The 288,358-nt window shown below is 44.2% G+C and overlaps 1 protein-coding gene and 1 long non-coding RNA gene across 6 annotated transcripts; one reads left to right on the top strand and one right to left on the bottom strand.

Annotated features, from left to right (window-relative positions):
- Positions 1–80,911: 80,911 nt before the first annotated feature.
- LOC109569972 (uncharacterized) lies at positions 80,912–278,792 on the bottom strand. Of its 5 annotated transcripts, XR_011570821.1 has the most exons (13): positions 278,689–278,792; positions 256,333–256,596; positions 217,364–217,580; positions 211,838–211,971; positions 204,541–204,674; positions 201,145–201,232; positions 111,987–112,075; positions 91,191–91,371; positions 88,824–88,950; positions 85,107–86,090; positions 83,999–84,177; positions 82,725–82,938; positions 80,912–81,225 (listed from the first exon to the last, which is right to left on the bottom strand). It is a non-coding gene; the product is annotated as an uncharacterized lncRNA (long non-coding RNA). The 5 variants fall into 5 exon arrangements; XR_011570820.1 differs by lacking the exons at positions 217,364–217,580; positions 256,333–256,596; positions 278,689–278,792 and adding an exon at positions 216,838–217,349 and having other exon boundaries at positions 83,999–86,090; XR_011570822.1 differs by lacking the exons at positions 201,145–201,232; positions 204,541–204,674; positions 211,838–211,971; ... (1 more) ...; positions 256,333–256,596; positions 278,689–278,792 and adding an exon at positions 216,713–217,348 and having other exon boundaries at positions 83,999–86,090.
- Positions 269,273–281,329, top strand: PLET1 (placenta expressed transcript 1). Its single transcript, XM_019975857.2, has 4 exons — positions 269,273–269,476; positions 273,890–274,091; positions 278,161–278,222; positions 280,404–281,329. Exons 1-4 carry the CDS (start codon positions 269,293–269,295, stop codon positions 280,682–280,684), a joined length of 729 nt encoding a protein of 242 aa, XP_019831416.2. The 5' UTR covers positions 269,273–269,292; the 3' UTR covers positions 280,685–281,329.
- Positions 281,330–288,358: the final 7,029 nt, after the last annotated feature.

Genomic DNA, 288,358 nt, shown 5'->3' with positions numbered 1-288,358 from the left:
GCTAGGCTCTGCCCCAAACATCCCTGATTGATAGGTCTAAGGTGAGGCCAACAAAGATGCAACTCTGACAAGTAACCAGGTGTTGCTAATGCAGCCCTGGTCTAGACCAGTTCAAAGCACCTCAACTGAGAAAGCAACCCAGATTAAGGGCAATGGGATGCCAAGTGGAGGCAGGAAGAGGAGAGGTTTAGGAGAACCTGAAGGATGTTCTTTAGGCCTGCCGCTGCTGCTGCTGCTAAGTTGCTTCAGTCGTGTCTGACTCTGTGCGACCCCATAGATGGCAGCCCACCAGGCTCCCCCATCCCTGGGATTCTCTAGGCAAGAACTCTGGAGTGGGTTGCCATTTCCTTCTCCAATGCATGAAAGTGAAAAGTGAAAGTGAAGTCGCTCAGTCGTGTCCGACTCTTCGAGACCCCATGGACCACAGCCCACCAGGCTCCTCCATCCGTGGGATTTTCCAGGCAAGAGGACTGGAGTGGGGTTCCACTGCCTTCTCAGTTTAGGCCTGCAATCCAGTTTTTATAAAAACTCCCTCAGCCTTGCCCTTGCCCCCTCAGACTTGGACCCCAGTGCGTACCCCTGCTTGACTTGCCACACCCCAGGGTGTGCAGAGCTCCTCCATTCTGGACAGAGGTACTGAAAAGGGCCTTTCTCAGTAGCAGAGTGGAGAAATAGCTCCCTCCACCTTCTCGGGCATCCTGAACTCCAGCCCGCCCCACAGGGCTCCCCACGGATGGGGTGAGAGCAACAAGGTGAGGCATAGCCGATAGGCCTACAGGCCTTATCAGCCGGGCATCAGAGAGCTCCTCTCCCCAGGCAGTTTCCCTCAGGCAGACACAGGGCAAGGTTGAGCCTAAAGACTGAGTGTGCTCCCGAGGCCCTCCTAACCCTGTTTCCCAAAGTCACGTCAGGAACAGCAGGCTGGTACCAGCAGCACTCCGGAATCTCAGATGATGTTGCCATGGTAACACTAGGGTCACTGCTTAGCAACAGGCCAGAGCTGCAGGAAGTTGCTAAGGTATTTTCATGTGTATTCAAGCAAATGGATGTTTAGCTCAATCTTGAGTGTAAATACACTGTGGGGGGAAAAGAGAAAACATACACACACAAACCACCTACCGATGTGCAGAGTTGCATGTCTGCTGATACCCGAGGCCTGGAGAATACGCCTTCTCTCTGGGGGAGACAGCCAGGTAGACTATGAATGACCCAATGAAGCACGTCCTCTCTTACAACATGGGTCCACCTGACTTCCCACTCACTGAGGCTTAAAAATCCACTACCACCTAATTTCCAATATGGTCTCCAAATCTTTCTCCTTAATGGTTTTTGAGAAGCCATGTAGAGTAAGAATTACATGTGTGAACTCTAAAGTCAGGCCACCTGGGTCTGAAATCTGTGGTTGTGAAAATTAAGGTAATGCATGTAAGAGTACAGAAGGGTGCCTAGCATCCAGCAAGTACTCAACAAAGGTTACCTATTACTGCTAAAATAATAATGATTACTTCCCCACCACACACCACACACACGCCAGCTCCAAGCTGTGTTCCGGTCCCTGAATAAACTCCCACATCCGGGTCCTTGCTTATACTGGCCCTGGCCACCTGGGATAGCTCCCCCTTCCTCTCCACCCACCAGTCTCACGTGCATTTGACCTGAGAGCAGGTCCTGTCATATTCCTTCCTGAAAACCCCCTGACCACCCCAGGCCACGGTCGCCGGCTCCACCTTGACCACATCCCAACTGCATGGTGTTCACTGTTTCTTCGGCCTCATCTTTTAGGTGTTTGCATCTGGCTTTCTGGACCAGAGTGTAACCTCCCTCCATCGAGACGCTTCTTGTGCATCCACCCAGATCCTCTCAGCCTCACCTGTCTCAGGCCCTCTGCCACTGTCCCACCTCCAGCGTCACCACAGCGATCAGCGCTGCACGAACTCCACCCAGCTTCTGGCTCCTGGGGCCACTTTGCTCAGCAAAGGAGACACACAATGGAAGCATGACTTGGGGTTTGCTGGTCTTACTATGTTCCCCGCCATCCAGGAGGAGCAGCCTAAAGGCACAGCAGAATGAACAAAGGTACCAGCTCAGTGACAATACTCCAAAGGGCTAGGGCACTACTGCACCAGCATCCTGTACGGTGGCACGTCCCCAGCAGCCATGGTGTAGAGTCTGGGAACCAGGGAGTGGGTGGAGGACTTGCCTTCTCCCCACACCTCTCTCCTCAACTTGCAGAGTCTATGCTCTGTCTGCAAACTAGCCTCTGCCAGGTAAGAGTGCTGGTTGTCAGAGAGGACTCTCTTCTGCCATTCAGAGTGCCACTGGCCCTGAAGCTGAGACTATAACTTTGTGCTTTGATGCTCCCCATGCCAGTGGGTTTTCCAGGTGGCACGAGTGATGAAGAAGCTGCCTGCCAATGCAGGAGACGCAGGAGACGCAGGAGATCCCTGAGTCAGGAAGATCCGCTGGAGTAGAAAATAACAATCCACTCCAGTATTCTTGCCTGGAGAACCTCATGGACAGAGGAGCCTGGAGGGCTACAGTCCACAGGGTCACAAAGAGTCGTACATGACTGAAGCAACTTAGCACATGCCAGTGGACAGACGGACAAAGGCAGGATTTGCTGTACTAGCAGGATTAATAACCCTGATCCCCAGAAAGAGCTAAGTTGTTGCTACACAATGGGTGCAGAGAGGATTAACTACTAGAACCCAGGGCATTTATGGGGCTTTTCTAGGTGCAGCGAAAACTATAAAAGCGTAACTGCAGGAACCTCAAGGTATTAAGGGCAAGGCAACTAAGGGCAATTAAGGGATAAATATGGTTTTTGTTGCTCGGCTTGCCCAGGGACCAGCAGCTGTAGGACCTGAGAATGCGTTGGCTCTGCAGGAGCCCAGGCGCCTCCCCAGACCTGTGAGTCAGATGCTGCATCCTAACACGCATTTTAATTCACACGAACCTGCAAGTAGAGAAGCCTACGAGGGATCCCACTAGGGAGGCAACCTAGAACTTTTAGCTGAAGGCAAGAGAAATCTAGAATGAGTATCGCAGGGGGTGGGGGTGGGGGGTGAATATTAATTACGTCCTCAAACCAGCGGCCGCGGGAACTGCAGATTCTTTGGTTTATTCTCTTTGCACGGAGAGTGGCTGGTTTCAGATTCGATGGAGGATTGGTGACTGATCGAATTTGTATTTCCTCCTCAGGGAAAAAGTGAGGGGTATCCTGTTCTCCCAGAAATAGAGGTTCATGCCCTAGTGTGGGGGCTGGGAGAGCACTGAGGGCTGAGTGGCATTGGTCTGAATCGCGTGGCCGTCTCCCAGATGCCCCCTCAGATCCGATCAGCTCCACATGTCTCAGGACACTTGCCCATGTGCTCCATGCCAGCTGTTGACTGTGTGTGGATCCACCCACCAGCACTCAGCTGCCTTTCCCAGACCACCCCCTTCCCCTACTGTGTGGCATGACCCGGCTTCTATGCTGGCCCCGGAAAAACCGTGTCCTGCAAACTAGTTAATTCCTCAGGGCAAAGTCTGGTGAAAGGGAATAAAAGCTGGAAAGCACCCTTTCTCCATGCCCATCTTCCCTTCCACAAACTGACCTGAAGATTTAGCGGCTCCGATGGTCTCTCTGAAGATGGTGTCAGAGACTGGGCAGATACCAGTGCTTTGTATAAAGCCATGGCCAGCCTGGTAACATACCCTCGTGTTTCGTCTTCTTCCTTCGCTGCCTGGCTCTCCCTTTCTCCTTCACTCCCACTTCCTTGGGTTTTTAACCCTCCAATAAAATGTTAGCAGGCTTTTGCCTCAGGCTCTGCTTTCTAGGGTTCCTAAGCTATGAGGCTTTTAAGGGCAAAGATCATGTTTAATCCTTCCATCTCTCTCAGCACATTGCCCAGGGTGAGAACTAAATATTTAATGCCAGGAGAGACCTAGAAGAGGACAGGAAAGACTGACAAAGATATGGGACATTTGCATTTTGTAGAGTTTGTAAGGAATGTCAACATCAGTAGTTAATGGATTCAGGGAATCTGAGGACCATGCTGGGAAGTTTGTTGTTTTGCCCGGCTTTGGTTTAATACCATCTTGTAAGAAAAAAAAAAAAAAAATCCAACATTCACCAACTCTGAAACCACATATGCATTTGTTTTCCAAATATCATACTCATGACAATGGTGTAATTTTTCCTCTGTCTGGTCCAGTCTCCTGGCAAGTATCTGGCACAGTTTGAGCCATGGCTTGTCAGCTAACGGTGATGGCAAAATTCTCATCAGGAACTTGTTTTTCCCTTTCTTCAAGTTTCCACTACTAACAGGTGATGGCAACTTTCAAGTGAACTGCTTTCCTAGGTTCTATTTTAGAACATGCTGGACCAGCCCCAGGCTCTGGCCTCTGACTTCTTCATGCCAAGTCCTGATCCCGCAGGGGCTACCTAATGTCCATTGTCTTGTGGTCCTGGACTCTCAGCTGACCCAGCTGTAGTCCACGCATCAGCCAAAGGAAATGGGCCAGGGTCAGTGGCTGTTGTTGTTACTAAAGCCCTCCCCCTCCCAGCCCGAGACACAGGGCTGGTAAGCAGGAAACCCCCTAAGGAGAGGGCAGCCACTATGACCCTGATGCTTGTTATTATGCTGTTCTTTACTGGAAGGCTTCTGCCTGAAACTAGGGTTTATTTCATATGCCAGGAGCCTCCAAGATAAAGTAGAATTATGTAACTAAGGCCCTTGACCTGAAAAAATTAAAAAATACAATAAAATAGCTAACATGTGCTAGGGTTTGCTGTGTTTCAGACCTTGTGTTAAGTGCTTTTCATCTTTATTTCATTTAATCCTAATTTAAGGGCTAGATACCATTCTTATCCCAAGTTAATACTTAAGCCACCTGATACAAAGAGCTGACTCATTGAATAAGACCATCATGCTGGCAAAGATTAAAGGCAAAAGGAGAAGGGGGCGGCAGAGGATGAGATGGTTGGATAGCATCACCAACTCATTGGCCATGAATTTGAGCAGACTCCAGGAGAGAGTGGAGGACAGAGGAGCCTGGAGTGCTGCAGTCCATGGAGTCGCAAAGAGTCGGACATGACTTAGCTACTGAACAACAGAAACAACCATTATTATTTCAAGTTCACAAATGAGGAAAGTGTGGCTCAGAAAAGTTTAAAAACTTGTCTAACCTACAGAGTGGGAAAACATATTTATAAATATGTATCTGATAATGGACTTGTATCTAGAGTATATAAACTCGTTACAGCTCAGTAGCTTAAAAGACAACTCAATTTAAAAATAGGCAAAGGATCTTTTTCCAAAGAAGATATAAAAATGGCCAATGAAATGGCACATGAAAAGATGTTCAATGTCATTTGTCATAAAAGAAATGCAAAGTAAAACCCAGATAAGATGCCACTTCAAACCCATTAGAGTGGCTATGATCAAAAAGATAAATATAAGAGTATGTAAGGATGTGGAAAAAATAGAACGCTTCAGCATTGCTGGTGGAAATATGAAATGGTACAGTTTCTTTGGAAAGCAGTCTGGCAGTTTCACAGTAAGGTAAATATAGATTTAGCATATGACCCAGCAATCCCACTCCTAGGTATAAACCCAAGGAAAATGAAAACATATGTCCACACAAAACCTTCTACATGAATGTTCATAGCAGCATTATTCATAATATTCAGAAAGTAGAAACAATTCAAATGTCTATCAACTGATGAATGGATAAAAACTTGCCCCAAGTCACACAAGGGCTTCCCCGGTGGCTCAGGTGGTAAAGAATCTGCCTGAGATGCAGGAGACCCAGGTTTGATCTCTGGGTTAGGAAGATCCCCTGAAGAAGGGAATGACTACCCACTCTAATGTTCAAGGTGCAGAATTCCAAGAATAGAGAAGCCTGGCAGGCTACAGTCTATGGGGTTGCAAAGAGTCAGACACAACTGAGCAACTAACACTTTCACTTCACTTTCAAGTCACACAACCTCTTCTTCTGAGTAAATGAAAATTAGACAGGACCTTGATTGTCTATTGCCACAAGTATGATAATAGAGAAATGAAGAGTAGTTGGTAGGGTGGGGGGAATAAGCTTAAGGTGGTAAATAAGAAGGTACTCCTGGAGCATAAAGACACTCTCCCTGTATTTCCAAACAATTCATATGGGCCTGGCATGCTGTAGTTCATGGGGTTGCAAAGAGTTAGACATGACTTAGAGACTGATCAACAACACATATGGGAAATTATTTAAGGATCTAAGAGGAGAATCCTAATGACAATATCATCTCCAGGTGGAAGTCAAATCATCAGGCACTACAGCCACACCCCAGTGGTACACTCAGGAAACTCAGGATGAGGAAACACAGAATACTGGCCCCAGATAGCTGAGGTGCACATCAAGGGAATGATTTCAGTGAGCCCTGACCCTTGCATCTTCTCATACACAGAAAAGCACTAAATTCCTTGAGATTTCTGGTTTTCTTTAATTGACAGTAATCCCTGATGTTCTGACTACCTGGTCTTAGTTCCAAAAATTCCTGCATATCCTGGCTCCCCACACCCACCCTTCCCTCTTCAGAGCAGTCTCTCAGAGTTATCAGAGATGCTGTATCCCAGGTGTAAGTCCTCGGTACGTCCACCGAATGAAACAAAACCCTCAACTCTTAGGTTGTGCTTTTTTTTTCCCGAGTCAACAGTTTTGGCAGCTATGATATGACTGGAACTCTCCATCATCTGATCTGAGCAGGTAAAAAGCAGGTTGTGTGGGTGAGGGAACATCATACCGGAAAACATGTGTCTTATGACCTGCAGGAATGTAGTATGTACATTTCAGGGAGTGTCTGGGCTTCCTGTAACCCCAAGGCCTGATCCACTGCAAATATTCAACAACTGCTTAATAAGTTTAATTGTATTTTATCTGTGTAGGGGGCTTCCCAGGTGGCTTAGTGGTAAAGAATCCACCTGCCAATGCAGGAGACACAAGAGACCCCAGTTTGATCCCTGGGTCAGGAAGATCCCCTGGAGTAGGAAATGGCAACCCACTCCAGTATTCTTGCCTGTAAAATTCCATGGACAGAGGAGCCTGATGGGCTACAGTCCAGGGGGTTGCAGAGAGTGGGACATGAGTGAGCACAGCACACGTACGCCTGTGCTGGGGTCAAGCAATCTCTTGGGAACCCATGCCCAGCACTGTCGTAGAACCTAACAATGCTTTGCACATAATGAATATTCAGTAAATATTGGTGAAAGGAATGGATGGTTAAGTGAATAAGTACTTTTGAGTCTGGGGGACAGGCTAGTGTATATTTGTGAGACATATGAGTGAGAAAAATGAGGTACCAAGTTTAACTTCTCAGGGAAGAAATAAGGTAATTGACCATACTTTGGCCCCAAAATAGTCTCCTCCTCATCCACCATCACCACCCCGAATGAGGCAGAACGTTTGGAATGGGGTTTTAAAGAGTTGCCCATTTTATGATTGGTAATTTGGTAACGTAGAAATTTCTATCTAGAAGTACCTTAGAGATCCTTGAGCTCTTGAAGAAAAAGAAATCTGAAAGAAGAGCTATCATTTTGTGGGAGTGTGACAAGTGGCTGTGTAATTTCTGAGGATAAGCTGAGCCCAGGCAGGGAGTTCACGCATCAACAGCAGTGCCTATAAAATCCAAGTTTAGGAAACTGACACCGTGTCTGTCACACATTATTTGAACTGATTACTGGTTCTGGATAATTCACTCCCCTCCCTGCCAAAGTGTGGCTATATGACCATGGTTTTGCTGGAAGGCATTACAAAGGTAAAAAGAAACCTTCCCGAAATGGCCAATGAAGAATGTGCAAATTTCACTGAGGTGAAGGGCCGGCAGAGACAGAAAGACCCAACCCCATCCCCACAGATGCCCAAGGGAAATATTCCCAGGCCAGAACTTCAGAAACCTATTCACCTACAGCAAGCACCAGGATGATAAGGGCAAAACTGCTCCCCAAGGAGAACCACGTCCTTGGGCAGAGCAGTGGGGTGAATTAATTTCTAATAATGAGGCTGTAAGCTACAGTGTGTGTCTACAAAATAGGCGTATTCATGAAGAGTAAATATGTCAACTAATTCAAGAGGCATGCTAAATCTCTATTGTTTTCTGAAGTTCAGGTTTCCTGGCTCTATAAAATGTGACGCACGCCTTCAATGTGTGCAGCAGGATCTGTGTGATTGCAGAATGCCACATTAAACTCAGAGCTCCTGGGCTAATGAGGGTAAGTCCATTTTGCAGTAATGAATTGTTGGTAATAGCCCATCATGGAACAGATGTCTCATCTGTCATTGAACCGAGACTCCGACCCTCCAGATACTCAGAGAGCGTGTGGAGGCAACACAGCCTGGGGAGGGATCCTCATCTCTGGACTCCAGAGTGGAGCCAACCCGATGAGAAGAATTAGTTGGTGCTGGTGCCTACGCAGTGTGATTGGAGGCCTCCCAAATCCTCCCTAACTCAAAATATGTCCCCACCCGCCTGCCACAGGGCTTAAAAAATCCTCCTTTGCATTGTCTATTAAAATGTAAATATGTCACCTGGAAGAAGCAACACATTAAATTAGCATCCATTATCATTCATTTTTACATTAGGGAGAGTTGGGCCCTGCAGGGATGGAGGAGGACAGGGAGTCATCACTGAAGGGTGATGTAGAAGGTCCTTTAGCAGGTGTCAGGACCAGGGACAGGGCCAGGCTGGGCCCACAGGACATGCCAGGCAGCCAACCCTTGCTCCACCTACCCTACTGATATTGTGGGCATTTTATGTATACATTTCCCCGATTATGTAAGCAACTCAAAGGAGGGGACAGAACTTATCTTCATAAACTGCCAGAACCTGGCACATAAAATTTAGAAAACATTTATCTCTCCAATAAATATTTATTGATAAGTGAATTTTATCCTCATAACACCCTAAGGAAATCAGAGGAGGTATTATTACCATTTTGTAGATGAGGAAATTGTCTCATGGAGGCCCAAGCACATGGGATTGAGGAGAAGCAAGCTCTGGATACACAGAGAGGCAAAGAATACACATTTCATCTAAGGAGAGGAGGACGCATAGGAGAGGCTGTTCAGCTGCTAAGTCATGTCCGACTCTTTGCGACCCCAGGAAGCACTCCAGGCTTCCCTGCCCATCACTCTTTCCTGGAGTTTGCTCAAATTCATGTCCATTGAGTTGGTGATGCTAACCAACCATCTCATTCTCTGTCGCCCCCTTCTCTCCTGCCCTCAGTCTTTCCCAGCATCAGGGTCTTTTCCAATGAATCGGCTCTTTACATCAGGTGGCCAAAGTCTTGGAGCTTCAGCATCAGTCCCTCCAATGAATTTTCAGGGTTGATTTCCTTTGGGATTGACTGGTTTGACCTCCTTGCACTCCAAAGGAGTCTTCTGAAACACCACAATTCAAAAGTATCAATCTTCAGTGCTTAGCCTTCTTTATGGTCCAACTATCATATCCACACATGACTACTGGAAAAACCATAGCTTTGAATATGTAGACCTTTGTTGGCAAAGTAATGTCTCTGCTTTTTAATGTGATGTCTAGGTTTGTCATAGAGGGGAATAAACTATGACCAAAGTTTGGGTGCCTTTGAACATCGATCTGAGAGTTTTAAGTGTTATTCTGGGAAGCTTGGAAAGCTTGTTTAGGGATTGGGAATGCAAGAACCAGAAGACAGTGAAATATGCCAAGTGATATTTTAGAAAGATGATTGGCATGTAGGAAAATAGGAGGAGTTAGAGACTCAGGAAACTAAAAACTAGTAAAGGGATTCTTTGTATGAAGAGGCCACACATTTGGGAGACTTTCTGACAAGAAGCTGAGCAGCCTTAGTGACTGATGAATGAGAAGATGTGAAAGATAAGAGCAAGCAGAGACACTGACTAGATTTCAAACCCACTCAACTAAATCACGAAGGAAATGGCAACCCACTCCAGTACTCTTGCCTAGAGAATTCTGTGGATGGAGGAGCCTGGTGGGCTGCTGTCTATGGGGTCGCACAGAGTCAGACATGACTGAAGCGACTTAGCATGCATGCATGCATTGGAGAAGGAAATGGCAACCCACTCCAGTGTTCTTGCCTGGAGAATCCCAGGGACAGAGGAGCCTGGTGGGCTGCCATCTATGGGGTTGCACAGAGTCAGATATGACTGAAGCTACTTAGCAGCAGCAGCAGCAACTGAATCAACAGCCATGGGAAATCCAGATAAGAAGCATGCTTTTGACCAAAGATGGTCAATTCCACTGTAACCATCTTGAAAGATTTGGGTGATACCACTTTCTTCGAAGTTTCATTGGCTGAAAGTGAAAATGTTAGTCACTCAGTCGTGACCAACTCTTTGCAACCTTGATTCATGGAACTAACATTCCAGGTTCCTATGCAATACTGTTCTTTACAGCTTCAGACTTGACTTTCACCACCAGACACATTCACAACTGGGCATTGTATCCACTTTGACTCAGCCTCTTCATTCCTTCTGGAGCTATTTCTCCACTCTTCTCCAGTAGCACATTGGGCACCTACCAGCCTGGGGAGTTCATCTTTCAGTGTCATATCTTTTTGCCTTTTCATACTGTTCACGAGGTTCTCAAGGCAAGAATGCTGAAGTGGTTTTCCACCTTCTCCAGTGGACCACGTTTTGTCAGAACTCTCCACCATGACCTGGGTGGCCCTAAACAGCATGGCTCATAGTTTCATTGGGTTAGACAAGGCTGTGGTCCATGTGATCCGTTTGGTTAGTTTCCTGTGATTGTGGTTTTCATTCCATCTGCCCTCTGATGGATGAGGATAAGAGGCTTGTAGAAACTTCCCGATGGGAGGAACTGGCTGTGGGGAAAACTGAGTTTTACTCTGGTGGGCGGGGCCATGCTCAGTAAATCTTTAATCCAATTTTCTGTTGGTGGGTGGGGCTGTGCTCCCCTATTATGGTAGGGATAATGGCGCCAAGGGCAACCTCTTTCAAAAGCACTTATGCCAGCATGCTGTGGCTCCCAGGACTGTTGCAGTCAGTGCCCCTGACACCGCGACAGGCCACTGTCAACCCGCGCCACCACCAGTGACTCCCAAACATTCACAGGCAAATCTGGCTCAGTCTCTTGTGGGGTCCCTGGGCCTTTCTCCTGGGTCCTGGTGCACACAAGGTTTTGTTTGTGCCCTCCAAGAGTCTGTCTCCCCAGTCCTGTGGAAGATTGGTAATCGAATCCCACTGGCCTTCCAAGTCAAATTCTCTGGGGCTTCTCAGTCCCTTTGCCAGATCTCCAGGTTGGGAAATCTGTTTTGAGCCCTTTGCAACAGTAGGAGAACTTCTTTGGGATAATTTTTCTCCAGTTTGTGGGTCATCTGCTTGGTAGTTCTATAGTGGAACTAATGGTGACATCCTCCCAGAGGACTTACGTCACACTCTGCCTCCCAGGACTGCTGTGGCCAGAGCCCCTGTCCCCACGGCAGGTCACTGCTGACCCGTGCCTCTGCAGGAGACACTCAGACATGGAAAGGCAGGTCTGGCCCATTCTCTTGTGGACTCTTTGTGACCCCATGGACTGTAGCCTGCCAGGCTCCTCTGTCCATGGAATTCTCTAGGCAAGAATACTGAAGCGGGTTGCCATTCCCTTCTCCAGGGGATCTTTCCCAACCAGGGATCAATCCCAGGTCTCCTACATTGCAGACAGATTCTTTATCATCTGAGTCATTAGGGAAACCCAAACATGTTGAGAAAGGAGACAAAGAAACACCCAAGTAAAGATGTCCAGGGACATTTGGTGTCAAAAATATCAGAGATTTAGTGGAAGCTAAATAAGTTTAGATGTAATCTCTGAGAAAGGAGAATACGAGTCAAAGTCAGAACCTCCCCCAGCGGAGGAGACAGAGTTGGATAGTGTAGTGACACCTGAAGCCAGATGAGACCGTTCCAGAAGGCGGGAGCGACAGTGCTGCCGGAAGGCAGGGGCGGTGACGGGAAGTGCTGCTGGCCTTTAGGAACTGGCTCTCTCTGGTTCTCTTCAAGAAGACAGTTCAGCAGTGGAAAGGGCAGGAAATTTAAATGGCTTAGTGGGCAGCAAGGAGAGGGAGCCCTGAGGAGGATAGAGAGAATTTTATCAACTGTGGCAGAGACAGCAGAGCTGGAGGCTGTTTATCTCCTTTCAGCTTAGGGAGAGCTAAGCCTGTGTTTTATGTGGAGAGGAAGAAGCCAGTGCAGAAATTGAAATATGAAAGGCAGAGTGGGAGACACTGGTGGAGGCAAGATGTGGGAGCTGCAGGAGGAGACTGGGGGGAGTGGGGGTGGGGTGGGGTGGGGAGAGGGGTTGAGAGGAGGAGGAGGTGGGCATCCAGCCTGAAGGAAGGGCAAGGAACAAGCAGGGAGGTAAGTCCAAGAGATCATTTTACAGGAAAAAACAGAAAAATAAGTTCCCCAAGTTCAGTCTGGCAAAAAAGAAAGTAGACTTCCCAGGGAATGAGAGAGGGTCCCAGATGGCACAGGACTGGACTCATATGTTGCCAAGATTCGCCCACAGTAGAAAGTGAAGTCGCTTAGTTATGTCTGACTCTTTGGGACCCCATGGACTGTAGCCTACAACGCTCCTCCATCCATGGGATTTTCCAGGCAAGAGTACTGGAGTGGGTTGCCGTTTCCTTCTCCAGAGGATCTTCCCAACCCAGGGATTAAACCTGGGTCTCCCGCATCGTAGGCAGATGCTTTACCATCTGAGCTACCAGGGAAGTCAGAGTAGAAGAGGAGTCAAATCATTTCTAAAGTTAGAATCTCATGTATATATTGCTAACTGTTCAAACAATAAAGTCAGCACCTAGAATTACAAGGTCATGAACACCAAGTGCAAGGGAGGTCCTGAGACATCACCTGATTCGGCCCTCTTGAAGCTGTGCCCTTCAGACTGGGACTTGAACCCACAGTCTTTTAATTGAGCTCACACAGCTGGTGTCCGGACTTAACGAGGCGCCGGCTCTTGGTATCTCATCACAGAAAGAATTCAGTGAGAGATAAAGTGATAGTTAAGAAGTATATTTATTTAGAGAAATACACTGGCAGAAAGAGAGTGGGCCATTTCAGAAGGCATGAGTCTTCAAAATATGGGGTAATTTATTTTTACGGACTGGATGATTTCATAGGTTAATGAGTAGGAGAATTATTCCAACTATTTCGGGGAAGGGGAAGGGATTTCCAGGAATTGGACCACCACCCAAAATTTATTCTAGCTAGTATTACATTTCTGAGTATTTGTATAAGTGCTTAAGTTCATTTAAGTCAATTAAATAGAGCTCTTTTATGAACTTATTTTGGTAATACCATATATTTACAAGACGTATAGATACATAAACACAGAAATAAATACAGAGGCCTCACAGTTCCCATGAGTCAAGTATAACAATGTAAAACCCATCATTTACATTCTCACTTCACTAACCAAAAAAACAAGGCACAGGGAGGTGACATAAATTAACCAAGATCACACAACTAGTTAAGACTAAACCTGGACTGGAATCTAGGACTCCTAACTCCTGCTCAAGTGTAATTTCCACCAAATAGCAGTTCTGTGTGCTGGATTTCCTGGAATAATTCCAGTCATACACAATTTATTCCTGTAACGATGTTAATCATATTAAACATATAACAACACGTGATTTCATTTGGGTAACTTCAAATGGGTTTTCACATTAAAATTTTGAAAAAAGCAATAAGTCAGGAAAAGCAAGTCTTTTGTCAGATAACGTTTCCCAATTTTTGGCTCTGCAGTTATAGCCACTACAATTACACGGCAGAGTTATTACAAGCATAGCCCTGGAGTTGCAGAGGCCCTGCTGGGACTCCAGGTAGGCCCACCACTTACTACTTGGGTGACATTGAATGAGACGATTGACCTCCACTGGGACACAGCCTCAGCCCACCCAAGGTGGCAAGGAAGGCAGGCAGACAGCAGCAATCAACCATGCTGTCATCATTGGCCTTAGCATGGGAGAAAAGTGGGGAGTGAAACCCAGAAAGGGATGCAGGCAAAGCTGCGACTAATAACATTTTCCCTCTGGAATAATCCCTGTGTTTCAGCCAGAGATGATTTGGAGGCTTTTTTGAGAGGCAGACCTGAAGAGAAAATGTAATTACTTTTTCCTGCACTTGAATTTCAAGGCGGTGTCCTCTCAGAATAAAAAAAGGCAATTGAGGGGTGGACGGGAGGCGGCAGGGAGAGAAGTGAAGGATGGAGAAGGATCATTCATGCTGAAGCCTGTGACATTTCACCAAAGTGACTCCTTTTGGGAGCAGCTGGTACAAATGTCATTCTGCTAAGAGAGTAGGAAACAAGAGAGAGCAGTAGAATCTGCAGGAAATAGCATGATCCATTCCTCCTCTCTCTAACTGCTCCCCTCCCCACAGACCTTGCCTCTCTGGGGGAGAAGTCAGAGCCAGGCCCTGAGCTGAGGCCACTGGCCTTGAGCTGGCTGCAGACATCTCGTAGCTTTCACTGCACTCACAATGAAGTGCATGTCCAACCACAGGAGAGTTGCCCCCACAGCAGAGCCCTGGGGGGTCTCTGTCCAGAGAAAGCACAGCTCTGAGCCCCACTTCTCCCGCATAGCCCAGTGGGCCAGGGGAGACGGTGTCATGTAGTCACTTTCACCAGAGCATCCCAGGAGAAGTGCAGCTGTTGATGACTAGATGCTGAGTGTGAGTGTCTAGAGCTGGCAATCATAGGGTTCCTGGAATCGATCAATCATCTAGGGGCATGAAAGAAGGAAGGAGAAGAAAAGAGCTAAGCCAACCCAGGATTGAATGCAGCCTTGCCACTTACCAAGTGACCTTAGCAAATTAGTTAACCTCTGTACCTCAGTTTCCTCATCTGATAAAAGGAGAAAATACAGGGAGACCCTGGTTTGATCCCTGGGTCGGGAAGATCCCCTGCAGAAGGAAATGGCTACCCACTCCAGTATTCTTGCCTGGAGAATCCCATGGACAGAGGAGCTTGGTGGGCTACAGTTCACGGGATTGCAAAGAGTCAGATATGACTGAGTGACTGACACTTTCACAGTCCATGAGGATGCTGGGAAGATGAAGTATATGCGTGTCAAAAGCACCTAGGTAAGCAAGTGCTCAACAGATGGCCTTACATACACATCTGGATTATTAAGGAAGCATAAAATTCATGCACATGGACAATAAAAGCACAGGTCCCTGGGAGAGGTCTCAAAGTCATCATGCAGGAGGATGGACATTCATAAAACTCAACAAGGCGTGATGAGACTGTTCTTTCAGGCTACTGATGTTCCCAGACAGTTGCTCCGTATCTCTAGAGATATGTAGATATCGACATATATCTCTGAAGAGACCTTCAGAACTAATGGATTCTTCTGGAGCCTGAGATATTTGATGCACTGGCAAAACCACTTATTAAAAATTTCTTTTTGCTCTATTTTTAAGTTACAACACATGATTTATGCCTCCGTGTACTTGCCAAAAATATTTGCTGCAACTCTGTACTGATGTGAAATCTACATGGTACCATGATATTTGGTGCACAGAATCAAGATTGCCGGGAGAAATATCAATAGCCTCAGATATGCAGATAACACCACCCTTATGGCAGAAAGTGAAGAGGAACTCAAAAGCCTCTTGATGAAAGTAAAAGTGGAGAGTGAAAAAGTTGGCTTAAAGCTCAACATTCAGAAAACGAAGATCATGGCATCCGGTCCCATCACTTCATGGCAAATAGATGGGAAAACAGTGAAAACAGTGTCAGACTTTATTTTTCTGGGCTCCAAAATCACTGCAGATGGTGACTGCAGCCATGAAATTAAAAGACGCTTACTCCTTGGAAGGAAAGTTATGACCAACCTAGATAGCATATTCAAAAGCAGAGACATTACTTTGCCAACAAAGTCCATCTAGTCAAGGCTATGGTTTTTCCTGTGGTCATGTATAGATGTGAGAGTTGGACTGTGAAGAAGGCTGAGCGCCAAAGAATTGATGCTTTTGAACTGTGGTGTTGGAGAAGATTCTTGAGAGTCCCTTGGACTGCAAGGAGATCCAACCAGTCCATTCTGAAGGAGATCAGCCCTGGGATTTCCTTGGAGGGAATGATGCTGAAGCTGAAACTCCAGTACTTTGGCCACCTCATGCAAAGTTGGGAGGGATTGTGAGCAAGAGGAGAAGGGGACGACAGAGGATGAGATGGCTGGATGGCATCACTGGCTCGATGGACGTGAGTCTCAGTGAATTCCGGGAATTGGTGATGGACAGGGAGGCCTGGCGTGCTGCGATTCATGGGGTTGCGAAAAGTTGGACACAACTGAGCAACTGAACTGAACTGAACTGAAGTAGATACTTGGGCTTCCCTGGTAGCTCAGCTGGTACAGAATCCCCTGCAATGCAGGAGACCCCGGTTCAATTCCAGGGTTGGGAAGATCCCTTGGAGAAGGGAACAGCAACCCACTCCAGTATTCTTGCCTGGAGAATCCCCACGGACAGAGGAGCCTGGCAGGCTACAGTCCATGGGGTTGTAAAGAGTCAAACACAACTGAGCGACTAAACACAACACAGCAAGTAGACACTTGGGATTTCCTGGTGGCTCAGTGGTAAAGAATCCGCCTGCCAATGCAGGAGATGTAGGTTCAGTCCATGGGTCAGGAAGATACCCTGGAGAAAGGAAATGACAATCCACTCCAATATTCTTGCCTGGGAAACCCCATGGACAAAGGAGCCTGGCGGGCTATGGTCCATGGGATCACAAAAGAGTTGGACATGACTGAGCGACAAAACAACAAACAGCAGAGTAGACACTTAATACTGAGTGGGTTCTTGATGCCCTTGTCAGGGGGGATCTGAATGTGCTTTTTAAATACTGGTCTGGGAGGGTCCCACCGGGTCCCACCCCTTCTGGAAACTGGTTGTGTCCAGTACAAACCAAGGCCTTGAAACAAAGATATAGGGCTGGTTCCTATGAGAACTCTAGCTGATAAATTCAAAGACAAACCTTTGGAAAAGACTGAGCTTAGATCAAGTTTTCACCAAACATCAACAAAAAAGTCACAAGCAAGAGAAAGTCAGATGGAGAGAAAACTCAGTGAACATGCTGGAAATGAGAGTTTCTTTGTTCTAGCAAATACAGATGATTCATATAGTTCTGATTTAAGAGTGGAGAAGAAAACTTGCTCAAACAACTAAGATTCTCTCTTTGATTTTCAGAAAGTAGTCATTCGTTGAATCTCACCTGTCAGAGGCTCCCCACTAATATGAAATGATACACAACACGTAGGCTCTATCTCCCAGCAGAACAAGATTCAAATCCTAGCCCTAAGACTTTCTGTGTACACTTGAATGAGTTGCTTAACCTTCCTGAACCAAGTGTTTCTCATCTGCAAATGAAAATAATAAATGGCCAGAAGCTCCAAAGCTATGTTCACATTCCAAAAGGATTTAAATTACAACAGGAAAATTTAGGGTGGATCAAAAGATACTTCTTACTCAAGGCTCCAATGATTGGGCTTTGTTTGATATCTGTTTTTTTTTTTTTTTTTTATGTGTTTTGGTTTTTAATAAGGAGCTCTATTTTTTAAAGGAAGATCTTTTAGTTTCAGTTAAATGTATCTTTGAGAAGTAAGCTCTTGGGACCTTAAGACAATAACCAAGGTTTCCTAATTGAAACTAAAATACCTCGGAGGCAATAAGCTGGCAACTGAGAGCTTTCTAACACCTGAAGTTCCTCAACAATGGAATGCATTCTCTCCTTATAATTTCTTGTGGCTCCTCTAGGCATCTTCAGGGATGCTGAGAGATGTAAAGAAGGATTCCCTGATTTCAAGGAAGCTTGACTACAGGGTTCTTATCTATACTTTTGTTCACTTTTAATACTTAGAAAAGCACATCCCTGAGTGGCCAAGGAATCACCCACTGCACACAGAAAGCTGGGAAGAGGGAACCCAGCTATGTTTTCCTGCAAATTAGGTGCTGTGACAACTTGGGTGCTGAAACATACAGATACAGTATCTGTGCTTAATTAACCACTTGGAGAAAGCAAATGCTAATAATTGATTGAAGCATGAATGAGGCATTGGAAAAATATCCAGCAGAGCTCTGCCTGCCAGTTTTCCCTTTGAGGCAATGATTAGCATTCCACAGCTCCCCAAAGAAACTTCTACAGAAAGTCTCAGCTCCCAGGAGGCACTGCCCTTGACCATGAGGAGGGAAACAGATAAGGGTGTAGTTCTTTGTTGCTCTAATTATCCACAGGTGATAACCCTGAGCTTCTCTGGGTTGTGAAGGCTGAACGTATCACAGCAGGCAGGCTTCCCTGACCTGTTTACCAAAGAAGCAACAAGGCTAGGTAGGAGCTGTGAGTGGGTCCAGACCAGAGTGGCAAGGGACAAGCTGTCCTTCCACTGGGGGGTTTTGATCCATCAGACCCAACCTTGCTCAAAGTATCTGTGGCAAAGCAGGAGGCTTTATGGGGCCTCTGGAAGCCCAACAGGAGGATCACAGCACAGACCTCCGGGACATGGGAACAAGGACATGCCCTCCTTGCTGACATCTCTTCTCCTTCTGAGAAGCCATTCCTGGCTTGTTACTTGGCATCTGCAAAGACTAAACAGTCAACCAGGAAATAGCAAGCAACCATATGGCCTGAGTTGCCCATCATGAACTGGTGGGTATTTGATCCTCCAAATCAATAAAGTTGATCAAAACAGCATTCTATCACCAAAAGGCAGAAGCACATTCAAGAAGCTGGAATCAGTGAGACAGCTGGAGCCCCAAATGAGAAGAGACTACTGCTGGAGACACCGGTGAAGGTCACTGTAACCACTCAAGCCCAGAATCTCCGGGCAATATAGTCCTTTTATCGCTGGCAAGTTATCTAGGACCAACACTCCTCATATTAAAAAATAGAGAAGAGCTTCTTAGCTGCGGGCAGTTTTTCTCCGCAAGTCTGAGGACATTTTTGAGTGTCACGACTAGGGGGCGCTATAGGCACCTAGTGGGTAGTGGCCAGGGATGCTGTTAAAAGCCTACAGAACCCCCTGCAGCTTAATGAAGAATTGTCAGACCCAAAATGTCAAAAGTGGCAAGGCTGAGGAACATTGTTATAGAGGAAAGGAAGAAGAGAAGATAAAGGAAATCAGTGATTACTGAGTCGTGTCTGACTCTTTCTGAGCGACTAAGCACAGTGCAGTGATTATCATATATTTGACAAAAAATATGCACAGATATAAACTTTCTCATTTCTATAATTCATGACAAGGTCATAGTTGATATTTTTTTCTACTGTGCATCCATATTTCTTCAGTGTATATCTTCTTATTCCTGGACATACAGATTGTGCTTCCCTTAGAACTTCAAAGGAGTTTTATAGCCAGAAAGAGTTTGAGTCCCTGCTGTTGTAGTTATAATACTTATATCTCCCTCCTCTTGCCCCAGACCCCAACTCAGGGGACACCAGGCCTGGGATGCTCACAAGAATGCTTCTTCTCCCTCCGTCCAATCTGATCTAGAGATTCCAGAGGGGCATATTTTTGGCTCAAGGTCTTTTCACCCATACAAAAAATAAGCAGATTTTTACATGTGACTGTATTCCTACTCCATGTCTATGAATTCAGTATTAGAATAACTTCTTGCATTCATTAAATCTATAAATATTTATTGAACACCTACAATGTGTGAGATACTATGCCAGTGGATGTTACAATGATAAAGAGACCAACTTTCTACCCATCTTCACAGGGCTCAGGGACTATGGGTCTATACTCACCATGATCATTTTGTAGGCATGTTAAAATGGGAGGCCAGAAGAACTCAGATCTCATCTAATTCTTTTCCTGGGGAATCTGTAGTTCCCTCGGGTCATCTCCTGCCCTGGGCCTAACCTGCCCAGAACCTATGGGCTGCGAGAAGCATTGTGCACCATCCCATTGTCTTGAGGCGCTGCCTTCTACAACTTTTCCACATCTTTACCTGGATTATGTGTTGTCTTCCTATTCCCTGCTAACTGGGGACTCCACAGAATCTACTGGGAAAGGGCCAAATGCACACACTTAAAATGGAAACAAAAATGCCAACATCCTTCAAGAAGCCAGAACACCCCTGCTATAACTTGGAGAAGGTCTAACCTAATATTCCTCTGTTGTCACTACAGGTGCAACAACTCTTCTTTTGAGGGGCCTTGGACTGTTGCCACCGCAAGCTTCCAGCATGCATCAAGGCTGAGTGCACTGCTGGCCTTCAGTGTGTTTGGAATATCTAGTGGCTCGTAGGGGCAACCTGCCAGAAGCCCTACCCCATGAGGGTCCGAGGAGCCCCCTGGGTCAGAGGAGACCCCTGGGAAAGGATAGCAGGGGGATAGGGAAGAGCTCACTGTAAAGGGGAGACATCTATGGGGTGGGGAGCGCTTACACTTGCTCATTGGTTCAACTTCCACTGCCTTGCCCTCTGATCCCTGAGGTAGAGCCACCTGGTTACCACCCATTAGGGTTCCAGCACCCACAGTTCTTCCCCAGCAGTTAATGTCGCGATGTGGCACCCTGCCTTTCACATTCTCTCAGAACACTCGACTCTATCCCCTTGTGGTTAGGGTGTACTCAAAATTCTGGAGTTTTCTACTTTTCTCATGTTCATGTATTTATTATTTATTCAGGACATTTTATTAAGCATTTGTAGTAGACACTCTTTTAGGCACTGGGGCCACTGGAAGTCTAACTTCATAGAGAAAACAGTGACAGAAAAGAAACAAATGAACAGAGATACAAATACACTCAGGACAAGTAAGGAATAGACAGTGATGCGGACAGGCAGCCGGGTTACACAGAGGCCAGGACTGTCTCAGGTTCTTGTTGGACTGAGTGAGAATTACAGCATGTCTGTAGGCCAGGAGAAAAGAACTAATCAATCATACAAGAGAGAAGGAATAAAGGAGAACACAGCACCCTTGGGTGGGCAAGAGAGAAGGGGGTCTACCCTATAGTTGGAAGTGTCAACCTTCCATCAAGCAGGGACTTCTCATCCTTACTACAGGAGGGAGGCAGAGCGTGAGGCTCCACGCAGGGCTGAGTTCAGGTTTCTCAGAAGCAAGTGGGTTCGTGAATTTAGTGCTGGAAAGATAACACTTCTCCTCTAATTTCTTCTACTATTTCCTTGGAAAAATGAAAGGTGGGTTTTGTCAGTGAACAAGATAGAGAAGAGTTTTTAGACATTAAAGAAAGAGTGAGCAAGAGGCAGAAAGAATCTTACAGACTCAAAGAGTAAATTCTTAAGACCACGTAGCAAGAGCACCAGCAGGAGCTGAGGAGCCACTTGAGCTTAGCGGTGTCCATTTCATGCACGCTGGTTTTCAGCCCCTCTTCACCAGGCACAGGCAGGGGGACCTGGCCTGGCTTGGGTTGAAGAGTGTTGATGTAAAGAGGGGGTGATGTGCAAGGGAGTTTGAGATGCCTCCAAGTCCTGGGAGTTGAGCCCAGGTCCTCCAACCCGCCACCCTCACAGCAAGTTCCCTCAGGACTTTTTAAATTTCCTGTCTAACGACCTCAGTGGAGGGCCAGTCAGAGAAGCTCTTATTACACTGAACGTCAAAAGGGAAGGGGTTGGGGTCGAGGTCTCTTTTCCCTGGAAGCTCCTCAACTCTTAATGCACCCACAGCTTTCCCAGGGGACAGATCTGCCCACCAGGGAGGATAAGAAAGGGCGAACACTGCCAAGTCACAAAGGCTGGGTTACCCCCCAGCCCCGAGCAGATGGGGGACCCAAGTAACCAAGAGCCGCTCTGTGGCCTCTTCCTCTTCCCACCCACCCTGTCTGAGACACTGCGCTGGGCTGGGGGCACTGCGCTAGCAGGCGGAAGCATGAACTCATGAAAAGCAAACAGCCCATTTGTTCCCCCATCTGGTAGAACTCACAGAAACCTGGGTTGCACTCTTCATTTCAACCGCATTCAACAAAACAACCCAGGCATTCTGCAATTTAACAAAAATGACTTGGGCCTTGGCTTAAAGACATTACTACTCGTGTGCAGAAAAGAATCAGAACTGGTGCAAAGACAGATAAGGCTTGGTTTTGGCAGAGGAGATTAAACAGACATGGAGGTCAGGGGACAACCACATAAAGCATTTCTTGCATGTGTGTGATTGATAGGCTGGTCCCTGAAACATCACCTGCATCAGAGTTGGCTCTGGGCTCCCTGCTCTTCGCTCTGCATTCACTTCAACCCGGAACCTGGCAGTCAGTGCCCTCAGGCCATCCCTGCTGTTGGGGGACCACACTTACCAGCCAGCCCCCTCTGCTCCCCTCCCCCGCCCTAATCAAAACCCACCTCCATTTCTTCCAAGCACTCATAGGAGACTAGTGCTAACTTGATAAATTAATGTAAACTAATGCCAATTATGGGTCTGTTGCCCTTCCCAGACAACAGTTACATTTTTTAAAGTGGCATTGGTTCCTCAAATCTAAGGGAATGGGTTTTGTAGGAATGACGCAGAAGGTCCCATCTGCTCCTTCTGATCATCAGGGACCTCATGGATCAGATTTCTATCTAAAACCAGGAGATATCTATCTTAAGAAAAATATACTTACAATGCATTTGGCTATTGCTTGTATTACTCTACCATGTGCAAATGAAGAGTCTTCTGTGCAATCAAAATAAATCTATGAAGGTGGCTTGCCTAGTTTCCTCTTCTGCACCAGGCAATGTAAGCTCCCTGAGGACATAAGAAGAGCGAAGAGGAGGCAGCTGCCCACTGCTGTCACAGGAAACCTCTGTCTTAGATTGGCAGCCCTGTGCAGCCCACTACCAGGACCTTCTGTGCTGCCCTGGGTACCAAGCAGGAGGGTGTCACCTGAAGCCTGCTGCAGTTGCCTCTGTGCTCCTGGGAGAAACAGAGGGGAGACCAGGCACCAGAGAACCCAGATACAGAAAGAAGTTCTGGCCTGTACCATGTAGGTCCCACCTCACAAGGAATCAGTGGGTCTATGTGAGTCTGTGCATCAAGGAATTCACCTTGTTGACATCAAGGTCTATCACGAGAAGCCCTAAGCCTGGTATAGGCTGGTAGCCAAGTCACAAACAACAGCTTACCCCGTTTCTCTCTGCTTTCTGGCCTGTGGATGAAAAAAAATCCAGCGCTTTGCTTTTCCAGGCCCTCACCAACTGCCCTCCCAACCCAGAAAGGAGAGAGGCTGAGCCCTGCTACTCCAGAGGAAGCAGACATGAGGCAAAGGCCAGGTTACTGCCATGGATAGCCTGACAACCCAGACTGAGCAGCAGGCAGGGAGGCACTGTTCATGTAATGAGTGTCCACCACAGCTCACAGGAACCTCATGGCCTTCATAAACACTCACCCATTCATCCACCCATCATGCGGTCACTGGCTATGTTTTTTGTTAGAGGAACCAGCAGGCAGCCCAGCCCCAAAAGACAACTGATGACCCCCAGGAGAGGTGGGACACACAAGTCCTCCACGGATGTGTCCCCTCCTCACCTGTGAGCTGGGATGTGGTGTTACTATAAGTAAGGTGTTTGTCTTTGGGATTAAGGCAGAGCCCAGCCTTTGAGGACAAAGTAAGTATTTGCTATTTGGTTCCCACCCAGTGGTGGGAGCCAGAGGCCCATCACTGTCCCCACCCCTAGGCCAGTTGCCTTGTTCCTTCTGCAAATACAATGTTCCCTGAGTTTAATCTTCCGCTAAATGTCTTCATGCTTCTGGAACTTCAATTACAGCCCTCTCTGCTCTCAGGCAGACGCTGCCATTGTGCAAATGCAGTTTAAATCATTACACACATTTTATTCCCCCTGAGTTTTCTCAAGCTGGTACTGTCTCCCCGTCTTGACTATTTTTCAAGGGCCCCTTTCTGTTTGGCTTGCCTTCCTTCCTTTCCAAATCAGCCTGGCACACCAAGGTTCCTGCCAGCGTATGGCTCCTCTGAGGTCTCCTCTCCCTGCACTCTTGTCTCAAGGATTCTCTCTGGTTTCTGGTTTCCACCTCCCAGTTCTTAGATGCTGACACCTGCTTAGAATCCCTGCCTGTCCTGCTTTCTGCTGCTCCCTAGGATTCAATGTATCAAATCCTTCCCTGATCCTCAAGCCATCCATTCTGTGAAATGTGGACACATACCCACATTCCATGGCTGCCTCATCCTGGTGCAAAACCCAGACATTTGTGTTTCTTGGTTCTGGATTCTGGGCTGAAGTTCTGGCATTCAGGGATGGTAGGCTATCAGCCATTATTTTCTTGGCCTCCAAAATCACTGCGGATGGTGACTGTATCCATGAATCAAAAGATGCTTGTTCCTTGGAAGAAAAGCTATGACAAACCCAGTCAGCATGTTAAAAAGCAGAGACATCACTTTGCCAACAAAGATCCATATAGTCAAAGCTATGGTTTTTTCCAGTAGTCATGTATGGATGTGAGAGTTGGAGCATAAAGAAAGCTGAGCACCAAAGAATTAATGTTTTTGAACTGTGTTGCTGGAGAAGACTCTCAAGAGTCCCTTGGACTGCAAGGAGATCAAACCAGTAAATCCTAAAAGAAATCAATCCTGAATATTCATTGGAAGGACTGATGCTGAAGCTGAAACTCCAATACTTTGGCCACTTGATGCAAAGAGCCAATTCATTGGAAAAGACCCCAATGCTGGGAAAGATTGAGGGCAGGAGGAGAAGGGGACAACAGAAGATGAGATGGATGGATGGCATCAATGACTCAAAGGATATGAGTTTGAGCAAACTCCAGGGGATAGTAAAGGAGAGGGAAGCCTAGTGTGCTGCAGTCCATAGGGTTGTAAAGAGTCAGACATGATTTAGCAACTGAACAACAATTATTTTTTTTAGGGTGCCAGTGTACATGATATGGTGTTTTTAACTTCAAATTCCACCTGTTTGTATGCTGGTACATAGGAAAGCAACTGACTTTTGTATGTTAATTTTGTATCCTGCAACCTTGTAATTTTATATTTAGAGACAAATGAAGGAAGATCTAGGTTAGGACTTCCAACCAGGCAATATTTTAAATACTTTAAACATCTTTCTTCCCTGTTTCCTTATTCCCTTTCTCTCTTTCTTTAAATCTAACAGGAAGTGAGAATAATTTATCATAAAAAGAGAATACTATTTACTCAGATCTTTCTACAGTTGAAAAAAAAGCTATGTTAAGACAACACAGTGCTGGGGAAGGAAGCTTGAGGTGGGAGTTTGGAGTTTCAATTCCTGGTCTGCGTTCCACAAGGACTCACAGGAAAGACATGTCACAATGATGGGGGCAACATTCACCCTTGAATTACCTCTTCTTTGTAAAGTTTGTTGATTCCACTGCCTCAAAGATAAGAGGAAATGGAGAAGAGCCACTAGGAATGTGAGGCAGCGTGGTGGGGGGTCAGTTCTTCCCTCCTGGAGCTATAGATTTAATGCAATCCCAATCAAAATCCCAGCAAGTTATTTTGGTTCTAAAGTTTATATGGAGAGGAAAATGACTTAAAACAGCCAACAAAATATTGAGGGAAAAGGACAAAGTTGGAGGACTAACACTACCCAACTTCAAGATTTACTATAAAGCTACAGTAATCAAGCCAGTGTAGCACTGGCAAACGAATAGAACATAGATCAAGAAAACAGAAAAGAAAACTCAAAAATAGACCCCCATTAATATATTCAACTGATCTTTAACAAAGCAGCAAAGACAATGCAGGCTTTGTATTTAGCCTTTTCAACGAATGCTGCTGGAACGACTGAATATCCACATACAAAAATATAAATCTAGACACAAACCTTATACTGTTCACAAAAATTAACTCAAATCAGACTATTGACCTAGATGTAAAATGCAAAACTATAAAACTCCTAGAAGATAACATAAAAGAAAACCTAGATGACCTTGGGTATGTCAATAACTCTAGATAAAACACCAAAGGCAGTACTCAAATCAGACTATTGACCTAGATGTAAAATGCAAAACTATAAAACTCCTAGAAGATAACATAAAAGAAAACCTAGATGACCTTGGGTATGTCAATAACTCTAGATAAAACACCAAAGGCAGTGACGGTCCAACACCATGATCCATAAAATAAATAACTGATAAGCTGGGCTACATTCAAGTTAAACTTCTGCTCTACAAAAGACAACGTCAAGAGAATGAGATGATAAGCCACAGACTGGGAGAAAATATTTGCAAAAGACACATCTTACAAAGGACACATTCAAAGTATGCAAAGAATTTTAAAACTCAATACAAGAAACAACTTCATTTAAAAATGGACCAAAGACTTCGTCCAAGAAGATATTCAGATGACAAATAAATACATGAAAAGATGCTCCATAACACATGTCATCATGGGGATACAAAACACCACTGGACACCTATTAGAATGGCCAAAATCCAGAACACTGACAACACCAAATGCTGGTGAGGGTGTGGAGCCACAGGAAGTTTCATCCATTGCCAGTGAGAATACACCATGAGACAGCCACACTGGAAGGCAGTTTGACAGTTTCTCACAAAACCAAATATACCCTTACCATATGAGCCAGTAATCACACTCTTTGGTATTTACCCAAAGGAGTTGAAAACCATATGTCCATACAAAAACTTGCTCATGGATGTTTATAGCAGCCTTATTAATAATGCCCCAAACTTGGAAGCAACTGAGATGTTCCTTCCGTGGGTGAATGTATTAAAAACTGTATCACATCCAGACAATGGAATATTATTCAGCACAAAAAAGAAATGAACTATCAAGCCATGAAAAGACATAGTAAAGTATTAAATGTATATTACTGGGTGAAAGAAGCCCATCTGAAAAGGCTACATATGGTATGATTCCAACTACATGACATTCTAGAAAAGGCAAAAGTACAAAGAAAGTTAAACACACACACACACACACACACACACACAGTGATTGCCAGAGGTTAAGGGAGAACGAGGGAGGAAGTAGTGTAACACAGAGGATTTTTAGGGGTGAAAGTGATCTATATGATACTATAGTCGTGGATGCACACCATCATACATTTGTCCAAACCCATACGGTGTGAAACACCAAGAGTGAACCCTGGTGTAAACCATGGTCTTTGGTTGATGATGGTGTGTAAATGTAGGTTCACCAATCACAACAAATGTACCACTCTGGGGGAGGCAGGAGTGAGGACAGAGAGTATATGAGGCATTTCTGTACCAATCCCCTCAAATTTGTGGTAAACTAAAACTTCTCTAAAATTCAGTCCATTCAATATTTTTTAAAAGATATACAACTAAGTTAAGAATGGGGAAAGTTATTTGCCGACTACTGAAGTCTACTAATGACAAATCTAAATAACTGCTCTAAATATTATTGCAAATTAAATGCAACTGTCAAATAATTTTTGAAAGAGAAGATACAATGTAAAAATAAAAATATTTTATAGCTAATATTCTGTATCATAAAACTCCAGTTTAATTAAAACAGATGGAAAAGTAGGGAGGGAAGGGGAAAATAGAATTGTGATGGCAGAAAAAATGTAAAATGTCTGTCAAATTTTTTATCCTACATGTATATAGTCAAAAATGTTATTTTGTTTGCTATTTTTATCCTCAAAATATGCATATTGACTTCTATTTGTGAGTTTATGATGGGCTAAAAATTTGGAGCAACACTCCTGCTAGAAGCAACAGAAAAATTCCGGAAAGGTATTTATTAAGGGTCTTTCAAAGCAGAGGAGTTCTGACAGCATACCAAGGAGTTGCTAGACCAAAGTGTAAGGGACTGGAAAGAACCAGGCATTGTCTGTCTCTGCAAACTTGAATTCCACCTTTGACAGCAAACTTCAGTGCCTTAGCTAGACAAAAGGGGCAGGTGTAACTGCAACATTTATCCATACATAAAGCTGGGATTCCTAAAAGGCTGCAACTTCACAAGAAGGGTTAATTAGTAGAAGTCAACCTCCCTCTCTGTCCCAACCGCTCACAATTCCCATCCCAAACTGTCAGTAGGAAGGGTGTTCGGGTCCTGGTCAGAAGATAGAGGGGAAAGTGAAAACAAAAACTTATCTGAGAAGTTACAAATCAGAGCAGCTCTTGAGCAAATTTGTAGCTGAAATTCACATAAATTGGTTGGGGGGAAAAAACACCTCAGGGCATGAATTTAAAATGGTTTTAGATCGGTAGTTCCCCTAGGTATGCCACAGAAGTAAAAATAAATCCTCTCTAAATAATGCACTTTCATATTATGCTTCAAACAATCTCTAAAATTAATATTTATGAGGGCAATGACATTCATACAGCCAAAAATTATAAAACAGATAAAAGGAGTGAAAACCAACAGACAACAAAAAGCAGAGACAGAGCCCCTCAAATTTAGACACTGGGATTATCAAGCTAGATTAAAATTAAATTATCCTTACTGTATTTAAGAAATAAAAGCCTGGTTTTTAAATATCTCATCCCAGTCAGAATGGCCATCACCAATAAATCTACAAACAATAAATGGTGGAGAGAGTGTGTAGAAAAGGGAACCCTCCTGCACTATTGCTGGGAATGTAAATTGATATAGCCTTTACTGCAATACAGGACACCCAGCTTCGATCCCTTGGTTGGGAAGATCCCCTGGAGAAGGGAACGGCAACCCACTCCAGTATTCCTGCCTGGAGAATTCCTTGGACAGACCTGGGGGTGACAAAGAGTCAGACATGACTGAGTGACTAACACCTTCACTCTCTATGGAGAACAATATGGAGGTTCCTTAAAAAAACCGAAAACCCCAGCACGCCCACTACGAGGCATAAACCCTGAGAAAATCACGATTTAAAAAGACACATGAGCCCCAGTGTTCACCACAGCACTATTTACAATAGACAGGACATGGAAGCAATCTAACTGTGCACTGATGAATGGATAAAGAAGATGTGGTAGGTATATGTGCAATGGAATGTTACTCAGCCGTAAAAAGGGATGATATTGGGTGATTTGTAGAGACATGGATGGACCTACAGTCTGTCATACAGAGTGAAATAAGTAGATAAAGAAAAACAAATATCATGTATTAATGTATATATGTGGAATCTAGAAAAATGGTACAATGCACCTATTTGCAGGGCAGGAATAGAGACATTGGCTTCCCTGGTAGCTCAGTGGTAAAGAACCCTCTTGCTAATGCAGGAGATGCAAGTTCAATCCTTGGGTCAGGAAGATCCCCTGGAGAAGGGAATGGCAACCCACTCCAGTATTCTTATCTGGGAAATCCCATGGACCTAGGAGTCCAGGACGCTACAGTCCATGGAGTCACAAAAGAGTCTGACAACTAAACTAAGACTGAGCAGCTAAACAACAACGATAGAGAAACAGATGCAGAGGATGGACGGGTGGACACGATGGGGAGGGGACGAGCTGGGAGACTGGGAGTGACATATGTGTACTGCCATACATAAAACAGATAGCCAGTGGGAACCTACTGTATGACTTGGATGGGGTGGGGTGGGGCATCTAAAGAGGGAGGGTATATGTGTATTCATGTGGCTGATTCACTTCACTGTACAGCAGAAACTGACACAACATTGGAAAGCAACTCTATCCCAATAAATAAATATTATCTACAAGAAGTCTCAGCAAGGAAGCTATAAAATATAGCACATACATTTTAAAGTAAAAAGGATGTCTAGGAACTTCTTAGAATAAAAACAGTGGATGAATATAACAGTTGACTGCTGCTGCTGCTGCTGCTAAGTCGCTTCAGTCGTGTCTGACTCCGTGCGACCCCATAGATGGCAGCCCACCAGACTTCCCCATCCCTGGGATTCTCCAAGCAAGAACACTGGAGTGGGTTGCCATTTCCTTCTCCAATGCATGAGAGTGAAAAGTGAAAGTGAAGTCACTCAGTCGTGTCCGACTCTTTGCGACCCCAAGGACTTCAGCCTACCAGGCTCCTCCGTCCATGGGATTTTCCAGGCTAGAGTACTAGAGTGGACAGTCATAGCTAAATAGAGAATTGGTGAACTAGATAGAGCAGAAGAAATAATTCAAAATATGAAACAAAATTTCCTGAAGAAAAGGGAGAGAGAATAGAAGAGTCTCAATATTTGAAAGGATGATGGCTAAGAATTTTTCAGAATTAATGAAAGACACCAATACACAGATTTAAGGAGCCAAACAGACATTGAAAAGGATGAATAAAAAGAAATCCATACCTAGTCTCAACATAGATAACTTGAGGAACACGAGAGAAAAAAGAAAATGTTTTTAATCATAAAAGATGAATTACTTCAAAGGAACAAAAGTCACTCTGATAATCAACTTTTCAAAAGCAACAAAAGCACTCAAAAGTCAAAATAGAATCTTCACTGTATTGAAGGGAAGAAAATGCCAAGAAATTTCTTCTTGGCAAAAAAAGAAAAAGAAATGAGGCCACCATCACTCTGATACCAAAACCATACAAAGACATCACAAAAAAATAAAATCATAGGCAAATATCACTTCTGAACATAGATGAAAAATCCTCAACAAAATTCTAGCAAACAGAATCCAACAACACACTAAGAGAATCATACACCATGATCAAGTTTTATTTACCCGAGGAGCAAGGATTTTTCAATATACACAAAACAATCAATGTGATATACCATATTAACAAATTAAAAGATAAAATCATATGATAATTTCAATAGGTGCAGAAAAAGCTTTTAATAAAATTCAGCACCCATTTATGATAATAACTCTCCAGAAAATCAGCATAGAAGGAACCAACCTCAACATAATAAAGGCCATATACAATAAACCCATGGCAAACATTATTCTCAATGATGCAAAACTGAAAGCATTTCCCCTAAGATTAGGAAAAAGACAAAGATGCCTACTCTCACCACTATTATTTAACATAGTTTTGAAAGTCCTAGCCATGGCAATCAGAAAAGAAAAATAAATAAAAAGAATCCAGATTGGAAAAGAAGTAGTAAAACTCCCACTATTTGCAGATGACATGATGCTCTACACAGAAAGCCTAAAGATACAATCAGAAAGTTACTAGAGCTAATCAATGAAAATAGTAAAGTCACAGGATACAAAATCAATACACAGAAATCTCTTGTATTCCTATACACTAACAATGAAAAATTAGAGAAATTAAGGAATCAATCCTATTCATCATTGCAACAAAAAGAATAAAATACTTAGGAATAAACCTACCTAAGGAGACAAAAGAGCTGTATACAGAAAACTTTTTGGGGTGTTAATTCTAGAAGGTCTTGTAGGTCTTCCTAGAACCGTTCAACTTCAGCTTCTTCAGCATTACTGGTCAGGGCATAGGCTTGGGTTACTGTGATTGAATGGTTTGCCTTGGAAATGAACAGAGATCATTCTGTCATTTTTGAGACTGCATCCAAGTACTGCATTTCAGACTCTCTTGTTGACCATGATGGCTACTCCATTTCTTCTGAGGGATTCCTGCCCACAGTAGTAGATATAATGGTCATCTGAGTTAAATTCACCCATTCCAGTCCATTTTAGTTCGCTGATTCCTAAAATGTCAATGTTCACTCTTGCCATCTCCTGTTTGATCACTTCCAATTTGCTTTGATTCATGAACCAAACCTTCCAGGTTCCTATGCAATATAGCTCTTTACAGCATTGGACCTTGCTTCCAATCACCAGTCACATCCACAACTGGGTGTTGTTTTGCTTTGGCTCCATCCCTTCATTCTTTCTGGAGCTATTTCTCCACTGATCTCCAGTAGCATATGGGGCATCTACCGACCTGGGGAATTCATCTTTCAGTGTCCTATCTTTTTGCCTTTTCATACTGTTCATGGGGTTTTCAAGGCAGGAATACTGAAGTGGTTTGCCATTCCCTTCTCCAGTGGACCACGTTTTGTCCGAACTCTCCACCATGACCTGTCCATCTTGGGTGACCCAACACGGCATGGCTCATAGTTTCACTGAGTTAGACAAGGCTGTGGTCCATGTGATTAGATTGGTTAGTTTTCTGTGATGGTGGTTTTCAGTCTGTCTGCCCTCTGATGGAGAAGGATAAGAGGCTTATGAAAGCTCCCTAATGAGATAGACTGATGGAGGGGGGATACTGGGTCTTGTTCTGATGGGCGGGGCCTTGCTTAGTATATCTTTAATCCGATTTTCTGTTGATGGGTGGAGCTGTGTTCCCTCCCTGCTATTTACCTGGGGCCAAACTATGGTGGAGGTAATGAAGATAATGGTGACTTCCCTCAAAAGATCCCAGGCATGTACTGCTACAGTCCATGGCCCCAACCCTGAAGCAGGCCACCACTGACCCATGCCTTCACCGGAGACTCCCAGACACCCACAGGCAAGTCTCCTGTGGGGTCACTGTTCCTTTCCCCTGGGTCCTGCTGCACAAGGTCCTGTTGTGCCCTCTAAGAGTCTATTTCCCATCCTGTATAAGTTATGGCAGCTCTGTAGTGGGGTGAATGGTGACCTCCTCCAAATGGACTTCTGCCATACCCACATCCAGAGCCCCTGTCCCTGCAGTAGACCACTGCCGACCCGTACCTCCACAGGAGATGCTCAAACACAGTTCTGTCCCAGTCTCTCTGGGGTCCCTGGGTCCTGGTGAGCACAAGGTTTGCTTGAGCCCTCTCAGCATCTCTGGCAAGAACCGGGTTTGATTCTAAACATGAATTCACCACTCCCACCGTCTTTCTGGGGCTTCTCCTTTGCCCTTGGACGTGGGGTATCTCCTCACAGCCACTCCAGTGCCTACCGTTTTACTGGGGTTTTTCTGACCTTGGACGTGGGGTATCTCTACATGGCCAGTCCAGAGAAGCACAGCCACCGCTCCTGACCTTGGACATGGGGTATCTCTTCTCGGCTGCTCCAGCGAAGTGCAGGCACTGCTCCTGACCTTGGACGTGGGGTATTTCCTCTCAACCACTCCAGCACCATGCAGCCATCGCTCGCAGCTCCAGCACTGCACCAGGAAAGATGTCCTTTTCATTATAGGGGACTGGAATGCAAAAGTAGGAAGTCCAGAAACACCTGGAGTAACAGGCAAATTTGGCCTTGGAGTACAGAATGAAGGAGGGCAAGGGATAATAGAGTTCTGCCAAGAGAACACACTGGTCATAACAAACACCCTCGTCCAACAACACAAGAGAAGACTCTACACATGGACATCACCATGGCAGAAAGTGAAGAGGAACTAAATAGCCTTTTGATGAATGTGAAAGAGGAGAGTGAAAAAGATGGCTTAAAACTCAAAATTCAAAAAACGAAGATCATGGCATCCAGTCCCATCACTTCATGGCAAATACATGGGGAAACAATGGAAGCAGTGACAGATATTATTTTCTTGGGCTCCAAAATTACTGCAGATGGTGACTGCAGTCATGAAATTAAAAGATGCTTGCTCCTTGAAAGAAAAGGTATGATAAAACTAGACAGCATGTTAAAATGTAGAGACATTATTTTGCCTTCAAAAGTTTGTATAGTCAAAGCTATGGTTTTTCCAGTAGTCATGTATGGATGTGAGAGTTGGGCCAAAAAGAAGGCTGAGCACTGAAGCATTGATGCTTTAGAACTGTGGCGTTGGAGAAAGCTCTTGAGAGTCCCTTGGACTGCAAGGAGATCAAACCACTCAATCCTAAAGGAAACCAATGCTGAGGCTGAAGCTCTAATACTTCGGCCACTTGATGCGAACAACCAACTCATTGGAAAAGCCACTGATGCTGGGAAAGCTTGAAGGCAGGAGGAGAAATGGGTGACAGAGAATGAATGGTTGGATACCATCACTGACTTGATGTACATGAGTTTGAGCAAGCTCTGGGAAATGGTGAAGGACAGGAAAGGCTGGCATTCTGCAGTCTATGGGGTTGCAAAGAGTCAGACGCGACTGAGTGACAGAACAACATACGATGTTTGTTTTTCTATTTCTGACTTACTTTATTCTGTATGATAGGCTCTGGGTCCAGGTACCTCACTAGAACTAACGTGAATTCATCCTTTTTATGGCTGAGTAATATTTCATTGTGTGTGTGTAGTGGGTTGCCATTTCCTTCTCCAGGAGACCTTCCCGACCCAGGGATTGAACCTAGGTCTCCCGCATTGCAGGCAGACTCTTTACCATCTGAGTCACAAAGGAAGTCCCTATATATATGTATATGTATCAGTTCAGGTCAGTTCAGTCACTCAGTCATGTCCGACTCTTTGCAACCCCATGAATTGCAGCACGCCAGGCCTCCCTGTCCATCACCAACTCCCAGAGTTCACTCAAACTCATGTGCATCAAGTCAGTGATGCCATCCAGCCATCTCATCTTCTGTCGTCCCCTTCTCCTCCTGTCCCCAGTCCCTCCCAGCATCAGGGTCTTTTCCAATAAGTCAACTCTTCACATGAGGTGGCCAAAGTTTCAGCTTTACCATCAGTCCTTCCAAAGAACACCCAGGACTGATCTCCTTTAAAATGGACTGGTTGGATGTCCTTGCAGTCCAAGGGACTCTCAAGAGTCTTCTCCAACACCACAGTTCAAAAGCATCAATTCTTCAGCACTCAGCTTTCTTCACAGTCCAACCCTCACATCCATACATGAACACTGGAAAAACCATAGCTTTAACTATACAGACGTTTGTTAGCAAAGTAATGTCTCTGCTTTTTATTATGCTGTCTAGGTTGGTCATAACTTTCCTTCCAAGGAGTGTCTTTTAATTTCTTGGTTGCAGTCACCATCTGCAGTGATTTTGGAGCCCAGAAAAATAAAGTCTGACACTGTTTCCACTGTTTCCCCATCTATTTGCCATGAAGTGATGGGACCAGATGCCATGATATTCATTTTCTGAATGTTGAGCTTTAAGCCAACTTTTTCACTCTCCTCTTTCACTTTCATCAAGAGGCTCTTTAGTTCTTCACTTTCTGCCATAAGGGTGGTGTCATCTGCATATCTGAGGTTACTGATATTTCTCCTGGCAATCTTGATTCCAGCTTGTGCTTCCTCCAGTCCAGCATTTCTCATGATGTACTCTGCACATGAGTTGAATAAGCACGGTGACAATATACAGCCTTGACATACTCCTTTTCCTATTTGGAACTAGTCTATTGTTCCATGTCCAGTTCTAACTGTTGCTTCCTGACCTGCATACAGATTTCTCAAGAGGCAGATCAGGTGGTCTGGTATTCCCATCTCTTTCAGAATTTTCCACAGTCTATTGTGATCCACACAGACAAAGGCTTTGGCATAGTCAACAAAGCAGAAATAGATGTTTTATTTGGAAGTCTCTTGCTTTTTCCAACAGATGTTGGCAATTTGATCTCTGGTTCCTCTGCCTTTTCTAAAACCAGATTGAACATCTGGAATTTCATGGTTCGTGTATTGTTGAAGCCTGGCTTGGAGAATTTTGAGCATTACTTTGCTAATGTGTGAGATGAGTGCAATTGTGCAGTAGTTTGAGCATTCTTTGGCATTGCCTTTCTTTGGGATCGGAATGAAAACTGACCTTTTCCAGTCCTGTGGCCACTGCTGAATTTTCCAAAATTGCTGGCATATTGAGCGCAGCACTTCAATAGCATCATCTTTTAGGATTTGAAATAGCTCAACTGGAATCCCATCACCTCCACTAACTTTGTTCATAGTGATGATTCCTAAGGCCCACTTGACTTCACATTCCAGGGTGTCTGGTTCTTGGTGAGTGATCACATCATTGTGATTATCTGGGTCGTGAAGATCTTTTTTGTACAGTTCTTCTGTGTATTCCTGCCACCTCACCTCTTCTTAATATCTTCTGCTTCTGTTAGGTCCATACCATTTCTGCCCTTTTTTGAGTCCATCTTTGCGTGAAATGTTTCTTTGATATCTCTAATTTTCTTGAAGAGATCTCTAGTCTTTCCCGTTTTATTCTTTTCCTCTATTTCTTTGCATTGTTCACTGAGGAAGGCTTTCTTATCTCTCCTTGCTGTTCTTTGGAACGCTGCATTCAAATAGGTATATCTTTCCTTTTCTCCTTTGTCTTTTGCTTTTCTTCTTTTCTCAGCTATTTGTAAGGCCTTCTCAGACAACCATTTTGCATTTCTTTTTCTTGAAAATAGTACTGATGAATATATTTGTAGGGCAGCAATAGAGACGCAGACATAGAGAACAGACTTGTTGACACAGTGGGGGAAGGAAAGGGTGGGATGAATTGAAAGAGTAGCATTGAAACATATACACTAACATATGTAAAATAGAGAGCCAGTGGGAATTTGCTGTATGACACAGGGATTTCAACCCAGTGCTCTGTGGTGGGAAGGGGTGGGAGGTAAGAGGGAGGTTCACAAGGGAGGGGACCTGACTCACCCATATGTATGACTCATACATATGTATATGTATACATATACATATATCTATAGATGAGTCATGTTGTTATATGGCAGAAACCTACACAACATTGTAAAGTAATTATCCTCCAATTAAAAATAAATAATTTTTTAAGAAAGAAAAATATCTTTCAGAAAGGAAGATGAAATAAAGACATTTCAGACCAATAGGAACTGAGAATTCACCATGAGCAGGCCTTAATCGAAGGAAATTCACAAGATATACCTCAGGCAGAAAGTAATCTCAGATAGAAAGACTGAGATTGAAGAAGAAATGAACTTAGGACATAGAGAACTCGGGAGTATCTATATATTGACTATATAAAACAAAGTGTTAAATGCCTCAAGGGATAAAAAGTAAAGAGTTAAAATATGGAACAATAATAACAGGGAGCTGGTAAAAAGGTTAAGGTTCTGATACTATCAGAAGGAAATGAAAGATATCCATTAACTTCAAACTCTGATAAATTAAGTACACATACAGTAATTTCTCAGATAACCACCAAGTGAATAGAAACGGAGTAAATATTTCCAAACTGGCTGAAAGAAAAATTAAAGTTACTTAAAAAAAAAACAAAACTCCATATATCCAAACAAATGCAAGAAAGGAGAGTAAAAGAAACAGGTCAAACCAATAAAAACCACTAAATAAGGTGGTAGATTAAAATGCAAACATAATGGAAATTTCATTAAATATAAATGGACTGAATGTTCCAAATTAAAAACAAATAATCCAAAAAGCAGGGGAAAAAATTGTCTTCAACAGGAGACTCGATAAACAAATTGTGGTAAGTTCACACAAAGGAATGCTACTTTGATAAAATGGAGTGAACTAGTGATACCTGGAATACTGGTTATAAACCTCAGAAGCATCCCTTTTTTGTTGTTGTTGGCGGGGAGGCGAGTTGGGTCTGAGTTGTGGCATGTGAACTCTTAGTCAAAGCATGTGGGATCTAGTTCCCTGACCAGGGATTAAACTCAACCCCCCCCTGCATTGAGATCATGGTGTCTTAGCCACTGAACCACCAGGGAAGTCCCAGAAACATCACTTTGAGTGAGAGACTCCAAGCACATCAAGATACATACTATATTTTCCATTTATGTGATGTACAAGAAACCAGAAAATGGTTACCTGGCCATAATGATGCAAATCAAACTGAAAGGGGTGCCAGGAAATTTGGGGAGTAATTCAGATGTTCTATATCCTGTCTTGGGTGCTGGTCATAAGGGTAGATATAATTGACAAATGATATTAAACTTCACATAAGGCCTATGCATTTTTCATATATACATTACATTCTGGAGAGGAGATCAAGATGGTGAAATAGAAGACATGGAAATCAGCCTCTCCTACCATGATATCAAAAATGCATTTACATATAGAACAACTTTCACTGAAAACTGTCAGACTGCAGTACAATCGAGGGCTGTAAGAAAGATCCACATGGAGTCAGATGCGAAGGGAAGAGAAGTGATAACGTGATCATATCTGGACTTGTGCTTCTAGGAGGAGATTCATGAAAAAAAAAAAAGATGAAAGTGAAGTCGCTCAGTCGTGTCTGACTCTTTGCAACCACATGGACTGTAGCCTACCAGGGTCCTCTATCCATGGGATTTTCCAGGCAACAGTACTGGAGTGGGTTGCCATTTCCTTCTCCAGGGGATCTTCCCAACCCAGGGATAGAACCCAGGTCTCCCGCATTGCAGGCAGACGCTTTGCCATCTGAGCCAACTCATGAAAAGGGAGATTATGTGGTAGGGGGGAGATGAGCAGTTGGGACCACTCACTGGGAGCCCTGGCCATGAGGTCTTACACAGAGAAGATGAGCCCCCTTGGGGCTGTAGGAAGCCTATACTTCACTCCTGAGGAAGGCAGGCAGACTTGCTCCCAAAGCACCGTGGAGAGGGCAGACTGAAAATTGCTTGGGTGGCAAGCCGGGTTAGACCACCCCAGTATGTGCCATAGCCTGAACCTAGTGAATGGTCCAGCCCAGCTTGCTTCAAAAAGCAGCTCCACACTGGGGAGAGGACTTGTCTGTGAGATACAGAGGTAGCTCAGATCAGGTGGCATCTGAGCAAAGTGAGGGCAGCCATTACTGGTGCTCACACATACAGTACATCAGAAACATCCCTGACCTCTGTCTGAGGCTGAACCACCACAGCTCACACCAGTCACTAGTAGTGAAATCGAATTTGTAACGAAAAGACTCCCAGGAAACAAAAGTCCAGGACCAGACGGCTTTACAGGGGAATTTTAGCAAGTACATTAAAAAAAAAAAACAAAAAACAAAAAACCCTAATACTTATCCTTCTCAAATTATTCCAAAAAATTGAAGAGGAGGAAATATTCTATAAGGTCACCATCACCCTGATACCAAAACCAGACAGACACTATGAACAACAAAAAAGAGAAAATTAAAGACCAATATCTCTAGTGAATATAGATGCAAAAATTTATACAAAATTTAGCAAAAAATAAGAACGTCACTATATCATTCTTGCAAGAAGCATATCAAAACCATAAGGATATATAAAAGTGAAAGTCACTCAGTTGTGCCCAACTGTTTGTGACGCCATGGACTATAGTCCATGGAATTCTCCAGGTCAGAATACTGGAATGGGTAGCCTTTCCCTTCTCCAGGGGATCTTCCCAATCCAGGGATTGAACTCAGGTCTCCTGCATTGCAGGCAGATTCTTTACCAGCCAAGCCACCAGGAAAGCCCAAGAATACAGGAGTGGGTAGCCTATCCCTTCTCCAGAGGATCTTCCTGACCCAGGAATCAAACAGGGGTCTCCTGCGTTGCAGGCGGATTCTTTATCAACTGAGCTATCAGGGAAGCCCAAGGATATAGAAAGGTTGAAAGCAAAAGATAGCATTTACATAGTTATTTACTTAATAATTATACAATACTCAACATATATTTTATGTCTTTTCTTTGCTATCATAATAAAAACTTTTTTAAGGTACATATTTAAATGATTTTAGTACTTAAAGGTAACCAGTGACATAATTTAAAATAGGACATATTTCCAAATCACTGAAGAACACAAAAGCATATAAAACATATTCCATGCAGCTTAAGATAGAAAACAAAGAAAAAGCAAAGAGGCATAAAAATATAAAGCATAAAATAGATGGCAAATATAAAAATCAATCAATCAATCAATCATGAAATAAAGGTAAGGAGTTTAACTACCCTATTAAAATGAAAACATTCTCCAACTGTGCCACAAATTCAAATCCTACTACATGCTTCTTATAAGAAATAGACATATAGCAAAAGAGAAAAAAATGGTGTGAAATAAAAGAATGAGTAAAGATTTTTCAGGCGAGTACAAGACAAGGCAGCACAGAAATGACAATATTAAATTCTGAAAAGGTTTTATTCCAAGCAAAAAGCATTCAACAAAATATGAAATGTCATTTTCTATTTATAAAAATTATAATCCACAATTAAAACATAATAGTCAAATTTTTATATATCAAATAATTCAACATCAAGCTATAAAAAGCAAAAATTGTTGGAAGAAAAATCGATAAACACCATAATTTTGAATACCTAAACATCAGCTATTTCTTGATAGATATGGAAAATAAAAAAATGAGTAAAGACATACAGGATTTAAATAATAAAATTAATAGAAGGGAATTAATAGAAATACATCAAACGATGTGCCTGTCAGTCACCAAATACACCTTTCTTTCATGTGCCTGTGAAACATTTACAAAGTTGATACTGAGCTACAAAGAAATCTTCAACAAGTTCCTAAATTTATGCCTTGTTTTATAAGCAACATTCTCTAACAACATAATAAAACTGGGAATTAATAACAAAAATGTTTAGGCAAGAAAACTTAGCAACTTAAAAACAATTTCCTATATTAAATATCTCAAAGAAAGAAAATTAAAAGTAAATAATCAGATATACACAGATTTATGTATAAAGTGTTATTTATATTAATGGAATATTTGAATTAACTTTAAAACTGATCAACAGAGGTATAGTGAAAAAAATGTTATGGTACTTCTATTAAGCATGATAGGAAGTTTTTCCAAGAATTTTAATGGCATAAGAAAGATCATATGATGTTAATGGTTAAAGAATGGTATTGAATATTATATATATTATATACTATAATTATTTTAGATAACGTCAATTATATATACATAGGTATATGACACATGCTATGAGCTGAATGTGTCCTTAAAAAATCATATCTGAAAGACCTGAACCCCAGTGTGGCTATATTTGGAGAGGGGGTCTCTAAGAAAGCAATTAAGATTAAATGAGGTTATAAGAGTGGGGCTCAGATCCAGCAGGATCTGTTCCTCATGAGAAGAGACACCAGAAAGCTCACTCTTTGTCTCTCCATCCCCCCCACCTTCTGTGCACAGGCAGGCAGGGACCAAAGAGAGACCCCGTCAGGACAGAGAGAAGGTTACCATCTGACAGTTCTTTCCAACCCTACTGGCATCTTGCACTTAAGCTTCCAGCCTCCAGAGCTGTGAAAAAACAAATTACTGTAAGTTTTTAAGCTGCTCAATGTGCAAGATTCTGTTATACAGCCCAAGAAGAATGAGGCAACAACACCAACCAGTCAAAGCCTAGAGGAAACAGAGCAAAAACATGACCCATTAGAAAAGTAGAATTACTTTTCTTAATGCTTTGTTGTTATGTGTAACTTTTATAATTAGAGTAGCGGGTGAATGTTATACTTCATAAAATTATAAAAATGCTATAATTTCTAACGAAAGAAAGAAAAAATATTGTACTAAGAAAAGGCTGAATCTGCCATCTTATCACCGGCACACACTGCTGGGAAAAACTGCTTTGGGGCAGTTTACACAGGACAAGGAAAAATTATATGGCAGCTGGAGGCTCGAGAACTTGGAACAAGATGATAGAGGAGATTCTTCTGCTCTCCTTTGCAGGAAAATATTTTTAAGTTTTTAAGGAGAGAGAGCGCTGCCAGGTGTTTTCATTCAATTTTCTCATTTAAACCCTGTAACATCTCTGCTACTAGAAAGACTATGATAGCCATTCTACAGGTTAGGAAGTGAGTCTCAGAAGTTTGGGCAATAACAGAGCTGGTACACACACTGGTCCTGTGCTGCTGGATGTATATTCCTCCTGTGTCAATCTACCTGAAAATGTTTCTGGCTCAGAAGCAGCTTTGGAATTTCCTACTCAATGTTGGGGGGAAGGCTAAGATTTGACATAGAGTTTCCATACCATGGTAAATATTTCATTGGGCTTCTGTCTCAGTACTGTGTAAAATGTGTACTCTTATGAAAGATTTGTTTCTGACCAATATTTGAAGAACACAGGTAATCCTCTGACTCCAAAATTCAGAGGTATCTTGTCATTTAGAAACCAGTCCAGACAGAAACCAGACTTTACTGTAGTGATTATTTTGTATAGTATAAAAATAATGAATCACTATATGGATACCTGAAAGTAATAAAATATTGTAGGTCGATTATACTTAAGTTTAAAAAAAACAACAAACCAACAGGCAGTGTAGACATACCCTCAATACACAACTCCTGGCCCCACTGCCTACCTGCTGTGTGACCTTGAACAGATTCAAAATCTCTGAACGTCAATTTGCTCATCTATACATAGAGTCAGTGATAAGTATTTTAAAACATTCTAGTGAGGATTATAGGTATTATGCATAGTTCCTAGCACAGGGCAAGCCCTTAGTAAAAGAAGCTCTATTTTCCCTTATACAGTATTTAGAGAGAACATTTCCATTTACAAACCATTTCACACAGATTATCTAACCAAAGCCTCCAAATCCCAATTCACAAATGATGAAATTGGGGTTTCAACAAATAATAGTCTATTGAGTACATATGCTGTGTGTGCCCAGTCGTGTCTGACTCTTTGCGACCCCATGGACTAAAGCCTTCCAGGCGCCTCTGTCCATGGGATTTTCCAGGCAAGAATACTAGAGTGGGTTACCATTTTCTCCTCCAGGGGATCTTCCCAACCCAGGGATCGAACCCAAGCATCCTGCACTGGCAGGCGGATTCTTTACCAATGAGCCACCTGGGAAGCCCATTGCGTATCTATAGCCCACACTTTCTCTACCCATACTTCCATCTATTGCCACAGGATGTTTCTGTGTTTTAGCTATTGTTAATAATGCTGCCTGGAGAAGGAAATGGCAACCACTCCAGTGTTTTCGCCTGGAGAATCCCAAGGACAGAGAATCCTGGTGGACTGCAGTCCATGGGGTTGCAGAGAGTCCGACACCACTGAGAGACTAAGCACAGCACAAATAATGCTGCAGTGAACATGAGGGGCAGATATCTTTTTGAGACAGCGATGTTGTTTCCTTCAGATAAATACTCAGAATTCGGATTGCTGGATCATATGGCAGTTCCATTTTTAATTTTCTGAGGCTTCTCCCTACTGTTTCCACTGTGACCACACCCATTTCCATTCCCATCAATGCGTGCAGTGTCATCTTGACTCTTCTTTAGATTTTGATGCTGGTTCCACTGAGCCTCATTGCAGCACCTGGCATGGCGGCACTTGCTTCAACAACATAAGCGCGCATCACCCAGAAGAGGTACATCAAGACTCTCCTCTTCTAATTGGAGTTTTCTGAACTGACACTTCAGCTCTGGCAGATGACAACTGATCTAACACAAGCTCAGCTAATTAGACACATTTCATCTTTGAAGAAAAGCTTCTCCCTGACTCCATCCACTGCCTTCCTGCATCACTTGTGTCTGGGTCCTGTCTGAGTCCCTTCAAAGAAGCTGGAGACAGTGTGGTACAGAGTGGTGGCTCCCCCAACTGGCTGACTATCAACTGGTTCTCCTTCCAAAAAATACAACACCCCAAGCCCCCTCCTCAAAGGTATGATTTACCAGGTCTGAAATGGGACCAGGGACATGAAAATTTTTAAGTTCAAAATCTAGACTCACTATACATCTATTAGAATGGTTAAAATAAAAAAAAGACTGACCATACCAAGTGTGGGGGGATATGGAGCAACTGGAACTAACACACACTGCTGATGAGAATGTAAAAGTTAAGCATTTATGCATTTGTACACCAGTCATTTCACTCCTAGATATTTACCCCAGAAAAGTGAAAATGAAAGTACAAAAAGTTATACATGAACGTACATAGCAGCTTTACTTGAAATGGCTCAAACCTGAAAACAAGCTAACTATCCATCAACAGGTGAATGATTGAATGAATTGTGGTACAGCCACACAAGGTACTGCCCCTCAGCAATAAAAAAGAAGCAACAACATGGACGAACCTCAAAATGGTTACACTGAATGAAAAAAGCCAGACCTCTTCCTGCACCAAAAAAGATTATATGCTATAGCGGGAATCTCTGACCCCAGTCTGGTCCCTGGTCAGTTAGGAACTGGGCCACATATCAGGAGGGGAGCAGTGGTTGAGCAAGGGAAACTTCATCTGCCACTCCCCATCACTCACATTACTGCCTGAATCATCCCCCCACCTCAAAACTGGTCCCTGGTGCCAAAAATGTTGGAGACCACTGTACTATAGTATCCTATTTATAGGCAATGCTAGAGAATGCCAGCTGATCTATAGTGACATAAAGAAGATTATTGTTTGCCTAGGAAGAGAATAAGGAGGTTAAGGAGGTCAACTGGAAGGAATTACCAAGGGGCATAATCAAACTTTGGGGGGTGAAAATTATGTTCATTGTCTTGATTGTGGTGATGGGTTCATAGGTATATATATATATATATATATATATATATATATATATATATATATACACATAAGTATATACTGCTACTGCTAAGTCACTTCAGTCTTGTCCGACTCTGTGCAACATAGACGGCAGCCCACCAGGCTCCCCTGTCCCTGGGATTCTCCAGGCAAGAACACTGGAGTGGGTTGCCATTTCCTTCTCCAATGCATGAAAGTGAAAAGTGAAAGTGAAGTTGCTCAGTCGTGTCTGACTCTTAGCGACCCCATGGACTGCAGCCTACCAGGCTCCTCCATCCATGGGATTTTCCAGGCAAGAATATTGTATATGTCATGTCAAAATTTATCAAATTGTATACTTTAAATATGTGCAGTTTATTACACCTCAATAAAAAAAAATCTAATTGGTCTGGCAGGGAGCAATCAGCCTGATCTTAATGAGAAGCCATGGGATTCAAGTTCCTGATCCCATACACCCGTCCATACACCACTCCCACCACCTGCCAGGTGGCCCCAGGCCCATACGTATGCTTGGCATGCATGCTTAACCTCTCAGTCACGTCTGACTCTTTGAGACGTCATATAGCCTACAGCCCGCTGGGCTCCTCTGTCCATGGCAATCTCCAGGCAAGAATACTGGAGTGGGTTGCCATTTCCTTCTTCGGGGACCTTCCTGACCCAAGAATCAAACCCATGCCTCTTAAGTCTGCTGCGTTGGCAGACGGATTCCTTATGACTGCACCATCTGGAAGCCCCATAGTACACTTTAAGTGCACCTATTTGCCTTCAGATCACCCCCAGATTAATTCCTTAGACAAAGATCTAAAATAAACATGGACTTGAAAATAAATTTATACTAAGTATTTTTATTTTGGATATTTCTGTAAACTCCTTTCACAGATGGCTGGTAACCAAGGACTCTGGCAAAAAGACGGTTGCTGTTGCACCCACAAGCACAGTGCAGAGCTGGGTTCCCTGGTAGAGAGGCATGCTGCAGAGCGGACCAGATAGAAATGAACATAACACAATCCTGCCCCAGAGGTGCTGTGTCATAGTGGCTCAGAGCTTGGACTCAGTATTCTTTTTATTTTTGCATTTTATTATTTTTTCACACCAAAGACATTTTGTATTAGGGTACAGTTGATTAACAATATTGTGACAGTTTCAGGCAAACAACGAAGGGACTCAGCCATACATATACATGGATCCATTTGCCCCCGTACCCCCATCCCACCCAGGCTGGTATTAAGCAGAGTTCTATGTGCTCTACAATAGGTCTTTGTTGGTTATCTATTTAAAATATAGCAGCATGTATATTTATGGCATTCCCAAAGTCCCTTAACTATCCCTTCCCTCCAGCTTCTGACAGCTAAATCAACAGCTTGGCAGAAGTAAGAAAAACACTACTTGAAATAACTAAATTCCTTACATTTCAAATAATGAGATTACATCACATGGACAGACAGAGATTGGCATGAAAACCTCAATTAGAGTGGTGGGTTCTTCACTGGCAGAGTAGGAACGTCATCCTACAGAGGACAGCCTGTTGCCCAGTTCAGGAAGTGTAAACAGGGAAACCTCCCAGTAAGACTATAGGGCAAAGTACAGCTCAGGTGTCGGTATGGCAGAAGGAAGTGACAGACGATAGTCCTGAAAAGGACCTTGAATTTTTCAATAGGAGAGTGGAAAATAATCAGATATACATTTTAGAAAAATAAACCTAGAAGATGGATTGGATTTGGGATGAGACTGAGACCCAGCAGATAATTCGGGGGCTTTTGCAATCATCCAAGACAGGGCTGATGAAACACTGACCCTCCGGGAGGAAAAATTAATCATGTGGAAGGAAAAAAACAACTTAATTCAGTTAGTGTCTCTGGATTCCTTGTAAAGAACAAATAAAAAGTTGAATTCATCTACTAATTTAGTTAAGAACAAGTAACAAATTGTATGCAATAAATACAGAGATGTTTTGAATACACTTCATGTTGGGAAAGGCAGGCTCACGCATATCTACTTTTGACCCCCATTCAGCTGCCTAAGAATGGGCCGTGGGCCTGGAATACTTCCCTAAAAAATAAAGAGCCCTCGCAACTTGTTCTGAACCTCTCACCTTGTGTGGGATAATCTTCCTGTTTCAGACTCAGTGTGTATTCCTTTGTTCTGCTTGAGTGTGTGTGTCAAATGGCACCTGGCCAACCCCACTGCTCTCTCCGCCGGTGGGAAGGGGACAGGGCCCTTCTGCTGCAGTACAAGAAGGGTACGTAAGGGCCAGCTGTGCTGCACTGGCCTCTGAGAGGGGCCTGCTGGCCACTGCAGACTGACGCCCAAGACAGGTGCGGCTCTTGTTCCGTTTCTTCTCCGTGGGAGTAAAGCATTGTTGCATCTAGTATTTGCTGGCATTCCTGATACCAAGAACGTGTTCAAATGTCTGAAAGAAAGTGAAAGTGTCAGTCGCTCAGTCATGTCCCACTCTTTGTGACCCCATGCCCTGTAGTTGGCCAGGCTCCTCTGTCCCTGAGTTCTCCAGGCAAAAATACTGGAGTGGGTTGCCATTCCCTTCTCCAGGGCTCAGATGTCTACTCTTAATGAAAGATAACAGATGCCATTGCTCATTGCTTAAAGTCAGTATTATCACCAGTTAGGGAAGAAAGATGAAGAAGAAGAAGAGCACTCAGCTGCTGCCACAGGGCAGATGAAAGATGAAGAATTAAACCAAAACATTGAGATTAAGAATGGAGAGAAGGATACAGGTTTGAAAACTGTTTAGAAAATAAATCTGATGAACTGGATGATATATTAAATAAGGAATATATATTTGTGTCAGTCAGTATCTTCTATGCCAGCTTCCCCTACGAAGGGTAACACATCATTTGGAGGATGGACTTAAGTGGTCATAGTTCTTATCAGATTAACGGGCTTCTCCTTTTACAGGTGCTTGGAGTAGGGTGAGCACCTGAGATGAGGGAAGCCTTTCAATCGGCTGATAAGGACCCTGCAGTGTGGCCAAGTGTGAGAAGACCAGCTGGGCCAATCTGATTCCTGATCCCAGGAATCTGAAACATTGAACATAGAGAAAAACAGGCTGTGAACAGTAAGACCAGAGGCTCAAATAAGATCAAGTAGAGGTTACATGAAGGAGGAAGTAGAGTTAGAACCATGAGAGATCATGCCAAGCCAAAGTCATGAGAACAGTCTATGATGGAGAGAAAAGATACATGATGGAAGAAAAGAATAAGGAAATTAACCTTCAGAGGTGAATACAGGAGAGATGTTGAAATCACACTTGCCAGAAAGTTCTATAAGCTGCAGATCTTGAGATTTCGAGACCTACCTTGGGTCCATTTGCACTTCTTATGAAGCCTGACTTATTACCATTAGAGTCCACCTCCATTTCTGGCCAAATAAGCTCCCATTACTTGAGACTAAACATGTCTCTGTTCCTTGCTAACCAAAGACATAACTATAATAAGTAGGGTAAGAAGAAAGGAGTCAAGATTGTCCCCCAGGTTTCCAGCTTGAGTGAACAGGTAAATGTTGGTGTCATTCACTGAAATAAAAAATTCAAGAACAGGAACATGGTTCGGAAGGAAAATGGTATATTAATCCTTGGTCATCTTAAATTTGAAATGACTGTGGGCCTTTCAGGTATGCTAGACAAACTCTAGCAGAGTTTGTCATAGAGCTGAAATCTGGGGATAGGAGTCAGGGAGGTATGAGTGAGAGATGAGGATTTCATGCTCATCAGTATATGATCAGTAACTATAAAGCAACAAGCATAGAAGAGATCTACCAGGGCAAGCATATACAGTGAGAAATGCATAGGGCTTGTGTTGAGACCTGGTTCGGTTCAGTTCAGTCGCTCAGTCATGTCCCACTCTTTGTGACCCCATAGACTGCAGCACACCAAGCTTTCCTGTCCATCACCAACTCCTGGAGCTTGCTAAAACTCATGTGCACGGAGTCAATGATGCCATCCAACCATCTCATCCTCTGTCATCCCCTTCTCCTCCTGCCTTCAATCTTTCCCAGCATTCAGGTCTTTTCCAATGAGTCAGTTCTTCACATCAGGTGGCCAAAGTATTGGAGCTTCAGCTTCAGCATCATCCAATGAATATTCAGGACTGATTTCCTTTAGATTGACTAGCTGGATCTCCTTGCTGTCCAAGGGACTCTCAAGAGTCTTCTTCAACACCACAGTTTAAAAGCATCAATTCTTTGGTGCTCAGCTTTCTTTATAGTCCAACTCTCACATCCATATATGACTACTGGAAAAACCATAGCTTTGACTAGACAGACCACTGTTGGTGAAATAATGTCTCTGCTTTTTAATATGCTGTCTAGGTTGGTCATAGTTTTTCTTCCAAGGAGCAAACGTCTTTTAATTTCATGGCTGTAGTCATCATCTGCAGTGATTTGGAATCCAAGAAAATATAGTCTGTCACTGTTTTCATTGTTTCCCCATTTATTTGCCATGAAGGGATGGGACTGGATGCTATGATCTTAGTTTTTTGAATGTTGAGTTTTAAGCCAACTTTTTCACTCTCCTCTTTCACTTTCATCAAGAGGCTCTTTAGTTCTTCTTTGCTTTCTGCCACAAGGGTGCTGTCATCTGTATGAGACCTGAGGGATCACCATATTCCAGTGGCTGATGGAGGAAAGGGGAACTCCAAATGAGTCACAGGAGGATTGGCCAGAGATACATGCAGGACAATGGGAAAATAGCACATAGAGGCTAAAAGGGTAGATTCAAGGAGGTTGCAAACTGAAATGTTAAATGCAACAAGGAAATTAGACAAGAACCAAAGAGAATCCACCAGGCCTAGAAATTAGAAAACTAAAGCAAAAGTACTTGCAATTAAGATGGGAGGATAAAAGATTACAATAAATCACATCAAGTATGGGACCTCACGTCAAAGTTGCACAGGAAGGGCTTGTGATCAGATAAAGGTATTTTAATAGAATTTCCCTATGTACTCCAGACTTAGGAGGGAAATGTGTGTATATGTGTGTGTTTCAAAGAAAGATAAAATAATTAACATTTTAAAGGTCAAAATATGTACAAAAACAAAGTGGAAAGTACAGTGGGCTAGAGTCATGAGACCCACTGTACCCTCACAGCAACAGGACAAGAAAAGGGTTCTGAGGGTTGGGATGTTTATACTGTTAAAGAATATGAACAAAAGGTGCCTAAAAGATGGCAAAGGACTGGAGCCTGTACCCCTGCATGAAGCCCAGACGTAGGATTGTGTTCCCACTGAAAAATGGAAGCTTCGATGGCAATTAAAATGAGCTGCTTTTTCAAGTAGTATGGTAATGAGAAAAAAAGTTTGCAAATTAAAGGGTAGAAACAGCTACTCCAACTGTCAGTTAAATAAGACTGTTCGAACACATAAATTTATCTCTTCTCCTTCCTAATACCCCAATAAAATGAGAATAAAGAATTAAAAATGCTATAAACCCACAAGGACAAAGAGAATAGAAGATGAGAGATGACACCAGATGATGAATGATATAGAAAAGGAGAAAAGCATTAATAGACCTGAGACAGTGGAATACCAAGTGTATACAGAAGAGGATGCCAGTGTTAAGCCATGGTGCTAAACACCCGAAAGTCTCTATGCTCTGTAGCACTAAGAGCTATGGAAGGTAGCAATAAGGCTTGGAGCTGGGAAAGATGGACTAAATGGAAGTGAGAAAAGGAGACCGCCAATACTCTTCCCCCATATTACAGAGCCAAGAAACAACTCTTCCCCACAACAGGATGAGACATCTGATTCATTCTGTGGTAAAACTAAGCCAAAGGAGTTCCATACTCAAGGAGACCATGCTAACAATGGTCTAAGAATGGAAAACAGATGCCTAACTAAAATCAAGATTTGGTGAAAATGAGATTCCCAGTTTCTTTTCCTTGCTTTATTCCAAGATATATTCCTAAAAGAACAAATTTCAGACAGGAAACTGGTGGGTTCTTCGTTGGGGAAACTGCCCAGAAGAACAGAACTATAGATACTGACTGACTTTAAGAGCTTCAAATGAAAGAGCAGGGTCCTTGCTTGACCACCCCACACTGAGGCACACCAGTCAACAAGCACCACCTACAACCAAGCCCTCCTAAGTGACTCACTCTCAGAAAGGAAGGGTCAACCAAGTGTATCAAGACCTTTGAAGAAATCCTCCAGGATGAAAAAGGAGACCAAAAGAAGAAAAAAAAAAAAAAGCAGGGTTGGGGGGATGGAGACAACCAATACAAGAGAAGAAAATTTTTTAAATTGCAATATTCTCATAGAAATAAGAGGAGATTATGTTCATGATACAAGAACAGGCAAAAATAGGTTGCTATAAAAAGGAATGGAGAAAAATAAAAAGGTCTAAAATTTTTCAGTTAATATAGTAACTGAAGTAAGAGAGTATCAATGGAAAGATTGAAAGATAAAATTGAGGATTTGTCCAAAAATATAGAAGCTGAGTGCCGAAGAATTGATGCTTTTGAGCTGTGGTGTTGGAGAAGACTCTTGAGAGTCCCTTGGACTGCAAGGAGATCCAACCAGTCCATCCTAAAGGAAATCAGTCTTGAATATTCATTGGAAGGACTGATTTTGAAGCTGAAACTCCAATACTTTGGTCACCTGACTCATTTGAAAAGGCCCTGATGCTGAGAAAGATTGAGGACAGGAGGAGAAGGGGATGACAGAGGATGAGATAGTTGGATGGCATCACTGACACAATAGACATGAGTTTGAATAAGCTCCAGGAGTTGGTGATGGACAGGGAGGCCTGGTGTGCTGCAGTCCATGGGGTTGCAAAGAGTCAACATGACTGAGCAACTGAACTGAACTGAACTGATAGAACCAAGAGACAAAGAAAAAATTTCAGGAAAGGTAAGATCAGTCCAGGAAGTTCAACAACAAAATATTCAAAAATAGAGAACAGAAAAGCAGAGAAGATAAAGCTATTTTTAAAAAATAATATTTTAAAACTTCCCAAAATAAAGGATAGAAGTTTCTAGATCAAAAAGTCACAACTTGTGTCTAGTAAAGTTGTCAAAAACAATGCTAATTCACACAAGTTTTGAAATCTTAGACGATCAAGGCTAAAAGAAAAGCTCTCAAAAAGCTACATGGCGCGGGGGTGTGGGTGGTAAATATTCTATCTAAAATCAGTTTCACAGGAGGTTAGAATGCAACAGAACATTGTCTTCATAAATCAGAGGGGAAATTATTTCAGTCTAGAACCTGTATTCAGACAAATTATCAATCAGGTATGCAATAAACAGTAGAGTAAAGATAATTGTAGAAAGCATGGTTTTAAAAATCTATTTTCTGTGCACTGTTTCTTTTCCATCAAAAAGAGGAAGCAAATCAAGAAAAGGAACACACAACATATAAGAAGCAGAGGAGCCTGCACAAGAGGGAGGCAAGAGAGTAGAGGACATCTGCCCAGCAGAGGGTGAGGGCAGCTGGTGCAGAGCAGGGCAAGAGAGGAGGAGCTCAAGGGAAGGACAAGAAAGAGCAGGCGCTGATTACCTACTGCATTTCACTGCCTGGAATGGATTTCGCAACGTTTGGGAATGTTTATATAGTCTCGGGGATATGTAGTATAGACAACCAAGTAAACAGAAGCACAATTAGACACTTTTCAATATAAATCGTTTTCAAGAATAAAATACTAAAAAGCAAGTCATACATGTAGGATGTGATAAATTTCAGAAAAACTACCTATCATTCATTAATATGTGTAAATGAAGGTTAAAGCATCAAAAATGAACTGGAAGAATAAAGAATTTCATTGTTTGTTTTGCCTCTGAGTAAAGAATAAAGAAAATAGGGTTGAGGATCAAGGACAGAATTTCCACTTGATCTGTGTGTCTTCTGTATTTCAATAATTATGAGAGGTGGTAGAGTATACTGGTTATTAATTCATATCCTGTAGCTCCACTCACTAGTTATATGACCTTGAGCATAATACTTAGCCATTGTTAAATATTATGAGTTAATGTATTACTCATTAGCCTCATTTACACAACAGTGTCATTCATTATACTAAAATCATAGAATTGTTGCGAGGATTAAATTATTCAGTATATGTGAAAACATTTAGAATAATACCTCCTGCAAGGGAAATATATTTACAGTGTATTTAACATAATTGCTTGGAAAAAGATTTGAAGTGAATCATTAATGTTCATTTCTACTGTATACATAGGAATTTTTAATATTGGCTATATTTCTGGGTTTTTTTTTTTTACTCAAATATTTTTAAAACACATAGAATTTATCTAAAAGGAGAAAGCATAAGTATTTTACATACACACACACCCCCCAAAAGTAATAAAGTATTGTTCTAAAAGTTTAGATGAGAACTTCCACTTTCAGCTAGGATGTAACAACTGGGTCTAGGTTTACCCTTCAATCTAAAACGACTAGAAAGTTGGACCAACTATATAAAAGCAATGGTTTGCAGACATGGGACCACAAGCAACAGGGGACAGTGCTCCTTTAGATAAGAGAAACAAATGGAGTGAACACTATGATTTTCCCAGATCATTGCCTAGAGGTGGTTTCCAGGACACAGAGCAGGGAAGAGAAATCCAAACAGAGCACACATTCTCTTGGAGATAAGAAAGTGAGACAGGAGTTCAGGGAGATCAGCACAGCTTGAATTTACATGAAAGAACTATCAAAAAAAAGTAATTGCACAGAGAGTGCACCAGAAATATATCCATGGGGGTTCTCATATTTTCGGTTGAATAGTAATCCATACATGCATGACCTGAAACTCTACAAGGAAATAAGTAGACCAAACAATTTTGGAGCTCACATTGTCTTAGGAGTAATTCATATTATCACCAAAGGGAGTGGAGTGATCTCACAATACATGAGACATCAGGAGGAGCATTCAGCAAGGTGTCACCTTTGTAGTAAGGCTCACTAACCCTATACTAAAGGCTGCTCTGAACCCACTCTCAGAAAGCATAAAGGTAAACCTTAGAAGGGTTGCTGCTGCTGCTGCTAAGTCCCTTCAGTCGTGTCCAACTCTGTGCGACCCCATAGACGGCAGCCCATCAGGCTCCCCTGTCCCTGGGATTCTCCAGGCAAGAACACTGGAGTGGGTTGCCATTTCCTTCTCCAATGCATGAAAGTGAAAAGTGAAAGTGAAGTCGCTCAGTCGTGTCCGACCCTCAGTGACCCCATGGACTGCAGCCTTCCAGGCTCCTCCGTCCATGGGATTTTCCAGGCAAGAGTACTGGAGTGGGGTGCCATTGCCTTCTCCATAGAAGGGTTGAGTTAATTGCAAATAACTATGTATAGTTATAACAAAGTAAAGTTCAACACTTTCTAAAGAAATATAACAGAACCCAACAGTGAACAGCACAAAATTCATGAGGTCTGACATCCCATCTAAAATTGCCAAGAATACAGAGAAGCAGGAAAATGTAGTCTATAACTAAGAGAAAATTTGGTCATTAGAAATGGACCAAAAAATTATAGAATTGACATAACCAGCAAAAAGAATACCAGAATAAGCTAGTATAAATATACTCCATATGTGAAAGAATGTAGAGGAAAACATAAATATGGTGAGGAAACAAATGGAAAACATACAAAGACCCATCTAGAACTTTTACAGACAAAAAATACAATAGCTGAAATGCAAATTTCCCTGGATCAGATTAATAGCGAATTAGAGACTACAGGAAAAATGACCAAAATGAAGCATGGAAGGCAAAGGGGAAACTGAGCAGAGTGAGTACCCAAGAAATAAATGGCAAGCAGTCTAAAATTTAAGTCTTAGAAATAAAGAAGCGAGAAAGATAGAAAAACTATTTGAAGAAATAATAGCTAAAATATTTCTATGACTGATAACAATGATAAACCCACAGATCTAAGAAATTCAAAAAAGCTCAAAAAGAATAAACATATAAAGAACCACACCAAAGCACAAAATAATTAAACTTCTGAGCCAGGGATAAAGGGAAAATCTTAAAAGTAGAGAGAAAAAAATAACTATATACAGTAAAAGAAAAATAATGATACTTACAGACTTCTCATCAGAAACTATGTGAACCAGAAAAAAATGGAATGATACCATTTTTTTTTTTTGCTTGTATTTTTTTTTTTATGATAGGCATTAAAATACATGATAAGAAGCACAGTAGAATCCTTTTGGTATCATATAGCCAGTTCTGGGCATTAACTAAACATAATAATAATAACAAAACAGAAAAAATTTTAATGATAGCAACATAAATATATGTGTAGTCGATAATTACATATTTATTCATAAAATATTTGGCCCACTATGGATCCACTGACACAAACTCTACATCAGTATTTTTTTCTGATCTAGGTTTATTGAGATATTATTGACAGACAGCAATATATAAGAATATATATGTTTAAGATGTACTTAAATATAGTGATTTGACTTCTATATATCATGGAAAGATTACCATAGTAAGTTTAGTGAACAGCCATCATTTTATACAGATATAACATCAAATAAATAGAAAAAAATATTTTTCTTTGTGATTAGAACGGTTAGGACTTACACTGTTAACAACTTTCATACATAATGTACAGTAATTTTAATAACTGTATCATATTGTACATATTACATCCCTAGTACTTATTTTGGAGAAGGCAGTGGCACCCCACTCCAGTACTCTTGCCTGGAAAATCCCATGGATGGTGGAGCCTGGTAGGCTGCAGTCCATGGGGTCGCTAAGAGTCAGACACAATGAGTGACTTCACTTTCACTTTTCACTTTCATGCACTGGAGAAGGAAATGGCAACACACTCCAGTGTTCTTGCCTGGAGAATCCCAGGGACAGGGGAGCCTGGTGGGCTGCCGTCTATGGGGTCGCACAGAGTCAGACACGACTGAAGTGACTTAGCAGCAGCCACAGCAGCAGTACTTTTTATCTTATAACTGGAAATTCTGCCTTTTGACTAGCTACATCAAGCATAATAATGTTTGCATTGTAGGGATCCTACAGGATAAGAGAGACAAAAATGGGCAGAGAACATATTTGAAGTGATAATAGCTGAAAGCATCTCTAACTTAGGGAAGGAAACAGATAAACAGATGTAGGAAGCACAGCAAGTCCCAGCGGGGTCAATCAAAAGAGGACCACACCAAAATACATTGTGTTAAACACTGTAGTTAAAATGACAAAATTTAAGATAGGGAATACTCATTAAAAGCATCAAAGGAAAAGCAACAACTTACATACACAAGAACTCTCATAAGGACATCAGTTGACTTTTCAGCAGAAAATCTGCAGGCCAGAAGGGAGTAATACAATATATTTTACATGATGAACCTAGATGTCCATTGGCAGATGAATGGATAAGGAAGTTGTGGTACATATACACAATGAAATGTTACTTAGCTATAAAAAGGAAGGCATTCAAGTCTGTTTTAATGAGGTGGATGAAACTGGAGCCTATTATACAGAGTGAAGTAAGTCAGAAAGAGAAACACCAATATAGTATATTAATGCATATATATGGAATTTTAAAAGATGGTAACAACAATCCTATATGCAGGGTAGCAAAAGAGACACAGATGCAAAGAACAGATTTTTGTGCTATGTGGGAGAAGGTGAGGATGGGATGCTTTGAGAGAATATGAAACATGTATATTACCATATGTAATATAACCAGGGCAAATTGATGCATGAAGCAGGGCACTCAAAGCTGATGCTCTGGGACAACCCAGAGAGATGGGGTGGGAAGGGAGGTGGGGGGCTTCAGGATGGGGGGCACATGTGCACCCGTGGTTGACTCATGTCAATGTATGGCAAAAACCACCGCAATATTGTAAAGTAATTATCCTCCAATTAAAATTAATTAATTAACTTAAAAAATGATGAAGGGGAAAAACCTACAACCAAGAAATTTCTACCCATCAAGGCTTTCCTTAAGATTTGAAGGACAGATCAAAAGGTTTACAGAGAAGCAAAAGCTAAAAGAATTACAAAAGCTAAAAGCACCACAAACCCAGTTTTATAAGAAATGTTAAAGATATTTCTCTAAGCAGGAAAAAAAAGGTCCCGACTAGAAATAGGAAAATTGTGAAAGGAATAATCTCATTGGTAAAGGAAAATATATAATAAAAGTAGATCGATCACATTTAAAGCTAATAGGAAGGTTAAAAGACAAAAGTAGTAAAATCGTCTATATACACAATAAGTAGTTAAGGGATACACAAAAGAATTAAAATATGATGCCACAAAGAGTAAACATGGTGGGCAGGCAAAAGCACAGGGTTCTTAAAATGCTTTCAAACTTAAGAGATCAGCAACTTTGAACATCACACATATATAGAGATTGCTATATAGAAGCCTCATGTAACCACAAATCAAAAGTCTATAATAGATACACAAAAATAGATAAAAGAATACAAACACAATACTAAAGACAGACATAAAACCACAAGGGAAGAGAGCAAAAGGAGAAGCAAAGAACAAAAAAGAACCACAAGACAATTGACAAAATGCAATAAGTACATAAATATCAATTATCACCTTAAATGTAAAGGGACTAAATGTCGCTATCAAAAGACTTACATGGAAGAATAGATACAAAAACAAGACACATATATGCTGCCGACATGATACTCACTTCAGAGCTAAAAACACAAATAGACTGAAAGTGAGGGCATGGAGAAAGTTATTCCATGCAAGTGAAAATCAAAAGAAAGTTGGGGTAGAAATATTTAAATCAGACAAAATACTTTAAACAAAGATGGTAATAAGAAACACAGAAGGAAATTAGTCAATGATCAAAGGATTAATCCAAGAAAAAGATATAACAATTGTAAATAAAGACACAACAAACATAGAAGCACCTAAATATATAAGGCAAACATTAACAGGCATAAGGGAGAAACTGACATTAACATAATAACAGTAGGGGACTTTAACACCCCACTTACATAAATAGGCAGAAGCAGAAAATCCAAACAGAAAGCTAATTAAGAAAACACTGGCCTTAAATGACCAATTAGATCAGATGGACTTACTAGATCTATAATATTCCATCCAAAAGCAGAATACACATTGTTTTCAAGTCCACATGAAACATTTTCCAGGATAGATCACAAAACAAATCTTGGCAAATTGAAGAAAACAGAAACTATATCAAACATCTTTTCCAACCAGAATTCTATTTCTATGTCTAAAAATCAACTATGAGGGAAAAAATATGCAAAAAAAAAATTACAAACACATGGAAGCTAAATGAAATGCTACTAAACAACCAGTGGATCACTGAAGAAATCAAAGAGGAAAATGTAAAATACCAGGAAAAAAGTGAAAATGAAAACATAACAACCAAAATCCATCTTAGAACAGCTAAATCAGTCCAAGAGGAAATGTATAGTAATACAAACCTACCTCAAGAAACAAATAAAAAGTCTCAAATAAACTTATCTTATACTTAAAGAACTAGAAAAAGAAGAGCAAACAAACCCAAAGTTAGTAAAAGGGAAGAGATCATAAAGATCAAAGCCGACATAAGTGAAATAGAGATTAAAATTATAGAAAAGGTCAATGGAATTAAGAGATAATTATTTGAAAAGATTAGAAAAATCTAAACACACATAAACTTTTAGCCTGACATGTCAAGAAAAAAAAAAAAAAAAGAGAGAGAGAGAGAGTGGACCCAAATCAATAAAATCAGAAATTAAAAAGGAGAAGTTATAAATGATACCACAGAAATACACAGGATTATAAGAGATTACTACAAATATGCAACTAAAATGAACAAATTCCTCGAAATGTTCACTCTTTCAAGACTGAATGAGAAAGAAACGGAAAATATGAAGAGAAAAGTATCAGTAATGAATTGAATCAGTAATTTTAAAAACTCCCAACAAACAAAAGTTCAGGACCAGATGACTTCACAGGTGAATTCTACCAAACATCCAAAGAAGAGATAATACCTATCCTTCTCAAACTATTCCAAAATTGCAGCAGAATCAACACCTCCAAACTCATTCTACGAGGCCAGCATCATCCTGATACCAAAACAAGACAAAGGTATCACAAAAAAGAAAATTACAGGCCAATATTACTGATAAACATAGATGCAAAAATTGCCAACAAAATACTAGCAAACTGAATTCAATAATACATTAAAAGGATCATACATCATGGTCAAATGGAATTTCCCCAGGTATGCAAGAAGAGTTCGATATCCACAAATCAATCAACTTGATACACTACATTAAAAAATTGAAGCATAAACATCACATGATCATCTTAGTAGATGCATAAAAAGCATTTGATAAAATTAAATATTTATTTATGATAAAAATTCTCAACAAAGTATGTATAAAGGGAATATACTTCAACATAATGAAAGCCATATACGACAAGCCCACAGATAACATCATACTCAGTGGTGTAAAGCTAAAAGCACTTTCTCTAAGATCAGGAACAAGACAAGAATGCCCTATCTTTCCATTTTTACTCAACACAGTATTGGAAATCCTAGCCAGAGAAATATGACAAGAAAAATAAATAAAAGGAATCCAAATTGGAAAGAAAGAAGCGAAACTCACTGTTTGCAGATGATATACACTATACATAGAAAATCCTAAAAGCCACCAGAAAATGACTAGAACTCACCAGTGAATTCAGTAAAGTTGTATGATGCAAAATTAATACACAGAAATCTTTTGCATGTCTATATACTTTAACAATGAACCATCAAAAAGAAATTAAGAAAGCAATCCCATTCGCAATTACATCACAAAGAGTAAAATAACTGCAAACAAAGTAACTAAGGAAGTTAAAGATATGAACTCAGAAAACTATAAGACACTGATGAGAGAGACTGAAGATGACACAGTGGAAAGATATAGCATGCTCATGGATTGAGTATTACTACTGATAATGACCATAGTACCCAAGGCGATAATAAGATTCAGGGAAATTCCATCAAAACACCAGTGGCGTGTATTTTTAGAACTAGAAAAAATAACTCTAAATATTTCATGGAAATACAAAATACCTCCAAATAGCCAAAAAAAAAAAAAAGAAAGAGTAAAACAGAAGGTATCACACTTCCTAGTTTCAAACTATGTTAAAAAGCTACAGTAATAAAATAGTATGGCACTGGCAAAAAAAGAAGACCCACAGATAAACAGATCTGAAAAGAAATGAAGAAATGAACCCACACTTTTATAGGCAATTAATCTATGAAAATTAATAGGCATTAAATCTATGATGGATGAATTTAACTCAGATGACCATTATATCTACTACTGTGGGCAGGAATCCCTCAGAAGAAATGGAGTAGCCATCATGGTCAACAAGAGAGTCCAAAATGCAGTACTTGGATGCAATCTCAAAAATGACAGAATGATCTCTGTTCGTTTCCAAGGCAAACCATTCGATATCACAGTAATCCAAGTCTATGCTCCAACCAGTAATGCTGAAGACTCTGAAGTTGAATGGTTCTATAAAGACCTACAAGACCTTTTAGAACTAACACCCAAAAAAGATGTCCTTTTCATTATAGGGGACTGGAATGCAAAAGTAGGAAGTCAAGAAACACCTGGAGTAACAGGCAAATTTGGCCTTGGAATATAGAATGAAGCAGGGCAAAGACTAATAGAGTTTTGCCAAGAAAATGCACTGGTCATAACGAACACCCTCTTCCAACAACACAAGAGAAGACTCTATACATGGACATCACCAGATGGTCAACACCAAAATCAGATTGATTATATTCTTTGCAGCCAAAGATGGAGAAGCTCTATACAGTCAGCAAAAACAAGACCAGGAGCTGACTGTGGCTCAGACCATGAACTCCTTATTGCCAAATTCAGACTGAAATTGAAGAAAGTAGGGAAAACCACTAGACCATTCAGGGATGACCTAAATCAAATCCTTTATGATTATACAGTGGAAGAGAAATAGATTTAAGGGCCTAGATCTGATAGATAGAGTGCCTGATGAACTATAGAATGAGGTTCATGACATTGTACAGGAGACAGGGATCAAGACCATCCCCATGGAAAAGAAATGCAAAAAAGCAAAATGGCTGTCTGGGGAGGCCTTACAAATATAGCTGTGAAAAGAAGAGAAGCAAAAAGCAAAGGAGAAAAGGAAAGATATAAGCATCTGAATGCAGAGTTCCAAAGAATAGCAAGAAGAGATAAGAAAGCCTTCTTCACTGATCAGTGCAAAGAAATAGAGGAAAACAACAGAATGGGAAAGAGTAGAGATCTCTTCAAGAAAATAAGAGATACCAAAGGAACATTTCATGCAAAGATGGGCTCGATAAAGGACAGAAATGGTATGGACCTAACAGAAGCAGAAGATATTAAGAAGAGATGGCAAGAATACACAGAAGAACTGTACAAAAAAGATCTTCATGACCCAGATAATCACGATGGTGTGATCACTCACCTAGAGCCAGACATCCTGGAATGTGAAGTCAAGTGGGCCTTAGAAAGCATCACTATGAACAAAGCTAGTGGAGGCAATGGAATTCCAGTTGAGCTATTTCAAATCCTGAAAGATGATGCTGTGAAAGTGCTGCACTCAATATGCCACCAAATTTGGAAAACTCAACAGTGGCCAGAGGACTGGAAAACGTCAGTTATCATTCTGATCCCAAAGAAAGGCAATGCCAAAGAATGCTTAAACTACTGAACAATTGCACTTATCTCACACAATGGTACCCCACTCCAGTACTTTTGCCTAGAAAACCCCATGGACGGAGGGGCCTGGTAGGCTGCAGTCCATGGGGTCACTAGGGTCGGACACGACTGAGCGACTTCACTTTCACTTTTTACTTTCTTGCATTGGAGAAGGAAATGGCAACCCACTCCAGTGTTGCCTGGAGAATCCCAGGGACAGGGAAGCCTGGTGGGCTGCCATCTATGGGGTCGCACAGAGTCAGACATGACTGAAGTGTCTTAGCAGCAGCAGCAGCAGCACACGCTAGTAAAGTAATGCTCAAAATTCTCCAAGCCAGGTTTCAGCAATATGTGAACCGTGAACTTCCTGATGTTCAAGCTGGTTTTAGAAAAGGCAGAAGAACCAGAGATCAAACTGCCAACATCCGCTGGATCATGGAAAAAGCAAGAGAGTTCCAGAAAAACATCTATTTCTGCTTTACTGGCTATGCCAAAGCCTTTGACTGTGTGGATCATAATAAACTGTGGAAAATTCTGAAAGAGATGGGAATACCAGACCACCTGATCTGCCTCTTGAGAAATTTGTATGCAGGTCAGGAAGCAACAGTTGGAACTGGACATGGAACAACAGACTGGTTCCAAATAGGAAAAGGAGTAAGTACATCAAGGCTGTATATTGTCACCCTGTTTATTTAACCTATATGCAGAGTACATCATGAGAAACACTGGACTGGAAGAAACACAAGCTGGAATCAAGATTTCTGGGAGAAATATCAATAACCTCAGATATGCAGATGACACCACCCTTATGGCAGAAAGTGAAGAGGAACTAAAAAGCCTCTTGATGAAAGTGAAAGAGGAGAGTGAAAAAGTTGGCTTAAAGCTCAACATTCAGAAAATGAAGATCATGGCATCTGGTCCCATCACTTCATGGGAAATAGATGGGGAAACAGTGGAAACAGTGTCAGACTTTATTTTTCTGGGCTCCAAAATCACTGCAGATGGTGACTGCAGCCATGAAATTAAAAGACGCTTACTCCTTGGAAGGAAAGTTATGACCAACCTAGATAGCATATTCAAAAGCAGAGACGTTACTTTGCTAACAAAGGTTCGTCTAGTCAAGGCTATGGTTTTCCTGTGGTCATGTATAGATGTGAGAGTTGGACTGTGAAGAAGGCTGAGCACTGAAGAATTGATGCTTTTGAACTGTGGTGTTGGAGAAGACTCTTGAGAGTCCCTTGGACTGCAAGGACATCCAACCAGTCCATTCTGAAGGAGATCAGCCCTGAGATTTCTTTGGAAGGAATGATGCTGAAGCTGAAATTCCAGTACTTTGGCCACCTCATGTGAAGAGTTGACTCATTGGAAAAGACTCTGATGCTGGGAGGGATTGGGGGCAGGAGGAGAAGGGGACGACAGAGGATGAGATGGCTGGATGGCATCACTGACTCGATGGACGTGAGTCTCAGTGAACTCCGGGAGTTGGTGATGGACAGGGAGGCCTGGCGTGCTGCGATTCATGGGGTTGCAAAGAGTCAGACATGACTGAGCGACTGATCTGATCTGATCTGATCTGAATCTATGATAAAGAATGCAAGAATAGACAATGGTGAAGAGACAGCTTCATCAATAATGATGTTAGGAAAACTGGAGAACTACATGCAAAAAAAAAAAAACTAAACTGGACTACTTTCTCACACCACATACAAAAATAAACTCAAAATAAATTAAAGACTTAATGTAAGACCTGATACCATAAAACTTCTAGAAAAAAAGAAAAAACATAGGCAGCACACTCTTTGACATCTTAGCAATATTTTTTATGTTTGCTCAGGCAAGGGAAACATACACCAAAAAACGTTACTACATCGAACTGAAAAACTTTTGTGCAGTGAAAACTATTGACAACATGAAAACGTCATCCACTGAACAGATGATACTCATGGCTCAGACAGTAAAAAACCTGCCTGCAATGCAGGAGGCCCAGGTTTGACCCCTGTGTTGGGAAGCTCCCTTATAGAAGGGAATGGCAACCCACTCCAGTATTCTTGCCTGGAGAATCCCATGGACAGAGCAGTCCGGTGGGTGGGCTACAGTCCATGGGGTTGCAAAGAGTCAGACACGATTGAGTGACTAACACACACACACACACACACACATATGATAAGGGGTTACTATCCAAATTATGCACAGAACTCATTCAACTTAACATAAAAAAAAAATCTCCATTTAAATATGGGCAGAGGACCCAAATAGACCTTTTTCCAGAGAAGACACACAGATGGCCAATAGGCACATGAAAAGAAGCTCAACAGCAACGTCTCTAATCATCAGAGAAATGCAGACCAAAACTCAATGACACATCACCTCACATCTATCTAAATGGCTATTATCAAAAAGACAACAAATAACAAGCATTGGGGAGGATGTGGAGAAAAGGAACCCTCATTCACTGTTGCCAGGGATGTAAATTGGTGAAGCCACTATGGAAAACAGTATGGAGATTCCTCAAAAAATTAAAAGTAGAATTACCATGTGATCCAGCAACTCCACTTCTGGGTATTTATCTGAAGAAACCAAAAACACTAATTAGAAAAGGTATATACACCCTGTGTTGAGCTTCCCAGATGGTGCTAGTGGTAAAGAACCTGCCTTCCAATGGAGGAGATGTAAAAGACAGGGGTTTGATCCCTGGGTTGGGAAGATCCCCTGGAGAAGGAACTGGATAGAGGAACTCCAGTATTCTTGAGTGGAGAATCCCATGGATAGAGGAACCTGGAGGGCTACAGTCTGTGGGATCACAAAAAGTCAGACACGACTGAAGAGACTAAGCACACAGGCATGTTGATAGCATTGTTATTTACAGTAGACAAGATATGAAAGCAACCTAAGTGTTCACCAATACATGAAGGGATAAAGAAAATGTTGCATATCTTAACAATGGAATAGAACTCAACCATAAAAAGAATGAAATCTTGCCAATTGGCAAAAGGCACAAACTTCTCGATATAAGATAAAAAAGTACTAGGGATGTAATAGGTACAACATGATAAATTTAATTAACACTGCTATACATTATATGTGAAAGTTGTTAAGAGAGTAAATTCTAAGAGTTCTAATTACAAGGAAAATTTTTTTATTTAACATTGTATCTATATGAAATGATAGATTTTCACTAAACCTATCTTGTTAATCTTGATGTATGCAAGTCAAATCATTATATTTATGTACACCTTAAACTTATATATTGCTGTATAGTAATTATATCTCAATAAATCAGGGGGAAAAAATCAACAAACAACCATTAATTGCATTATACATTAACAATAAACAGTCTAAAAAGGAAATTAATAAAACAATTCCATTTATAATAACATTAAAGGTATAAAATACTTAGGAATAAACTTGACTGAGGAAGTGAAATAACTGTACCCTGAAAACTATGAAACATCCCTAAAAGAAATTAAAGACCCCAAATAAATTAGAAAGATATCCCACATTCCTGAATTAGAAGATTTAATATTGTATAAACATCAGTATGACCCAAAGTGACTTACACATTCAATGCAATCCCTATCAAAATCCCAATGGCATATTTAACAGAAATAAAAAATCCTTCCTAATATTCATATAGAATCTTGAGGACCCTTAATAGCAAAACAAATCTGAAAAAGGAGAATTCCATTGAATAGCTCATACTTCCTAATTTCAAACTTCTTACAAATCTATAGCAATTGAAATAGTAGAGCAAAACCATAAAGACAGATAGATCAATTGAATAAATAGAGAGTCCAGAAATAAAACTTTCTGTATATCGTCTACTGATATTTGAAAAGGGTTCCAAGATCATTCAATAATCATTCAATACTTTTCAAGAAATAGTATGGGGAAAAAGTATCTATCCACATGTAAAAGAATAAAGTTAGATTCTTATACCATATTCAAAAGTTAACTCAAAATAGATTCTAAAAACTTAAATGTAAGAGCTAAAACTATAAAACTCTTAGAAGGAAACACAGGTGAAGCTTCATGACGTTAGAATTGGCAATGATTTCTTGAATATAACACCAAAAGCATAAGCATAAAAAGTTAGATAAATCGCACTACATCAAAAAATAAAACTCCTGTGCATCAAAGAATACAATCAGCAGAATTAAAGGCAACTACAGAATGGGGGAAAATATTTTCAAATCATACATTTGATAAAGGGTTAGTATCCAGAATATACAAAGAACTCCTACAACCCAACCCAACCAAACCCTCCAAACACACAGTTAAAAATGGGGAAGGACTTGAAGAGATATTTCTTCAAAGATGATTTACAAATGACCAATAGACACATGAAAAGAGGCTCAGTGGTACTAATAAATAGGAAAACGAAAATCAAAATGACAATGAGATACTCCTCACACTCATTAAAATGGCTACTATTGAAAATAATAACAAATGTTGGTGAGGATGTGGTGAATGTAGAATGGTGTGCGCCATTGGTGAACATATTAAATGATGTAGCCCCGGAAGAAAACAGTATGGCAGTTCCTAAAAAATTAAAAATAGAGCTACCATATGATTCAGCAATTCTATTTCTAGCTATAGTCAAAAGAATTGAAACAAGGTCTCAAAGAGATACTTGTATACTCATATTTAACACAGCATTATTTGCAGCAACGAAAAGGTGGGAGCAACCCAAGTATCCATCAAGAGATGAATGGATAAACAAAATGCAGTACATACACACAATAGAATATTATTCAGCCTTTAAAAAGAAGGAAATTCTGACACATGTTACAACATGTATGAAATTCAAGAACATTGTGCTAAGTGAAAAAAGACAATCACAAAAAGAAAAATACTGAATGAGTTGACATATAAAATCTTTAAAATAATTAAACTCATAAAGACAGAAAGTAAAATAGTGGTTTCCAGAGGTTGGGGAAGGGGAAAATAGGGAGTTGTTTAATTCAAGAGTTCTGGAAGTTGTTTGCACAACAACAAGAATGTACTTTCTATTGAATTCTATACTTAAAAATGGTTCAGTTCAGTCACTCAGTCGTGTTCGACTCTTTGCGACCCCATGAATTGCAACACACCAGGCCTCCCTGTCCATTACCAACTCCCAGAGTTTACCCAAACTCATGTCCATTGAGTTGGTGATGCCATCCAACCATCTCATCCTCTGCCGTCCCCTTCTCCTCCTGCCCTCAATCTTTCCCAGCATCAGGGTCTTTTCAAATGAGTCAGCTCTTCCCATCAGGTGGCCAAAGTATTGAAGTTTCAGCTTCAACATCAGTCCTTCCAATGAGCACCGAGGACTGATCCTCTTTAGGATGGACTGGTTGGATCTCCTTGCAGTCCAAGGAACTCTCAAGAGTCTTTTCCAACACCACAGTTCAAAAGCATCCATTCTTCTGAACTCAGCTTTCTTTATAGTTAAGATGGTAAAATTTTGTGTACAGTACCATAATTAAAATAGTTAAAAGCATAAATAAAGGAACAGGAAAAATGATCCCCCAAATACGATCTGAGATCAAAGATGTAACTGGAAGCAAATGATTGATTAAATAAATAAATATTGTTCCCATTCAGTTCAGTTCTACCTGCAGTGCAGGAGACCCAGGTTCGATCCCTGGTTTGGGAAGATCCCCTGGAGAAGGAAATGGCAATCCACTCCGGTATCCTTGCCTGGAAAATGTCATGGACAGAGGAGCCTGGTGGGCTGCAGTCCATGGGGTCGCAAAGAGTCGGGCACGACTGAGTAACTAACACTTAACACACTTATCTGTTCAGTTCAGTCGCTCAGTCATGTCCAACTCCTTGCGACCCCATGAATTGCAGCATGCCAGGCCTCTCTGTTCCCATTAAATACAAACAAATATTGTCTCTAGAAAATAATGTCAAGAGTTTATAGGTTTTTTCATATAAGTTCAGAATTAAAACTTTTGCTGAAATGTCACCTAAAAAAGTTTTTAAGGCAAAAACATTAGGATGAGAGGAAAGATTTTGGACAATAACTAAAGGGATATATTGGAGTCAAGGGAAGGTTTGTAGTTTTTGGTTTGGGAACATTGCTTTTGGCTGGGGAGGAGGCAAGGCTGTTCATTTCTTTGCTGTGGAGAAATAATGAGAAGAAAGGAAGAGATTGAAAATATAGGAAAGAGGCAGAATGCAGAAGGAAAACTGAGAATATCATTGAAGAAGAACTTTCACAAGCCTTATAAATCAAGGCTCTTAATAAGGAATATTTAAGATGCTAATATGAAGAGACAGAACCCTCCATTCTCTCAAGCTAAACTCATTGTTAGCAAGGACAGTTTTTCCTAGGGAAGAAAGCTGTGGCCATGCCCAAGTGTCCTTGAGCAGTATGTCTGCTTGCAGCTTTCTAGCGTCCAAAACAGTCCATTGCTCTCAGAGAACTCCTGCCTCTGATTTAACACCTCTTCATCTGGATAATTCTGACCCTAATATGAACTGAGAGCCACCATGACCAATTTATCCCTCCAGAAATTGTCCTCTGACCCTTGACAGTGACCATGCTCTGCCCACGTAAGTGCGTATACTTATAATTTTGGTAATGTGGCATCAACCAGTTGGCCTGCCTCAGCATAATTCACATTTTTTGTCCCATTCGAGCATCACTGTGGACTTGTGGTCTTTCATAAACTTAACATGTTATAATTATCAGTCATAATTTTCTTTCTGAAGCTCACATGATTACAATTTAGTCCACCTCAGGTTCTCATGCCCCAAGCACAGAATCAACTGTTCTCCAAGAAAACTTGGACTTTCTTTGTGGAATGAAAGGAGAGACCTAAATGTACCTACTACAGAAGTTTGTTGTTTCAGATGAGTACATGAGGGCTTTCCTGGTGGCTCAGACAGTAAAGAATCTGCCTACAACGCAAGAGATGCAGGTTTGACCCTTGGGTCAGGAAGATCCTCTGGAGAAGGGAATAGCTAGCTACCCACTGTTCTTGCCTGGAGAGTCCCAGGGACGGCGGAACCTGGTGGGCTGCCATCTATGGGGTCACACAGAGTCGGACACGACTGAAGCAACTTAGCAGCAGCAGCAGCCAGTATTCTTGCCTGGAGAATTTCATGAACAGAGGAGCCTGGTGGACTACAGTCTGTGGGGTCACAAAGAGTCGGACACGACTGAGCAACTAACACACACACACACACACACACACACGAGTACATGAGGTGGTCTGTTGACAAAAAAGAAATTATCTTTGTTTTTAAAAAGTGGAGGTTCATGTTGAAATTTTCAATTTGCCTCTACTGTTACTAATTTTTAATCTTGCTCTAAATCTCATGTACCATGCTATATACTCTTCTAACAAATCATTTGTCCAAATTATAATCTTGCCTTCAAAATTTAAAATTCCCCTTTCTTTTCTTTTTTGACCTCTGGCTCCAGTACAAGAATTAACTTCAAAATGCCCAGGTCGATGTGGTACCCATCATCAATCCATTCAAGCACCCACTATCTCCAAGGAAAATGCCTTCCCAATCTCCCTCCGGAGAACCACCAAAATCTACACAGGCTTAAGATACCTGGTATCTCAGTGTGAATTCTAAACTCATCATCCATGAGGACACAGTCCCATCTGGGAGACAAAGCTGAGACCATACCCAAGTGTTCCTGAACAATATCTCGGTAGTAAGTACCAATAACAAAGTGGTTATTGTTATCACAATAACCAGAACACAGGCAAACCCCCACTTCACAGGTTTTGTATAAAAATCTCTTGAAACTCTTCATGATCGCTAGAGTCATTATTTAATTTATATCATAGGTAACTTTGGTGTTTTATTTTTAATTGAGGATAACTGCTTTACAATACTGTGTGGTTCCTGCCATATAACAACAGGAATCAGCCACAAGTATACATATGCCCCCTCCCTCTTGAACCTCCCCCCATGGCCCCTCACCCCATCCCACAGCTCTAGGCTGTCACAGAGCACCAGGCTGAGCTCCCTGTGCTATACAGCAACTTCCCTCTAGCATCTATTTTCCATATGGTAGTGTATATGTTTCTACCACTACAATCCTACTCTCTCAGTTCGTCCCACCCTCTCCTTCCCTCACCGTGTCCAGTCTGTTCTCTATGTCTGCATCTCTGTTCTGGCCTGATTCATTCTGTTCATCTGGTACTGATGAATATAGGTTCATCAGTACCTTTTTTTTTTTAGATCCAATATATATGCATTGCTGCTGCTGCTGCTGCTGCTAAGTCACTTCAGTCGTGTCCGACTCTGTGCGACCCCATAGACGGCAGCCCACCAAGGCTCCCCTGTCCCTGGGATTCTCCAGGCAAGAACGCTGGAGCGGGTTGCCATTTCCTTCTCCAATGCATGAAAGTGAAAAGTGAAAGTGAAATCTCTCAGTCGTGTCCGACTCTTCGTGACCCCATGGACTGCAGCCTACCAGGCTCCTCTGTCCATGGGATTTTCCAGGCAAGAGTACTGGAGTGGGGTGCCATCGCCTTCTCCATATATATGCATTAATATACAATATTTGTTTTTCTCTTTTTGACTTACTTCACTCTGTATAATAGATTCTAGGTTCATCCACCTCACCAGAACTGACTTAAATTCTTTCATTTTTATGACTGAGCAATATCCCATTGCATATATGTACCACAACTTCTTTATCCATTCATCTGTTGATGGACCTCTAGGTTGCTGGTAGCTTTAGTGTTATCTATAATTTCCTTTGGATAAGCTGATATTGTTTTTGCCCTGTGCCAGCCTAACTTTTCAAAATCTAATTACTAACAGAAAATGCAACAAAAAATAAAATTAAGAATTATAAGTGATTTTTCATACTCTTTCCAGAAGTCAAAAAGGAGCACTTTTTGTAAAGCCTTTAAAATTCATGCCATATTGGCTGGGCTCCTCAAGAACAAACTCAAACAACAAAAGATATTTAAGGTGAATACATTACAATCCCTTATGTTCACATTGCATTCTCAAAACATTTGACGCTGACTCCAGAAACAATCAAAATAAGTCTTAGACATTTGATATTTGCAGCATAAACCCTGAATCCTTACCTGGACTAAAGATTTCTATGAATTTAGTTTGCATTTGATGATAACTGCTCAACCACAAGAGAAAGGAAATGTAGTTACTTTCTTTAGGGTCATTTCATGAGTAGGATTCAGTTAGATCTACAAGTGTGAGAGACTATTTTGCCAAAAATTCAAATCCAGTTGATCAAGTATTAAACTACCTTTGCCTTGAGCTCACTATTTATCTTTACAGAAAATCACTGATTTGATCCCTGGAAACTTTTTATTTAGGAAAAACTACCTCCTTAGAGGCTAATAATGGGTTTTCCCATTTTGCATGTCCAAGTGGCTCTAGATAAGAATATTTTCTTGGTCTTATGTTTTGTGCATTTAAGCAAGAGAGCACCATGATTTGTTACTTCTACTAGGAACCACCAATCTCTCAGAGGGGAAGAGGTCAGACGACCCAAGCTGACTTTCAACCTACCTTTGGGCAGACTCAGTCAGCCTCCCCTTGTGGGGTTCAACTTTCCAAGCAGTTATCTAAGCCAACAATGTCCCTTTTCTCACATCTTCTCTTTCAGAAGTTGAAGAATGTGGTTTCTTCACTATGTCCTATCTGAGTCCTCCAACACCTATCTCTGCCTTTTTCAGTTCAGCTCAGCCCATCTGGTGCATGATGTGAATGTGCTATAGGACAGATAAAAACTTCCTTGGATACTCTGTGATTCTTACCAAGTGCAGAAGTTGCAGAAACCACGGCTTAGGCCAAGATCCTAAAGCGACCCAAATAAAATGGAAGAAGGCGTGACCTTCCCCAAACCACTCGTCCTAGAGATTAATTGCTTTTTAATAATTGCCCAGGCTTGTGGCCATCTCCTCCTATTTTGCTTGATCAGTTTCATTCCAAAATAGGCATCTTTTGCTAAAAACCAAATTTTAGCCAAAGATATTCAGCACTTTTGTTGAACTATCTCGAGGCTGTTTCAATCTGGTATTTTTTTTTTTTTTTTAATAATGACAGCCACAATTTATTGAGGTTTTACTCAAGTTTGCAACTCACAGTTGTAAGCACTTTACAGTATTTTTCCTATCATTTAATCTTCACAATCAGTTGCCAGGTAGGCACACTTATCCCCACTCCACCTTTGAGGACTGAGACCCAAGGATGGGAGGCACCTCCCTTAAAGTGGCAGACCTTGGATTTGAATACATGCAGCTCTGGAATCCAAGCCCTCCGCTCCCACTTCACAACACAGCACCATCTTCACCAGCACCATACTTAGCATTAACACAGAACCTTGAAACAGCCCACACATTCTTTTATGGAATCTCATCTTCACAGCTGGTATTTTTTAATCTGGTATTTTTTAATATCCTGCTTAAAAGTCACCTTTCTGAAGAATAAAGTTATTTCTGAGACCCTATCCTCTGAAATTCATTTTTAAAACCTCATTTGGCTTGCACAAAACAGTGAAAGCCAAGGTCACAGTTCTCAAACGATTCTTCTGTAAAAACAAAGATTAATTCCCATATGTTGAAGTAATAACATAACACTAGCTCTTCAGTTTTCTCTTTGAAGTCAGCCTCTCTGTCTTCAGCTGGTCCTGCAGCTCTCATGCAATGGCCTTCTCTAAAACATTCTCAGAGCCCCATTTTTCCTTCGCTTTCCTGAAACTCATTCCAAAATCTAGTAACACTGCCAGAGCGAGGGTAGGTGGGTAGGGGCAGGCTGTTGGTTCCAAATACACTTCTGGCACCTACTGCAACTTTTTAAAAGAACTGCAGATGAGCAAGACGAAAACACTGTCAGATTAGAGCATCAATCTCTTTAGCCAAGGATCCAGAAGCTTATCAAAAGAGGATGTGCACGGAGCCGCCATTTGAGCAGACGCAGCACATCTCGGCTTCATTTTCTTTGCCCTCCAGAGCTCTTAATGGGCAGTGACATTAAACACAGGTCTTATCAGATCTGACAAGCTCATTTCTTGCATGCTCTTAGCTACGGCGCTATCTTGTACAGACACCTTTGCTTGTTATTAAGCTATTGTATCTCAGTTTCACATCCAGCCTTTTGTACCCTAAGTTGTAATGGGGCAGGGACTCTGCAAACCACTTCTCTGCTTTGCCAGCAAGTGCCCTGTTAGGCTTGACCAATAAGGGGAGCTAGAGAGACTATGGAAATATTAGAGGAGGGAAACTAGTCCTTTCCATTTCCTTAGCCCTATGAGGATGCCTCACTCAGGCATCCACATGAACAGCAGAAGTCGGTTCCATTTTCCAGCTTCTTTCCACACTCCTCATTGTACCCCTCAGAGATACCAGCGCCATCCAGGCAGAGCCCCTCCTCTGAAGGTCTGAGTCCCAACAATGTGGGATCCTCCTCAGAGCTGCTGGGTTCTGATAACCCCAATCACTTCCCTGTGTTCCCCTAACCCTAGGAGGGCAGCTGCTTCCTGTAGTCACTACCTCTGTTTTCCCTGTTGCTTTTTCAGTCCGCTTATCCATTCTATTTAATCCCCCAATTGATTAAACTGATCAATTCTGAGAGTTGGACTATAAAGAAAGCTGAGCACCAAAGAACTGATGCTTTTGAACTGTGGTGTTGGAGAAGACTCTTGAGAGTCCCTTGGACTGCAAGGAGGTCCAACCAGTCCATCCTAAAGGAGATCAGTCCTGGGTGTTCATTGGAAGGAATGATGCTGAAGCTGAAATTACAATACTTTGGCCACCTGATGCGAAGAGTTAACTCATTGGAAAAGACCCTAATGATGGGAAAGATTGAGGGCAGAAGGAGAATGGGATGACAGAGGATGAGATGGTTGGATGGCATCATCAACTCGATGGACATGGGTTTGGGTGGACTCTGGGAGTTGGTGATGGACAGGGAGGCCTGATGTGCTGTGGTTCATGGGGTCACAAAGAGTCGGACACAACTGAGCGACTGAACTGATTGATCTAATCTGTCAAATCCCTATTTCCAATTCTCCCTATAGAAATAACTAGTATAGTTTCTACTTCACCATCTAGACTCTGACTGTCATGAAAGTACAGCCTTTCATTGATTTTAAAACTTAACACTTTCAAACATTATGCCATTTACCATTTCATAGACTTAACTGGGAATCAGTGAAGGAGGAAACAAGAAATTGTTTCCAATCATCCCAGGCCAGCGGTGCTAGACCTTGATCATTGGTAATGAAATAACTGATCACACACAGGTAGAAAGTGTTCAACTGCCAGAGAACTTAAAACCCCTACACAACCATGCTTTGTACCTTTCTTGGAGGGATACCTTCCTTGACCTTTTCTCTGGCACACATACTTCTATTTGTCCCCACCATCCCCTCCTTGCCAACCTCAGAACCAGGTAAATTTGTGAAGTCTGGAGTTAACAACCACCCAGCGGGTGTATGTCTTCTGATGGAAATGAAATGAAATGCAGCATTTCTTAAAAAGCCAATTATTTCCAACCTGTTTCATTAGAGTCAAACATGCTAAATGAGCATGTAACATATTGACTTTTGTGCCCTGTGGCATCTGGGGCCATAAATGTCCTGCTTGTCATAACACTCATCTCCATAGTGCCTGCAAAACAGGACCCTCCCCAGGAGAGCTCACATCGCTCATTCGTAACTCAGGATGGCAAGGAGACAGACTGCCTAATGTAACAGAGGTGATCTCCCCTGCACTTCTGCACACAGGGCTGGACCTGCTGCACCCACCCACCTCACTACAAGTGAGGAAGCCTCTCCACCTGTGTCTGAACAGATGGCAGACCATACAATGCCATTCTCCAAGAGACAGGAATAAGGCTGCCAAGGAATTGTCCCAGGCAGGGAGACAGCGAGGTGAGCCCTGACGAAGCCCACTGGAAATACTTAAGCTTGGAATCAGAACAACCTGAATTTGAATCTTGGCTCTTACACTTATTCAGTACAAGACTTTGGACAAGTTACTTAACAACTCTGAGCCTCAGTTTCCTCCCTTGGAAAAGGGAACTGATAATGCCTATTACACAGCTGTTGTAATGATTAAATGATATAATATACATAGAGCTGCTTATATGGTGCCCTGCTGCTGCTGCTGCTAAGTCGTTTCAGTCGTGTCCGACTCTGTGCGACCCCATAGACAGCCTCCTACCAGGCTCCTCTGTCCCTGGGATTCTCCAGGCAAGAACACTGGAGTGTGTTGCCATTTCCCTCTCCAATGCACGAAAGTGAAAAGTGAAAGTGAAGTCGTTCAGTCGTGTCCGACTCTTAGCGACCCCATGGACTGCAGCCCACCAGGCTCCTCCATCCATGGGAGTTTCCAGGCAAGAGTACTGGAGTGTGGTGCCATTGCCTTCTCCGGGGATTTTGGACTGCCGAGGGAGTCGTTCTTTCAGTGCTTCCTTTCATCACCTTTGCTATAGGTATAATGATAAGCACAAAGCAGAAAAATTAACTTCTTGAGTTCTTTAAAATGATCTGGAAGAGGCACATGTCTTACCCTTCTCTTCACCACCTTCCCATTGCTTCCGGCACAGCTCCTAGAAACAGGTGGGAATGCGTTTCCTAAGCTCCTCCTATAATACATTCTTCATTCCTGACAAGGTTTCTCTCTTTCCCACTGTCTACTGGAGAAATACTAATGACTCTACTTCTGATAATCAGCAAGAGCAGAGGCTCAGCTTTCTCCAGATCCAGCCAGGAAAACCCCAGGTATTCATCAGAGGTGCATGCAAAACTCTCAACTCGCCCCCTGCACCTTTACACAGGTGTGGTATCTGGGGTTCGCCAGGGAAACTGCATAATTACTTATAAAGAGTACCTTCTGATTGTTCCTTTCTCTGCCAGTGCAATCTCTCCTAATAACGTAACCCAACTGAATGCTTCCTAATTCTGTCAGAATGCATTTAATTATCACTGCTTCTTCTGTTGGTGAGCTGTCAGTGAAGTTTTTGATTTGTGATGGAAGTAGGGGAGTCATAAAGTATTTTGGTGACAGCTCCTTGATTAGGCAGCATTGCAGCAAAACAAGTTGTCACAATAAAACTGATTAATCAAGTTGTCAGAGTAAAACAAATTAATGCCACAAAAACTTTGCTAGAAATTACCTCCATATCTTAGGGTATTTGACTGATGGATTCCTTCAGTTAGCAGAAAACTTCCATCTTGTGAGCACATCCAAGTCTGCACTTGGGATCTGAGTTGGGCCAGCCTCCCTGTAGCAGAGAGGCAACTGAAAACCAAGAGACATATCTGGAGAATACAGTCATGGACTTGATTTTCAGAGATATTTTCTTCCTGCCTAACTACTTGGGAGACTATTAATACCAAAATATAATCTAAAGCTATAAAGTTTCAATGCAAAATAAGTACAAAGGCCATTGGTAAAACCAGTGGGTCTGAATTTCATTTATTAAAATATTTAATCAGTCCTCTGGCTGGAAGGACACTCTGAATTTTGTCTTCTATATCTCTCTGACTCAAAGAAAGACTTTGCCCATAATGGAGACGTAAGTCACAGGACCTGTCTACCACAGTTCATTAACACAGATGGTGCTACATGGCTATACAGAGCCCCCTCCTCTCACAACTAGAGACTGGACCAGGAGTGGGTATGACCACTGATTCTGCTATAAAATGATGACCTGGATCAATCGCATTCCATCCTTCAAGACTTTAACCAGGATATAGAATGGGCTGGTTAACCAGGGGATCTGAAGGTGAAAAATCATCCTAACGTAATGCAGCATCACTAAGTGTCACAGCAATCCAAAGTTATAAGTAAGCAAAAGCTTTTACGTAGAGAAAAGATACAGGGCAGGGCAGGAAGAAGTCAGTGGGGTAGCAAAAAGGGAAAGAGGCAGTAGCCCATAAAAGAGTTAGAGCCAACACCAATCACTTGAGCAGCCTCCATTCCAGGAGTATCTCCAGGTTCAATTCCAGTTTGTAGTCTCAGAATAAAAACCCTTCCACTTGAGAAAATGGGGTGGCTCTCTTTCTCACAAACACTACAACAAAGGAAAGGGGACCATAAGAGAGTGAGTGATGTTCAAACTATTAAGAACAGATCACTGAGTATGCCATACGAGAGTATATTGACTATGTATCACACCATAACATGTCAACTGGTGCCAGTCTATGGGAGTTCTACTACAGTGCCAGGCATTGCAAATTACCTCTGCACTGGGAGAAAAGGTTAAAACACAAAACATTGCCTCTGGGGCATTCCCACTAGAAGCTGATAACTGTACCTGACGAGGGTTGATATTTGATGCAGCAAAACCATCAGTGGGCTCCTTTCTTTGAAGGCATTGGGCACAATATTTCTTTCTCTGATAAACCATCACCTTAAGGAGACCTTGGCCACACCACCTTTGAGGGCAGAGACCCCCATCTTGGAAGGGAGAAATGATAAAGTGGAAAGAAATAAAGGTATTGTGACCAGGTCTAACCCCAAATAATATCCTAGGATTATAAAAAAAACTTTGTCCTTTCATCTTCCAAAGGAATAAAGGGCCAATACCTACACAGATACGTGCTCACACATTTATGGCACAAATTATTTTAAAATGAAACATGATGTAAGAATATATTTGAGTTCAAAAAGTTGAATTATCAAATATCAGATATCCCAATCATTCTGAGCAATGTACTCCTAAAAAATAATGAAGCAATGAGGTTTTAATGCTCTAGAGAATACATGTGCTGTGCTTACTTGCTCAGTCGTATCCAGCTCTTTGCAACACCATGGACTGTAACCCGCCAAGGCTTCTCTATCCATGGGGATTCTCCAGGTAAGAATACTGGAGTGGGTTGCCATGCCCTCCTCCAGAGGATCTTCCCAACCCAGCAATCAAACCCAGGTCTCCCACATTGCAGGATGATTCTTCACTGGCTGAGCCATCAGGAAAGCCCAGGGAATACATATGTTTCATCTATTCCACTACTGCTGTGCAAGTCAACACAAAGACCACAGAACACCGGAAGTAAATCTGGCAACTGGAAGGTACAAGGTCAACTCACAGTTAGTTTCCAAGTTAGAGCAAACGTGCTACCTCCTTTAGAGACGTGATGGGGCCATGGGGTGCAGGATCAGAGTTGAGGGAAGTTTAGAATAATTCCAGTCTGCACAGTTCTTTACAGTTCGTAATCCTGTCTCACCCACATCAGCTCATTTTGACCCTCCTCGGTACAACCCCAAGATTTAGATCCTGTTATTACTCTCATTATCTCCATTTTATAGTGAAGAAAACAGGCTTGTAGAGATCAAAAAGACTTGCTGTTCGGGAAAGGCATCCTTTGTGGCAGCCATACCCTTCCAAACTACATGTGGCAGGATACTTTTCAAAGCCCGGTCTGGTTATGTATGATCTGGCTAGGATCCCAAGCAACAGGCACAGCTGGCATCAGGACCACAGCCTGGCAACTCTGGCAGTCTCTAAGCCCACCCTGGGTGACTGCTCCTGCCTGCCTGGAAAGTCACGACCACTGAAGCCCATCCACCAAACTCTATCCCTGCCATATTCAGCTTCTGGCTAAAATGCAGCCTGGTCCCCCATTCTCGTTCCTTCCCACCCTCACCCTTCCTTCCGCTGCTGCCCTCCTGCCAAATCCAGTCCTCTGAGCCCAGTGGAACCCTCATTAAAACACCCCCTCTGCCCCCTAGCTTTAATGGCATCTGAATTTGTGTCTTTCGAGATGACTTCCGCAGCTAGGAAGCAACGGCCCACTTTTCAATGCACTGTTTTCTAAACATGACCTGTTGTTTCGGATCTTCTTGGCTTTGGTTTTTTTGTTCTGTTTTGTTTTGTTTTTCTGTATCGGAATATAGTTGCTTTACAGCAACGTGAATCAGCTATATGTGTACATACATCTCTCTTTTTTGGCTTTTCTCCCTATTTAGGTCACCACAGAGCGCTGAGTAGAGTTCCCTGTGCTAGATTCTCATTAGTATCTACTTTATACATAGTGCTTAGCCGCTCAGTCGTGTCCGACTCTTTGCAACCCCATGGACTGAAGTCCGCCAAGCTCCTCTGTCCGTGGGGATTCTCCAGGCAAGAATACTGGAGTGGGTAGCCTTTCCCTTCTCCAGGGGATCTTCCCAACCCAGGGATCGAACTCAGGTCTCCCATATGACAGGGGGGTTCTTTACCATCTGAGCCACCACCCTGTTAACATAAAACCCCAACGTTCAAGATTTGGGGAAAGGATGAGTGTGTCATGGGAGAAAACCAGAAGCCGAACTTCAGAAGGCAGACTAGCAAAGGAAGGATTTCCAAAGAGAAGTTCCACGGCTTCCTTCCAATCTAACTTGAGCCCCAAGTATACATAGCAGTGTATGTCAATTACACATAGTGGTGTGTGTCAACCCCCGTCTCCCCATTCATCCCACCCTCCCCTTCGCTCACACTGTTCCCTCTGCCTGACATGCTCTTTTTGCCACTCTGTGCCACCCTCATTCCTGACCCCTATCTTCCTCTCAAGCACTAACTCATCTTCATGTCTCTTCTCTGGGTATCCGCTTCTGACCACTTCCTTCTATCATAGCTCTGCTCTGTGCAAGGTTTTGCAGTGTTCTGCTAGTTATAAATCACTCCTTTCTTTTGCTACCATCTAGTTACTTTCTTTTCTTTATTAGTTTATCTTTTTTATTTTTTTATTAATCTAGTTTATCTTTTTATCAAAGGCTAACATGTACATGGTATAAAGAGGAAATAATTCTATAAGGCTTCACCACACTCTGCATTTCACTTCCCACTCCCAAGAGGTGATCACTTTCAACCCTCTTACCTGATTTTCTCTTCAATTTATTCCTGTGTCACTAAATAACCTGCTGGCAAGGCTACTTTTAAAAACTTTTAGATTCTGTTGACTCATCTGGAAGATGAAGATGTAACTTCCTCCTCTTGGTCCCACCAGGTATATGCACACTTCCCACTCCTGTGCCTATTCTCTATCCCTGTAGAGCCAGAAGGTAAGTTTGGTTAGGTCGACATTTAGTTTCTGCATCACTGTGATTGCCTGTATGTTCTTCACAGCGAAGCCATTTGTACACTATTATTGTTTTTCCATTCCTGCATATTTTGCTTCCCTGGGCTATTTAGTTTCCAAGACTAAATAATGGTCTTGCTGGTTTTCTATGTCCTTCTCACTGATTTACCCTCAAGTTCTCCTCCAATTATATGAATTTCTTCTCAATGCATTCAAACACATTAGGTGTTCTGTTAACTTTCTGGTTTTGGAGAAATCTCCCTGACTGCAACTTGAACTTGTTCTCCATGCCTGCTACACAGCTGTCATCTTGGACCCTCTTCTCACCACTATGCTGGGTATTTCCTTCACCTCTGCTTTGTGTTAGAGCCTGTTTCTTAAACCCCATGCCTTTGTTTTCTTTAGATTACTTCCTCATCTTGGTAAGTGCATCCTTTAGTTGCTTCGTAGGCAAGAGTGTGCACAGGAAATAAATTTTTTTGAGATCTTGAATCTCTGAAAATATCTTTGTCCTACCTTCCTATTTATTGATTCTTTGAGTATAGAATTCTTGGTTGGAAATTATTTGCCTCTCAGATTTCATAAGTATTACTCCATTGTCTTTTAGCTTCAGGTGTGGCTGTCCTTGATGTCCTAAAATTTTACAGTGCTGTGCCCTGGTGTAGCTCCATTTGCATTCAGTATGCTGATTCTGGACATCCAAGTCACTCATTTTGAGGAATTTTTACTGAGCCTTTTTTTTTCAGTGATTCTTTGTTTCCCACCTGACTTATTCCTTCCAGAGTTCCCATTACTCAAGTTCAGATCTCTTGGAGGTCTTTCGCTTTGCTTTCCTCTTTCCCACATCTGCCTTTTTCCTCTGCTCCAAGGAGATTCTTGCCTGGAGAATTCCATGGACAGGGGAGCCTGGTGGGCTAGAGTCCATGGGATCTCAAAGAGTCAGATACGACTAAGTGAATAACAATTTCAAGAAGATTTACCCAATTTATCATCATTCACTCATTCTCTTAACAAACTTCTGTAGAGTGTCTACTGTTTACAAAGTAAAATTCAAGATGCTGGACATGTTGCTGTGAAAAACAAACAAACAAAAAAACTTCGATTTTGGATCATACAGTCTTTGGACCCAACTACTGAGCTTTTGGTTTCTGCTGCCAAATTTTAAATTTCCAAGAGCTGTTTGTGATCTCTGAGTGTTCCTTCTTTACAGCATCCTATTCTGGGGTTTGGCTGCACTGTATTCTCTTATCATCTTTTATCTCTTTGAGCATTTTGATAGATTTCTTTGAAGTTTTTTTTTGCTTCTTACATATTTGCCATTTCCTCAAAGTTTCCTTTGTTTGTTTGTTTTGGTTTGTGTCTTTCATGTTAGGTGCTTTCCTCAAATACTTGTATCTGTTTATATTTAAAAGTGGCAAGTTTCAGCATCACTAATCATCAAAGAAATGCAAATCAAAACTACAATGAGATAACACCTCACACCTGTCAGAATGGCTATCATCAAAAAGATAAGAAACAAGTGTGGGCGAGGAGGTAGCGAAAAGGCAACCTTTGTGCGCTGTTGGTGGGAGTGTAAGTTGGTGCAGCCACCGTGGAAAATAGTATGGAGGTTCCTCAAAAAATTGAAACGAGAACTGCCATCGTGTAGTGAAGTGAAAGTCACTCAGTCGTGTACGACTCTTTGTGACCCCATGGACTGTAGCTCACCAGGCTCCTCTGTCCATGGAATTCTCCAGGCAAGAATACAGGAGTGGGTAGCCATTCCCTTCTCCAGGGGATCTTCCCAACCCAGGGATCGAACCCAGGTCTCCTGCATTGCAGGTGGATTCTTTACCATCTGAGCCACCAGGGAAGCCTAAGAATACTGGAGTTGGTAGACTAGCCCTTCTCCAAAACCCAGGAATCAAATTGAAGTCTCCTGCATTGCAGGTAGATTCTTTACCAGCTGAGCTACCAGGAAAGCCCCAGAACTACCATATGATTCAACAATTCTGTTTCTTGGTATTTATCTGAAGACCAAAAAAAAAAAAACATTAATTAGAAAATATATATGCACCGCTATGTTCATTGCAGCATTATTTACAATAGCCAAGACATGGGAACAACCTAAGTATCCAATCACTGATGAATGGATAAAGAAAATGTGGTGTGCTTACACGTGTATAAATATATGAATATTATTCAGCCATAAAAAGGAAGAAGTCTTGCCGTTTGCACAATATAGATGAAACTTCGGGGCATTATTCTAAGTTAAATAAGTCAGACAGAGAAACAAATACTGTTCAAGCTCATTTATTGTGGAATCTTAAAAGCAATAATAATCAGCTCATGTATACACAGATCAGTGGTTGCCAGAGGCAGGAGGTGGGGTGTAGCTGCTGCTGCTATGTGCTCAGTTGTGTTCGACTCTGTGACTCCACGGACTGTAGGCCACCAGGCTCCTCTGTCCATGGGATTTCCCAGGCAAGAAGACTAGAGAAAATTGCCATTTCCTTCTCCAGGGGATCTTTCTGACCCAGGGATCAAACCCAGTCTTTTGCATCTTCTGCATTGGCAGGCAGATTCTTTACTCCTGAACCCCCTGGGAAGCCTGGGTGGGGTGTAGGGGGTGGGAAAAAAGAAGAGGCTCAAAAGTTACAGACTTTCAGCTATAAAGTAAGTAAGTCACAGGGGGGTGTAGTGTATAGCATGGTGACTGCAGTTAATACATGGTGAATGAAGTTAACAAATGTCTTGCATATCTGAAACTTGCTAAGAGAGTAGATCTTCCAAGTTCTCATCATAAGAAAAAAAAGTTGTAACTATGTATGGTGACTGATGGTAACAAGACTTACTGTGGTGGTCATTTTGCAATATATACAAGTATTGAATCATTATGTTGTACATCTGAAGCTAATATAATGTTATATCTTAATTATACGTCAATTTAAAAAAAAAGACGGCCTGCTAAAACTGATTGGAAGCTCTTTGTGTATGGCTTGGGCCCACTGACATTGTAGATCTGGCTCTACTATTCTTGCAGAAACTCTGAAATTAATTCCTGTAGGTCTTTCCTTTTGGACTGGTCAGATTTCCCAGAAAAATCTTAGGACCATTCAATTATATTAACTTTTACCTAATCCCCTATTTCAGTACAGTAATCTCAACTTTAACTGCCCTCGGTCCTTGGTACAGAGACTCCCTGTTTTACCTTACATACAATGAAGATGGACATCCTTCTGGTTGCACAGGTAATATAGTAATGGCGATGATAATGATAGTACTAGTTATCTATTGCTGCATAACAACTTACCCCCAAAATTAGCAACTTAAAACAACAAGCATTATCTCCGAGCTTCTGTGAGTCAAGACACATGCCTCCACCCTCAGATCTCTCACGAGGTTCTAACAAGAAGTCAGCTGATGCCAGTCCTATCTGAAGTTTCAATTAGGGGAAGATCCTGGCAGTGCCCTGGATTTTATCTTCACTTGAAGGTATTTCTTAATTTTAGCACTGTTTGCCATCTGGAGAGGCTGAGAAATTCATCAATGCCTGGCTCTGTTTTGTTTATCAGTATTTCCCTCAATATATCTCTGTCCTCTTGCATTTCACTATAAGCAACAAGGAAGCAGCAGGCAGCACCTTCAGCCCCGTACTTTGAAATCTCCTTACCTAGATGACTCAGTTCACTGGGCCCATTTTTTACTTTTTACTTTCCACATCGCTGTAGGCAATAATATCAAGTGTCTGCCACGACATCTCAAAGACCTCCCTTCCCCAAACTTCCATAAAATGTTTCTTATTTCCCTTTGAGACCTCACTGGCAGCATCATCAAAGTTCAGATTTCTACATCTGTTCAACTTAACTTAGGTTTTCGCAGATATACACATCAGAAAATCTTCCCAGGCCTCATCCACTGGCCAATTAGAAATCTACTCCATATTTTTAGGTATTTGTTACAGCATCAGCTCTCAGGTGGGACCAAAACCTCTATTAGATAGCTATTGCTGTATAACAAAGTATCCCAAACTTAGCAGCTTAAAGCATTTATTATCTTATCATTCCTATGGGTCTAAAATCCAGACACAGCTTGGCTGGGTGCCTGTACCTCAGGGTCTCCCTCAAGGCTGCCGGCAAGGAGCCAGCTGAGCAGAGAATCCACTTCCAGGCTTTTGCACATCCTGCTAGCAGCATGCAAGTCCTCACGGACTTTGACACTGAAGACCTCAGTTCTTTGCTTGCTGTCAGTTTGGAGCTTCCCTCAGTTCTCTGCCATATGGGCCTTTCCATAGGGCAGCTCACAACATGGCAATTGGTTTTCCCTGGAGAAAATGAGTAAGAGAGTGAGAGAGGGAAGCCCATGGCTGATCAGTCTTTTTCATAACCTAAGCTAAGAAGTGACACCATCACTGTTCCAAAATTTTGTTGGTTAGTTATGAGACGCTATCTCCAGTCCACACTCAAGGGAACAGGATTACATAAGAACATAGATACCAAGTGATAGAAATCTTTGGAGGTCATCTTGGAGACTGTCTACCACAATACTATAACTGAATATAATATAATTATCACCAATAAAAGCAAGACATGAGCCAAGGCATTGAGAAGTCACACAATAACAGAAACACAGAACAGAGAGAGGAAAGGTCTTCTCTTTAGAGTGAGCAAAAGTCGCTCAGTCGTGTCTGACTTTTTGTGACCCCATGGACTATACAGTCCATGGAATTCTTCAGGCCAGAATACTGGAGTGGGTAGCCTTTCCCTTCTCCAGAGGATCTTCCCAACCCAGGGATCAAACAAGGGTCTCCTGCATTGCAGGCAGATTCTTTACCAGCTGAGCTACCAGGGAAGTCCCTTCCCTTTAGGGTGGTTTTTGCCAATTTCACATTGTGGTTTTGCAGTATTCACTGACACACTGGCTGCTTTGTTGGTTGGTAATGCAAACTTCCCAAGATCTCTAAAATCTAATTATGGTTGTTATGCAACAATTTTCACAATATTAAACTTATGTGAGTCAAGTATTATATAACTAGGGGTACTATTAAGATCTGGAGAAGAGAAATATACACTGAGAAGTGTAATCATCATACTCATGAAATTCACAGCATAGAAGGAACCTCAGCTTCCTGGGGTGACACTGATAATTCCTGCCATAACTTGTCCAGCTTTCCTGCTTGCCTCCCTCTACTTCACACCGACATCAGTTCATAGGATTCGTCACTGATTGGCATCTAAGCTATTTACCCATTCACTGGTCAACCACAAAGCACTAATTGAGCTCCTGCTGTATGCTAGGCCTGCACTAGGCACTTAAGAGAATTAGTCATGGCCCCCATCCTTCAGAAGCACACAGTCTGAAGGGGTAGGTGAACATATACAAACCTTTGGGCTGGGTGGATGGGTCCAAAACAATATTCCAGGTGGTGGTCATAGCAAGGGTACAGCAGAACCAAAACTTGTTTCTTGGTTTAAAGTTATGTCCAGTATAAGGACGTGGAGGAGAAAATTCATGGCTCACATGTCTGTTTGTCTTCAAAAATCCCATAGAGATGTTTCTCTGCCTAGGAGCATCAGAAGACCATAAGTAGAAAGTTCAGGGAAAACTTTCTCACTCAGACTTGTCTAAAAAAAAAGCAGGTTGCCATGGAAACCACTCTATTTATTTATTCTATTTATTCTCTTTTATCTGTTCCAATCATGGCCTCTCACTTTCTCCACTAAGCCTCGCTCCTTCTCTTTCATTCTTAGAACCTTGACTGTGCCACTCCTTTTGCCTACAGCACTCCTTCAACCCAATCTTCCTTCATCTTCCTAGCTCCCGCTTCCCTCTCAGCTCAGCTTGAATACTACTTTCTTTGGAAATGCCTTCTGTAAGCACCACCACCCACAGAGCAGAGCGCTCCCCATTAGCCTCAGAGTTGTCCCTGCTCTAACATTCTTCATCACTATTCAGTGTCTGCCTCTCCATATTGCTGGACTGTAAGCTCCTTAAGGGCCACCAAGGCTGTTATTTGTCATCTTCCCAGAACCTAGCAGAGGACATGGCATATGAGAATGTGCAGTTGAATGGATGAATGGAAAGTGAACAGAGCATTCTCTCTCCCTGCAAGAGGCTAAATAGCCAGTGGATGGGAGTGGCATAGAGAAGATTCTGGACAAGGCAACAGGGTTGGGGCTTTCAGGTGGACGACATGAACTTTTTACTCCCTTCCAACTCTACAGTTTTAGGATATATCAAAGGATAAAGCAATAACAACCTCATTCTTCCTCTATCTGCTCCTTCAAGTACATAATAAAGTCTAATAATTGCAAATCAACCCCCAAACAAGACCAAGTACAAAGGAAATGATCTTTTATTAAAGATAGATTTGAAGGGTCAAATGTAACTATTGGTTTCTTTCTTCACTGCTGCTCTTCAAAGGTAAATAAAGCATCTGATGGAGTAGGAGAACCTCTTAGAGTCCAAGTTCTGAGCTGAATTCTGACTCACCCTTTAGTGCCTGAGCCTCCCTACTGGCCGCACTTACAGGATGGTTGTTCATACATGATTTGGCTGCTGGCCAACCTTGACAACTCAGTGAACACTATGAAACTTCCCCCTAAATGCACATAGACACACATATTTAGAAAGTTGCTCTCTATTCATCTCCCTTGAGATCATACAGACCTTGGGTTGAGACGCCCGGCCTAGCATGAAGCAGTTACCAAGGTTTTATGTTCTTGAGAACATAGGTCACCAAAAGCACTGCTTCCCTTTCCTTCTCAAATCCTCGGGGTGACAGCAACCAATGCAGATCTGACAGCCACAAGCTTCACCAGCCACTGGCAGACACTGAACAATCTGGAAAGTCCAGATTACAAACTCCTTGAGCTCTGGGTCTAGGTGTTCAGTGTGGGATCTCAAGTGAAAACACACCAAGAGGGAACGACCCATGGTGAGTTCAAAGAAAGACAGACGTGGATGAGGAAAGACAGGATACAGAGACAGCCTGAAGAAGATACCAATGATACCCAGAGAAAGAAGTGCATCCTGGGAACCAGGGGCCAGGATGGGAGCTTGGTTGCCTCGGGCATGGCCTCCCCACAGTGGCCCCCCAGCGTGTGCACAGCGGCCATGAGAAGAGGCGAGGCTGGACACTGAAAAACTGTTTAACTTGTTAGCACGTTAATCAGTAAGAACCAGCGTAACATTTGTGCTTTGCATCCACAGAAGACAAACTGAAGAAAACTATTTCTCCAGCCTTAAATATTTTCTCCCTGGAGCCAACCTCCTTCAAAATCCACAGCGATATGGTGAGTGGGGAGATGAAGCACTTGGCTATGCTATACTTAGCTCTGACTCAAAGACCAGCTCTTCAAGCTCTTCGCTTGCTCCTTCTCTCCAGCTGGTTTCAAGAGCAGCAAAAGGCTCCAATTAAATAGCCAAGAATTTGCAGTCTCCTGTTGAGGCTTCTGATGTTTCTTATCCTGGAGCCTAGAAGAGTGGTTGGGAAGAGGAGGACAGCAGCTCTAGGGTCAGAGGTCAAGTTCAATCCCCCTCCACCCCTCCCTCCCAGAACAGATAACCCTCAGACCACCCTACCCTGGCCAATACCAGGGTGATCCTGCCCTGACTTCACCTCGGGGCTTCTGAAGGCTTCTCTGACCCCCGCAGGCCAGGGAGGTGGGAAATGCAGCAACAGTGGTTAAGAGTATCAGTCAGACCCAGTTTTGAACCCCAGTCCGCCTCTTACCACCCCCTTATCTCCAGTTACTTAGCTTCTCTAAGTTCCAGCTTTGTTATCTGTAAAATGATCTGAATAATACCTGCCACCTAGGGTTGATGTATTACATGTGACAATGCAGGGAATGCATTTAGCATAATACGTGTTGCATGGTAGCAATTCAGCAAACATCAACCACTATGATTAAACCTTCCTCTCTCTCCAGCTCCAGCAAAACACTGAATTAAGCCTGCATACTGAGAAGGGGATGACAGAGGATGAGATGATTGGATGGCATCATCGACTCAATGGACATGAGTTTGAGCAAACTCCAGGAGATGGTGAAGGATGGGGAAGCTGGGTGTGCTGCAGTCTGTGGGGTTGCAAAGAGTCGGACACAACTGAGTGACTGAACAACAATGACAAAGCCTCTATGCTGGCACTTAACCACACTGGGTTGGTTGAAATGGGCTCATTTCACCACTCCTCAGAAAAAAGCTTACTCCAACTCCAGCACCTGTCTTACCATGGGCACTCCATAAGTGTTTGACACATAGTAAAGTTAAGAGCTAGAAAGGAAGGACTTCCCTGATGATCCAGTGGTTACGAATCCACCTTCCAATGAAGGGGACATGGGTTCAGTCACTGGTCAGGGAACAAGCCACAGGGCAACAAAGCCTGTGTGCCACAGCTACTGAGCCTGTGTGCTCTGGAGCCCACACCACAACTGGAGAGAAGCTCTCGGGCCGTGTAGGGAAAGAGCAAATTAACCAAGATGGTAGTGGTCAGGCTCTCTCGTCCCACATTGTGTAAATACATGGTTATGTAACAGCTGAGACCACATAGCACCTTGCATGCACGCATACACACACTTGCCCCGGCCCCTCTTGTTCTGTAAACATTTATAATCTCCACCTGAAAAAGCTCTTGCTCCAAGGCTGTGCCCCCTGGTCAACCACAAGAGGAGAATACAGCATGTCTGCTGCTGCCACAGCCGCTGTCCAGTCAGGAAAAAATAAACATGCCTGTAGTTCCTACAGCTCCTTGAGTTTTCGCAATTCCAGCTTCCCCACTCATACCCTACCTACCCTGGTTCAGCGAACAGTGAGATACAGCAAGACAGGCCACAAGAAAGATACTCGTGCAGCAACAGCCAAATAAGGAAGTAAATAAGTAAATATTTTAAAACTAATAATAGTAATATTTTTTTAAAGCTATAAAGGAAAAAGTCACAATATCTCTGGCCACTAAAGTCCCACACCAGGCAATCCTCAGACACTGGCTGGGTGTCCCACAATTTAACTCAGTCTGACACTACCTGGAGACAATATCAGATTCCACCGGTTAAGGATTCATTCCTACAAGACCCCCCACACACACCCCACTTTAAGCCCTAATCACAAGTCATCTATGCTTTTTGACAGGCTGGCTATAAATCACGGCTTCCCTTGACTCCTTCCTGGGGTTCAACTGATTTTCTAGAGCAGCTTCTAGAACTCCAGAAAACAGTATACTTACTAGATCACCATTTTTTTTATAAAAGGATGTAACTCAGGAACAGCCAGATAGAAGTGTAGGGCAAAGTATAGGGGAGGGGCACAGAGCCTCTATGTCCTCTCCAGGTGCACCACCTCCTGGCACTTCCACTTGTTCACCAACCCAGAAGCTCTCTGAATCCCATGAATCCCATAATTTAGGTGGTTTGTGTGTTTTTTTTTTGGCCACCTCTTGCTGCATGTGGGATCTTAGTTCCCAGACCAGAGAATGAACCCATGCCCCCTGCTTTGGGAATGTGGATTCTTAACCACTAGACCACCAGAAAGTCCCTCCATATTTTAGAGATTTTTATGGAGGCTTCACTGGGTAGGTGTGGTTGATTAAATCATTGTCCATTGACAACCGATTCCACCTCCAGCCCCTCTCTCCCGCTCCCCAGAGACTGGGAGATGGTCTGGTAGGGCTGAAAGTTCCAGGCCGCTAATCACTTGGTTGGTTCCCTGGCAAGCAGTTTCCATCCTGTGATATCCAAGGGCCATTAAAAAATTACCCCATAACATACACTCAGGTGTGATTGAAGGGGGGCCTGTTATGAATAACAAAAGACTCTTTTTCATTTACAACTCATCACCGAGGAAATAATACTTGGCTCTGGGCCAAGACCAGGAACAAGGCACGTCTTATCATAAATCACGTTACAGGAACACACTACACATAGGGTCAGCTCACATCTTCCTATCAATATGGACGCAGAAGAGAGCTGTGGAACCTACTCAGGCTTCTGGAATTTTCTCTGTAATATGCTGCTCTTTCTGGTTTGTTCTCTCTGACTTGCCTATTCAACCCCTTGCCCTTTAAACTAAATGAGTCATGTGGGGAAGGGACCCCTGCCTCCACTTAAGGTCTGTGAACTTGGTGAAACCTTCAGTCATCAGCTGAGGCAGAATTAACATTCGTTAATTCAAGCCAGCGGTCCTGGGCCCTCATCTGCATGGGTTATAACATACCCTGTGTTGTCTTCAAGGTAGAAACGGCCCTAAGAACCATTCAACCGGCTCCAGGAAACAGCTAAATGGCAGGTCAAATTGCCCATAACTTTGACGAGGAGGACGGCTGGATGATTCCGGCGCCTCTCTGGGGAGAAATGAAATTCAGAATCCACACGTCAAGAAAAGGAATCATTAAAAAAAAAAAAAAAAAATCCCTGATGCAGAATTTACATCCTGCCATAAAACAGGGAAGGACTCAGGGGAAGGACTCAGGATGCAGAGGGATCCTTCTGTTAGCAGCGCGCGTTTGTCAGAAAAACACCTCCCTCGCCCTCGGCTGGACCAGACTGTTTGCTTTCAGACGATTCCTGTCAGGCCCAGACAACCCAGACATTTGCAATTATAGCATATCAATTTGTTTTTAAGTTATCAGGTTGCCGGGAAGAGTCGACTCCCTGCCGGAAAGAGGCTGCGCGGTGCTTCGGGGCGGGAGCCCCGCGACGCGCTGCGACCACCCACCCGCCCAAACGCTAAGGGCTTAGGCACCTGGGCCTGCAGCCCACGCTGGGTCCCACCCAGGGCCAGCTCAGGTGCCGCCCCTAGCTCACTCCAGGAGCTCCGGGCCTGCGAATGCCCCACCCGGCTGGCCCAGAAGGTGCACAGTTGCCAGAGGCGTCCTCCTCAAACCCAAGCGTCCTTCCGGGCGTTTCCCGTCCCTTGCTGTGTGTCTTTGCACTCACACAGGGTTGAGATGCGTGGGGGAGGCTATCTAAGGAGTGGGCTTCCCGGGCTTGCCCGGGTGTAGTCCCCCCTTCCTCCTCATCCGCACGGGAAGGCCACTGTCAAGTCGGCTCATACACGTGGACGGGGGTCCTCACCCAGAGGATGAACGTGGCCTCCGTTCCATCACAGAGGCAAGCTCCCTTTGGATGGAGGGCTCCAGAGAGCACCGTGATAAGAGTCAGAGAACTGGCAAGGAGGCTTTACCCCTCGCACCACATGGTGGGCGGTGAGGACAAGCCTCACCTTTCACGGTTTTCTTAGCTGTCGCTCCCTCCCCAGCCCTCTCTCCACCTCACCAGTGTCCTGCCTCTCCTCTAAGGATTCTCCTCCACAGAGAAACGGCGGCCCCGCCCTGAACGCGTTCTTGTGCGAGTCTCTGATAGGGGCTGAGGTCGGCAAAGTCCTGTGAGCTTCTCCCTCGGTGGGGGGCTGAGGGGTGGTCAGAGCAGCTGTTGTCTCTTGGGTGGAGGGAGCGACACTAAGGACTCCCTCCCCCCGAGCCAGCTACAGCCAGCCTCCTCTTGATTTTCTGAGGGGCAGACACACCTCGCTCACAAGAACTTGTTTTCTTGGCAAAACTAATACAATTATGTAAAGTTTAAAAATAAAATAAAATTAGAGAAAAAAAAAAAAAAACAAGAACTTGTTTTCTTTCGAAACTCATATATTCATTTTAGCTCTGGGACTTACACACTGTTCCTTATGAAGCAATTATCCTGGCCTTTCTATGACAAAGAATCCTTTCTCTCCTTCCTGAGCCAGCTTGTGACAAAGGGCCCCCAAATGTCCCTGGGCTTCCCTGGTGGCTCAGATGGTAAAGAATCTGCCTGCAATACAGGAGACCCAGGTTTGATCCCTGGATTGGGAAGATCCCCTGGAGGAGGGCATGGCAACCCACTCCAGTATTCTTGCCTGGAGAATTCCATAAACAGAGGAGCCTGGCAGGCTACAGTTCATGGGGTCACAAAGAGTTGGACACGACTGAGTGACTAACACGAACACACAAATACCCCTGCCTGAGCTCTCTAGGACAATGGAGCCAGGCCCCCATATCATGATTGGGGATGAGGGTAAGGACCATTTCAGTTCATTCTGCAGCTCGTACAAACTGAGGCATCTCCAACATCCCTACATCATGTAATCCCCTTTTGCAGAGTCCTGCTGCTCCCCTGTCAGCTCAGAAGCCAAAGCATCTCCAGAACCTTGGAAAGAAGCAGCCTTTCCAAGGAGGGTGGGAAGGATGGTAGCTGACAATACCCAGAAACACCTCTGGTGCCAGGTCACGTGGATTTCCAGACCAGAAAGCCCACCAGGTCATCAGACAGAGCTCAGATCACCAGACAGACCCCAGTGAATGCCTGGGAATTTCAGAGATCTGAGAGGTTATTATTCCTTACCAATCAACTGCTGCACCTTCATTTTGGTTTTAATTTTTGAGATGCTGAGGCCTCCACAATTATACATAGTCTAGTGCTCGACATCTTCAGAGAAAAATTCTCTCACTGTTCCCCATACTCTGAAAATCCGCTTTCTCCCTTCATTTTTTCATTAAGCCTGTAGAAAATAACAATACTAAAATAATTTACTTTGCTTCTCACTCACCTCACCCTCTGAAACCCGGGTTGCATGCTCACAACTCAAACATCTGCTGCTGAAGTCTCCAGGGACCTCATGTCATGAAATCCAATGTCCGTCATGATATTGGCTCCTCCTGGTTTTCCTCTGCTGCTCTGGCTGCCTGTTATCATAGGGTGACCATGTAAGTTTCATCTAATCCAGGGCCCTTGAGAAAGTGAAAGGGACAGAGTAAACTGTCATGTGGACACAACAGGCATAAAGCAGAACTAACCACTGGCAAACCAGGACATATGGTCATGCTTTTCATGAGTCTCTTTGCTGGCTTCTCTTTCTCGGCTTATCCTTAAAAGGCAATTGTCTCTCAGGACACGGTCCTTAAATCCTCCTCTTTTCCTTCTGCACACATCTCTCAAGCAATCTCTTTCATTACCAAAACTTCCAATATCATTTAAATGCTAATGATTTTCAAGTCTCTGTATCTCGAGTTGTGGTAGGCAGCCTCAAAGAAGGCACCGATGGCCACTGAGTCCAGTATTCACACCCTGTGCAGTCCTCTCCATCGGTGTATCAAGGTCAGTCTGTGTGACCATTAGGATGTGGTAAGTTAAGGTGTGTGATTCTGAGGATAGATCAACAAAGACACTGCCATTTCTGCCCTGCTTTCTTAGATCGTTTGCTCTGAGGGATCGTTTGCTCTTAGATCATTTGCTCTCAGTTCTCAGGTTGTGAAGCCACTCAAACCTCCACCTATGGATAGCTCCACATAATGAGAATTTCTGACCTCTTGTCAACAGCACCAACTTGACAGCCATCTTGAACCACATCCTCCAGCCTAAGTTGAAACTCCGTATAACCACACCCCTGAGCAGCATCTTGCCTGCCACCCAGTGAGAAATCTCCAAGCTGTGGCACTGCTCAATTCTTCATTCATGGGAACTGAAATAATAAATATTTATTATTATTCAAGCCATCAAACTGAGGGCAATTTACCATAAGCAACAGGTGGTGGTGGTGTTATTGTTCAGTCGCCACGTCATGTCCGACTCTTTGTGACCCCATGAACTGCAGCATGCCAGGCTTCCCTGTCCATCACTATCTCCCTGAGTTTGCTTAAACTCGGGTCCATTGAGTCAGTGATGCCATCCAACCATCTCATCCTCTGTCACCCTCTTCTCCTCTTGCCCTCAATCTTTCCCAGCATCAGGGTCTTTTCCAATGAGTTGACTCTCTGTATCAGGTGGCCGAAGTATTGAAGTTTCAGCATCAGTCCTTCCAATGAATATTCAGGACTGATTTCCTTTATGACTGACTGGTTTGATCTCCTTGAAGTCCAAGGGACTCTCAAGAGTCTTCTCCAACACCACAGTTTGAAAGCATCAGTTCTTTGGTGCTCAGCCTTCTTTATGGTCCAACTCTCAACAAATAAATAACTCTTCTTTCTCTTGAGCCTTGTATCCACATGCCTAGATGTCTTGGCTCTGTTCTCTAATATCCCAAAGACAATTCAAATTTAGCACTCCTGAACTACACACATTTTCCCTCCACCACCTTCTTCCCAAATCCACTTCTGCACCTGCTCCCCATCTCACTGAATGGTGGTGGCATCTTCACAGTTAATGAAGCCAAAAACCCAAATGTCATCCTTGCCTCCTGTCTCTCCTTCCATGTATTATCCATCATCAGTTCTGATAATTGATTCTTCCTTCTAAGTAAATATCTCTTAATCCATGTACCTCTCTCCAGCTACTTCAATTCAGACCATCATCATCTCTCTTCTGAGTTACCACAACAGCTTCCTTAGCGGACTCCTTGTTTGTTTTTACCTTCTTCAACTCAAGTTCTTTTTATAAGAAAACATTTCAACCATGTCACATGTCAACCCCTATTTAAAACCCTGCTCTGGCATCACCATGCCCTTGGAATAAAACCCAAGCCACCATCACAGCTCACAGAGCCCTATGAAATGTCCAGCCCCCAGCCTCCCGCTTTGCCATCCCACCTGGGCATGCCTTTCCTTACACATTCTCTTCTTCTACCTGGAACCAATACCATTTCCCTCCAGACTTATAGCTGTCACCAGACTGACTCTTACTCATCCTCCAGATTTCAGCCTGAAAGTCACTTCTTCCAGAAGCCCTCCCTGAACAATGCTGACCACATTAGGTCTGATTGCAGGCTAGTTCTCCAGGAAGCGGACCCGGAGACAGGGGTGAACATGCAGGAGGTCTATTAGAGGATGCTCTCCCAATCAACACCTGTGGGAGAGAAGGGAGCAGAAATGGACCAAGGGAGATGCTGAGCTCATCTGATCTCACAGGGATTCTGCTACTCAGATGACCCTTCAGAACTGTCCCAAGTTGGGGCAAGGGGTTGGGCTTTCATACACACAATCCATCAGTCATTGGATGTGGCTGCCCTGAGAAGAAGCATTATCTTGGACCAGACGGCTCTCCCCAAAGATAGGCACCTCCACAGGGCACCCATGGCTGAAGGCCCTCCCAGCTCCCAGCAGCTGAGGGGGTACGTCCTTGGTCTCTATTTTGGACTCTCCCAGGAGCCTCTGCTGTTTCTTCCTGTACCCTGTACTCACTCACACAGCCCTGCATATTGCCTGACTCCATTCTCTGCCTTCTTAGCACAGTTCACACCTTTTTCAACTCTCCAGCCCAGCACCTAACACTATCTGACATACAGTAAGTGCTTAATAAAATACTGTTGAATTTGAAGAACAGGGAACAAAATTTGTTTCCGGGCCCCTGGAAACACTCCTTCCCTGAGCTGCCACCTCAGCTTCCACCTGAGGCACGATCAGGTGGCCCTCCTAAGGTGGGTCTTTGCCCAAAACAGACGGTAGAACCAGCCCTGAGCCCTGGAGGAAGAAGCCTGGGCACCGTCCCCCCTGCTGGGTCAAGCCATCTGCCCCTGGAAACACAAAGCTGGAATTAACAAGTCTGATGCAGTCAGATGCCCCAGAGGGATATTTTTTTTCCTTCTCATTTTATTCTCACTTATTAAATTTTAAACAGCCCTTGAAGACTCCAGCCTAACACGGAAATCAAACACAACAAAATAATGTGTTTGTTTCTTATTAGTATGACAGCAGACAGCATTGCTCCAGCCAAGCTGTGAGGTGTGGCAGAGAAATCAACCGTCTTCCTCGTGTCCCCAGTGGGCCCAGCATTCCACACAGTGGTCAAGACCCCAGCTCCTAGGAACCCCAGCTGCCTGCATACAGATTCACCTGCAGGCTGCTGCCAGGACAGGCCAAGAGCCTTCGGGTAGCTTCCGCTGCCTGGGGAAGCCCAGTGTGGGGAGGGGAAGGTGAGGAGGTTGTGCCCCAAAATAGCTCACTACAGCCTGGGTTCTCCAGCATTAGCTTTATGCTCTGCAGCCTTGATCATTGGGAAGGGTCTTCAAGAACTTCCTGTGAAATGGACATGGTGCCCCTAGAGGAGAGTCACGTGCATCCCCAGGCCTGTCCTGGAGTCACTTATACTCCTGCCTCCATCGTCTCAGCCCTCAGCTGGGCCCTGCCACTGGACAAGAGACGTTCCATAGCAACTTGCTATTTATTTATTTTGGCTGGGTCTTTGTTGCTACATGGGCTTCTCTCTTGTTGCGGTGAGTAGGAGCTACTCCCTAGTTACAGTGCACCAGCTTCTCATTGCGGTGCCTTCTCTTGTTGCAGAGCACGGACTCTAGGTGTGGGCTCCAGGCACATGGGTTTAGTTGCTCCACAGAAGATGGGTCTTCCTGGACCAGGGATCAAACCCGTGTCCCCTGCAGGTGAATTTTTAACCACTGGACCACCAGGAAAACCTTTGGATCCAGGAACATCTTGAGATAATACGAGAGCAATTTACGTACATCAGTGGCAGATAAAGTGGGCTTAAATTGGATGATCATATAACTTACCCAAATTAGGACACTTTTGAAAGCAAAGGAGCGTGCCATTAATCATTAAGCCAACAATGATACAAATATTGAATCATTATGTTCTACACCTGAAACTAATAAAATGTTTGTCAATTATACCTCAATTTTTAAAGAAATCCATTAAGCCAAGACATGAGGAAATTGTGACTGTGTCTAGTTTTAACTCTCCCGTCCCACACCTGAGCTTTCAACCTTTCCCTAACCCTCCCTCCAAGCCTCACACACCTTGAGCCTCACCCGGAGGGCAAGGGGTGAGGATAGAGTAGCCGGATGAAGTGCAGGTCAGGACTAGATGTGGTCCAGAGAAGGGACGAGGCCCAAACAGAGGAGGTGCATGCTTCCCGGGAATTTCAAAGGGCATTTCATGTGAAATCTGGTGCAACACAATAATCAAGGCACAGGCTTCTGTGTGTATGTCCCCTCTGTGACCCCATAGTGCCAGAACAAGGCAGTTTTGTGGAGAGGAAGGTTCTGAGAAGAGCAGTGGGAGGAAAACCCTAATCAAGCGCCCTCTCATTCCAGTTTGCCCTGAGCAGGACCCACCCTCTGTTCCAGGGATGCAGCAGCTCTTCCCTCCAGGCTTCTGTTTGCTGATCACACTGGACCTCAGGAGGTTTGGGTCTTCACAGGAGTAGAGACCAGAGGCTACTGGTCCACTAACCACCAGAAGCCCAACCAGCCAGGGGTCATTGTAGGGAGACTGGATGCTGAGCCCTGAATTCTGAAGTTGTGTGCGTGTGTGCTGATGCATGTGTGCTGGTGCATGTGCGCTGATGTGTATGTGCTGGTGTGTCTGTGCTGGTCTGTGTGTGCTGGTGTGTATATGTGCTGGTCTGTGTGTGCTGGTGTTTGTGCCAGTGTGTGTGCTGGTGTATGTGTGCTGGTGTTTGTGCCAGTGTGTGTGCTGGTGTATGTGTGCTGGTGTGTGTATGTGCTGGTCTGTGTGTGCTGATGTATATGCTGGTGTATGTGTGCTGGTGTGTGTGCTGGTGTTTGTGCTAGTGCATGTGCTGATGTTTATGCTAGTGTGTGTGCTGGTGTATCTATGCTGGGGTTTGTGCTGGTGTTTGTGTGCTGGTGTGTGTTCTGTTGTGAGTGCTGGTATGTGTGTGCTGGTATGTATATGTGCTGGTCTGTGTGTGCTGATGTATATGCTGGTGTGTGTTCTGTTGTGTGTGCTGGTGTATGTGTGCTGGTGTGTGTGCTGGTGTTTGTGCTGGTGTTTGTGTGCTGGTGTATGTGTGTTGGTGTGTGTGTTGGTGTGTGTGCGTGCCAGTGTATATGTGTTGGTGTGTGTGCTGGTGTTTGTGTGTTGGTATGTGTGCTGGTGTGTGTGCATGCCAGTGTGTGTGTGTTGGTGTGTGTGCTGGTGTGTGTGTGTGCTGGTGTATGTGTGCTGGTGTTTGTGTGTGTTTGTGTGTGTGTGCTGGTGTGTGTGTGTGTGTGTGCATGCCAGTGTGTGTGTGTTGGTGTGTGCGGGCCGGTGTGTGTGTGTTGGTGTGTGTGTGCTGGTGTGTGTGTGTTGGTGTGTGTGTGCCGGTGTGTGTGTGTTGGTGTGTGTGTGCCGGTGTGTGTGTGTTGGTGTGTGTGCTGGTGTGTGTGTGTTGGTGTGTGTGTGCCGGTGTGTGTGTGTTGGTGTGTGTGCTGGTGTGTGTGTGTTGGTGTGTGTGTGCTGGTGTGTGTGTGCTGGTGTGTGTGTGTTGGTGTGTGTGTTTGTGTGTGTGCTGGTGTATGTGTGTTGGTGTGTGTGTTGGTGTGTGTGTGCCGGTGTGTGTGTGTTGGTGTGTGTGCTGGTGTGTGTGCATGCCAGTGTGTGTGTGTTGGTGTGTGTGCTGGTGTGTGTGTGTGCTGGTGTTTGTGTGTGTGTGTGTGTGTGTGTGTGTGTGTGTGCTGGTGTGTGTATGTGTGTGTGTGTGTGCATGCCAGTGTGTGTGTGTTGGTGTGTGCATGCCAGTGTGTGTGTGTTGGTGTGTGTGTGCTGGTGTGTGTGTGTTGGTGTGTGTGTGCCGGTGTGTGTGTGTTGGTGTGTGTGCTGGTGTGTGTGTGTTGGTGTGTGTGTGTTGGTGTGTGTATGCCGGTGTGTGTGTGTTGGTGTGTGTGCTGGTGCACGTGTGCTTGCTTACCTTTGTGCTGACACGGCACTGTGTCTTCCCCACGGCCCGGGGTGTCAGAGTTTCCTCTCTGTGCTTGCAGGGATAGGGAGAAGCAAAAACTTCAACAGGACACCTTCCTCTCTCCCCGTCACAGCCTCAGAGGAAGGAACCTTCCTGAAACCCCTCCTCTGCTACCTGCTGAGTGGATATTTGTGTAAAGCCCTGAGGCTGAGAAGATGGCCCACAGAGCCCCACAAGCAACATCCAGGCGTAACCAGCTGATCGAGAAATTCTTCCAGTGGCGGTGGACAGAATAGATATTTGAAAAGTGGGCTGATAGTCAATAGACTTCTGGAAGTCTCCACCATGCAGATGACTACCTGGGTGTGGTGACTCAATGCAGCTGAGGTCGACCACCGTAAGGTCCTGCCCAGATACCCAGGCTCCAGGACTGACAGCTTCACTGGCCGCCAGTCCAATAAGAAACATCCGGTGATGCGGGCAGAGGCCCTGGGTGGCTCTCCCCTCAGGGAAGCTGAACTGAAGATTCATATGACTCATGGCGGACAGGAAAGACTGAGGAGCCAGCCAGGCCAGGGAAGTCACAGAACTGAAACCAGCCCTCCGATGTCAGCCCCCAACGCCCTGCTGGCCCACCTCCCCCCAAGATCCAGCACAAAAGGCAGCCTGCTGTGTCAGAAAGAGCAACAGAAGAACAAGGAACAAGAAGAAGCCCGCTGGGGGCAAAAGTTACCCCAGGCCCTGAACACAAGGGCCGATGGGCCCTGCTGACACCAGTTGAGAAAATTGCCACCAAACTCTACCTCATCACTAAGAACCCAAGGGAGCCTTTGCCACCACGTCACAGGAGCGGCCACGTGATGCGTCTGCATTCAGGCTGCATGTGGATGGCCAAGTGGGAGGGTTCACAGTGGTACAGGGGGTGGTGGAGACCTCCGTGTGGAGGGGAGCAGAGATGTATTACATGAGGTGTATCGGCCGGGCAGCGAGACTGGCTGCTTCCTCGGTACATAAGCCAGCTGGTCCTGAAGGCTGTTCCTACTGAGAAGCTCTCAATAGCATCTTGAGCAAGGCAACCCTTCTGGGATCAATGCCTGGCCTGGGCTGGGAAGAGAATGGATGGGGCATGTGTCTGCAGGGATGTAGGTGCTAGAATAATTGTTCAAAATACACCTGTACATCTTGTCTCCTCATGTAGCTCTGCTTACCTTTAAAATTCTCCTACTTCCCTTTCAGAATCTCTCTGGTGTCTCCTCACTGAATCCACAGAATTCTAGCCAGAAGGAAGAAGGGGGTGGGCACCTGGATCCAAGCCCCCACTCACCTCTGCTAGCTTTTCCCATTAATCTCCCACCCTCTTTCCTGCCTGGACAGCCAGACTGGAGAAACCTGTATCTCCTGCCATCTCCTGAATTAGATCACATTCTGAGGCCAAGACTTGCCAGGTCTAATGAAGTGGCAGCAGCTCGGTACTAAGAAGGCAAGAGCCTCATTTCCCCCTACATGCAGGAACCTAGTTAATTTCACAGTGCTCCTGATCAGGTTTCACCCCACTTTCCCAAATATGCCTCACCGAGTGTCTACACAAGTCAGTGAAACGGCAGCTTAGACAATAACCACTCTCATGTTTACAATATAATATAATTAATTGTTCAAAACACCTCTGCTTTTCCTTCCAACTTGGTTCAATATTTACAAAGTACCCACGCAATTTGTGGGGAGCATTGTGCTGGGTGCACAGGGAGTGAAAAATGATGAAACTCAAGGCTGCCCTCGGGCTGTTTTTAGGAGATGACCAGGGATGAACGCAAAGGCTAATAAACGAATGGGCCAAAGAGACCCAAAAACAAAGAGCCAGAGGGGTTGAGGGGGGACAGATGGGCCTGTTGGTGTCAGGAAAGTTTCAAGAGAGGGGCCCCAAAGGACAGAGCGAGTCTACAGCCCTCAGTAGCTGAGGGAAAGAAACAGTGCAACCGAGTGAAGGGAACTTGTCCTCTGAGATCAGCAAAACCCGAGATCTAACCCCAGTCATACCGCTCACCTGCTGAGCAATTCTGGCCAAGTTATTTAACCTCTTGGTGCCTTGCCTTCATCTCTAAACTGAGAATAATGACTCCAGCTTCACAGAATAGTGACGAGGATTAGATCAACTAACATTCATAATGAGCCCTGTGTGGCACACAAAAGCGCTCCATGAATATTAACTTATTAATTCCAAATATTGCACTAAGTCATCTCAGCACTAGCCCCACATGGTCCTTCTGAGCTGCTTGCAGGCTGGGAAGAGGCAGGATGGGGCAGGGCGGGTCAGTGGAGCAGAGTTCACAGCTGACTTTCTAGTCCAGGCAGTGTTTCCACGTGGAGAACAAATAGCTTTCACTCATTGTCACCCCAGCATTCTCCTTCCAGGAGCGAATATTACAGAGTTTAAAAGCACACTCAAATCAACATCCAAAACAGAAAAGGCCTATGCACATACACGTACACACACACACACACACACACACACACACACACACACACGCTCCTCTTTGTAAGAAACGTTTCCATGGAGATGAAACAGAGAAACAACACAGACGCAGAAGAGCCACTGAAACGGCTATAATTAATTTAAAGAATTAGAAACAATTAAAATTTGTATTAAAGCAAGTTCATTTGAACAAGGCGTAAATCAGGTGAGGAGATCACATCGACCATGCACAAAATAAAGCGTTGCTTTGGGGTGTTGGAACAGGCACCTTCAAAGGAGGGAGATAAATTAGTCACAGCATTCAAGAACAATAAAATGTGTAAACTAATTTATCTAATGTTTCTGAAGACAAGGCAATTCTCCCAATAATTCCACTTCCTCTAGTACCTTTCTGCCAGGTTAAAAAAAATAAAATCCAAGTGAGGATGGAAAATTATCCCTTATCAAGTGAGTGGATCCATGTTTCTTTGTCAGATACTGTGGTCACGGGTCACTGAGCAGAGAAGGGGACAGAAAGGACCGGCACTGTGGAGCGCCTGCTGTATGCCAGCCGCTCTCCCGGCATTTGTCTCATGACCCCCGCAAGCTCCACAAGGAAGGTATGAGTGCCGTTCCTACCAACAGGGACCCAGGTAGATTCCTAACTGACTGAAGGCCTCACTGCAACTTGGTAGTAGAGTAAGCGTTGACCTCATAGCTCTCTAGATTCCAAAGTCCGTGCTCTTGCCATCACATCACATCTTCCTGAAGGAAGAAACCAAAATGGTGCGCTCGGGACAACGGCAACAGGCACTGTTTTTGAGCACCTGCAGTACGCCAGGTCCTGAGCACCACAAATGTCATTTCACAAACATCGTTCGACTTGATCCTCACGAAGACCCTTCATTTCACAGAGAAGGAAACTACAGCATTCACCAAGTCCAACTTGCCCAAGACAATACAACCAATGACAAGCAAAACAGATTCACCCCCAGATCTGCTTAACGCTTTAACACCCTGCTCCCTACATTTGCTCCCCGTGCGTTAACTCCTATAGCACTTACCATTGCTACCACATGCCACAAACTGCTCCGGACTGGGGAGCCCTTGGCGGTGGCTGGATAGTCCACTGTTCCATCTAGACAACTGAGAAGAGCAGAGAAAACTTTTCTGAAGAGGCAGATTTCAAGGTGGATCTTGCCTGGGACAAGTGAGGTTTGAACAGGCAGAGCCCCTTCCTGTTCCCGAGACCTTAGAGCTGAGGTTGGAGGACCCCAAGATGAGGGCAAACACAAGGGATGTTTGCATGAGATAACCTGAAGCCCTGAGGGCTAGATGGAGAAGCAGGCCCGCTTGTCCAGGGAAGACAGGTCTGTGGCCGGGAGAGTGGCACCCAGGGTCACATCCTACGATGAAGTGAGGACATATGTGGAAGAAGAAGTCAAAGGTCAACAGCAGCAAGTCAGATGTGGGACAGAACCAGGAACAAGCAGAGAAGTAAAGAAAGCTAAGGCTGCCATGAAGGGGCAGGCAGGAGGAGCCAGCAGAAGCTCTCGTGTGCCAGCTAGCCATTGGCCAGGACTCTGCAGTACAGACATCCACATTGTTGCAATACTGAAGTGTGTCATACCAGTTATATTTCATTACTCCCAACCTCACGAGGGCTCCCATCACCTTGGCCACACCACTCCACCTCTGAGACCCCCTAGAGCCCCCTACACTTCAACAACTACCCTGCCGACATCTCCAATGCCCCAGCATTGGCACAACTTGCCAGCCTGGGCCACTAGTGGGTAAGTATTTTTGCATATCACCCCTTGCACTAAGATAAGGACTTATGAGAGTGACACGCTGAATCCTGACCACAACCACGAGATGGATCGTATGATCTCAATTTTACCAACACAGAGCTTGGGGGATTAAGCCACAGCATAAGAGCAGTGGCCGTGGGAGAGAAGGGCTAAGAAGCTGGCATGAGCTGAGAGGGGAGCCAAGAAAATGAATGGCTGGCATCTGATCTCTCACGGCTCAAGAAGCTGAACTTGGATTTATTTCCTTTGGGGAGAAATTCCATGAGTCACAGGGAAAATTCTAGACCATAAAATGCCTATGAAGAGGCTATCTAACTTGGTGCTTAATTAGCCCACTCCCTAGATACATTAAATACAGACAGCCACGTTCAAGAGGTAGATTTACTGATCAGATGAAAACTCAGATGAATAATGAAGGTTCCAGTCGCACCTACAGCAGCCTCCTGCCCGTGATTCCAGGAGGGAAGTAAGGGGTAATAAATAGCTTCCACCCCTCCTGACAGGAAAGACAAAAGGCCTGGCAGGGCAACTTGTGTCTCCAGAAATATTTCTTCCTCTCTGGGATTCATTAGAGCACACCAACGTGGTGCAAAAGCAAAGTGTATATCAAGTTATGATTTCCCAGAGAATGATTTCCTTTGCCTTGATAAACTACAGCTAAATGTCCAGACCACTCACCACAGAACAGTCTGAGCTGGGAGAAGTGGAAGCAGAAAAGAAGCCAGCCAGAGCTCAAGTTGAGGGGCGAGGGGTAGAAGGTGGAGCTGGGGAGGCAGGAGGAAGGGGGCAAGGACTCATCCACACATGGGATATGCCAGGCACTGTTTTTCATGCCTGTTTCCAATCTAGTGGGCAAGGCAACAATGTAAACAAATATAATCTCAGGCCATAAGTAGGTAGAGCTAGTGCAAAAGTCCTGAGGCCCAAATGCTCTTGCTGTGTTTAAGAAGCAGCAAGAAAGTCATCGCGGCTACAGTGGAGCATGTAAGGGGAAGAACGGGTGAGAGAGTGTTTAGGGCTGAACCTGTAAAGCTTCCCAGGCTGTAGAAAACAGTTTTGATTTCATCCAGAGTATAATGGCGAGGTTGAAGCTTTTAGAAGGTTTTAAGTTGGATAGTGACATAACCTGATTTATGTTTTTAAATCTCTCTCATGCTGGGTGGAAGGTGGATCATAATAGGCCTAGAAGAGACATCAGTTAGAGATTTTGCAATGTACATGATATCTGTTGAGGAATTATCATGTCATATGTTATCATGTATTAACTCATGTAATAATCTCCACATCACAGCTAAGGAACCAAGGCATGGAGAGGTTAGCAAGCAATGGAGCCAGGTTCTGAACCTAGGTCCCCTGTTCCTAACCTGCCGTGGGACACAGTCTCTCTGTAGCAATCTAGGTGAGAGATCATGGTGGCCAGGACTGTGATGACAACCTATAGAAGGGGTGAGAAATGGCTGGATCCCAGTTATATTTTGAAACTAGTACTGACAAGATTATCATCTTAATTAGATGAGACAAACAAAGAAAGACAGTTGGAGACCCTTGCTTCGAAAGTGCTGATACCAAAGTTCTAGTAAAAATAAACCACAGTCTCTAACTAACTGGTTCATAAAACTGAAGTTTCAACAGAAAGATTCAGAAACACAGATTCTAACACCTCACTTCACAGGTACTAGAGGAGGCAGTTCAGAGGGGGGCCCAGAAACCTGCATTTTTAAACCACTTCCCAGGTGACCTTGAGGGAGTGGGTTCCTGGGCTGGCATTGCGAGGCCCTGCACTTGGCTTTGACTCTAACTCTCAGGACGTGAGTGCTCAGAGCCCCTGGGAGGAGACAGTACCATACTTGCTGCAGATGAGGACCTCCAGGCCTGAGAGGGAAGAGCCTGACCCAGTTAATAAGGGGCAGCCCTGGGGACAGAGTCTACATCTTTTGATGCCTTGGTCACAGCTGTGTCCACTACCCCAGACCGACTAACCCCAATACCACTACCTGCTTTCCCTTATTACCCCTCATGCAGGACAAACCCTGGACCCTGAATGACCTCTAAGATCACGGGAAGAGCACCATACTCAGGTCAGTGGATGGAGGTTCTGCCACCTGCCAGCCAGGAAGGTCACTTAGGTCTCTGCACTCCCATTTTTCTCATTTGTAAACTCAGGACATTGAGTTCTCCTGCTATTGCTGTTGGATTCAGTAAAATAATGCTTGTGAAACACTTAGCAAGACCTTAATGTTAGTGGCTCTTTGGCGTTTTATTCATCTAGATCTCCTGGTTCCTAATAAAATGTATTTCTCCTACGGCATTTCCATTAGGATTTTGAAGCCTTTGCTTTTCCAAGATCAAATGCAGGCACTTTAGGAGGAAAGAGTGGCTCTATCAGTTACAGCCCGCCTGCTCAGTCGCTAAGTCATGTCCAACTGTCTGGGACCCCATGGCCAGTCTCCTTGGTCCACGGGATTTTCCAGGCAAGAATACTGGAGTAGGTTGCCATTTCCTCCTCCTGGGATCTTTCTGCCCCAGGGGTCAAACCTGTGTCTCTTGCATCTCTTCCAATGGCAGACGGATTCTTTACCACTGAACCACATGGGTTACAGAAGGGCATGAGAGGCCTGGGGGCTGGGTAACAGGAGGAGGGCACAGGGGGGTAGTGAGAAGCAGGGGAGGAACCTCATGGCACACACACCAGCCCCACCACAGGACACGGAGGATCACAGCGCGTCTCCAGCCAAGTGTCAAGTGCTCGGTGCCCACGTGGTGGCTGTCAAGTTCCAGACCAAGGGTCATCAAAAGTCCTTCTGTAAAGGACCAGATAAACATCTTGAGCCTTTTAGCCACACACACATTCTATTGCATATTCTTATTCTTCTTATTTTTTTTTTACAACCCTTTAAACATGTGAAATCCATTCTTAGCTGATAGGTTGTACAAAAACAGGGCCCAGGCCAGATTTGGCTTGCAACTCACAGTTTTCCTGCCATAGACCTCAACTCACCGAGGGCAGGACCATGCCTGCTGTGTGCACTGCTGGGTCCTCTGGTACCTTGAATACAGCAGCACTCAATAAATCATAGTCTTAGGGTTGGATTTAACTGAGGTAGTACAGGCAGCATTTATTATCCCCATTTGACATATGACAAAAGTGAAATCAGAAAGTCAAAGTGACTTATCCAAGGCCACACAGCTAGATACAGACCCAAGCCACATCACCGCCAGCCCACGCATGGCTGTTTCTTTCAGGTCACATTTCTGTAATGTGATGACACCTGTTTCATTGCTTCACTGGCTGTCACTCTGATCCCCAGTTGGTCTATCTCCCTCTGCCCTTGAATTTGATCTCAGGGTCACAGATGCCCACTGCAGCCGCGGGGGGAAGGCAGGGAGGAGGGGTCCTGCACTTTCTAGGTGACACCCAGCAAAGGTGTTTGTGATGAAGAGCCCATGTCACGCTCCTCTCCCTCCACCCAGGATCTCTCCGGAAATGAGTGCTTTTCGTAAGATTAGAGACAATGCGTCTCTCTTCTCCTTTTCAGGCTAAAAGCATCTGCCTCCCTCACAAAGAAGGTAGTGAACCAGTTATAATTACACACCATACACTGGGGAGCGTGAAAGTGACATTTAGCAACACTTAAGCCTCAGACATGTGGTGGTTGCAATAAACATTATGTAACTGCTGCAGCATCGATCCCAACAATTAATGCCAAAGAGCGGGGATGAAATGGTAGTTCTCCAAGAAACTGCCACAACCTGAGAGTAAAGCAGAACCCAAAATCTCTCCTGAAGACAGCTCCCCCACCTCCAAATGTTAAAACCGTCTCTCTTTTTCTGGTAATGTTTTCTGTCCCAACAATTTTCAACACAATTTTCCCAGGGTCCAAGGGACCGGAAAGCAAACAGGCAGACAGGGACCAGGAGTTTGTCTGGTGGACTGGTCTGCTTCCCAGGGCCCTCTGGTCTATCTAATCCATGAAATTAGTGAACTTGGGGAACTGCAAGGTCAGTGCAACTGGGTCACAGAAACCAAGGAGCAGGCCTCAGGAGACAGCCTGGGGAGGGTACGTGTCTGTCTTAACTGTAGGCAGGGCAGTCACGAGAGGGGTTATGATGAAAAGCAGTAGAGAAATTTTTGCATCTTGGAAAGAAGCAGAGAGACTGGGAGAGAATGAGAGTGGCTGAACTGTAGCAGTGGGGATGTGGAGAAGCCGACAGATCCAAGAAGTCTTTAAGAGGCGAACTTCACAGGACCTAGTGAGAGATAGGATGTAGTAATAGCACGGTTAAGGCTGATTCCAAGGTTCTGACTTTGGTAACTGGGAGGCTGGTGGTGGAGAAGGAAATGGCAACTCATTCCCGTATACTTGCTTGGAGAATCCTATGGATCAAAGAGGCTGGTGGGCTACAGTCCATGGGGTCACAAAGAGTCGGACACGACTTAGCAACTAAACAACAGCAACAATGATGATGGGTTGGTGATACTGGAAAGAGGGTTGGAGGAAAAAAATGTGTCAGAGTGTTGGGAACATTAATTATAAGGATGAGTCAGATAAAAGGGGAAAGTGGAAATATGACTCAGAAGAAATGCTGTGGTGAAGATACAGATATGTGAGTCACATACATCTAGCAAGTGACTGGTCAGAGCTGAGTGAGCTTCCTGGGGAGAAGAAATAGAGTAGTAGAAAAGAAGATTGGGCTAAACAACAAGGTCCTGCTATAGAACACAGGGAACTATATTTAGGATCCTGTGATAAACCATAATGGAAATGAATACCCAAAAACGTCTATAGAATATAACGGAGCCACAGTGCTGTACAGCAGAGATTGGCACAACATTGTAAATCAATTATATTTCAGTTTTTAAACAAAAAATAAAAAGAAAAGAAGACTGGGGACCCACTGGTTAAGGGGTGAGACAGAAAGGGGCTCCAACAATGGAGACAGAAGAAGAAACAAGCAGAGAAGGCAAAGGAGAAACAAAGAAGGAGGAGTGGATGGTCTTAGAGACCAAGGAAGAGGAGTCTTGGGATAAAAGGTACACAGCCCTGTCTGATGCTGAAGCAAGGAGAAGTGAGAGTCATTCATTCATTCGTTCCACAAAGATTTACTGAACAGCTACACTATGACTGGCACCCTTCCAGGTACTGAGAGAGAGCTGTAAAGCGAATATAACAGGCAAAACTCCCCACCCAAATGGAAATTTCATACAGGATGAAGAGAGAAAGCTGAGCAAACAAATAAGTATATGGTACATATACATATAAAATTAAGTGTATGTATTGGATTGAATAGTGATCCCCAAGAAGATACATCCAAGTCCTGACCCTTGGCACTATGAATGTGATTTTATTTGGAAATGGGTTATTTGCAGATGTAATTCAATTAAGAAACTCAAGATGAAATCATCCTGGATTTAAGTTGAGCCATAAATTCAATGACTGCTGTCCTTATAAGAAAAAGCAAAGGGCGATTTGAGACAGACCCACGAGGGAAAATACCACGTGAAGACAGAGGTAGAGACGGGAGTGATGCGTCTAATGAGAGAGTCTTGGAACGGATCCACTTCTGTGTCTTCAAATCTCTCTCTCCACAGAAGGACACAAGTCATTGGATTTAGGGTCCACCCTAGTCTAATATGCTCTCATCTTCACTTGCTTACAGCTGCAATGTCCCTATTTCCCAGCAGGGTCACATTTGTAGGAACTGGGTTGAGGGATTTAAACATATATTTTGGAAGGTTACAATTCAACCCACAGAAAAATACCATGTAATCATCTTAATAAGTGCAGAAAAAGCACTTGAAAAAGCACCCACTCATGGTGAAAACTCAGCAAACTAGAAATAGAAGCGGTTTTTCTCAGCCTGACAAAGGACAATTGCAGAAAACCTCCAGATAATATTATACTTAATGGTAAAACTCTGAATGCTTTCTCCCTCAGATGGGAACAAAGCAAGGATGTCCACTCTCACTTCTCCTCATCAGCACACTGGAAGTCCCAGCTGGTGGGATGAATGGATGAATGAATGCAAATTGGAAATGAAGTACAAACTCTATTTATACACAACCTGAGTGTCTAGGTAGAAAATCATATAGAATCTACAAAAACAACAAAAAACTAGTTAGAATCCATGTAAGTGATTTCCCCAAAGTCTCACAATATACAAAAGGCAATTGTATTCATATTGACTTGCGATGAATAATTAGAAATGGGAATTTGCAAAAATATTATTTATAGTAGCACCCCAAAACCATGCAACACTGAAGTATAAGACTAACAAAATATGCACAAGATCAGTATGCCATGAACTAGAAAGCACTGATGAAAGAAATAAAAAATATATATAAATAAATGAAAGCTATATTGTTCATGGATTTGAAGGCTTGGGGTTTTTAAGATACCAATTTTTCCTGGAGTGAGCTACAGATTCAACACATTTCAATCAAAATCTCTGCAGGAATTTTTGTGGGAATCGATCCTTTGATTCAAAAATGTTCATAGAAAGACAAAGGAACTAGAATAGACAAAACAACTCTGATGAACAAAATTTGAGAAATCACATTACCTGACTTCAGGACTTAGGATAAAACCATGGTAATCACAACAGTGTGGTTTAGGAGAACAGAATACACAAGAGTGGTGTGCTGGAGTCATGGCAGCTCATGGGAGCCACCTATTAAATTTTCGAGAGTTTTACAAGTTGGTTGGTGTCAAATTGGCTGCTTGAAACTGTCTATTGTGAGAATATTTAAGAAATAAACATCAGCAAGCACTACAAACTAGAACTCCTCCAGCCCACCCCTGCTCTTCTCCCCAAAGCCGGTTCTTAAATGTTTAGCAGCAGTCTTCTACATGTAGATCAAGGGAACAGAGCATTTAGAAATTGATGTACATATATCTGGGCAAAAATTTCAAAGGCAATTCAATTCACTGTCCCACACTGGAACAACTAGAAACCCATAAGCAAAAGAAGAAAAAAAAATAGAACCTCTATCCATTTCTCATATCATATAACAGAAATTAACTCAAGATGGAACACAGACCTAGATGCAAAAACTGTAAAACTATTACTTGAAAGCATGGGATGAAATCTTTATGAACTTGGACTAGGCAAATATTTACTAGCCCTGACACCATTTTGAGAAAATAAACTTCACCAAAATTAAGAACTTCTGCTTTTCATAAGACACCATTACAAAAATAAAAAGACAAGCTATGGTCAGGGAGAAAATATTTATAAATCACATACTTGATAAAAGACTTGACATGGAATACATAAAGGATTCTCAAAACTCAATAATAAAAAAGCAAACAGTCCAGTTTTTTTCATTGGTAAAATAATTGAACAGATGCTTTCAATGGGCAAAAGAATTGTGGCAGTAAGTACGTGAACATTAACCACTAGGGAAATACAAATTAAAACCACAACAAGGACTTCCCTGATGGTGCAGTGGGTAAGAATCTACCTGCCAATGCAGGGGACATGGGTTTGATCCCTGGTCTGAGAAGATGCCACATACCTCAGAGCAACTAAGCCCATGTGCCACAAGTACTGGGTCCAAGCCACAGCTACTGAGGCCTGCGTGCCTAAAGCCCGTGCTCTGCAACAAGAGAAGCCACTGCCGTTAGAAGCCCACACTCCACAAGGAAGAGAAGCCCCTGATCGCTGCAACTAGAGAGAGCTGAGCAAAGCAAGGAAGACACAGAGCAGCCAAGAACCAATCAGTAAATAATTGTTTTATTGAAAAGACCACAATGAGATAACACTATGCATCTAGTAGAATGGCTAAAATGATCTTTGTAATTGGTAATACAAAGTGCTGGTGAGGACATAGAGCAACTGGAACTCTCTTTCATTGCTGGAGGGGATTCAGAATAAGCACAGTCCCTTCCATAGTCCCTTTGGAAGTTTAAAGATTTCTTATGAAGTGAAACATACTTCTATCACATCCCTCCCAGGTGTCTGCCCAAGTAAACTGGAAACCTACATGCACCAAATAATCTGAATCTGTATGTGAATTTTTAGAGCAACTTCATTTCTATTTTCCCCAAATTGGAAAATACTAAATATCCCTCAACTGGGGAATAGATAAACAGCATAAAATATCTATACAACTGATCCTAATCCTAATCAGTCTCAAAAAGGAAATAATTGCTGATATACACAACATGAATGAATTACAAATACATGTGCCAAGTGAAAAAAGCCAGACTCAAAGGCTACACAGTACATTGTTCTATTTATATGACATTCTGAAAAGGCAAGGTACAGAGACAGAAACGAATCAGTGGTTATCAGAGCTGAGAGTAAGGGAAGAGGTAGACACAGAAAAATTATTTGGAGTGATAGAACTGTTCTCTATTGCACTGATGGTTAAACCACTGGATGCATTTGTCAAGACATGCAGAATTGTATACTAATGTAGGTAAATTTTGCTGTATATACATTATTTCTCAATAGAAAAAAATAGGAAAGGATCACTTTTGTCTTTGGGGTTCAGAATAGACTGAAGGGGCAAGACTGGAAGCAGGGAGGCCCCTGGGTGAGAGTGACAGGGCTTAGACTGAAAGTGCCCAGAATCTAGCAGTACATAGGCCATCAGAGACCCTGGTGGACACAGCTTCAGTGAAGGCACAGAGGGAGAGGCAGGCTGCAAGGGTGAGGAACGGAGGTGAGCATGTGCAGACAGCCCTGGGTCCTGGATCACAAACGACTCTTTCCAGACACCTACCTGAGAACAAACTAGTGGTTACCTGTGGGGAGAGGGTTAGGGGAAGGGGAAGCTAGGGAAGGAGACTAAGAGGCCCAAACTACTGGGTATAAAATAAATAAAGTATCAGAATGTAATATACAGCACAGGGACTGTAATTAATATTTTATAACAACGTTCAATGGAGTATAATCTATAAAAATATCAAATCACTACATTGTATATCTGACACTAATATGACACTGTCAGTCAACTATTCGGTAAGTCTTTTACGTATGAAATTTCAAGTTGTGAGCTTTCAAAGATGCAAACATGCATTTGCATGTCCAACCATGTAAGGTCTGTTCACGTGTCTGACATACATTGTCACATGCATGAATCCTCTACGAGTGTTTGTGCTTTTGTGTACTTTATACAGTACTATGCAACACCATATAGAGTACAATAGTACAATATTTCTGTTTCAAGCCCAGAATGTCCAGAAGCAAACACAAAAGTACCAGTGATGTTGCTGGTACAGCACTACCCAGATGGCACTGGATCATTTTTCCAAGAAGGTAGACAGAATTGAACCCAATCAGGAAGCAGAGCCTGCGCCATCAAAGTCAGGCCTGTGGACACTGCAGCTCGCCCTCCATCTCCTGTTGCTGACGATCCATCATCTCTTACCATCTCCCACCTCCTCTCCCTCCTCCAGTCAGGAACGCTTCCTGCCTGTTCACTCGATGCCAGCCCCTGTATGCCAGCTGTTATACTGTATTCCTGTGCTTTTCGAGGTATTGCACTGTAAGATTTTAAATGTTTCACTTTTTGTGTTTTTTTTATATATTATTTGTATGAATGTAAACCTAATACAGTATAGTGCTTATAGCCAATTGTGTTAGTTGGATACCTAGGCTAACTTTGTTAGACTTAACAAACAAATTGGACTTACAGACACACTCTCTGAATGGAACTTGTTAGTATATAAAGGACTTGTTATATTTCCACCCATCAATCAATCAACCAATAAGTAGATAAATAAACTTCTTGGACCTTTCCTACAGAATGAGCCCTCACATGGAGAAAAGCCTAGGCCTCTGGTGACCAACCATTCCATTTTGCCTGGGACTTTCTCAATTTTGACAAAGAAGGTCCTGCATCTAGAGAAACCACCCCATTCCTTCCCAGCTATACCAGGACATCTGATCACGTAAACCTGGTCCCCGACCTGCCCCAACTGAAGAGCTGTGCTCAGTTCAAGGCCCCGTGGTTCTTCCCTGCGGTAGAGCTGGCGTCCCTGCCTTCCACCCTGTCAAACTTCCGAGCTCCTCTCTGACACCACTCATCCAGGAGAAGGAGCAGGAAGGCTTGAGAGCAGAGCCACCCTCTGCTTTTCATGGCCCTTCGTTCAGCCATTGCATGAAGGCTCTTGGTCAGATGACTCAATAGCAAGAAGATATAAAAGAGGGATTTAGTCTCTCCCCTGCCTGAAGTTAGGAGCAGAGAACTTGGAACACACCTTGGCTCTCACTTCTGAAATGCCTCTCTTGAAACACACTCTTTGAGACGCTCTGCTTTGGTCTAGTCCATCACGATGTCTCCACAGCTGCGGACCTGAAAAGCATTCCCTCCTTCGCGTCTGGGCTTTGGTTGCCATCCCACTCACTCGCCTTGCGGATGTGTGTTTCTGCAACCCCGTAGTGCCCAAGGAGTCACGTGCCTTCCTCACACACGCCAGGGGAGGGATCTAGAGTCATGCTTGCAGGACCCGCACCTTGACATTAGACACGACCCGGTTTGAATCCCAGCTTTGTCACTTACCAGCACCCTGACCTTTGGTACCTTGCTCCTCCCATGTCCAGGTATTCCCTCTGTAAGGTGGGTATAATGAATTCCTCCTCAATGGATCACTGTGAGAAAGAAATTCAATGAGACCATGTATGAAGAGGGGGGAAAATCATCGTAACACTTGGAACAGAACAAGCGACAAATAAATGCAGCTCTTGGTCTTATAAAACGTTTCCAAATGCTCAAAAATAGGAAAGTGGTTAATACGTTAGGCTACATCATGATTTATTATTTATAGAATACTATATAACGAAGCCATAAAAAATAATGTTCTGAAGAATAGTTAATGGCACAGAAAAATATTCACAGTATAATTTTTTAAGAGAAAAAAATTCAAGCAATAAAACTCAGGCCTCAATTCTGTTCTGTAAAAAAAGTGTGAGTGTGTGTATTGTACATGTGTATATGGGGGGGAGAAAGAAATATGGAAAATGTTCACTGCTTTTTTTCTTTGCTAATGCTTTATATTCCTCTGTATTTTCAAATTTTCTCTGATGAACATGTATTACTCTCATAACAATAAGTGTTATTTTTAAAATTCAGTCATCAATTTTTTCATTCAAAAAATATTTTTCTAGTATACTCTATGTGCCAAGCAATACTCTAAACTCTGGGGATACTGTGATTAAAAAGTCAACAGGCAGGTTTTTCTCAAGGCACCACCTCGCTTTGCATTTAATTCTCCTTAATTGTTTTATGCACTAGTTTTGTCTCCACAAATAAATTAACTCCTTGAGGGAAGAAACCTTGTAATCCTCTTCTCTGTGGCCCTCCAATGCCACACTCCATACACACAGGAAGAACTCAACAGTGCATTTCATTTCAGTACTTGGGATTGATTGAAAAGTGGCCAAGTTTCCTAAAACCAGTTATTATGGGAGGATAAGAAGGGTTGCCTTCTTACTGGGGGCTATCTTTCCCTTTCTTCCCTTGTCCTGGGTGTGAAGGGGTAGAATATTCATGGCTGTCAGTGGGTTCTCCAGGAAGCAGAGGACTCTTACAGATGGCCTAGCTTGATGTCAGGGGAGCTTCTCTTTCTCCAGCCTCCAAAAGACACAGCCAACCTCCCCTTTTCCCATATTTAAGCAACTTGAGAGCTTAAATCATGTCCTCTTAGATCAGGACTTCATTGTTGTTTTTATAACAGGGGTCCCTTGGACAGTTTCATGAAGTTTGTGGACCTTTCTTAGAATACAGGTTTTCAATGTGCAAAATAAATATGCAAGGTTACCAAAAAAAAGAAAAAAAAAACTGCTGCTGCTGCTGCTAAGTCGCTTCAGTCATGTCCGACTCTGTGTGACCCCATAGACGGCAGCCCACCAGGCTCCTCTGTCCCTGGAATTCTCCAGGCAAGAACACTGGAGTGGGTTGCCATTTCCTTCTCCAGTGCATGCATGGATGCTAAGTCACTTGTAAATATACCAAAATGCAATTGTTTTTAAATATATTCATTATATAGTGATAAATTTGATACTCTGTATGACATTAAAAATGAAACATTACATTTGAAATACAGTCGAGGTAAACCTTATTTTTTAATTATTTCTTTATTTTGGGTGGTGCTGGGTCTTGGTTGCTGCAGGCTTTTCTCGAGTTGTGGAGAGTAGGGGCTGGTGCACAGGCTTCTCACTGCACTGGCTTCTCTGGTTGTGGAGCACGGGCTCTAGGGTGCACAGGCTTCAGCTGTTGTGGCACACGGGCTCTGTGGTTTCGGTTCCCGGGCTCTAGGACACAGGCTCAATAGTTGGTCACACGGGCTTAGTTGCTCTGAGGTATATGGGATCTCCCAGGATCGGGGATTGAACCTGTGTCTCCTGCATTAGCAGGTGGATTCTTTACCACTGAGCCACCAAGGAAGTTCAAATTTTAATTTTTAAAGACATACCCATATGAACACTTTTTGCTTACCTAGAATAAGAACATAAGATGGTAGACTGGTCTTTGGCAAAATAAACACACATCCTGTCGAACTCCAACTGATTTTTTTATGGTTACAAAGTTGAAAATCCAATCCTCAAAGATACAGTGTTGAAAATGAAATTAAAGCTTGTCAGGAACTTCACAGAGTAGAGATAATTGTCTCCCAGAGATCAGGATAACTCTTTAAGGCTTCTCAGTGAAACTTTAGTTATAGCGGTTATTTTGGTCCTAAGATCAATGAATTCATCTTTGGCTAGCTCAACATTGTTGATTCAGTTTATATCAGAAAGAAAAAGAATGTGACTCTAGGGTTCAATTTTGCTACCATCAAGACAGAAATAACTTTTGCAAGAGTTCTAAAGTGTTTCCAGGTGTTTATAGATTACTCTTTTCAAATAAATTGACAGCATATTGTAACTCAACTCCACGGAGGTTAAAGCACTTCCCCCAACATTTGAAAGTTTGAAAGACGTTAGCCTCATATCAGCCAAGAAAGCTCGTAATGTTTTCAGAAGCATTCATAATAATGATATCAAGGCCTTGAATTGAAAGAGTCATTTCATTCATATGGTTAAAAACATCTGCCAGGTAAGCCAACCAACGCACAGACAAAATTCTTTCAAAGTGTTCCCAGAATGGATTTTCTTTTTCTTTTAGAATAAGTAAAACTTTCCTCTTGAATTCAATGGGCTTCTCTGTGATAGAGAAGCTCATTATTTTCTGCTATGGTTTCTTGATAAAACCTGTAAGAATACTGATTCAGAGACTGACTTTTGATAAAGTTGATGGCTTTTTATGGCTGTCAACAAAACTTCCCTCAGGATTTTGGGAAAAACCAGAATATGTCTATTAAATGCAGCAAGCGATAACAATATAAGGTGCTCCCTTTTCCACTAACGTAGATGCACAACTAATCATCACAGGAGGTCCCATGCAAAGATCAATAGATTTTCTGTCCAGTTGAGTTTGTTTGAAAAAAAAAAAAGAAGCTACACACACCATCTCCAAAATGTCAGTGGTCTTTGTAATTTCCAAGTCACTCACAGAACAAGAATTCTTTTTCGATGTGGGTCATCGTGAACAAAAGAAGCAGGTAGCTGTATTGTAAGATGCTAATAGTTCCCTCCAGTGATTCGTGGAGGAGAATGACAAAGCTGCCAATTCCTCCGTCACCCACTTCAAAATACTCCACCAGTTCTCCACGGAAACACCTCCCTTGACCCGAAGAGCCACTTCCAGTCCATTCTGCGTTCCCAGCTTTTGTGATTTCAGGTTTCCCCAGTCACGTGAGGCTTTTGTTTAGCACTTGGTAAGCAACTTCAAGAACTCTTCTGGAAAAGGTTTCCAGGAAATGGCAAATCCACATTTTGAAGTATCTATCCTGTGCTGTGCTTAGTCGCTCAATCATATCGGACTCTTTACAACCTCATGGACTGTAGCCCACCAGGTTCCTCTGTCCATGGCATGTCCCAGGCAAGAACACTAGAGTGGGTTGCCATGCCCTCCTCCAGGGGATCTTCCCAACCCAGGGATTGAACCCAGGTCTCCCACATGGAAGGTGGATTCTTTACTGTCTGAGCCACCAGGGAAGCCCTTGAAGTATCCTACCTTTTTGAAATTGAGGTTCTTCATTCACATACACACAAAAATACCTTCATTTTATTTAGATGCATGTTTTAGATGGGCAGACATGATATATTCTTTCAGTCTTCCTGACTTCAAAATTCCTTTTGCAATAATTTCTCCACAAAAGTAAAGAAATCATTGTGATCTTGTGTCCTTTTGCTTAATTTATGTAAATGAAACCAGGTACATAGTTTTCATAGACCTTCATTTCTTTGCCAGCTCGAGATAAATTGAGTCCATAAAAAAATAATAAAGTTAAAATATTTTTGTTCCAGTGACATTTTTTGAAATATAATGTTTTCTTTGTGGTTCCTAAGTGATTTGTTTGATAAATCTACCTAGAAGTGAATTATTTGTATGTTAATTAAGTAAAGTATAAAACATTCATTACATTTTATGACAAGGAAGGAAGGCAGGTTTTATGATTAGTCAGTGTTTGTACTAGTAACATCTTTTCACCTTTGTGTGGACCAGGGCTGACACCGGCTGCTCAGGAGTCCTGATCTCCCTGGAATTTAGCTACTGCTTCATGTGAAATAATGGTTCTCATTTCTCATATTGTCAATGTTTCCCACAAATGTATTTTTAATGTGTGACATTTTCACAAAATAATGATACAAGGACAACATGCATATATATACTATGCAGATAGGACTTTACTTCACAACACAGAGAGAATGTGCAAATGGAGAACAAAAAAGAAAAAGAAAGGACTATGCTACTCGGAGAGCTTACTACACTGCCATGATCTGCGTCACTTGCAATCTGTTAGCAATCAGAAGCTGCTTTAAGTATCACACTTTGACAGTCAGTGCAGCCACCAGACATGTTTGAACTCGTCTATGTCACCAAAAGTTGCATTCCCAAACAAGAGGAAAAAACTCATGTTAAAGGGACTCAGATTTGCAAAAACTTCAGCAAACCATGAAAACGATTCAACTCCTATGCACTGATCCACAAACAATATGGTTAAGGACTATTGGACTGCCTTGGGTCACCCCCATGAGAATGTGAATTCACGGCCCAGAGGCCGCCCGCCCCATACACAGAGCTGCCAGACAACAGAGGTCACACTGGAGGAGAATTTGTCAAGAAGGATCCCAGGCTTCCAACAGTGACTAATAGCTCCTATAATTTTAATACAGTGATCGGCGTGAATGACATTGCCAGATGTCTACCACAATTGTGATATCATATGAAAATATTTGTGATTTCTATTAATAACAAAAATCACAGGTCATGCTAATACTGCCAGTCTGTTGCCACACTTGTCATTGAAAGAAATGCTACATTTCAGATAAAGGATAGTAAAAATGAAACTGTAATTTCTGTCTACCCAAGAAGGCCCTCTGACTTCAATTCCACAGACCCTGTGGGCCCATCGATCCAGTTAAGAACTTCTGTTTTCTATGGACCATAGTGGTCCAAGAGGGTGGTTTCCAAGTTTCAGATAAGAAATCTGAAAAAAGAGCAAATTTTGATAATGCTAAGTTTATTAAATGTAAAATTTTTTTCTTTGATTTAGAATGTTCTTTTGATGAAATGATAAAGACAGCAGGTGGTAATTGTTTAAATGTCTTTACAAGGTAAAAATTAAAAGTGGACGATCCTATTACCAGTTCCCACATGTGCTCAATGTACTACCTGTGCTCAGTCGCTCAGTCATATCCGACTTTTTATGACCCCAGGGTCTGTAGCCCACCAGGTTCCTCTGTCCATGGAATTTTCCAAGCCAGAATACTGGAGTGGGTTGCCATTTCCTCCTCCACGAGATCTTCTCAACACAAGTATCTCCTGTGGCTCCTGCATTAGCAGGTGGATTCTTTACCGCTGTGCCACCTGGGAAGCCAGTTCCCACATCCACTCCCCTAATGATGTATTTGTTGGTCTAAGAAATGCAAAAGCTGGGTCTCATTTGTCCACGACCTCATGACAAACCCAATAAGCCCGAATATCTCTTCCCCTGAACAGAACCCCAGATTAGTCCACTTTTCCAATCCTCACCCCACTTCTCAGCTCTGAGCAAAACCCTGAACCATCTAAGGGGTCAGAGAAAACCCATTGTCTGAGCAAAGATTGATTTACTTGGTGGAAACATGACTCAGTCTGGCCAGTTGGGCCTGACAAGGATGTGGCTGTGACTGGGTGTCTGGTGTCTAGAAATGCCAAGGTGATCTGCCTCCACAAGGGAAGGCAGCTTGGGAGCCTTCCTCAGCAGAGGGAAGAGAAGAGAAATTGGCCCCTTGCTGGCATTGCAGGCCTGATCCCACCGTCCGGGAGACATACCACCGCTACACTTTCTGCTATGTGACATGGTTCCTAATTGTCCACGACCTTTGAGTTGGGGGATTTGTCTAACTTGCAGGTGAAGTCATCCTAACTGACCCAGCTAGACACTTTGGGAAGCTTTAGGAATGAGCATTACCCCTTAAAAACAAGTTGCCTCACCAGGGTCCAAAATGAGCCTGCCCATCCCTATCTCTGCACGTTGTCTTACCTGCAGCCCTAACTCTAGCCATCCTCTCCCTTGTCTTGCTGATTTGACCTCCTAAAAAGCCCCCCTAAAGTTTCCTATTCTTTCCATGTCCACTGCCAACTCTAGCCCAGCGACTGCTACCTCTTGTACAATCTACAAGATTGGTGAGCACCATTAGGGAACAAAAATATACTTATGAAAGACAAAGTTTACATATTTAATTTATAGGTATCATATAAAAAAGCATACTCTGCACATAATATAGTAGTGTGAATAAAATTTCACCATGCTTTCCAAATAATTTCAAATTAGTCAGCTATTTGATTAAAGAAATGGAATATTAATAAATTATTGCAAGTGGTACAGAAATTAAAAAAAAAAAGGACTGGTGGGCATAGCCCATCAACTGGGTTTCCTGTTCCTACTGGGGCCTCTTCCATACAGCAGCGAGTGATTTTGTTTTCATGCTCCTCAGTTCACATTACTTTCTTGTTTAAAACCTTACAGTGATTTTCTGTTGCACTTAGAATACAGTGCAAACTATTTAAATTACCTATGAAGTCCAATAGAACTCTCCATACCTCCCGCCTGGCTCCCTTACCTCTGCCCTCTCAGCTTCAGTCACACGGGCCCTCCCACACTTCCCCTCCCGTTCATCAACCTCCAGAGTCCTGATCACAGGCACGGCAGCTTTGTGTGTAAGCCCTAAGCCCCCAAATGTGATGTTGTTAGCAGGCGGGGCCTTTGAGTGGTGATTAGGTTTAAATGAGTTCATGAGAGTGGGGCTTCCCTGGTGGCTCAGATGGTAAAAAAATCTGCTCGCCAAGCCAGAGACCTGGATTCGATCCCTGGGTGGGGAAGATCCCCTGGAGTAAGGGAATGGCAACGCACTCCAGTATTCTTGCCTGGAGAATTCCAAGGACAGCGGAGCCTGGCGGGCTACAGTCCATGGAATCACAAAAAGTCGGACAGGACTGAGTGACTAACACTTCTTTTCTTTTTTATGAGAGTAGGGTCCTTATGATGAGATTAGTGCCCTAATAAGAGGAAGAGACTAGAACTCACTCACTCTTTCTCTTTTTCCCCCTCTCTCCCTCCCTCCCTCCCTCTCTGCTGTACAAAGACATAGCAAGAAGGCAGCCATCTGTAAAGCAGGGAGACAGACCTCACCAGACATCAATCCTTCTGGCACCTTGATCTTTGATTTCTCAGCCTCCAAACTGAGAAACAAATGTTGGTGGTTTAAGTCATCCTGTCTGTGGGATTTTGTGCAGCAGCAAAAATGGGCTGAGACAACTCATCAAGAGTATCGGCTAAAGAATCAGAGACCAGCCTTCATTACAGTTCTGCCGCTGACTGGTGCGCTTCCCTGAGCTGCGTACACGACGTCTCTAAGCTTCCATTCCCCATTTGTAAAATGGGATAGCAAGAGTCTAAACTACATGGAGTTGCCATGAGGATTCAGTGAGATAATATATGTAAGGCTTTTAGCTTTTCATAACATTCAGCAACAAGGACCTTTATTTTTGTTTGACTTGCTGTCACAGAACTGAAACAGAGCCTCAGAAATTACATAATAAACAATCTGATTTAACAGATAAGGAAACATGCTCCAAGGAGGCTCCAACGGCAGAACCTTCAGGAGCCAAGCTGATGATTTCCCCAGGAGCCATTTGCAGTGTACCCTGGCTCTCTGCTCAGACAGCTCAAGGCTCTCTCAGGGCTGAGAAAAAAGTATGAAGGAGGAGCAGACAAGGGCTTCTTCCGTTCAGGCCCAAGGGGGATTGGGCTATGGAGTGAATGTGGAAAGGACCAGATGAGTGCTTCTCTGCCCCAAGAGAATATCCATTCCCCCAAGAGCATGAAAACACACAGCCCAGGAGAATGTCCTAATTAATACAGAACCATCTGTCTTTTTTTGCAGAGGGGGCGAGGGGAGGGCTTCCCTGGTGGCTCAGACAATAAAGAATCTGCCTGCAATGCAGGAGACCCTAGTTCCATCCCTGGGTCAGGAAGATTCCCTGGAGAAGGGAATAGCTACCCACTCCAGTATTCTTGCCTAGACAATCCCATGGACAGAGGAACCTGGCCAGCTACAGTCCATGGGGTCACAGAGAGTCAGACATGACTGAGAGATTAACACTTCACTTCACTTTTCATCTTTTTTACTGGGCTTTCCTGGGAAGAACATCCAGGCTATTTATTGGGCTTTCTTTGAAAACTGGGACCAACAGAGATTAATTTCTTGCTAATGGCATCCTCATCCTGCTGATACCCAAAGGACAATCTGTGTGGATGCAATTCAGAAACAGCCTCACACACATACACTTAAACAAAATCTAGGTTCCTGGCTGCCTGCCTGAGCAGCTTATTGACAACAACGGGGAAGAAGAGAGAGTAGGAGACAGACAGACAGAGAAGAACCTATACGAGGTCCATGTGCCCAGGGAGGCAACACAGTCAGTCACTTCTATAGGGCATCCTTGCTCTGGAGAAAAGATTTAAGGAAACAGCCAAGCAGACTTAAGGAAAAATTCCAAGCCTACTGACTGAAATCTGCTGTATTTTCTTTCTTTTGAAGAACACATCACTTCTGCACGAGGCAATCAGCTTCTGCCTTATGTAAACAGAAGCAGAAAAAGCTTTCAAGAGACAGGTTAAGTTTAGCACAGAGGCCTGGCTCTATCACACACTGCCCACATCTCCTTCCCTGTTGTCCTTGTGATGAGACATGTCAGACTCCTCCAGACTGAAGGCCCCTCTGTTCCTCACTGATAATGACAATCTCCGTGATAAGATGCAGCGGCTCCCAGGATGCACCGCGCTCTCTGCAAAAACCGCTCACTCTGCCTGCCGCCCCCTCCCCTGGCCTCTTATCCACCTCTTCCACCACTGTTTGCCTGCAAGATTGCCTTACAACACCAGCCCCTGCTGGAAGCCTAATCCGCTGTCCCCAGGAGGCTTAAAGAACTTCCTCCAGTGGGTTCCAGTGGCTCCTTGTTCCCTGTTGTGACAATGATCGCACTGCTGTAACTCCTGCACATTCTTCCCCACATTGTTATGTTCTGATGGGTCAGGGCACCCACTCCTATTATGATAATAATGATTATGCTGCTCATATGTTTCAATTCTGAAACACTATTTTTTCACATTTGAATGTTTCTAAAAGTGGGACATTTTGCAATAATGTGTACATTTAGTGTGGTTGTGTTTCTGATTTTTTTTTTTTTTTTGGCTTCTGAAAAGCTGTTATTATGTTGAGAGTGCATTTTAAAATCAAAGAAATAATAGTACTTATTCAGATGTCCCACTTCCCCTCTCCACTATGAACTACAAGGAGCAGGACCTGTGTTCTGCTCATTTGGGTCCCCACCCCTTCACAGAGAGCTGGGAGTACTGCTCAATAAATGTTGGAGGGACGTGGGAAATGACAGAGGGAGGAAGGAAGAAAACAAGGAAGGGAAATCTCTTCCACTGCAATTTAGAAATTGCTATCACACTTGCTCTGATTTAGTTTGATTTCCCATCAGAAGGCACCAGGCTTTCTCCTCTAGAGATCTGCCTTAGAGTTTCCTACCTCCTGCTGTCTGGGCACTCCTGTCTGTTACAGACCCTCAGCACACCACAAGGGTAATCAGCCATGTGGGGCAGGCGCTATGAAGGGAGAAACTGATCAGGGTGAAACTCACAAATTCAGGGTCATCCTTCAATTCAGCTTCACCAGGCAGGAGACTTCTGTCAACTCTGCATCCCACACGACCTCCATTACATCTCCATGCCTTGTCTGGCCCATCCAACGGGTCCACCGAATGGGTCAAGCTCTGGCCTTTTGCTTACCTTTCCTGCCTTATTTCCCAAGACTGCAGTCAGCTGAGTTTCTCATTTTCCCCAACTCGGCCTTGCCAGTGACTTCTTCCCTGGCCTCCAGTTATCCCGTGACCTCTTTGATCTCTGTCCTCCCAGACCTCACTGTCCTCTGAATAGCTCCTGCTGCCTGAACTAGAACAGTCTGCACTACTGGTTTTTCTATAGTTGGTGTTTTACAGTATTTCCCACAGCAGGGCACATAAGAGCAGCTAGGCACCTAATTAACCTCAAACGCAGGATGGAAACAAACAATACACTGAGCAGATGTGGCAGGCTCCTCCTCCTTTTAACACTCCTTGGTCCACACTTTCCTATACTCCCAACCCAAACAAATCCCTCTCTCTGAGGCCCCTGGTCCACTGAGAATTATGCCCTTGTCCCTGATTTTTCCAGGTATTTTATTGGAGACGCACATCGACCACACTCCAAGCGACCCCTAGAATCCTGGGCACCAACAGACATGTCTCTGAACTGACATCTCTCCTTCTTGGCTGCTGCATCTCTCTCACAGGTCTGTCTCTGTTCCTCTCAGATAACCACCTTTCTGGGCTCCTCAGTGATGCTAAAGTCAAGGAGGCTTTAGAGGTGGGACAAGGGGCAGCCAAATGACGTTGTTGGTTTATGTGAGATTCACAGCCAGCTGACTCTCTTAGGTTCTGTGGATATGAGCTGCTGTCAGATCAGGGATTTCATCCTTGACATGAAACTGATTTTGTAAACCTGAGGTGTGTCATTTACATTTGTCCCTCTTAAATTTCATCATGTTTAGCCTAATCCTTCTGGCTGGTGGTGGTCATTCTGAGGCTTCATTCTGCCTTTCAATTCCTCAGCAGAGTGGAAACAAAGGGTACCGCGGCTTTAGGGTGACCTCCACGGAGAAATTAACAGCATGTCTGTATCAGGGCTTTATCTCACTTCTTAGCCCTGGGATACCACTGGACCTAGCCAGCTGCAGCCTTTTAGGGCTCGTTTTTATAAAAATGGGACCTACCCGGTAATTACCATCTTATCCCGGCCCACCTCTACCCTTGGGCTCCTCCCACAGTCTCAGTAAATGGAACTGTCATCGCCCCACCAGGCGGCCAAGACAGGAAAGGCACTCCTAATTCCACTTTCCCCTCCAGCCCCCACACGAAATCATTCCTTAGTCTCACCAACTGATGCTACCTCCTAAATAGACAAAAGTTGCTGAACCACCGCTGCCTCGGACACCTCAGCCCACCTTTGTGTATTCTTCTCCCTCCTTCATCCATTTAACTTCCACATTTCAGGCCTCAGCTTAAACCTCACTCACTCCAGGAAGATTTCCTATCTCATCGATTAGACTAGGGGCTCCAGTCACCAATGCGTTCTCTCTTTTATCACCCGAATTCACTGCATGCTGTTGGCCGTGCTTGTCCTGCCAGGTACATCCAGGTTCTATGACAATGGGGAAGCTGTCTATTTTGTTCATCATCGTGTTTCCAGCATATTGTTGTTGTTCAGTCACTAAGTCAAGTCCAACTCCTTGAGACCCCATGGACTGCAGCATGCCAGGCTTCCCTGTCCTTCACTGTCTCCCAGAGTTTGCTCAAGCTCATGTCCATTGAGTTGATGATGCTGTCCAACCATCTCGTCCTCTGTCACCCTCTTCTCCTCCTGCCCTCAATCTTTCCCAGCATCAGGGTCTTTTCTAATGAATCGACTCTTTGCATCAGGTGGCCAAATATTAGAGTTTAAGCTTCAGCATCAGTCCTTCCAATGAATATTCAGGGTTGATTTCCTTTAGGACTGACTGGTTTCATCTCCTTGCAGTCCAAGGGACTCTCAAGAGTCTTCTCCAACACCACAGTTCAGTTCAGTTCAGTGGCTCAGTCGTGTCCAACTCTTTGCAACTCCATAGATCACAACACGCCAGGCCTCCCTGTCCATCACCAACTCCCGGAGTTTACTCAAACTCACGTCCATAGAGTCAGTGATGCCATCCAACCATCTCATCCTCTGTCGTCCCCTTCTCCTCCCGCCTTCAATCTTTCCCAGCATCATAGAGTTTTCAAATGAGTCAGTTCTTCACATCAGATGGCCAAAGTATTGGACTTTCAGCTTCAGCATCAGTCCTTCCAATGAATATTCAGGACTGGTTTCCTTTAGGATGGACTGGTTGGATCTCCTTGCAGTCCAAGGGACTCTCAAGAGTCTTCTCCAACACCACAGTTCAAAAGCATCAACTCTTCAGTGCTCAGCTTTCTTTATAGTACAACTCTCACATCCATACATGACCACTGGAAAAACCATAGCTTTGATTATAGAAACCTTCGTCAGCAAAATAGTATATCTGCTTCTTAACATGCTGTCTAGGTTTGTCACAGCTTTCTTTCCAAGGAGTAAAGCATCTTTTAACTTCACTGCTGCAGTCACCATCTGCAGTGATTTTGGAGCCCAAGAATATAGCAGATACTCAATAAGTACTAGATACACAACAAATATTTCTTGAATTATTAACCTTTGTAGGGCAAGTTTTAAATCATTGGCAAGTGGTTTTGCTCATAGCCAATGAAACATCTTGGAGTGAACATCTTGGAGTGAAAGGAAGGATACACCTTTGGCTTCTGATGAATAGTGGGAGTCAGCATCACTTAATTACCCTGAGCCTCAGTTTTCTCATCAGAAAACTGAGGATAAAATTTCATCATGTGGCCTTGTCACAATTCTCAATGAAAATTATGTATATGAATGTATTCCCAAACTAAAAGTTATGGTTCAGGTACAAATACTGTGGACATCTAAGGAGCAGTGGCTGCGAGGGTGCAGGAGGGCCAAGAGGAGCTACACCACGTTCAAGGTCAGGAGGGGCAGCAGTGAGGAGATACCCCTCGTCCAAGGTAAAAAGCAACGGCTGTGCTTTGCTGGAGCAGCCGTGAAGAGATAACCCACGTCCAAGGTAAGAGAAACCCAAATAAGACGGTAGGTGTTGCAAGAGAGCATCAGAGGACAGACACACTGCAACCATACTCACAGAAAACTAGTCAATCTAATCACACTAAGACCACAGCCTTGTCTAACTCAATGAAACTAAGCCATGTCCATGGGGCCACCCAAGATGGGCGGGTCATGGTGGAGAGGTCTGACAGAATGTGGTCCACTGGAGAAGGGAATGGCAAACCACTTCAGTATTCTTGCCTTGAGAACCCCATGAACCATATCAAAAGGCAAAATGATAGGATACTGAAAGAGGAACTCCCCAGGTCGGTAGGTGCCCAATATGCTACAGGAGATCAGTGGAGAAATAACTCCAGAAAGAATGAAGGGATGGAGCCAAAGCATAAACAATACCCAGTTGTGGATGTGACTGGTGATAGAAGCAAGGTCCGATGTTGTAAAGAGCAATATTGCATAGGAACCTGGAATGTTAGGTCCATGAATCAAGGCAAATTGGAAGTGGTCAAACAGGAGACGGCAAGAGTGAACATCGACATTCTAGGAATCAGCGAACTAAAATGGACTGGAATGGGTGAATTTAACTCAGATGACCATTATATCTACTATTGTGGGCAGGAATCCCTCAGAAGAAATGGAATAGCTATCATGGTCAACAAAAGAGTCCAAAATGCAGTACTTGGATGCAATCTCAAAAACAACAGAATGATCTCTGTTCGTTTCCAACGCAAACCATTCAATATCACAGTAATCCAAGTCTTTGCCCCAACCAGTAACGCTGAAGAAGCTGAAGTTGAACGGTTCTATGAAGACCTACAAGACCTTTTAGAACTAACACCCAAAAAAGATGTCCTTTTCATTATAGGGGACTAGAATGCAAAAGTAGGAAGTCAAGAAACACCTGGAATAACAGGCAAATTTGGCCTTGGAATATGGAATGAAGCAGGGCAAAGGCTAATAGAGTTTTGCCAAGAGAACACACTGGTCATAGCAAACACCCTCTTCCAACAACACAAGAGAAGACTGTACATATGGACATCACCAGATGGTCAACACCGAAATCAGATTGATTATATTCTTTGCAGCCAAAGATGGAGAAGCTCTATACAGTCAACAAAAACAAGACCGGGAGCTGACTGTGGCTCAGATCCTTATTGCCAAATTCAGACTGAAATTGAAGAAAGTAGGGAAAACCACTAGACCATTCAAGTTTGATTAAATCAAATCCCTTATGATTATACAGTGGAAGTGAGAAATAGATTTAAGGGCCTAGATCTGATAGATAGAGTGCCTGATGAACTATGGACTGAGGTTCGTGACATTGTACAGGAGACAGGGATCAAGACCATCCCCATGGAAAAGAAATGCAAAAAAAGCAAAATGGCTGTCTGGGGAGGCCTTACAAATAGCTGTGAAAAGAAGAGAAGTGCAAAGCAAAGGAGAAAAGGAAAGATATAAACATCTGAATGCAGAGTTCCAAAGAATAGCAAGAGATAAGAAAGCCTTCCTCAGCGATCAATGCAAAGAAATAGAGGAAAACAACAGAATGGGAAAGATTAGAGATCTCTTCAAGAAAATCAGAGATACCAAAGGAACATTCCATGCAAAGATGGGCTCGATAAAGGACAGAAATGGTATGGACCTAACAGAAGCAGAAGATATTAAGAAGAGGTGGCAAGAATACACAGAAGAACTGTACAAAAAAGATCTTCACAACCAAGATAATCACAATGGTGTGATCACTCACCTAGAGCCAGACATCCTGGAATGTGAAGTTAAGTGGGCCTTAGAAAGCATCACTACGAACAAAGCTAGTGGAGGTGATGGAATTCCAGTGGAGCTATTTCAAATCCTGAAAGATGATGCTGTGAAAGTGCTGCACTCATTATGCCACCAAATTTCGAAAACTCAGCAGTGGCCACAGGACTGGAAAAGGTCTGTTTTCATTCCAATCCCAAAGAAAGGCAATGCCAAAGAATGCTCAAACTACTGCACAATTGCACTCATCTCACACACTAGTAAAGTCATGCTCAAAATTCTCCAAGCCAGGCTTCAGCAATACATGAACCGTAAACTTCCAGATGTTCAAGCTGGTTTTAGAAAAGGCAGAGGAACCAGAGATCAAATTGCCAACATCTGCTGGATCATCAAAAAAGCAAGAGAGTTCCAGAAAAACATCTATTTCTGCTGTATTGACTATGCCAAAGCTTTTGACTGTGTGGATCACAATAAACTGTGGAAAATTCTGAAAGAGATGGGAATACCAGACCACCTGACCTGCCTCTTGAGAAATTTGTATGCAGGTCAGGAAGCAACAGTTGGAACTGGACATGGAACAACAGACTGGTTCCAAATAGGAAAAGGAGTACGTCGAGGCTGTATATTGTCACCCTGTTTATTTAACTTACATGCAGAGTACATCATGAGAAACTCTGGGCTGGAAGGAGCACAAGCTGGAATCAAGATTTCCGGGAGAAATATCAATAAACTCAGATATGCAGATGACACCACCCTTATGGCAGAAAGTGAAGAGGAACTAAAGAGCCTCTTGATGAAAGTGAAAGAGGAGAGTGAAAAAGTTGGCTTAAAGCTCAACATTCAGAAAATGAAGATCATGGCATCTGGTCCCATCACTTCATGGGAAATAGATGGGGAAACAGTGGACACAGTGTCAGACTTTATTTTTCTGGGCTCCAAAATCACTGCAGATGTTGATTGCAGCCATGAAGTTAAAAGAAGCTTACTCCTTGGAAGGAAAGTTATGACCAACCTAGATAGCATATTCAAAAGCAGAGACATTACTTTGCCAACAAAGGTTCATCTAGTCAAGGCTATGGTTTTTCCAGTGGTCATGTATGGATGTGAAGTTGAACTGTGAAGAAAGCTGAGCACCGAAGAATTGATGCTTTTGAACTGTGGTGTTGGAGAATACTCTTGAGAGTACCTTGGACTGCAAGGAGATCCAACCAGTCCATTCTAAAGGAGATCAGTCCTGGGTGTTCTTTGGAAGGAATGATGCTAAAGCTGAACTCCAGAACTTTGGCCACCTCATGCGAAGAGTTGACTCATTGGAAAAGACTCTGATGCTGGGAGGGATTGGGGGCAAGAGAAGAAGGGGATGACAGAGGATGAGATGGCTGGATGGCATCACTGACTTGATGGACGTGAGTTTGAGTGAACTCCGGGAGTTGGTGATGGACAGGGAGGCCTGGCGTGCTGCAGTTCATGGGGTCGCAAAGAGTCAGACACGACTGAGCAACTGAGCTGAACTGATAATTGTGGACGTTGCATCCCTCTAGGAGTGGCCCCATCCTACCTTCAGAGGTTGTACCAGACACTCCCATGGGCTCAAACTTGAGCACCAGTTCTCATTAGTTTGGATCCAGTACCAAGGCCAGCAGGTCCTTTTTTCTCCCTTCTCAACCTTGTCTGTGCTCCGCATTCTCCTACACTCCTGGGCCATTTCCAGAAGCTTTCATAATCAGCACTTCCATTGCGCTCTCTTGGTGAAGGGTTTAATGATCCTGAAGGCCCTAGAAATACATTGAATTAAAACACAAAATGGATGGCATTGTGCATTTTAGTGAAACAGCAATTAGGAGCAGCAGTCACCATGTACTCAGGAGGGCAAGAGAGCCGAGGAGAAAAGGAATAAAGTGACCTCATAAAGACACTTAATTTCATTACCACCAGACACAGTTTCCCATTATTGCTCTTGGTGTTTAATGGTTTTATGATTCTGTCTATTGATGCTTAGCTAGTTCATTAACTGTGCTGCTAAAAATACAATTATCTCCAACAAAACCTTCATCACTAATAAAAGGGAGGGGGAAAAAGACCTCCATCATTATAAGAAAGCAGTGGGGTGGACATACTTGAGTAGTATGTAACTCCTTGGCCCCAAAGTTTTCATGGATCCTGAGACTATAACCACACAAGTTTCATGTAACCAGTTTTAAAATGTAATCAAACAACTGCCCTATTATTTAGCCGGCTCCAACTAACCATTGTACTGATGACAATTGGCCTTGTCACTGTCAGATGACACTGGCTTTGACTGAGTCATCTGAGTTGACCCATCACAGTGCTGGTGACAAATGAGATCTATGAAGATCTGCTTAAGTGTTCATTCATCCAGTAGGTGATTACTAAGCCCCTGCTGCTAAGTCACTTCAGTCGTGTCCGACTCTGTGCAACTCCATAGACAGCAGCCCACCAGGCTCCCCTGTCCCTGGGATTCTCCAGGCAAGAACACTGGAGTGGGTTGCCATTTCCTTCTCCAATGCATGAAAGTGAAAAGTGAAAGGGAAGTTGCTCAATCGTGTCTGGCTCCTAGTGACCCCATGGACTGCAGCCTACCAGGCTCCTCCGTCCATGGGATTTTCCAGGCAAAAGTATTGGAGTGGGGTGACATTGCCTTCTCCTACTAAGCCCCTACTGGAAGCCAAGCTCCAGTTATGCAAACAGTGATACATAACACAGACAGGGTCCTGTTTTCTGACATTCTGACAGTCTAGTAGATGATGTGTGAATGTCGAGATCAGAGGAAGGAGAATTCCAGTAATTGAACTAGGACTCAAAGTGGACCTCAGCTCCAGATACGGAGTGGGGGAGGAGAAAGTGGGTGTCAACAGGGCAGAAGGTGAGCACGGCTTTCCATCTCATTTAGCATAGAGCCATTACAGTGTCCTCCCAGGCCCTGCAGAGTGTGTCCTTGAGAGTCACCTCTTTATCTCTCTTCCCAGCCTACAAGGGGTGAGAGGGGAAACCAGTGCAAATAACCCAGATCTGCAGTCCAGAGGGGACCAGGGCCTAATAGAAACTTGTGTAAAGGTTTTTAGATGTCCTGCTTGTTCCAAGGGGTCTCTTTTTTTCTTTGGAACCCAAACTGCCTTTGTCAGGCTATCTCCGGGGCTTCATTTCCTATCACCACTGTCCCTCAGTATCCACAGGGGGTTGGTTTCAGGATCCCCTGCAGATACCAAAATCCAAGGATGTTTCAGGCTCCTATCCTGCCAAATGGCAGTACAGTCTGCCTTCCGTATCTGTGGGTTCTAAATCCGCAGTTGGTTGAACTCCTGGATGCAAATATCGGGGGCCCACCGCGCCTCTCCCCTTGTACACTCTGCTCTGGCCCCAGCGGCTTTGCACCTTCTCTGCGTGTCTGCCTATAATCTTCTTCCTCCAGATAGTGTCAGGGCTCAATCCCTCACTCTTTCAGTGAAACACCACTTCTCAGTGAAACATTTCCTGCCCACCCACCCACTCTCACCACTCCCTACCCGGTTCCCTGTTTTATTTTTCTCTGTAACTCTTACCACCATCTGTGATACTGTTATTTTCTTGATATGTTTGCTGTCTATTTCTCCCAACTAAAATATGGGTTCTTAGGGGGCGAGGACTTTCTGTTTTGTTCACTCCTGATTCCCCAGCACTACAGCAGTGTCTGGCTTGTAGAAGGTACTCAATAAATACTTGTTAGCTGCCTGACTGTACTTATTATTTATCTATGGTCTCTCAGCCCCAAGGCCACCCTCTGTATACCGCTCTGTAAGGCCTGTGCTCCTTTGCCAGCTGACTTCCTCAGAAGTCTTCTCAGTGAAAAGATGCTGGGGGAAACAGAAGGCAAGAGAAAGGCAGAGCCCACTGTTCTTCCTCCACCTCTCTCAGCCTTCTCTCTTTTCTCCTTCCCCTGGTGATGCCACTGTGTTATTTCCATCATCCCAACTCCAGCTGAAATAGCCCCTCTTCCATAGTTGGGGCTCCTGAGGCTGTGACCCCTCTTCTGTACTCCCAGATCCTGGTAACACCCCTCCTCCTCCCTTTTGTTCCCAAGCCCCAGCTGTGGTAGCTTCTTGCAGCAGGTAATAAGCTCTGGGGTGGGACTTCCCTGGTGGTCCAGTGGCTAAGATGTCGTACTCACAACACAGGGGGCCCAGGTTTGAAAACTGGTCAGGGAATTAGATCTCACATGCCACAACTAAAGATCCTGCCACTAAGACCCAGCACAGCCAGGTAGAAAGACAAAAATAAATATTTAGAAAAACTCAATTAAAAAAATAAATTCTTGGGTGCTTCATGATCACCCTTATGCAGCCCCAGACTTCCGACACCTGCACATTCCAAATCCTGTGTTAAATCCTCTCTGTTTGATATACCTAGTGTGGATTCTATTTTCCTGACAAAATCCTGGTAGATATCGTGAACTTGGGAAAGGAAATCAAGGCACAAGCACAGTCCTATAGACTAAGGAAAGGGCAAAGCTCTGGAAGAGGCTGTCCCACACTCCCTAACTTTGAGAGCAAAGACACGCCAAGAATAATGAGGCTGCCCAGCAGCAGGGACTGGGCTGCCAGATGCCAGCTGAAGGTTGGTCATACTTGATGTTGGGACAGACACCGAGGCATGTGCCTAGTCTCCAACAGGCTGGGATCCAGAAAGCCTGAACCACACACAGAGCCCAGCGGATCCAGCCAAGAGTCCCTGACACTCTCCATCCCAGGCCTGGGAGCATCTGCAGTGCCAGCATCATGGCAACCACCAGGGTGATTCTCAAGGTTATCATCTAATTGTGTTGGTGGTTATTGCTTCATGCCTCGCAAACTTCTCTCTCAGCAGCTCATCTCTGTGGCCAAAATTGAGACAATTCAGAGCTCATTTGTGCATTTTTTTTAAGTGTGTCTGAAGTTGAGATATATACATTTAATTGGTAATCGACACTCAAATGTTCCCGGAAAAGCTGTTTTCTGCAGTCCGTCTAATCAATGGAATCTTAAAATTGAAGAGTCGTGGTGTTACCAAGAACAACTGAGTGCCTTGATGTGGTCTAGGCCTTGATCCACTGCCTTATCCTTTCAAACTAGGAATCACCCTATCGGGAAAGTGTAGCCCTCTAGAAGTGGGGATGGGGCTGCCAAGCCTCTGTTCTAGTCCACCCAATGTGCTACCCATCCTCACACCTACGACCAGGAGGAAAGGTTGAGGAGCAGCTTCTGCTGTCATCTTCTGGCGTCAGTAGTCAGCATCCTGAGACCTAGACGCAGAACAGAGAAGATGCTCACTCTCCCAGGGGTCTTTCCAATGGGGCTGTGGACCCAGTGAGCATCTCCTCTGCAATATAGAAGGAAGAGTTTGAGCTGGGTCTGCCCTCCAGGGGGCTCCAGCCCAGTCAGGGAGAGATGTGCTGGGGAAAGATAAGTGACCCTGGGAAGTACTGTCAATGACACAGAAATAGGACAATGTGTGTGAACAAGGTCCCCAAGGAGAGAAAACATTCCAGAACTGTGCTTTTCTTTGTGCTTCCATTGCCCGTGGGGAGAGAGTTTCTGAGTGTCAGGAACCGTGCTGGCTCTTTGGCTTTGTTGCAATCCTCACAAATGACTTCAGAATGCAATGCAGGCCTCGTCTTCCCCATCTTATAGATGCTGTGGATCATTCAGATAGTGAACAGTCAAGCTGGACTTGAACCTCCGTCCGCCCTGTCTTCGGTGTTTGTGTGCATGCAGGCTCACACACACACACACACACACCCCTTATCTGCTGTCTACAGAGGCAATTTTTTTGGAAAAAGCAACATAGAACACATTGCCAGATGCATTCAGAGTAGCCAAATCTTCCATAATCCTTCCTAGGTATTTTAATGTTTGCAAAAGAAAATGGATTTTTGTGGGCTTCTCTATCATTTTGTTTTGTTACAATGAGAAGCCTGTTTGCAAAGTAAAGCAAACAAGTTGTAAAACCTGAGATTTATTCTTTGCCTGGCAAGCAAGCTTCCTGTGGAAACAAGGCTGCACAGAAAGTGACTTGGTCCTCGGCGCTGGCCTCTGCCCCAGGGAGCCCACTCTGTTTGGCATTGAGCTGGGGCACCTGGGAGACAGCAGGGTTACTAAATGCCAATCCACCGGGGACTCCCCATCTGGCCACCAAATGCCTCAGGCTCAAGTCTTCATTCATGTAACAGACATGCACCCAACACCTATAGGGCAGCAGGTGCTGGAGATGATAAAACAGCTCTGCTGTCAAGATGCTCAGTCTGATGAAGGAGACTGAACGGAAGTTATTTAGCAGAATACAATGTAAGAAGTGCTAAGTCACTTCAGTCATGTCAGACTCTTTGTGACTCCATGGACCATAGCCCGCCAGGCTCCTCAGTCCATGGGATTCTCCAGGCAAGAATACTGGAGTGGGTTGCCATGCTCTCCTCCAGGGACTCTTCCCCACCCAGGGATCGAACCTGCATCTCCTGCATTGGCACACAGGTTCTTTACCACTAGTGCCCCCTGGGAAGCCCCAGAGTATAGTGTAAGAAGTGCTAAACCACAGTCTGTGGGAGCACTCGGTGTGGGGAGCAACTAATTCTGCAGGAGTGGAGCAGGCAAAAGAAAGTGCTAAGAAAAATATAATAAAATCAGAGATAGAAAACTGAGACTTTGAAGGTTAAGGGGAATAGATAAAGCGAGAGAGAGAATTCCTGACGGAGGGCACAAAAAGAGAAAAATCTACCCAATGCAATCTATAGATTCAATGCAATCCCTATCAAGTTACCAACAGTATTTTTCAGAGAACTAGAACAAATAATTTCACAATTTGTATGGAAATACAAAAAACCTTGAATAGCCAAAGCAATCTTGAGAAAGAAGAATGGGACTGGAGGAATCAACCTGCCGGACTTCAGGCTCTACTACAAAGCTACAGTCATCAAGACAGTATGGTACTGGCACAAAGACAGAAATATAGATCAATGGAACAAAATAGAAAGCCCAGAGATAAATCCACGCACCTATGGACACCTTATCTTTGACAGAGGCAAGAATATACAATGGAGAAAAGACAATCTCTTTAATAAGTGGTGCTGAGAAAACTGGTCAACCACTTGTAAAAGAATGAAACTAGAACACTTTCTAACACCATACACAAAAATAAATTCAAAATGGATTAAAGATCTAAATGTAAGATCAGAAACTATAAAACTCCTAGAGGAAAACATAGGCAAAACACTCTCCAACATAAATCACAGCAGGATCCTCTATGATCCACCTCCCAGAGTAATGGAAATAGAAGCAAAAATAAACAAATAGGACCTAATTAAACTTAAAAGCTTTTGCACAATGAAGGAAACTATAAGCAAGGTGGAAAGACAGCCTTCAGAATGGGAGAAAACAACAGCAAACAAAGCAACTGACAAAGAATTAATCTCAAAAAAATACAAGCAGCTCCTGCAGCTCAATCCCAGAAAAATAAACGACCCAATCAAAAAATAGGCCAAAGAACTAAACAGATATTTCTCCAAAGAAGACATACAGATGGCTAACAAACACATGAAAAGATGCTCAACATCACTCATTATCAGAGAAATGCAAATCAAAACCACAATGAGGTACCATCTCATGCCAGCCAGAATGGCTGCAATCAAAATGTCTACAAATAATAAATGCTGGAGAGGGTGCAGAGAAAAGGGAACCCTCTTACACTGTTGGTGGGAATGCAAACTAGTACAGCCACTATGGAGAATAGTGTGGAGATTCCTTAAAAAACTGGAAATAGAACTGCAATATGACCCAACAATCCCACTGCTGGGCATACACACCAAGGAAACCAGAATCAAAAGAGACACATGTACCCCAATGTTCATCGCAGTGCTGTTTACAATAGCTAGGACATGGAAGCAACCTAGATGTCCTCAATAGATGAATGGATAAGAAGGCTGTGGTACATATACACAATGGAATATTACTCAGCCATTAAAAAGAATACATTTGAATCAGTTCTAATGAGGTGGATGAAACTGGAGCCTATTATACAGAGTGAAGTAAGCCAGAAAGAAAAACACCAAAACAGTATACTAACACATATATATGGAATTTAGAAAGATGGTAACGATAACCCTGTATGCGAGACAGCAAAAGAGACACAGAGATAAAGAACAGACTTTTGGACTCTGTGGGAGAAGGCAAGGGTGGGATGCTTTGAGAGAATAGCATTGAAACATATATATTACCATATGTGAACTAGATCACCGGCCTCGGTTCAATGCATGAGACAGGGCACTCTGGGGTGGTGCACTGGGATAACCCTGAGGGATGGGATGGGGCAGGAGGTGGGAGGGGGGGTTCAGGATGGGGAACACATGTACACCCATGGCTGATTCATGTCAATGTATGGCAAAAACTACTACATTATTGTAAAGTAATTAGCCTCCAATTAAAATTAATTAATTAAAAAAAAAAACAGATGGCAGGACTTCTCTGGCTGTTCAGTGGTTAAGACTCTGTGCTTCCAGTGCAGGAGGCATAGGTTCAATCCCTGGTTGGGGAACTAAGATCCCACATGCTGTGCCATGCAGCCAAATAAAATAATAATAAATAGATAAATAAATAATGTTGGCATCCTGTGACCATTTAAAAAATTTTTTAAAAATAAATTTTTTTAAAGAATAGATGTGCAGGTCAATGGGCACTATGAAGCTGGAACACACTTGTTAGGGAGGGGAGGTGTGCTGTGGATCAGATCTGGGGATTACTCCTAGACGGACAAGTATCATTTTTTAATTTTTAGATTTCTGTTCGAGCACAGACTGATTTATTTCAGACCCTGGCTTAATTGATATTTTAATTATATGCTTACACCTGCAACAATTTCAAATGAGAGCAGGTACCTGCAATGAGATAATGTATGTGAAAGCACTTAGAGAACTGTGAAGTGTTATACAAACTGCTGCTTACATTGTTTTGCATTATTCTAAGACTCCTGAGGCAAAATACTAATTTATGCCTGTACCTATTCATGGAGTCCCTGTCAGGGCACAGCGCACAGCGGGACCAGGAGCTGGGAGGGCTGGGGGAAGGAGGGCACACGATACTTCCCCAAACTCCTGTCCCCCTGGCCAGATTGCTCACCAGTCATCAGGTGGACATCAGTCCTTCTTCGACCAACAAGGAGATGGTGAGCCCATAAACCCTTGCACGGCAGGCCCCTCACCAAACCACAACCCTGGCTCAACGGCGTTGTGTGGCTGAAAGGTAATTGACAATTTCTCACCCCAGCTCTCCACCTGTGTGGCCTTGGGGCGCCACAGTCCTCTAGATCTCAGTGTCCTCCTTTGGGACATTCAGAGATCATGGTGATATCTGCACAGGTTTTATCAGTTTCTGATTTAAAAAATCAGTTTTTATCAGTTTTCTCAGTTTCCTGGGGCCTCTAAACAGAATTCAGAATCAAAAACTCTCTCTTCACAGCTAACTCATGTGGTTGTACTGGCCACACCAGGACAAGATGACATAGAAACAAGCAGGAGACTGAAGGAGAGGGAGGTGACCCTCCAGGAGTCTACATTCTAACACGGACTCTGCCCACGACCTTGATGCCACATTGAGCAGCACTTGATTGACTTGGTTTCCTCTCCTGACAAAAAAAAAAAAATAAATAGACTGTCAGGAAAACCCTAAACCTCAACTTTTCCAATAGTCAACCCAAATGCTATATCAGTTCATTCACTAAATTCATATTGAGTATCTATTTGCTGGCAATGTGCCATGCACTAGTCTGCAAAGATTTTTTAATAATAATTTTTAAATAAAATATTTATAAATGATAATAAGACATAGCCTCTCAGAATTCATGCAGAATTCTAGCCAAGATAAAAATATGAGTATTTCCACAATGTTAAAATTTAGTCATATTTGACTGTATGATGTGCATTAATGCATGTAACCTATGTTTCCTATGTTTTATATTTTATTGTCTCCTGATGTTTTTGTTCCATAAATAACACTGTAATAACCAACTTTGTCCATAAGTCTCTTCATTTCTATTTCTATTGAATATACTTCTAAGATGCAGCAAGATTACATAAAGTGGTGTTAAAGTTTTCAATATTCTTGATTAAAATAATAAAAAGGTGGATATTTCCTATTTAAAGTCAGTGATTTTCCTGGAGTCTTTTGAAGTAGACAATTAGAAAACAGTGATACAAGTACTATGTTAAGCTTTAGAGCAAGTTCCCAGAACAAGCCTAGGCAAATGTGTTAAGTCGCTTCAGATTCTGCGACCCCCATGGACTGTAGCCTGCCATGGCCCTCTGTCTATGGAATTCTCCAGGCAAGAATACTGGAGTGGGCTGCCATGCCCTCTGCTAGGGGATCTTCCTGAACCAGGGATCGAATCCGCATCTTTTATGTCTCCTGCGTTTGCAGGCAGGTTCTTGATCACTAGTGCCACTTGGGAAGCCCCGGGCTAGGGACATAGTTGGTGCTGAATAAACACTTATTGAACTAACAGGTCTTAAGAACAGGGCATTGTGAAAGCACCTAGGAGAGGTCTCAGCCCATGGATGGGGTCAAGAAAAGCATCCTGAGGGAGGAACTCCTGATGCCTGTTATTGCATCACTGCCACATTGGAGGGAAACCCGGGCTAGGGGCTGGCAGGAGACCTACCCTCTAGGGAGTGTAGGCAAGAGAGCCACGGACCCGTCCCCACCCTCTTCCAATATACAAAGGTAGACTAAAGTGCTACGATGTGAATACTGTATTTGCCAAAAGATGCCCAGGAAGGTGTAAGACGTTTTCAGGCCTGGGAGCAGTGCGGGGGCTGGGGAGAGAATTGTTATGGAATCAGAGATGTCCCCGCTCAAAGTGAAGTGTTGACAAGCACCACCACTTGGTCCACATCTACCTGCTGAGGGCACCCGTTGCTCGCAGTCTGATTTTCACTGAATCATTGTCTTGTTCAGTAGAAGCACAGCAGAATCTGGCCTAAATTACTTGCTGTAGCTCCTTCCCACAATTTCCTGATGGAATCATCTTATCAATCAGGCATTTGTCTTCATTTCAGAAAAAGAAGCTCTCCCAAGACCAGCTCCAGCCATTCAATCTAACCCATGCAGAATTCTGGTCACCCTGAAAACAAGGATGACTTCACTTTCTACCTGGTGGGAGTATGAGCTTGAAGAGGCTTCAGGAACCTGGTTGGTAATGCATGTGGAGTCACGGCAGAGGGCAGAGCACTAGCTGTGATGGTAACTGAAGCTGCAGTTGACTCTGGGCTCCACCACTCACTAGCTTTTGGGCCCTAGGCAAGTCACAAGGCATCTCTGAGCTTCGGTTTCCTCTTGCAGTAGAGCACTTGGAGGGGTAACGTGACCTCCAATGGAGAGGACATACCATGGAACCCTCAGGAGCTGAGTGTCAAATTCTAAGCTAGCAGCGTAGCAGACACCATGGCCACATCACTGGAAGTGCACCCTGCTGGATGCTCTGGTTAGGACATCTCCAAAGATCCCACAGTAGCAGAATAAGTGTCACTCAAATTAGATAATTTTAGGAGAGTTGAATAGCATGTGTATGAAGAGCCAACTAATTAGAAAAGACCTTGATGATGGGAAAGATTGAGGCCAGGAGGAGAAGGGGGCCTCAGAAGATGGGATGGGTGGATGGCATCACTGACTCAATAGACATGAGTTTGAGCAAGCTCCAGGAGACAGTGAAGGACAGGGGAATGTGGTGTGCTCTATAGTCCATGGAGTCGCAAAGAGTGCAGACACTACTGAGCAACTGAACAACCAAAGCAAGAAGGTGTGGGCAGGGTAGAAGGAGACCTTGGGAAACAGTGTAGTGCTGCTCTGGAGCTAATAACAGTTTGGTACACTTACCATCCTACAGGGGCAAGGGCTTCACTAGAGCCCAGATGCAGAGAGCAGTGTATGGAAAGAACTTCCCAGCAGGAGCTGTGACCTTCAGCAGAGGGATGCAGGAAGACAGTGCAGCCTAACAGGAAGAGGATCAGAAGAGCAAAGGCCCCCACCTCTCTCGCCTGCCTCTCCCTAGTCTCCTCCCAGTGCTCCCCATTGGCCAAACTCAAGCAGAAGACAAAAGGTGAAGAAGCCCTCTGATACTGTCTATGCCGGTCAACCATCTGGGACAAAAGCAGGTTGAAGGGGGTAAGAGGTTAGATTTGGAGGGGGAAACAGAGCTCTTTAGCACACCCCATAAAAGCAACCCATGAGAGAGAGTCAACTTGGAACATGTACCAAAGCAATGGGGACTAAAGCAACGAGTTCACAACAGTCTCAGTCAAGTAAGATCTCTCCGGCTTCTGACCTCTCTCCTCCTCTCCTGCCCACCCCAGAGGGGTTAGAAACCACAGAGGGTCAGCAGAGCTGAGGGTAGGAAAGGAGGTACAAAGCAGGGAGGGAGAGCTGACTGTGACCCTTTCTCACCGCAAGCTTTTAGCCTGATGGGGACATGAGTGGAGAATGTATTTGTTAGAGGAGGTTGGGCTGCAGTAACAAACAGACGCAACCATTTAGTTACTCAACATAATGAGGATTATTTCTTGCTCATAAAACAGTGCAGGAAAGTTTCAGGTTAGGGTAGTGAGGAAGGCAGGAGGCTTTGCTGTACACAGTTCAGTTCAGTTCAGTTGCTCAGTCGTGTCTGACTCTTTGTGACCCCAGGGACTGCAGCACGCCAGGCTTCCCTGTCCCTGACCAATGCCCAGAACTTGCTTAAACTCATGTCCACTGAGTCTGTGATGCCATCCAACCATCTCATCCTCTGTCATCCCCTTCTCCTCCTGCCTTCAATCTTTCCCAGCATCAGGGTCTTTATAAATGAGTCAGTTCTTTGCATTAGATGCCCAAAGTATTGGAGCTTCAGGACTGATTTCCTTTAGGATTGACTGGTTGGACTTCCTTGCAGTCCAAAGGACTCTCAAGAGTCTTCTCCAATGCCACAGTTCAAAAGCATCAATTTTTCGATGCTCAGCCTTCTTTATGGTTCAACTCTCACATCCATACATGACTACTGGAAAAACCATACCTTTGACTAGATGTACCTTTGTCAGCAAAGTAATGTCTCTGCTTTTTAATATGCTGTCTATGTTTGTCATAGTTTTTCTTCCAAGAAACAAACATCTTTTAATATCATGGCCACAGTAATCATCTGCAGTGATTTTGGAGCCCAAGAAAATAAAATCTGTCACTGTTTCCATTGTTTCCCCATCTATCTGCCATGAAGTCATGGGACTGGATGCCATGATCTAAGTTTTTTGAATATTGAGTTTTAAGCCAGCTTTTTCACTCTCCTCTTTCACTTTCACCAAAAGGATCTTTACTTCCTCTTCACTTTCTGCCATAATGGTTGTGTTTCCACTTTCTGCCATAAGGGCCATGTCAACTGTATATCTGAGGTTATTGATATTTCTCCCAGCAATCTTGATTCCAGCTTGTGCTTCATCCAGCCTGGCTTTTCACATGATGTACTCTGTATATAAGTTAAATTAACAAGGTGACAGTATACAGCCTTAACATATTCCTTTCCCAATTTGGAACAAGTCTATTGTTCCATGTCTATTTCTAACTATTGCTGCTTGACCTGCATACCGATTTCTCATGAGGCAGGTAAGGTAGTCTGATATTCCCATCTCCTGAAGAATTTTCCACAGTTTGTTGTGATCCACACAGTCAAAGGCTTCAGCATAGTCAATGAAGCAGAAGTAGTTTTTTGGAATTCTCTAGCTTTTTCTATGATCCAGCAGATGTTGGTAATTTGATCTGGTTCCTCTGCCTTTTCTAAATCAAGTTTGAACATCTGGAAGTTCTTGGTTCACGTACTGTTGAAGCCTAGCTTGGAGAATTTTGAGCATTACTTTGCTAGTATGTGAAGTGAGTGCAATTGTGCAGTAGTTTGAACATTCTTTGACATTGCCTTTCTTTGGGATTGGGATGAAAATTGACCTTTTGCAGTCCTGTGGCCACTGCTGAGTTTTCCAAATTTGCTGGCATATTGAGTGCAGCACTTTCACAGCATCATCTTTTAGGGTTTGAAATAGCTCAGCTGGAGTTCCATAATCTCCACCAGCTTTGTTCATAGTGTTACTTCTTAGGGCACACTTGGCTTCGCACTCCAGGATGTCTGGCTCTAGATGAGTGATCACACCATTGTGATTATCTGGGTCATGAAGATCTTTTTTGTACAGTTCTTCTGTGTATTCTTGCCACCTCTTCTTAATATCTTCTGCTTCTGTTAGGCCCATACCATTTCTGTCCTATATTGAGCCCATCTTTGCATGAAATGTTCCCTTGGTATCTCTAATTTTCTTGAAGAGATCTCTAATCTTTCCCATTCTATTGTTTTCCTCTATTTCTTTGCATTGGTTACTGAGGAAGGCTTTCTTATCTCTCCTTGCTATTCTTTGGAACTCTGCATTCAGATGGTTGCATGCAGAGTTTCACATTGTTTCTGCACAGTTATTCAGAAATCCTGGCCGATAGTCCTTAATACACAGCTTCCATCTCAGTCAACTGGAATTAGGAAACAGTATTAACCAGCTTCCCTGGTGGCTCAGTGATAAAGAATCTGCCTGCCAATGCAGGAGATCTGGGTTCAGTCCCTGGGTGGAGAATATCCCCTGAAGAAGGAAATTGCAACCCATTCTAGTACTCTTGCCTGGAAAATCCCATGGGCAGAGGAGCCTGGTAGGCTGCAGTCCATGGGGTCGCTGAGGGTCGGACATGACTGAGTGATTTCACTTTCACTTTCCACTTTCATGCATTGGAGAAGGAAATGGCAACCCACTCCAGTGTTCTTGCCTGGAGAATCCCAGGGACGGAGGAGCCTCGTGGGCTGCCATCTATGGGGTCGCACAGAGTTGGACACAACTGAAGCGACTTAGCAGCAGCAGCAGCCAGTATTCTTGTCTGAGAAATCCCATGGACAGAGGAGCCTGGTGGGCCATAGTCCATAGGGTCACAAAGAGTCAGACATGACTGAGTGACTAAATACTTCACACACACTAACATAGACCCTTCTGCTTTAAACACTATATTCACCCCAATACTCACTTGATGACTTAGTTTGAACTGTTATGACAAATAACCATAGATTGGACTGCTTAAACAGTAAGTGTCTATCTCTCACAGTCTGGAGGCTGGAAGTCTGAGATCAAGGTGTCTCCATGGTCAGTCTCTGCTGGGAGCCCTCTTCTGGGCTCCAGATTGCCAACTTCTCACTGTGTCCTCACAAGGCAGAAAGAGGGCAAGAGAGTTCTCCAAGGTCCCTTTTATAAGTGCTCCACACTCATGACCTAACCACTTCCCAAATGCCCACTTCCTAAAACCATCATATTAGGGGTTAGGATTTCAAAAGAAGAATTTGGTAGGAACAAAACCATTCAGTCCATAACAATGACCAAGAACTTGTTATGTACTAGGAAGGTGGTTAAAGAAACCAGGAGAGGGAGCTGAGGGCTACAGAATACAGAATACAGGCTAAATCAAGTGGCATCAAGGTGTAGCCATCACAGGCAGGATCTGCCTGGAAACAAATCATTTCAGTGACACATTATAGGGGAGCTCTGGGTCAAGATCCAGGTAAAACTAATAAAGATTTTGCCAGCATTTGAGGGCTCCTAGATGTCCTCCTGAGACCAAGCCCAGGAGAGAGCACTTTAGACTGGGTATGGCTTCATCCAACTTAGGTCCTAAGTAAATCTCCCCATCATTTATTACATTCTCTTCCCATCTCCACCTCCACTGTTACCATCATCTGCATTTGATGTCCAAGCTATAAATGGTGGATCCAGGGTTTGACTCCCAGCACTTACCCAAGGCTGCAACCACTCCACCATGAAAATATTACTCCCATTGCCTAATGATAAGAGAACACGTGGAAAGTGCTTACCCTAACTTAGGGTTGCCATCAAAAGATACATCACAGAGGGTGGCTTACACAACAGAAATTTACTTTTCCACAGGCCTGGAAGCTGGAAATCTAAGATCGAGGTATCTACAGGGTTGGTTTCTTCTGAGAACTGTGAGCAAAGGATCTGTGCAGGCTCTCTGCTGGGCTTGTCAGTGGCTATCTTCTCCCTGGGTCTCCATATCATCTTCCCCCTGCGTGTGTTCAAATCTCCTCTTCCTATAAGGACACCAGTCATGTTGTATTAGGGCCCATTCTAAAGAGTTCATTTTCCCTTAATTATCTATGTAAAGACTTTACCTCCAAGTGTGGTCACAGTCTGAACTACTGAGGGGTTAGGACTTAGACATATGAACTTGGGGATGGGGAACATACAATTCAGCCCACAACACAAGCTAAATGGTTGTAGCTATTACGGTGATTCCACTCCCACATTCTCAACTTGAGACTCACCCTTCCATCATCTTTATGTCCCCTACTCCCGTAACAATCAAACTCTTGCAGTCAGTGTTAACCAAGACACCTTGAACTTACCCTCCACCAAGCATTTTTGTACCATAATCTACCTAGTGGCTCAGATGGTAAAGAATCTGCCTGCAACGCAGGAGATCAGGGTTAGATCCCTGGGTTGGGAAAATCCCTTGGAGAAGGGAATGGCTACCCACTGCAGTATTCTTGCCTGGAAAATCCCGTGGACAGAGGAGCCTAGCGGGCTATGGTCCATGGGGTTGCAAAGGGTTGAACGTGACCAAGCGACTAACACTTTTTTTCAACAATCTACTTTTGACAACACAGCCACCAAATCCTCCTTACTGGAGGCTCAGCTCAAGTTCCACTAACCTGTGGCCATTCTTGCCACTCCAGCCACTGGAAAGTAAGAAAGTTAATGCATGTGGAGCACTTATGATATATTTTTACCAGCACCCTATCATTCTATTCTTTCATCTTCCTATATATGCCCCCAACAGGTTAGGAAATTGAAGCTCAAAGTGATTAAGTCCTGTGTCCAAGGTCACTCAGCAGATGAAGGTAGGAATGTGATTCTAACTCCATCTGTCCAATTCCATGGTCTCCCAGTCCTGAATTCCTGTAGCAATCCTGGCCAGAAGTATTCATCTGGTTGTTAAGCCTACAGTGCCCTGATGCTAGATCTTCATTATCACCTGAGCTTTTTCTTTGAGCTTTATTATATCTTTATTATCAATCTTCTATTCACATGTCTTTCTCTCCAACTATCCTTTCTGCATCTTAAGAAACAAGAATGGATTTTTCACTTGTACAGAGCCTTTCATGGCTGCTGGCAAGGTTCAATGGAGATGACTGATATTGTTTTAGGGCCAGCTTGGTGGCAATATGCTCCCTGAATAACCAAAAGACACACCCGCTCTTCCAGGAAACTGCAGACACTCCCCAGAGAGTAGGGCTCCAGCCAGCAGGACAGACGGACCTCTTTCTCTTCCTCCAAATACAGTGGCTTCATGATCTAATTAATTCCAGAGATGGATGTTGAGCAATCCCCCTCTGGCCCCAGCCTCTCGCAGACTTCACGTGCGGGGAGGGCACCCCCCAGAGCTCAGCTGTTAGCAAGAGGGCTGGGCATGCGCACTGACACCCACCTGCCTTTTCTGCTTCCCCCCATCCTTTCCTGTCTCCAGTCTCCTCTCTCTCCTCTTTCAAGGACCTCAAGGTTGCCTGAAGCTAACCTCTATTATTTAGTGGTTAATGCACAGCCATTATTCTAAGCACTTTATAGCTGTAAACCACCACATTGAACGAGCAGGACTCAGGAAACAGTGCCATAAACGTATTTTCACTGTGAGACCCACAGTTCATTTTTACCTCCTCGGGGGAAGTGGTCCTTCTTGGATGAAATCTTAAATAATCAACATGGTTCTTCTGGTCACTTGTAGGTAATAAAGACTTCTATAGTCACTTTCAAATGCAAGCAGTCCCAATTCAGCAATTAACAATGGTCAGATCGCACTCAATAATCAAAACCTGACCTGGAGTTAGAATGTTCTTCTTTGCCCAGATGGGCTCTGTGACATGTGGACTCTGCAGGGAGTATGACTGTTGGGGAGCAAAAAAAGAGGGTGTGAGAAAGGGTGGCGGGGGCCTTTGGTGGCCGTGAAGGTGACTACTTGTTTCTCCTTCAGGGGAACCTGCTGTGGGGAGCAGAGTTGACTGACAGCCCAGCCCACCCTGGGGACCCATCACCACACTTGCACCAAGGCTGTACTTCCCAGGACTGCTCCCAACTGAAGGCCAAGCACAACCAGAACCAGCCTATTTCTGCCTGCGAGGGGACCCTTCTGATGGCAGCCTCTGCTAGGGGACTGGTGTTGTTCAATTGCTAAGTCATGTCCAACTCTTTATGACTCCATGGACTGCAGCACGCCTGGCTTCCCTGTCCCTCACTGTCTCCCAGAGTTTATTCTAACTCATGTCTATTGAGTCAGTGCTGGGGACTAGATGGGGAAGAGTGGAAGGCTAGCGAGCCACTCTTAGACTCGCTCAGCATTGCACATGGGCTAGGATTCTTCCTACCCAATTCCCCCTCCTTTTCTCTTCAACAGCATGGCCCAAAGCATCTCCCTCTGCATAATCTTGCTGTCTTCCCCTTTATTCTTCATGGCTATTTTGATTCTCAGAGATCTGAACTGAGGCTTCCTTGCTGCATGGCAGTTTCTATTCCTCCCTAGTGAACGGGACAAACAGCAACCCGGAGGCAATTGTAGTCAGATTCTCCTGCCTCTCTCACAGACCCCATCTTCCTTGACTGCTTCATTGTCCCCCAGCCCCAGCCTCAGCTCCTGCAGAAGCAGCACGGAGTAACTAAGGAGGCAGGAATGTAATCACTTGACTGGCTCTCACTTAAGATGGGTTTTCACTATCTGGACCTGACAGGGCTTAAAAGCTGAGTTTTTCTCACATGGCACTTTCTTGGGTTCCACATTGTGGGCAATGCCTCTTCGGCTAGCCTTTCCTATCCTGCCCTTCAACTTCAGTGTTTACCTCCAGAGAAGCAGAACCAGTAAGATATATATGGATGGATAGATAGATGATAGATAACAGATAGATGGATAGCTAGATGGTAGAGATGATAGATATGTAGGTATACAGATACACAGAGAGATGATGATAGACAGATGTGGTACAAGGAATTGGTTCACATGATTACGGAGACTGAGAGATTCTAAGATCTGCAGTTGGCTAGCTGGGGGAGCCCAAGAGCGCCAAGGTTGTGGTTCCAATCTGGGTCTTAGGGTCTGAGAACAAGAACAGCCTGTGGTATAAGTTCCAGTCCAGAAGCCAGTGAGCTCAAGACCCACAAAGACCTGATGTTTCAATTCAAGTTTGAAGGCAGATTTTGTTGCAGTTCAAAGCAGCCAAAAGGGGTTCCCCCTTAGCCTTTTTGTTCTCTAATTGACTGGAGGAGGCCCACCCACATGAGGGAAAGCAATCTGCTTTAACCACCTATGATTCAAATGCTATTCTCAAAGCACTTGCATACTATGAGAATAGCATTCAAATGCTAAGAGAAACACAGAAACAGCGTCATGGACACACTCAAATAATGTTTGACCAAATGTCTGGGCATCCGTGACATAGTTGGGTTGACACATAAAATTAACCATCACATTCATCCCTGACTGGGGAAACTTCCCTTTGCAGGGTCCCTTCCAGGCCTGTCCTAACACAAGTCCCATATCTGGGCCAGGAGGCACGTCCGGCTGAAGGAGTGTGGCTGCTTCCAGATGCCACTCTCCATCTGCAGCCACCGGTGTCAGCCCTGATCATTCCCCATGTGTGCCCAAAGCGGGGGGTCTTTTCTGGCTCTCTGAAGTGGTCCTCACTTTGCCACCACTCCCTGCGGGATGGGGAACGTTACATGTGGTCCCCAGCCCACCAACAACTCTCTCAGAAAGGGTTCTCAGTCCCTCTCACCACTTTTGTACTCTGAATTGAAGAAAACAGGAAAAACCACTAGACTTTTCAGGTATGACCTAAATCAAAACCCTTACGATTATACAGTAGAAGTGACAAATAGATTCAAGGGATTAGATCTGGTAGAAAGAGTGCCTGAAGAACTATGAACAGAGGTTTGCAACACTGTACAGGAGGAGGTGATCAAAACCATCCCCAAGAAAAAGAAATGCAAAAAGGCCAAATAGTTGTCTGAGGAGGCCTTACAAAGAGGTGAGAAAAGAAGAGAAGCTAAAGGCAAAGGAGAAAAGGAAAGATATAGCCATCTGAATGCAGAGTTCCAAAGAATAACAAGGAGAGATAAAAAAGCCTTCCTAACTGAACAATGCAAAGAAATAGAAGGAAACAATAGAATGGGAAAGATTAGAGATCTCTTCAAGAAAATTAGAGATACCAAGGGAACATTTCATGCAAATATGGGCACAATAAATGACAGAAACGGTATGGACCTAACAGAAGCAGAAGATATTAAGAATAGGTGGCAAGAATACACAGAAGAACTTACAAAAAAGATCTTAATGACCCAGATAACCACAATGTTGTGATCACTCATCTAGAGCCAGACATCCTGGAGTGCAAGGTCAAGTGGGCCTTAGGAAGCATCACTACGAACAAAGCTAGTGGAGGTGATGGAATTCCACCTGAGCTATTTCAAATTCTAAAAGATGATGCTGTGAAAGTGCTGCACTCAATATGCCAGCAAATTTGGAAAACTCAGCAGTGGCCACAGGACTGCAAAAGGTCAATTTTCCTTCTAATCCCAAAGACAGGCAATGTCAAAGAATGTTCAAACTACTGCACAATTGCACTCTCTTCACATGCTAGCAAAGTAATGCTCAAAATTTTCCAAGCTAGGCTTCAACAGTACTTGAACCAAGAACTTCCAGATGTTCAACCTTGATTTAGAAAAGGCAGAGGAAACAGAGATCAAATTACCAACATCTGCTGGATCATAGAAAAAGCAAGATAACTCCAGAAAAACATCTACTTCTGCTTTATTGATTATGCCAAAGCCTTCGACTGTGTGGATCACAACAAACTGTGGAAAATTCTTCAAGAGATGGAATACCAAACAACCTTACCTGCCTCCTGAGAAATCTATATGCAGGTCAAGAACAATAGTTGGAACCAGACATGAAACAACAGACTGGTTCCAAATTGGGAAAGGAGTATATCGAGGCTGTATTGTCACCCTGCTTATTTAACGTATATACAGAGTACATCATGCAAAAAGCCAAACTGGATGAAGCACAACCTGGAACCAAGATTTCAGGGAGAAATATCAATAACCTCAAATATGCAAATGAAACCACCATTATGGCAGAAAGTGAAGAGGAATTAAAGAGCCTCTTGATAGTGGTGAAAGAGGAGAGTGAAAAAGCCCACTTGAAACTCAACATTGAAAAAACTTAGATCATGGCATCCAGTCCCATCACTTCATGGCAAATAGATGGGGAAACAATGGAAACAGTGACAGATTTTATTTTGGGAGGCTCCAAAATCACTGCAGATGGTGACTGCAGCCATGAAATTAAAAGATGCTTGCTCCTCGGAAGAAAAGCTATGACAAACCTAGACAAGATATTAAGAAGCAGAGACATTACTTTGCCAACAAAGGTCCTTATAGTCAAAGCTATGGTTTTTCCAGTAGTCATGTATGGATGTGAGAGTTGGACCATCAAGAAGGCTGAGCACTGAAGAATTGATGCTTTTGAACTGTGGTGTTAGATAAGACTCTGGAGAGTCCCTTGGACTGCAAGGAGATCAAGCCAGTCAAATCCTAAAGGAAATCAATCCTGAATATTTATTGGAAGGACTGATGCTGAAGCTGAAGCTCCAATACTTTGGCCACCTGATGCAGAGTCGGTTCATTAGAAAAGACCCTGATGTTGGGAAAGATTGAAGGCAGGAGGAAAAGGGGATGACTGAGGATGAGATGGTTGGACGGCATCATAGTCTCATGGACATGAGTTTGAGCAAGCTCTGGGAGATGGTGAAGGACAGGGAAACCTGGCGTGCTGCAGTCCATGGGGTCGCAGGGTCAGACAGGACTGAGTGACTGAACAACAATACAGCAATATGATGTGGTGGGGCTGAGATTAGACCCCAAATACCTGGTCTTTACCCTGCATTGTACGAGCAACAGTGCTGCAGGGAGGAAGGGGGATGGCGGCTGTGCAGAATTACTTTCTCTCTCAGGAGAGCGTTTGACTGAGTGAAGACAGCGGCTTCCCAGGTGGCTCAATGGTAAAGAATCTGCCTGCAACACAGGAGACACAGGTTCAATCCCTGGGTCAGAAAGATTCCCCTGAAGAAGGAAATGGCAATCCACTCCAGTATTCTTGCCTGTGAAATCTCACGGACAGTGCAGCCTGGCAGGAGACAACCCTTGGGGTTGAAAAGAGCCAAGCACAGCTGAGCGACTGGGCGCTCACACATGAGTGAAGACAGAGCTCAGCATCCTTCCTGTATTTGGGCAGTATCCTCTAGGTGCTGTGTGTCCCGCCCACAATGGGCCTCAGTTTGACAGGTTCTTGACTTGGGTATTTTTTTTTTTTCCTCCAACTTTCTGCTTTATTTCTCCTCTCCCCTTGGAGCCTCAGTGTCTTAAGTTTTGATATGGGGATAATATCAGCCCTGCCTCACATAGCGATCCTGAGAATTAACCATCACCCATCCAGTTATCTTGCCCATGGCTTTGCTGGCCGGGAGCTCTGATGATTGCAAACACCGGCGGCCAGCTCCTCAGAGAGGCAAAACCCAGCCCCTTGTGGGTCGAATCAGTGGCTGAGCCTGTTGCACGGGTGGAAGGTGTTTAATCCCGAGAGCTGCCTTGATTCTCAGCCCAACTCAGGTGGGTGTGAGAAAACCCATTATGAGTTTGGTTAACTGCTTTGAGGGACATATGCTAACTGAGTCATCACCAGTAGCATTTACAGTTTGAAGGAGATTTTTTTTTTTTTTTTTTCAGAGCAGGTCTTACATTTCAGATAGCCACAAACACCTGCACTGCTTCCTGCTCCAAAGGCGTGACTGGTGACTCTGGGAGCCAAGAGGGAGTCTGAGCTGTGGGTGGATGTCTTCTGGGGAGTTAACCAGGGTGCAGAGCAGCAAAGCCCCAGGCGGTATAACTAGATAGGTGACAGCTAACCTTGCCTGGACCCACTGAGGAAGAAGCAGAGTGTCACGGGCACCTCCTGTGGAGACTGTAACCTCCACAGTATGACTCCCACAAGCCTGCTGGGGCCTCAGTCTCACAACCAGCCAGCTTCTGCCCTCCAGGCCTCTGCAAAGTATCCAGCATCTTGTCTCCATCTGCACCCCCACTGCCCCAGCCTTGGTCAGAGCTGCCCCATGGCTCACCTGGTCCATGGCCAGGAGCTCCCACCGGAGGCCCCACCTCCACCCTCATCCCTGCCCTCCACCGGCTCCCCCTTGACACCCAGGTCCCAGTGACCCTCAGATCTAATCAGGTTACTGCCCCTCTCCTCAGAAATCTCCCAGCTCCCCACTGCCCGCCAGGGTTCAGAATGGTGGCCTCAGGCCAGTTACAGTATCCAGACAGGTTTTGTTTGATCTCCATAGTTTTTCATATTTTTTTGAACCAATGCTTTAAACTCAGGAGTTACACATAAAAATTCAGACTTCTGACTTGTCTCAAACACCAGGAGATCTGGCAAGCCCAAGATGATGATTAATTTTATGTGCAAAGGGATGCCCAAATAGCTGATTAAACATTATTTCTAAGTGTGTCTGTGAGGGTGTTTCCAGAAGAGATGAGCATTTTAGTGGGTGAACTAAGTGAAGATCTTTCTCCCTAGTGCAGGTGGGCATCATCCCATCCACTGAGGGCCTGCCTGGAACAAGAAGGAAGAGGAAGGGGGAATTCGTTCTCCCTGCTGGAGCTGAGACATCCATCTCCTCCTGCCCTCAGACAATCCACTTTCCTGGTTCTATGGGGACCTTCACCATCATCACTCCCTCCTTGGCTGCCTCCCTGGTTCTCAGCACTTCAGGCTCAATCTGACCTAAACCATCAGCTCCGCTGGTTTTCCAGTTTATAGACTGCACATCATGGGACTCCCTGGTCCCCAAAACCACACGAGCCAATTCCTACAATAAATCTTCTCTTATGTATATATCTTTACAGATCTTACTGTTTCTGTCTCTCTGGACAACCACGATTGATGACCTGGGTCTTTACTTACATGGCGGCTGTCAGCTGAGCTGGGTAGTCACAGCCACTTTTGAATACTCATTCACTCACACCCTGACTCTTTGACCTTCTTTCCTTAGTCCGCTAAGCTTTCCTTACAGCTTCAGTCTCACTACTGATGCAATGATCTTCCACATCAGGTAGCTTCTGAAAGTAAAAAGCAGCACTAAAAATAAGGACCAGGTGTTCATTGACCCTCAATAGGCATTATGGGAGGCTTTCTGGCAAACCTGGGTGTATGGTTGCCAGAGTGTTGATCCCAGCTTGGGCATCACACACCCCAGTCTCCAGGCAACACACATCAGGCATGTTTCCTTAGTGTGGCATGTTGGCACTCCTGCCCCTGTTTTCTCAGCTCGTGGGACTATCCTCCCTTGTTGTCTCAACCTAAGATTCAGTCACCCATTCAAAGCCCAGGCCAGGGACTTCCCCAGTGGTCCAGTGGGTAAGATGTCACCTCCCAGTGCAGGGGGTGTGGGTTCGATCCCTGGTCAGGGAACTAAGATCCCACATGCCTCCTGGCCAAAAAAACAAACCATAAAACAGAAGCACTACTGTAACAAATCCAGTAAATACTTTTGAAAAAATAGTCCACATCAAAAACATCTTACAAAAAAAAAAAAAGCCCAGGTCAAATATAACTGCTGCTGCTGCTGCTAAGTCGCTTTGGTCGTGTCCGACTCTGTGCAACCCCACAGACGGCAGCACACCAGGCTCCCCCATCCCTTCGAGTCTCCAGGCAAGAACACTGGAGTGAGTTGCCATTTCCTTCTCCAATGCATGAAAGTGAAAAGTGAAAGTGAAGTTGCTCAGTCGTGTTAACTATGTCCTCACATTTCCTGGCTGGAACTCCTCTACCCAATTCTGAATTTCCAGAGGGCCTTGTCAATCTGCTATTACCCTTCTCTGTGTCTCGAGTTAAAAACCACATCATTCATTCAGTCAACAAACATTTATGGAGTGCTGGGTATACAGCCATGAACAAAACAGCCAAAGTGCATCCCTTCACCGAGTTTATTCTTGATTACACAGCAGTCTCACTTGTGAGCTTATAAACTTCTCAAAGGTAAGATTTACAGACGGAAGTTTTAGTACTCTGAACACAACAGATGATCAAGAACATTTGTAGATTAAGTTGTAAAAATGTCTCTTTGCCTTACTCGACTCCTCTGCTTATGTGGAATAATACTCACCCTTCTTCCCTTATAACTCTTGTTGACTAATGAAATCCGAAATGACAATATTTGTAAAGTTAAAAACATATTAGCCATGTCGAGTTCTAAAAATAGGAACTACTGAGCAATGCCAGCTATGACCAGTACATCCTTACATCACTTCCTTTTAAACCCTTAACATTGGAGAGAAGTGTTATCATTCCTTTCAACGGAGGAGAAAAGTGAGGCTCAGAGAAGTCAGGTGATTGGCTGCAGGGAGGGTCCGGCTCAACTCACATGTGTCTGGCTCCAGGTCCTGTGCCTTCCACCACACCCCGATGAAAAGGAAATGGATTCCAGGGCGACACAGTATCTCCTCTTTGGAGCAAGACCAGGAGTGTATTGAGAGAAATCTAAGTTTAGCAACCCTGCAAAGTAAGGGGAGTGCCTTAGCAGGGGCGACAGAAGATGAGATGGTGAGATAGCCTCACCGACTCAACGGACAAGAATCTGAGCAGACTCCAGCAGATAGTGAAGGACAGAGAACCTGGCGTACTGTAGTCCATGGGGTAGCAAAGAGTTGGACACAACCAAGAAACTGAACGACAACGACATGTGGAAAGACAAAGCAGAGACAGGCGCAGAGGGGCTGAGATGCGGAACCGCGTGCAGAGGGGCTGAGGGGCGGAACCGCGTGCAGAGGGGCTGAGGGGCGGAACCGCGTGCAGAGGGGCTCAGATGCGGAACCACATGGCCAGCCCCACCCCCACTCTGCCAGTGTCCCCAGGGACACTGTCCCTCTCTGGGCAACAGGGACCTTCAGAGCCTTCAGTAGGCTCCACCTGTGGCTATTAAAGGTGACTGATCTCCTGGGGGAGAAGGGTAATACCAGCTGAGACCCCCTCATACACACACACAGGCCTCCAGACTCCGTTCAGCACAGGGCAGGCACAAAGCTCCTGATTCCTGCCGTGAAGCTGCGTCTCTCTCACCTGGGGGTGCTTCTCAGACCTGAGCTGAGGGCCTGGTTCTCTTGCAGGGTCTCGGCTCACTCCCAGGAAGGAGCACCGATTGGGTGACAAAGGGCAGTGATTCCAGAAGCCCCGATCTGTGAGGCTGTGCTTCCCATGTCAATAAACAGCCAACTCACTCTAAACATCTGCTGGCTTCTGTAATTACTCAAGGAAAATGCCATGTTTGCCACTGTGCTGTTAGAGCAGCGCGCAGGCTAAGACGCAAACAACTCCGCACCAATATCAATATTTTTAATGGCGTCATTCCAACTCTCTGGTGCACATGCTTCCGGATGATCACACAAGAGAACGTCAAAGAGAGGGATCCTCTGTTAGGAAACAGCCAGCAGGAGCTGCGGCTGAAGACAGATAGCTCTGGTCTGCTGTGAAATCTGGTCTGATCCTTGCATTTGAAGCTATCTTTATTCTCTCTTGCTTAAGACTTGCTCACTCTCTGATTTGATTGCAACATGAAAAGCTGGATGTTGAAGCACTTTTCCTGGAAACCCTTAGCAAAGGCATCAGAGGGCCTGAAAAAAGAAAGCCGCAGACTGACTTTGGATAAGTCACTGAACCTCCCCGGGTTTCAGCTGCCTCATCTGTAAAATGGGGGTAAGACAGTGACTGTCCAAAATGAAGATGACTTTTCTGTACTTCCTTCAAGCTCTGAAAACCATGACAAATTGAAGGCCTTGATTTCATACCAAAGTAAAATGCACACACATGTGAATGTGCCCGATGGTTCTTGCTGACTCTAGAGGATGTGGTCAGGCCTGCCCCTGACATTTGCAGGGCCCAGGGCAAGTGGCCACGGAAAGATTATAAATGGAGGCCCACATAGTGTATGTATAGTATTTAAAAGTTGGAATTCAAGGTAATAAATTTAAATAAAATGTGTTTTGATCTCCTACCTTGACAAATATACCTTTAAAACCACCTAGAAGGCCAGGTTGGACTTAGAATCCTTGAACTCTTCAAAGCTCCACACCACACATTACCGTGTATGTGTGCATGCATGTATGCTAAGTCACTTCAGTCATGTCTGACTCTTGGCAACCATATGGACTGTAGCCCGCCAGGCTCCTCTGTCCATGGGATTCTCCAGGCAAGAATACTGGAGTGGGTTTCCATGCCCTCCTCCAGGGGATCTTCCAGACCCAGGGATGGAACCCACGTCTCCTGTATTGGGGCGCAGATTCTTTACCACTATCGCCACCTGGGAAGCCCTACATGTGCCAGTGGGAGGCTAACCCAGCCTCCCCCTTCTTCCCACTTCTGGCTCCATCTCATAATTCAAAGGGGGCCTTGCACTCATGCTGACAGCAGCCCAGCCTGCATGTCCACACTCCACACACACACACACATGCCAATGAGTCCAAGAGTGTGCATACCAGCAGCACAGTCCACTCTCTAGAGGATGATGGACCCGAGAAAGAAGCCTGGTAATGGGTTTGGTGCTGCTTGAGCAGGAAACCCCAGGATCCTGTGTACCCATGCAATGGTCTGGAAGAGTGAGCCCACTCTTACAGCTACAGACTCCTCACCCATGGGGTAGTGAATATCCACAGGAGGCCAGAGTGGAGCCAGGACAAAGATCCCTTCTGACGGGGTCTAAGGGCAGTCCTATCACTGGTGCAAATGACGCGCCACGGACAGTGCGCTAATTTCCTTAATATATAAAGAGCCATTCCAAGTAAAAGAGAAAAAAATTAACCCCTCAATTAAAAGACAGACAGTTCATTTGAAAGACTATGCATGAGTGTGTGCTAAGTCACTTCCATCGTGTCCGACTCTACTATCCTACGGATGGTAGCCCGCCAGGCTCCTCTGTCCATGGGCATCTCCAGGCAAGAATACTGCAGTGGGTTGCTGTGCCCTCCTCTAGGGGATCTTCCCAACCCAGGGATCAAATCCATGTCTCTTTACACCTCCTGCATTGGTAGGCAGGTTCTTTACCACTAGCACCACCTGGGAAGCCCTAAAAGACTGAATAGTTTCTGAAGATGAAAAGATGCTCAATCTCAAAGATCAAGAGTTTAACGGCTCAGTTCTGTTGGCTGGTAGAAGCATGATTTGGCAACAACTGTAAAAGTCACAGATGCTTGTGCTCTGTGTCCCAGCAATTACACAACTCATTATTTAACTCAAGAAATATTTTAACAAGAAATGGTATTTATTGCATCCATTTTTGGGAATAGCAAAATATTGGAATCAACATAAAGTGGAGCAATGCAGAGTAGGTTAACTCGGCAATGTCCTGGCACAGAACAGAATGGCACAGGGCAGAGCTGTGGGAACAAACTCCAGGACACGTTGCTAAAATAGAAAGCTTCCTGGGCCAGCGGTTGTGTGCTGCTTATTCCTGTGAAAAGAAACCACATTTACCGTTATGCTCCATGTACAAAGATTTTCTGGAAAGATGCATGAGGGACTAAACAGTGGCTGCATCCAGGTGGGGAATCTGTTTGCCCAGGGACACCTGTGGGAGGGAGAGTTACTCTCTGGTGTATTTCTTTCTGTGCCTTTTGAATTTGCACCATGTGTGTGATTTTCTTGTTACAAAACATTCATATGATAAAAAAGAAAAGCTTAGTTCAGCATTTCATATGTACCTTTCTTAAAGAACATATACTTTTCTATCTTATGTCATCTTTATTTACACATGAGTTTTGCAAATCTTAAAATTTTACAGTTTGAGAAGCCAGAATCCATGTCAAATAATTACAAATATTCTTGAGCACTTATTATCTGTGAAGTCCCATTCTCAATGACTTATGTATCATCTCCCTTATCTCTTTTCACTTATTAATAACCTTGGATGATATAAGTTCTGTTATTGTCATCTTGCACCTGAGGAACATAAGGGTCCAGCAAGAGCTTTAAAGCTTTCCTCTTTGGAAGGACTGATGCTAAAGCTGAAACTCCAGTACTTTGGCCACCTCATGCGAAGAGCTGACTCGTTGGAAAAGACTCTGATGCTGGAAGGGATTGGGGGCAGGAGGAGAAGGGGACGACAGAGGATGAGATGGCTGAATGGCATCACTGACTCGATGGACGTGAGTCTGAGTGAACTCCAGGAGTTGGTGATGGACAGGGAGGCCTGGCGTGCTGTGATTCATGGGGTCGCAAAGAGTCGGACACGACTGAGCGACTGAAGACTGAAGGCTACTGGTACAAGCTGGGTTTAGAAAAGGCAGAGGAATTAGAGATCAAATTGCCAACATTTGTTGGATCATGGAGAAAGCAAGAGAATTCCAGAAAAAAATCTGCTTCTCCTACATTGACTGTGCTAAGGCCTTTGACTGTGTGGATAACAACAAACTGTGGAAAATTCTTAAACAGGTGAGAGTACCAAACCACCTAATCTGTCTCCTGAGAAAGCTGTTATGTGGGTCAAGAAGCAACAGTTGGAACCAGATATGAAACAATGGACTGGTTCAAAATTGGGAAAGGAACATAAGATAGCTGTACATTGTCACCTTGTTTAAGGTGCATTTAACTGATATGCAGTGTACATCAGGCAAAATGCCAGGCTGGATGAGTCATGAACTGGAATCAAGATTGCCAGGAGAAATATCAACAACTTCAGAAATGCAGATGATACCACTGCAATGTCAGAAAGTGAAGAGGAACTAAAGAGCCTCTTGATGAAGGTGAAAGAGGAGAGTGAAAAGGCTGACTTGAAATTCAACATTAAAAAAAAACTAAGATGATGGCATCTGGTCCCATCACTTCATGGCAAATAGATAGGGAAAAGATGGAAACTGACAGATTTTCTTTTCTTGGACTCCAAAATCACTGATAAAGTGACTGTAGCCCTGAAATTAAGACGCTTGCTCCTTGGAAGAAAAACTATGACAAAACCAGGCAATGTATTATAAAGCAGAGACATCACTTTACTGACAAAAGTCTGTATAGTCAAAACTATGCTTTTGCCAATAGTCATGTACAGATGTGAGAGTTGGACCATAAAGAAGGCTGAGTGCCGAAGAACTGATGTGGTGCTGGAGAAGACTCTTGAGGGTCTCTTGGACTGCAAGGAGATCCAACCAGTCCATCCTAAAGGAAATCAACCCTGAATATTCATTGGAAGGACTGATGCTGAAGCTGAAGCTCCAATACTTTGGCCATCTGAGGCAAACAGCCGATTCATCAGAAAAGACCCTAATGGTAGGAATGATTGAAGCAAAAGGAAAAGGGGGTGGCAGAGGATGAGATGTTTAGATAGCATCACTAACTCAATGGACATGAACTTGAGCAAACTCCAGGAGATACTGGAGGTCAGAGGAGCCTGGCATGCTGCAGTCCATAGTCACAAAGAGTCAGACACAACTTAGTGACTGAACGGCAACAGCAAGTGCTGCCCGGCTCCCTGCTGGGGATGCTGTATGATTTTAAGACTGTTCTGCTCCAGTCCTGACTTGAAGAGCACCTTAACTACTACACATAGTACCTCATTCTTCCTAGTCCCTGGAGTTGTGGAAGAGCTCTGTAAATTCTTATTGAATGGATGAAGGAATGCGTTGTTGAATGAATGAATGATGTTCTGGCCACATTCACAGCATCCTGCACACTGTATTTCTAGGTCACATGTATCCTGTTCTTCGCTCTGGGGAAGGGCAGAGAAGAGCAGGTCTCCTTATATATATAGTCATGAGTTTCCTTTGCCCACTGCTGCCTGGAGGGAAATATGGGGAAGGAATTGACCAACAAAGGAAGACGAAGAGGTGGGTAGTTTCACACCAGAGGATAATTTTTTAGCAAATGTACTGGGGCTTAGACGAGAGCCAAAGGACCTATTCTGTCAATTCTGAATGAAGAATAGCTCACTTTTCCAAGTTCAGAAATGTCACAGTGCTGGGTACGTGGTCCCTGGCCAACAGGAGCCAAGGGGCCTCCTTCCAACAGCAGCTCAACCTGCATGCATGTCACCCCACCACCTTCGGGCAGAGATGCAGTGAATCCCACAGCGGGGTGCACTGTTCTAGCAAGAAAAAAACGTTGCTAGGATACCCCCACTCCCCCAAAAATAGTTGACATCTTGGTATTCTGTCTGTTTTGGTTCTTAAAACAAAGCCCTCTTTGAGCTTTCATAAGGCAATTTGAACCCGGCCCATGATCCTTACCCACTCTTCCGTCTCTTCATCTTGCATGATTTATATGGGGGTTAAATAATAAATTGCACGGATGCTGTAGAATTTATAGTGCTCCAAGTAGGTCATTAAATAAATCACTGTATAATTTATATAAGTGAACCTAAATCATGCAGTAGGAGGATTTCATGAGAAAATCAATCCTGTGAGTGGATAAACAGAAAGGGTTGGCAGGAGCAGGCCTGTAGTTGAAAAGCCCCCGTGTCCATGAACACGAATGACCCTCGGGGCCAGAGGGCAGCGCACCCCACCTTCCAAGCAGCCTGCGGCCCTGGGAAAGCCCCTTCTCTGGAGGAAAGAAAGACCCACCTCCCTCTCCTCATTCCCAGGCGCTTCCAGTGGGGAGTCAGCCCAGCCCAAAGCCAGCTGGGGCCCTCCCGCCTCCGCATAAGAGCCCAGATAAAAAGAAAGGCTGGGTTCCTTCTCGGTGAAGGAACCCACAGGTGCGCCTACCAAGCACACGCCAGCCCGAGCTTGAACACAGGCCAAAAGCCCAGCCCTGGCGTCTGGCTGGCAGGAGCAGTCACCTTGCCGAAGCAGATATTCCGCTGGATGCTGCTGCCTGCAAGCTGACGCTTCCTCCAGCCTCGGTTCTGGATCCATCCCCGCCTCCATCAGACGCCCCTCCTCCAGGATACATAAAGGGTAGACTGACCCAGGAAGCAAGTCCAAATGGGGCAGCTTAACTCCTACAGGCCCCTCCAAACCCGGCCTAGGCCCCCCCCCAACCCCAGGACAGGAATGTGAAGGGGCAGGAGCAGTGGCAGACCTCTTCCCAGCGCAGAGAGCAACGTTATTGCCAGCAGCCTGTAGCAGCGCTAGGGCGTCCCGGAGGCCAGCCCTATTGATGGCAGAGATGTTTCAGGAGAAGGGAATTTCAAGCGAGAGGAGGCGGTCCTTTATTTTTAAAACCACTGCTTGAGAAAGATCAGTGAGACGAGGTTAAGCAAGATGGGAGAGAAACAAAATGCTCTGACACGCTCTCCAGGAGTCATGACAGGGAGGACATGACAGGCCGACCCAGAACCCTCTGGGGAACCCGGCCACATGGGAAGCTGTGAGAGTCAGGAGGTGACAGGCCCCGGGGTAACTAGTGCTATCTAGTCATCCTAAGGGTGTGCCTTCAAAGACTCTGAACCCCCAACACCGGAGCACCATGATCTCTTGGCATGCACACCCCAAGGTGCAGCGGATGCAGGAATCAAGCCTGGCACTTTGCTTCTGAGAAGGGTGGCAGTCGGAGGAGGAACCACAAAGACCATGTGCTTGCCTGGCGCAGAGCTTGGCGGCAGAGTCCAGGCCCTTCCTGTCCTCTGCTCCTATGAGTCACCGTTCCCCAAATACCCACAGGTGACACTGTCCCTGTCCATCAGCCTTCACTGAGATGCTTTGACTTCAACGCCTGGGAAACGAGAATAAGCCACTGACAGCAGGGACATCCTTTGAGGCCCCCAGACACTGTTCAACCTCCCGGTCTTAATGATCTGAGGCCAGGAGATATAGGGGAAAAAAAAATCTCTCACCTGGACAGCCCATCTCACACCAAATTTCCACACTGAACTATCAAGGCCACCAAGGGTGCGTGCCGGAGGGTACCGGCTGGCTCTGTGCTCCCAGGAGCTCCTCAGGGTCACAACTGAAAAGGGAGGTGGCAGGAGGGTGGCCCAGTCCCTTTGGGCTGCCATGACAAAAATACCACAGACGGGGTGGCTCAAACGAGAGAACTTTCTTTCCGACAGTTCTCACAATCCTGGAAGCTCCCTCCCGTCCAAGATCAAAGCACCCTAGACCCAGCGTCTGGTGAGAGGGTGAAAGCCCTCCTCCTGGTTCATAGATGGCGTCTTCTCACTGTGTCCTTACATGAAAAAGGAAAGGAAGGAGGCGGAGAGAGAGGCTTCTCTGAATCCACTGAGTCCACTGGTCCTTGAAGCCACTACCCTGTTTTTTCCTTCTTACCTTCATTATCCAATTCATTTACTCGAAAATGGGCTTCATTTTCTGCCTCAGCTGCCTCTCGTTTCTAAACTCCTCACCACCACCCACTGCTTCCTGAGAAGGGGCCAGTACTCTCCTCCTGGCTGCTACAGTTTCTCATACATTTGGGCATCACCCAAGTGCCTGCCCAGCTGAAACCCCTCCTCCCAGCTACACCTTCTCCTGTGGCTCTTCTCTCTGTATCTCCCAGGCATCTTTGCCTTCCTTCCTCTTTTTTCCCCTCAACATCAATGTCTCCTCTGGCTCCAAACATCTCTCCTTGGAAAATGCCTCTCAGATCTCCATTTCTAACTCTGCCATGTGACTTTCAACAAGCAACCCTCTGCGGGGGTCTTCAGGTCTCTCATATTGGATACCCTACCACCTAAAGCTGAGCTCTTGCTCTCTGCAGATGGGCCTTCTTTCCTGCTGTCATTGTCGCCACGAGGAAAGCCACCATCCTCCAGCTTCTGCGTCCCTGGAATCTTCTTTATGCTCCACAGCCAGTTCTTCATCAGCATCTTCCAGTTGTTCCTATGATGCTTTCCTCATACCCACTTCACTTCCCCGGCCCTCACCCCAAACCAGGCCCTCTTCATCCCATCCACAGGCAAAAGAAACACACTTTTCGAGCTGGGAGGAATCAGTTAACCCAGCCCTTCATGTAACAGATGAGGAAACAGAGGCTCAGAGAGGAGGGACATGTGCCCAAGACCTCAAGCTGTGTAGAGTCAGGTCTGGAATTTAGGTCTCCTGGCCTTTCCACTTCCCTGCAGACAAGCCACACAGCAGCCCAGCCCCTCACATGGCCCTTACAGCCACTTGCGACACTCTGGAATGTTTGCCCATCTCGGCCCCAGGGTGGACCAGCAGTCACACTTTGGTTTCTGTTGCTTGCCATTAAAGAGTCTTAAGTAATTCACCACCCACCTCAACCAAACACACACACATACACACACAAACCTATTAAAGGTGGATCTTACTTTATCTCAGGTCCCTGTACAAGTTTACCTCTGCCGAAGGTGTACATGAATGTTGTCTGTTCACCTCTCAGGAGATTTGCAGCTCCCCACCCTGCCCACCAGTCTTCTCCACAGTGACTTCACAGACAGCGTGTCACTCCCGCAAAGATGACCTGCTCCAGACATATCAATGGGCTTATCATCTTATAATATTTATTTATTTAGCTGTGTCAGGGTGCAGTTGTGGCCCGTGGGATCTTTCACTGTAGCGCACAGGCTTCTCCCTAGTTGTGCCCTGGGGCTCTAGAGCACATGCTCAGTGGTTGCGGCATGCAGGCTTATTTGCCTGTGGCATATGGGATCTTAGTTCCCCTGCGTGGGGTCGAACCCCTGTCCCCTGCATTAAAAGGTGGATTCTTAACCACTGGACCACCAGGGAATGCCCTGGGCTTATCAATTCTTGTCCAGATCCTGCTTCCGCACTTTTGCAAATACCATTTTCCCTTCTGCAGTACCCCCGCCTTCTCCTCTCCAGCATTCTGTGTCCCTGGGTGGCTCCAAACCCTGCCCAGGTTAATTTTCCATGAAAAGTCTTTCCTGGTGAGCTTCATCCAGATCTAAACTGCACCTCCAGCCCCATCCCCAACTCAGCTCACTACCTCCCCCGCTGCAGAGACCTAGCTCGTGAAAATGCACTCAGTGATGGGAATTCTCTGTTATGTATTTTCTGCAGTGTGCACTAACTTCCTGATGGTCTGTAAGCTCCTCTACAAGGGAGATAGCGCACGTGTTGTATTCCCGTCCCCTCCCTCCAGCATCTGGTGCGGCACTTTCCACGTCATAGGCACTGAATAAATGTAAGCACCTGCCTGACTGAAGCAGGAAAGCCATAAGCCAGTGCCCAGACCTGCTCCCCGCAGGCCTCTAACTGCCTCCCCAAAGTGGCAAGCATCAGAGCTCTGGGCCCTCACTCACTTCCAATCCCAAATTAAGATGTGCTGCTGCGTGAATGACTCCAGCACCTCTAGAAAGGTCTGAGCTGAAGGCTGTAGCACAGGATCTTGGAAAGTGAGACCCATCGGGGGACTCAAGTGTGAATTCACACGACCAAATTCCCAAATCATGATGGGAGCCACCTCCCCCTTGACCCCCAGGGCACACATGTGACTGGGGATTGGCCCCAAAACCTTTCCCCACAGCCTTTGTCTTTCAAAGCCTGCTGCTACCATCAGTAATGGGTTCATTCAGGGCTTTTCCCCATTTCATACCCTATATCCCATCCATCACTCTTGACTATTCCTTGCAGATAGAGCTACGAGAAAAACCTAAGTGGCTTTTTAGTATAATCCATTCAAAAGTATCTTTATTAACTGAGTTCTCACTATATGCCAAGCATTGTATACCTCTGATCTCATTTAATCCTCCATTTGGTTTGTTGCTGTTGTTCAGTCATTCAGTCACATCTGATTCTTTGTGACTCCATCAACTGCAGCATGCCAGGCTTCCCTGTCTTTATCTGCCAGAGTTTGCGCAAACTCATGTCCATTGAGTCGATGATGCTATTTAACCATCATCTCATCCTCTGCCACCCCCTTCTCCTTTTGCCTTCAATCTTTCCCAGCATCATTCTTTTCCAATGAGTCAGCTCTTCGCATCAGGTGGCCAAAGTATTGGAGCTTCAGCATCAGCTGAATGCCAACTACTTGATTGCATTATCTTATTTAACCATCACAACACAAAGAAATGGGTGTAATCTCTCCTTCACCAACAGGGGAAGCACAGAGCGCTATAGCACTTTATCTAAGCTGCACAGCAAGTCAGTAGAAGAGCAAGAAGGAAACTCAGGACTATTTCTAGAACCTGAGTCCAGAGTCAGACCACAGCAGGGGCTTTGCTAGCCGTCACCCTGGGAGGATTGTGTTCGGCTCTGAGGTCCCAATACAGGCTCAGAATGTTGATATGTGGGGTACACCACAGAGGAGCTGGGTGGCCGTCCCTAAGGCAGCTAGGAGAATGAAGCCCGTGCGAATAGAAGGAGAGCCCAGGGAAGCCCAGGGGGAGCAGAGCTGGAGGGAAAAGGCAGCCCCCCAGGCACTAACCCCCACCTGAAGCATCTGAAGAACAGGCCAAGAGGGAGACACGGGGTATCATATCATGATGCTTAAAAGCTGCTTGTTCCACCTTCCAATGGGAAGATTCCCGTTGAACAATTGCTGCCATGTGTGAACAGAACCGTCTCAAAACTAGGCTATCTCAGGGCCAAAACGAAGCCTGTTTTGAATTCCATCCTGATACTATATAAAATACTTCATCTCAACTGTCTTTTGTTTTGGGGGTTACATGGTGGGGAATCTGGAAACATACAAAGAGAAAGATGTAAGCTCTTTTTTATTCCTTTTTATTTATTTCTTTTTTATTCTTTAAGGATGCTATTTTGGTTTTAAAAAAGAGAGGGGAGCAGCTTTGCAGCAGCATTGATTGTAATGCTGGGGGCAGCAGGGTTTGATGTGCGCTAATGCAGCCCTTTTGCATTAGAAGGCAAGCCTGTTAGGCAGAGTGAGTGCTGATGACTGCATAGAAATTACGGAACACAATTTCAGTCTAGTAAATTGAGATTGCAATTGATCTCCATTTTCATATTCCGTTGGATATTGGTGTAATATAATTATCATGAAAAACTCCACACATACATATGGATCCTTTATGTGTCAAATAATGGTGCTAGTGTCTTAAAAACAAGCCAAGGTTTGTGGTATGAGGTTAAGTCACTGAGGCCGTGCAGAGAGGCAGCATGGTGAAAAGGAACACGTACAGATCTGGGATTTAAGAAACCAAGGTTCAGGGGTCAGCTCAGCCATTTCCTGGTGTCAACCTTGGGAATTCCTGTCTCTGCTCCTTACTCTGCACCTTTTTGTGTTCCAGGAAATGGGTCACTGTACAGAACCTCCTTCCCCACACAGCCCAGAACGTGGGGCTATTGTGTCCTGTTCATGTATGACAACTCCGGACCCAGACCTTCCAAATTCCTGTTCTCTGCCTCATCAATGGTTAGCCATACGGTTTAGTGCCTGATGATTCAATCAGAACAATTGGAGTAAAATGCTTTTAACCAGACAGTGAAGCTGCTCCCCTTCCCCTAGGTACTTGTGCTTGGTAAATAAACCATTGTCTGACCTACTGTTCTGATTGGTTTTTTGCTCTTTCGGTTCTGTAGACAGTAGACTGTTACTACTCTCCCTACAAAAGAAAAACCCCATTTGTCCAGACTTTGAGGCCCTTGCAGAGGCTACAGTGGGAGCTTCTACCTTTTACAATAGACTCTTTCCTTCTCAGCCCCTAGAATAATCCTTTCAAATAAAGTCTCTTCTTACTAAGCCCTGCTGCTGCTGCTGCTAAGTCGCTTCAGTCGTGTCCGACTCTGTGCGACCCCATAGATGGCAGCCCACCAGGCTCCACCGTCCCTGGGATTCTCCAGGCAAGAACACTGGAGTGGGTTGCCATTTCCTTCTCCAGATCTGTTTTTTATCTGATAGTTGTAAGCAATGGTGACCAGTGCTGATCATGGGAAGAGTCTGATCTCTGAGACCCAACAATTGTCCTCTAAAAGCCAATTTCCAGTCTTAGAAAGTGTCTAAGAACCAAGCAGTTGAGAACAGATAATAAATTCATATTTCAGTCACGCCTTCCACCAAGACCGCACTGCTCCTCCAGGGCACCATGGCTGCTGGCACAATTGTGTGCATCCATGAATGGATGGATTCTGGTCTTCCCTTTGCTGACTTAAAAGAATCCACAACACGAGAGTTGTGAATTAAGTTTCATTTGGGGGGAAATGAGGACTATAGCCTGGGAGACCACATTTCAAATATCTCTGAGGAATTGCTCCAAAGAAGTAGTGGGGAAGGTCAGTATATATGTGACTGTGGTGAAAGGGGAGTGCATGCAACCAAGCACATATTTTTGCAGAAGGTTGCTGCTAGTCACAAGGAGCACACATCCTCATGAAGGAATTCAGTGCTTTTCTAGATACGAGGAGACGAAAGAGTTGGGCTCATAAAATCAGCTCCTTAAAATATCTTAACTCTCTGAAGACCTGTTCTGCCAGTTTTCGGGAGCACAGAGAGCCTCATTCCTGGTATCCACTCTGAACTCCCTGCAGCAGGTGTTGAAGGTCAGCAGCTGCCACAGCACATGATTTAAGCCTTGTAGAGGTCGACGGCAAGTGCCCATGGCAAGTGCCAGTTTGCAGTTGACCCCTTCTTTCACCTCAAGGACTGTCATCCTTGAGGCATTGGCACCAAATACAAAGGCAGCTTGGGTCGGAGCATCTGCCTGGCCAGCCTGAGCCACATGCCGATGCCCTGTGGTCAGGGCTAAAGAGGGAAAAGCTCCAGGGATGGGTTCTGAGGGGAGAAGCAGGGCCCTGCACTCTGCCAACAATGGGCAAGAGAGCTACCATTAAGCAGTTAGGGGAAAATGATAAATAGCTCCTCTTTCTTTCCAGACTCCAGATTTTTGTTTTGTTCTGTTTTGGGGGGATTTGGAGTTTATTGATGCTGATGAATGAAGTTCTAAACTTGTTCTATCCATCAGTAAAGTTGGGATAAAACCCCCAGGTGAAGATGTCTACCTCAGGTAGGGCTGCACAGAGTGGGTCTAGATTCAAGGACGACACACGTCTCCCAATGCCACCCTTCCCTGCCCACGCCTTCAGCTTTGATGAATCAGTCCAGACGCTGAAGTGAGGAGAGTGCTTGCCAGCTTCCACGGTCTGCAGCTCCCGACACTCTTCCCCCCAGCCTGCGCCACTTATCGCTAAAGAGGAGCCTAGGCCCCACAGGAGAGGAAGAAAGGAAAGTGTCAGCATTAACCTGCTACCTGTTCTGCCAGGGCCTCTGCCAAATGCCAGCGGGGAGCTGCCATCAAGTGTCACACAACATGCCAACAGAACAGCTGGTGCCCAGTCACCAGGGTAACCCGCCCAGCACGGGAATTTCAAGAACCCCTCCACACACACAGAAAATCAGACTTACTGCAAAACCAGGTGTTCCGGTCTAATTGCATGAACCAGTTTGAAATGTTAATCTGCTCCCTGGAACTACATTTTGCATGTGAGAAGTTTGGGAGAGAGATTCCCAGCCAAGCTTCAGAGGGAAGAGCAAATATTTTTGTTCATTTATTTATTCATTTGAGGCTGGTTTCAAGTCTTTGAGCAATAGAGGTGTAGACCGATGTGGCTGGAATTGACCTTGAGGGCATTGGCTCCTCGCCCTGCAAAGCAGAGCCTAGCTGCGCCAGCTTGGCCCCGGGCAAAGCTAGCCCACCCTTCCTCCCAACCTGCCTGATGCTGCCTGTTGGATGACACAGCAGCGGACCAGGCCCCAGCTTCCCCAGGGACCCCCACTGTTGCAGCTGGAGCCAAGTGCACCTGTTCCAGGAGGCAGTAAAACCTAGTCATTAAGAACCTCGAGGCAGACACACCTCACTTCAAGCCTCTGCTCTGCCTTGGCGGGCTGTGTGTCCTCAGACAAGTTTCTCAACCTCTCTGAGTTTCTCAGAGCCTCTATTTCCTCCTATCTAGAAATAGAGATGGCAGCTACCTCACAAAGGAGGCAAAAATTAGCTCAGCTGATGTATATAAAGCATTTTGTAAGATCTATGGCTCATGGTGAGGCCTCCATAAAATAACTGTTATTACTAATTCATTAGTTGAGATAATTTTATTCATCTTCAAGAAATCTGAGAAATCAAAGCATCTTCATCCTAGCTCATGTTGAAAGAGAGCACAGCATTCCCATTCATCGATTTCTCAGTCCTTTTCCCTCCAGTCTCTCTGATGTTCAGGGCCTGGTACCATCTGGCCTTTGCTGCTTCTTCAAGTTGACCTGCAACCTCTCCAGCCCTCCCCCTTCCCACCACCTGCACATGCCCCATCCTGTCTCTCAAGCCCTGGAAAACTCTTTCTGCCTTCTCTGCCTTCCTAGACCCAAGGCTTCTACAGAGTTTGAACCCTACCTTCTCCACAGAACCTCTCAGGCTGTTCCACGTTATTCATTCAGCAGTAACTACTGACCAAGCAGCAGCATGAGGCTGGGCCCTGGGTCTCACAGAGGCTAGAAGGACTGTGGATGAACAGACTGGCCCCTACCTGCCCCACACTGCAGTCAGCCCTCCCATCACCCCTTCCCTGAACCACAACTGTGCTTCACAGCGTCTCACCACCCATGGGCGTGGCTGAGTCATATGTCATGCTTGACCTCTGATGCTAACTTCTTCAGAGAAACAGTGCAATGCAACGCTGTGGAACAAAGAACACAGGCTGTGACATCCAACAGTCCTGGGTTTGAATCCCAGCTCTGCCTTTTTCTTAATATTTACTTTTTTTGTTTATTAAGTAAATAATACATGTATTTATTATGTAAATAACCCCTGTGCTGGGTCTTAGTTACAATATGTGGGATCTTCAGTGCAGTTCAGTTCAGTTCAGTCACTCAGTTGTGTCCGACTCTTTGCAACCCCATGAATCGCAGCACGCCAGGCCTCCCTGTCCATCACCAATTCCCAGAGTTTACCCAAACTCATGTCCATCAAGTCAGTGATGCCATCCAGCCATCTCATCCTCTGTCGTCCCATTCTCCTCCTGCCCCCAATCCCTCCCAACCTCAGGGTCTTTTCCAGTGAGTCATTGGAAAGGTGGAAGGTCTTTTCCACCTTCACATGAGGTGGCCAAAGTATTGGAGTTTCAGCTTTAGCATCAGTCCTTCCAAAGAACACCCAGAACTGATCTCCTTTAGAATGGACTTGTTAGATCTCCTTGCAGTCCAAGGGACTCTCAAGAGTCTATTTTAGTTACAACATGCGAACTCTTAGTTATGGCATATGGAATCTAGTTCACCAACCAGGGATCAAACCTGGGGCTCCTGCACTGGGAGTCCAGAATGCTAGCTGCTGGACCACCAGGGAAATCCCCCCAGCTCTGCCTCTTGCTGGCCATGTGACCCTGGGCACGTACTTCAGCTCACTATGGGAAGATGGGGTACCAGGCAGAACCAAGGCTCTGCTGCAGTAAGAAGACTGCTGGTTTCTGCAGGATGAGCTGCTGACATCTTAGCATCGCTGTCCCTCAGCTTCCACCAGGGTGGAATCTAAGCAATGTCTCAGGCAGGGGCCGGACAGCCAGTCTCTAGGCTGGACCCCAGCAACAACTCCTACTCTCTCCCCATAGAGTGCACAATATACAAGAAGTAATATCAAGGTCTTCTTGTTCTAATCAGCTCATGAAATGATTGAGCCAACTGTTTTATTTTTCAGGGTTCTTTTTCTCCCCACTCTGCAAAGTTGTTGATGAATGCATTTTTGAATTGTTCTGGGAAACATATCTGTCTTGCTATTCCCAAGTCAGGCTACCATAACTCTGACTTCTGCCAGGGGGAAGAATCTAGGAGGGGGTGAAATAGACTCTACATGCCTCTTCCAAAAACCACTGCAGTTCTGCACAATATTCTCTAACCATCCTCAGAGCAGTGAGGAGGTGACGGCACGTGGTAAACCTTCCTGGGCCACGGGTGTGCTCCCATGGGGTCCGCATCTACCCCGGGTAAAAGGTAAGGAGGAAGAGCACTCCCACTCTTTTTGTCACCGCCTCTTTATCCCAAGTTCTCAGTCTCTTTGTGGCTTTGACTGTGCTTTGGGGTGATAGCATAGAGTGTAAGATTGTATTGATTTGCCTTTGGTCACAGAAACTTTGTTCTAACTACCTCAGTCCTAAATCTAACAGAAAAGCACTCGAATCCATTAAAAGGCAGTAGAAAAAAACAGAACACTTCAAAATTCAACCAAAATGACAGTTTAAAAAGTACAAAGGGAATCAAGTCATCAAAATGCTCAAAGCAGAAGATAGGGTAGGAAAGGACCAAAGAGGTCACACGGTGAATTCAATCATATTGACGGCAAACAGCAGAGACAAGAGGGCGGCAGAGACCCTGCCTCACCATCTCCACCCAAAAATTAGCAGCTAGAGCCTCAGGGTGAAGGAGGAGCTGCCAGGAAGGACGGACTGAAGTGGGCTCCTCAAGGGTTGGGCTTCCCAGCATTTTGCCCCCAGGCTGAATCTGAAAAATCAGAAGAAATTGGAAAGTTCTTTCTGGAAACGGGTAGCACTTCACAGTGGAATTGGCATCCTAAAGTAGGGCCATCCCAATCTTGCCTACAGCTCCCACTCACACACTTAAAATGAAGTTTGGTTCAGTTCAGTCACTCAGTCATGTCCGACTCTTTGCAACCCCATGGACTGCAACACGCCAGGCTTCCCTGTCCATCACCAACTCCTGGAGTTTACTCAAACTCATGTCCATTGAGTCAGTGATGCCATCCAACCAACTTCACCCAAAATGAAGCCTGCATGTAAAACTGGTGCAACACTCAGCCCTCTTTTTCAGATGAAGGGCAATAGCCAGGAAACCTACATACAGACTCCCTATGAGGGGAGTCTGCTCCTCCCCCCATAAATGTGCACAGACAGTCAAGGGTCAGCAGACCCTCAAAGAGAACAGGAAAAAAAGAAACAGCTCAAAGACATAGACTCAAGGAAATGTTGATGATGTTGTTGTTGAGTCACTATGAGTCCAGCTCTTTTGTGACCCTACAGACTAGCCCACCAAGCCCCTCTGTCCACGGGATTTCCCAAGCAAGAATACTGGAGTAGGTTGCCATTTCCTTCTCCAGGGGCTCTTTCCAAACCAGGGATCGAACCTATGTCTCCTGCATTGGCAGGTGGATTCTCTAACACTGAGCCACCAGGAAAGCCTGCTAAGGAAGTGTGTAGAACTCAAAGAACTCAATTTAGTAACCCCAAAGAGATTTGAGAAGAAACTGTATTCATAAAGAATATGCTATGAAAATATAATTGTTGAAACAGAAATTTAAGAAGTACTCCAATGTGGAAAACAAAAATATAAACAGCCATGAGAGAAAAATTAAAAGATATAAAAGATTAATCAGAGCCAATATCCATCTCACAGAAGTCCAGGGAGAGAGAACCAAAAAAGAAGAAATGGAGAAAAGAGTCAAATAAATACTTCTGAGGTCTGTATTGCTAAAAGGCCCACCAAGTCCTGAGCACGATGATTCTAAAAAGATAATTCCTACATCTCGCCTCATGTACTTTCAGAACGTGGATTAAGGGAAGATTCTAAAGCCAGTAGGGGAAACATTTTATCTACAAAGGATTGATAATCCTCTCAGTCGCAACTCTAGATAATAGAAGACAGTGGGGGCAGTTCCTCTAAAATGTTGAGTAAAGTGATTTTGAACCCAGAAGTCAGCCAAGGGAGAGGACAGAATAAAGATATTTCACACCTGGTAAGACCCAGACATCTTACTTGAGAAAAATTACTTGAGGATATACTCCAGAAAAGCAAACAAGCAAAAATGAACCTGTGGAAATAAATAAACACCAACCAAATAAGGACAACCGCAGGTTATTTATTCAGAGCTTGCAAGGGAGTCAACCCCATCACTTGTGTCTGGCAGAGACGCAGGTGGGGCAGAAGAACAAGAAAGCTGTATGTTGGAAAAAGTAAAGGCTTCAGATGTGCGCTGACTGGAGGCTGTGGGCGTGGGGAAGTCATGGGTGGGCTAACTTCCTGTGTGATTGGTTACAGGTGGACACTGGCTGTCCCTGGTTGGTCCTAAGTTGGAATCAGGAACAAAAATGGGGAAACTTTCAGATATTAATCCAGTCCTGCCCCATTGGTCCTATTGTTTCAGAGGTTATTGTTTGGCTTCATGGGCTGGTTTGCTACGATAGTGGTCAACTCTCCTACAAGTCTAACATATAGATAACATGCTGGCTTCCTGGATGAGTTACTGTGAATAATGGGCTGGTGTCCTGGGTTGGTTGCTGCAGATTTTATTTTTTCATATCATCTGGACATTGTCCATTTGTCCATCTCAAATCTAAGAGACTGTATGAGATCCAATAAACAGTGGAGCTAAGTCAGGAATGCACTGAAAAAGCTCAGGATCCAGTTGGAAAGAAATCTATTTGAAATTGGCCATTTCATACTTATACAGTAGAATGATTAAGAAGCTGGACATTCTTAGTAATATGTGAAGAAGTCCTTTGTTACTTCAGTCAATAAGAAAAGGGAGAATTTCAATTAGTAATTCCAAGATGAGAGTCAGTGTATGCTCCAGATATGAAACGGAGCGTACAAAAATCAGTGGGTTGTTTTTTGTGTGTTTTTTTTTTAAGAACTGATAGAGTACAGCAGTAATCCACTTGACCTTGATGCTTGGAACAACCTCCTTTCAGCAGCCCAGATTTGATGACTAGGATTACATTTCCTCTATAGAACCTGTATGCATGTCAAGAAGAAATACTTAGAACCTTCTATGGAACAACTAACTGGTTCAAAATTGAGAAAGGAGTATGATAAGGCAGTTAATTGTTACCCTGTTTATTTAACTTATATACAGAACACATCATGTGAAATGCCAGGTTGGATGAGTTACAAGCTGGAATCAAGATTGCTGGGAGAAATATCAACAACTTCAGATATGCAGATGATATCACTTTAACGGCAGAAAGGGAAGAGGAACTAGATAGCCTCTTAATGAGGATGAAAGAAGAGAGTGAAAAAGCTGGCTTAAAACTCAGTATTAAAAAAACTAAGATCGTGGCATGCGGTCCCATCACTTCATGGCAAATAGAAGGGGAAAAAGTCATAGCAGTGACAGATTTCCTCTTCGTGGGCTCTAAAATCACTGCAGATGGTAACTGCAGCCATGAAATTAGAAGACATTTGCTTCTTGGCAGAAAAGTTATGACAAACCTAGACAGTGTATTAAAAAGCAAAGGCATCGCTTTGCCAACAAAGGTCTGTATAGTTAAGGCTGTGGTCTTTCCAGTAGTCATGGACAGATGTGAGAGCTGGACCATAAAAAAGGCAGAGTGTTGAAGAACTGATGCTTTCAAACTGTGGTGCTGGAGAAGACTCTTGAAAGTCCCTTGGACTGCAAGGAGATCAAACCAATCAATCCTAAAGGAAATCAACCCTGAATATTAATTGGAAGGGCTGATGCTAAAGCTGAGACTCCAATACTTTGGCCATCTGATGTAAACAGCCGACTTGTTGGAAAAGACCCTGTTGCTGGGAAAGATTGAAGGCAGAAGGAGAAGGGGACGACAGAGGAGGAGATGGTTGGATGGCATCACCAACTCAATGGACATGAACTTGGGCAAACTCCAGGAGGTGATGAGGGACAAGGAGGCCTGGCGTGCTGCAGTCCACAGAGTCGCAGAGTCAGACACGACTGAACAATGACATAGATCCAATTACTCTACTGATTCCACAGTGAATAATATTTACAAAATCACAATACCGGTTAAAGCTATGTGCTGATTTTCAATTTTTAGCGTCAACAGGTATATAAACAAAACATGAAGACTAACTATATAGTTGCAGTATGAAATATAAATGTTCTAAACTTTGATAACATAAAGTTAGCACTTACTGAGATGGGAAGGAAGAGGAAGGAGGCAATGTGGAGTAATGGTCTCATATTACAAGATGGAGAAACAAGAGATACTAAGTTAATGAATCAAGAAATGAAGGTTTAAGCACCTCCTTCTAAACCAGAGAGAAAATAAGTAGAAGAATAAAAATGTAACAAAAATTGGCAGAAAGAAGCCAGGAGAAGATACATGCCTCATCTATCATAGTAGGGAGTTAATAGCTACTGCTTCAATGGCACCCACTCCAGTACTCTTGCCTGGAAAATTCCATGGACGGAGGAGCCTGGTAGGCTGCAGTCCATGGGGTCGCTAAGAGTCGGACACAACTGAGCGACTTCACTTTCACTTTTCACTTTCATGCATTGGAGAAGGAAATGGCAACCCACTCCAGTGTTCTTGCCTGGAGAATCCCAGGACGGCGGAGTCTGGTGGGCTGCTGTCTGTGGGGTCGAACAGAGTCGGACACGACTGAAGCGACTTAGCAGCAGCAGCAGCAGCAGCTTCAAAGTGATGAGTCAAGAAACAGAAATGCAAGCATATTATTTGAGTTATGGACAAAAACAACCATCATGACCACATGTCAAGTGAAAAGCAGGACCAGCCATGGAGGCGTAGGGGAAGACTTCCCTTTCATGTCAGACCCTTCTATTTTCATTGTTATTTCCTCTGGGCATGTGTGGTTAATATTGCTTTTTTTCTTTTAAGCTTAAAAGAAGTCAGGATTCAGAGGCAACCCTGGGACATTCCCACAGGACAAAATTCTTTTTCTCTGTCCCCATAACAACCACATCCTCATTATTTGACTTGGCCTCACCAAGACTCTGATTTTAGCTGCACTTTCTCAAACTAACCTCCTTAGGGACCCAGAAGAGACATTTTCATTGCGTATTTATTACCCAGGTGAGGAGATAGTGATTTCCTTCCTTTAATGAATATTTACAGAGCACCTACTATGTGCAAGGCTCTGGGATTTTGGAGTGAACAAAATAAAGTCCACACCCTCGGGGAAAGTATTTGTGGGTAAGCAGACACCAAACAAGAAAAACCTACCCTTCCTTTACCTGAAAGAAAAGAAGACGGGCTTCAGAGTCAGACAAACTGAAATCTACATCTTTATCAGTTATGAGACTTTGTGTTCAGCTGCTCAGTCATGTCCGAATCTTTGCAAACCCTATGGACTGTAGCCCGCCAGGATCGTCTGTCCATGGAATATTCCAGGCAAGAATATGGGAGTGGGTTACCATTTCCTACTCCATATGAGACTTTGAGCCAACAACGAAACCTCTCTGAGCCTCAGTGTCTCCACCTATAAAATGGGGATGCTGTCTCTCAGGGCTGTTGGAAAAGTAAGAATGTTTCCAAGCTCCCAAAGGGAGTTTACACAGATACAAAGGTTTATATATATATATAGAGAGAGAGAGAGAGAAAGGAAATGCAAAGTCAATCAAAGTTTCAAAAATCATTTAGGAGGAGCTTTTAACAATATTAATGTCAAATTATTTCTCTTTAGTACAAGACCAAAAAAGTGAAGAAAAATCCAGATTAAAAGATACTTGGGGATAAAAAGATACTTGAGAAATATTTGGGTCTTCCCTGGTGGCTCAGAGGGTAAAGTATCTGCCGGCAATGCAGGAGACCCAGGTTCGATCCCTGGGTTGGGAAGATCCCCGGAAGAAGGAAATGGCAACCCACTCCAGTATTCTTGCCTGGAGAATCCCATTGATAGAGGAGCCTGGTAGGCTACCATCCACGGGGTCGAAAAGAGTCGGACATGACTGAGTGATTTCACTTTCTTTCTTTCTTTCTTTCTGAGAGATAGTTAGACTGTGAGTATTTTGGTGTCGATGACTTAAAAAGTCAGCAGAATGAATCTTCATTCAAGCAAGACTTCATTTCCTAAAATGTGCTTGAGAAAACACTTGCAGCAGGGGGCCTATAGCCAAACAAATAGTAGGAACACAGCACATCACAGCCCTCTCTTAGAAAGTCACAATGCAGGATAGTGTAAAGAGTGTAACAAATGCCATGAGAAATCTTCTACAGGCAGACCTGTTCAACGCTCCATTTCCCAACTCTCTTCATCATGGAATTTTCTACCCACTCTTGACCTTAACCCACCTGAACATCCCCTGTCCCCTTCCTAATTTTGAGCTACTGCTCAGCAGAACACACTTTAGAAAATGCTAAACTAGAGAACCTATGGATTCTGTTTAGTTCAAGCTCTAGTTAATAGTTTTCATGGCTCCCTTACACTAAAAATGTTCACCAGACTTGAGCAAAGCCATGTGGCCAATTGCAGAATTCACCGTGAACAACCAGATTCTCTCCTAAAAGCCCTCAACATTCTGCACGTGGCACATGAGCAGTAGCAGAACCCACCTGAGCCCAGAGCTGATGTGTGCAGCCTGGGAGCCCTGCTGAGGAGGCAGCAGAAACGAACAGGCTCCTCTGGCCTCCTGCTGTCATGTCGGGTTCAACACTGATAATATGAGCCAGCACTCCTTTGATCTAACCAGCGCCAGAAAACCCACCCCAAGAACACCTGATCCTCAAATAGCCAGCTGATTGATGCTGCCAGCATTTCTAGAGCCTGTCACACAGGGAAAGACCCTAATGCTGGAAAAGGAGGAGAAGGGGACAACAGAGGATGAGATGGTTGGATGGCATTGCCCACTCAATGGACATGAGTTTGAGCAAGCTCCAGGAGATGGTAAAGGACAGGGAAGCCTAGTGTGCTGCAGTCCATGGGGTTGCAAAGAGTCAGACATAACTGAGCGACTGAACAACAATTATCACACAGGAAGGTGCATGGCAGAGGGTGCATGGATACACCCAGTCCCACATGCCTTCAGCCTCCTGCCCCTGTGCCCCACCCTGACATCGCACATGCCAGTCATACACAGAGCTACCTCTTGGGCTTGCGGCGCATGCAAATACAGCTGTCCTTGGGACAGACTGGATTGCCAGAAAAGAGTTCTGACAAAACTGCTGCTTCTGGGAAAAACAAGCAAATCAAAGGGCATGACTGGCATTCCCTTCTGTCTCCATGACATCTTCATTTTGAGTGGAGAGTGGAGTTTGGATAACACTGACAGCTGTTGATGCTCCAGCAGGAGGCCTGAAGCCCACAGTCCCTCCAAATGGCAAGTCCTTCCACTTGCTCCTCCCCTCGGCCACATGCCAGCTGCCACCTGAAGCCTTGCCTGGCTTTGTTCCCTCCATGTTCACTCGCTGGCAGCAAGGCCTGTGCTCTGCCTGACATTCACACCCCACTCTGCTCAAACCACATCAAGGCGCTGCAAAGTGATCCACGGAGGAAGATGGAGGAATAGACAGCTGCGAGTGGCTGGGACATGAAAGCCCTCTTCCCTGAAGAACATTCTCTCCCACTGGCTATAAATGCCTCCAGTAAGGCTTTCGTTTCTTGGGCTGGAAGCGGGGACAGCAAGATGGAATTACATGGCGGGTACATGCGTTGGTGGCAGGCATCGGACACAACCCAGGAACTTGTTTTTGCTGAATCCTGACCCCACACCCAGTTCCTTCTCAACCCAGGTAGCCCTATGAAACTTCCCATGAGGTTTTATCCCATTAAACATAACTTCCTTTTCCATATTTGTATATGAAATGAAAAAAGTTGAAATAATGTAAAGTAATCCAGAAAAAAAGTATGCTGAGGGGAGACAGATGACAGATGGAAACAAAAATGGCAGATGGCAAATAAACGTTTAGAAGATAGACAGGTGTCGGTTTATTACACTTTTCTCTCTACTTCTGTATTTGAAACTTCCACACTAAAAATTTAAATTAAAATATATTTGTATGAAATCAACATCCATTTATAACCAAAAGAAAAAAAAAAACCACTCCATAAAATGAACGTACCTCAATGTAATAAATGCTATGTATGACAAAATCACAGCCAACATCATACTCAACAGTGAAAAGATGAAAGCATTTCCTCTAAGAGCAAGAACAAGACAAGGATGCCCACTTTTGCCACTTTTATTCAATATAGTTTTGGAAATCCTAACCAAGTAATCAGGGAAGAAAAAGAATCCAAATTGGAAAGGAAAAATTAAAACTCATTGATTGCAGATGACATGACTTTAGGGCAGAAAATCCTAAAGACACCACCAGAAAACTACTAGAGCTCATCAATGAATTTGGTAAAGTTGCAGGACACAAAATCAATATACAGAAATCTGTAGCATTTCTATACACTAACAATGAACTATCAGAAAGAGAAATTAAGGAAATAAACCCATTTACCATCATATCAAAAACAATGAAATACCTAGGAATAAATCTACCTAAGGAGGTAAAAGACTTGTATTAGGAAAATGATAAGACACTGACGAAAGAAATTACAGTCGATACAAACAGATGAAAAGATATACTGTGTTCTTGGATTGGAAGAATCAATATTGTGAAAATAACCATATTTCCCAAAGCACTCTGCAGATTCAGTGCAATTTCTATCAAAATACTAAAGACATTTTTCAAAGAATTACTACAAGTAATTTTTAAATTTTTATGGAAACACAAAAGACATCAAATAACCAAAGCTATCTTGAGAAAGAAGAGGAATCACACTCCCTGAACTTCAGACCGTACTACTAAGCTATAATAATCAAAAAAGTATGGTATGGGCACAAAAACAGACACATAGATCAACAGAACAGGAAAAGAAGGTCAGAAATGAACCTGCACACCTATGGTCAGTTAATCTAGGATAAAGGAGGCAAGAACATACAATAAAGAAAAGGTGGTCTTCTGGGAAAACTGGATGACTACCTTTAAAAGAATTAAATTAGAACATTCTCTAACACCATATACAAAAATAAATTTTAATGGATTAAAGATTTAAATTTAAGACTGCATAATATAAAGCCCCTAGACAAAAACATAGGCAGAATATTCTTTGACATAAATCATAGCGATATTTTTGGATCGGTCTCCTAAAGCAAAAGAAATAAAAACAAAAATGAAGAAATGGGAACTTAAGAACTTTTGCACAACAAAGGAAATCATCAACAAAGTGAGAAGGCAACCTACTGAATGGGAGAAAATATTTGCAAATGATATGACCAATAAGGGGCAAATATCCAACATATATAAACAGCTTATAGAAATCAACAACAACCAAAAAACCCAAACCATTCCATTTAAACATGGCAGAAGAATTGAACAGACATTTTGCCAAAGAGGAAATGCAGATGGCCAACAAGCACATGAAAAGATGCTCAATAATGCTAATTATCAGGGAAATGCAAGTCAAAATCACAATGAGATATTATCTCGTACCTGTCAAAATGGCTATCATCAAAAAAACCCATAACAAATGTTGACTAGGATGTGGAGAAAAGGGAACCCTCATACACTGTTGGTGGGAATGTAAATTTGTTCAGCCACTGCAGAAATCAGTACAGAGGTTTCTCAAAATACTAAAAATAGAACCATCATATGACGCAGCAACTGTACTCCTGGGTGTATATCCAAAAGAACAAAAACACACTAAACTGAAAAGATATGTGTTCTCTAATGTTCATAGCAGCATTATTTACTGAATAATGCTAAGAAATGTAAGCAACCCAAGTGCCCATCACCAGATGAATGGATAAAGAAGATGTGGTATGTAATATAATGGAATACTATCCAGCCATTAAAAAAGAATGAAATTTTGACATTCACAACAACATGGATGGACTTGCAGGACATTATGTTAAATGAAATAAGTTAGAGAAAGACAAATACTGTGAGTATAAATAGATTCTATTATATGTAGAATCTAAAAAAACATAAGAAAGTAGTGAATAGAACAAAAAAGAGGTAGACACAGATATAGAGAACAGACTAGTGATTACCATAGTGGGAGGGTGGAATATTGGGGTAGGGGATTAAGAGGTATAAATTACTAATATTAGATATAAAATAAGCTACAAAGATAGGGCTACTCAGGTGGCACTGGCGGTAAAGGATCTGCCTGCCAACACAGGAGACACAGGTTTGATGCCTGGACAAGGAAGTTCCCCTGGAGGAGGAAATGGTAACCCACTCCATATTCTTGCCTGGAAAATTCCATGGACAGAGGAGCCTGGCAGCCTACAGTCAGTCCTTGGGGTCACAAAGATTTGGACATGACTGAGCACACATCCACAAGCCATAAGGATATACCGTACAACACAGGGTATGTGGTCAATTTTATAACAACTATAAATAGAGTAAAAGCTTTAAAAATTGTGAATCACAAAAAAAAAAAAAAAATTGTATACCCGAGATGTATGTTATACATCAACTATACTTCAATTTTTTAAAAATAGGAAAGTTAATAAATAAATAATATGTATGTGTGCATATACACACACAAGCACTCAAACATAACTTTCTAGCTTCCCTCCCTGTTGTTTAGTTGCTCAGTCATGTCTGACTCTTTGCAACCCCAAGGACTGTAGCCCACCAGGCTCCTCTGTCCATGGGATTTCCCAGACTAGAATACTGAAGTGGGTTGCCATTTCCTTCTCCTGGGGATCTTCCTGACCCAGGGATTGAACCTGCATCTCCTGCCTTGGCAGGTGGATTCTTTACCACTGAGCCACCTAGGAAGCCTAACTGATATCATTTAAACAGCTATTGGCCATTTAAATTGTAATGTGAACAAGTTTTAGTTTTTTTCGTCTTTTTTGAGAGCAGGTTTTTATAGTAAAAGAATAGAAAGAAAGCTGAATTCTCAGCAGGCAGAAGGCCATCAGTTGGGGGAGGGGGGAGGCAAATATATTTGGGAGGCCAGGGTCCCTAAAAACATTTGGAAGGATGCTTCTTTACAAGTGTGAGGCTCATGCTATTTCAGAGCAATCACATTAGGACTGGGAGGTTTGGTGGAAGAATTGAAATGACATTCACTCTTGGCCTTGTTGATCTCTGAAGTGTTCATCTTTGTTGTTACCCAAAGTGGGTAGTTACCCAAAGTGCTTTTTGCGTCAACCAGTTTGACTATTAAGAGGCCAAGCTTTTGCTTTGAGTAAAAGAAAAAAGTGAAAGTTAGTCACTCAATCATGTCCGACTCTTTGAGACCCTATGGACTGTAGCCTGCTAGGCTCCTCTGTCCATGGAATTTTTCAAGCAAGAATCCTGGAGTGGGTAGCTATTCCCTTCTCCAGGGGATCTTCCTGATCCAGGTATCGAACCCAGGCCTCCTACATTTCAGGCAGATTCTTTATTGTTTGAGCCACCAGGGAAAAACTTTGCTTTGAGGTGTGAACTTTAAAAGTTTGTGGGCCAACCCACCTACAGTTCAAGTTAATGACACTATTCATTTCTCTGATCCCAAAGACACCTGTGGATCTGGTCTCAACCTCCAGCAGATTTAGAAGGTTTCACTTCTTGTCCATATTTTATTGACCCATTCTATTCAAGCTTCTCTAAAAGGTCACCCTTTAAGATAGTATGAAATGGAGGAAGTTGGTCTCCTCGCCCACCACCTCCATGTCTCTCCCTTGCCATTACATCCCCTTCCAAACTCAGACTGTTCCCCTGTTCAAAAAATAATCCATGAAAAAGAATTATTCGATAGGAACATCAATTCTTAAAGCCTTCAGCAATAGGAGTCTGCTTAAATAAATTGGAGTTATCCACACAATGGAATATTTACACAACTGTTAAAAAGGATGCATTAGATCAATAGCGACTGACAAGAAAAGATCTCAAGATACAGTATTTAGAGAGTGGTGAAAGTCCTGTTGCCCTGTGGGCTTGAAGGGAAGAATTCATTCTCCACATAGAGAGGAAGAGTCCTACCCGTTAATCACTAGAAGTGATCACTGACAAAGCCTGTGGCTCAAGGGAAAGTCAGATCTAAATGGTTGAGCACGGTGGGATGGCAGAGTTTAAAAATGGCCCTGTGCCTTGTTCTAGGAAAAAGCAAAGCTAATCTCTACACAGACATCTGACAGCAGCTGAAAGGATCAAAGTCAGACAAAACTATTGTATACTCATGCCAGGCTTTGGGGGATGGAAAGCCGTTACCTTAAGATCCAAACCCATAAGCTGTAAGTTTCTTAGCATCCAGCATTCTCTTTGTTTATTTTCTGCTTTTCACACCTGGTCCTAAAGAAAGATCTTTGAAAATACCAAGGGATCCCATTCATGACGGGGACAAAGAAGGAAAGAAAGCGTGCTTCCTGGTTGTACATTTCAAAGGAGTGGTTCTATGCCCTCTAGTAGGGTGACTACACAGGAAAGGAAGTGAACGTCAAGGGGTCAAGCTCTTTCTGCTCATGCTCCAATCTGGATATTTTTTTTTTAATTTTATTTATTTATTTTTGGCTGTGCTGGGTCTTCTTTGCTGTGCTCAGACTTTCTCCAGTTGTGGTGAGTGGGTGCTACTCTCTATTAATAGTTCTGGCGTGTGGGCTTCTCATTGCAGTGGCCTCTCGTTGCAGAGCACAGGCTCCGGGGCGCGCGGGCTTCAGTAGTTGCGACAAGCGGGCTCAGAAGTTGCGGCACGTGGGCTCTAGCGTGCAAGCTCAGTAGTTGTGGCGCACGGGCTTAGTTGCCCCATGCCTTGTGGGATTTTCCTGGACCAGGGATCAAACCCTGCATTGGGAGGTAGATTCTTAACCATTGGACCACCAGGGAAGTCCCAATCTGGATATTGACATGAATATCCTCTGATGTTTTGCTGGTGCAAATGGCTGTGTGGGACAAAAACTACATTTCCCAAACTTGCCAGTTTCAGTCAATTGACTAAGTCCTGGCCAAAGAAAAGTAAGAAGACACGGTAAATGCAATGGTAAGAGTAATTTCTGAACAGAGTTCTTAAAGACAGAGAGCCTGTATTCTCCTCCTTTCTTTTTCCAGCTGGTTGAAACATATGACTGGAGCTTGAGCAGGCTTTGGACCTGAGAATAAAGTCTAGAACAGAACTGATATTAAGATTACCAAGGAGACTGTCAGAGATGGGTCTTGTGCGTCCTCCTCTACTTCCATTAAAACAAAACAACGCATTCCTTCAGGGGTCCTAGAAATGCTATTCCCCCAGCCCACCCTGGGGCCACCCAGCCAGGATGCAGAATCTGTGGGCAGTAGGTAAGAAGGAGGTTCTCTCCACTTTATTTCAGAATACCTCCAATCAATTCCTTTAACAATCAAAGTGACAAGGTCAGGATGGCCCAATTATAGTTACCAGTGTTTCCCTGAGTCTTTCGGAAAGAACCCCAATTATGACACTGGACTCCTTATTCCCTTTTCTCCTGTAACCCAGATTTAACCCAGATTAAGACACATTTTAGCAACATTTAATCAGAATTGACCCTTCCTTTCAGATTCACTTATCTCAGAACTACTTCCAAGATGCAGATTTTTTTTTTTAAGTCCTAACAGGAAAGGCCAGTACTCTCAAGGCTGAACCCATGGATAAAATTTAAAATATGAAACCAAAGATACTTCCCAATCAGCAAGGACTGGTTTTGCTGGAAAAGCAACCAGAAGATGGATGTACCAGCAACATGCGGTTACAACATTAAAAAAGGAACCCTTTGGTTGTTAAGACTTTATGGTGGTGTTAAGAAAAAGAAGTCATCCTATATACTACCAAGTAGAAGAAGCTTAAGAGAGAGAAGGTGGAACTGATTTCCCTGAAATACTCTAAGGCTGATGACATTGGCAACACTGGCGCCCTCCCTGAGACTTTGTGGTAGCATCTTCACAGCATCCTACCTTGACATACATGACTTTGCAAGTGCTGTCTAATCCTTGCTTCAGGGACTTCTCTGGTGGTCCAGTGGTTAAGACTCCACACTTCCAATGCAGGGTTCAATCCCTGGTTGGGAACTAAGATCCCAACTGCCATGTGTTATAGTCAAAAAGAAATTCTTTTTTTAAAAAAAAGACTCTTTGCTTCAACAGTAAACATGTGTGTTAATACAAAACCAGAATGACCTTAAACATTGAATTTTATTCCAATGTTTTAAACATGAAGAAAGACAAAACTATAGTGCTAGAGAACAGTGGTTGCTAGGGAGAGGATGTGATTACTAAGGGGCCGCAAAACAGAGCTTTTGGGGGTGATGGGAAGTTCTGTATCCCGATCTGTGCTGGTGGTGGTCCCACAAATTTATGTATGTGTTAAAACATACGTAGAATTATACATCAAAAATTTTCAAGTTTATTGAATGATAGCCTTTTAATTAGCTAAATTAAAACAAGTTAAATTTTAGAAGGTCTTTTCTAAGCAGTCAAAAAATAAGCAGACCCATAGGCTAGTTCATGAAGAAACTATCATTGGAAGTGTCTAGACAGCCAGCATCCAGGTGCCAGTCTTGTGACGTTATTCACATACAGAGGCCACGAAGCCACTTGGAGATGGTCGCAGCGATGGGGAAAATGGGGCAGTAACTAAACTAGTTACACAAAAACTAGTACATCTTTTTACAGAGAAGCATTGTCCGTGCACAGGGACTCACAGGAGACCTCAAAGTGTGCAAAATAAAGCAGCTTGCAAACATGAAAAAGAGAACTAGCTCTACCTGACTAGGTAATCAGAAAAGTCATCACCAGAAACAAAACCACCCTATACACCACGTAAACATCGAGAACCATCCTCCGCAGATACCAGCACCAGCACAAAGCTTGCTGCCTGGGAAGCATCCAGTGACTCACAGAAACCCAGAACCAACCATGCAGCTGGGAAGGAGGTTGGCACATGAGCAGGAAAGTCCCAAAATGAGATAAAATTTTCCATCATCACAATATGATGATGGGAGCACAGAATCAAACTTAGGTTAATTTACGGGCATGGGTAGTGGTAAAGAACCCGCCTGCCAATGCAGGAGACACAAGAAACTCGAGTATGATCCTTGGGTCGGGAAGTAGGAAATGGCAGCCCACTCCAGTATGCTTGCCTGGAAAATTCCATGGGCAGAGGAGCCTGGCCCTGGGGTCACAAAGAATCGGACACGAATGAGCATGCACACAGTATCACTGATCCTGCTCACAGCGCCAGTGGTCTCGCTGTTCACGCTGTCCGCACTGTTTGCTGAACCCAGGGTAGGCAAGGTGCGGGCTAAGAGCCTGGAAGAAGACTTGAGGAGCCTAGGAACTGCAGACACGTTTATTCTCTCCTGGATGGCATGGCAGCTGTAACATAGCCTCTCTCCCAGCTGATGCAACAGCCATAACGTAACCATAATGTAGCCAAAACATAACCTCATATAACATAACCATGATGTCACTCCAATATAGCAGCAGCAGCAGCCAGGGCTTTCATGGTGAAGTTCATACAGGCATACTGCACAAAGTAACCCGTGACCAAGCGAGGACCTCATGGCACGCCTGCACAGCTCTAGAAGTGATCTCAGCTGTTACATAGTCACTATTTACAAAATGTGGGGCAGGAGCGAGGCAAGAGAGCGTGACCACACCATCTTGGCTGACTTGCTCTTTCCCTACACACGCGCATGAAGAATTTGAGATTTCCCACCCACCTGAGACTGGTGCCTGCCATGCCAATGAAACTCACACGCTGGTCACCGTTGATGACTAAGTGGTATTTCTTCTCCTCCTCCCACTCCCTGCCAACAGGACAGACAGGGGTGCTGTCTGTGCCCTACACAGTGACTTCAGCTACAGCTGAGACCGCTGGTCCCCATGCATGGTCCAAGGAACCAACTCAAGTGCCTTTCGAGTCTCTGCTTGTCTGCCCTAGGGCTTTCTTCCTCCACATCCCAGTTGTTAAGAGCAGTCTGAAGGTATTAACACCTGCGAGGGCAAACCCTCAACCGATGGCATTGCAAGTCGGTCAGTAAAACCACCAGACTCCCCCTGCAGAGGGACGATTCTGACAGGTCCTCATCAGAATTGAGCCCGTTGCCCACGTGGTACCAGCTCACTGACACTTCCTCCTCGTCCGTCTCCCTCACCCCTTTCCCTTGGATCTCTGCCGAACAAACTGCTCCCCAATCCTTTCTTCAGGCTCCTCAGTTTGAGGAAACCCACACTGAAGACAAATGGCTAGACTATTATTACTCTCTACTCCATCACACTCATTCTGTGAGGTCCTAGAGCCAGCGCCTGAAACAGAACCGCACGTTTCCACCTAATGCCAATGGCTGGAAAAACATAAATCTCTTAGTGTCAGTAAACCAGCTAAGAGGTTATAGCTGTTTCTAGTGAGGACACTGCAGCCTCCTCCCTGTTATCTCACTTGTATGTAACCATTTCAGGAAGCTGTTCATGCTTCTCACCCCCAGCCTGGGTTCCCTGTGGCCCGCTGGCCATAAGCAGCAGATCCTGGCTGTTTTGGTTTTCTGCCCCTATCTGTATAATGAGCCCCAGGAGGTTGGCGCTCTAAGCATTTCAGTGCCCACTGGAGGGCTTGTGATTTCTTCCCTAATTAGGGAGGTGAAAGGGCAGTTCAGGGGAGACTCTGCTCCTGCATCTGACACTAGCTTCGCACCAGGCAGCCCACCTTCCCCCTCCCTCATCAATCTGCTCAAGCCTGTCGCCCTCCAGCCACAACTGCTCAGGTTAAGATGCACCAAGACGGAAAGTTGCCACTTGATTAAGATAAAAATAAATTAATCAAAATATGTAACACATCCCTCCTTTGAACAGATGGCTGGGGAGCTTGCCTCATAACGTTGAACATCAAAAATGAATCAGAGGCTCATCTCCCTGCATAATCAAGAATTCGCTCACTGTTTCTACTGCAGCCAGGCAGGAGCTGGAGATGCCATAGGCAACGGCTGAGAACCCACTGATCCCTATCTCAAGCCTCTCCTTAGCCTTGTTCTCTGTCAGGTAACACTCCTCAGCATCAGACACCATGACAGTGTGGGCATGGGCATGGGGAGACAGGAGAATATAAAATAAATGAAAGATGTGTCAGTCTATCCCTTCCAAAATGCTCGTTACCCTTTATCAGACTGCACCTGTTGACACTTTTTCCAAAGAAAAAGTATTCCAGCAACCTCCTTTTTTTTTTTTTTTTATCTCTTGGAGACACCCCAGTCCAGATACTTGTCACTTCACTCTGGTTACAACACTTGGGCACACTGCATTATGATTTATTTGTTTACTTGTCTTAGCTCCCTTGAGCTCTTTGAAGGCAAGGCTAATTTCTTATGTGACTTGATATCACAGAACCCAGCAAAGACTTAAATAAATGTTTGATGTATGAATAAAAATGAATGGAAAATTGAAAGAGCCTCTCAGTTGGTCTCCCTCCATTCCCCTTGTTCTATTCCACACGGATGCCAGTTTAAATCCTTGCAAAACTTTCAATCAGACAAATCTATTGTTGCGATGAAATTATCTCCAAGATATAGGATGAGGCAAAAAAAGGAAGATCCAAAACAATGCATGTATAACACATGCATAATTGATTTAAATGGAAGCAAGGGACATGTATATATATGGATGTGTGCATATATATATTTCTAAGATTTCACCCCACCTGCTTCCCCATCCACTTCTTGCCCACTCCACACTAGCACTAACTCAAGGAGGGGCTGATTCTGCCAGATCCTCAAACAGGCTGGCTGCACAGTCTGCAGGGCCCAGTGGTTGAGGAAAATATGAGATCTCTTTTTTAAAAGGCATTAAGACTCAAGACAGTGGCAGCAGAGCATGACACCAAGCACAGGTCCTTCTGAGCCTGGCACCTGTGTAACCACACAAATCACACGCCCATGAAATGGTCCCTGATCTCAGACCTCTTCCGAAGGGGAAAAACAGCTTCTCGGAGACAGTGTCAGAGAGAAATGAGCCATCTCCCACCGCAGCTTCTCCATCCAGGCAGACTCTGACATCCTAAGCTCCTTCCTACATATTCGCTCAATATTTTGATTAAAAACCATGATAAACTTGTGGATGCAACAAAAGGAGAAATTGATGTTTTAATACAACTCATTAGAGCACCTTTATTAACTCCAGAAATAAAAAAAGGGATGTAAAATAGAAAGATTAGTTTAAAATCAACACTGCACTGGTGAGGGCAGCTGCAATTCCAGAAACATTAATTGCTAGGTTGTCTCATTACTGATTAAATAAGAAATCTCAAATACCATTAGACAATTGTGATTAAATGTATGTCATTCTAATTGAATGTGTGGTTTATTGCCTTCCCTGGATCAGCAGGTCACCTTCCTGTTGCGTATATTTGGAAAGAGCACATCTATACATTGATGGCACGTGAGCCATTATTTCTCAGACAGCCCTACAACCCTCAGAGTTGCATCCTAAAAAATGACTGCATTTGCAGGTGGGGAAGGAGTGTGTGGTGCAATAAGATGATGAAAATAAATTCCACTTAATGTCATGGCCGGGCACTTTTCCCTCTCATATTATTACCAGGCTCCGGGTCTTCTGACGTCAGGGTTGCTGACAGTCCCTCTGGCTTTGGAGTCACTTGTGGACTCAAGGGTGTGGGGCATCTTTTGGGCTTAAAGAAGCATCTCTGAATCCTTGAAACTTGATCTAACTAGGATTATGCAGAAATGAAAAACCTTGGAGCTAATTGCTCCCTCACTCATGCTAAGGAGCCAGGGCAGAAGTCTCCTAAGGCCCGTTCATTTTCATTTCCCAAGGACAAAGGTATAAAATTAATTTTGCTTTCACTCTGACTGGTCATTGCGACCCCATTATCCCATGGGACGTGGACTATACTCTCCCTTCCCTAGTCTTACTTTGCTTGGATTGGAACCATGGTGAAGCGGGAAGAGCATCAGGCCACGCGCTTATGAGATCCAATGCCCCACCAGGCACATGATTCAAAGAGGGAACAGGGCGGCATTGGCCCACGCCTGCCCTGGAGGGATTATGCAGTCAGTCATTCTTGGGAGCATTTTGTGGCACACACGCTACACACACACACACATACACACACTGCTTGAGTCTGCTTGAGTCTGCTGTTTGGAAGTCAGGGCAGGGTCAACCAGGAAGCGGCGACATAGGGAGGCTTGTACTCAGGAAGGCCTTGCAGCTTCCTGCTCGGTTTCAGTCCCCCTCTTTTCTTTGATGCTCCTCAATCCTGAGGGGAGGAGGGATGGACAAGAAAGGGAATAAAGTTCTGGGTAGAAAGGTTAATCACAGACTCAGCAGGGGAAATCAGTTTCAGGGCTCAGTTTAGCCTTCCTCTCTTTTGCGTTCTCCATCTAGGTACTCCTTTCGCCCCTCCCACACTCACGAAGAGCATGATTTTAAAGATGGCTAAAAGGAAAGCCTTGTGTTACTGCTACTGATACCAAGTCAGACCCTGTGGGGCTCCTGGGCACAAAACCCTTTCTGTGACCCCCATTTCTTGATTACAGGAGACAGGCTTCATTCAGCCTCCATCACCTTCCCTGAGTTCCAGTGGGCAGGGTCCAACAGTTGCTATAAAGGAAGAGAAGGGAGGTGAAACAAGGGAGGAGCAGGATATAAATACTTAACAATATCTTTGAGCTATTCTGCAGATGCTGAAACCCCCACCATGTGGGAGAAATTAACCATATGCTGCCCATAAGCAAGTAGACTCAAGACCAGTTAGAACCAGAAGGTTAATGATGCTGACGCCCACTTAGCTCACCACCAACCAATCAGAAGAATGTCCACAAGCTGGTCACGCCCTCCTCTTTGAACCATTTCTATTAAACTCCACACTACCCCTACCCCTCCAGGTTGGGACACACAGTTTTGAGGGCATTAGTCCCCGTGGCCCCCTTTGCCTGGCAAGGCAATAAAGCTGTTCTTTCCTCCTTTATTCAAAACTCTATCTCCAAGAATTAATTCGGTGTCAGGGTACAGAGGCCAGATTCGGCTTCAATTGTGTCGGTAGATCACAGACAGAAAAGGGCTCTACCAAAATAGCCCTGTTGCTGCATTCAGCCAGCTTCCTGGCCCGCACTTCTGTGGCCAGAGAAGGTCTGTGTTCCAAAGAGCAGACTCAAGCAGTGTGTGTGTCTATGTGTATATCTGTGCGACCTGAAATAAACGACGAAGGAAGTATAATCACTGGGCTGACAGCGGCTATGAGATGCATGGACAGGAAGGCTTTCTTTCTATTTCATCAATTCTTCTTTGGTACAAAGCAAAAATCGATAACAGCTCACTTCAAATTTACAACTTTCCCAATTTGGAGGTTCAACTTTTAAGCCTCCTTTAAACATGTTGTCCTAACTTGGGCCTCAGTTTCTAAGCACAGACTCTCTGCACATAGCCCATAAACACGGCCAAGAGAGGGTCCTCGGAAGCCAGGGCCCCAGCCATCTCTGAGAAGGGTGTCTCTGCATCTGAATTTGTAGTCAAGGGCCCCGGCCTGCTCTGGTTCTGGAATCTCATTTCATTTCTGCCGTGGACTTCGCAGGCTGGTAGGTGTGACAAATTGTCTTATCTTTGTCCAACCTTTGTTGGACACACGCTGGCTTCAGGTTTCACTTTAATATATGACTTCAGTTTAATAGCAAAGTGGTTCTCTTAAAAATGTCAGATTGTAAAATGCTGAGTCATTCACCAAGAAAAGACTGGGCCTGAGTAGAAATTAGAATCACTGGGGCACGCAGAATAAGACCACATATCTTCAGTCTAAATAGAGGGAGATGGAGCTTAAGTTCAGATTAAATTTAGAAAGTAGTTCTGAGCTCCAGAGACACTGTGTGCTCTGAGACACAAGAATGAATCAGCTAGAAGGAGGAAACATCCTTAAAATAGTGTTATACATAAAAGCAAACACAGTGAAAGCAGACTCGATGTGACATTCAACCTTTTATTTACTTAACCATTGACTACACGTACAAAATGGGACAAAACTATGAAGACAACCTAGCAAACAGATTAGAAGTGTACAAAGGGATACAATCCTGCCCACAGGCATATAAGATTCTTTTATTTTTGCTTTATAAGTGTCTTGTCTTTGCATTTATAAGTGAATTAAACTACCCAGTAATAATACATGAATGAATGAATGAATGAATCCTAAAATCAATAGGCAAATCATGAGAAACAGGATATTTATAAAGTGTCTCCTCGCCAAACACTTATTACAAATGTAAAAGCAGTTAGTGTACAGGGGAGACACATGGCAGTCGCCACTTTAAATAAGAGCTCAAAGTTAACACCGCAGATACCAGGACAAAGAGAGGCCATGCGCCTCCTGATATGATGCTCTGAGAAGGACACACATCACTTCTGTGGTGCTCTTGCCAAAAATGAAGAGCCTGGATGCAAGTCACAATGAGACATCACATAAACTTAAATTTAAGAACACCCTAGAAGATAACTGGCCAGTTTGGTAGCTCAGTCGTGTCCAACTCTTTGCGACCCCATGGACTGCAGCATGCAGGCTTCCCTGTCCATCACCAATTCCTGGACCTTGCTCAAACTCATGTCCATCGAGTCAGTGATGCCATACAACCATCTCATTCTCTGTCATCCCCTTCTCCTCCTGCCTTCAGTCTTTCCCAGCATCAGAGTCTCTTCCAATGAGTCAGTTCTTCATATCAGATGGCCAAAGTATTGGAGCTTCAACTTCAGCATCAGTCCTTCTAATGAATATTCAGGACTGATCTCCTTTAGAATTGACTGCTTTGATCTCCTTGCTGTCCAAGGGACTCTCAAGAGTCTTCTCCAACACCACAGTTCAAAAGCATCAATTCTTAGGTACTCAGCTTTCTTGATGGTCCAACTCTCAGGTCCATACATAACTACTGGAAAAACTGTAGCTTTGACTACATGGACCTTTGTTGGAAAAGTAATGTCTCTGCTTTTTAATATGCTGTTTATGTTTGTCACAGTTTTTCTTCCAAGGAACAAGTATCTTTTAATTTCATGTCTGCAGTCACCATCAGCAGTGATTTTGGAGCCCAAGAAAATAAAGTCTGTCACTGTTTCCATTGTTTCCCCATCTATTTGCCATAAAGTGATGGGACTAGGTGCCATGATCTTAGTTTTTTTAATGTTGAGCTTTAAGCCAGCATTTTCACTCACCTCTCTCACCTTCATCAAGAGACTCTTTAATTCCTCTTCACTTTCTGCCATAAGGGTGGTGCATATGCATATCTGAGGTTATTGATATTTCTCCCAGCAATCTTGATTCCAGCTTGTGCTTAATCCAGCCCAGCATTTCTCATGATGTACCCTACATATAAGTTAAATTTCTCCCAGCAATCTTGATTCCAGCTTGTGCTTAATCCAGCCCAGCATTTCTCATGATGTACCCTACATATAAGTTAAATTTCTCCCAGCAATCTTGATTCCAGCTTGTGCTTAATCCAGCCCAGCATTTCTCATGATGTACCCTACATATAAGTTAAATAAGCAGGGTGATAATATACAACCTTGACATACTCCTTTCCCAATTTGGAACCAGTCCATTGTTCCATGTCTGGTTCTAATTGTTGCTTCTTGACCTACATACACATTTCTCAGGAGGCGGGTAAGGTGGTCTGGTATTCCCATCTCTTTAAGAATTTTCCACAGTTTGTTGTGATCCACACAGTATCCACTACACTTTGACATAGTCAGTAAAGCAGATGTTTTTCTGGAACTCTCTTGCTTTTTCTATGATCCAACAGCTGTTGGCAATTTGATCTCTGGTTCCTCTACTTTTTCTAAATCCAGCTTGAACATCTGGGAAGTTCTCGATTCATGCACTGTTAAAGCCTAGCTTGGAGAATTTTGAGCATTACTTGGCTAGCATGTGAGATGAGTACAACTGTATGGTAGTTTGAACATTTTTTGGCATTGCCTTTCTTTGGGATTGGAATGAAAACTGACCTTTTCCAGTCCTGTGGCCTCTGCTGAGTTTTCCAAATCTGCTGGTATATTGAGTGCAGCACTTTCACTGCATCATCTTTTAGGATTGGAAATTTCTCAACTGGAATTCCATCACCTTGACTAACTTTGTTCATAGTGATGCTTCCTAAGGCCCACTTGACTTCACATTCCAGGATGTCTGGCTCTAGTTGAATGATCACACCATCATGGTTATCTGGGTCTTTAAGATCTTTTTTCTATAGTTCTTCTGTATATTCTTGCCACCTCTTCTAAATATCTTCTTCTTCTGTTAGGGCCATTACTGGAGAAGGGAATGACAAACCACTTCAGTATTCTTGCCTTAAGAACCCCATTAACAGGATGAAAAGGCAAAAAGATAGCTGGCCAGCACTTTTCAAACATGAAAAGGTCATCAGAGACATTTAAAAACCAAAGAACTGTTTCAGATGAAAGGACACTAAGCAGGCAGGACCATCACATGTAAAGTGGGATCCTGGAAATGAGAATGGGCCTCATGGAAAAACTGGCAAAATCTGAGTTAAGTTCACAGACTAGATACTAGTATGTATCAATGCTAATCGTTTTGATTATCGTCCTCTAGGTTATATAAGATGTTGATATTTGGGGGAGTCTAGGTGAGGGGAATTTCTCATACAGTTTTTGCAACTTTTTTCTGAAGTCTGAGATGAATTCAAAATGAAAAAATACTATGTTAAGTGAATTAAAAGATCTCAATCTAGCAACTGTAAGGAGAGAGTTTTGATAACTTGAAAATATAATAATAATCAAAACTATATGAAACCAAGTATATAAATAATGAAGCAACCCTATTGAGTTTCTTATTTTCTGTAATTGTGTAAAATCTGCACATTTTTCATCAAGATGGACAACATGAGCTTTGAGGCTAGAAGACCAGGTGTGAAGTGAGGCGGAGAGGCTCTGTTCCCTGGGAGAAGCAGCCACCGCCACCTGGAGGCCTGGGCACTTTCCCTGAGTTTCTCTTAGCTCTGTCTCCTCCTCCACTAAACAATCCATCTTGGTGGCCTTGCTAAGAGGTATTAAAGGGCAGTGCAAACCGAGGGTCCCTGTCCCCCTTCAGAGCAGGGCAAGGCCGTGTTGCTGGGCGAGCAGCCAGGCAACCCCGGCTTGCCTGGTCTGAGGGCACAGCAGCCTTCACTCTGGGACCACTGAATGTGCAGCCCCAGCCTCTGTCTCCGTGCCTCCAAGACCAGGGATGGGCAAGGGTCCTCTGCAGAGGGACAGGACCAGCCCCCTACTCATCACCTCTGTCATGCCATCTGGGATTTGAGCTGCAGCTCCCCACAGCCTCCTGAGTCCTCTGCTGCTCGCTCGCTCTCTCTCATCAGCACACTCCTGCTGCCAGGCTGCCACATCAGAGATGCAGTTTACACTTTACATCAACAACCTGCTGCCACCTGTGGCAAAGGCAGAGACACCCAGCTGGCAGGCACCTGGGGCTGGCAGGAGACAAGAGACTGGTGGGCTTGGGCCTCTTCGAGCTCTTCTTCACAGAGACTGGGGTGGGAGCCTGTAGGGATGCCCCATCCCACCCCAGACATAGGGAGGTCTCATTCATTCCCCATCCACAGTACTCACACCTGCTCCTGTCAGCTCATTCTCAACCCTCTAGAGGGCATGTGTGTGCACACACACACACGCACACACACACACACACACACACACACACCTGTTCTTGAGGAGGGCATAGAAACCTACGGTTCCTCCAGACCCACACTGCCTGGTTTACAGGGCCAGGGACCAGGCAGGCTGTGTTTATTAGTATCTGCCCAGCAAAGTCACTTTCTGACCCTTACCCCTGTTCCTGCCCACCTGCCTGTTCTCTGACAGCAACTAGAGAGCAGGAAGGCTATTTCCCAGCCTCTGGGTGCTGGTATCCTCTCCCCAAAAGGCTAAGTCAACAAGAGTCTATGGAACCCTCCTGTCTGTCAAATAAGCTGCAACTGTCAAAAGACCTGCAGAAGCCTTCAAAGTCAGACAGACGGGGGTGCAAGTTCGGCCCAAGAGCTTGCTCGCTGTGCATCCTTGTCTGAGTCACGACCTTTCAGATTTCAATGACCTCAGCTGTACAAGAGAGGAAATAAGTGTGATACCTTGCAAGGTTGTTCTGGGGCTCAAACGAGATAATGTCTACTAATCATCTAGTGCAGGGTATGGCACACCCCGGACACTCAGTAAATGTTTACTTTCAACCTTCTTAATAATACAATTATTGTTAATGGAGCATACCAGTCTCTGGGGTGGGCACTTCACCTAAATCATCTCATGTAATCTCACTGTAAACCTACATGGCAATGATCTTCATCCTTTAACAGAACTCAAGTAACTTGCGCAAGGTCAAGGCAGGAAGTGGGAGAGCTGAGACTCTCCTTCTGATCCCAAACACAAGTCTTCCTGGTCTTCACCGCCTGGGCTCACCTAGCTTTGTCACACATCAGGACTGGGCTGACATCAAAAAGGGGGCAACTGGGAGACTCCAGATTCTGGAACCAGAAGCAGCGGCAAGAAGGAAGTCCAGTCCAAGATCCACAGCAGCAACCCCAGGAGTGGAAGGAAGGGAAGGAGCACCTCAGCTTGAAGAAACATCACACAAACGGATGGAGTCACACACCAGCTTGGTTGGAGGGGTGGGGTGGGCAGTGAGTCTGCCTGGCTGCCTGAGCACAGTGAGGGAACCTGGGTCGAAGGACACTCAGCACCGTGTGGGAGGAATGCTGGTCAGATTCCCTTGCTATTCAAAGTGGTTTCAGGACCAGCAGCATCTCCTGGCAGACTGTTAGAAATACAGAACCCCAGACCACCTGAATCAGAATCCCACACTGAACAATATTCACAGGTGATTCTTATGTACATTCGAGTTTGAGAGCCACTGCCTCAGAAGGTGGCTGGACCCTAGTCGCTAACCTAGGGAAAACATAGAGCAGTGGTTCTCAAGCTAGGCTGGATACTGAATCACCTGGAGAACTTTAAAAAATCTCAACGCCCAGGGCCAACCCCAGATCACTTACATCAGAATTGGGTATCAGTGTTTTAAAACTCCCCAATGTGTAGTTAGTGGTTGATAAGAGGAAAACTTCTGGAGTGAGGTTCAGATTGACTCTATTTACTGAAGGCATCACCTTGGGAATGTCAGCTCATGTACAGAATCCTCATCTGGATAATGACATTATCCAGGCCACAGGGTTGCAAGGATTCGTGATCCAGTAACAAAAACACCCTTGCAAACTCATGCCAGAAAGGTGGGACCTAATCTTTTTGCTTCTCACGTCACAGCAGCTCAAACCCAAAGGAAGTAAGACCTTGTTCCTTTGGATTTTATCATTTAATTTAACCCTAATTCACCTACCCTACCCCACCCCACCCCCACACACACACACATACACAAAGTCCCGAGAAGGTACAAGAAAGAGAAACCATCCTCTGGATTTGCCTCACTTGAACTTGAGTTTCCTGGCTTCCCAGGTGGCTCAGTGGTAAAGAATCCACCTGCCAATGCAGGAGATGCAGGAGACTCAGGTTCCATCTCTGAGTCAGGAAGATCCCCTGGAGAAGGAAATGGCAACCCATTCCAGTATTCTTGCCTGGGAAATGTCATGGACAGAGGAGCTTGGCAGGCCTACAGTCCATGAGGTCACAAAAGAGTCAGAAGCAATGTAGCAACAAAACAACAACAACAACAACTCCTGAGTTTCCCACCTCCCCCAATCCTTCTCATCTTCCTCTCAACACCCTGGGGGCACATGATACACTGAAGCCATGAATGGGAAAAAGAACAACCACGTCTGAGCTCCCAGGCCTTAGGGTATGACAACCCAGTCAGCACCGATAGCTCCGGAGTCTTGTCCAGGATGCACACGAATGTACTTGTCACATGGACGGGGGCTCAAACATGCTACTTCAGTCTCAACACAGCCTCTGTCTTTGGTCAGATCAGAACGGGTCAACTGCAGACTCAGACAGGAGTCCGGCCAGGAGAAGCAGGTACCTGGAGAAGACCCGGGCTCACATGAGAGCCTTCAGGTGGGGGATATTCAGAATTTCATGCTTCATCCAGCTTTCCCTCTGATTTACCGGTGCCACTGGACGAACTGTCTCACCACAAATCTCTATCAGTCACTGGAATATTGTCAGAATGTTATGAATTGTCCTTCTGATGTCAATTAACAAAGAATGGCTTACATTTACAGAGATTTGATTCTATTTAAAGCACATGATAGATGGTAAACAAAGTATCATTAGCTCCACTTTATAAATGTAGAAACTGGAATTTGGGTTCACCGATAAATCTGCTCAAACTGTTGAAGTTTTATGATGAAGGCTAATGTGGAGAATAAAACCCAGGACTTTTGGTGTCCGTGCCAGCGCTCTGGCACACTGCTAGCTCCAGCTGCACTCCACTAAATGTATCCACGAGAAACATATTCCATTTCTACCTCCATAGAGAAAAGCACTGGTGCAGGTGTGCCCTGTCCAGTTGTAACTGGTCCTGCTTGAGAAGTGAAGGGAGAGGTTAATTTCCAAATAAAGTCACTGCTAGAAAGTTGCAAAATGTGGGTTTCATACTAAAGAGTGTTTCTGATTGGATGGATGAGGGAACAACGCCAAGGAAAGTGTAATGGGAGACAGCTGGAGACACAGGTGTGCAGACTTACAAATTAACTCGGCAACTCTTCACACGGGCTCCCCCCAAGACCCTCAGCTCAAAGGGAAGACTGGTGCTCTCTTCCACCCAAGTAACCCAGAGGCCTGAGAGGAGGGTCATGGTCAGGCACCCCCATTCCCATCAGGATAGGACCGAATGGGCTTTGCTCTCAAAGCCAGCAGTGATAGGCACCTTCAGACAGCCTGACCAGGGCACAGTGAGCCTCTCCCTGAGAACTGCTCCCCACCCCAGCCCTGAGTTGGAGCCAGCAGTTATGCTAATAGCTAGTTCTCAGGGAAATTAAAATAGAGGAAGTCTTGTTCAGGGTTCAAAAGCAGGAGAGCAGGCCTCTGACCTGCTTCTGACCTGCCTGGACACTTCCTGCCCACAAGCACAGCTAGTCAAGTGGCACTTTAGATGAGAAAGGGAGTGGGTCTTGGTACTTTTGAGCCCCTGAGGGTCTGGCCAACCCCTTGAGGTCTAACAAAATCCTATGACTCACGAGGTGAAATAAACAGCATTGTAAAATGTTGAAGTAAAATCAAATCTGCATTTTTGCCCATAAACCGATGATGATATCAGTTTGTGGCCTGGGATCATAAGCAGGAACCCCCAAAACTGCAGTTTGAAGTCTCACCCATGGGGTGAGACTGTGTGGACTTTGGAGACTGTGGATCCACACAGACTTTGACTGTGTGGATCACAATAAACTGTGGAAAATTCTTAAAAAGATGGGAATACCAGAGCACCTTACCTGTCTCCTGAGAAACCGGTATGCAGGCCAAGAAGCAACAGTTAGAATCAGACATGGAACAACTCATTGGTATGAAAATTAGAAAAGGAGTACAAGAAGGCTGTATATTGTAATCCTGCTTATTTCACTTCTATGCAGAGTACATAATGCAAAATACCAGGCTGGATGAATCACAAGCTGGAATCAAGACTGCCAGGAGAAATATCAACAACCTTAGATGTGCAGATGATACCACTTTAATGGCAGAAAATGAAGAGGAACTAAAGAGCCTCTTGATGAGGGTGAAAGAGGAGATTGAAAAAGCTGGCTTAAATCAATATTCAAAAAACAAAGATCATGGCATCTGGTCCTATCACTTCATGGAAAAAGTGAAAGCCATGACAGATTTTCTTTTGCAGGGCTCCAGAATCACTGCAGATGGTGACCTCAGCCATAAAATTAAAAGGCACTTGCTCTTTGGAAGGAAAACTACGACAAACCTAGATAGAGTATTAAAAAGCAAAGACATCATTTTGCCAACAAAGGTACATATAGTCAAAGCTATGGTTTTTTCAGTAGTCATATATAGATGTGAGAGTTGGACCATAAAAATAGGCTGAGCACTAAAGAATTGATGCTTTCAAATTGTTGTGCTGGAGAACACTCTTGAGAATCCCTTGGACTGCAAGGAGATCAAACTAGTCAATCCTAAAGGAAACCAATCATGAATATTCATTGGAAGCACTGTTGCGGAAGCTCCAACACTTTGGCCACCTGATGGGAAGAGTGGACTCATTGGAAAAGACCCTGATGCTGGGAAAGACTGAAGGCAAAAGGAGAAGGGGGTGGCAGAGGATGCGATGAACTCTGGGAAATAGTGGAGGACAGAGGAGCCTGGCAGGCTACAGGCGTGGTCCATGCAGTCACAAAGAGTTGAATACAACTTAGTGACCGAATAACAACAACCAAGAAGAGCCATCGGTCAACTTGAAATGTATTACTTGAAAGGAGAAAATGCAGGAGCTCTCAGGCATACATTTTACTTGCATATGAGAAGCAGACAAAGTCACATTACATTCTGAACAGGGCTTTGTTTACAATTAAAGTTTCTTTCAAAGGAAAGCAGGGAAGACTCAATGGAGGGTCTGGATTCCTAACAATTTGGAGCTTCTAGTCCCAACTGTCCTCGGATTCCTGAGGTACTCCAGCATCCCAATATGCTTTTTTTTCTTTTTTTTTTCTTTCTCTCTTTCTCCACCTTCCCCCACCCACCACCTCCACTACCTATAATTGGTTTCTATTATGAACAATCAAAAATACATTGAATAAGACCCTAGGTCAGAGAAATTACCCTCCATTTGATGACTGTTTTACATCCCTGGTGGCTCAGAGGGTAAAGCGTCACCCTGCAATGGGGGAGCCTCGAGTTCAATCCCTGGGTTGGGAAGATCCCCTGGAGAAGGAAATGGCAACCCACTCCAATACTCTTGCCTGGAAAATCCCATGGACAGACAAGTAGGCTACAGTCCGTGGGGTCGCACTTTCTTTTTTTCACCTGCTACCAAAAGAAGTCACACCCCTACTTCCTTCAAAGGCCCATGCAGTGAAATTTAGAGAAGCATCTGAAGACAACTTTGGACCCAGTAGATGCTTCATGAACTGATTTAGGGTAAACAGAACATGATGAGTAAGTAAACTGAACTAATTTCTAGACCTATTTTTTTTAATAAAATAAAATCTGGTTCCCTTAGGGTTTAAATGCCACCTGGCTTGATACATCCAATGAAATGCCTCTAAACTTCTCTCTAAATTACTTACAAAATAGAAGAAAAGATAAATATTCTCAACAACTTCAAAACTGAAGAAGGGGACTTCTCTGGTGAAAGTGAAAGTTGCTCAGTTGTGTCCGACTCTTTGCGACCCCATGAACTATACACTCTATGGAATTCTCCAGGCCAGAATACTGGAGTTGGTAGCCTTTCCCTTCTCCAGGGGATCTTCCCAACCCAACAATCAATCCCAGGTCTCCTGCATTGCAGGCGGATTCTTTACCAGCTGAGCCACAAGGGAAGGACTTCTCTGGTGGTCCAGTGCTTAAGAATCCCCTTGTCAATACAGGGGACACAGGTTTAATCCCTGGTCCAGTAAGACCCCACATGACGGGGGGCAACTAAGCCTGGGTACCACAGCTACTGAAGCCCACATGCTTCAACAAAGAAGCCACCACAATGAGAAACCCACACACAGCAACGAAGAGTAGCCCCAACTCGCTTCAACTAGAGAAATCCCTAGTGCAGCAATGAGAACCCAGAACAGCCAAAAAATAAATATATAATTAATTTTTTAAAAAATTAAGATGAATCACCAAGCTGTTACCAGAATCTGAAAAGAATTTCTGTTACCTAAATAAAGCTAATGAAGCTAAGCTGCATTGAAACAAACAATCCATGTTTCACCTTGTAAAACAGAGTAGACGTACCCACCTGAAAAGTGATAGGAACATTTTGCCTTTCTCCTACTTTCTACCCCTAGTTCAGAGATCCAGGATTGAACCAATACCTGTCTCTCTACTATGGGTACTACTCTTTGGATGGGCCCAGAGAACTGTTCTATCTCCCCCAACTTAACTCCATCCATTCCCAGGATGCAATTCCTGGGAAACCAGGAAGCAGGAAGTAGATGAGGATGAGTAGCAATGGCACATCACATTGTGGAAGGTATTTTGCCCACACAGGATGCTGTGTAGGCAGGACAAAGACACTTTGTGCTGGAGAGTAAGACTTTGATGATCTCATCAGTTCTGAATGTTAGAGAACAGGCAGAAGGAGGAGGAGATCTCCCCACAGCTCAGCAGGGCTGAACAGCTGAATCCCATCAAAATGGATCAGCCCAGGGAGCAGAGCCAAGGACAAGCCACACTTCCTCTGTTAGCAAGCACCAAATCTCTATTTGCCTTATTGTAAAATGAAGAGGGGCCAGGGGTTGGGGGAGGGGAATTGGACCTACTGGAAAACAATGCCACATATGAGAAAAAAAAAAAAAGAGAATCACCCAGAAGACTAAGAAAAAGAACACACTTCTGAAGATGATTTACTATAGAAACCAGAAGAAAATTTTAAGAAAATATCATCTATAATATGAAAAATATAAGATGGCCCTTTGAGGATGAAACTGAAAACCATATGGAAAGCAAGCTGAGATAAAATCGATACCAGGATAAACCTGGACACAGTGACACACTTTATTTTCTTGGGCTCAAAAATCACTGCAGATGGTAACTACAGCCATGAAATTAAAAGACATTTGCTCCTTGGAAGAAAAGCTATGACCAACCTAGACAGCATATTAAAAAGCAGAGACATTACTTTGCTGACAAAGGTCCATCTAGTCAAAGCTACGGTTTTTCCAGTAGTCATGTATGGATCTGAGAGTTGGACTATAAAGAAAGCTGAGCACCAAAGAACTGATGCTTTTGAACTGTGGTGTTGGAGAAGACTCTTGAGAGTCCCTTGGACAGCAAGGATATCCAACCAGTCCATCCTAAAGGAAATCAGTCCTGAATATTCATTGGAAGGACTGATGCTGAAGCTGAAGCTCCAATACTTGCCACCTGATGCAAAGAACTGACTCATTTGAAAAGACCCTGATGCTGGGGAAGACTGAAAGCAGGAAAAGAAGAGGATGACAGAGTGAGATGGTTGGATGGCACCACCATCCAACTCGATGGATATGAGTTTGAGCAAGCTCCAGGAGATGGTGATGGACAGGGAAGCCTGGTGTGCTGCAGTCCCTGGGGTCACAAAGAGTCAGACACGACTGAGCAACTGAACTGAATTGAACTGAGGATAAGGCTCAAAGACTGTCACCTGAAATGACATTATAGGTCTTACAAAAATGTGATGGGGGTAAGCTCCTTTGTTTATGCAAAGGGTAATTGTTAATCTTTTAAAATAAACAATCACAGAACTTCTATAATAAAAGAGACAACAGATAAAAGAGTGGAGTTTTCTAAAAAAATATTTCATCCAATATAGCATTAGACAATGTCCAGTTATTACCCATCCAGGCTTCAGTCACTTGCTTGCAAGACTTCTTCTTTTATCAAATGTCTGAGCAATTCAGAACTCCATGTACTCACTGGGGAAAGATGGTATTCTGAAACCTTTTTTTCCTTTGGCATAAATGATGGAAATGTTAAAATCCAGTAATTACTTCATTACCTCATTTGCAATAGTTTCAACGTCCAAGTTACTCTCTTTTCTTAGCAGCAACAGTAATTAAGAAAGCCAAATTCAAGGCAATTCTCACTGAAACTTTGTAAGAATTTTGTGAAAATCTTTTAGAAAAGGTACATGGTGATTTCAGAATATGTATTATTAAATTCAGCTGCTGTACAAATACAGCCAATATTTGTATATTGGATGAAATATAATAAAAGTTGACTTGTCACTTAAAAAACAGTCTAAGGCAAATGTTTCAAGTCAGCAAGACCTCCATCCTTGGGCACCCAGGATAACAAAGTTCCACCATCTTCATCATGTGGCCTCCTAGGTGGTCACTGTCATCTTCTGGCACTCGGCTAGAATAGAGAAAATAAGCATGGAGGAGAGCTTAATGAATGCTCTTATGGGGAAGTTCTATAAGACACACACATCATTTGAATTCAATAGAGCTCAACTGTATGGTATATTTCCAGGGGCTTCAAACCTAGAAATGAGAATCTGACTAATGGCACCCAAGAACAGATAGAAAGGGAGCTATTTCTGATAAAAGAAATATCTCCAAGAAAATAAAATTGTTAAACAATAATTAAAAGCCATATATAGGAAGCAGTGGACAAGAAAGCCTGGAGTGCTGCAATTCATGGGGTCACAGAGTCCGACATGACTCAGTGACTGAACCACACAGGAAGCAGTAAATGAGTGCAACTGACACAGCAGAAAATCAAGTAAGTATTAAGGACGGCAAACTTGAGAAACACTTCCAGATTGCAGAGAAAGAGAACAAAGAATTGATATTATCATATTTCATTGATTCTAAGATGTCCATTTTTTCACAATAATCAGTTGTGAATCACAGAAATCAGTTAAGTCTTACAATCAGTGGCATTGCACAATCACTGTGGACCTGGGAGCTATGCCAGTGAGACTGTTGTCAAGTCCTGGGCATGGCCTAACTGTGGTCTCAGCTGTTCATGTTCTAAGCGCCTTAATTGAGTTATGTACATTGTTGCAATCACATGTGAGCTTAATTGCCATTTTAAATGGCTTTTAAAAGATTATACTATGACTTGGCACTGAAAGAAGAAGTTATTGTGTATGCGGAAAGGCGTGGAATTAGAGCAGCAGGATGTAATTTGATATTACTGAAGCAAATATCTGTTTAGGAGCAATGAGTGAAATTCCTTTTTTAAAAAAGCCAAGTTCTTTATAGGATCCAAGAAAGGGAAGTTATCCTTAAGTAAAAGCTTAGAAATTGTTATGTTTTATGACTAAGATACACGCAAAAGAGATTGCCTGTCACATGCCAAACAATGCAATTAAAGCCAGGAGAAACTGTCAAATATCTCAAAATAGGTGAAATACCTCACAAGAAGGAAGCTGGTATGATCAACTTACCAATTTCACAGGACTGTAATTATGGCATTATGTCATAGTTTAACTGGCAGCATCTTTTCTTCCTTAATAGTACATAAAATACAAGTACTTCTTACAACTGATAAAATATTGATACAGTAATTAAAGAAGAAGATGATAGCTATTGTAGACCAGGAATAAAGATTCAGCCCAAGACTTATATTTCTGAGGAAGGCTTTATAATAATCAAAGAAGAAGCAATCACTGAAGATATAATGAAAGAAAACTTTCCAAAAGAGGAGGGTGAGAGAGAATGAAACATTCACCAGGTTCCAGGAAAGAGTAACTAACATAGACTTATATCTAAAAATATCCTGACAATTTTTTCAATTAAAATATAAAACATGTTTTTTTTTATCTATCTACATATCCAGACCCAAAAATGAATATAAAAATATCTATAATGGAATAAAAATCATGCTGACCTTGTTCTTCTCTTCTACAGTGATAGATGCGTATAGAGTTTTGACATGGAAAAAAATTTAGACTCAGGTATTCTACTCACAGGTAAGTTTTAATTTAGAGAGCAGAAAACAAAAGAGACATTTATAAGAGCTCAAAATGTCTGCCATTCATATACTGTTTAAATCACTTTAAAATATATTCCAACTGCCCAAGTGACAATTTAAAATTAGGACCTCAAGAATGGGAAAATCAAAGCATAAAAGGACTAGCATTGAGCACTGAAGCCAACCACACAAAACGACAAGTCTAAGATAATTGTTTAAATACAGTTACAACACAGAATATGTGTCAAAAATCTAAATCCAGGCCACACACAACATCAAAAGTAATTTAATAACAACCCAAATTACAAACCCACATTTAATGAACTTTCAGATAAGAAGGAAGAACAGAGGGAAAGAAAAAGATACAAAAGTCATTAGCCTCCACAGTTGTGAACCTAAAAATACCATTTTACTCTTAACTTTATCACCGGGAGAAACACTGACTGGTGTTCACACACATATTTAGAACATACTGCATAGGACTTGCCTGGAGAATCCCAGGGACGGGGAAGCCTGGTGGGCTGCTGTCTGTGGGGTCGCACAGAGTCGGACACGACTGAAGCGACTTAGCAGCAGCAGCAGCATAGGAGAGGAGGGGGGCTGTCCTTGCAAAGATAGATAAAACTTCAACCTCCGCCTCAAGGTCTTTAGTCCAAAGACCTCTAGTCAATATAGAGGATAGATTTTAGTTTGTCACAAGAATAAACACATATGAAATTCCTGGAAGAAATCTATAGAGAGCCAGTCTTCGAATGATGATTAGACTTTACTGCGTACCAATATTTTCTATTCCTTCTACTAAAAGATTCCTAAAATCCAGTACATAAGGGTATAGAGTTCTTCTTCACAGTTCTCGTTCACCATGGTCACACACATACACACACGCTCACACGCCATACCACAGTGGTCACACACGCCCATGTCACTGTAAGTTGTGACAGTCCTTAAGCTGGACAGCTTTGTTCAACAGCATCGCTGTTATCACAGAGCAAGATATAAAACTCAGACCACAAGGGAGCTCCTCACAGTGCCTACTGTGACGCACACCTCACTCAGGCCTGAATCAGTACATACACTCACAAGAAGTTTTCCACCTGCTCTGTAATTTAAAGCTCACAACAACCATCCTAGTAGGCATCATTTTCCCACTTTTACAGATGTGAAAACAGAGGCTCATCCAGAACTACATAGCCAGGAAGCGGGGGGCAGAGGCAGATCTCCAAGCCAGGAATTTCTGGCGTAGAAGTTTGATCATACCACACCACACCATTTCCCTAATTCAAACAGAGAAGGTAGAAGGAAAGAGAGGAAGAGATTAATTTTATAATTTATGAAAGTCTTAGTACAGATGCTTCCTCTTTTACAAAAACAGTAATAATAAGGCAATGCACCCACCTAATCCCCTTGGGCTGGCACCTCATTATTCCTCTCTCAAACATTCACAGAGTGGGTATAGGGCTCCTTTTTCTCCAACATAATTGGTTCTGAGACCTTCCTAGGAAGTGCCCTGGTCCCTGGGGCCTGATTAGCCAGGACCAATCAATGAGCCTTCAGGCTTCTTTGTTTCTTCAGTATTCTGGGCTAACCTTTCTCTTGCCAGGAATTAAGCTTAGATGGAGTCATTGATTGACTCTAAAGAGTTTAAATTCCAATGCATTGCTGCTTCCCAGAGTCTTGAGGGAACAATACTTAAAAGAATGCATCTCTGGTAGTGGAATTTTAGACACCAACAAGGGATTTACCTTTAATGCCAGCCACCCCTTAAAAAAATTCTTCACATCACAGCATACTGAGACAGGGATTCTTCATCGTACACCCAGGGCCCTTGGCTCATCTCCGTGTCCCTTGAACTCAATGTCTTGCACTCCTGCAAATCCTGCGGAGAGAGACTCAACCAGGGTGTAACCAGACTGGTCAAACCCCAGCTCCCAGACTCCTGGAGACATCGAGCCGCTGCTGGGGGCACCTCGCGGCTGCTTCCGTGGTTCCTTCCCCGCGAGCCCCGAGGTCAGCCCCGCCAGTCTTGGCGCCCCCGTCCCCAGCCACTTGAGGGTCTCCGAGCCGCCTGAGTCTCCGCGACCCCCTCTGGGCCTGGAGGTTCGGAGACGGCGGGCGGGCTGATGCTGCCACCTCTCGGCCACCTTCTCTCGCAGCTGCGCTCAGCCCTCTCCCTCTCCCTCTCCCACCTGGCAGCCCGCCCCAAAACCCTCCCCAGGCGTCTGGGCCGGGGAAGGCCATGATCACTGGGCCTGGGAGGGGAATGACCTTCCCCGCAGGGGCGGCTTCCTTTCAGACCACCCCAGCTGCACCGGGAACGGATGTGCGAATGAGCGCGGCCAGCAACCACCTCCCCCACGGTTCTGGGGCTGGTGCCCACGCCCTTTCCCCACCTGGAGATCAAAACTGCCCCCTCGTTTCCCTGGGCCACAGCCTGGCCGAAAAACAACCAGATTCACCCCCTAAAGCTGGGCCCTCCTGGCTGTCTAAAAGAAAGCGGGTGGGAGCACAGGTTTTTAAACTTAGATTCCCCCTTCAGACCCACTGAATTCCAATCTCCAGGAAGGAGAACAGGAAACTCTTTTTGCAAAGTTCTCCAGTGATCCAAGTGGTGAGGCAGGCTGGGGACTCACCCAGTTAGAAAATCTACCTGACCTTTCCCCAGTACCTGCTAGCGTGCACACTCACTCACTGACAAGCTGTCAAGAGACAAGCACCCAGTATCAGGCGCAGGGCTTGAAAAGAAAGGGTTTGATTGAGGGCACCCTCACATCAAATGCAAAAGGCAAAATGGTTGTCTGAGGAGACTTACAAATAGCTGAGACAAGAAGAAAAGCGAAAGGCAAAGGAGAAAAGGAAAGATATATCTATCTGAATGCAGAGTTCCAAAGAATAGCAAGGAGAGACAAAGTCTTTTTAAGTGAACAATGTAAAGAACTAGAGGAAAACAATAAAATGGAAAAGACTAGAGATCTCTTCAAGAAATTAGAGGTATCAAGGGAACATTTCATGCAAAGATAGGAACAATAAGGGACAGAAACAGTATGGACCTAACAAAAGCAGACGATACTAAGTGGTGGCAAGAATACACAGAACTATACAAAAAGATCTTCATGACCCAGATAACCACCATGGTGAGATCACTCACCTGGAGGGAGACATCCTGGAATGCGAAGTCAAAGAAGTTATTACTACAGACAAAGCTAGTGGAGGTGATGGAATTCCAGCTGAGCTATTTCAAATCCTAAAAGATGATGCTGTGAAAGTGCTGCATTCAGTTCAGTTCAGTCACTCAGTCGTGTCTGAATCTTCACAACCTCATGGACTGCAGCACTCCAGCCCTCCCTGTCCATCACCAACTGCTGGAGTTTACTCAAACTCATGTCCATTGAGTCGGTGATGCCATCCAACCATCTCATCCTCTGTCATCCCATTCTCTGCCTTCAGTCTTTCCCAGCATCAGGGTCTTTTCCAATGAGTCAGTTCTTCGCATCAGGTGGCCAAAGTATTGGAGTTTCAGCTTCAGCATCAGTCCTTCCAATGAATATTCAGGACTGATCTCCTTTAGAATGGACTGGTTGGGTCTCCTTGCAGTCCAAGGGACTCTCAAGAGTCTTCTCCAACACCAGAGTTCAAAAGCATCAATGCTTTGGTGCTCAGCTTTCTTTATAGTCCAACTCTCACATCCATACATGACTACTGGAAAAAACCATAGCTTTCACTAGATGGACCTTTGTTGGCAAAGTAATATCTCTGCTTCTTAATATGCTTAGGTTGGTCATAACTTTTCTTCCAAGGTGGTGGTTTAGTTGCTAAGTCTTATCTGACTCTTGCGATCCCATGGGCTATACCTGTCAGGCTCCTCTGTCCATGGGATTCTCCAGGCAAAAATACTGGAGTGTGTTGCCATTTCCTTCTTCAGGGGATCTTCTCGACCCAGCAATCGAACCCGGGTCTCCTGCATTGCAGGCAGATGATTTACCAACTGAGCTATTTAATTTCATGGCTGCAGTCACCATCTGCAGTGATTTTGGAGCCCCAAAAAATAGAGTCTGTCACTATTTCCACTATTTCCCCATTTTTTGCCATGAAATGATGCCATGATCTTAGTTTTCTGAATGTTGAGTTTTAAGCCAACTTTTCACTCTCTTCTTTCAGTTTCATTAAGAGGCTCTTTAGTTCTTCTTTGCTTTCTGCCATAAGGGTTGTGCCATCCTCATATCTGAGGTGATTGATATTTCTCCCAGCAATCTTGATTCCAGCTTGTGCTTCTTCCAGGCTGGGCATTTGCATGATGTACTCTGCATATAAGCTAAATAAGCAGGGGGACAATATACAGCCTTGACATACTCCTTTTCCTATTTGGAACCAGTCTGTTGTTCCATGTCCAGTTCTAACTGTTGCTTCCTGACCTGCATATAGATTTCTCAAATGGACTGGAATGGGTGAATTTAACTCAGATGACCATTATATCTACTACTGTGGACAAGAATCCCTTAGAAGAAATGGAGTAGCCATCATAGTCAACAAAAGAGTCTGAAATGCAGTACTTGGATGCAATCTCAAAAATGACAGAATGATCTCTGTTCGTTTTCAAGGCAAACCATTCAATATCACAGTAATCCAAGCCCCAACCAGTAATGCTGAAGAAGCTGAAGTTGAACGGTTCTATGAAGACCTACAAGACCTTCCAGAACTAACACCCAAAAAAGATGTCTTTTTCATTACAGGGGACTGGAATGCAAAAGTAGGAAGTCAAGAAACACCTGGAGTAACAGGTAAATTTGGCTTTGGAGTACAGAATGAAGCAGAGCAAAGGCTAATAGAGTTTTTCCAAGAGAACGCACTGGTCATAGCAAACACCTTCTTCCAACAACACAAGAGAAGACTCTACACATGGACATCGCCAGATGGTCAACACCGAAATCAGATTGATTATACTCTTTGCAGCCAAAGATGGAGAAGCTCTATACAGTCAGCAAAAACTAGACTGGGAGCTGACTGTGGCTCAGATCATGAACTTCCTATTGCCAAATTCAGACTTAAATTGAAGAAAGTAGGGAAAACCACTAGACCATTCAGGTATGACCTAAATCAAATCCCTTATAATTATATAGCTGCACTCAGTATGCCAGCAAATTTGGAAAACTCAGCAGTGGCCACAGGACTGGAAAGGTCAGTTTTCATTCCAAACCCAAAGAAAGGCAATGCCAAAGAATGTTCAAACTATCACACAATTGCACTCACTTCATATGTTAGTAAAATAATGCTCAAAATTCTCCAAGATAGGCTTCAATAGTATGTGAACTGAGAACTTCCAGATGTACAAGCTGGATTTAGAAAAGGCAGAGGAACCAGAGATCAAATTGCCAACATCTGTTGGATCATCAAAAAAGCTAGAGAATTCCACAAAAATGTCTTCTTCTGCTTCATTGACTACATTAAAGCCTTTGACAGTGTAGATCACAACAAACTGTGGAAAATTCTTAAAGAGATGGGAGTACCAGACCGCTTTACCTGCCTCCTGAGAAACCTATATGCAGGTCAAGAAGCAACACATAGAACCAGACATGGAACAATGGACTGGATCCAAATTGGGAAAGGAGTACATCAAAGCTATATATTGTCACCCTGCCAATTTAACTTATATGCAGAGTTCGGTTCAGTTCAGTCGCTCAGTCGTGTCCAACTCTTTGCAACCCCATGAATCGCAGCACGCCAGGCCTCCCTGTCTATCACCAACTCCTGGAGTTCACCCAGACTCACATCCATCAAGTCAGTGATGCCATCCAGCCCTCTCATCCTGTGTCATCCCCTTCTCCTCCTGCCCCCAACCCCTCCCAGCATCAGAGTCTTTTCCAATGAGTCAACTCTTCGCATGAGGTGGCCAAAGTACTGGAGTTTCAGCTTTAGCACCATTCCTTCCAAAGAAATCCCAGGGCTGATCTCCTTCAGAATGGACTGGTTGGATCTCCTTGCAGTCCAAGGGACTCTCAAGAGTCTTCTCCAACACCACAGTTCAAAAGCATCAATTCTTCGGCACTCAGCCTTCTTCACAGTCCAACTCTCACATCCATACATGACCACAGGAAAAACCATAGCCTTGACTAGACGAACCTTTGTTGGCAAAGTAATGTCTCTGCTTTTCAATATGCTATCTAGGTTGGTCATAACTTTCCTTCCAAGGAGTAAGCGTCTTTTAATTTCATGGCTGCAGTCACCATCTGCAGTGATTTGGGAGCCCAAAAAATAAAGTCTGACACTGTTTCCACTGTTTCCCCATCTATCTGCCATGAAGTGATGGGACCGGATGCCATGATCCTCGTTTTCTGAATGTTGAGCTTTAAGCCAGCTTTTTCACTCTCCTCTTTCACTTTCATCAAGAGGCTTTTTAGTTCCTCTTCACTTTCTGCCATAAGGGTGGTGTCATCTGCATATCTGAGGTGACTGATATTTCTCCCAGCAATCTTGATTCCAGCTTGTGTTTCTTCCAGTCCAGCGTTTCTCATGATGTACTCTGCATATAAGTTAAATAAATAGGATGACAATATACAACCTTGGCATATGCCTATTCCTATTTGGAACCAGTCTGTTGTTCCATGTCCAGTTCTAACTGTTGCTTCCTGACCTGCATATAGGTTTCTCAAGAGGCAGGTCAGGTGGTCTGGTATCTCCATCTCTTTCAGAATTTTCCACAGTTTGTTGTGATCCACACAGTCAAAGGCTGTGGCATAGTCAGTAAATCAGAAATAGATGTTTTTCTGGAACTCTCTTGCTTTATCCATGATCCAGCGGATGTTGGCAATTTGATCTCTGGTTCCTCTGCCTTTTCTAAAGCCATCTTGAACATCAGGAAGTTCACGGTTCACATATTGCTGAAGCCTGGCTTGGAGAATTTTGAGCATTACTTTACTAGCGTGTGAGATGAGTGCAATTGTGCAGTAGTTTGAGCATTCTTTGGCATTGCCTTTCTTTGGGATTGGAATGAAAATGGACCTTTTCCAGTCCTGTGGCCACTGCTGAGTTTTCCGGATTTGCTGGCATAATGAGTGCAGCACTTTCACAGCATCCTGGGCTGGATGAAGCACAAGCTGTAATCAAGATTGCCGGGAGAAATATCAATAATCTCAGATATTCAGATACCACCCATAGGGCAGAAAATGAAGAGAAATTAAAGTGCCTCTTGATGAAGGTGAAAGAGGAGAGTGAAAAAGATGGCTTAAAATTCAACATTCAAAAAACGAAGATCATGGCATCCAGTCTCATCACTTCATGGCAGATAGATGGGAAAACAATGGAAAAACAGTGACAGACTTTATTTTCTTGGGCTCCAAAGCCACTATGGATAATGACTGCAGCCATGAAAGTAAAAGATGCTTGCTCCTTGGAAGAAAAGTTATGACCAACCTAGACAGCATATTCAAGAGCAGAGACATTACTTTGCCTACAAAGGTGCAAATAGTCAAAGCTATGATTTTTCCAGTAGTCATGTATGGATATGAGAGCTGGAGAATAAAAAAGGCGGAGCACCAAAGAACTCATGCTTTTGAACTGTAGTGTTGGAGAAAGACTCTTGAGAGTCCATTGGACAGCAAGGAGATCCAACCAGTCAATCCTAAAGGAGATCAACCCTGAATATTCATTGGAAGGACTGATGCTAAAGCTGAAGCTCCAATACTTTGGCCACCTGATTTGAAGAGCTGACTCATTGGAAAAGACCCTGATGCTGGGAAAGACTGAAGGCCAGAGAAGAAGGGGACAACAGAGGATGAGATGGTTGGATGGTATCACTAACTCAATGGACTTGAGTTTGAGCAAACTCTGGAAGATAATGGAGGACAGGGAAACCTGGTGTTCTGCAGTCCATGGGGTCACAAAGAGTCAGATACAACTTAGCGACTGAACAACAGCCTCACCTAGCCCAGGGGTGGGCTTCTCTGGGCTAGGTATCAACTGGGCTAGCTATCAACAATCTTCTCTGTTGATAGTGCTCTCAGAGGCTCAGTAATTTTTTTCACAGCCCTCTGAGGCCAAAACAAATACCCAAGGATTCTTTTCATGAAGTATTTAGGCTGGTACAAAAATAATTGAGGTCTTGCACTGTTGAACTTTGCTGTTTGGTATTGGAATACATTCTTAAATAAATGTGGTTGCATTATACATCATTTTAATGCATATTGCTTGGTTTATTTTTTTTGCTAATGACATTACTTGCTGTTTATTTTATATTTGTTTCAGACTAGGGAAATGATGTTAGACAAAAAGCAAATTCAAGCAATTTTCTTATTTGAGTTCAAAATGGGTCATAAAGCAACAGAGATAACTCAAAATATCAACAATGCAGTTGGCCCAGGAACTGCTAATGAACATACAGTGCAGTGGTGGTTCAAGAAGTTTTGCCAAGGAGACAAGAGCTTTAAGATGAGGAGCACAGTGGCTGGCCATTGGAAGCTGACAACGATAGTTGAGAGCCATTATTGAAGCTGATCCTCTAACAACTACACAAGAAGTTGCCAAAGAACTCAACGTCAACCATTCTATGATCATTCGGCATTTGAAACAAATTGGAAAGGTGAAAAAGCTGACCGAAAAATTTTTAAAATCATCATTCTGAAGTGTCCTCTTCTTTTATTCTATACAACAATAATGAACCATTTCTTGATCAGATTGTGACAAGCAATGAAAAGTGGATTTTCTAAGACAACCAGTGATGACCAGCTCAGTGATTGGATGGAGAAGAAGCTCCAAAGCATGTCCCAAAGCCAAACTTGCACCAAAAAAAGGTCAGGGTCATTGTTTGGTGGTCTGCTGCCTGTCTGATCCACTACAGCTTTCTGAATCCTAGCGAAATCATTACATGTGAAAAGTATGCTCAGCAAATTGATGAGATGTACCAAAAAGTCTAATGCTGGTAGCCAACATTGGTCAACAGGAAGGGCCCAATTCTTCTCCATGATAACACGCAAGTGCACATCACAAAACCAATGCTTCAAAAGTTGAATGAATTGAACTATGAAGTTTTGCCTCATTTGCTATATTTACCTGACCACTCGCCAACTGACTATCATGTCTTCAGGCATCTTGACAACTTTTTGTGGGAAAACGCTTCCACAACCAGCAGGAGGCAGCAAATGCTTTCTAAGAGTCCGTGGGATCCCCAAGCATGGGTTTTTATGCTGTAAGAATAAACAAACTTATTTGTCTTTTAAAAAAAACGTGTTGATTATAATGGTTCCTATTTTGATTGACAAAGATGTGTTTGAGCCTAGTTATAATGATTTAAAACTCACAGTCCAAAATCACTATTACTTTTTCACCAACCTAACAGTTAGGACCAGGAATTCCCTGGCAGTCCAGTGGCTAGGACTCAGCACTCTCACCGCTGGGACCTGGGGTTCAATCTCTGGTGGATGAACTGGGACCCTACAAGTGCAGACAAAATAAATAAATAAGGTAGGTAGGCCCAAACAGTGTAATAAGTTTTTATGTCCTTAAAGCTCAACATTCAGAAAACAAAGATCATGGCATCTGGTCCCATCACTTCACGGGAAATAGATGCGGAAACAGTGGAAACAGTGTCAGACTTTATTTTGGGGGGCTCCAAAATCACTGCAGATGGTGACTGCAACCATGAAATTAAAAGACGCTTACCCCTTGGAAGGAAAGTTATGACCAACCTAGATAGCATATTCAAAAGCAGAGACATTACTTTGCCAACAAAGGTCCGTCTAGTCAAGGCTATGGTTTTTCCTGTGGTCATGTATGGATGTGAGAGTTGGACTGTGAAGAAAGCTGAGCGCCGAAGAATTGATGCTTTTGAAGTGTGGTGTTGGAGAAGACTCTTGAGAGTCCCTTGGATTGCAAGGAGATCCAACCAGTCCATTCTGAAGGAGATCAGCCCTGGGATTTCTTTAGAAGGAATGATGCTAAAGCTGAAACTCCAGTACTTTGGCCACCTCATGCAAAGTGTTGACTCATTGGAAAAGACTCTGATGCTGGGGCATCAGAGGAGGCAGGAGGAGAAGGGGACGACAGAGCATGAGATGGCTGGATGGCATCACTGACTAATGGACGTGAGTCTAAGTGAACTCCGGCAGTTGGTGATGGACAGGGAGGCCTGGCGTGCTGCAATTCATGGGGTCACAAAGAGTTGGACATGACTGAGCAACTGAACTGAACTGAACTGAATAACTGAGTAGCTGTTCAAAAAAATAATACAGGAACTTTCCTGGTGGTCCAGTGGCTAAGACTTTGCCCAACCCTCCCCCCACTCCCCCGCCCCAGTGCAGGGGGCCTGGATTCCATCCCTGGTCGGGGAACTAGATCCCACGTGCCATAAGGGAGACTGAAGCAAGAAAGAGAGAAGATCCTGCATGCCACAACTAAGACCAGGGCAGTCAAACAAATACATATTAAAAGAGGAAAGAAGGCATACAAATTGGGAAAGAATGATATTTTTGTTTCATCCTTAAATAACCACAACCGCTTACTAGCGGCACGTGTATGGTGTGCCGGTGGGGCAGGGCACAGCCTCTCAAAACCTGGAATCTGATTAGACACTGCCACCCTCATTTCCTGTTCTCCGTTAGTTTTCCCACGGTGCTTGCTTTTTATCACAGCAACTAGTGAAAAGCCAGCTTCACAAAGCGACGCCATCAAAAAGCACGGAGGGAAGTCTCATGATGAAACTGCAAACTATCCTGGGCCAGTCGGTAGTCTGCATGGAGTCCAACAGATGCTGAGGGTTCTCTTAAACACCGAACTTCCCACAGAGCCCTGTGAGTTCCCTGCGGGCCTCCAGACACCCCGGCGCAGCATGTGTGAGAGGGTCTGGACTCTGCTCCTTCTCACCAGCTCCTCCCACAGCGCACGCCCCAGGGTCCACAGTGCTGAAACTACAAGGACCTGGTTTCTTCCCTTACATGGGCCAGGAGCTTACCTTCAGCACATGTCTCGCCTCCATGCTGTTTTCTCTGCCTTGAATGCTCTTCCTTCCACAGGTCCTGGCAAGGTAGACGCCCTCTCAGTCTTCAGGTCTCAGTTCAAATATCACTGAACAACCCAAAGACTCCTCGGGCCTCCTATTAAATTGCTCTCTGCTATTTATGTGAGCCTCTTTTCTTGTCTTTGTAGCTCTTATCACAATCTGAGTTTATCCTGTTTATTTATTTAAAGGTTCCCTTACTTATTTTCTAGCTTCCCCATAAGCACGTGAGCTTTGTGAGGGTTTTATTCATTACTGTTTTCCCAGAACAATGCTTAACAATAAGCAGAAAAATAGTGAGTGTTAGTCACTCAGTCATGTCTGACTCTTGTGTGACCCCATGGACTGTAGCCTGCCAGGCTCCTCTGTCCATGGAATTCTCCAGGAAAGAATACTGGAGTGGTTTGCCATTTCCTTCTCCATGGGATCTTCCCAACCCAGGAATCAAATCTGGGTCTCCTACATTGCAGGCAGATTCTTTACCATCTGAGCCACCAGGGAAGCCCAAAAAAAGCAGACAATCAGTAACTGTTTACTAAATGAATGAAACCACCTCACCCTGCTGGGAGAGATAAAGGCATGAAGAATGTGCTTTACCTGTGCTGTCTCTTTTGATCTTCATAAGAGCTATTTAAAAATAAATATGATGAACCCCACTTTATAGATGATATAAATCAAAATCAAGATTCAGAGAAGCTAAGTGTTCGAGGCTACACAGCTAATGTGTCAGAGCGAAGACTCAAATTCAGGGTCAGCTGACTCCAGGGCTGCTTTTCCTAAAATCACATGCCTCCATGGACTTCCCCTTATCTGCCCAGAAGAGCTAAGGCCAGAGGCAATCAGGAAAAGGAATCTGGGGGGTTATCCCTAGAGTCCTTAGAAGAGAAACTGGCTCAGGTTGGAGTTTGCCAGCCCCTGTCTCCAGTAGAGACCGCCACGGGTGTCTCTCCCTGGGAAGGTCCTGCCTCCCCGATCCTCCTGCCAGTGCTGCCCTCAGGGACACCTGGGCAGCCTTCTCTCTGCCAGGCCCATGTTCCGTTGTCAACTCAACGACTCATGTAACTGGTGGCTGCCTCTAACTACCAGGTTCCTGTTGATTACCCTGACAGTCGGGGGGCCAACACACACTCTGCAGTTGAGGGTTTGATGGGCACCAACTGTGCACTCTGCACGGTACTGGGTGCTCTGGGAGCCTGCCTTTCAGACAGTCCGTGAGTGAAGCAAGGTCCATCAGGACACACTCATCTGCACTCCCTGTGGGGCGTTTTAGGTTGTGTTCCTCCCCTCACCAAGGAACCGTGAGGGCACTCACAGGTCAGACACTGGGTGGCTGGACATTGAGTTTGAGACCCTCGTACAAAGGAGATTAAAATCTGGTCTGTAAAAGCAAGAGATCTGTGTTTTGTCATTCTCTCTTCCTCACATGCCTCGCTGTCAACATGTTCCTTTAGACAGGGTGGTTCACGGAGGACAACAATTCACCTTTCCTCTCCTCTCCTTTACACTCCCCTTTGCCTGGCCTAGCCAGCTCCTGCTTCTTTTTTCAGGCTCAGTCCCCTTGGTCCCTCCTCCAGGAGCCCTCTCAAGCCCCTACTAGGCCAGGTACCTCTCCTCTGTGCTCAAAAGCAAGCCACATGTGAGTGGATCCTGGTCCTGACCATGTGCTCAGCCGCTAAGTGGTGTCCAACTCTGCAACCCCATGGACTGTAACCTGCCAGGCTCCTCTGGCCATGGGATCTCCCAGGCAAGAACACTGGAGTGGGTTGCCATTTCCTCCTCCAGGGGATCTTCCCGACCCAGGGGCTGAACCTGCATCTCCTGCATCTCCTGCATCAGCAAGCAGACTCTTTACCACTGAGCCACCTGGGAAGTCCCAGAATGCGGTCCTTTCACTGCACTGTAATTACCCGTGTGCAGGTCTGTCTCCCCCTCAAATTGAACACTTATTCACTGTTGCATCTCTAACCCTTAGCACCATGCCTGGCACAGAGTAGGAGTTTAGGAGTAAATATTTGTGATGGATGAGTTACTGAATTCCCAGATGTTCTGACCCTTGGTTGGGAAGATCTGATCACCCCAGTTCTAGTCTTTTTGCTGTCAGCATTTGTAGGATCTTAGAAAAGACCCCGGAGGTCATCCAGCCCAGCACACAAGCACCTGCACCCTGAGATCCCTGCACTGGAAGGGCGGCCCTCGGAAACCACAAACAGCAAGGGAATGGCACCCTGGGAAAGGCTTGGCCAAGGCTCCTGTCAGTTCGTAAGGCTCTGAGCCTGCATCCCTGACTATTGATGACCAACTCTGTAATCTTCTACCCCGGGTCAGGGAGCAGGGACCCCCCACCCCCACCCCATGCAGGAGGTCATTGTGATAACTCCCTCTTGGGCTTGCGGCATTACCTCCACCCACAGCAGCCATCCCTGACAGCAAAAACAGCCTGCCAGAAAAACCCTCCGAAAAGCAATTAACACAAGACTGGGTAAAATGAAAGCAGAGGACTTCTCTGGTGCTCTCTTGCCGATGCTAGAGACATGCCTTCAATTCCTGATCCGGGAAGATCCCACGTGCCTTGGAGCAACTAAGCCCAAGCACCACAACTATTGAGACTGTGCTCTAGCACCCGGGAGGCCTCAAATACCCAGCCCAGATGCCCTAGGGCCCGTGCTTCACAAGAGAAGCCACTGCAATGAGAAGCCTGCGCCCGGCAAATCAAGAGTGCCTCCCCCCACCCCCCACCCCCCACCCCCACCCCCCACCCCCGCAACCCCACCCCACCCCTGCGCCCCCCCCCCCCCTCCCCCCCCACTCCCCCACCCCCCACCACCACCCCTCGCCTCCACCACTAGAGAAAAGCTCTGGCAAGAAAGCCCAGCACCACCAAAAATAAATAAATAAACTTATTGTTTTTTTAAAAAGAGAGAGAAAACAGAAACCTGTAAGAACAAAGGAGATGGCTCCTAGCAGCAAAGTTTGCAATGGCCTGCCTGGAAGCCAGCCCCTGGAGACCTGCAAATCCAGCTTCGGTCTTCAGGATCTGCCCCTCGGCTACGTTTCTGACCTGCAGACCCCCGCTCCGCATTTCATCTTGAGCAGGCCTGGTGTAGGAGCCCGCGGGGCCCGCCTGAGGCCAGGGATGGGAGAAAACACCACCGTTCAGGAGAACCGCAGACCGTCTCCCCGCTGCCTGCGGAGAAACAGCGGCTTCCCTGCCTCAGGACTCGAAGAGTCAGGAAGAGAAGAAACATTTAGGAAACATGAGGTGACCAGCTGTCTGCTGACCGGCATGCTCGTGGGGAGAAATGAGAGACAGAGACAGAGCAGGCGAGAGGAGGAAACAAACAGACACAGACTGGAAAGCAGAAGTCAAGAACTTAAAAGAGAATGTTTTAAAGGGATGAGTTTTCAGGATCATTGAGATTCCCGGGAGCAGGATCTCTCCTCCTGAGAGCTGGGAGTGGAACATGAAAGCATAACCAGAATGTTCTGGGCCTCATCCGTGGAAGCTGCAAAGCCAGAGCACATTCCCTTTCAGTTCCCAAACTGTGATCCCCTGAGGCAGAGATTCCATGCCCCCAGCAACCCACCTGTCAGTGCATTCACAGCTCCGCCTCGAAGTCCAGCGCCCCTAGGGCGCCCCGGGAGCTCGTGGATCTGCGGGAACAGCAGGCCTCCACCGGGGCGCCACTCCACTGGCCTCTGGGAAAGGGCCTGGCTCAGAACCCTGCTTCCCAATCCTTACCCTGGGGTCCACCGCACAGCGCGCCGCAGACCAGCTACGTTCATCACGACTCTCCCAGAGGCCTGGAAGTACAGCAGGACATAGGTAAGGCGCCTTATCTACCTGCCTCCCATCTCCCTCCCGCCCACCCAACTTCACAGGGCCAGTGTTTTCACCTCCCATCCACCACCAGAAACATGCCAGGCACCTCCACTCTGGAGTCTGAGTCCAGGAGATGCTGCCTTACCCCAATCTAAGGCCTCCTCCCAAAACCACTCTTTGCCCTGGACAGTCCCCTTTCACACCCCATCCCTTCCAGGGCACACCACTCCCTGCCACCCTGTAATCCAGATAGGCTGGGGCAAGGCCATCTTATGTCAGACCACAGTACGTTTCCCAACACCTGGCTGATTCTTAAAATAACCTCAGATTTGAGGGAGGGTGTTTCAGAAGCTCAGCTCAGCTTCTTTATAGTCTCCTGAAAGTTAAAGTTCAGATCCCCCCAAAGTTCCCTCCCTCATGTATATACCAGTGAATTTCCTCCTCAAAATTATCAATTGAAAATTTGCAAATCACCAGGGAAATGCAAATCAAAACCATGACGACTTATCATTTCATACCTATTAGAATGACTATTAGCAAAAAGACAGGAAACATGTGCTGTAAGGATGTGGCGAAAAGGGAAACTGGTGTACTGTTGAGGGGAATGTAAATTGGTGCAGTCGTTATGGAAAACAGTATGGAGGTTCTGTTAAAATTAAAAGACGCTTGCTCCTTGGAAGAAAAGCTATGGCAAATCTAGACAGCATATTAAAAAGCAGAGATATTACTTTGCCAACAAAGGGCCAAATAGTCAAAACTGTGGTTTTTCCAGTAGTCATGTATGGATGTGAGAGTTAGACCATAAAGAAATTTGAGCACCAAAGAACTGATGCTTTTAAACTGTGGCATTGGAGACGACTCTTGAGAGTCCCTTGGACTGCAAGGAAATCCAACTAGTCAATCCTAAAGATCAGTCCTGAATGTTCATTGGAAGGACAGATGCTGAAGCTGAAACTCCAATACTTTGGCCAAAGGACCCTCATGCTGGGAAAGATTGAAAGCAGGAGGAGAAGGGGACAACAGGGGATGAAATGGTTGGATGGCATCACTGACTGAATGGACATGAGTTTGAGCAAGCTCTGGGAGTTGGTGATGGACAGGGAAGCCTGGCATGATGTAGTCCATGGGGTCACAAAGAGTCGGACACAACTGAGCGACTGAACTAAACTGAACTGATAGAGGTTCTAGAACTACTGTATGATCCAGCAATCCCACTTTTGGAGATACATACAGAGAAAACAAAACACTGCTTCAGAAAGACATCTGTGCCTCTATGTTCATTGCAGCATTACGTACAATATCTAAGATATGGAAATAAACTGTGTCCATTGACAGAGCGATGGCATCCCACTCCAGTACTCTTGCCTGGAAAATCCATGGATGGAGGAGCCTGGTGGGCTGCAGTCCATGGGGTCACAAGGAGTCTGACACGACTGAGCGACTTCACTTTCACTTTTCTCTTTCATGCATTGGAGAAGGCAATGGCAACCCACTCCAGTGCTCTTGCCTGGAGAATCCCAGGGATGGTGGAGCCTGGTGGGCTTCCGTCTATGGGGTCACACAGAGTCGGACATGACTGAAGCGACTTAGCAGCAGCAGCAGCAGCAGCATTGACAGATAAGGAAAATTTATTTATATATATGCCTATATATGGAGAAGGAAATGGCAACCCACTCCAGTGTTCTTGCCTGGAGAATCTCAGTGACAGGGGAACCTGGTGGGCTGCTGTCTATGGGATTGCACAGAGTCGAACACGACTGACGTGACTTATTTACATATATATATATATATATATATATATAATAGAATATTATTCAGCCATAAAAGAAGTAACTCCTGCAATTGGTGACAATATGGATAAAACTTGAGGGCATTATGTTTCATGAAATAGTCACATGTTGTTCTTTAGTCGCTTCAGTCAAGTCAGACTCTTTGTGACCCTGTGGACTGTAGCCCACCAGGCTCCTCTGTTCATGAAATTCTCCAGGCAAGAATACTGGAGTGGGTTGCCATTTTCTACTCCAGGGGATCTTCCCAACTCAGGGATCCAACCCACGTCTCCTTCATTAGCAGGTGGATTCTTTACCACTGAGCCACCAGGCAAGTTGAAATAAAGTCACATCAGTTCAGTTCAGTCATTCAGTGGTGTCCAACTCTTTGCGACCCCTTGGACTGCAACATGCCCGGACTCTCTGTCCATCACCAACTCCCAGAGTTTGCTCAAACTGCTGTCTGTTGAGTCAGTGATGCCATCCAACCATCTCATCCTCTGCCACCCCCTTCTCCTGCTGCCTTCAATCTTTCCCAGCATCAGGGTCTTTTCCAGTGAATCATTTCTCCACATCAGGTGGCCAAAGTATTGGAGTTTCAGCTTCAGCATCAGTCCTTCCAATGAATATTCAGGACTGATTTCCTTTAGGACTGACTGGTTTGATCTCCTGGCAGTCCAAGGGATTCTCAAGAGTCTTCTCCAACACCACAGTTCAAAAGCATCAATTCTTTGGTGCTCAGCTTTCTTTATGGTCCAACTCTCACATCCATACATCACTACAAAGAGAAAGACAAATACTGTGTGATCTCACTTATATGTGGAATCTAAAAATAAATAAATAAATGGACACACAGGCACACAAAATAAGTCATAGACACAGAGAACAGTTTGATGGTTGCCTGAAGTTATAGGAGGAGGGGGCTGGAATGGGTGAAGATGGCCAAAAAGTAGAAACTTCCAAATTTCCAGTTATAAGATAAGTAAATGCAGGAGATGTACTGTAAAAAGGAAGAAAGTGTGTCCATGTCCATCCCAAACTCCCTAACTCTCCCTTCCTCTCATCCTCCGCCCTGGCAACCATAAGTTTGTTCTCTATGCCTGTAAGTCTCCTTCTGTTTTGTAAGTTCATTTGTAACATTTCTTTTCAGATTCCACATACAAGGGATGTCAGATGATATTTCCCCTTCTCTGTCAACTTACTTCACTCAGTATGACAGTCTCTAGGGCTATCCATGTTGCTGCAAATGGCACTATTTCATTCCTTTTAATGGTTGAGTAATAATCCGTTGTATACACATGTACCACCTTCTTCATCCATTCCTCTGCCTACAGACATTTAGGTTGCTTCCGTGTCTTGGCTATTGTAAACTGTGCTGTAATGAATATTGGACATGTACACACTGCTATGTTTAAAATGGATAACCAGCAAGGACCTTAGCACATGGAACTCTGCTCAGTGTTACATGGCAGGCTGGATGGGAGTGGAGTTTGGGGGAGAATGGATACATGTACATCCATCAGTATATGTATGGCTGAGTCCCTTTGCTGCTCACCTGAAACTATCATAACATTGTAAATCAGCTATACCCCAATACAAAATATGTTAAAAAAAAAAAAAAAGAAGAAGAAGGGAAGAAGGGAGAATAGAAAGGATAAAACAACACGTGTTGCCCACCATCCAGTTCTACCTACAATACACCCAGAAAGGAATTCAGGGCAAAGATCAGGAATGAGGTACTCTATGCCCTGAGAAAACAAGCAGAACAGGCCCTCAGATAGTGAGACAGTTTCAGAAGGAAATTTCATGAATCCGGATTCTTGCATCTTCCCACACTTAGAAAAACACTAAAATTAGTTACTGAGATACCTGTGCCTGGTGACCAACAGTAACCTTCTACCAAGATGTATGCTTGACAGCATGTAACCCTTCTCCAAAATCACGTATCTGCTGACCTTCTCAGCCCCATCCTGTCTGGAGCAGCTCCTCAGAGTCTGTCTCCCCATCTGTGAAAGCAAAAAAGTGAACTGAAAGTGTTAGTCATGTCCAACTCTTTGCGGCCCCATGGACTGTATAGCCCGCCAGGCTCCTCTGTCCATGGCATTCTCCAGGCCAGAATACTGGAGTGAGTTGCCATTCTCTCCTTCAGGGGATCTTCCCCACCCAGGGATCGAACCTGGGTTTCTGACATTGCAGGTAGTTTCCTTGTCGATCCATCAGGGAAGCCCCATCTCCCCAGCCCTAGGCCTCAGTGAGTCCCTACATAAACTTGAAACTCACTGAGCGTTTTTATTTCAGTCAACAAAAGGAAGGGAGAGAGAGAGGGTGAGAGAGGGAGGGAGGGAGGGAGGGAGGGAAAGAGGAAGACAAAGAAAGGAAGAAAGAAAGAAAGAAAGAAAGAAGATAAGGTTACTTTGTGCTCTTTGGCCTCATCAAGTGGGAGTCCACATGGTCTGGCTTTGCAAAGTTCTCTCTAGCCCACCTCCAGCCACTCTGCTGCATTCAAACCTTCCCTTCTCCCACTCATTTCCATCCACTTCCAGGCCTTGGTACAGCTGTGTCTTCTGCATGGCATATTCTTCTTTGCAGTTCTTACTCATCCTCAAAACTCAGTCCAAACACTGCTGCCTCTAGGGAATGTTCTTAGACTTAAAACATCCAACCGAGCTTCCCCTGCTCCGTGCTCCCTCTCACATGCGTGCCCCACTCATAGAAAGTGCCAAAAACGCTTCTTGAATGGAAGAGTGATTGAAGGAAGATGCCGGGAATAAATTCCCTTGAGGGCTACTGTGGAGACACTCCCTGGTCACTAAAATCTTTCTCCTTTTATTAGAGGACTAGAACTGTAGTTGGACACTGGCTACAGGAAAGGAATACTTTACCCAATGCCCCTTGCTTCCAGGGGACTAAATTCTCACCATTGGAAAAATGAGCAAAAGTGATGTGTGTCACTTAAAATACATCCATGTGCAGACTTCCCTGGCAGTCCAGTGGCTGAGACTCCAAGCTTCCAACTCAGGGGACACGGGTTCAATCCCTGGTCAGGGAACTAGGGGATTCCACAGGCCATGTGGTGTGGTCAAAAAAAAAAGACACATCCCACATGCTTCTTTCTGGAACCCAGAAGTGCCTGCAAGCCAGCTTAGGCAGCAGTCCTAATGCTCTGGGGATGGTGCTGGCTTCCTGACTGCCCTGGTGGAATAAACGCACTTATCTATTCACCGTAGCCTGTTGAATGAGAGAGAAATAAACTACGATGTTCTTTAAGCCACTGTGTTCTTGGGGGTTTTTCTTACAATGGCTTTTCATTTCATCCTAACTAATAACAGCACGCTGTTTCCTGATATGAGTCTCACCTGATTCCAGCTCACAATAGTGATCATGTCCTCTAAGGATCAATTTCATATGATGCGATGGTTAAGAGCAGGTACTGCTGCTGCTAAGTCACTTCAGTCGTGTCCAACTCTGTGTGGCCCCATAAACGGCAGCCCACCAGGCTCCCCCGTCCCTGGGATTCTCCAGGCAAGAACACTGGAGTGGGTTGCCATTTCCTTCTCCAATGCATGAAAGTGAGAAGCGAAAGTGAAGTCGCTCAGTCGTGTCCGACTCTTCGCAACCCCAAGGACTGCAGCCTACCAGATTCCTCTGTCCATGGGATTTTCCAGGCAAGAGTACTGGAGTGGGATGCCATTGCCTTCTCCGTAAGAGCAGGTACTGGGCAGGACTAAATGCCCCTCCCCTGCACTACAATGGCCTGTCTCTTCTAACAGGTGACCCATCCCTTCCCTGTCCCTTCCCAGCACGCAGAGGATCCAGTAGGAACCAGCACACACTCAGTAGCAACACTCCCCAGTGAGTGGTCTTGAGCAAGTCACTGGCCCCTGGGCTCCTTTGCCGACCTACTCTGTGTTAAAGGGCTGGACTAGATCAGCGCTCCTTAACTTTGGCTTGCCGTAGAATCACTCAGGGAGCTTTAGAGAACTGAGACGCTGAGTCGATGCCAGACCAGTTAAAACCACCTATCTGTGGGTAGAGAACCTCCAACTTGGAACTAAATCCGATTTTTCAGGTTGACTTTGTCATACTCCTAGCGACCCCATGGACTGCAGCCTACCAGGCTCCTCCACCCATGGGATTTTCCAGGCAAGAGTACTGGAGTGGGGTGCCATTGCCTTCTCCATTGTCATATCCTGGAGGCATATCATTCGGCTCACAGTCCAGTCCAGCACAGCCTCCAGTGGGGATTTGGGTCTTAACACCCCAACACCTGGGACGTAAGTAATACATAGTAAGTACATGCTCATTTTTCTTTCTGAGGGGTTGCTGTAATCTTGGATAAAATTCTATATTTCCTGCAGTTAATTTCAGAATATGTGAATGAAACTTTCTAAGGAGGGGATAAAACTAAACTCAGTTGCTTATTCCTATGGGGAGGTGGGGCGGGGAGGGGCGCGGGTGGAGGGCTTCCCAGGTGGCGCTAGTGGTAAAGAACCTGCCTGCCAATGCAGGAGACACAAGAGACTTGCGTTGGATCCTGGGTCGGGAAGATCCCCTGGAGGACAGCATGGCAACCCACTCCAGTATTCTTGCCTGGGGAATGCCCTGGACAGAGGAGCCTTGGCAGGCTACAGTCCATACAGTCCATAGCCCAAACAGTCTGACACGACAGAGATGACTTAGCACACAGTCCTATGGGCTTTCCAAGAGATTAGTGCAGCAGAAGGGGCATGAGCTGTGGAGTCATTCAGGCCTGGGTTTGAATCCCAGCTCTACCCCTGCCTCATCGTGAGGCTTGAGCGAGTGACACTGGCCCCGCCTGTAACCACCATGCCGCTTCAGTTACAAAGGGCAGAGCATCTCTTGGAGCGATGAAAATACACGGCTTGCAGCAGCCCTGGTGGAACCCCTCAGCCCAGTTTCCTTAGCTGTAAAACGAGGCTCATCACAGATACAACAGATTTGATGCAAAAATATGAACAATGTATATGAAACAGCAGAGCACCTAGCATATAGAAAATGTTCAATAACTGCTTATCTGCTCCCACTCCCCGCCCCCCAGTATTTTCTATATGGCAAATCCATGCACTTGTGTCCGCTGAACGGGCAGGACCCCTGTTGCATCGCCACGTGAGATCATTGCGAGGATGCTGTAGAGGCCCGGCTGGCTGAGATGCATGTGGTACTCAGCGTGGCCCCCGCAGGCAGCGCAGACAGCGGGGCCAGTGCCGGACACACGGCTCCTTGTTATCAAATGAAGCAGGTCCACTGCTCGCCACTTACAAAATCAACAAATGTTGAAATTCACGAAAATGTTGGTAGCAAAGGAAAGGTGACTGTAAGCAGAATGCCAGCAGTCTGGGGAGATAGTGGACTTAACGTCCCCCCCCCCCAAAACCAGCTCCGAAGACTCTGCTTAAATCCTGAGAGCTCCTTTCACCCCGTGGTCCTCACGGGTTTGTTTGGTCTCTACAGCAGTTTTCTGAAGGATGTCAGTGAAGGATCTTGAGAAAGAGGTGCCTGTTTTGAAATGCAAACAAACTTGCTCTATCAATTAGCAGCTGACTGCCAGCCCCACTGCCTGTCTCCTCTGCCCCAGTGTGACACGGTCCCTCATCAGCCAATTAATCTGCTCACAAGGAAAGTCCTGGTTATTTCCACCTTAGGATCACACAGGCTATTCTTTGTGCTCCTCAACACTGACCACACAGAGAGGATGGGACACACAACAGGACAAATGGAGTAGATGAATCCCACCAAGAGGGGACAAGCTTCCCGATGGGAGAGCCCTGCAGTGTGGCATGCCCACATGCCCTTCTGGAAGAAACTGCCTGGCCTTGGGCCCTTCTGCAAAGACATTCTCAGGCACTTCTATTTTGTATCACACCCTCCTCTGCCCAGATGATTGCAACGGGAAGCAGAGCCCCAAGTGGCCAATTCACTGGCTGGTCAGAGATTTTTGATGTACCCCCTTTTTAGTATCCCCTAAAAAGGTGGTGGCATCAATTAGACTTCTGTCTCAAGAAACAGAACTAGAAAATGCCAAGGAAATAAGTCAGTTGGTAGTAAGCGCTGAGGCTGGAATTTCACAAAGTGGAGGGATGGGAGAGATGCCAGTGGGACCACAACGAGCTTGGAGTAAACCAAAATTATGAATAAGCAGAAGCTAGGATGTAGAGAAAAGGCAAGGACAAATTCAAGCAAGCAGAAAATGGAGAGGAGACAAGTCACCTTATCGGGGAGAACTAGACAGGGCAAAATCCCGGGAAATTCTGCCCTGGTATGACCTTAGGTCCAAAAAGCAGGCTCTGTGGACATCGTTTCTCCTCTGATGCTCCCCTGTCCTTTTAACATTTTCTCCAACTTCCCTTCAACTGGTATAAAGGAGTCTGTTCACTGCAACTAAAGGGACTCAACTAAACCACTTAGCAAGTAGAGACCAACAGAGAAAATCATCAAAGGAGCCAATTAATAAGGAAGCCACGTAAAAGAGGAACAGCTGTTCTGGAGTTTCTGGGGATAATATCCATTTTAGCGTATGTATGAGAGTAGTGTTAGTCACTCAGTCATGTCTAACTCTCTGCAGCCCCACGGACTGTGGCCCGCCAGGCTCCTCTGTCCATGGGATTCTCCAGGCAAGAATACTGGAGTGGGTAGCCACTCCCTTCTCCAGAGGATCTTCCCGACCCTCAGGGATCAAATCCAGGTCTCTGTCTGGGCCACCAAGGCATATAACATTTTGCAAAGTTTGGCTTCAGGAAATTATGAGAAACCCAGAAACTGAAGCCAAGTTCACTCTCTCTCTCTCTGTCTCTCTGTTCGTCTCTCCCACATCCCCTCCCTCCCTCTTTCTTTCTCTCTTTCTCCCTCTCTGTCTCTCTCTCTCACCAGTCACCACTGCAAAATCAGTTCATTTTAGTCAGAAAGTCAGATGGGGTCTTTGCAGTCTACAGCTTTCCCACCCACAGATCAGTGGATCTTCTTAACCTTGTAAGGGAATCTTCATGGACCAAACAGTGAAGAAAGCATCATGAGATACACCTGGTAGCCACTAGAGGGAGATACTTCCTTGTGAAACATACCTTTCAATTCAGTTCAGTTCAGTCGCTCAGTCATGTCGGACCGACTCTTTGAGACCCCATGGACTGCAGCATGCCAGGCCTCCCTGTCCATCACCAACTCTGGGACTTTACTCAAACTCACGTCCATTGAGTCAGTGATGCCATCCAACCATCTCATCCTCTGTCGTCCCCTTCTCCTCTGGCCTTCAATCTTTCCCAGCATCAGGGTCTTTTCAAACGAGTCAATTCTTTGCATCAGGTGGCCAAAGTATTGGAGTTTCAGCTTCAGTATCAGTCCTTCCAATGAATATTCAGGACTGATTTCCTTTAGGAGGGACTGGTTGGGTCTCCTTGCAGTCCAAGGGACTCTCAAGAGTCTTCTCCAACACCACAGTTCAAAAGCATCAATCCTCGGCTTTCTTTATAGTCCGACTCTCACATCCATACATGACCACTGGAGAAACCATATCTTAGCTGCCTCCCAGGGGCCATGCTTGTATGTGTGCTAAGTCGCTTCAGTCATGTCTCTTTGTGACCCTATGAACTGTAGCCCACCAGGCTCCTCTGTCCATGGGACTCTTCAGGCAAGAACACTGGAGTGGGTTGCCGTTTCCTCCTCCAGGGGCTCTTTCCCAACCCAGGGATCGGACCTGTGTCTCTTACATCTCCTGCACTGGCAGGTGGGTTCTTTACCACCAGTGCCACCAGATGTGAGGAAACCCATTCCCCATCTTCCTCTTTAAGAGATGTCAGTAGGCACCACCTTCTCAGGAGCTAAATGGTCTGTCTCTCCTCCTTGGTCAGGACAAGCCCGTGTTTTACAAAGTCTGTGTGATAATCCCGAGTTCCTGCAGAGTGAAAAACAAAACATGCTGGGCACAGCAGAGGAGGTTGAATGAGGGAGCCAGGGAAAGAAAAGTCTACTGCTGCCCCCAGACAGCTGAGGGGAGATGGGAAGGGGCTCACCTACTCGGTGCTGCAGATGAAACTTCTGGCCGAGAGCTACAGGAGAAACTTAGATGCTCGATACCAGAAGGGCTCCCTCCCTGAAGACAAAGCTGTGCAAATGCAGGTGGTTCTGGGCAGGGAGCTAACCCAGCTGACCTTGACTGTCTCTGGAGGCAGTGTAGAGGGGCCACGTGTACTGTGCAGAGGGTTGGTCTCATGGCCTCTGAGTACACAGGAAGGAAAAAATGACTTGACTGTCCCCTGCACCCCCCTGCCCTCTGAGTGGCTATCTGCCTGTCATCACCACATGCCCTCAGTGGGCGTGGCTGCTGGGGAGAAGCCATCCCACTGAGGTTTTCAGAGCCATTCCTTAGAGCACGGCCACGGTGGACTAAGACTACCTACTGGGTCAGGATAGCACACCGAATCCAGCTCTGCTGCACCGTGCTGCCCCAGACACATCGCAAAATATAAAAAGGGAAAAACCAAAAGACCCAGTTGGACTGAAAAAACTTATACTAAATCTCTTGGGATGAGAAGTGAACACAGCTGAAGCTCTCGGCTCCTGGGTTTTAGGTCTGGAAGCTGGCAGCGTCAGGGGCTCAACTCTAAAAACAGCAGCAAAAGAAGGACTTACAGTGCTCCGCTGCTTAGTCAACTTTGGGTGGGGTCACCCGTAATCCAGAAAGGAAGCTGAAAAACCTGCGGCCCAGTGCAGCCCAGGGTGACAGCTTCCTAGGAAGCTGTGGGCCCAGCAAGCTGGAGGACCAAGCCTTTCTTCCGGGAACCAAGAGAGCCTACCGTGCCATCCCACCTCAACCACCAGCCTGCAGCATAAGGCCTGTTCCCAGACCAGAGCTTCAGGGGGCAGTAAGGAACCAACTGGTTTTCAAGCTGGTAGGAACCAACCTACCAGCTTGAAACTGGTAGGGCTGGACACATAGGAAGAAAAAGAAAAAAAAAATCCCAAAGCTTCCAATTCCAAATGAGCCTGCATATCAAAAACTATGAAACACATGTATAAATCGAATGCTAAGAATAAGAGGCAAACACATCAATAATCTACACGTGACCCCATCTGAATGAAGTCCATTTTAGGGAGCAGCATAATAGACTTATGGAAGTATGTTGAGGAAATTTGAGAGATAAATGAAAGTGTAATGTCCACCGGGCAAATGAAGGCAAGGACGAAGGAGCCCAGGCGCTGGCTGCTGGGGCCACACCCACCAGGTGACGCACAGAGAGGAGCAGGTCTTGAGTCTTTTGCTCTTAGGGCAGCACAGGGAAGTCCAGCACAGCGAGGCCTGAGGCTGTGGGAGAGGGACCCTGACTCTCAGACTGGCAACACTAGAGCTGAGGACTAGAGAAGCCTGCATGGCAAATAGAAGGGAAAAGTGGAAGCAGTCCCAGATTTCTTTTCTCGGGCTCCAAAATCACTGCGGACAGTGACGGCAGCTATGAAATTCAAAGACGCTGGCTCCTTAGCAGAGACATAACTTTGCCGACAAAGGTCCAAAGAGTCAAAGCTATGTTTTTTCCCATAGTCATGTATGGATGTCAGAGTTGGGCCATGAAGAAGCCGAACGCTGAAGAATTGTTGCTTTCAAATTGTGGTGCTAGAGAAGACTCTTGAGAGTCCCTTGGACTGCAAGGAGATCAAACCAGTCAATCCTAAAGGAGATCAACCCTGAATATTAATTGGAAGTAACTTAATCATTGGCTGGGACGTAAGAGCAGTACAATGTGACAGAATCCAGGCTCAGTGTTCCTGGTGGGAAGAAATACCAACCCAATGCCTTGTGACTGAGACTCGTCCAGGCGTAACAGTTGCAGCTCAATGACTTAGCACCTTAGTGGTGTGGATTCATGGTTGGGGAAGAACCAGCCCCCCTCTCCAAGCGTGATGAGGGAGTGAAGGTGGAGGGCTGGTACCCAGGAAGCACGTGGGACAGTTCCCCAGGATTCCCGCAGGACATCAACTTCATTCCTGGGAAGCCCATCTGTGGGGGATCAGCCTCCACCCCACACTCATCACTGGCATTACAGATCCGTGGAGATGGAATGCTTTTGATGTAACTGTTTATTGACATGGGAAAATATTCTATTCTTAAGCTCCCACAGTCTTATCTCCCATAGATACCTTTTTACCTCAATGTCTACTTCAAAGACAACAAAAAAAATTATGAAACCAAAACAGGTAGATATGAATTTTTTTCACCTTGGAAATGAAAAATATAGTCATCAAATTTAGAATTCAGCAGTCACAAAAATTTCCACACTAGTCACAGTCAGAGCCAGAATTCGTATTTGAAAGAAGGCACCTTAGAATTTACCAAGAATGCAGCCGGAGCACAAAGAGATGAAAGGTATACAGATTAGCTAAGATGGACCAAGAGGATCTAGCAAGCATTCAGTTAGGAGTTTCAGAAGACGAGGGTGCCAAGAATAGCGACGAGGTCTTAGTCCTCTTTCTCTCACACCCCACATCCAATCCACCAGCAGCTTCTCTTCACTCAACCTTCAAGATACACCCTGAATTTGAATTCCCACCCTCCCTGTTCCTACTGCCATGATCTCTTGCTTCTTAACTAATATCTAGCCCCATGACAGCGTTATCTTCATGCAGCGGTCAACATGGTCATCACAAGACGTAAATCTGACCACGTCATTCCCTGCTTAAAGCCCTCCAGCAGCTGCCAAAATCTGAAGCCTTTACTGTGACCTTCAAGTTCCTTCATGACCTGGCCTGCAGTGAGCATGCCATTCCAGCCTCTTGACCACAACACTGACTCCTGGCCATTGCTCCCACACTTAGGGTGTCTCACCCCAGGGCTTCTGTGTTTGTTTTTCTCTCTGCTAAGCTCAAAGTTCCCTTATCAAAGAGGGCTTTCGTATCCTTCCATCTAAATACCCCACCCCACACTCATCACTGGCATTACAGATCCATGGAGATGGAATGCTTTTGATGTAACTGATTAGCTACATGGGGGAAACATTCTATTCTTATCTCCTCTAGCCACAAAAAATAGATCTCTGGTAAATTAAAGACCCAAAGGTGACGTATAAATCTTGCCAACTTCAGAAGAAAATATATCTTTTTAATACTTAAAAGAAGGATATCTTTTTAATACTTCATGAAAGGAGAAGGTTCTTTTTAAAAGACTCAAAAAAAAAAAAAAAAAACTGCCCATAAAAGATTATAAAACTGTATGCATGCACAGTCGCACAGTCATCTCCAACTCTTTGCGACCCCATGGATGTTAGCCCACCAGGCTCCTCTGTCCATGGGATTCTCCAGGCAAGAATACTAGAGTGGGTTACCATTTCCTCCTTTAGGGGATCTTCCCAACCCGGGATTGAACCCACATCTCCTGCATTGCAGGCAGATTCTTTACCGCTGAGCCACCAGGGAAGCCCCATAAATGTGACTATGTTAAAATGAAAAATGCATGCTTAACAAAACACACCACAAAGAAAGGTAAATGACAAGCCCATATTCTGAGGAGCAATATAATACATATAACCAAAAATGTTCAGTCCCCAGTATTGTAAAGAACTCCTACAAACCAATAAGAAAATGGCAAGCAACCAAATAGAGAAATGAGCAAAGAGAAAGCCAAAAGGGCCACACTATAACTGTTCCATAAAGGAAATATTCCTTCAAACAATGAGATACTGCTTCACACCGAATTTGCAAAACATCAAAGTATGAGGATTCCAAATATTAGCAAGGCTGTGGAGCACCTCCCATCACCACTGACAGTGGGATGTTTAACCTAGAGACCTGAAACAAAATCAAGAAGGAGCCTTCAATGCAAGGAATTGAGGGAAAGACTTCTAGGTGGAAGCTTGTGAAAGGCCTTGAGCTGAGAAAAGTCTTAGAGGAACAGAGAAGAGCATCCTGCAGCCGAAGCACAGCCACAGGAAGAAGAGGGAGGCATGTGATGTCACAGGTGCCGGATATAAAGTAAAATGCGACATAGGCCAGCCTGTGAGAGCAGCCTGCGCTGAGATTCTTGGTGACATGCCCATCTGAGCAGGCTCCCTTCCTGCCTCCTGGGTCTCCATCCAGAGCGCCAGGTACCTCCAGGTTCTATGGGACCTGAAGCTCATGCCCTGCTGAAGGCTGACTCTAAGAAGAAGGTTACAGGGACTTCCCTGTCGGTCCAGCAGCTGAGACTCCACACTCCCAATGCAGGGGGCTCGGGTTTGATCCCTGGTCAGGGAACTAGATCCTGCATGCTGCAACTAAGACCCAACGCAGGGAAATAAATAATTTTAAAAAGAAGAAGGTCACAAAATCACAAATTCAAAACAGCTAGGCCCACGTGCAAGGTAGAGCCCTTGAAGGGTAAACTCCATTAGCTTTGGGTAAATCTGCTTCTGCTGACATATATCATAGTTTGCAATTAATGTGTTTGCTTCTTAATGGCCTGTCTGCACCACTAAACTGTATGGTCCACGGGGGCAGTGATGCCTTGCTCACCACCTAGCCTGGTACTTGTCACAGAGTAGGACTCAGTGAATCTCATAGAATGGATTAAATATATAGCACCAGCATCCCCGAGGAGTGACAATGATGTCCTTGGCATCTTCTCTTCCTGGTCACTCAGACCATTGGCTCTGAGGTTAGGAAGCTTGAATGTGAGGTCAAGGCCTTCCGCTCACAGCAGCCCTGCTGTCCTCACCTGCTTCCCACTCCTCCTCCCCTCGCCCACGAGGCTCTCCTCCTCCTTGGTCGTCCCCGGGCCTTCCTTCCTGAAGCCTTCATGCACGTCCAAATCCTTACACCACCCTCAAGGTCCAGGTCAAGTGAGTGCTCTTCTCTTCCACCAAGCCCCACTAGAACTAATCTCCCCTTCATCTCAAGCTCCCCATCTCATTAGCTGTCCTTTGCTTATGGTGATGATCCCTCTCTACCTGATTTTACTCCTGTTTATGTCCCTGAAACCCTGTCCCAGGGATAAGCTCCTCTAGGACAGTTTGGTTCATTCTTGTGCTTCCTCCTATCCTCCCACTTTCCAGATGGAGAGTGCCTTGTGCTAATCAACACTGATTGCATGAATGTGAGTTGTTTATAGGCTACTCAGCAAGACTTCGAAACTAACCAATAAGGGATCAGAAGATGTGATCTAGCAATCCCTCTCCTGGGCATCTATCCAGAGAAAACCTTGATTCAAAAAGATACATACACCCCAGTGTTCACCGTGACACTGTTTACACTAGCCAAGACGTGGAAGCAACCTAGACATCCGCTGACAGAAGAATGGATAAAGAAGATGTGGAACATTGGAACAATGGACATTGTTCCATTGTATAATGTTCACTGAATAATGAACAGTATTCAGCCATAAAAAAGAATGAAATAATGCCATTTGCCACAACATGGGCGGACCTAGAGATTGTCATACTGAGTAAAGTCAGACAGAGAGAGACAAATAGCGTATGATATCACTCGTACGTGGAATCTTTTTTTTTTTTTTTTAAGATACGAGTGACCTTATTTACAAAACAGAAACAGACTTACAGATATTGAAAACAAAACTTTTGGTTACCAAAGGGGAAATGTGGCAGGGAAGGGAGGGACAGGTCAGGAGCTTGGGGTGAACATACATACACGACTATAGACAAGATAAGTAACTAACAAGGACCTACTGAATAGCACAGGGAACTCAACTCAATATTCTGTGATAACCTGGATGAGAAAAGAATCTTAAAAAATCGTAATGAATACATGTGTATGTATAACAGAATCACTTTGCTGTATACCTGAAACTAATACAATGTTGTAAATCAACTATACTCCAATAAAATTAAAGTTAAATAATTTATAAAGAAGGCGATGTGGAGGATAACACCATGGATTCTGGTGCTTCCATTTTCCAAGGTGGACTACAGGAGGAGAAACAGGTTCCAGGAGGTAAGACAACAAGTCCCTTTTAGACACGAGGGGTTGGATGTGCTCTCGGAACATGCATGTGCTGATCAGCAGATGACCCTGCCCTCCCGGAGAGTGACCTGGCTCAGAAATCATGCCAAAGATTTCCAGTGACATTGCTGTCTCCATTTAATGAATTAAAAAACAAAATTGGAGGAGGAACTTGCTCACACTTGGACGGTAGAAAGTAGCAGATTCCAGTAATGGACCCTACCTGACACTGCCCTTCCTGGAGAGAGGAAAGGACACAGAAGTCTCTCCCCCAGGAGATTCAGAAGATTCTAGAGATTCGAGATTCTTCTGGTGACTCCAGAGGTTTGGGGAATATCCAGGGCTAAAGTCATCCCTTTCTTGAGTCCCAAGTGCTCAAAGACAGATAAGTGTAGTTGAAAAAGCACTGGTGAGGGGCACAGTGAGGGGAGGGGAGGGTGGGAGGAATTGGGAGGTTGGGATTGACACATATGCACTTGTTGTTTAATCGCTAAGTCACGTCTGACCCTTTTGCAACTCCATGGACTCGTAGCTCTCCAGGCTCCTCTGTCCATGGGGTTTCACAGGCAAGAATACTGGAGGGGGTTGCCATTTCCTTCTGCAGGGGATCTTCCTGACTCAGAGATTGAACTCATATCGCCTGCATTGGCAGGCGGATTCTTTGCCACTGAGCCATCAAGGAAGCCCTATATATAATATACATTGTGTAAAATAGCTAGTTAGTGGGAACCAGCTAATACAGCACAAAGCGCTCAGCTCAGTACTCTGCGATAACCTAGTGGGCTGGGCTGGGGTTGGTGGGAGGGAGGCTTAAGAAGAAGGGGATATATGTATACACATGGCTGATTCACTTTATTGTACCGCAGAAACTAACATCACACTGTAAAGCAATTATACGCCAATAGAAAAAGAAAAGGAAAATAAGAAAAAGTACTGGCTCAGGAAATAATGATGCTCACTACTAATTCATATTTAACCTTATACATTTCTCTCTTGGTGCCTCAGTTTCCTCAGCTGTACAATGAAATTAAACAAATGATCCCTAAGGTTTCTTATAACCTAGCATAGATGAATCTCTGCTGCTGCTGCTGCTAAGTCACTTCAGTCATGTCTGACTCTGTGCGACCCCATAGACGGCAGCCCACCAGGCTCCCCCGTCCCTGGGATTCTCCAGGCAAGAACACTGGAGTGGGTTGCCATTTCCTTCTCCAATGCATGAAAGTGAAAAGGGAAAGTGAAGTCGCTCAGTGGTGTCTGACTCTTAGTGACCCCACGGACTGCAGCCCACCAGGCTCCTCGGTCCATGGGATTTTCCAGGCAAGAGTACTGGAGTGGGGTGCCGTTGCCTTCTCCGGATGAATCTCTAGTTCATCTCTATTTCTTTCATGTTTTAGTACAAGTCCAGAACTGCTTCTTTTCTAAGTACTTTGTTTCTGATTACAATATTAATATCATTTCTACAATGTTTGCTGTAGAAAATTTGATAAAAGAGAAAAACCCAAGGAAGGAAAGAAAAATCACTATAGTATCACCAGTCAGAGATAACACTGCTAACATCTTGCTGTAAATTCTACTGGTCTTTCTTTCACATGTGCAAATACATATCTTTTTTTATAAAGCAGAAATTGGGTAATAAAAGCCACTATTGATTGAGCGTCCAATACATATCAGGCTCAGATCCAAGTGTTCTACTGTTCTGTGTACATGTCAACAGTCCTTACAGCAACCCTGCAAAGCAGAGAACCACGGCTCCATTTTACAGAAGAGAAAATCAAAGGGCAAAAGAGGTCAAGTAACTTTCCCGAGGCCACACAGCCAGAAAGGGGCCAACCAGAATTCCAGAATGCCTTTTGCTCTTGCTTTCTGAGCTGGTGCTTTTTATTTTTTTTTAAATTTAATCCATCTTTAATATGCTCCCATTTTTTCAAATACATTTCTACTACATTATTATAGGTTGCTTGAAGATGCTAATCACACAGTCCTAAGATGTTTTCAACTTTCACTAGCATGAAGAATGCTGTTTATCTTTCTCCACTCCACAGTAATTTTTCTCCTTAGGGTAAATATGTAGAGATACGTGCATCTTAAGGCTATTGACAGAGCATCAGTTTGCCTTCTCAAACTTAACAAGTATTCCCCCATTAACCATTTATAGAAGTGTCATTTACCTGCGGCCTCATTAATGTTGGGAATTACTTTCATTCATCTCTGCTGATGTTTTAAGTGAAATTTCTCATCAATGAAGCTGAACTTTAATATCATTGACCTCTTCATGATTCATCTTAATAATGGTTTATTGCATAAATCCTTGGAAGACAGGGGAGAAATGAAGGGATGAGGTGAAAGACAGGGAAAATTAATTTTATTCATTTTAGAAAACCAAGTACCTAACACATGCAAATCATGGTGTAAGCCCTAAAGTCACTGAAGTGGATAAGAGGGAGCGAATATTGAGTGCCTACTCCATGCTCAACCCCAGGCACGCTGAGAATCATGGAGACACTAAGGGGGGCTCAGTAAGTCCCCTACACACGAAGCTTCGTGTTGTGGACTTTCGAAGATGGGAACGTGCGATCCATCAACGTCAGGCATGAGTGACATTGCAGCTTGCCCGCCATCTCCTATGCTGACCTTCCTCCAGCTCCACTATCTCCCCTCTCCTTTCTCTCCTCCAGTCAGTAACTCTTCTTGCCTGTTCACTTGATGCCAATCCCTGTATGCCAGCTGTTGTCCTGTACGGCCATACCTTCCAAGGTACTTTACTGTAAGATTGAAATGCTTTCTATTTTTTGTGTTTGTTTTGATGTATTATTTATGTGAAAAGTATTATAAACCTATCACCATACAGTTCTGTATAGCTGACTGTGTTAGTTGGGTACCTTGGCTAACTGGGTTGGACTTACGAACAAATTGGACTTAGGAACACAATCTCAGAACAGAGCTCGTTCGCATGTAGGGGACTTGTACAATATTTACCTTCCCAGAACTTGCAGTCTTGTCAGGGAGGGGAAAAAAGCAACATACAAAAAGGCATTCTGAGTTTAATTCTTCCCTTTCCTGTTCTTTTGTGGAACTGTCTTTCCACATCCAACAGGTCTTGGGGGGATTCATCTTCAACTCTTGCTACATGTCCATATGATTCTCTTCCTGGATTGCCTGAGAGCTCCAGAGGCTGGGATGGTGTCTTACTCACACTTGTCACATCATGTCAGTGAATGATTTCATAATCCCTACACAATTCAGTATTCATCATTGTAAAATAGTGGCAGGTTGCCATGTCTTCTACCCACAGCCCACCCCCATCCCCATTAGTCCAGTTTGTCTGAGAACCTCAAAAGCACAGGCAAGCGCTCATCTACAAGGGTGTGGCAATGTTCATTAAATTAGCATGAAACCAAACCAACCCGAATGACATAGTCGGTTTGATTAAATAACTGCCACACTCCCTTCTACCACCAGATCCTAAGATTTTCCTCTGTCCGTCCATTTACAAGGCTGAACACGTAGGGAGATTCAAGGGTCTGGAATTTGTTTGCACGCTTGCTTGCTTGTTTTTCACCTTCTCATACCTTACTGATGTCCGCAGGTCCCATAGGCCACGTGATCATCTCCTGAACATCTGACCCAAGAAATCACCCCCTCTACACCTAAGCCGAGCAAATTTCATTTCACAAGCCCTACTGACTTGTTTTTTACCCTTTCACCTGCTGCGCTATGTCCGGCCCATCCCTTTTCCCACTTTTGGCAGTTTCAAACCCAGCCCTGCCAGGGCTCCTTTCTCTGTTCCCTAGGGCACAAGAGTTTTCCCTCTACCATTCGCTGATGTGTATCATCTGTATTGCCAAAGCATCTAGCTTGCACTTGCGCATGTGCTCAGTCCTATCTGACTCTTTGTGACCCCATGACTGTAACACACCAGACTCCTCTGTCGATGGAATTTTCCAGGCAAGAATACTGGAGTGGGTTGCCATTTTCTATTCCAGGGGATCTTCCCGGCCCAGGGATTGAACCCACACCTCTTGCAACTCCTGTGTTGGCAGGTGGATTCTTAACTACTGAGCCACCTGGCAAGCCCAAAGCTTCCCAACTAAATAGACATTTGCTTTACTCAGATTCTGATGTTGGATTGGAATTGAATTAATTCAAATTCTGCTTAGAATTTCAAGAGAGTTCCAGTTCAGTTGTGGGCTGGAGGTGTTGGAGAGAACTGGCTGCCAAGGCAGGACTGGAACCCACGTAAAGTGTAAGATTCAGGTGACAAGGTGGGAAGGGGTCCTTGCACCCCATCCTTTCCTTTTTTTCTCCCCCCACTTCTGAGGAGCCTTCAGTAACACAGAGAAATGAGGTAAATTGTTAGCAAGGTACAGTACTGAAGGAAGTGAGGGGGGCCGTCAGTACACCTGCCTTGCTCATGTTCCACACACCAGCCTCAGGAATGACCCGGGGCCCCTACTTGCAGCAGAGCCATGAGAGAGGCTGTGGATAGAAAAGACCAAGAGGCCTGTGGAAGAGAAAAAGGGGGAGACGAGAGCAAGAAGGGGGATCCCCAGAGGTGTGACTGAGAGGTGTTGTGAAGGGAAAAGTGAAGCAATATTCTGCTCACTCCCTGGATGGCATGTGTATCAGCTAACAGTAAACTCTCTGCGGGTTCCTACACCCCTCCCATGTCACCAATACAAACCCGGGGTTGTGTGTAAAACCTGTCATTGTCCAAACAAGCCCTGCACCAGGTGCTGAATCGATATTACCCCCACTGAATACCACTAGGCGCTATGCACCCAGGACCATCAAGACTCCCAGGCAGAGGTTCTCGAATTTTGACATGCTTAAAAATCACCTTGGAGGAGAGCATAATGGCACACCAAGGCGTCATGTCTTCATATCTTGGGTGGGGTCCGGAAGCATGCATTTTTAATAAGCATACTGACACCAATGTAGATGTCCAAGGACTATGCTGATATATCCAAATGGGATCATTCTGGAGCTCCAGCCTGGCCCTGAGAGGCTAGTGGCTTTTTTTTTGGGGGGGGGGGGGACCTTGGAATCAGCCAGTCTGTTCATGCTTCAGAGCCCCTCCTCCCTGGGGAAAGCCCCTCCAGATACCCCTCCTCCACAGGACACTTCAAGGCTGCTCCATTCTCCATCCACCACCCTCTCCTCCCCCATCTCCACCCGCCACCCTCTCCTCCCCATCTCCACGCTTCTCTCACCAACCTTCCCTCTGGGCCATTTGAACCCCCGACTGCCTAGTGAACTCCATGACATCTTTGATCCATTCTCTACACTCTGCCATCTCTGATGAAACCCAGCTCTCTGCTGAGGACAGCACTCCCCAAGGCCACTGCTAACCCTTCTGAACCTTGGGCAAATTAGAAGGTGGCTCCTCTGGTTTAGAAGTTCACATTGGTTAAAAGTACCCCCTAGGCAGTCCAGCCCCTGAGGACTCAAAGTGTGACTAATGGTTCCAGTCCCTCCCCTCCTTGGGCAGCGTGCAAACTGTACAGACTCCAGTCTGACAGCTTCCTTGTAACCCTTCATGGAGCTCACTCAACTCCCAACTCCCACTGAACCCAAGGTCAGGAAGAGGGGGTGTCCTCCTCCTCACTCCCCAGGGCCATTTCCAAACCTTTGCTCTTCCTTTTCCTGAAAACAGCCTCTTCCCTGAGGTTCCACGAGCCTCTGCCATTCCTCTAACTTTCAACATCTAACCTCACACTCAAGACCAACAGCCCTTCTCTCTCCTCCACGTCCGCCATCTTGCTGGGAAAGTTGGATGTCCATAGCTCATAGACACCACACACAAACCTCCCCAATCCCGTGGCTTCGTTTCCACTCCCTTCAGTTTCCCCCACATCCAAGAACCTTGTCAGAACTGCCTCATGTCAGAAATCTCAAGCTCCAGTGGCCCAGTCTCAAACAGCAACCCTCTTGCCACATACTTCTCCCCTGTTCTCACTCACTACATCTGCCCCTCAGCCTCACGACGCCTACCTCGAGTCCTTCATTTTCTGCCCACCCAGCCTAGACCACACAGTTGACCTGAATCCAGCTCTCACAAGCATCTGCCTTCTGCCTCTGAGGATACCTAACGCACGCCATGACCTGCCTCAACCCTCCTCTACCGATGAAGGAAAGCACACAATTCCATCATGGTGCCAGGGGCTCCCATATCAACTGGGTTCTGAGTGTCACAGATCAAGGATCCTTTCCCTTGTGCTTTGCAGGCGATCTCCCCCATTCTCCTCAGAAATTGTTCCAGCCTCCACAGCACTCTTCAAGCCACCCACCCACCCAACCCCAAAGCCCCTCCATCTCAGCAGACAACAACTCTTCCGATCTTAATGAGAAAATGGAAGCCCTAAGATGAGAGCTTTATTAACTTTCCAGTCCCCGTCCACACTCTTATCCATCTTCACTTTTCCTTTTCCCTCTCCCACCAGGGTGAGAGTCCTTCCTCCTACCCTAGGCCAGTCCCTCCATCTGCATTCTCTACCTTTAGAACCTATCTTTATCAATTTTCACGCCTTATCTTCTCTGTTTTTATTTGGAGAATACTTTGTTAACTTCTCTAGTCAAACCTATGTAGATAAGACCTTACATGTTTAATACAATGTGTTTAGTTCAGTTCAGTCACTCAGTTGTGTCTGACTCTTTGCCCCCATGAATCGCAGCACGCCAGGCCTCCCTGTCCATCAACAACTCCCGGAGTTCACTCAGACTCATGTCCATGGAGTCAGTGATGCCATCCAGCCATCTCATCCTCTGTCGTCCCCTTCTCCTCCTGCCCCCAATCCCTCCCAGCATCAGAGTCTTTTCCAATGAGTCAACTCTTCACATGAGGTGGCCAAAGTACTGGAGTTTCAGCTTTAGCATCATTCCTTCCAAAGAAATCCCAGGGCTGATCTCCTTCAGAATGGACTGGTTGGATCTCCTTGCAGTCCAAGGGACTCTCAAGAGTCTTCTCCAACACCACAGTTCAAAAGCATCAATTCTTCGGCGCTCAGCTTTCTTCACAGTCCAACTCTCACATCCATACATGACCACAGGAAAAACCATAGCCTTGACTAGACAGACCTTTGTTGGCAAAGTAATGTCTCTGCTTTTGAATATGCTATCTAGGTTGGTCATATTTTATATACAGTAGGCCCCCTACATATGAACCTTCGAGTTGAGAACTTAAAAACATAGGAACATGCATTCACACATCCAATCACATAAGTTAGTTCATGTGTCTGGTGTTAGCTATAAAAGCTGGGTACCTAGGATAACTTTATTGGATGAAAATGTTGGACTTACAAACATGCTCTCAGAATGGAACTTGTTTGTATGTAGGGGACTTACTGTATATAAAATATGAGTTTATATACAAAGAGAGAGAGAACATATCGATATGTTATGCATTAACAGCAGTAACAGCTTTTCCAGGTTTTGCAGTCATATCCATTTAAAAATAATAATAATAATTTTAAAAAGACTATGGAGAGAAGTATGGAGATTCTTTTAAAAACTAGGAATAAAGCTACCATCTGTATCAGTTCAGTCACTCAGTCATGCCCAACTCTTTGCGACCCCATGGACTGCATCACACCAGGCTTCCCTGTCCATCACCAACTCCCGGAGCTTGCTCAAACTAATGTCCATCGAGTCGGTGATGCCATCCAACCATCTCATCCTCTGTCCTCCTCTTCTCCTCCTGCCTTCAGTCTTTTACAGCATCAGGGTCTTTTCCAATGAGTCAGTTCTTCACATCAGGTGGCTAAAGTATTAGAGCTTCAGCTTCAGCATCAGTCCTTCAAATGAATATTCAGGACTGATTTCCTTTAGGATTAATTGGTTTGATCTCCTTGCAGTCCAAGGGACTCTCAAGAGTCTTCTCCAACACCACAATTCAAAAGCATCAATTCTTTGGCCCTCAGCTTTCTTTATAGTCCAACACTCACATCCATACAGGACTACTGGAAAAACCATAGCTTTGACTAGATGGACCTTTGTCAGCAAAGTAATGTCTCTGCTGTTTAACACACTGTCTAGATTTGTCATAGCTTTTCTTCCAAGGAGCATCTTTTAATTTCATGGCTGCAGTCACCATTTGCAGTGATTTTGGAGCCCCCCAGAATAAAGTCTCTCACTGTTTCCATTGTTTTCCCATATATTTTCCATGTACAAAGCTACCATATGACCCAATGGGCATATGAGGAAACCATAATTGAAAAAGACACATGTACCCCAATGTTCATTGCAGCACTATTTACAATAGCCAAGACATGGAAGCAACATAGATGTCCATCAATAGATGAATGGACAAAGAAGTTGTGATACATATCTACAATGGAATATTATTCAGCCATAAAAAGGAATACATTTGAGTCCGTTCTAATGAGGTGGACAAACCTAAAGCCTATTATACAGAGTGAAGTACTTCAGAAAGAAAAAGACCAACATTGTATATTACAGCATATATGTGAAATCTAGGAAGACGGTACTGATGCACCTGTTTACAAGACAGCAGTGAGAATAGAGTTTGGGGTACAGTGAGGGAGAGAAAAAGTGGGATGATTTGAGAGGGTAGCACTAAAACATATACACCACCATATGTAAGGTAGATAGCCAATGGGGATTTGCTGTATGACAAAGGAATCCAAAGCTGGGGCTCTGTGACAACCTAGAAGGGGGGAATGGGGTGGGAGGTGGGAGGGAGGCTTAAGAGGGAGAGGATATGTGTATACCTATGGCTGACTCATGTTGATGTATGGCAGAAGCCATCACAATATAGTAATTATCCTCCAGTTTAAAATGTTTTTAAAAGAAGCATACTGGAAAAACAATGCTGAAACCAAGAGATCCTAGGGAAATAAATGAGACTTGCCTCCATCAATAAATAAACATATAAGACAAAACCCCAGGAAACAGCCAAGTTCTGTTATTGTTGTAGTATCCTGCATTATTTATTAGCTTCTCAATCATCATCTGGAAAGAAAACACTCTAGAATAGAATAGCCTCATTAAAAACAGCTGGAGTGGGGGCGTTGGGAAGGGACTTTCCTGGTGGCTCAGTGGTAAAGAATCCACCTGCCAATGCAGCTCTCACCTGGTCCAAGAAGAATCCACACGCCTCGGGGTAACTAAGCCCATGTGCCAGAACTATTGAGCCTGTGCTCTAGAGCCTAGGAGCTGCGACTACTGGACCCCACATACCCTAGAGCCCCCACTCCACAAGAGAAGCCACTGCAACGAGAAGCCGGCCCACTGCAAGGGTGTGGGCTTCCCTGCTCGCCGCAAATAGGGAAAAGCTCGCACTCACGCGGCAAGAAAGATGTAGCACAGCCAAAAATAAATAGATTAATAAATAAAATTATTAAAAAAATAAAATATAGCTGTAAAAATTATCTTAAAAATAGAGAGAGAGAAAAAAAAAAAAAGCTCTTGGACTTCCCTGGCGGTCCAGTGATTAGGACTCCATGCTTCCACTCCCGGGGGCCTGGGTTCAATCCATGGTCTCGTCAGGGAACTAAGATCCCTCAAGCCACACAGCCAAATAATAATAATATTAATTAACAGCTCTGGTAAAGCATAGTCACTGCTACATAGGTACAAGATATTTTACATTCACAGAGGTAGGATACAGAGCAAGCATGCTCAGTCGTTCAGTTGTGTCCTGGTCTTTGTGACCCTGCGGACTGTAGCCTGCCAGGCTCCTCTGTCCCTGGGATTCTCCAGGCAAGAATACTGGAGTGGGTTGCCATTTCTTACTTCAGGGGCTCTTCCCGACCCAGGGATTGAACTCACATCTCCTGTGGCTCCTGCGTTGTAGGTGGGCTTTTTACCCACTGAGCCACTGGGGAAGCCCGGGGTACGGTACTGTCCCACATTTATAAAACAGAGGATATCATTTTTAAATGCATTATTTGAAACTTGATTCTGCTTTTCCAGCAGAGAGCCCGAAGGATGGCTGTGACACAGCTCTGGCACAGAAATGCACCTTCTCAGATTTCCTTCCTTTAGCAGCACAGTTATAGGTACTCACTGCTCTTCATGAATGTCAGCTAAAATCCATTTAGAAAAACAACACAAAACAACCATTGGATTCATACAAAGATGACTGACTGGAGGCAAGCAAGACTTAGCCTAACTAATATTTTACCAAAGCTGTCATGTCTGAATGGGGAGAGTTTCATGGAAGAAAGGAGATGCCAAGTGGCATCTGAAGAGTCTGAGGCAGAGCAATTAAAGGCTGCCCTTTAGATCCAAAATTAGGCAAAAAAAAAAAAAAAATAGCTGGGGTGCTGATAAAGGTAATGTAATCTGCTGGAGAGCCCTTAATGCCTGGGCAGTGTTATAAAAATTTGTCTGACCAGACTATTGTACTTGTCCAGAATAGAGTTGAAGTCTGGTAAGATCCACTCTAGCCTGGAGAAGATATGTGTCAATCAGTTGGGAACCTTCTAGTTCTGTTGCTTGACTCAGCTGATGCTCATACAATACAGGAATAGTCTGCATATTTGAAGTTTATTGAAAGGCAAGACCCAATTGGCAGGTTCCTGGTGTTGGACAGCTGGAAAGCTGTGGATGGCAGTATGAGGAAGGGTCACAGATGGTGGGGATAGACTGTTATGCATAAAGGTTGGATGAGATCTCTATGGTTGAAGTGAAAACTAAATAATTCCTGAGCCTGGGAAACAGCAGGTCTGGCACCCAGACAGTAGGGCTGGAGGCAGGGGTGCATAAGTAAGTGCTGGAATCAGCTGAACTGAAGTAGGCTGAGAAAACCTGGTTGGAAGCCTTGTTGCTCAGCCAAGTATGTGGGGAGCCAATTGTTCATGTTGGATGACTGAATAATGACTTGGGTCCATATAGAAAGCTGGAATTTGAGCTGCTGCAGACGGAGACACAAAGACTAGTGGACTCTGTTGCTGGGTGAAGAGGGAAGGCTTACAGTTTAATTGTGAAAAATGACTTGTAGGAGGAAGCCTGCTTGTCTGAACTTGTTGGAGTTTCACGTCACAGATATCAGGACGGTCTGAGACGGTTGTATTCACTCCCTGTCTTTCAGCCTCCCCTTCTCTAATATTTTCCTGCCTCTGATACTACAAATATGCTGAAATTTGGCAACATTTTAAAAGAGAACGAACATATGGTTGCTGGGGATGAGGGGAGGATGGGAGGAAGGGATAGTTAGGGAGCTGGGAATGGACATTACACATTGCTATATCTAAAATGGATCACCAACAAGGACCTACTGGACAGCACAGGGAACTCTGCTCAGTGTTATGTGGCAGCCTGAAGGGGAAGGGAGTTGGGGAGAGACAGGATACATGTATATGTGTGGCTGAGTCCCTTTGCTGTCTACCTGAAAGTATCACAACACTGTTAATCAGCTATACTCCAACACAAAATAAAAATTTAATATACAAAATGGGGATTGTAGACATAATAAAAAAATAAAAGCAAACAAAAACCTTCCTTCACTTGGGTCTCTCAGCCCCACTTTGTCTTCCTTATTCCTCCTTTACTGAAACCTGTACTACTCTTCCCACTTCCTCCCCTCCCCAATTCAATTCACTGCAGTCTCTGATCCCCTAATCCACTCCTCAGTTGAAAATCATCAATACCTTCCTATTGCCAAATTCAGTGGGGAGTTTTCTATACTTTTATTATTGATGCACTTGACTCTATTACTCACTCTCTCATTTTTGAAACCATCTACTCCCTCATGACTGTAACACCGTCCTCTCCACGTAGGTATGAGTTTCTGCTTTGGACCCTTTCTCCACCTACCACTTAATCACTGGAGTTTCCTGTCAGTCAGCCCTTGACTAGTACTTTTCCCAATCCACACAGTGCTCTTGGACAATAGCATCCACTGTGGGAATTTTCACTGTCATCTATGTTCAGGCAACTCACAAATCTATACCCCAGCCTGGATTTCCTTTCCGAAATCAGATTTGTGTATTCACTCTGTGCTAGGCATCTCCACTGGGACATTTCACAGGCACCTCAAACTAGACCTGTGTGAAGCTGAACTCATCATCTCCACTCTTATCCCAAACCAGCTCCTCCTGTGACCCCCATTAGTCAATGGCACATCCTCCACCCATCCCAGGTAAGCCAGACACCCGGAGTCATCCTTAACCCCACCCTCCCCTCAGCAATCTGCCTCTAGGATCTGCTCTTTTTATTGCCCTGATTTTTAACATCTGACCCCTCTCCCCTACACCCAGCACCTGCTGATGATGAATTGTGTGGTCATTTATCATCACTCACCTGGACTATTGCAACAGCCTCCTACCTGGATTTCTAGCTCCAGAGATTTCACTCTCATATCCGTTCCCAACATAATTGCTAAAGTGACTGGTCCAAACCCAGATCTGGCCATGTCCCTCTCCTGCTTTAAGACCCCTTGCCTGTAGGATGGAGTTCCAAATTCTTGGTGTGACCTATAAGGCCTCCCATTACGTAGCCGCTATTCACTCTCCAGCATCAGCCCCATCAATCTTTGTCTTGAACATTAACTTTCAGTAATCCCCTGCTCCCATCACATCATTTCATCTTCCAGGAGCATGTACCTCAACTTCACCCACTTGGCTGGGTCATATCCCCCCATTCTTAAAAACAGCTCATCCACTATCTACTCCAAAAAGCATTTTTGCCTTTCATTTGTACTCCTAAATCATTCTGTGCTTACCTCTATCTTAGCTTTTACCCATTATTTTGAAGTTATCTGGTTTTGGCCCTACTTCCCAACACTAAACCAGATTCAAAATGAGGGATTGAAGGATTTGCCTGATGGTCCAGTGGCTAAGATTTCATGCTCCTGAAGCAAGGGGCCTAGATTTGTTCCCTGGTCACGGATCTGGATCCCACAAGCCACAACTAAAGATCCCGCATGCTGCAACTGAGGCCTGGTGCAGCCAAATAAATAAGCAGATTTTTTTAACATATGCATCTTTAAAAAAAGATCAGGAATCGAGTTCTGAGTACTGGTCTTTGTGCCCCTCCATACTGACCACAGTGTCTGACACTTACTTGGCACTCAAATAACAATTATTGAATCAATTGTCACAGCAGGGCAATGAGCCTGGTACAAACAAAAATACTCAGACTCGAATAGCAAGTCACATAGGACTAGTAGGTGGGAGAACAGCAACTTGAAACCAACTCTAAGGCCTGTGCTCCTTCAGGCACAACCTGAAAACCGCAAGCTAAGTGCGGAGATGGAGATGAGAATGGTGGGTCAGGGTACCAGCTAGGAGTGATGCTACATGTGAGCAAACTAGGGAAGGTGGGCACAATTCTGTGGGCAGAAGCATATAGTCCTGAGACCCTGGGCTTGCTGGTTCTAAGGAGAACCCTGATGTGATAAACTGTCTGAGCTGCCAGGTAGATAAATCCAGATGCTGGGCCTGAGGCAGCCAGTGTCCCCACCAACACTCAAGTCTGTGCTTCACGGCCATCTTCTGAGTCCTGCACTTGCCCCCTGTCTCTTAGACACAAGCCTCCAGGAAGTTCCTAGTGTAGATCAAGACAGAGAATATCCAGGGACTTCCCTGGTGGTCCAGTGGCTTATGGCTGCATGCTCTCAATGCTGGCAGCCCAGGTTCAAACCCTGATCAGGGAACTAGAGCCCAGTCTGCAACTAAGAGTTCACATGCCACTACTAACGATCCAGCCTGCCTCAACTAAGACCTGGCACAGCCAAATAAATAAATACAGTTTTTAAGAAAAACTTAAATATGCAAAAATTATGAGAAGATAAATAAAAGTGGACCTGTGCCGTGTCCTTCGCCCTTTCCAAGGGAGGTCGCCATCTCTCCCCACCACTTTCCAGCAGCCTGCACCCACGACCTGAAGCAGAAAGCCACCAACCAAAGGACTCAAGTGGCAGAGGCTGATATAAGCTGAGGAGAGCTCAAGTCCATGACCCCACAGAATGAAGGCCATATTCCGAGACAGCAGTCAACAAGGAGGGCTGTTCAGATCAGATCAGTCGCTCAGTCGTGCCCGACTCTTTGCGACTCCATGAATCACAGCACGCCAGGCCTCCCTGTCCATCACAAACTCCCGGAGTTCACCCAGACTCACGTCCATCGAGTCAGTGATGCCACCCAGCCATCTCATCCTCTGTCGTCCCCTTCTCCTCCTGCCCCCAATCCCTCCCAGCATCAGAGTCTTTTCCAATGAGTCAACTCTTCGCATGAGTGGCCAAAGTACTGGAGTTTCAGCTTTAGCATCATTCCTTCCAAAGAAATCCCAGGGCTGATCTCCTTCAGAATGGACTGGTTGGATATCCTTGCAGTCCAAGGGACTCTCAAGAGTCTTCTCCAACACCACAGTTCAAAAGCATCAATTCTTCAGTGCTCAGCTTTCTTCACAGTCAAACTCTCACATCCATACATGACCACAGGAAAAACCATAGCCTTGACTAGACGAACCTTTGTTTGCAAAGTAATGTCTCTGCTTTTGAATATGCTATCTAGGTTGGTCATAACTTTCCTTCCAAGGAGTAAGTGTCTTTTAATTTCATGGCTGCAATCACCATCTGCAGTGATTTTGGAGCCCCCCAAAATAAAGTCTGACACTGTTTCCACTGTTTCCCCATCTATTTCCCATGAAGTGATGGGACCAGATGCCATGATCTTTGTTTTCTGAATGTTGAGCTTTAAGCCAACTTTTTCACTCTCCTCTTTCACTTTCATCAAGAGGCTTTTTAGTTCCTCTTCACTTTCTGCCATAAGGGTGGTGTCATCTGCATATCTGAGGTGATTGATATTTCTCCCAGCAATCTTGATTCCAGCTTGTGTTCCTTCCAGTCCAGTGTTTCTCATGATGTACTCTGCATGTAAGTTAAATAAGCAGGGTGACAATATACAGCCTTGATGTACTCCTTTTCCTATTTGGAACCAGTCTGTTGTTCCATGTCCAGTTCTAACTGTTGCTTCCTGACCTGCATACAAATTTCTCAAGAGGCAGATCAGGTGGTCTGGTATTCCCATCTCTTTCAGAATTTTCCACAGTTTATTGTGATCCACACAGTCAAAGGCTTTGGCATAGTCAATACAGCAGAAATAGATGTTTTTCTGGAACTCTCTTGCTTTTTCCATGATCCAGCGGATGTTGGCAATTTGATCTCTGGTTCCTCTGCCTTTTCTAAAACCAGCTTGAACATCAGGAAGTTCACGGTTCACATATTGCTGAAGCCTGGCTTGGAGAATTTTGAGCATTACTATACTAGCGTGTGAGATGAGTGCAATTGTGCGGTAGTTTGAGCATTCTTTGGCATTGCCTTTCTTTGGGATTGGAATGAAAATGGACCTTTTCCAGTCCTGTGGGCACTGCTGAGTTTTCCAAATTTGCTGGCATATTGAGTGCAGCACTTTCACAGCATCATCTTTCAGGATTTGGAATAGCTCAACTGGAATTCTATCACCTCCACTAGCTTTGTTCGTAGTGATGCTTTCTAAGGCCCACTTGACTTCACATTCCAGGATGTCTGGCTCTAGGTGAGTGATCACACCATCGTGATTATCTGGGTCATGAAGCTCTTTTTTGTACAGTTCTTCTTGCCATCTCTTCTTAATATCTTCTGCTTCTGTTAGGTCCATACCATTTCTGTCCTTTATCGAGCCCATCTTTGCATGAAATGTTCCTTTGGTATCTCTGATTTTCTTGAAGAGATCTCTAGTCTTTCCCATTCTGTTGTTTTCCTCTATTTCTTTGCATTGATCACTAAGAAAGGCTTTCTTATCTCTCCTTGCTATTCTTTGGAACTCTGCATTCAGATGTTTATATCTTTCCTTTTCTCCTTTGCTTTTCGCTTCTCTTCTTTTCACAGCTATTTGTAAGGCCTCCCCAGACAGCCATTTTGCTTTTTTTGCATTTCTTTTCCATGGGGATGGTCTTGATCCCTGTCTCCTGTACAGTGTCACGAACCTCAGTCCATAGTTCATCAGGCACTCTATCTATCAGATCTAGGCCCTTAAATCTATTTCTCACTTCCACTGTATAATCATAAGGGATTTGATTTAGGTCATACCTGAATGGTCTAGTGGTTTTCCCTACTTTCTTCAATTTCAGTCTGAATTTGGCAATAAGGAGTTCATGATCTGAGCCACAGTCAGCTCCTGGTCTTGTTTTTGCTGACTGTATAGAGCTTCTCCATCTTTGGCTGCAAAGAATATAATCAATCTGACTTTGGTGTTGACCATCTGGTGATGTCCATGTGTAGACATGTCTTCTCTTGTGTTGTTGGAAGAGGGTGTTTGTTATGACCAGTGCATTTTCTTGGCAAAACTCTATTAGTCTTTGCCCTGCTTCGTTCCATATTCCAAGGCCAAATTTGCCTGTTACTCCAGGTGTTTCTTGACTTCCTACTTTTGCATTCCAGTCCCCTATGATAGAAAGGACATCTTTTTTGGGTTAGTTCTAAAAGGTCTTGTAGGTCTTCATAGAACCGTTCAACTTCAGCTTCTTCAGCGTTACTGGTTGGGGCATAGACTTGGATTACTGTGATATTGAATGGTTTGACTTGGAAACGAACAGAGACCATTCTGTCGTTTTTGAGATTGCACCAAAAGGCCCCACACCTGCACGATCAGAACACGGCCCTCCCGACCCTGCAGGATGACTGCCCTGCACCAGGAAGTCACAAGGGCGTGGGGCTGGAACAATACCAGAGAAAGAAAACTAAAAATATCTCTGTTTACAAAGCACAGGAAAAGGCGGCAAAGGGTGTGGATCACAAAGGATGAAGACAGAGCCGTTCCCTGGTAAAATCCACGTCAGACAAAGGCCAAGAGCCCAAATGACCTCATAAGCGAGAACCTAGCAGGTATCCAGGGCAAGAACACCCCGCCCTCTGTCCTCACCGGAATGCCTGGGGGCCAAGCTAGCCTAACACCTGCCCTGGAGGGTTCTAGAGAGCTCGCATCCTGCCTGGGGAAGGAGTCTGGGGTAGCCCCAGCTCTAAACCTTATGTATCATTCACAGATGGAGACTTTTACACTCCACTCCGCATGCTGCTTCTGCTCTGCAGACCAAGATGAAGGTGCTCAGTTTAGGAAGTTTCACAGGAAAAAGAAACTTGCTCTCCATCCTCTTTCCTACTTCTTCCGCCCCCGCCCCCCACCCTGCAGTCAATCAAGCGCAGTTCCACCCCGGCTCAGCTGCGGTGATGAACAGCTCATGACTAGCTAGACAGGCTGTGTCCTAGAACCCGCGTAAAGCACCCACGGCTCTGACTCAAGTGTAGCTGCTCAAGGAGGAGCTCCCCTCTGAAGGAAGTGTGGGCAGCTCCCAGGCCCCACCTTGATGGATTCTCTCCAAGAATAATAACAACTAGGGAAGCAAGACTTTACTGAGTGCCTCTCTGTGCTAGGCATTGTGTGCCACACATATTATCTCATTAAAAAGCTCCCAGCCACCTTAGGACCTGGGTGCTACCATTATCCCCATTTTATGGAGGACGAATTATTAGAGCAATTCAATATATTGTTCTGAGGTCACCTGGATGGCGAATGGCAAATCAGGAAGACAAAAAGCGATCTTTCTTCCCCACTTCAGAAATCCTGCTCTTAACCACCCACACTGAAGGGACCGTCTTCCTTGCCCCCGTGTATAGCTCTTTTTCATTGTATGGACTGACTACGATTTTTCCCTTTTGGTAGCTGCTCAAATTTTCAGAACTTCTTGGTTTCCCATTACAGTTTCCCATATATGAAAATCTTTTTTTTGGACCATTGGAAGTGATACCAGGAGCGTAAGTATTGACTGATCAGTTGAAGCGTTCAGACACCACGGATTTTTGTTGTTTTTGTTTGTTTGTTTAGTTATTTGTCAGTGGTTCCTCTGGGCCTTCGTTGCTGCACACAGACTTGCTTTAGTGGTGGCGAGCAGGGGCTCCTCTTGGTTGTGACGCATACGCTTCCCTTTGCGGCGGCTTCTCTTGTGGCCGAGCACAGGCTCTAGGGTGCACAGGCTTCAGCAGTTGCAGCTCTCAAGCTCTAGGCATGCGGGCTTCAGTAAGCTGTGGTGCACAGGCTAAGTAGCCCCATGTCATATGGGATCTTCTCAGACCAAGGATGGAACCTGTGCCCCCTGCGTTGGCAGGTGGATTCTTAACCATTGGGCCACCACGGAAGTCCACCATGGATGTTTAATAACTGGTATTTATCGGTTGTTATTAAAAGCCACAAATATTTCACATACCAGGTAATCCCTTTCCTCTAGAGCAGGGTTTCACAAGCTCAGCACTGTTGACATGCGGGGCTGGACAACTGTTTGTCGTGGGGGCCATGCTGTGCCTTGTAGAACATTTTGCAGCAGCCTGGCTTCTACTACCAGTAGCACCCCCTTCACTAGCTGTAGCAACAAAAATGCCTCTAGACATTGCCAAATATCCTCCAGGTGGCAAAATCACTCCCAGTTGGGAATTATTGCTCTGGAATAAGCATATGAAGATGATGGCATTTATTCTCTTAGTGTAAAACTGCAAGAAAGCTTATTTCCACCTACGATAAAACGCACTTTTATTACTCATAGTTAATAAGTGTGAGAGTTCCTGAGAAGTGCTTATTAAATAACAGCCCCAGAGCACCAATTTCAGAAGATCAAGATAATGTTTCTGTTATGCCTGAACCAAGTCATTTTCCACTAGTAGAATCTTTTGTAATGGGATGTCAAGCTATGGGAACCCATAACCAAAAAAGGAAAGGCCTGGTTTCAAATCTCAGCTTGTAGTCCCAAATCAATTTTTGTAACAAGATGGAGTAGACATAAATGTTTGTAAATCTCAGCTCCTTCACTTACTAGCTTCTGGTCAATTCACTATCACTGGGTCTCAATTCCTCTAAGAAGGGAGTTGATGGTTCCTAGATTATGGGATCGGAGAAGGCAATGGCACCCCGCTCCAGTACTCTTCCCTGGAGAATCCCATGGACAGAGGAGCCTGGTAGGCTGCAGTCCATGGGGTCGCCAAGAGTCGGACACGACTGAGCGACTTCACTTTCACTTTTCACTTTCATGCATTGGAGAAGGAAATGGCAACCCACTCCAGTGTTCTTGCCTGGAGAATCCCAGGGACGGGGGAGCCTGGTGGGCTGCCATCTATGGGGTCGCACAGAATCAGACACAACTGAAGCGACTTAGCAGCAGCAGTGGCAGCAGCAGCTTATGGGATTGTTGTGACGATTAAATAAAACAGATGGAAAGCAACTATCTACCAAGGTCTGCCTCAAGAGGGCTTCAAAATAATCACTCTTTTCCCTGTCCTCACTTGTCACCAGCTCTTCAGAGCATCATTGTTGTTGTTGTTGTCATTTAATTGCTCAGTCATCTCCAACTCTTTTGTGACGCCATAGGCTGTAATTTGTCAGGCTCCTCCGTCCATGGGATTTCCCAGGCAAGAAAACCAGAGTGGGTTGCCATTTTCTTTTCCACATCTATTTTATCTTTAGGATCCATGTGTTTCATCAGCATTTTTAGATTCTATGTTTTAATTTCAAAGATCATTTTAAAAAATAGCCCTTATAGTTGGGGGAGGATAGATAAATCGGGAGCTTGGGATTAACATATACATACTACTGTATATGGGCTTCCCTGGTGGCTCAGATGGTAAAGAATCTGCCTGTGATGCAGGAGACCAGGGTTCAATCTCTGGGTCAGGAAGATCCCCTGGAGAAGGGAATGTTTACCCACTCCAGTACTCTTGGCTGGAGAATCCCATGAACAAAGGAGCCGGTGGGCTACAGTTCATGGGATTGCAAAGAGTTGGACACAACTGACCAACTAACACTTTCACTTTCATATGTGGGTTTCTCTGGTGGCTCAGCCAGTAAAGAATCTGCCTGCAGTGTGAGAGACCTGGGTTTAATCCCTGGTTTGGAAAGATCCCTGGAGAAGGGAACGGCTACCCACTCCAATATTCTTGCCTGGGAAATTCCATGAACAGAGGAGCCTGGGAGGCTGTACTCCTTGGGGGTCACAAAAGAGTTAGACACAACTAAGTGACTTTCACTACCATATATAAAATAGGTAACCAACAAGGACCTGCTGTATAGCATGGGAAACCCTACTCAATATTTTGTAATAACTTTTGTGGGGAAAGAATTATGTGTGTGTGTGTGTGTGTGTATAAGTTGCTCAGCCACTCCTGACTCTGTGACCCGATGGACTGCAGCCTGCCAGGCTCCTCTATCCATGGAATTCTCAAGGCAAGAACACTGGCATTCCCTTCTCCAGGGGGTCTTCCTGACCTAGGGATTGAACCCAGGTCTCCTGCATTGCAGGCAGATTCTTTACCATCTGAGCCACCAGGAAAGCCTATATATACAACAACCACAATGCTGTATAACTGAAACTAAACAACATTGTAAGTCAACCACACTCCAATAAAAACTTTTAAATAGATTTTATTTAAAAATCTATATGTTTAAAAGTTTAAACATATGTTACTTTTATTTTTTAATATTTCTTTCTTTATTTTATTGTTTGTGTTGGATCTGTTGCTATACACAGGCTTTCTCTAGTTGCAGAGAGCAGGGGCTAATCTCTAGCTGTGGCATGCAGGCTTCTCATTGTGGTGGCTTCTCATTGCAGAGCATAGGCTCTAGGCGAACAGGCTGTCATTGCAGCTCATCAGCTCAGTTGCCTGCGGCATGCAGGGTTTTCCCAGGCCAGGGACTGAACTGGTATCCCTTGCATTGCGTGACAGATTCGTAACCACTGGACAACCAGGGAAGCCCTATATGTTATTTTTAACAAAGCATCTTTGAATTGGTCATTCTTAATTGAAAGATATGTTCAAATAAGACTTGAACTCCTTCAGTTGATGATTCTCAAAGTTCCAGGAAACAGTGCTACAAATAATCTGAAATTATTTTATCAATAACAAGTTGCATGTGACAAAAATGCATTTGTACACAAGGCTAGAAATAGAGCCTATATGTTATCAGGAAAATAGGTACTGTTATTTGTTTTGTTTTTAGGAAAGATAAGAAGCTACAGTATGCAGTAATGATATTTAAAATATTGCCACATTGTATCAAATCAGTACAAAAGGGGGGAAAAAAATCACAGTTCAAAATTAATGGCAGAAGTCAGTAGTGCCTAAGAGAATTAAATGAATTAAAGGATGTCCCTGGGACTCAACTAATGAAATGATATTGAAAAGGGAAAGGTATGGGCTGGATTCAGGTCTGCATTTCAATAGAGTTGTTGTACATTACATGAACACATCATAAACTCTATTGGAGTAGGGGTTTGTCTTATTTCCTCAGTGCCCTGCTGCTACTGCTGCTAAGTCACTTCAGTCGTGTCCGACTGTGTGCGACCCCATAGACGGCAGCCCACTAGGCTCCTCTGTCCCTGGGATTCTCCAGGCAAGAACACTGGAGTGGGTTGCCATTTCCTTCTCCAATGTGTGAAAGAAAAAGTGAAAGTGAAGTTGCTCAGTCATGCCTGACTCTCAAGTGAGCCCATGGACTGCAGCCCAACAAGCTCCTCCATCCATGGGAGTCTCCAGGCAAGAGTACTGGAGTGGGGTGCCATTGCCTTCTCCGCCTCAGTGCCCTAAACAGTACCAAACTCAGATAGACAGTCCACCCAGCATTTCTGAATGATGAGCCTCACCTTCCTCGTAATCATCTTATTCCTTCTACTCTTATTATCCTTATATCCTTAACTTTTTGCTTTTTAAATCTTGTGTTTCTGTTAGCTACCTTAAACCCACATGAATAAAGTAGGATTTTAGAAAATCAATATACCTATTTTCTGTTTCGTTTTTTTTTTTTTTTTGGACTGTGCTGGGTCTTTGTTGAAGCACGTGGGCTTCTCTAGTCATGGCATGTGGGTTCAATAGTGTGAGGGCTTAGTTGCCCCAAGGCATGTGGGATCTTAGTTCCCTGACCAGGGATCTAACCCTCATCCCCTGCAGTGAAAGACAGATTCTTAATCCCTGGACCACCAGGGCAGTCCCTAGAAAATCAACACCCTTTGAAAGAACAGGCTGTCAGGGAATTCTCATATGTGGCATCTTTTTTTGATTTTACCTCTGGAGAGTTGTCTCCATCACTTTCTCATTAGACCACCACACCGAACCACGGCTCATCCTGGGAGTTCCCAGGCATGCCTCACTGATTAAACCATCCTATATCTTTTCACTATTGAGCCTTCCAGTTAAATAGTAGGAACAAGCATTTGAATTTCTTGATAAGTGCTTCATCCTCCAAAGTAATGTTAAAGTCTAATTAATGGAAATTAAGGGCTTTCCTGGTGGCTCAGCGGTAAAGAATCCACCTGAAATGCAGAAGACAAGGGCTTGATTCCTTTGGGTCAGGAAGATACCCTAGAGAAGGAAATGGCAACCCACTCGAGTATTCTTGCCTGGGAAATCCTACGGACAGAGGAGCCTGGCGGGCTACAGTCCATGGGGTCAAAAGAGTCGGACATGACTTAGCAACTAAACAACAAAAATAACAGAAAATAACAGAGAGCCAACTTTTTCCAGAGGTAATTGACCAGGGCTTGCTAAACTCTCCCCAAGCACCTTGCAATGCACCTCCTCTCAGGCAGAGTTCTTGCCTCTCAAAGGAGAAACCAGTAACCAAACCAGGTTCCTTTGTATGATGCTCAGCAAGGTAAATGCTGAGATGATGAGGTTTGCAACAGAAAAATGGCTTATTCATGAAGCAGCCAAATGAGAAGATGGGAGAAGAACTTCGAGATCTGCCTTGTCAAAGTCAAGGGGCTTGAAATATTTACGGGTTAAAGAAGCAGAGTGGTCTTAGGCATTCAGAAAGATGAGTGGAGGCAGGGAAAAGGTCAGGTAATCAGTGTTCTACTCAGGTCCAGTTTTAGAGTCAATGATCCCAAATAGTCTCAGCTGGTTCAAACTGGGCAAGAGCTGATTCCAAATTCCTAGGCTACGTGAACCTATGAGGACACGCAATCAGCAACGAAGTGATTAAAGGCGAGCTTGCGCTTGCTCAAGTAGGGCAGGCTATAAGCAGAAGGAAGTTTTAAGAAGCTTTTCCCTTACCTGCTGTTCTGTAAGATAAGCTCAAGAATTTCTGATAGTCACCAGTTTCTGTTAAAGCTGTGGGGCATGGTTTCAAAGCCATGCTAGCCGGTCACATGAAAAGGATGTCCAAAGCTTCCTCCTCCCCCTGTTGGGGGTGCAGTTTCGAGTTCCTTTTCTGCTGCGGTTTGGGGAGTAGGGAGCGCAGAGTTCTATTCTTGTCTCATTTCAGTCCTTCACCCACCAACGCAGACCACGAAGTGCCCTCAATGCTTTTATTTCTGCCTAAAAAAAATGAATGAAATCAATTTTCAATTGGGGGGAGCTATGGACTCTAATGTTGGAAGGAGGAACTTAAAAGGTTCAGCCTCTCTCTCAATGAGAAAGAGATCTTTGAACACACCCTGAGACAATTTTCCGACTCCTACTTAAATGCCAGCAATCTTGGCTCCTTGCCACATTAACACAACGCATTTTGGAAAGTTATGATGCAGAGTCTTCATAGACCCCTGGTATCCAGCTTTTGGATTCCAGGGACCTAGATAGAATGCTAATTTTTCCAGAGAGGACCAATTTTTTCTCATTTTGCCAAATAAAAACATTGTAAAAAGTAAACAGATGAGTGGGAGAGGGATCTACTATCTGTAATCTACAAGGACCATACTTTCATTTTAAAAAGGACATTTTAATTATAAAATGTCAAAATGCTATAAAATTAGAATTAAAAAGCAGGCTTGTAAATAAATTTTTGTGTTCTCTTTTTAAAGTCTCATCATTTTACTCTCAATTTCTCTCATTCCTTTGACAAGTGTGTGTTGATCAAGACTGTCATCAGCCTGGAATTTGGCGACAACTGAGTATAAGACAGGGATCACTTTTCCCGAAAGCTGTGGGACCTTGAGCAGCTTATTTGATACCCCCAACCCTAATCTCAGCAACTGAAGTTGCAAAGGAGGCCATGTGGCCAAAGTACTGTGCCATTCCAACTGTTCTCTGGACACACAGTTCAGGATTAAAGCCACAGATGTGACCAATAAAAAGTCTCGAGCAAAGATAGAATAATGAACTACTGTAATAGTAAACTTCTCTCCAAATTCTATAAAATGAAAACAGACTGAGCAAGAGTCCTGGATGTCCTGGATGCACACGCCTGGCACATTAAAATTAAAATTAAAACATACTATACCCATCTGTCCCATCTGAATCACATTAAAATTAAAACATACTATACCTTGACTTTGTCCCATCTGAATCTAAAATGCCAAGTAGGAACAAGCAGGTACTAACTAGGCAGCAGAACAGTACAGTGCAGAAACACCCCGCAGGAGCTGGCAGCGGTGGGGTGGAATGGTGTTCTAGGCCCAGATTTGCCACCAAGTCTATAGCCTCAGGCAGGTTTAATCTAAAATGAGGGAGCTAGATTAAAATGATTAGGGCCAGTTCCGCTTGAAAATTCTTAATGTCGTGTACAATAGTTTGTCATCTCTCTGAAAAGAGAGATGTCAGCTTCAGGGAATGAGAGGGGTAGTATACATCTTCTGAGCAACCGACCACTGCTGCTGCTGCTAAGTCACTTCAGTCGTGTCCAACTCTGTGCGACCCCATAGACGGCAGCCCACCGGGCTCCCCCGTCCCTGGGATTCTCCAGGCAAGAACACTGGAGTGGGTTGCCATTTCCTTCTCCAATGCATGAAAGGGAAAAGTGAAAGTGATGTCACTCAGTCGTGTCCGACCCTCAGCAACCCCATGGACTGCAGCCTTCCAGGCTCCTCCATCCATGGGATTTTCCAGGCAAGAGTACTGGAGTGGGGTGCCATTGCCTTCTCCTAAAGCAAAAGATAATATATTCAAAAGCAGAGACATTACTTTGCCAATAAAGGTCCGTCTAGTCAAGGCTATGGTTTTTCCTGTGGTCGTGTATGGACGTAAGAGTTGGACTGTGAAGAAGGCCAAAGAATTGATGCTTTTGAACAGTGGTGTTGGAGAAGACTCTAGAGAGTCTCTTGGACTGCTAGGAGATCCAACCAGTCCATTCTGAAGGAGATCAGCCCTGGGATTTCTTTGGAAGGAATGATGCTGAAGCTGAAGCTCCAGTACTTTGGCCACCTCATGCGAAGAGTTGACTCATTGGAAAAGACTCTGATGCTGGGAGGGATTGGGGGCAAGAGGAGAAGGAGACGACAGAGGATGAGATGGCTGGATGGCATCACTGACTTGATGGACGTGAGTCTGAGTGAACTCCGGGAGTTTGTGATGGACAGGGAGGCCTGGCGTGCTGCGATTCATGGGGTCACAAAGAGTCAGACACGACTGAGTGACTGAACTGAACTGAAAGCAAAAAAATCTATGCTATGGGAGCCTCAAAAACATAACATCCACCACCCTAAACCAAAGAGCCAAAGGGTACAAGCCAGTCAGTCCCTGAATTAACTCATGTTGACTGAAGCACCCACCGTGAGGAAACAGAGGAGAGTAAACATTCTGGGGACTGCCCCCCCTGGCCCCTGGTGGCCCTTTTCTTAGATTTGCACTCTGACCTGCCATCAGTGGCTAAGAACCCCCACTTAAAGAGCATTGGCCATGGCAGGCAGTCACCTGCATTATTTCTTAAACCTTGACACAATCCTGCAAGGCTGGTATTATTTTTTCCACTATATGAATAAGAGAACTGTGGCTTAGACAGTGCTCTTTTTCATAACTTAAGTACAATCCGAGGCTACAAAGAGGTCTGAGGCCCCTCTGACTCCAAAGTCTGTGCTTATACCCCCATGGTGGCCAAACTGCATCCCAAACACCTTTGACACACCCACGACACTGGATCAAAACCCCCAGAAATTCAGGCTGATAATCCCTGCAGTCTGCAGTCGCCAGTGGTTGCTTCTGGTGAATTTCAGGGACCCTCTCCTCAGACTCTGACCTTAGAAGAGCAGCTGCCCTCTCCTCTCTCTGATAGCTCTCCTTTCCAGAGAGACCAGCCAGGTGTTGAAGTGCCCACTTTCTACACCATGAAGCATTTCAGCAGATAAACTCTAGGCAGGTTGACTAGTTTGAGGTGCACAGTAGTCATAGAACCCAGCTTTTTCAACTTTAACAGTTAGTGTAACATTCAATCTGTTCTATGCAGATCAGCTGTTAAACCTCTGCTGTTCAAGGTGTGGCCCATGGATAAGCAACAGTTTGGCTTTATATGGGAGCCTGCTAGAAATGAGGGGTCTCAGGCTCCACACCAGACCCATGAATCAGAAACTGCATGTTAGCAAAATGCTCCATGTGACTTGAATGAATGTTAAAGTTAAAAAACAACAACAACAACAACATTCTTTTAGAATCACCTATGGAGCTTTTTCAGAGAAGGCAATGGCACCCCACTCCAGTACTCTTGCCTAGAAAATCCCATGGATGGAGGAGCCTGGAAGGCTGCAGTCCATGAGGTCCCTGAGGGTTGGACACGACTGAGCGACTTAACTTTCCCTTTTCCCTTTCCTGCATTGGAGAAGGAAATGGCAACCCACTCCAGTGTTCTTGCCTGGAGAATCCCAGGGACGGGGGAGCCCGGTGGGCTGCCGTCTATGGGGTCGCACAGAGTCGGACACGACTGAAGTGACTTAGCAGCATGGAGCTTTTTAAATGTGTGCATGTCCAGGAACTAAGGTCCAAAATTCCAAAGAAAATGGTGGAGGAGAGGGAAGCCCAAAGAAATGTATAATTTTAAAAACTAGTTTTCTTGTGGTCCCTAGTCCTCTGGAAAAATCAAGCCATTTCTGGCTGGAATCAAAGAACAACTTTGTTTGGTCAACAACTGCCCCTGAAGCCAACAGACAGCTCCCTCCTCCCTGGAGGCAATGCTGATAACTTCTACAGGCCCTCTCGGGCTCAGCGCCACATCGCAGTGAATGAGTGGAAGAATTCTGTTTAAATCAGAGCTTTTCTCTGAGTTGTCCCCCATTGCCCCAGTCTTCTGCCCCCAGTTCATAGGGAGGATTAGACTTTTATTTCCCTGTCAACAGCAGGACCCCTGTATTTTCTTTTCTCCAGATTCAGTGCCTTAATCTGGTATAAAGGAAAGAAGAATGGAGGAAAGGAAGGGAGGAAAACAGAGAAGGAGGGAGAGAGGAAGGAAAGAAGGAAGAAAACAAATTAACATGTGTTATACACCTACTGTGAGTCAGACCCATCTCACCCCCCTAAATGGTTTACATATATTTCTCACTTAATATGCATAAAAATACGTAAAATTGGTATTAATGTCTCAATTTTCAGCAGTGGAGACTAAAGTTCACATAGGTTAAAATTCTCCTAACACTAACGTTCTGTCTTAAGAGGAATCTGAATGAACTGGCCTTGCTAAGCACGTCTCTCCCCTTCCCGTTTACTACACTTGCTCACCTTTTTCCTATGACACCTTTCCATGACTTTTCAGTCTTTCCATAAAAACACTCGGGTTTATACCTTAGTCAACATCTCCCGGACTTCCCTGGTGGCTCATGGTAAAGACTCCACCCGCCAAGTGCAAGAGCACGAGACAGAGGTTTGAGCCCTGGTCCAGGAGGATCCCACATGCCGTGGAGCAAGCAAGTCCACGGGCCACAACTGTTGAGCTTGTGCTGTAGAGCCTGGGATCCGTAACTGCTGAGCCCACATACCGCAACTACTGAAGGCCGCGTGTCCCGGCCTGCGCTCCACAGCAGGAGGAGCCACCACACTGCACTGCACACCACAGCTGAGTAAGCCCACGTGCGCAGTGAAGACCCACTGCAGCCGAACCGCAAAATGAATAAAATTATTTTTTTTTTTAATCTCCCTATTACTGGAGGTGTTAGCTAACACTGTGGTAGTAGTCATATAGCAAGATAAAAGTGTTATCAGTATCCTGTACACTTAATTTTTTAAATATTTATTTATTTTTGGCTGCTCTGGGTCTTCGTTGCTTTTGCATGGGCTTTCCCTAGTTGCAGCAAGAGGGGCGGCTGGCTCTTCATTACGGTGCTCAGGCTTCTAATTGCGGTGGCCCCTCTAGTTGCCGAGCGTGGGCTTCAGTCGCTGGGGCACACAGGTTCCGTAGTCGTGGCCCATGGGCTTAGTTGTTCTGTGACGGGTGGAATATTCCCGTACAAGAGAACAAACCTGCATCCCGTGCACTGGCAGGCAGATTCCTATCCACTGAGCCACCAGGGAAGTACCTGTTGTACACTTTACACTTGCACAATGTCATATGTCAATTATGTCTCAATATAGTTGAAAAAAATCACTTGGGTTTACTCATTTCTTCATGTCTTCATTTCCTTGTGATGGCTCCCATGTCACTTCAAACACAGAAATTTGTATACTTTTCTCTTGTTAAAAAGATGAATAAATAAAGTTTGGTCTCATTCTTTCTACTACCCCAACTTGCTTACACAGAATAGTATGTAAAGAAAAGAGTTTACTGAAACATAATTCAGATACCATAAAATTCAATTCAGTGGTTGTTTAGTATATTCACAAGATTTTGAGACTATCCCCATTATCTATCCCAGAACAATTCCATCACCCCAAAGAGAAACCCCAAACCAACTAGCAGTCATTCTCCATTCTCCTTGTCTGCCAGGCTCCTGACAACCACTTTCTATCTCTATGGATCTCTTTACTGATAATGACTAGTTTATTCTCTGTATCTATAGGTGTGTTTCTTTTTTTTTTTTTTTTTTTTAAACAGCAGAAATTTATTTTCTCACAGTTCCTGAAGCTGGAAAGTTCAAGTTTCTGAGAAGGCTCAGGTTCTGGTTAGAGGTCTCTTCTTGGCTTGCAGATAGCCACCTCTGGTTGCTTCTTTCAGTGTTGAAGAGAATGAGAGCTCTGGTGTCTCTTCTTCTTCCAGTTCTATTGGATTAGGGTTCCACCTTTGTGACCTCATTTAACCTTAATTGTCTTCTTAAAGGCCCTAGCTCCTATACAATCCTATGAGGCTTAGAATTTCAACATACAAACTTTGGGGGACACAATTGTGCTTATAGTAGACATTGCAATAATAGAATTGCCCCTTTAATGCTAATACAATTGGATACTAATTCTGCTTAGAAAGCAAAATGCCTCCAACTCATCAAGTCAGGAGGCGCCAGGGAATTGTTGACTATGACAGCTCTCCCATGCTATCTCATTGGATCAAATATTTTACAGCCAAGCTTATAGAAATGTGGTATTATTTTGAATATGAATATGAATACTCAGGTGTGTTTCATTTTATTATTTGTGTTCATTTGTTTTATAGTTCAGATTCCACATATAAATGACAACATACAGTCTTTGTCTTTCTCTGTATGACTTATTTCACTAAATATAATAACCTCTAGGTCCGTACATGTTGTTGCGAATGACAGAATTGGATTCCCTTTCATGTTGGAGTAATAGGCCCTTATGCATGTATGTTTTGTGTGTGTGTACATTTTGGTTTGTTTCCTTTTCCTTAAAAGAAAGATTCCAAAAAATATTGCTACAATTTATGTCAAAGAGTGTTTTGCCTATGTTTTCTTTTAGGACTTTTCCAGGTTTACACTGTGGTCTTTAATCTATTTTGAATTTATGGTTGTATACAGCATGAGAAAATATCCTAATCTCATTCTTTTACATGTAGTTGATTTTTTCCAGCACCACTTATTGAAGAGACTGTCCTTTCCCATTGTCTGTTATTGCCTACTTTGTCATAGATTAATTGACCAAAAGTCATAGATTAATTGACCAAAAGTCATAGATTAATTGAATGTTGAAGTTTGTCCAAATCTTTTTCTGTATCTATTGAGATGATTATATGATTTTTATTCTCTGATCTTTTACTTTTTTAATTTAATTTAATTTTTTATTATTATTTTTTAATTTAAATTTATTTTAATTGGAGGCTAATTACTTTACAATATTGTATTGGCTTTGCCACACATCAACATGAATCTGCCACAGGTATACATGTGTTCCCCATCCTGAACCCCCCTCCCACCTCCCTCCCCGTACCATCCCTCTGGGTCATCCCAGTGCACCAGCCCCAAGCTTCCTGTATCCTGCATCGAACCTGGACTGGCGATAGCTTCATATATGATATTATACATGTTTCAATGCCATTCTCCCAAATCATCCCACCCTCTCCCTCTCCCACAGAGTCCAAAAGACTGTTCTATCCATCTGTGTCTCTTTTGCTGTCTCGTATACAGGGATATTGTTACCATCTTTCTAAATTCCATATATATGCATTAGTATACTGTATTGGTGTTTTTCTTTCTGGCTTACTTCACTCTGTATAATAGGCTCCAGTTTCATCCACCTCATTGGAGCTGATTCAAATGTATTCTTTTTAATGGCTGAATAATACTCCATTTTGTATATGGAGCTTTCTTATCCATTCATCTGTTGATGGACCTTTCAAAGTCTTTTTAAAATTCATTTATTTACTGGCTATGCAGGGTCTTCACTGCTGCATGGGCTTTTCTCTAGTTAGAGTGAGCGGGGGCTACTCTTGAGTTGCAGAGCACATGCTTCTCATTGTGGTGGCTTCTCCTGCTGTGGAGCATGGGCTCTAGTGCACGTGGGCTTCAGTAGCTGTGGTGTGAGGGCTTAGCAGTTGTGGCTCCTGGGCTCTACAGCACAGGTTCAATAGTTGTGGCACACAGGCTTAGCTGCTTGGCAGCATGTAAGATCTTCCCAGACCAGGGATCAAACCCATGTCTCATGCATTGGCAGGCAGATTCCTTACCGCTGAGCCACCAGCCCCTATTCTTCAAATTTTTAACGTGGTGTATCACATTGACTGATGTGCAGATATTAAATTATTCTTGCCTCCCTGGGATAAATCCCACTTGACCAAGGTGTATAATCCTTTTAATATTGTTAACATAATGATTTGACTTCCTAATATTTTGTTGAGGATTTTTGTGTCTATGATCATCCGTGATGTGTGTGTGTGTGCTAAGTCACTTCAGTCTTTGTGACCGTGTGGACCATAGCCCGCCAGCCTCTTCTGTCCATGGGATTCTCCAGGCAAGAATACTGGAGTGGGTTCCCATGCCCTTCCCCAGGGGATCTTCCCAACCCAGGGATCAAACCACGTCTCTTATATCTCCTGCATTGGCAGGCATGTTCTTTACCACTAGCACCACCTGGGAAGCTCTCATCCATGATATTTGCCTATAATTTTCTTTTTCTGTGATATCTTTATCAGGTTTCAGTATCAAGGTGATGCTGGCTTTGTTGAATGAGTTCAGTGCAGTTGTCTTGAAATTTTTTGGAATAGTTTAAGAAGGATAAGTAAGTCTTTTCTAAATGTTTGGTAGAATTCACCTGTGAAGCTATCTAGTCCTGGACTTTGGTTTGTTGGGAGTTTTATTTTATTACTGATTCAATATCACTACCTGTAATTGGTCTGTTCATATTTCCTGTTTCATCTTGGTTCAGGCTTGGGAGATTGCACGTTTCTAGGAACTTGCCTATTGATTCTAGGTAGTCCATTTTATTATAGTTATTTTAGTAGTCTCTTAGGCACCGTTGTATTCCTGTGGTGTTGGTTTAACTTCTGCTTTTTATCTGATTTTATTAATTTGGGTCCTCCCTTGGACCCTGGGATCTCTGGGGGCTCCAGGTCTAGTGCCTGTACACCGGAGTGTGGGGACAAGTCCTGCGCCTTCTAGTGGAAGGGCCTTGTCCAGTAGTGGCTCTGGGCTCTGGGGGTATTAAGGCAGCCTGTCTGCTGGTAAGTGGTGCTGTGCCCCACGCCGGGTAGTTGCTTGGCCTGAGGTGTCCCATTATTGGTGTCAAAAGCCTGGTGGGTAGGGCTGAGTCCTGGCACTAATAAGCTAGAGGAAGGATAAAAAAATGACACTTGCAGCACCAGTGTCCTGTGGCAGATCAAGCTCCCAGGAATGGCTGCTGCCAGTGTTTATATCCCTGGGATGAGCCCCAGTTTCCTCTTGCCTCTCCAGGAGACTCTCCAAGATCAGCAGGTGGGTCTGATCCAGGTTCCTTTCCCTGGGTCCTGGAGCATGTGAGATTTTGTATGCACGCTTTAAGAGTGGAATCTCTATTTCCCCCAGCTCTGTAGGTCTCCCAAAAGTAAGCTCTGCTGGCCTTCAAAGCCAAACATTCTAAGGGCTTGTTTTTCCAGTTCAAGACCCCCAGGCTGGCGAGCTTGATGTGGGGCTCAGATCCCTTATTCCTTGTGGAGAACCTCTGAAATTGTCATTATTTTCTCAGGGGGTATGGGTCTTGACAACTTCTCACCTCTTACTTGTCTCCTTGTGGTTCCTTCTCTACGTCTTTACTTGTAGATCTTCTCTGGTAGAAACCCGTCTTTCTCATCAATAGTTGCTGTACAAATAGTTGCAGTTTTGTGTGCCCATGAAAGGAAGTGAGTAGAAGTGGAGTCCTTCTACTCCACCATCTTTCCACACTGTCTTGATTACAATACCTTCATAGTTTTGAACTTGCTAAGTGTGAGTTCTCCAACATTATTGTTGTTAATTGCTTCAAGATCATTTTGGCTTTTATGAGTTCCTTGTTGTAGTTTTCAGTATATAATCTTGCATTTCTTTTCTTAAATGTATTGAATATCTTTACTGAATATCTTCAAGTTTATTGATACTTTCTTCTGCCAGTTAAAATCTGTTCTTAAGTCCTTCTAGTGAATTTTTCCTTTCAGTTTTACTTTTCAACTACAAATTTTCTGTTTGGTTCTTTTTATCATTTCTATCTCTTTACTAATATTCCTTTTTTGTTGAGACATCATTCTTACACTTTTCTTTTATTCTTTAAACATGGCTTCTGTTAGTTCTTTGAACATATTTATAATAATTGAATTAATATTTCTGTCTAGTAAATCCAACATCTGGACTTCTTCAAGGATGGTTTCTATTGGCTGGGATTTTTTTTTTTCTATAAACAGAACATACTTTTTATTCATTTGTATGTTTCATAATTTTTTGTTGAAAATTGAACATTTAAAAAAATATAATGTGACCATTGACCATTCTGTACACCCAATTCCCCTCCTTCCTAGGATTTGTTGTAGTTACTGTTGGTTATTATTTGTTGTTGCTGCTGCTGCCTGTTTAGCAACTTTTCTGAATTCATTCTCCAAAGTCAATATTCCTTATTATGTGTGGCCACTGAAGTCTCTGCTCAGTTAGCTGGTTGTTGTTTAGTTGATAAATCCAACTCTTTGCAACCCCATAGACTGTATCCCACCAGGTTCCTCTACCCATGGGATTTCACAGGCGAGAATACTGGAGTGAGTTGTCATTTCCTTCTCCAGGGAATTTTCCCAACCCAGGGATCGAAACTGGGTCTCCTACTTTGCAGGCAGATTCTTTATTACTGAGCCACAGCGGAAGCCCTCAGTTAGCTTAGTGGTCAGTTAATGAATAGACAGAGATTTCCTAAACATCTTGAACCAATAAGTCTCTCAGCCTTTGGCAGCTTCCTCTCAGCTTCCTCTGTGTGCATTTTAAAGCATGAATTCACTGGTCAGATGAGCATTTTACAACTCTGCCTCAGCTGCATTCTTCTTACTCGTGTAGATCCTCAAGGTCAGCCACAGATGAGAGATAAGGGCTTTCTCAGATCTTTCCTGGGCCTGTGCATAGCTCTGTTCATGCAGGTGGACTTTCAGATTCCCAGGGATTTGTCAGAGCTTGCCAAGGCCCCTAGTCAAAACCTCATTCTCCAGTTTTTTCTTTTACATTTTTGCTCAGCTCCTTGTTAGTTGCAACCACTGCCTCAGGCAGCTGCAATGTTAGAAAACTTTCCAATGATAAAGAATTTTAAATAAGAACTCAGAGTAAATAACCCAAAAGTAGGCATTGTTGTGCACGTCACCCAGTCGTGTCCAACTCTTTGTGACCCCAGGGGCTGTAGCCCACCAGACTCCTCTATCCATGGAATTTTCCAGGCAGGAATACTGGAGTGGGTTGCCATTTCCTTTCCCAGGGGATCTTTCTGACCCAGGGGTTGAACTCGTGTCTCCACATTGGCAGGCAGATTCTTCACCACTGTGCTGCCTGGGAAGCCCATATAAGTAGGAATTAAGTGACTCAATAAAGGTCACAAATCAATAGCCTAAAGTAGTCAGGACTCATAACACAAAAGAGAAAACTGAGCTCATAAAAAAAAATTGGTAATATAGCGTCAACATATTTTATTCTTAGTTCTGCATATGACACTGTGTCAGGAAGACACAAAGGATTTTACTGAGTTTACTGGGTTACTGAAAATAGAATATCTTATGTCAAGGGGACAGCAACTCTTTAGCAGTATTTAATGAAACGTTTTGCTCAATATTCCCTCTTTTCAAAAGAAGCTAGGAATCTAGATTTTGTTCCTTATTTTAAAAATAATAAACAGTGCACAGAACAAAGGACATTTCCAGGTTTAGTTCAGACTGATGTTCACCATTTTGGAAACTCTGTAATACTTGGATAAAGTCTATGTTAAAGAGAATATAGAAATATCTGATTTAAATAAATGAAGTTCCAAATACAAGCAATGATCTTCTTAACATATGCACAAAACACCAAAATTTATGTTAACAGCAATACAGCTGAAAGATGGTCAGATTGGGTTTCAGAAAATGTTTTTGCAACTTGATTATATTGCTTAGTAGATATACAGGAACATCATCTACTCATCACTCTTTGATAAGAATAAAGTGACACATGGAAAATGCCTGGGAAGTCATGAAGTACTTTAAAAATTCATAGCATCATAATTAAATTGTATTAATAATATTATTAATTTCTTAAAAAAAAAACTTTCCACTGACTATTTTCAACAAATGTCCTAACAGTAATGTTGTTTGCACAGAGAAAGTTCTGAAAGCTCTGAGAATCCATCTTTACAGACAATTTGCAAATAGGTCACAGAGTGACAACTCTCTGAAAATGAAGCTTTTTGGAGCACTCCAAACCCATTCTTTCCCCTCCCTCTTGACCGCTAGTTTGCTGGCCTTCATGGCTATCACAGTTGCAAGGTTGTTGGTTTCGAAGGCTACCTAAAGAGGTGGGGTGAGAGGGATGGGAACAGGGATGGGAACAAGTTAAAATGTCATGATCTCACTGTGCTTAACGAGATTTAGCCATTTTTCTTAGACAAATGCTCCTCGAATTGCTGCAAGTTTTGGCGATTTCTAGAGTCCTGAAAAAGTTGACTTTGTTTTTGCTTATCACTTTTCTAGAGGAGGGGGTTTTTCAGAGGTCCTTGCTCCACCATTTTGTAAGTGTGTCTCTCAAAGAAACATGTATAAATATCTTTTTGATTCAAGTCTACATTTTTTGTTTTCCTTCTACTCACACAATAGAATACATCTTTCCTCTTCTCTCCTTCAGTGAGTGAATTAAAATCAGAGAAGAGAGATGAAAAAACATATTTTCCGATTTTCTTCAGTAGTTTCCTTGTGTTATAGAGGAAAGTGTTAGGTAGGAGAAAGGTGTTTCTTTCCAAAGAAACAAATATAAATCCATAAGTACAGGCTTTCCAGTTCTGTGATAGTCACAAAATGAACTGGGACAGGAAGATGTGTTCGATTAAGGAGTATTGGAAAGGGTATGTAATATTCTATTAAAAAAAAAAAAGTGCTTTAATGCCTGAGTTTCCTACACAGAGAAGAATGTAGTTTCTACACAGGCCAGGTAGGTTATGATTACTCAACTCCGAATCTCACTTTGCCAGTATTAACTCCTTCCCATAGCTTCCTTCACATATCAGAGGCTGAGGTGAATGAGATGCAAAATAAACCATGATCAGTACATTCCCCTTCTTGAGTGAAACTGGAACTGGTAAAGGGTCACAGAAACTGGGAGAGATTCGTTCCTGGTGATATCTTGGGCCAAATTCCAGAAGCCCAAGGGAGGAGTGGGCAGGACATTTGCATGTATGACATCGCCCGGAAGATCCAGCCCCAGAGCATATAAACAGGTGAGTTGTCGCTTTTACCCAGTTCCGGGCTCAGCAGTTTGCAAGCAGATTGAAACCATGGCAATCCTGAGGTCCCTGCTGCTGCCACTGGGGTTGCTTCTATGCCTCTGGCTTCTGTGTTCTCCGGCCAGCTGTACAAATTCCACTACCAATTGCAAGCCGTTCTTGTCGGTCACCACCAAGAAATCCTCACTAATCCACATCAGCCCAGATATCTATAAGAGCAACACACTCTACACAGGTAAGTAGAAGTCGTTCTCTCTGCTTTCCTTTGTTCTCTGAAGGGAGATCAAGCCAGAATTGCAGGACATACCCCTCCATCCCTGCTCTCAATGACACACACAAAGCGTGTGTCTTTGACCTGGCTGGGACGTCGACTGCAGAAGGGAGAATGAGAATGTGGGAATGGGTGGATTGGGTGGGACGCTTCCTGCATGTCCCCTCTGTGAAGCTGAGCCACGAGAGTCAAGACGCCCCAACACTCAGGTTAAGCAAGTCGCGGCAAGAGCACAACTGTGGCAAGTTCTCTCACTTAAAGTGGACTTAAACTGTCTGTATTTGGGAGGGGGGAGGCATTTTTATTATTTTAAGAAGCAATAATTGCACCTCAGTTTGTGGTCTTTTCCCATCCACTTGATAAAACGATGCCACCATGGATGACTGTGTACTGTGCAACTCCAGGAAACACTGCTCACATTCAGTCTATGGGCAGAACATCCAGTGAGTGAGACATGGGCAGAACATCCAGTGAGTGAGACAGGGAAATCGTTACGCCCCACCCGGTAAATGAGGAGTATGAAGCTGAGAGAAGTTAAATGACTTGCTCAGGGTCTCACAGCTAGTAAGTGGCAGAAGTGCCTCTTGAATCTTAGTCTTTTCATTCTGAATCCAGTGCTTTTCCTTGATGTGCCTAGAACTATTATATAAACATCCCTTTGGGGATCAGTCAGACCTGCAAGTCAAGGCAAGTGCTCTCTAATACAACGTTCATAATAACAATAAATTTAATATGGTTGTTTACATGTACCAATACATTTAGCCCTCACAGTGACCTGCTGGGTAGATGCTGTTGTCATCCCCTGTTTGTAAATGAGAAAACAGGCAGAGATGCCAGGGAATCGCTCAGGTCACAGATCCACTTAAATGATGGATCTGGGATCTGAACTTGAGCTTTCTAGCTTCAGAGACCCTTCTCTTAATCACAACACTGTACAGCTCTCAATTACAGGAGTGAGAGCTGAGACATCTTCCTGTGTTCTGAGTACTGATCTAAGGGGAAACGCTAGTATCATCTGCATTTTACAGATGAGAACTGAGGCACCGGGGAGTTACAGTTTTGTCCAAGGTCACTAGTAGAGTGTACCGCTAATATTTGAACCTAAATCATAGCCACGAGTTGTCCAGCTTTGTCCAGTCAGGCCGTCCAGCTTCAGGGTCTGCCTCCTCATCTACCATGTTACCCTGCCTCTGTTAGAACTCTCACCAGATTTTGCAGAGAACACTGGAGTGGTCCCCACACCCACGGTCCACAGATTCCAGGCTTGAGCAGGAGAATGACTGTCGCCTGCCTCCACACACTCATTCTGGCTAGTCCTTTTTCCTGTTTTTTTCCCCCCTTGGGGACTGTCACTAGGTGCCTCGGCTGTGGCAAGGCTCCCTATGTCTGACTCCCTCAGGCAGCAGATCTTGTTCTAACCAAGGCAGGGAGGATGATCTTGTGATCCAAGATGAGGCCCAGGAGGTGTGGGCTTGTGTACAGGGAAGAGTGGGAGCTTGCATACAGGGAAGGATCTGGGTGGTCAGAGATCTCAGATGTGTGACTTAAGATAACAAACACATCATGAGGTGAGGAATTTTGCTGTTGAAATGGAAGAGAAAGAAACCTATCTTGTGAAGACGCAAAGGGTGTGGGTGGGGCAGTTAGAGGTGGTGGTGGCAGAGAAACCTTCTGAAAGTAGGAACACAGGAGAAAGAAGAATCAAAAGACGATCCGTAAGACGACCCATAAGGGAACGTGTCGGATGAGACGGACATGGCATTTACCGAGGCATCAGGTACCAGAAGCAGAAACTAAGACTCATGAACATCTGCTATGCATCATGCATGTCTCTAAACTTCATCTGATTTCCTCTCTGTCCAGAAATGTGCTAAAGCTTTGTGATAAACTGACTCACTGTAGGAATGATTTAAGTTGAGAGTCAAAATCCTATGCCCTTGGATATGTGATGTATCAGATTCCACACCTGGAATTACACAACAGGCTCCATGATTTCCTTGTGTCATTACAAGATCTCATGGGATTCCCAGGACTTCTGGGAAGACCAAGTGAATGTCCACACAGGCCAAGTGCTTCTCCTTATTTTAATATTGATTTTTTTTTTTTAATTTCAGGGTTTGTGTTAAATGGTTTGGCAGGTTTCAAGGTACAGTTGCAGCTCATGCAACATCATAGAACAGGTTCCCTGGGTCTGCCTTAATATCAGTCAAAGAAATTCGTAAGGCAGTAGCATTTATAATACATTATAATGTGCGGGGTAAGCATCTGCCTCTGTTTTTACTTTGACAGGCAAGAGAAATTTAACTTGCTTGCCTTTTTTCCTGAACCTTCAGCTTTAAGGTACTGTGCAACTCTGGATGCATAACTTTTTAAAAAATCAGTGAGCAGCTACTTCGTGCTTTCCAGGTACCCAGCACTGGATTGCCCAGATCCACAGGAGAAACTACAGTTCTGGTACAAGTCAGAATGTAATTAAGTCCTCAACTCTATAGTTAAAAGCGTACATGATTCAGGAATGAGAGGAAAAGAGAGCAGGATCTTGGAGAGTAAGTGGGGGTAAGATGTGAGGCAAGAAGGAAAATTCCAGGCAGGCACCAGATATGAACAAGGGTGAGCGGCCGGCAAGCCAGGTGCGTCTGCAGAATAGAGGAAGCTTCGCTATCCTAGAGGAGGGGTACAATCCGCAGAGTGAGTGGGGTTACGACAGTCACGAGAGCTGTGTGCTGTGTGTTGGGAACAACAGAACAGAAGCAGAAATACAAAACCAAAAATGTTTAGAGGCTCTAGAAAGAAAAGCACTTTGAAGATTTTGGACAGGTGTGGGTCCTCAGGTGGCAGTCTGAAGGGAGGGGGCCATGGAGGTCAGGAATCTAAATAATACAGAAAACTAGGAGGGATGAAAGGAGGATGTAAGCCAGAGAGAGAGAGAAAGCAGAAGGGCAAAGGCAAGCTCAGAGCCCCCCTCCCTTCCCTCACCCTCCACAACAGGACCAAGACAGGCTTGATGATGACTGGATGACACTGTTGCTCATTAGCATCCACCACCATGCATAGGTATTAAGGACAAATATCAGGTTCTGGCTGAGCAAGTCAGAGCCAGGGGATCTGGCTCAGCAACCTTAACTGGCAAAAACAAACAGAACAGAGAACTGTTTCATGCTAAGAATAAAAATGACAACTTAGCCAACACCCACCAGTACTAAAGTTTTTACATTCCTCTCTTCACTATCCCAAGAACCTTTCAAGATAAAGTATCATGATCTCCACGCAATGAAAGATAATGTCATTGTCCTCATACCTAGAACCAAGCCTAATGCAAAGCATAAATATTTGTGGAGTGAATGATGGACAGAAAAGAAACCAAGGATCAGAGGTGAAGTGACTTGGTCCTAAATGCTAGGGCTAGGATTCAGATCCAGGACTGTCTGCTTTTATCATGCTACATGATCAGTTTTCTTTATTTTGTAAAGGAGAGGCTGTTGAAGGAATTTGGGGTGGTTGGGAGGGCCCTAGAGAATAATACCCTTAGGATTGAGAAACTTGTTCAGAAGGGATCTTCTAAGGGAGGAAATGGACAAACTGAAATATTCTCTTGAAATTCCCTCCCTAATACACTTTGGAATGCTGAAAATAGCATGTGGAATTCACAAGTATCAGTAGCCCACGCCACTGTGGGCACACGCTGGGCTAAGTCAATAGGTAAGATTCACTGAGTAGAGGGGAACAGGGAACCCTGAGTGGTTATTTGATATTAGGTGCTTGGATTAGGGCCTTTGGGTCTCAGAGCCCCACCTCCCTTCCCTCACCCTCCACAGCAGAGACCAAGAACATCAGCATTTCTGGAGCCAGCAAATAGATTTTGTTTGACTAGGCAGTAACAGACCCTTATTTCCTGAAGCACTTCCCAGGAGGCCCACTTGAGCTTTTCAGATACATCTACAGCTTCAATCCCCTCACTTCACTATCGTGCCACCCACCCACCCACAAAGGACAGAACTCTCATCTCGCAGATAGGAACAGGACTCAAGAGGTTAAAAGTCAGCCAGGATCTCATCCCTGGTATGTAGCAAAGCCAGGACCAGAGCACAGGTCTTCTTTTGTCCACCTTTTCCTGTAGAAAACTTGGAAAACACAAAAAAAAGAACTAGGAAGAAAATAAAAATCATCTATAATTGCACAATCAGGAAATCCTCATAGCTAATATTAATGTACTTTCTTCCAGATTTTTTTCAACTTATTTTTTATTTGATAAAAATGGGGCCATACTTTATTTACATACTAATTGTAACTTTCTTTTTTCATATTTAATTTTGATTTTATGACCCCATCTCTCGTCTCACTGCACAGACAGCTGACTGTTTCCTTAATTCCTTCTAGTGTCAACTCAAGTGAGTCATGGTATTATCTCTGTGGTCTTGGAAGCACGGGACCAGAACAAGTCAGTCATTGGCTCCTGGGAAAACCCCAGCGACCATTGTGAAGGCAGAGCTGAGTACTACTTGAAGGGTAATTTCAGCACGCTCTTCAAGGCAAAATGGATGTCTCCTAATTCCACGGACATAACTACAGTCAAGATAAAGTAAGAAATGATCCATAAATGATTTTCTCTGGGGCTTTTACAATTTCATACTGGGTTTGTACAGTTTTATACTGACCTTGGAGGATTCAAAATACAATCCAGATATGATGTGAAGAATTCAGTAGCTGCACGCCTTTTCTGCCTCACCGTTCTTTGTCCTACGTTTTATCTGCAAAAGTTTATACATCACACATACACACACACACACACACAAACACACAAGGTATGCTCAACAAACAGAAAAAAATTGGTGTTAAAGACAAACCCAGAGCTGGAGAGTAGTTAAAGCAAAATGAATGAATGAATGAATGGATAAACACAGATTTTATTTGGGACTATTGCAATAAGAGAAAAGAGAACTCAGTATAGAACCAGTCTCCGTTCTGAATACAACATGGGCAAGTGTGAGTTTATAGCCAAGAAACAGGGTAGAGGGTGAGCGGATGGAAAATCTGTAAGAGGAAACATCAAAACCTGTCAGAGGGACCCTGGCTAAACTGACCTAAAAGGGTTCCTGCTGAAGGCAGGCCAAGGTGATCAGATATCACCTGGGGATAGTAGAGGATGAGGAATTCAATCAGATAATAAGGGTGATCAGATATCAAGGGTGGGAGGTTCTTGCTAAATTGACTTATGAGGAGTCTGGTTAAAGCTGGATTTTACAAGGAAGTGCACAGATGGGTAGGAGAAGGTTCTAGAACCTGACTTAAGTTTGGATTGAGAAAGAACTCATGTCATTGGCACCCAATTTGCTTCAAATTCTCTATATTCCCCTGCTACTTCCACCCAGTGCACTCCTATTAGTCTGGGGCTGACAGAACTCCAGAGCCAGGCAGGGTTGGGGGCAGCAGTAGCAAACGGTTAAAAATAAAGACACTCATCCTGAAATCATCTGGCTACCTTAGCACTGCCCTCTCTGCCAAGCCCTGTGCAGTTGAAGGAGACTTGCTAAACTGAGGATGCAGAGAAGCTGCCTGTAGCCAAGAGCCTGCAGGACGGGTGCTCTTAGCCCCCACTGTTATTGAACCAAACCCTCCACTTGCCTGCTGCAAAATGCAGCCAATGTACTGACACTGGGTGGTGATGAAAGAAAGGATAGTGTTTACTGCAGGCACCGAGGGAGGAAAATGGGTGGCTCAGGCACGAAAGACCTGGTCTGATGGCCCTCAGGGAAGGTCCTTCAAAGGCCATATCTGGGGTGAAGTTTGCAAGGGGCATGACTTTCTTCTGATTCACCAGTGGTAGTGAGGTGACAGAGTGATGTTTCAGAAGTCCTAATCATCAGCCTTCTGATTCCAGACAGTCTGGGGTCTGTGTGCCTGTGGTCAGCATGTAGTTGGCATCCTCCACCTGGGCAGGCGGTGGTCTTAATTTCTGAAGAACAATGCAAAAATACGTGTGATATTGTTATGTATATCCCTTGAAGAGAACTAGGAGTCTGTTTTGTCACTGAAGTATGGTTTCTTGACTGTCTTTCCCTTGTTTCTACCTTTCTTCACTTCCCTAATTAGTAACTGATGGTTCTGCTCTCTGGAACTCAAGGAGGGTCTAGGAAACTAAAGCCTTATTCGACAAACAAGAAGTGGAGGAGTATGGAGGGGGTTTTGTACCAGAGTGGGCCTCCAGGTCCTGCTTGGTTTTAGTCCCCCCTTTTCTTTGATACTACTCAATCCTAAGGGGAATAGGAATAGGGAGAAGTGTCGGCATAAGAAAGAGAATAGAGTTTTGGATAGAGAGGTTAGTCATAAACTCAGCAGGGGATCTCAGGTTTAGCGGGACTCAGTTTCACCACTACACAGAGAATCATTTTTTAAAACATAGATGCATTTTGGAAATGGCTTGCTAGCAGAACGTGTGATGACTGTACAATAAAATTGGCTTCCTAGTGTCCTGCAAAATGAACACAGATTCTGAGGTGAGGCCACCGGGGACTCGCATTACAGTTTAAGAGAAAATTTCTCTCACTCCCAGTAAGGGATTTGTTTTCAGGTTCTCATCAAGGACCAAATGTTGTGAGGTCCCTATACTTTCAGACTGCCCTTTTGTACTGAAAGGGCAAGTCTGACCATCAGGCCATGTCCACTATGTCCAGGCCTTTGTAGACAGTGAGGATGGTCATGTTATCAGGCTTCTCTACCCTCTCCTGCCACACCCTGGGCCTGGTCAAACCTAGCTGTCTCTGGAGCTCTGGAGGGGGTACTGTTATGTCCACAGAGTGACTTGCAAGGGTAGAATCCAAAGGAAGCTGCTACCACCCAGCCTCACAATGACAGCAGCCTTTTAGAAGCCAGCCAGCACCAATGAGGGCAATGAATTTCCTTTCATCCCACCTCCTTAAGTCCTCCACACTTCCTGCAACAATAGATGGTTTGCGAAGTGCACATGCGACGTTGTCTGACAATGCCTTACTGTGCAGTGAGGCTGACGAGGGAAGGGAGGTAGCACCGGGGCTAGAGGAAGCCCACTGTGCTGGGTAGCGCACAAAGGGGAACAGGAGGGAGTTCCTGCGCAGAATGTTACAGTGAGGACTGGGGAGGCAGGGCCTATGCAACAGTAATGACTGAGCTTATACATCACTTCCTCAGAAAGCATTCCCCGAAGCCCCACATCAAGTCCTGCTCCCAGTTTACTTACTCTCATCACTGCCACTGCTTCATCCAAACACGTGTCACAACGGTGACCAATTTACTCGTCAGTCGATTATTTGTTTCAAGTCTTTCTCTCTGAAGGGACTCGAAGTGCCACCAGGGTAAGAACCAGGTTTGCACTGTTCACCACTGTCCCCATAGCATCAAGCATAGGGGTTGGCATGTAGTGCACTCTCTTTAACTGTTAATGCCTGGACAAGATTGTTGTTGTTCAGTCACCAAGTCGTGTCTCACTCTTTGTGACCCCATGCACTGCAGCACGCCAGGCTTCCCTGTCCTTCACTATCTCACCGAATTTGCTCAAACTCATGTCCATCGAGTGGGTGATGCTCTCCAACCATCTCATGGACAAGAGCCTGATATAATAACAGACCCACTGATACTAGAACAACAGACCAAGCTGTACAGATCATTTAACAAACTCTGAGCACCACCTATGATGCTAAGTGTCAGGCGTTGTCGATGACAGAACTGGCCCTTGAGGAGCTGGCCCTCCAGTGTGAGGAGAGGCACACAGCTAGGCTGTGCAGTCTCCCTGCTGCAGACCTATCTGGGTTCATGACAACAGGGAAAAGCAATGTCATAGAGGCTACCGTTGAGTCTGTGGGCAGATGTGCCTGGGACTAGTATTACAAGCAGAAAGACTGGCCTGAACAAAGACTGCACTGTACACCAGCCTGTGCGGAGTACAGGGCGGTGGAGTAGATGGGGGAGAGGAGTGGACATGAGCTCGTCTGGAGTAAGAGGTTCTTAGTCAAGCCAATATAGAGAAGATCACTACTGAATGATCTGCTAGATGTGCTGTAAACTTGTTGTTCAGTCACTAAGTCCTGTATGACTCTTTGCAACCCCATGGATTACAGCATGTCAGGCTTCCCTGTCCCTCACTATCTCCCTGAGTTTGCTCAAACTCATGTCCATTGAGTCAGTAATGCTATCCAACCATCCCATCCTCTGTCACCCCGTTCTCCTCTTGCCCTTAATCTTTCCCAGCATCAGGGTCTTTTCCAAGGAGTCAGTTCTTTACATCAGGTGGCCAGCGTATTGGAGTTTCAGCTTTAGCACCAGTCCCTCCAATGAATATTCAGGAATGATCTCCTATTTAGCATTGACTGGCTTGATCTCCTTGCTGTTCAAGGGACTCTCAACAGTCTTCTCCAACACCATGGTTCAAAAGCATCCATTTGTCAGTGCTCAGCTTTCTTTATGGCCCAACTCTCACATCCATATGTGACTACTGGAAAAACCATAGCTTTGACTAGACGGACCTTTGTTGGCAAAGTGATGTAAATAAAGTGGTATGCTTATAAAGTATGTAAGCACAAAAGGAACTAAGAGGTTGAGGTCCCCTAGGAAGGCAGCCATATGAGCTGAGCTTGTGAATTCCTCACCATTAACTCTCCTCGGTTTGCCCTCCACAGCATCTACACTGTCAATTCCCTGAGAAATGCTGAACTTGATTCCATAACACTGCCGGAAGTTGGTAAGTTCCTCTGCAGCCTATTTACATATCTGGCAGTGAAATCCATCAGCCTGGAAAACAATCTTGTGGGTGCCCTAGAAAAAAAAAAGAGTCTACTTGTGCATTACCCAGATACCAGCTGAGTCTTTCAGCACCTTGAGATCTCATAAGATAAACTCAACCCTGTGCCCTGTGGGAAACGACAGCCAGTTCCAGCGGGCCTTTTATTCTCATGGTCACTTGTGGCTCCAGACTCCAGCTTCCTCAGGAGCTCTTTCCATATCTGCAGGGATATGTTCCTTCCTCAATTTCCGTAATAATCGCCCCTCGCACAAAGCCTTCATAGGTATAGCAGACCCTACTGAAGAGTTTAAGGGAAGAGAAGAGGGATTTGTACAAAGAAGGGCTGATAACAATGAAAACCAATAATGCCACTAGTTCTCAAGGTGGCCTCTGGCCTCCAACACAACCAGGGATTTCCACTTACCTTTACCAGGCTGTCGTCCTCGACTTCAAACCATCGCGAGGCTCCTTGCCCTCTTTCTCTCCTTTCTCTGCCCCGTTCCTTCTCTCTTATCTCTCTCTGGGAAGCTAAAATGAATTCAAGAAACAGGTTCAGAAAAGATAGGTAGCTTGCCAAAGGCTGCACAGAAACTAACGACAAAACCAGGACTCAAATTCCACATCTTGTACTTCTCTCCACTTTTCTTGAACTTACATTAAAACTATAAATACAATCTTTTTTTTTTAATTAAGTTTTAAAACACAAGCTTCAGCCAAGAACAGGAAACATTAGTCTTTCTCAATGCCCAGACAACAGGTCTTCCTCGTGAGCCCTCAAACACTGAAATACATCTAGTATGCTGCCCATTTTCCTGTCAGTCAAGCATTGCAAATGTGGTCAAAGACATATCTGTTTTCCACAACAGATGTTAAAGTGATCATGCCAAATCAAGCTATTTTACAAAAACATTAACTGTTTCTTTGGTGGCTTCCCTTTGTGAAAAGATTGGGATATTATTCTCTTTCCAGGACATTTTCAAAATGAACACTCATATACATACAAGGAAAAGAAAATAAAGTTTGTTTCTAGTCAGGACCCCTTGGTGCTCAGTTCCTCAGTCGTGTCCGACTCTTTGTGACCCTATGGGCTATAGCCCGCCAGGCTCGTCTGTGCATAGAGTTTTTCAGGCAAGAATACTGGAGTGGGTTGCCATTTCCTACTCCAGGGGATCTTCCTGACCCAGAGATTGAACCCATGTCTCATGCGTCTCCTGAACTGGCAGGCTGATTATCACTGAGCCACCTGGAAAGCCCCCCAGAACTCCTTAGCTCCACACTAATAAAATCAAGATTTTGAAAAAATAAGGAAAAGAAAGCATTTGTGTTCAGACTTTTGGCTCAGTGGTGTGCTAGAGAAACATTTGCCCTGAGGAAATGCTAAATGAGATAGACAATGCTACAAAGCTGGAAGGCACTTCCAGGTGAGCAGAATGCAGACAGGTCTGAGCAAATTACTGGGCATTTCCCTCCTCCTTCTTTATAGTCCCTTCCATGGTTCACTCAGACCATTGGAGGTGTCATTGCCAAGCTCCAGCTTTCCAGGAGCAGACAGCCTCCCAGGGATATAGGCCTAGCTTTCTCTGCTTCTTTGCAAGGCAACCTCAGAGAACCAACATGTGGTCAGATCACCGTGAGAATGACCAGTGCTTCAGACACCACGAAAATGGATTCATGGGTTTGGACAGGACTTGTTTACACTTCCTTGAAAGCAGAGTTAGCCATCCTCAGGTCTGGATGGTGTCTAGCTCTTACAACCTTTGAAATTAGCAAAAATTAAATATTTGTACTGATTGATCAAATTTAATATTAAGGACATGAGGACATTTGAGGGCAGACTACTTTCTCAATAGCAAATTCGGTAGTTATATAAGTTCAGTATAAATTCGGTAGTTATATAAGTTCAGTATAAAGTCCTTCTTCCATAGACCTTAAGGTCAGAGTGTTTATTTTTTGATCCTTGACATTCTGTACCCCCTGGCTTCCCTCTCCTCTACACACACTCAACCCTTGAGAAAGGGCCACTGAATTGTGCCTATGAACTCTGGTCCCAGCACTCTCTCACAGTAGCCTCCCTTCTGTAGTGCCCACTCACCACCAAAAAGAGGTTCTGATGCCAGTGTTGTTTTTTTTTTCCCCCAGGGACTGTGACCGTCAAGCACGTCTCAACCAAGCAGGTCATAACGACCCCAACCCACAAACCAACCCCGGCCCCGCCAAAACCAACCACAAACCCACAGAAAACAACCACAAACCACTCCATACCAACCACTAGCCTCCCCAAGCCAACCACAAGCCTCTACACATCCCACCCCAAACTAACCACAACCCACAAAAGCTCAGCCAACAGAGCCTTCCTCTGCCCCGTGAGAGAGGCCATCCAGATCCTGTTCATCTTTCTCATCGGCACACTCCTCTTCTAGAAGGAAGCGGAGGGAATGACTGCTCCTGGCTCTGCTGCATCCTTCTGTGTTCAGTCCCAACCCAGGGCTCTGACCTGTGTGAATGACCTCTGTGAATGATTTGCGCTCTCAGACGTTAAACACTACTGCCACTGCTTCAGATCCAAATGGAGACCTGAGGGTCACCTAGACCCGATCTAGGTGTGACCTGGAATTCTGGCTCCTAACCGAACGTGCTGGCAGCCAGTTCCCTAGCCAATCTAAACTTCTATTTAGATGTGAAACCAGTAGCATCTAAAGGGCAAGAAAATAACAATGTACCGTGTCTGAGTAGCCAAGGATAGTAGAAAGGCATTATTTTCTGTCATACCAAATAGACTGTACCTCAAGCAAGAATAATGAATGTGTTAAATTCAAATATGTCTTTAACGAGTGATTAACTGAAAATACAGAAAATGTCATCTAATCTTATTCACTTATGTGAGCATTAAAAAGAAATCAATGGGTTTAAAATAGATAATTAATAAAGACCAATTGTATAGCACAGGTAGCTCGACTCAATATACCATAGTGACCTATAAGGGAAAAGAATCTTAAAAAGAGTGGATACATGTATATGTAAAACTGATTCACTTTGCTATACACCTGAAACTAACACATTTTAAATCAACTATATGCCAATAAAAATTTTTTTAAAAAAAACCAATGGAATGGTGAGAGTACGTGTTTTTAAGGCCAGATATAAGAGTAAAATTTTAATTTTTCTCAGGTGCAATTTGGTCATTTTTCCCCTCCTGGTAATTTCCACTAAACAAAAGGGCAGAATATTTATAATACTCATAATGTAATATAAAGCCAAAAGAAAGCATGGCATTTCCAATAAAAAGCAACCCCATTTTCTTTTAAAAGTCATGCTAAATTCCAGGATGCCAACATTCAGTGACTGGGTGCCAGCTTCCAGCTGGCCTTTCTCAGGGACCGCTTCTGTCAGTCTCTTCTTTTCCCTGTGAATAGGGCATACTTTCCCATTTTGTATGTCTTTAATTTTTGTCAAAAACAACATTTTGAATATTACAACGTGGTAACTCTGGAAACCAGATTCTGCCTTCCCATCAGGGAATGTTGTTAAGGGCTGCAATTATCCATTTGTCTAGTAACTTTTCTACACTGATTTTGCAAAGACCGTGTTCCTTGTTGAATGTGGTCCCTGAAGTCTCTTTTCTGTTATCTCAGTGGCCAGCCAATGACCTGACAGATTTTCATATATGTCAAAATCTAGCAGCCTCTTTCCTCATTAAGCATTCCCCTAACAACTGGAGTTCAGAACAAGTTGACCCTGACAGATTTTGCTAGCTTAAGGAAGGTCTCTCAGTGGAGGGACAAATTCTGTGAGGTCCTTACTCTACCATTTCCTGTGACATCACTTGGTAGCCACTATGAGTATTTGCCAGGCACTGTACTATGCGTTTTATGTGGCATCATCTCTCTTAACCCTCACAACAACCCAAAAGATAGAGCCATTTTACAGAGGAGGACACTCAGGCAGAGAGAGAAAGAAATAACTTTCCCAAAGTCACTCAGTGAACAGGTAGTGAAGCTGGGTTTTGAAGAGTGGGCTACACCACTTCAGAGCCTGCACCTTTACCTAGAACACCTTCAGGGCTCCCTGAGCAGCTCCTACATCACCTGGGATCCCCCAGAATAACTAGCTTCACAGGGTCAAATGACAGGGAGAGGGTGTGGGTGTGTCTCGCTATCATGACAAGCAGGCTGCATGGTCCAGCGATGCTCCTCCAGCCTCCACTTCTCTGCCACCATCTCCAAGATAAGTTGCAGTGAGTGAACCCTAACCCAACAAGCTAGGAATGAATTTCATATTTGTCATTCATCGCCCAACCTGATGCCTCAGCTCAGATTCATTGTGGAAGGTGACAAATACTGGAGCCTCGGCAAAGACACTATCTGAAACTGGAAAATGTTTAGACTCAAAGAAATCTGGTGTAGATGAATTCAGACAAGCAGTACACTGGATTAGGAGACAAGAAACCTATTAATTTCCACTTCTGCCACTAAGTAGAAATGTGACCTTAAAGAAATCACTTTACCTTCTTCTGCCTCAGATTTTTTATCTGTTAGATACAAGGCTGGCCCCCAGGTGATATCTCAGTCCTCCTCCAAGCGTCAATTTTGATTTCTTGGTCACACCCAGACTAGTTCTAAGGGTCTAGTCAGAGATGCCAAGTAGGTGTACCTTATGTCATACCTGACTGATTGGCAGGGGCTGCTGGGAACACTGTTGAGGATTCCAAAGCAAAACCTAGCATCAAAAATTCTTCATATTCAACTAGTGATATCTTCCTGGGGCTCAGGAGGCAGGAAGTGAAGCAGAACCTGCTCCTAGTATTTGCCATTCTTGGTCACTCCTTAAGTGAATCCAGTAAGTGGCAAGCACGTCGCGAGCAGCAGAAGAGTAAAGGAGTATGTACACTCACGGTCTCAGGAATAGCTACTCCTGATCCTCACTAATGGGAAAGTGATACACCAAAAAGAAAAAAAAAAAAAAAAACACAACACAGGCAATGACAAGGAAGCCCACAGTTTGCACTTAATGCACAGAAAGAGATGGACAGTTTATCGCTCCCACCCTCCCTTGCCCAACCTTGCTCTTCCATGTGTGTGCTTTGTTTGCAGCTTCATGGTTTGTAAATTCAATGCATTCTCATCCTGTGTCAGAAACAGTAACTGCCTCCCCATTTAAGGGAAGTGATTATTCATTCTGAGAAAGTAGTAGAAAGAAAATTGTGCTGTGCTGCGCTCAGTCGTGTCTGACTCTTTGCAGCCCTATGGACTTCAGCCTGCCAGGCTTCTCCATCCACGGAATTTTCCAGGCAAGAATACTGGTGTGGGTTGCCATTCCCTACTCCAGGGGATCTTTCTGGACTAGGGATTGAACCTGTATCTCCTGCGTCTCCTGCACTGGCAGTGGATTCTTTATCACTGAGCCACCTGGAAAGCCCAGGAAAGAAAATGAATGTCTTTCAAAGCCCATTACCTCTGAGACCTTCACATCTTCCTAGTTAACAGTCCAACTAGAATATCAACCATCAAGCAAGAAAAAGGTTACAACAGTGAGGACATTTAGACCAAATCTTACTATCAACCCCCACATTATTTTTTAAAGTAAATGTTGAAAATATTATTAAGTAAAATTATATTATTTCATAAGAGAGGTTGTTTTGGCAATTGTCTTAAAGGATAAATTCTGAAGCCAGACTGCATGGCTCAATTTCATTTTATCACTTATTAGTTGTGGGACTTCATATAAGTTACTTTTCTGTACCTTGGTTTCTTCATTTCTAAAATATAGAGAAAAATAGTAGCTGCCTACTGGTTGTTATGGAGATTAAATCAGTTAATATATATAAAGCAGCCAGAATAGCATCTGGCACAAAGCAAGTACTATATAATAATTTAATGCCACAAAGGGTATCACAAATAGTACACTGATGTACAAGAAAGCCAAGTATTATAACAATATGATATGTGAAAATGGTGCCCATAACAAGGACTAAAATTTCTAATTTGTAACTGTTAAAAGACATGGCTTATGTCTGACTTTTCACCATCTTTCTTCCTCCAGCCTCATCTTCACCTCCACCCCCCAGGCTTCTAAGTAGAATGTCTTCTAGCTTTCTGGATCAGCTCCTAGGCTCTCTCTTCTTGTAAAGAATCCAAATAATGGCTAAAAGAGTTAAATTATCCTAAATAATAGAAATCTGGATAAAGGGAGAGGGTGGGGGAAGAGAAAGCAAAGACAAAGTTTGGGTCAAGTATTGTAGGGCCTGAGACAGAAAGCTTTGGAGCCTCTATGGACTAAAAGTAGAGGCTAGGGGATATGCCCCTGGCATCACGCTCTTGGTTACAAAGTGGTTCTAGTAATGTCCTTCAAGAGATACAAGTGAAAATCAGAAATACTTTACTTCTGATTGCTGGACTGTTTGTTTAAATGTGGCACAGCACTGAAATCAGGACATAAGGACCACCGCCCACCCTGCTTTTATGTAAGTTACATCCATATATATAGATAAAGTTAAATGTATATACCTGATATAACTGGGAAGTAATTTAACATATGCAAAAATATCTGCATATTTATCGATGCATACATATATATAACCTATATGTAAAAATAACTTTAGATTCAGATGCTTGAGTCCAACAAACTCAAAAAGTCTTTGGCTAAAATAAAATGTGTAGATAAAGCACATGCAAAGAGTTTGGGATTCTTTTTGAAAGTTGTTGAATCAGTTTTTCCTTTTTTTTTTTTCAATCCAAACCAATCTAGGTTCAAATTCCAGCTCTTCTACTCACTAAGTCACTTTGAACAAGACTCGATCTATTTAAACCTCAGATTCCTCACGGTAAATTGGGGCTGACTCCTACCTTACAGGGCCTGATGAGTGAGACACTGGACACATTGTGGCTGACATAATGCTAATTCACAATAAATCAATCAACACAAAAAACCTGTTAGTTAACTACACAGACACCAACACAACCTCAACTGAACGGATGGACGATGTTATACCCCACAATCTGGTTAGGTTGCATTTTTCCTTTTCTAAACATAGTTTTCTCCTTCACGAGAGGAGCCTTGATGTTCCCCCAGTACTGCTTTTAGGGAATTACTGAAAGTTATTATGGCAACAAATTGAGCCTGTTTGCCAAAAAACACATATTGCCTCAGTGTTGCCATGGATCTGTTAGCTCTATACTCCACAAGGAACCCTGTTCCTAGGGGCTAAACAGATGAAATGATAAAAGGCATTCTTTGCAAAACCAGCTAAACCTCACTGCCTAGAGTAAACCCACTCCCCACTAGCCAGGACAATAACTACCCACCAATCTTCACTGTCTATCCTACCATAAAGGGAATACCCTAGTGATCCCGAGTGAGGGTGCTAAGCAATTTACTAAAAGACCCTTGATTCAGAATTCTAGCTTCTCTGTACTTAAATCAGTAGCTGAGGACTAAAACAAATGTTAAACCACAAATGGAAATGGAAAATCCCCAAGAAGACAAAGTTAGCCATATAAACAAGTTTGGAGGAAGAGAGGGGACTCTGAAGGAGAAATTAAAAATTCACTTTTGGAAATGTAAGTTTGAGATGTCCACAAGACATCCAACTACCCATATGTGGTTCTATCTGTGGAAATAAAAACTTTAATAAGTAAAAGCCCTCACTAGCTCTATTTCTTCAGGTTGTCCCCAGGACAGTGCTCACATTCATTAAGACATTTGTGAAAAGTGAAAAAGGGGTTTTTAATTTAATTCTTTTTTTTGGCCTGTACTGCACCGCTATGGAGAAGGCAATGGCACCCCACTCCAGTACTCTTGCCTGGAAAATCCCATGGATGGAGGAGCCTGGTAGGCTGCAGTCCATGGGGTCGCTGAGGATCAGACACAACTGAGTGACTTCACTTTCACTTTTCACTTTTATGCATTGGAGAAGGAAATGGCAACCCACTCCAGTGTTCTTGCCTGGAGAATCCCAGGGACGGGGGAGCCTGGTGGGCTGCTGTCTGTGGGGTTGTACAGAGTCGGACACGACTGAGGTGACTGAGCAGCAGCAGCAGCACAGCTATAGCACCTTAGTTCCCTGAACAGGGATCAAATCTGTGTCCCCTACAATGGACGTGTGGAGTCTAACCACTGGACCACCAGAGAAATCTCCATACTTATTATCGTACAAAATTGGGAATTTTCACTGACTAGTAAATAGTTGTATGAGGGTGAACTTGGGCTTCAGTACTGAGGACTTGTTTCTTGAGTATCTTTAAGAATACATGCCTGACTGATTCTTGTTGATATTTGACAGAAAACCACAAAACTCTGTAAAGCAATTATTCGTCAATTAAAAAAATAAAGTGGCAAAAAAAAAAAAAATCACAATACATGCCTGAAGATGTCATTTCTTTAGCCAACAACCAGGAAAGGAAAAAGAAGGGGAAAGGAATTCTAATTCTCTTTTCCAATGATTAATACTTCTGTCTAGATGATGACAGAATATTGGGAGCAGCAAGTGGGTGGATTTTGAAGGAAGCAAAGCTAACTGATGAAAGCATAACTGCTGCTTTGAAAAATCTTCCAGTGAAAGAATCACTTTACCCTACTTTTGTGGTGAAAGCAGTTCTCTCCAGAGAGATAAGTGTTTATGTGGGGCATTTTCCAAAATGTCTGTCTTGCAACAGAATCTTGTTATATAGTTAAATTGTGTGAAAGTAACAAGGATTTTTCTATATGCAAGGGAGACTAGGAATATCCCAGACGTAACAAAAGCAAAATGAGCACAGTCTGCTTCCCATCTTTAAGACAATTCCATTTCCAGGAAGAATGTAAAAGGTTGCGGTTTAAAAAATAAAAAGGACACTTATCACAGATTTTTTTTCACTCTTGTGAAGTGAAATATACTTTATTCCCCTGGGATCAAACAGGGCATGATACGCACTCTGTGCCGACCTGCTCAGCCTCACCTCCTGCTAGTCTTGGTAACACTTACACACTAGACGTTGTTTAATACCCTCCTCCCCATGAGTGTGACGTGGATCTGGGGACTTGCTTCTAAGGAGCAAAAACACATAAAAGTGATTAGGTTACAAGACACTGGCGTCCATCCTGCTGGTGCTCACTCTCTCACTCACACTCCCCCACTTGGCTCCATCCCTGATTCGCTCCTCACCCTCGCTGGTACTCTCCCTTGCCTTCTCACTCACTCATCCTGATGAAGCAAGGTGCTCTATGAAGAGGCCTACAGGGCAAGAAAGGGAGGGAGGAATGGAGACCTGAGTCCAGAGGAACTGAATCCTGCCAACAACACTTGAGTGAGCAAGGAGGCTGATCGTTCCCAGTCAAGCTTTGAAATGCCTGCAGCCTTATGAGTGACTCTGAGCGAGGGGTCCTAGCTAAGCCACATCCAGGTTTCTGGCACGTGAACAATGTGAGATAATAAATGTGTGCTGGTAAGCTCCTATGTTTGGAGTAATGTGTTATGTGGCAGTTGATAACTAGTATGGTCACCCCACAGGGTGGTTATAAGGGGAAACAGAGGTAATGTAAGAAGTATTAGCAAAATGCCTGACACCACAGTAAGCACATACATCAGTTCCAAACTTCTCCAGCCACTCCATTTCCATGGCCACCATCACACTCATGACACTGTCACCTTATAACCAAAATAGCCTGTTTGTGGCTTCTCATATATATATTGTACATCTGCTTTAATTGTTAAAGAAAAGGGTGTAGTGATCACAAGAATATCCATATTAAAAATAAAGATTAAATACCTCTCTTCCTGGGACACCAATGCTGATCCTTCTTCAATGATAAGATCCCTTCCCGGGTGCCTAGGTCATACTGACTCGCTGTGTATGTGCTGATCTGGTTTTTTTGAAACCAGTAAGGAATGTACCCCTGACTTGTTTGGTGTTCTTTATTCTGACAAGACATAAAACTGTGCTGAAAACCGTGCTTCTCTGGAACAGTTCCTCAGAGTTATCTAGAGGCAGTCTTCTGGACTATGGTCCTCAGTTTGGCTCAAATGAAACTTTTTCATATTCCTATTATGGATTGTCTATTGACTATTTTCATCAATGCCCTTAAAGAATAAAAATCAAACTGATATTCAAGGATCCTCC

Source organism: Bos indicus, chromosome 15 (assembly GCF_029378745.1).
Source record: "Bos indicus isolate NIAB-ARS_2022 breed Sahiwal x Tharparkar chromosome 15, NIAB-ARS_B.indTharparkar_mat_pri_1.0, whole genome shotgun sequence".
Taxonomy (NCBI): Eukaryota; Metazoa; Chordata; class Mammalia; order Artiodactyla; family Bovidae; genus Bos; species Bos indicus.
This window is presented reverse-complemented; position numbering and strand designations above follow the sequence as displayed.

What these genes read in the sequence shown, in the direction of transcription:
- PLET1 (XM_019975857.2), top strand. Translation starts at nt 269,293, where the DNA reads ATGGCAATCCTGAGGTCCCTGCTGCTGCCACTGGGGTTGCTTCTATGC. An exon ending in GAGCAACACACTCTACACAG is followed by an intron (nt 269,477 to 273,889) that starts GTAAGTAGAAGT and finishes AATTCCTTCTAG; the next exon opens with TGTCAACTCAAGTGAGTCAT. An exon ending in CATAACACTGCCGGAAGTTG is followed by an intron (nt 278,223 to 280,403) that starts GTAAGTTCCTCT and finishes TTTTTCCCCCAG; the next exon opens with GGACTGTGACCGTCAAGCAC.